Raw genomic sequence first — 266,123 nt, forward strand, 5'->3', positions numbered from 1 at the left:
AGGATTCTCCACACCCAGGATTTGGCGATTGGGTTCCATAAAAACCCCAGTCGCCCTTTAAAAAGGCTTTATGCTTTTCAACAGGATAAAACTTCTCCTCGTCAAATGAGACACCTAGACTTCATAGGACAATTTTCAACAGCTATCCGTTATATTGAGGGTTCGCAGAATATTGTTGAAGACACCTTGTCTCGTATTGAAGAATTAGCCGTTTCTTCGCCAATAAAGTTTGCTGCCCTTGCGGATGAACAACACCGGGATTCAGAACTACAAACGCTCTTGAAAAGCAAATCTTCCACCAATCTCAACTTGCAGCCTATGCAGCTGTCACCTGGAAAATCACTTGATTGTGATGTTCAAGATTCAAGATTTCGACCTTATGTCGACCCTCTGGATTTCACCATGACATTTTTAGTCAGTTAAATCGTCTGTCACATCCTGGCATCAAGGCTTCGAAAAACTGACACAGCAACGTTTCTTATGGCCTAGCATGTAAAAGGACATAGCCAATTAGACACGTTCGTGCTTGGAGTGTCAAAGATCTAAAATTGTCAGACACAATACCAGCCATCTTAAAAATTTTAGTTTGCCCTCATCTCGCTTCAATCACGTGCACCTCGACTTGGTCGGGCACTTACTATATTTATTAATAATAATATAATACATGAATACAATTAATTACTATGTATACATTTTTCTTACCTTGGATGAAGCAAATTTATTACTTACTTCATCAAATTCGACCCTTTCAAATTTTTCTCTTTCCACACTTAAAAATGCTAGATGACTTAGGGGATCTTGTCCCATCGTTTATTGTAAATATGTGAAAATTTCTTTAATATGCTGAACGAACATTCATAGTTAGCATTTGATAATGAAATAGTAAGTAGTATTTGAAGTGCGACTCTTAGGCTTGGAAAAGCATTTTCTTTATAGATCTGTAGTGAAGTTTTAGGTTCCGTTTCTTTCCTACTGCGGAGTAACGTCATACAGTCACATTCACTGCTCAAAACAATTAGGGGATATTGTGGGTTCGGTATGAAATAACCATATAATCGACAGCCTTTTTAAACAAAAGGAAATAGAAGAGATTATAAAGGAAAAATATAACGTTTACAAAGTTGGGAATATGCAAATTTAGTCTGTGACGTCAAAAACTATGCGTTTTAGATAAGGAGTAAGGAGCGACCTGCAGTATTCCTTTCGTAATAGGAGATTAAAAACAATTGACATACGTTGAATGCTTCGTAGCAGTGAATATACGATGTCTCAGCAAGATGACTTAGTTGAATCGGTAGCCAGGAAGGCCATCAGTCGTTTACAGGAGAGTCAAACGCAATCCATTGTAGCGGAAGCGTTAAGATTTTCACAAAATGTCGTTTCCAGATTATGGAATCGGATTTTTCAAACTGGATATGTTTGAGAAATTCGGGACAAGGTCGCGTTATCGTTTTAAAATAAAAAGCGGAACATATACGTGCATTTCGTTTAAAAAAATAAAAATATATCTCTACTTTGGAGAAATAAAGTGGTCAGGAAGAACGTTGGTTGATGTACTGCAAACATTTTATTACACATTTTATCAGACAAATCAAGAAAATAAATAAATAATTATATTACAATAGTTATTAATTTTAAATATATTTTCCAGAAATCGATCAAAATAAAAACTGAAATTTTCCGGAAAATCTTGTATGGAGACCATTTGGCGCCCCTCTACGACCGGCGCCCGGGGCATCATGCATCCTCTTGCCCCCCTCTCGCTACGCCACTGGCCTCAAGTCATTTAATACTGCTATAACTGCTGTCTGTGTCATCTGTTACAGTTTTCAAGTCATCGTCACTATCACTCTTGCTTTCGCCTTCGGCACCGTTCAGTAAGTTTTTCCGCGTGCAATGATCTTCAGAACCATCATTAGATATCCACACTTTCTTGAAAATCTTCGCTATTATTGCTTCAGCACAGCCGGTGTACCTAGAATCCATGAGCAGATCAATTAGTGAGATGAAAATAATCACTACTTGGATAAATCCCTTTTAAAATTTAGGTAAGATATCTTTCTGAACGCCTTGATGAAGAGGAAAATTACGTGAATACTTCAAAAATATTCAAAACATTATAGAGGGTATTTCAAAACATACTTAAAAATTTTTCAAAACATAAGGGAAAAAATACACGACCAAATGATTTAATGTTTCCGATATTACCCCAGAATACAATTTTCTGATGTTTTCCAAAAATATCATTTGGATAAATAACTAATTTCGTGATTTTGCAAATAATCTTGGGTAAATATATTACTATATAAAACTTCTTATTTGCCTTCTAAAACGAGTTTAAACATTATTGTGATGTTTGTTATATAACATTTTAATGTATATCTAATGAAATTAAAACTAAATAATACGAATATATTATTTTAATCTTTACAAGCCTAACTAAATTCCATTATTTTTAAATTTTACTCTTGACTGAGTAGAGTCATTAGCTTAATCTTTGAAGCAGAGGACATGAAAAATGAGCAACGGGCGCGCCTTAATTCGAACCGCGCCGCTTGTAGGGTGGTTGGTTTCTTTTTTTTTTTTTTTTTTTAATTTATTTTACTTTTATTTTTATGCTAGAGACGTGAAAAATGTGCAGCGCCGTCGTCGGGACTTGAACCTAGACCTCTCGAATACGCGTCGAGTATGCTTCCAATTACAACACGAAGTCATCGGAAAGGAGGGAGGAAAGACCTTATAACTGAATTTGTAAAATACAGTTAAGCAGTAAAAATTTTAAGGATGCCTTTCATCAATTTCGGACCACACTGTATTTGACTTACGAATTTTTTAAAAATTCAACTAGGTTTTTTGAATGCCTGAAGTTATTTTATAGAATAAAGATTCCGGTCCTTTAAGAGCTGAGTGCGCACAAATTCTTCCAGTGTCCTTCTAAAAGAATACTTACAGACCATATATATGTTGAATAACTTTATCAGTACGCGGAAATGCTTAATATGCCGTCGATGTTCGAAACAAAAGGTTTCTCAGAATTCAAACTGCACTATGAACTTCATAATCAGTCATCTCTTTTTACAAAGAATACATTATTTTCAAAGGCGGTTGCAGCTATGAAGTAGGCCAGATATGTCGAATATCTAACAAAGAAGTCTTAGGAGTTGAATTTATTTAACAACGAGACTGACTCGAAATTCTCTGTCTCTTAAGTTCGTGTCCGAAAAAATAGCCCCGTTTCTTACTCTGTTTTCCAGTTAACTTCCTTATTACGCATTAATATAATTAACTGACGAATCTTCTGTTCTTCAAATGTGATGCCGATATTTCTGATTTTACAACATCTGTGATACAACATAGAGCTTGTAATCTTCTATTACAGGAGCCGTAAATATATTGATATTGATTTAACTATTTTATAAGGTATTTCTCCCACTTTCCTAGCGTGCCTTCGTGGTGTAGTAGTTCTGCACGCTAGGCCGGTATTCCAGAGGCCCGTACTTCGATTCTCGGCGAAGGCGTTTGCTAATTTTTCCTCTCTCCGGCCTCAAAAATACCTAATGTCTCTACAATTTGAAATTCGAATTTGCAAGATTCTAATTCAGTGCAATAAAATCTGCGATGGCAATGTTTTCAGTATATAGATTTCTTTTCAAATAAATATGCAAGAAACATAGCCTAAATATAAAACTTTGAGAAGAATCAGATTAAAAAACTTTGAAATAACTTAGGTAAGTTTATACTTTCAAAATATAAGACAAAAAGAAGCATCTATTGTGATATCTTGTTAATTATTAAATAAAGCACCTTGAAATTAATTTGAGCTTATATTGCAATGGCTTTAATTAAAAATTAAGAGAAACCCATTTTCAGAGGTTAATTCGTAGAGTCGAAACTAAGAGGTTAGTAAACAGAATTTCTATTTGCCCTTTCCTTCCAAGCTTCGACTTCCGGAATGGATTCGCAAACTTTGAGGTAAATAAATAACCTTATAATCGTCTGATTGAAATTTCAAAATGTAGTCAATATAGTCAGTAAATATGCTCACGAAGTTCTTACTTTTCTAAGACTAATAAAATTCTAATAAACTTCTTGAATATGCTTACAGATATTTAATTATCATAAATGTATTATGTAAGGAGTATAAAGTTCTGTTATAAAGTAACTTTTCTCAGTGTTTTTTTTTTTTTTTTTTTTTTTTGAATGTATCTCACTGCATAATTGTAATTTGAAATCTGTAATGCATATCAATATATTGTGAAATACCAACATATTGTAAAGTAATTAATGTTAATAATGTGATCAGAAAAAGGATTACAAAGACGCAATGATATGGCTCTGCACAGTGTTTCCTCCCTTCTTTAAGTCACGATGAAAATAGCTCACGAAAGGCAAGCAACAGAACGTTTTCTTGATTAAAAACTAAAATAAAAAAGAATAACTAAAGTTTAAAAAAAAGATTTCAGACCATAACAAAAATAAGAATCATTAGTGAAGGGACAGTTTATATATAAACACAGTTTATGTATAAACATGTAAGAACACTTTATATAAAAGCAAAAGAATAATGCATATTTATATCTATTTGTCCGTATATGTTACTTCTTGTCCGGAAAATAATGCAGGTTTTTAACCTATAAAGTGACATAACTCAACTCAAAAGCAATTTTATTAATCAAAATAAGCACCAGCCGAATCAATGTATTATTGCCAACAAGATATAAGTTTATTTATGCCGGTAGAATAAAATTCTAAAGTTCTGAACGCGATAAAATTGTTCAAGGCGTTTTTGGCCTCGTCTTGGTTTCTGAAGCATTTCTTCTGCAGAATATTATCCAGATGTTTGAAAAAGTGGTAATCGCTCAGCGAGAGGTCAGGCGAATATGGGGAAAGAGGGAGAGTCTCGAATCCCAGTTCATTCAATTTCTGTAGGGTCAGTTGCACGACGTGCGACCGAGCATTGCAGTGGAGAAGAACTGGCCCTTTTCTGTTGACCAATGCCGGGCACATGCACTCCAATTTTTGGTACATTTTGTTGATCTGCTGATAGTACTTATCTGCTGTAATCGTTTTATCCCAGATTTAGAAAGCTGTGGTGGATGAGACCGGCCGCAGACCACCAAACAATCACCATCATTTTCTTTTGGTGCAAATTTGGCTTTGGAAAGTGTTGTGGTGTCCGACCGCGGTCCAACCACTGAGCCGAATGTTGCCGGTTGTTATAAAGAATCCGCTTTTCATCGCACTTAACAATTCGATCAACAAAAGGGTCGTTTTTGGGGGGAGAAGAAGAGTAGACGACTCTTCAAGATGGCGAGTTCTTTAATTTTCGCTCAATTCGTGAGGCACCCACTTATCGAGCTTCTTTGACTTTCTTATAAGATTCAAGTGATCAGAAATCGTTGTTTTTTCTACGCCAAGCTTCTCCTCAAGCTCTAGAACAGTTGTGCACGTGTTTGTTCCAACTTCAAATCGTCTTCAAATTCCAAGTCTTCAAAACGTCGTCATCAACAGCTAAAGAGCGTCCACGACGCTCTTGATCTTCCAGATCAAACTCTCCACGGCGAAACTTTGGGTAGCACCGTTGAACTGTAGATTCATTAACACTTTTCTCGCCCCATACTTCATTGACATTTCAAGCCGTTTGTGCTGCGCTGTTTGTACTCATAAAAGTGAATTTGCCAAAAATCCCGTTTTGACATTTAAACAAAAACACCTAGTAAATATTTTTAAAAATAATTTTGGAACAAAATGATTTATAAAAATATAGAGCGAAAATAAAGCTTCAAAATGATATATAAACCAATGTAATTCAAAATATTTATGTTGCTAAAAATGTACAGGAAAGATAAACAGTTAGAAAAACCTGCATTATTTTCCAGACAACCCGATATGTACTATTCCTCTGATTTCACCAGCATTGCACTCTTATATTGGAGTAAAAAAAATATTTTACGGGATTTTATCACAAATATAGTACGAGTGTACCAAACGCAATCTTGCTGCATTCTGCCAAAATACTTCATCCAGAAGGGATGCTACTTATCTGCCTCAAGGGTGAGAAGGTCACACTTCTCTGGAAGAGGAAATTTAATAGCGAAGGAAGGAAATCAGTGATAATTAAGGAAATCAGATTAATAGCAAAGATGTAAAATGTCATCAGATGATCCTGCCATCAGTTATTTTGCGCGCCATTATTCCATTATTCGAAGAATTAAACGCGAAGATTCGCATTGATGTGCAACGCTGGAAATAAAAAAATGTTGAATTTTTTTTTTTTTTTCATAACATATGAATTTTACGGGAACAGTGCATATTTTATTGCTTACTTTTAAATATAAGATACCTAAAAGTAATGGATATATATATATTTAATGGAAGTATTCTTTTTGTAGTTTATGAAAGGAAAAATGAAGAAAAGTTAACAGGTTCCACCCCATTTCAGTGAGATCTTCCCTGATCTTAGTTGATTTAACGTGACATTTTGTGATCTTTTATACGAGAATTATTTTCGTTCTTTTTTTCTAAAATAAATTTGGTTCCACCCGCTTCAACTATGTATAATAATGCATAATGTTTTAACCCCCAAATAAAAAAGAAATATAATTATTATATTATAATTAATTAAATTACCATAATAATCATTTATTATAGTATAATTATTATAACTAATTACCGAGAAATTTCTTTTTATCAGTGTACATGTATTTTAGATAAAAGATTTTAAAAAAATATATAATACAGTATTATTTAATCAGTAATTACAGTATTATTATAATTATTATATTAGAATTCATTTTAATGAAAATTATACAATAAAATATAGTAATTAAATAATCATAATAACATATACTATATAATACTGGTTATTTATTACACTTAATCTTAAAATTATATATACATAGCAAAATTAAACTTTGAAAACACTCATATATAGTATATATATACAAAGTTAAACACACTGTAATGAAACAGTTAATTACAAATGATAATCAGCATATTATCTCAGATTACTTAAAAATAATTTTCTGCCTTCTTACATCTGTGCCCTTTGAACTCAGGGAAAATAAACAGAGAAAAAATAAGAAAGAAAAAAAAAAATTCTACTATATAATTCATGTTCATCCACTCTATTTCACCAATAAGTCGGCCCGCGTATTTATGCACACGGTCGCGGCCGGCACAGTTGAACTATATCTATTTTTACTTTCTTGTTCGAAATAAAAAGAAGTATTGTAACCGCAAAAAGCTTTGGGTGTCATATTTGAACGGAAATATCCATTTTAACAGCTTCCGAATCTACTTGGACTATTTTTTTGCGTGAGATCTATGCTAACGGACAGAATGAAGAACTCTTTTTTATAAAACGAATTGTAAAGTGGATTTAAAATAGATTCAAGAGGGAGTGTTTCGTAATGTCTTGTACGTAGGTATGCACGAATGTATCTCGCACAACTCAAAAACCACAAGCCGTAGACCGTTGTACGTATATAAGACGGGTCTAGGACATTTCGTATTTTATCTTGCCGTATTATACTCGCATTAAATTTATTTAGTTTAACAATTCTGTTTACCTTTTGTATACTCAAAAAAGGTTGCTTTTAATATATATAGTTATTTACAAGTAAGAGATATAAAGAAATTACACATAGTTAGTTGGAAAATTATGTCAGCATCAAAAAGAACTAGGGCTAAACTTCTGATATGGCAGAAGTTATATTATCGATTTTAAAATTATGCGGGTACAATATTTACATGATTCGTCAAAATTTCTTGAAATTTTAATCGGCAAGTTCAGAGAAATCCTTCGTACAAGCAGGAAATTCACATTTTTATGAAATCTGAATGGAAAACGGAATTACTTTGGAATATTGTCAGCACCTTACACTCAAAATTAATATTTCATGTGTAATGGAGAAGTTGTATAAAACTGTACACAAAAACATTTTATATATTATATTTTTTATAAATGCTTATTAAATTAAATTAGATTATTAAACTGAACAAAGTTATTAAATTAGATCAACTTAACATAATACGACAAGATATAATACAGTAGTCCCATTCCTTATAGGACTGCTGTAACATATAGTTGTGCATCTTCTTTTCTTATTGCAATCGTAGCACCAGACCTCTACATATATACATATATATGAATATATATATATGTGTGTGTATATATAGCTATGAAGAAAGAAAGATCTACAGATAGTTATAGATGCATACCCACCTCTTTGTAGAGACATTAGGTATTTTTTGGAAGCAGGCAGAAATGAAAAATTAGCAACGCCTTCCCCGGGAATCGGACCACGGACCTCTGGAATACTGGCCCAGCGTGCAGAACCACTACACCACGAAGGCACGCTAGGAAGGCGGGAGAAACACCTTACATACTTCCCCTTTAAAGGGCGACTGGAGTTTTTTAGGGGACCCAATCGCCAAATTCTATTTGATGGCCCTAGATTATGCTTACAGAACGATTTGAAAATGTTCGGAGTGACTTGGCCAGTGAACTTATCTGTTTTCGTGAAGTCCAGACTGCTGTTCTCTGCTTTTGTTCGCTTTATTTATGCATGTAATTTTTAATGTTTATTTATACATGTAACCTTTGATGTTCTAGTTAACTTACTTCTGTAAGCCCCGTGTTGTACATATGTGGTGCACGGGGAGTCTGTATGTTCTCAAAGGAAAAAAATTCTGGGTGAGGAGAATCATCATCCAACACCCTTTTAGTTCGGGCGCCACTGTAGAGACATTAGGTATTTTTTGGTAGCAGACGAGATAAAAATTTAGCAACCGCCTTCGCCGGGAATGAAACCATGGACCTCTGGAATAGCGGCGCAGCTTGCAGAACTAGTACTACACCATGAAGGCACGCTAGGAAGGCGGGAGAAATAATATTATATGAAGTCTAAATTCCTCCTTTCAGGTAACATTAATTAACTTTTTTAGCGTTTTCTACGAAGATTTCAAAAACTAATACTGTTTTTTGGATGATTTTTTAAATATTTAACAGACATTGTACTAATTTAGAAGTCAAACAACAAAAATCAGCGTTATATTTGCAAATGTTCACAGGACTAGTTTCGATGGATTTATCGAACCATCACTCTCAGGTGCCAAAGTGTAAAATGATGGTTCGGTAAATCCATCGAAACTAGTCCTGTGAAAATTTGCAAATATAACGCTGATTTTCGTTGTTTGACTTTTAAATTAATATTTGTTCGGCGTGTTATTTTACCTTAGACATTCTTCTTCTTCTTCTTTTTTTTTTTTTTTTTTTTTTTTTGAAAATCATGACTACGTCAATTTTCTTTATTATAGAACTATAATTATTTACTATTTAATTACTTCATTGACGATGGCATAAAAAAATCAGTACACTGAAACATATCAACAAAAAAATACGTTAAAGTGACGGAAACAGAGGTTTTATTTATTAAAGTTGGGATTATAATGACAGTCTTTTATGTTCCATGATAAACACACGTGTTAAAAGGACAGTCTTTTAATGCTTCGTAACAGACATACTATTCGTTCATGAAAACAAGATATTTATTAACTCTATCTTCACTCCCCTTTCCTTGTTTCTTACAACACTGCAGTAACAAGCATTTCTTAGTGTCTTCTAAAATTAATTTTATGAAGCTATATTTTACTTGTAAAGTATAGTTTAGAATCTACAAGCTGATACCAAATTCTATTATTTTTAGAATTTCACAGATAGTCAGAAACAGATAATAGTGCTTCAAACATGTCTTGTTACATACTGTTTGCTTAAGCTTTGACTCGAATGTTCCAGTCCACATTTAAAAGTTTTAAATAAGCCATTGCGTAAAATGGTTATCAGACTTCTTTTGTCAGCAAAAGATTAATCACGTGTTTCTTTATATTTCTCGGAAACGAAGTAAGTTGTTTTTCAGCATATATTTATAAGGATGTGGGAACACGTGGACGAAATATATTTGAGGAACTCATTTTCTCAATGGCTGCCACGCTTCTGGGAGCATAAATTCAGCATTTCATTTCCCAGTGTTAGAAAGACTGGGTAATGAAATGGCCCCGTCCAGACCAGAAAAGATGAGCGAATACAATTTAGCTGCACTATGAGAAAAATTTCTATAGATGTCATTGCTCTTGCTGTGTTGGATTACAGGGAAGTTTTGAGACTTCGTGTTTTTTAAAAGTTAACTTTTTCAGCTACGTCTAGAAGAGCAACTTTTATCTGACTATATTTTTTAAGAATCTAAAAAATAATAAGAAACTTTACTTTGTAACGCAAGGCTGACTTTTTCAAATAAACAATTTCAGCACATCTTTAATTCTTTTTCTCATGTATCTAATCAAACTATAGAATGTACTTAAGTTCGAGGAGGGGAGAGTTTATTTAACTTTACATTATATTTCATAACAATTAAAGATTCACATATAGCTAATAAATAATTGAATTTAATTATTACCGAATAAACATGCAAAACATTTATAAAGCACTAAACTCATCGATGGTAAAAATGAAATTGCTTCGCATATATTACTCTACCAAACACACCCTGCGATAGGGTATTCAAGTAATCAGGGCGATAGTCCCTACTTAATCAGGAACGCAACGGTTGAGGAGGTGTCAGGAGGAATGGTACGATGGCCCACCCTGGAGGGAAAGGTCAGAACAACAGCTAACAGTCTTAAAAAAATGATTTTGATTGCCACAGCAACTCGAGAACCTGTCGAGGGTACGAAGACTGTCAATAGTGACATAAAAAAATGTGTGTATGTTTTATAACTGAAGCGACGGAGTCATTATTGCGAAAGCTTATTTGCAGTCACTTCCCGTCTGTCTCATTGTTTTGTATCTCTTAGATCTTACGTTTCAAAGTAATGAGAGCGAAGTACGGAAATCGGCTGGTCTTTGAACATTTTACATCAGATGCTCGGTCCACTTCTAATAGGACCTGAAAGAGGTTTCCGTCTCGAGCACTAATCGAGTGTTGTTTAAAAGCACATGAATCAAAGTAAGATTTCTTTCTGTCATCTCTCATAATTGAAGAATCCGTTTATTTTATCCGTGTTTAATTGTTAAGTGCGTTAATTTGTTTCTACAAGAATGAACCGTAATAGATATTTTAACATCAGTTGCAGGAACATTTTCTGGTAAAGATCTTTCTTTATGTTAGAAAAGTGAAACACATGCGCGTTAAATGCTGTGAATTATTACTTGATAAATTACACTTCTAAATATTTATATGAAATATATTGTCATTATTTATTAATTTATTTCAATTATTTTTGAAAAATCAAATTAAGTTTATGTAATAATTTACCAAAAACTCAATAAATGAACTCTTAAGGCTTAGTTCTAATGTCTCAGATCATTATCATTCGTATTTCTGTTTTGCATTACCATTTGCATTAATTACAATTATATGCTATATGCAAAAGATTAAAATGGATATTGGCTGTTTTAAAAATGATATTTTATTGGAAATACATTGTCAAATACTTTTGTTGTATTTCTCTTATTACCACATATGCTGTAATGAGATAAAATTCATTGTAGAACTATTTTGTCTTGGGAATTAGATAAATATTCGAGTAATAATTGGCATTCTTGATCTTTTAGGCTTGAAGCTAATTTACCCGGATTGGCTGAGGCCTGTAAGGAAGGAAAAGAAATCTGAAAGGATAACGGCATTTTAGAAATCCGGAAGTCTATGCTTTATAGTCAAATGTGATGTCCCAGATGGTCTTAACTTTGCTATCCAAACCGTGTTCTGAAAATCAAGAATTAATAATAGGAGAAAGAAGAACTAAAAATACCAGCTCTGGTTCTGTCCTTGTTTTCAAGCTTAGAAGTAGTTGTATAAATATGTAGCCACTCGTTATTTGGATAACGGTCTTCAATCGTTTCCATCGTCATGGAAAACAAAATTTCGGGCCTTACGTCCGATTTCAAAATAGGCTAACATAGACCCCAGTCGCAAGACAATAGATTTCAGAAGGATCTTAAGGTTGTAATAAGAGAGATGAGTCGAAAACCTTTGCTCAGAAAAAAAATTTTAATTAATCAATGGTCAAATTAAACGGATACAGTGTCAGAAATTTTAACCATTTATGACATAGGGCTACAAAATTAACTTTTTCATTAAATTTTTAGGATTATTAAGTGTATAAAGGAAATATAAAAGCAATAAGCGTATTGCCATCAGCTATACTTTCCGAATGACATGCTATTAGAGGTATAAAGTAAGCATTATTTTGAGAAAATAACACTGGTCAATAGATATCAAATCTTGTCCAGATGTGACAAAAATTATACCGGTCAACACTTTCTCACAGAATAAGTCAAATTTATTTTAAATGTACTGTATATTATTTCTATGTATATGTTTCTATGTATTTTTTTGTATATTCTGGTTTCAGATATTTGCAAAGAGTTTCAATAGCACTCTTTATTTTTTAAGTGAATCATTCTAGTCTAAGTTACTATTAAAATTGTAGACGTTTAATGTTCTACTGGCAAAATTTTTGGTAATTTTTAAAAATTACTAAATGTATAAAGACATATTTTTAGCAATAAGCAGAGTATCATAAATCATTTTGTATCAATGATATGCCGCTAAAGATGTAAAAATATTATTATTCCAAGAAAAGAAATGATTTTATTATAGATTAAGTTCAACTTAATCTATAACAAGTTTAACTTAATCTCTTTCTTCGTATGCAGGTTTCCTGGTTTCAGATATGCGATCAGATTTTGTTGTCACCAACAGTTTTTGAGTCAAATTTCTTGTGGACGTTTTTAGAATGTGTGGATATACGTGCAGTTAAATTATTAACTTAGGATATTGCAGTTGAAGTTATGGATTTGCTTTTGTTTTTATTTATGAGCTATTTGAATATTTGATTCTAGTTTTCGATTTAGTGCCGATTTAGCCTGTTCCTGTCCCAGCTTGATAGATGTATTCCCAATTCAGCCTAACAAGAAATTATCCAGTAATTTTATTCCAAAACTAAGCCCGTTCTGGAAATATTCTGCCATTTTATTTGCAACACAATCTGCGGGAACTGTGTTTCATAAGTAAAACATGTCAGAGTCAATGCTATCAGCATCATATTACTTTTTCTGAGTCATTTATCTTTATAGAATATTCTTGAGTTTGAAAAAAAAATTACGTATCTATTTTAACTTTAGTTTTATATTGTATTTTTACAGGAAGAGATTTCTAACCTCATTCTAGGTGTTTTCAGGATGCATCATGAGAAGAGGGAATGTTACCTTCTGTTAAATGTTTTAGCCAAAAATATTCTTTGGTTATATTTTTGAAGCAATAAAATAGATTTTTAAAATTTCATCTTTCACAAAATTTGGTGTTTGTAAAATATCTATATCAGAAGTATACTCTAGTATCGCTATAATCAACAAATCGCAAAATAAAAAGATCATTTTTAGGAAAATTTAATTAGATACACTTTACAGTCAACGTTATTTTTTATAAATCTAAGTACTGTTTACAAACTAATAGTAAAAATGGAAAATTTTAAATCTAAATGAATGGGTTTAGGACCAGTAAATGCGCAAACGAATTCAATTTTCCACTGCTTCAATTCAATTCAATTGCTGTCAAGATTTCCTTTTAGACATTCTTATTTCAAGTATGTTCATGTTAGTTTAAAATGATAAAAGGTTAAAATCACCAATAACATGAAAAGATATGTTCAGTAATATTTGGATTAATTCAAAAGGCCTTAATTCATGGTCTTTCAAAACCGCTGTTTCCCCATTCCAGGCCAGTCTTTTACTCATTCATCTCACTTGGACGCTATGTTACTGAACCATTACACGAACCACACGTTTAATTAATCGCTTGACCAGGGAAAGTTCCAGCTTTGCCAATTGTTGCCATTTTATGTAGATTAAAATTTGCAATTTATCTTTCAAGCTATAATCATTCATAGTAGCTCGTTGCAAATTAGGAAATTTTAAAATTATGTATGCAATTTCTCGACAACATTATATCATTAGTGTAAATAAGAAATGGTATTTCTATGTAACGTGCCATTATAACAAACCAAAACTGCGTAACCTTTAGGGCTCAGTCTTAGCCGGCATACGTAGCTCTCATGACTTTAAATTCAGCAGCAGTGCATTGAAATCAAGCTTTGGTATTTCTTAAGTTTTTGAATGAAATTAAAATTCCAGCAGGAGCCCCAAATAGTAACTTTGGTATGTTAATTTATTACTTAACAATTTGCCATTAATTTAACTTAAATTGTTCATTTTATTTACCTTTCTACGTTTTACTAAGTTTTAATTGTTAATTATTTTTTATTCTATTTATTTATGCTTGCCTTTTCTGACAGCATTTCACAGGACTCTGACACTCTTCATTTTAAAAATTAAGTGCAGTCATCTTTTATTTTGAAGCTGGACTTTATAGAAGATTATTTGCTTCCCTCTCCTAACTTTTGAGCTTGTGGATTCTAAATGCGTTAGCGAGAACTGGGACTTTGGAAACTCTATAGCGTTAAGATGGATAATCCACTCCTATCTGTAATTTTGCATTACTTGTAATTGTTTGACGTTGTGTTTGTCAATTAAATATTTTAATATTAACTGATGAGTCTTGATTTTGGAAGTAAATTCTCTTCTCATGCTACACTATGCTACTATTATCAACAAACTGCTTGTGAATCTTAAAACATTTCATATTTAATCCTTATTCACTACATTTTAAGTTAGAACTTACGAAAAATGCGTTAAAAGTTAGAGTCATTAGGTTTTCTTGAAGCAGGCAACATGAAAAATGAGCACTGCCCTCGCCGGGTCTCGAACCTGGACTCGAATAAGCGGCGAGCGTGCTATCGTTACACCACGAAGGCGTGCTGGAAGGAGGGAGAAAATACCTTATAAAGTAACAGATTAAAAACAACCGAAATGCAGATATCTATGAATCACCAAAAATATAATTCAGAGATATTGGTGCCAAGGGATTGAGGTAGACATAGTCCAACATTATACGCTCATTGAACGGTTTAGGATGAAGACTAAATGTCAGGATGGATGACTTTTAAGAGTAACACAAACGGCCCAATATTCGTTGCTTCAATTATCAAAGCATATAACGTCAGTACCGGCACAGAAGTGTCCCTTTCATTTTTGCAATTATTTTACCCAAATAAACGGGTGCACTGTTCAGGTATCCGTTTCGCTAATGTAATATACTGCATGTACCAAATTTTATTAAGATTGGATCATTCCTTAAGTGTGCGTTAACGTCTTGCTTGTTGAAAAGAGCATTTTTCTCTTCATTAAACATGGAGAATGCTTCATAATATACAGAAATATTCTAGAAAGGAAAAATAATTTAGAAAAATAAACGAGTTTTTAAGTACACAAAAGTAACAAAATAAATGGTAAAAGTGTTGTTGATCTTATTCTTAGTGTTCATAGTTTGAGTGATTATATTCTTAGTGTTCATAGTTTTGAAATAATCATATTACAATATTGCTTCAAAATTTAATCACATGAAAATAAAACAAATACATTAGCAAAAAATTTCAATGATGAAAAATTTATATTTTAATTAACGGATTAAATGTAAATGTACCAGGTCGTGTAAAGGCATAGAAACTTTTGAGCATATCATAATATGTGAAAAATTATCATTACTGCATTTAAAAAATGCCATGACTAGTTTGTTTATGAAACTAATAAAAATGGAGAAATTTAAAACATGCATTAAATTGCCCATTAGAAGTAACATAAAGAGTATTAAGTTGAACACTTTGATCTAGTTGCCAGAGTTTAAAAAATGAATATTTTAATGTATTTATAAATTTACAAAAGTAGAGCTTTCACTCTAACTTAATTTAAGAAGACACAAACTATTCCTATTTTTGGCTTAGTAATAAAATTTTAACTGAAGGATAGCGCAGAAATGCTTATAATTAATTTACAATGCACTTAAGACAGATTTTAATGAAAGGTTATAAAATCCATTCCATCTTTAAAGACTTGGCAACTAACTTATTACTCTAAATTATACACATTTATGCGTATAATTTAATTCTGCAAAAAATGACCTAAAACCTTCAACAGAACTCCAAAGGTATAATTTTTTTAAGGTTCATTCACAATGCTATCATACATTTTAACCTCTATATTTTTAATATGCGAAGCTGTAAAGAATATGTCGAAAAATTTGTAAAGCTCTCGAAGCATTTAAAAGAATAAATCCCGCATTTACCTGCAAGAAATATTTGGCTTGATAGTCCATCTTAGTAGGATAAGTAAATGAAGTAAAGAACAAACAGTAATGGACTTCTAAATGAGAAATGTGATTACAAATTTATAATTACATATCATGTAGTTTTACAATTTACTCATCGTAGTGCACCTTAACACATCATACGTAGTGCACCTGTACAACGTGGTTTTGGACCAAAATCATATTATGAGTTTATGCAATGTGTGAAATGGCTTGAATAAATGGCTAGAAATAAAAAACGTTCCATGCATACTCCGACTTTCAATCACTTTAGAATCGACATTTTCATAATGATAAAAATTAGGCTTAGGATTCACGTGCAAAATTTGTTTTCTGCTCTCATAGTTAGTTCTAACACCAGACTGTTCTTGTAGGAACATTCAACGAACTATATATTATTGCAAACAACCTATCTTGATGCACAAGCACTTTGAAACCTATATTGATGCACATTGAAAAGAAGTAACATTCGCTGCAGAGAGAAAATGAAGCCCATGAGTCCCTGCAGCGGAACCCATGGGGAAGGGGAGAAAAAATAAACTAGTTGCTGAATGAATATTTTACCTGCTGTAAAGCGGTTCTAATTTCCAGCTGCACTGAGCGAACGACAATATTCATTTAAAGTCTGCGAAATATGCAGAACTGTAAACAAAACTAGGATTATAATATAAGCCAAAAAATAAAGTTTTAAATTTAATTTTTGGAAAACCTTGCTATCACCACTCAGAATTACTTAATTTGTGCTATCACTGCTCATCGCTTAAGTTGAATGTAGTTTCAGTTTAACTTGGATTCTGTGTCATGTAGATAAAAAATGAGTGTTAAATTTGTTCTTCAATGCCAGATGTTCCTGTCACTCTACATTGATCCCATGATATTCATAGTTTCTTCTGAACTTTATTAACAGTTTATTATTTGAAATTCGACACGAACATGTTGGTCATTTCATCTTCTCGTAACGGAGGACGTTGTAGAGAATGCATGACAGGCGTAAGATCAGTGCTAAGGAAGGAAACAAGTAATATGAGCAGCGAAGCCTAACATGCGAAACGAACACATGAGTTTCAGTCTCGGTTCCGGCTGTCGGCCTCAGCTGACCACCATATCATACCATACTACCCTTAAATCTTCTGTGGTATAAGGATTTTGTATTAAGTTTTTGAAGCGTTTTATACTTTGTCCTAGACTATGTATAAAGCCGGGCAGGGACTGTGGGTTCCACGCTGCCTTGGACTGAGGTCTCCGGACCTTGGATAATTTACAACCTTGAGTGGTGCCATCTCGTAAGAAACTGGAGCAAGAGTTCTTGTTCTGGTGCTCTATGGTATTAGAATCTGATTACCGCTCAGACATCAGCCTACGACTCTAAATTTTAAGAGCCTGAAATTACTCAATGGCTTCTCATAGTCCCTTTTTCTTAGTCGTAAAAACAGGGAAAAAGAATGTCAAGGGCACCAAATTGGTTTAATCAATCTTGTTTTGTATCAGTCTATATCTGTTTTATAAACATGTAAAATACTAGGTATTAAAAGCGTCATTACACGATAACATTGGTCAGCTGCAGATTTGAATAAATTAGGTTAAAAGAGTTTTGTTTGCTCTCATTAATTAAATTGATACATATTTAAGATCTGGCTGAATTATGTGATACATAGAGATATTTAATCTTAACTGGTACTTTCCCATGTTTATTAAATGCGTATTCATATGAGTCTTCCAGATTTTTTACTGAAATCATTCTTGCCAAATATTAATTGCTACCACTATATACCATAAATACAACGTACATGTGTTGCTGTGAATGTGAACACCTCTGCTTACTAACGGAAAATCAAATCTCAGTACTAAAGAGAAGTTGTGCTGCATATACGAAATTTGAAATGCGTATTTGAGCATCTGCAAGATGAAGGAAATTTCGTACTAGGCGAATAAGCTTCACCATGAATATGTAAATCACGTCTGTTTAAATACGCGATGTAAACTTCGTGTGCTTTATTTGCCTTCCGGATTGAGCGTTATGAGAGAGATTTGCGTTAAAAATGCCTTTAAAGAGGCGAAGAAGGCAGTATCAGCAGCAGTGTTAGAGTTTGAATGAGGCCATGTAATAGGGTACAAGATGGATTTTCTTTCTTTCTTCCTTTTTTTCTTTTGATATTACAGAAAGACTTGGCAGGGAAAGACTTGTGCCACTACTCAAAGGGAAGATAGCCGTATTCACCGCATGTCTGTGGCACATCAGACTCATCTGTAGCAGCCATTCGAGCTTTTGTTGGCACCAGAGTGACATAGCGAACTAGAACGAAGCCATTTGCGGCGTAGACAAATTAGACTTTCACCAGGAGTTATGGTCTGGAGAGCAATTTCGTATGACAGTAGGAGCAGTCTCGTCCTTATACTACACATCTTGACAGCAAATCTGTGCGTTAAAATGTGATTGCACGGTTATCTCGCCATCCTTGACCAAAATTCCTGGGGGCATTTTCCGAAGATAATATGAGTTATCATACTGCTGCTATCACCCAATGTGGTGTATAGAGTACCGACATGTTGCCTAGACATGCGAGATCACTAGATCTTTCTTCCATGGAGCACGTATGGGACATGATAGGATGACAAATTCTGCGTGACCAACAATCAGAGCGAACCTTTGCTGATTTGGTTAACCAAGTGCAAAAGGCATGGAACTTCATCTCACACAATGACATATGGTATCTGTACGACACAATGCATGCACATTTGAGTGCTTGAATTTGACATCATGGCGACTACATTGGTTATTAATGTACCACCGTTTCACATTTAAAATTGCTCTTCTCGCGCATATTTTAAGCAGTGACCTTAAAACACTAATCAAATAAATATATTACCTAGAAAAATGTTTTGCCTTCATTTAATTTCTCTAAGCTGATTTCTTCTTGGTGCTGGGATTTCATTTCCGTCATGCACTCATGTTCGGATTCATACTGAACCCATCCATACCGAATTATATGTTTACCTATCCATTAATCTATGGACATGCGTGTACTCAAGTGCTCATATATGAATAACATAAGTACGCTCAATTAGTCACTTAACTTGGCAGATTAGAAGGAAAGCAATTATAAATGTCCTTGACTTTCATAAGGAAGGTGTAGCTCTACCTTACACGGACATAACCTATTTAGGACAAAGTAGATAGCTGAAGAAGCAATCAAAAAGAAAATTAGAAACGGTCCCCAGGAAGAGCGTGAACTCAGATCCCCCAAGACTTGGGTGTCCCTGTCACATCAAACTCGAGTGGGACAATGGATACGTAGATAACTGCTTCTTCCTCAGTTAAGCCTCAGGCATCTGCAGGTTTAGACGCAAAGACTGAAGTCACGTGTCTTCTTCACGCTATGCACTGAGGATCACTTTCACAGATATTAGCACTTTATTCTGTCGTGAAAGTCAGGCAGGCCTAGGGTCAGAAGATTAGTTGATAAGGCCAGTTGGAGTGATAGGTAAATGAAACGGTGGACAGACACTAACCGACCTCTGGATGAACAGATAACACCTGGGAAGTCGAGGGAGCCGACACTTCTAGTGAGTGTCTGCTAACGTTCGAGACAAACTTTTCATTTCTAGATAACGGCTTCCAAAATGCTCTTCAGAAATAGCTAGAAATGTATATATATATATATACAGACATTCATTCACTTTTCTTCTGCAGCAAATTCAAAATTCTGCACCCTAAATATCACTGACATCTCTGAAAGAGTTCTGCAGTTATAATTAATTTTGCATTGATTTTTCCCCTTAAATGTTCGTAAAGCAAAACGATATTGATTTCCTCTTTGCTGCAGGTTTTCTTCGTAATTAGAAACGCTTCAAATATTCCTGAATAATTGCAATTGATTTTAAAATTTATTGTTTATATTTTGAGCATGGAAATTTTCGATGCAAAATTTTAACAGTTCGTTTCCTCAGAAAGGAAGTTGTGATAGTTATCCTAATAATGCTATTAATGTCCAAAAAATTTAATATCCCAACCCTTAATTTTTTAGTGTGCATAAACAATAAAAGCAGCTACTTTCCTTCTAAAAAGAATTAAGATGCCGAGATAGTTTTGAAAACAAAAAAGCCTCTTGAAAAAAAAAAAAAAAAAAAAAAAAAAATCTGAAATGTTTCAGATTTTAAATTACGTCCAAAGGGGCGTTTTTTTAACATTTTGTGTGTTACCTTTCTTTATTAAATATCATGTTCCTCGCACTTAAACCATAAGATCCAGTGCAACAGCAATATCGCAAAATAGTTTTAAAACGAGCATATCTTTAGAATTTCCGATACAGAGACTCACGCGCTGGAGATAAAAATGTTTTTTCTGCACAACGTTGCCATTGCTCGCTTTGAAATCCTTGAGTTTGTTAATCAAAAATTCGTCAAAGTTTTAAAAAATAGGAAATCGATCATAAAACAAATTTCAAATTTCAAATTTGGTCTTCCACATGCTCATATTCGTTGGAGGATTACGTTATTCAAAATTCGATGACTCTATGTACCGTTGTTTTATCACAATACGAGAAATATACATACATTTATGCAGATTTTTCATCATTTAATTTCTTCAAATATAATGCAGGACTCTAACATTTTGTGGCAACAGTTTGAAAAGTGAAACGACATTTATGAGTCCGACGCAAAATGCCAAAACGAAACTAATAGTCCTTCGGGATTCAAATCCCTTTGGACTAAAAAAAAAAAAAAAAATTGAAGCAGGTACATAATGAAACTGCACAAGATATTCTCAAGTACTCATATGTACACTTGAACAGATTCCAATGACAGGCCGCAAGAAATGTTACAATGTTTATTTCTATCATTTTCATCTAGACTTGATCATGATAAAGTCTCTAGAAACAACAAAAATTCACGTGAAACCTTCTTCAGAACTTAGTTGAATGAATCCCAATCTAGGAATAAAGAAATATACTGAGGATTTAAACAATGTTTAAGGACTTTAATTTATTTCAGTTCGTAGGTCAAGGAATTGTTAAATTGTTATCTTGAAAAGATAAACAGTAATATGGTTAGTTGAATTTATGAACCAGCTACATTATTAAACTTTTAAGTATTAGAGATGCTTAATAATTTGTCCTCAGTGGTCAATGTACAACTAACGCAGTCTTAAGTGCTTACAAATCTCGCCAACAAATATAAAGTTTGTTATAATGCATTAGTTAAAAATGTTCTTGCAGCAGTTTAGTTATTGTCTTATTTCAGTTCGCCAAGCAGCTGCAACATATTTTCAGTCGTTTCTCTAGAAATATATTGTCGTGCTGGATAATGAAATACCCATTGAAAAATCAAAAGCCATTTGGAGAGCAAATTGCTTAAAAATGTGTAAATAAATTTTTATTGACATATAATGATTGCTAAGAAACTGGGGATGGATTAACTGCTGTTTTGTGTTCTGATGCGAAGCAAATGAACAGGAATGAAAATTCTTCATTAAAATTGTGATTTGGGCGCTATGTTTCACTGCATGTGTACAAAAGCATTTGTAAATTTCAGCGTATTCAAGCGTTTGTATTTCAATTGACAGGCTAGTTAACTAATGTGTAGCTTTTGATGCAGATGAAAAACAAAACAAAGAATAAAATCCATCATATTTACACCGAGTATGTTTATTCGCCAAGAATTTTTCATGAATTTAAATGTCAGTACTTCGTTATTTTTTTTTTTTTTATTGTGTGTTTTCTTTAATGCAGGTCACATGAAAATGTAATTCAAAGTCTGCAAATTTTTAAAAATGGCTTTAGAAATGCTCAAAAATGTCCTTCAAAGGAATAGTCTTGTGGAATTAAATGTTAGATTTTTATTGCGAAAATCACCATAAAATGCAGTTATAAAAAGAGAGTCGAAACACCTTGTAAACGAGGTTTTAGATTTCTTTATTGATTCAAGCGTGTGATGGGTCCCTGTTCTTGAATGTGCATGCTTCAATATCTTACGAATGATGTTTTGCTCGCAAATTATATGGCCTGCTCGTCGGCGAATGAGCAGCCGCATCCGGCCTTGAAGTGTCAGGGCTCACACACTTGTATAACGGGCGCATACTTTTCTCAAGAAGGATTGGTTGTGAACCTCTGGTCCTCTCTAAGAGCTCCGATCCATCATTTTTCGGCAGTCTAATTCTCACGATTTCTTCCCAGCATCCTAGCACTAACCACAGGCTCGAGCCTTATTTCATCCACCCTATACTACACCTCCCAAGTTAGGTGTAGTACTAAGATACGAAGAGGCTGCTAGAGTTGGCTACTTTATCTCCCGAATGGAAAGTTTGAAAGCGTAAGTGACTGATCTTCCACGTTCGACTTCTGGAAAAGTACAGACTTTTAAATAGTTGCACGTTAAAAAAGAGCTATACAATATCTTTTCTAGCAAGTTTAAAACTGTAGAACAGAGAAGAAAGTCAGGAAAGGCAAGCGATTAGAAAAGTGTATAAAAATTAATTTTAGATTATTCCATTAAATAGTGAAACAGACATATTATAGACTTAATGGAAACTATCACATAGACATGTTGTAGATTTACAGAAACTATAACATAGATATGTTATGGACTTATAGAAATACACATACCTGCTTCACATTAAATAATGAAATAGAACGTGACAGAAAAAAAGGGGGGAATTAAAGTTCAATCCAAGGAGGAGGAATAAAGAAAAATGATTGCATCAATAAGGTAAAGGAAAAAAAGACAAATTGAAAAAATAAAATAAGCAGTTTACATCCGTAAAACGGATGCTCGTTAAGTAAATATGAATTGTGTTACACAATACAGAGTTGGGAAGTCTTTGTTCTATCATTTAATACTTAAGCTTTTCTCAGATGCAGATTAGCCCATTGGTAAAGAACAGACATGATGCAAAATGTTGCTTTATATAAATCATTTTATATTTAAAACAGCATTTAAAAAAAGAAATCGTATTTTTACAAGTTTTTCTCTTTAAACAATTAAAAATGCTCAGAAGACAAGAGTAATGAATGATAAATTCGGGATTTTAGGGAGCGTTTTAACGGCAGGAAGTCACTAAACGCAACAAAGTTCTATATTTTTAGTTCCTAATTAATTTACAAGCATTGATTATGCAGTGCACATGTAAAGAAAAGATATAATTCATTGCGGTGAGGATTTATAATTAGCAAGCAGCGTCCGTGTGCGTGACGAAGAGGAAAGTGATAAATAAATGTTCTGAGCTTTGACACTAGATAAATAACCATTGAAAGTTCAGCTAAACTGTTTCCTGGTGCATATAAAATACAGCGTTATCGGAAAAGACCACTCTAGTCGAAATAAATCACTTTTAGTTTGGTTATCTAGAGTAATGAATTACAACGTTCCACCTGGATTGCTGAAAGCGAATCTTAACTGTGAGCAGACAAAAAGAGTTTTCATCTTATTTCACCTTTAGATAAATTTTTGAAACATTGTAATTAAATGGCGTGATAATAATGCGGAATATTCTAGTGTTCCTAGGTGTTTAAAAAGAAATTACTTTATCAGTAAAAAAGTTTAATGGTGTTAAAAGTTAATGGTTAAATTTTAATGGTGTATTAAAATGACTTAAATTAATATGAATATATAAAAATTAAAATAATCCTAAACATTTAAGCAGTTTACACATACACCCTAAAATTCAGTAGACTCAATTTGTGAAAAATAATTAATTTAAGAAATATTAATTACTTCTAATAACACGTGACTCCCTTTCACTTGCGAGGTTTGCAATATGTATTTAGTCACATATATTTGTCATAAAATGAGTACATCAGTAAGGTTTGCAGTATTGAATTAAAATATAAGCAATAGCGAGCAAAAAATTAAGTACCTTGCTCTGATTTGTTTAATTTTTTTTTTTTATTTTTTTTATTTTTTTAAATTTTTTTTTTTTTAAGTTTGTTTTGCTTGTTTGTGGAAAAGCAGACGAGAACTATCTGCCTAAGACGAAAGATGCCTTTGTGAAGGACTTACTCGTATTTATGTTACGCATGGAGAAAAACACGAAAACGCCCATGCAGCCAGTCCATTCGCGAATATTTGAACCGAATCGTGCTACCAGTGTTCAGCACCTTTACCACTCGGTCATTTGTCAACCTCTAGTACTTAGCACTGTGGTGTTTATACATAAAGCTCAATCAAGTTCCACCTCACCAAATAAACTTTTGAACGAAAATAACTGGAATTATGAAAAAGAGGCATTTGTTTATTTGGATTATGACGATGCACACAAGGGTATCTGCTAAGAGGAGAGATGCCTTTTCGAAGGACTTTCGAAAGGAAACTGGCTCATATTTATGTTACATATGGGAAAAATCAAGAAAACACCCATGCAGCGAGCCAGTTCGCCGGGATTTAAGCCCAGATCGAATTTCCAGTTCTCAGTGACGTTACCATTGGGCCCCTGGTAAATTTAAAAGAGGTATTGGCAAATTAAGTTACTATGAGCTGCCAAATGAAAGTGGTGGCAGTGCCCCTAGTGACAAAAGTTAGCACTATCATATCATCTATGTTAATACTATCATCTCGTAAGATGACAGTATTAACATACATGATATGATAAGAGATTTAGAAAAATGTAAATTAGAAACTTGCAGCGCATCATCAAATTAATAAGAAAGGACATTTTGAAAAGTGGAAAATGGAAATAGAAGGGTTAAGCTGATTTCTGAGTTAATATAATGTGACATCGCTATTGAGTATAAAACACAGGCGTCGAAAGACGTAGACGATCATCGATCATCAGTCAATCCTTTGATCAAATGACATACCTATGATTAATATTATTGAAAGATTATCGTAGGTTGAGTGCCGGAGATGGTAGTACTTTATAGTAAATTTATCGAAACGCTAAAGGAACTGCTCAGCAATATTTTCTGCGATTTTCTTCTACTTTATATCTGAAGTCATGGAGTTTCTATTCGATAGCTCAAACAGAATGGCAGTCCTGAGACGACCCATTGCAAAATGAATGCAGATTCTAATGTGCAACCCACAAAAAAGTAGGAGTAAAGTGAGTTAAATGTGTGAAATGTCAAAACCCCGTGTAGGTGAATTTTCTAACGGCAAGATTTCCAATGTTAAATTATTGTTATCTTTGAAAACGTGACATCCATAACGGTGGTGAACATCAACCAGGAAGTGCTTTCTCGCATACGAATAGGTACAGCAGCAGATGGTGGAAATTTGAACATGCTGTATTTTAAATTAAAAATTATACAAAAGCTAGTTTTGCATTAATTACGATCCTTAAAGATTAACGTTTATAGCCTTCTTATTTACATCATTCTTTTGTCCAAAATGGCCCTTCTTACTAATTTTGTAATAGGCTGAAACCTTATATTTTTTCTGTATCAGCCATTGTTTCTGCGACAGTACAACTTCCACTTTTCACTATTAAATGTGCTGTTGTCACCTTGATTTGGTGGCTCTTGTTTACCTTATTACACCAATAGTATCCGTATAATTAAAAAAATGATGAATACTAATTGTGTATTATTAGGAATTAGGAAACAGCAGACACGTTTTTAGCAATGAATTATTTCTTTTTTAAAAGGTTTGATGCAAATGATTAAAAAATGCATGAAAAAAAGGAACATATTTGATTTTAAAAAGAAAGAGTATATTTATAGAGCTTCTTTTTTTTTTTTTTTTTTTTTTTAAGACTTGATAAAAATGATTAGTAAATTAGTAAGTACGTGGAAAAAAATGAATATGAAATGTGTCTGATTTTAAAGAGAAAGGGTAGATTCGTCTTGGTTTCGTCTTGGAGTCAAAGCTAGGTTTTTCTTATCAGCGTACAGAGATGTTCTTTAATAAATTCAACATCTTTACGCTTTACCTTCTTTCTTTTCGGAAGCGGTAATATCCTGACTATATGACACACTGATGAAGTGTACCTACCGGCCCCCCCAGGGTTCTGCCTAATTCAATTGCAGTTGTAATGGTTATATAGGATTAAAAAATAAAGCCTTAGATCCTGCAGACATACTCGTATATTAGGTTCAGAAGCCATTTAATCATTTAAGTTACTACAAAGCATATCGGAACTGCCTGCTTAGAAGAGAATATGTCGCAGAAGAAATTTCTGAGGAAAAATACCCAGTATTTAAATTACATAGGAAGCAAACCATGAACATTCCAAAAATCTACCCGTAGTTTAAAAACATTCGTATTTCACGGCTTTGGCCATTCGACCACTGGTAATTAAAGCCTTAAATCTAAAACCTCATGTTGATGACTGAAAGAATAGTACCTGCAAGATGATAAAAAATGGTACAAAAACACCACAAGTAGAATAATGAGTTAAAATAATTATATTGATTATAGAGTTAAAATTTAATCTTAGATATTCAGAAAAAATATTTATGAGTGATTTATGACAACATATAGATTATCAAAAATGAAAACGCGAAAATTCATTGCTATTCTCTCAAGGTTGTGAATGTAACTGCTTTAGTTAATTTAACTATTGTAACATCAGTTTAATGGAAATCAAGAGCATTTTTTTCAGTTGAATGAATTTTGCTTTATTTTTATTATCAGAAGGATTGTTGAACTGAATGTTGAACGCAAGTTATATTTTTTATTTTATATTTCCTTAATAAAATGTATATTGAAGTCAAATTTACATTCCTATGAAAGAGAGAGGGAAAGAAAGAATTATTTTCAGCGTGAAAGTACATAATGAAACCGCATCTCTAATTAAGGAACTTTCATTCGTTGATGAACTGATTTCTTTCGTTCCTTATAATCAGAATGATAACATTTAAAAATCAGTCCTTTGTGACATAATTAGGAAAGTAATGATAGATAGTTAATAAAATATAAATAAACAAACTGAATTAAAAATATTTTAGCGAAATATAGTGACGACAAAAACATTTGCTATATTTTAGAATACATTAAATCTCTTGCGCATTTTCGTGGTTTTCTCCATCTGCAACATGCATGCAATTCGGTTTCCTTAGAAAGTTCTCCACGAACACAGCCTCCCTTTAGGCAGAAAGCCATTCCACTTTTTTTCAATAAGTAATTAAAATAAACGTTAATTCCCATCTTAATTAAATACATAGAAAATCATATTTTAAATCACAGCAGATTAAAATAAAATAACAGTAAAAAATGGGGAGTATAAACATATTCCGCAGGGTCTCTTAGAATGATTAATTCAGGTCCAAATCAGTATGATTATGGACTTATTAATCATGCATTGAAAAGTTACATTTCAAATATAAAATGAAATTTCAGAGTTTCAGATTGTCATCTAAATATTAGTCATATTTTCTCATTCTAGTGGTCATGGTGAATCGCAACAAACCTGAAGACTTACTTTTGACAACTAGCATATTCTTGGTCACCGTGTCCTACATAATATGATAAACATATATGATCTATGAAATTCTACTGTTGCTGCACTGGAAACAAAAGTCAAAGACGAGAGGAAGTATGGCAAAACACAGGGGGATCCTAAAGTTGAATACATCAAACTTTCAGAAATTGTGGTGTAATATCCTAGCTAAATTAGAGTTTCTTGAAAGTCAGAATACTCAAGAACTGCGCAACGACTTATCGCAGAGTTCTCGTGAGCAAATGACAAGTCCAAAGAAGGGTTGAATTTACCCTTTATTCCAACTCAAGTAAAGAGCAGATCACCCCTGCCTCCACTTGCAATTAAATTCAAGATACAAAATAAGAAACAAATCTAACACTAACTAAATTAAAACAACCGAAGCTGCACAGAATTCTCACAATGTTGGCCCTTGTTTAATATCATCGGCGGATACTGACAGGCCCTTAACAATACGGCCGAATAACAGTAAGATTAGGCTAGTAGCAAGAACACAGCAGGAAGACAGACACGCGCTTCTAAGCTCTTCTAAGCTCTCCTAAGCTCTTCTAATAAAGTGATCTAGACTTCAACTTAAATACTTGTTCTAACCTCCTTTACATAAAACGTAATTCTGAAAACTCAATCTGGTAGGGAGACGTAGGTGGAAAATAAAAAAGTAAAGGAAAGGTTTGTTCCAAACTAAAAATAATTATTAGAAAATTAAAATAAACCCTACAGTGGCAATTCCAAAATGTACATTAATGGCAAATTACTTCATTGCATAACACCACTATACTGTTATAAGTAATGTGTCACTTGAAATTTTATTTGCGGTTTACGTTGTTAGTTTTAAAACCGTTTGTTTCAGTGCAAGATGGAAATTAGTTTTTCTCAAGCAGTACGAATTTTTATGCATGAAAAATGTTAATTCTTTGTTTTGATAATTCTCTTGGCTGTTCCTTGACAAAAACCAAATAATTATCAGCTTTTGTTATTTAATTATTTTGTTTTAATTTGCTTTTGTTTCAGGAATGATTTTTAATGTTGTTTGGTTCGTAATCTTTGTTCATAAGTAGCTCGTCATTCTTCGTAGATTTATATTCTGTTCTATATTATTCATATTAATTTCACAGTATCTTAGATGATTTTAATAATTTTTAATGAAATCTTTTTCGATTATTGATCTCTCTCTCTTAAATAAAAATAATACATTTAAAATCCCCCCCCCATATATAATTCGGAACCAACAATACGCAAAACATAAAAACCTGGAAGAATAGTGGCAAGTGGTAATATATATGTGCAATATTTTACTGCGTTGCTTAGAAACTGCGTAATTTAACATTCGGTACTTTTAATTTCCGATAGTCAAAATGGCAGGAAGAAGACATTGATAAAACTAAATCGCCATCTTTATTTTTAGGCACATAAAAATCATTTCTCTGTAGGCAATATACTTTTTGTTCATAAACAATTACAATAACTTTTATATGAAGCATATCGGCGCATAGATGTTTGAAGGAGCGTCTTGCCAGGAGGATAGCTTAAGCAAAAAGTGACGCATCAATTCAGAGAAAGAAGGGAGAGAGTCAAAAGTTTCAGTTCGAGATAAAAAAGTTTTGGTTTACAATTTGGTGATTGGTCAAGAGGTATCTGCATTAAGCGTTACGTAGGATCGAATGATTAATTTGAATGACGCAGTTTAGATTTATAGCGCTATTTTTAAGAAAGAGAGAAAGTTCCCAAATTAAATAAAAAATAAAAGAGGTTACAGCCAATTAAAATTAGAAGTTTGTTTCATATTTTTTATCATATAGTATATATATAATATAATGCAAAAAAAAAATACAAAAATAAAAAGATGCTAAAATTAAAAGCAAATTTTTTTACCCTTTCTGCGCTATAGCTGTAGGATTGAAGTAAAATAGACTTAAAGAATCTAAAGTTAAAAGTAAACTGGAGTCAAAGCAAGTCTATTCCTCATCAATATTAATAATAGCAATCGTGTATAAGAGGTTTAACACCATATCCAAACATATCAAATTAAAATAAGAATTTAAAGTAGTGCGAACTCTAGAAATAAAAATTAAAAATGAAAATGCAAAAGGGGAAAAATATACAATATATTTAAATTTAAAAATAAAAATTAAAAATTAATCTCCTTTTACTGAAACTCCAGCTCAGAACTATCGTCAGGGAAAAATGAATTAAAGCGTCAGGGAAAAATGAATTAAAGCGTCAGAAAACTCGATTAATATGTTTCGAAAACGTGTTTCGTTCTCCTGGTTCATAGGAGATCAAAACCGAAAAAGGAATCTATTAAATTTTCCTTTAAGACACTAAAAACTCGAATCTCAAGAATCTCAAATGTACCAGGATTTTCCTGCACGCCTTCGAAACACTTGGTAAAACGAATAACACATAACATTGTGCTAAATTGACTATTAAAAAATCCCCACAAAACTTTACATTATGTAAAAAAAAAAACCATTAAAAAATAAAATTGGTCTAAAATCATTATATTCAAATCCGTAATTCAAAAGCAAAATAATATAAAGAGTAAAACAAATATACTTTAGACTAAATTGTCATTCAAACAACAGTAAAAAATTGGGTGGTCCCCGATTATGCTAAACTAAACGTTTAATGCCAAGAATACGAAAAACTTTTCACAAAATCAATATTATATACATGTATATATCAATAAACAGAAATAAACAGAAAAAGGAACAGAACTAGAATACACAGAAATATGAACGGTTAAATGTAGTTTGTGCTTCACTCCAGCTATTGTTTGTGCTTCATTCCAGCAGCTACAAACATTGCAGTCTGGATTTAAATACGAAGCCATATTCAAAATTAAATTTGTGAAATGCTGTCTTGACCACTGGTTGAAGATGTTGAATAATATTTCACAGCACTGATATTAAAAAAGGGCAAAAAATTGTTGTTCATATTTATTGCTAAAATTAACATATTTTACGGTAAAATCCTGTAATCAACTAAAGTTTTCTTTATACATTGATGTTCTTGTTGTGTTTTGGCATACTCCATTACCTTTATATAAATTTTAAATATGCTGATTTATGGTGTGTGTGTGTGTGTGTATTTAATTATGGCAAAGCACACGAGGGCTATCTGCCTAAAGGGAGGGATGCCTTTCGTGGAGGACTTTCTAAGGGAAACTGGCTCGTATACACGTTACACATGGGGAAAACCACGAAAACGACCATGCAGCCAGCCCGTTCGCGGGATTCGAACCTCAGACCGAACTACCAGTGTTCAGCGTCTTTACCGCTCGGCCGCTGGTGGGTTCATGCTGATTTATGAAAAAGAAAGCGAAAAGATAGACTGTTTTGCAATTTTTTTTAGGCTTACAGTAAAATTTTAACGAGTATGCCTGTACGTTCAAATTGCTGCTAATATTTATGACTTGAATTTATTGCACATCTTTACACGTTCTTCGTCTTAAATTAGCAAACAGCTTTTGAAACAAACTTTATTTGCTATCAAAACTGTGTTGCTTCAACAAGAATAAAGGCATCCAAGTTAAGTGGATACGATTTGCTTTTCGTTTATTGTTTAATGAACATGAAAAAAGATTGTTCTTGATCATCAAGGCATGCAAAAAAGCACAGAGGCTTACTGCATATGAAACTGAAAAATTGCCTTATACAGCCGACTTAAGGATATTTCTTCAGCAAGAAAAGACATGAAACTGCTTTTTTGTGGCTGTCAAATGTCTTCTGAGAAAATAAATTTCTCAGTCAGTTTTATATATTTAGACTTAATTGTTATTTTAATTCTTTGGCGATACATTTCTTTAATATTGGCGAGAGAAATCTTTTATCAACGGTAACCCATGCTTCGTAGCAGCATCACTCGCAGCACCATCCCGAAGAGGGGAGGTCACTTCAGATGAAAAGGGGGGAAAGAGGGCACAGACGTCACCAGCATGAAGGATCACTTCTATACCTACCCTTGTAACTGCTCGCCTCAACGCTCTAGGAGTGTTTACAAGCTTCTATTTTATTCGTCTATAGAACGACCGTCCACACTCCTATCATTATCATTGGTGTAAAAAGACTGGGATGAGCGATGTGCTTTCACGTGAGAGTCTTGAGAAATTATTTCTGTCTTTGTTTAAATCCCAATTGCATGGTGTCTCCGTATCCTAGATAATTGATATGATATCTTGCGGTTCACCTGGTTTTTATATCTGCATTTCATTCCTCCCCTCGTTATTATTGTTTCCACTTGGATATAATAGTTGGGATTATTATGGGTTATTATGTTAATTCCTCCTCTTTCATGTTCATTGGGAGAAGGTAGTTACTATAAAAAATTTCATGCCGCCTTTTGTCCCATTGCTATGGACGCATGCGTGTGATTTGCCGAAGAGAAATTATAGAGAGTCAGATGCAAGGAAAATTAGAGGCAGTAATTATACGCTGAAAATTTGAAAAGATAGCTTTAGGACAAATAAAAGTTAAAAACAGATGGAGTCAAAGATTTCTTACCACGCAGAGACCTTGCATAATGTCAATAATTAGCTCCTGTTTTTTTTCAAAGTCTTTGCATTAAAGTATAATAGTTTATTCAATTGCTTATGAGACAGAAGCGATGTTAACACATAGATGATTATATCTAGGGCATGAAACTGAAGTCACTAATACAGAATAAGTAATCAAGTTGCTTAAGAACTGAGTTGTCATTTCGAAATCAAACAGACATGTATCGACGTGCTTGTTCTCATGTAGTGATTCAGAAGAAAATTACTATTTTTAACTAAACATTTGTGACTGCACGAGAGCCAAAGTTATGATTCAGTTAAGATGTCTCCTGAAAATATATGCTACTCTTTGTGTTACTGATAATTTTACCCTTATTCTGGTCAGAATCAGAAGAATAGGAATCAATAATTAAACTATTTCTGAAGAAATGGTAATCATAAAACCTTCAATATAAAGCCAAATGGTAGAGCCTTGTCTATTAATAGCAACTGACCTGTAGTTATAAAATGAACAACATTTAAGGGAAAAAAAAACTTTAAGAGGGTTAAAAGAGGTTTTTGTTATTTTTTTAATGGAAGGAATTAAAACTACTTTCATGGGCTACTATATTTTTGTCCTAAAATCTTGGTTCTCTAATGACCAAATGGATAAATTGTAGAACTTTGAAAGTTCGCCCTTGGTCTTCGTGGTTTAAAGCTTTGACAGCAAATGATTTTCGTGGTTTTCCTTCATGTGCATTACGGACCCCTTTTGTCTTGAAAATTTTCACTGAAAATATCTTTCATTTTTAGCTGACAGCATTAATATCCTTTACTACAATTAAATAATCAACCTGATTACGTTACCTGAAAGGCATGGAATATAACTTATCGGATACAACTACCGTAGAGACTGTTATTGAGGATACCTTATGATTTTTTTTTTTCAATTTACTTTAAGTAATACAATAAAATTTATCGTTATGTAAAAGTTACGTATTAAAAGGCTTTGTTACTCCACAGAACTACGTTACAGACATTTAAAATTATAAAAAAATCATAAAAAACTAAAAACATGTAATTTTTAGTAATTATACTAATATACGACCCGCTTTCCGTACATTTTACATATCATCAACAAAAAGGGGGAAAACCTTTTACCTTTGTGCATGTATAAAGGTTTTAGAATGATTGCATAAAAGTTAAACTGTACATTTCGACAAAAAGGAAATTTTTATTTATTTATTTATTTATTTTTTTACTTAAAGATAGCATATCAAATTAATAGGATATGACGTACACAAAAATAATGGATTATATTTCTAATTGATTTTTAACTTTTTTAAACGGTGGATTGTTTTTTTATACATTAACGTAATATTATTTCCTATGTTATAAATAATAATATATTTGCATGTGTCATGTTATAAGTAATTTATATTTTACAATGCAAAATGCAATATTAGTATAGCAATATATTAAGTGTGCTACAATAGTATAGTTTTGTTTTTACTTTAATAATGTTATTGAGGTGCATTTTCTTTAGTAGATCAGCAACATTCTTACAGGATAATTGCTTCGTTCACAATAACGGTTTTCCAAACAGATATCTGCTAGTGAAATCGCTTAACAAATTTATCACTAACTGCTGTCATATTATCGGGAAAGAAATCAAGCTGAGATTGCAGGAAAAGCAATTTTAAAGATATATGACAACTCAACTTTTAAATATTTTTCGTCATCTTCTGAACTTATGTTCTTATAGTTCGTGGCTTTAATATTATACTGAAACATTTGTACAACAATCTTTGAATGACAACCATACTTCTTTTTCTTAGTCTTTAAAGAAGAGTTTATAAATTCTCATTTAACTTCGGCTTTCGAACGTTTGGAACCATTTACATTCCTTCTTTTATTTTAACATTCAGTATAGAAGAGACGACATCTGGGATGAATCTAAATAACTCACTGCCCCGATCCAAAGTTTTTACGAAATTTTTTATTAATACTTGTTTGATGTGGAGTGGCAAAAATAGTATGGCCGATTTACTTTTACAAGCGATTCGTTCACTACCTTCTTAATATCGGATTTCAGAAACTGCGGTGAAAGCCACGCTCTTGTTTAGTAGAGTTTGTGGCGTGACTGACCGATTCGCAGAAGAAATATGAATATTTAATATTCCTTGATAACAGGATTTCTAGAAAAAGAGAAATTATTTTCAAATCGCAGCTTGTTTTCCAGTTAAACGCACTATACTTCATCCCATTTTATATTTTATTTTAGTAACGCAATTCTACTTTTTCCTTGAAGCTTATCCAACAGCAATAGGGTATACACAGCAACTAATGTCTAAAATTAGAAGATTAAGAGCTCTGTGGAAGATCCTTAGTAATGATGAAAAAAAATTAATAAATAAAATAAATAATACGCAGTTAAAATAATTGCAAAGAAGCAAAGTAAAATTAGTATATTAAGTTGAATTGCTATCAGTGATAAATTTTCCGATAATATTAAAAGTCTGCACCGGTCTACCAACTACCGGAGATCATCATATTTAGAGCTCTAGTTGGAATTACGATTTCATAAAAAATTGAGAAGTGCCAAAGCCAGGATTTGGTTGAATTTAAGTCCTTGTTACAGCAGTTTTCAATGTATAGTAGAATTATTTCGAGCTCATTTTCGAAATATCAATAAATAATTTCCATTCCTAGAGCCTGGGCACAGAGCTAAAAAATAAATTAAACTGCAAATGTCGTTAGCAAAATATGTCGTTTTCATGAAAAAGAATTGCGTCAATCAACGTATATGGAAATATGTATAGCATTATGATATAAATTCCATCCTTAAATCTTGATTCGAGTAATCCAGACTGAACTCTGCTTTAAAACAATTCTGAATTCATTACAGTGTTACAATTTGAAAATGCAACTCTGTTTGGTAAGACACACGGATATAAAAACACAAGTGAATTAACTGTAAACTTTTACTCTATCTGTATCATAGGTTGCCAAACCTTCGATTGCGAGAGTTACTGTCCCTTAGAGCAACACTCTTTTGGTATTCATCATTTAAAGCAGTATTATGAATGACTATAATAAGTACATAATTATGCTTTAGGTTTGCGAGTAACTGTAGTAAAACTGTGAACCCGTGATTTTGATTTATTTTGCTTTTATTGGTAGCAAATATTAGAAGATATTGAACTTCGAGAATATGTGGTGATATTGCAATGTGAAGTTCGCAGCGATTCAAGCTTCTCGCAACATTTTGCAACATTTTTTACTTATTCCCTTCTATAGTTTAGCGTAATGCATGGTGAATCGTTATTTATTAACTTTCGACTTTTGATTTCTGTCCTAGGAAAAAAGAAGATTTCTGTCCTAGGAAAAAAGAAGAATGAAAGAAAAGATAAATAGTAATAAATAAAAATTGGAAAAAGGCGAGGCAAGCGAGGCGCTTGCCTCAGGTGAACGGCTAGGTGTGGAGAGAAATTTGCTACGAAATTTTTAAAACGTGTTTTAAAAATAAATTGTGATAGCTAACTTGAAATTCTGAAACGTAATGAGAAGCACTTTTTCAAATTAACAAGTTTAAATCAATTAAAAGCATTATACCCTTGAGCATTTGCGCTACTCGTGCGTTTTCCCTTAATCGAGTAACCAAATCAGGTCAAAAACTTAACTAATTATTAACGATCTAATATGCCGACGGATGGGTTGGCTGAATGAGTGTTTCAATGGTTTTTCCCACGTCAAATGTAAATACGAACCGGCTTCCCTTAGAAACTTCCCTCTGCTTAGGCAAATATCCCTCGTACGGTTGCCGAACTGAAATAAACAAACAATATAATAAAAATATCTCTTTTCTTTAAGAAAAATGAGAGAAAATATTCTTGAAAAATACGAAAATTAAGCTTTCAAGATGATGACAACAGAATATGAATAGAAATTGTAAGGAATTCTCTTCTTTCTCGCGGGATATCTTCATAGTGTAAGCACGTCCGGCTAGCGATCATAGAGCCCAGAGTTCGAGTACTGGAGAGGGCATCGTTGTTTCTTCCTGTCTCCTGACTTGAAAAACCGTTTATCCCTCTACAGAGTTTGAAAGGTATGTTAAGAAATCAGACTGTCAAAAATTAATTGATTAGAGAATTATTTTCAGAAATATATGGTTTCATAAAGATATTTTATTCTCACAGTTATTTAAAACCCAGATATAAGAAATCATATGAGATAGCTTCCACTTTCCAGTTAAATAACTAGGGAAAAAATAATGTAATTGGATTTAAGTATTTTAAAAGCTACAATAAGATACATCTGACAAACCACAAGAAAGCTTGCAAAGGTATTTTAAGAATGACCAACTTAACATATGATACAGATGTATTAGAGATGTAAATAATTTGATATAGATGTATTAGTGATATAAATTCTGCTATCATTTCATTAGAAACACTTAGCTTTATAAGCCATAGTTTTTCTATAATACTGGTCTTAAAAACAGAATCAGATCTATAAAGCTAATTCAGGAACACAGTTAAGTTCGCTGTTATCTGAATTCGGAAATTGTTTTAACTTTGCCATTTACTATTGTTAGGGTTGTAGAATTACACCTTAGACACATGAAGCGAATTATTGCTATGTCTGAGAACAAAGATCAAGTCCTCAGACGGTTAAGCATTATCTTGTACTACTCGTGGTGTAAATAAATCGTACAGTCCAAAGTTAAGTTAGGATAAACATTTAAGTTAAAACTGCAACAGTAGTCAAAGACTACAGAATTAATTAATGTACTAGAAGTTGGCTCCCTACTCGACCGGTGCGTCAGAACTAAAGTGTCGGTAGCGTTAGAACGCAAAGCTGAATAATTACAACTAGCAAAACTGGCAAGAAACTAACAGAGTAGCGCGCACGCGATGCCACAGACACGCTCTGTCTTAAAATCCCGAAACCCAAGTTTATACGGGCTGCTAATTTGCATTCTGGTGAGGAATACGGAAAGGAGAAGTTATAAGTAAAGGCTGAAATTCTAAATAGCTGCTTAAAACATAAAGTTCCCTACAAGGTGACAGAAGTTTCAGAAAACTTAAATTATAAAAAAAATACGCACAATTTTTTTGACCTAAATCCCTCAAATATCCTTATTTTCTCTGGGAAACATAAATTAAATAATGAAGTATATTTTGAAAAAAATATTTTCAATTTTACTTCGTTAAAAGCAAAAAATTAATTTATAAAAAATGCTTGAATAGTAATGCAATACTTTTCATATTATTTCAGTGTTATTTGTTATTTATCAAAAAGGTACATTTTAGTGCTTCCATTTAAAAATTATAAATTATTTTCGTATTAATTTTCTGAATATAGCGTAAATTTAATTCTTTGCTTTAGGTGAAAAAATATTTAGGCACGGCTCTAATAAAACGTATTTTAAGGTTTACATAAGGTGTCACTTCTTTGCAGATGAGGGCCCACCAGCGGCCGAGTGGTAAAGTCGCTGAACACTGGTAGTTCGGTCCGAGGTTCGAATCCCGCGAACGGGCTGCCTGCATGGGCGTTTTCGTGGTTTTCCCCATGTGTAACGTGTATACGAGCCAGTTTCCCTTAGAAAGTCCTCCACGAAGGTATCCCTCCCCTTAGGCAGATAGCCCTCGAGGCTTTGCCATAATCACACACACACACACATTCCTTGCAGATGAAAGATTGTAACCAATGATGGTGTCTAACTTCCTAATTAACTTTTCCTCTGTCCACATTTATAAGTTACCTGTGTGTGTGGACGATTTAGAACCTTTGCTTAATTCTTACTGTGGATACAAGATACAACACAGAATATAAAATTTGACTTAAAACTTTATTTCGTTACAACTAGTGAGAATAACTCAAACTAATACAATGCAAACTAAAGTTCATCTTGACAACAGCAGCTTGCTGGAACGTTTCAGCATATTAACTAGGTTACACTCCCAGTAAATCTGTCCGAAGCTACAATACTAACTGTGTAGGAGAGACAAACCTCAACTAATTTACAACGCTTTCTAACCGTGACAATATCAGATATTCTCGTTTATTATGATCTGCGACTCTCTTTTGATAGACAAGCAGAAGAAACATAAGCAAACTGTTAGTAAAATTTAAAGTGACATGTCGCAACTCGGCCTGCAGTCATGCTGCTATTTTCATTATAGCTTAGTAAGTTCACCTGGGCAGTTGAATACTTTAATTATCATAGTTGAGAGGATTGTTCTCACTGATGGTAAAATTAGTGATAGCAAAATCAAAATCATAATAAAATGACAGAATTTCTAAAAATTATTCCGCAAAAAGGTTCTATTTTGGGGCTCAGAATTTAAGCTGAGATAATAAAATTTTATAATCACAGAATATATCCGTTAGCTCATGCTTGTTATCATCGATAACGTAAGGCATTTTAGTATGTTCAGGGGTTTCTCCCCCCCCCCCGAAAAAAAAAAGGATTTCTACACTTTTCCTTTGCGCAGCATATTACTCACCTCATGCACTTCATATAAAATATTTAAAACTCGACAAGGTAATAAAACCTGTTAAATTAGCAGTGTGAGAACTAATGCTTTTCTTATTATTTCTTTTTTATTTTATGTTACTTATTTCCGTGTTCCAAGCCGTAATGAGGATGCGTTTAGTTGGCAAGATAAAAATGAAAATGTTCAGTATCGCGGTTGAGTTATGAAAGTTTTCTTTGTCATTTTAATGAATTTCTATCTGTTGTTTTCCGAAAGAACGTGATAAAAATTTTGTAGAACTTTGCGTTTCTAGCGGACAAGGGGGGGGAATCAGTGAACTAATTATTCAGATTAGGGAAGACAAAAAAGTTTTGAGAGTATGATTTCAAATACGTAGGGAATTTAGAATAGGTTTGTTTACTGAAAAAAATAATCTGAGCACTGAGGAGACCAAATATTTCTATATGTTTACGTCTGTATTGTTTATGTCAAAACAAAATAGAGCTAACTACCTAGGGAAGGAATGTTTTTGTGGAAGACTTTCTAAGGAAAACTATCTCTTCTTAACATTACGCATAGGGAAAATCCCGAAAGCATTCATATAGCTGGGATTTGAATTTGGGCAATAAATATTAATAATTAAGACTGCTAATAAAGACAATTTAAGTTGTAATTAATTGCTAATATAAATATTTTTCTTCAATTCGCAGCACTGCTATTTCTATTTTTATTAATAACGTAAAATATGCAGGAGAATTATTATTAGTATTAGGAAGCTAAAATAATGTTTCATATTTCTTTAGGAAAAGAAGTTTCTTTTGAAATTGCATTCAGAAAGAATAAGCTTTAATTGCTGATTAGTTTTGAGATTTTACTTTTACACTGAAAATTACTAAAAATTTACTTAATAGCTCTCTTAACTGTATACAGTTGGAGACCTTCAAGTATAGTTTACGAGGCTTCTAACAAAAATAGTCTTTTTGTATTAATACAAGGACGTAGATTGAAGAAATCAATAGAATTAAGTAAAAACAGAAAAACAACGTCTGTTATTCACGAGAGAAAAGTTCTGAAAAGAAAATGGCATGCATGAAATATAAAAGGCAAAGAACGAATACAACCAGAATGTTATGTTAAAATGTATTGCTGTAATTTAGAAACGAAAATTAAAAAGAAAAGATAGCGATGATTTATTGAATACTTTCAAGTAAAGAACATATGTAGAATTGCTTAGCTGTAAACAACTTGTCTGAGGATTTGTGGATTGTCAAAAAGAAAGCTTAAGAATGTGTTAACCAACTTAGGGGCTGTTTTGAGACCACAAATTTTTACTGGGAGCATTAATTGATACAGATTGTATGAAACTGAACCATCTTATGTATGTTACGGGCCTAATGGTTTCGGCATTTTGTAGATTTAGTTTAAAAACGAACGGATGATAAGAGGACTAGATTTTTTTTTTTTTTTTGTTCATTTCTCAAGTCACATTAATGATATTTTTTTAAACAGAGTTTCTTTTAAAGATCTCTTTAAAAAAAACTTATTTTTCTACAGTTTAGTGCACATTACGTACGTTTGAGGCTAAATCATCTGCAAAATTGAATTTTACAATAGTTTACGCATTCAGATCAACAATTTTTCGGGCGTTTAACAAAGTCGCTGTTACGAAAATATACAATAAAATGTTACATCAGATTTACTTTCTTGTAAACTGCCTAAGAAATACATATTATTAAAATTAAGTTTTTGCATACATATTTTACAACCTTTGCAGCAGTCTTTGTGTGACAGAAATGTTCGGATAGCAAGGTACAGATTCTCGATATTGCTGTTTAATGCCCACTCTAAGAAGGGAAACTCTACTTACAGGATGGGGGTAGAGTTACGTATAATGTTAAGAACTGGCTTCTCGGGATTTCCTAATGTAAAACATAAATACGAAACAGTTTTCTTTAGAAAATCCTCTACGAAGGCATCCTTTTAATTCAAGACATTCCTCACGTGGTTTTCCATAATCAGCTAACCAAGTTTCTAGACTCTGAAACGATGGAAGACTGATGATAATCATGTAGAAAATAATGTGGAAGTATAGAAATTTCTCTTCTTGTAAAAGAACAAGTTATTCAAAATGCCTTTATACGAGTTCGACTTCTGCTTTTCAATCCTTTGCACTGAACTTTCGATAAATAAATTATCAGACAATGATTGCATGTAATTCTTCATCCAATGTGGTGTCTTCTAATGTAAAAATAGCGCATTCATTTCTTTTGTTGAAAGGAAATTTATAATAATAATAATAATAATAATAATAATAATAATAATAATAATAATAATAATAATAATAATAATAATAATAATAATAATAATAATAATAATAAAAGAATGAAATAATGGCGAAAATAAAAAAAAACTTTTCTTTTCGTAAATAATCATAAAATCACACGAAATTCTCTTTTGATAACTTTTATTAACCCAAATTCATTAAATTGGGAAGATATAATAAAGAAATTTTTTTTTTCTAGTGGGACATCGACCAAAAGTTTGCAAAAGCTACACCCACCCTTAAATTAGTCACTTATTACATTCGAACATGGAAATGATATAAGATGAGATACAAGATATCACTACAAGTTTTAAAAGGAATAATTACACAGTTGAAACCCAGGAGGTATTTTTGTATGATGTGCCCTAAAAATTATGTTAATAAGGGAGACATGATAGGGTACTCTTCTTATACATCATGAAACAATCCTGCAGAGAAACATTTACGGATAGCTTGAAGTGTTTGAAAAAAAAAGAATACCCGTAAAAATTTTCTTAGTATATCCCAAATGCACAGAAATTCGTATTTATTGATATATTTTCCAGATGATCACCATCAAGTTTTTTCAGAGATTTCAAATTTACAAAATAACAAAATTAATCTTTCTGATGAAAAGAACCTATGCTTTCTTAGGTCTTTATGGTGCTTCAAATTAACTAGCATTTCTTGTTGTTGTTGACTAATGCTCACTTGTCTGACGTATAGTCAGCCCAAGCCCACGAAATTCCTCGTGGCAAAGAGCGCATTTACGCCGTCGTTGGCAACAGCCTTGAGCACCTTACAGGTGATAGTGCAATTCAGTTCCGGCAAGAATTTTGATGGAGAGCACCCCGGGGGGGATGGGTCTGAGGGTCTTCCCCACCTCTTTCCCTTGCAGAAATCTCTCGAGAAGACTTTTGGATCGCCGCATATTTAGCGTGTCTTCATACCACACGGACACTATACATTTACAAACATTTATGCCATTTACGGGATTCGAACCCAGGCCCTTCGGCACCGCAGTTAGTGACACTAACCTCTGTGCCGGTGTGCTGGCATTATTATTTGTCTCAGCAATAAATATTTATTATATTTTCGAACTGTGGAGCATAAAATGCCTAAATATATAAGAATTAAAATTTTTACGCAAGGAATTCGAATCATGTCTGCTTGTTTTGTTTATTTAATATGACTCGTAAAAACTCGTAAGGCTATCTGCTTAAGGGAAGGGATACCTTCGAGAAGAAATAACAACCACACCGCTAGCAACGACTCAAATTTTATATTTCAACTACAGACCTGGATCTGATAGTATATTTTAAAAATATTTTCGAGAAATGTATGTTTTATTAATTTGAAACTAGCTTTGTAATTGTGCACATTTCATGCGAATGTCCAGAAAGATGAAATATTAAAATAAATAATCTTACAACGAAATTATAAATGAAATAAATGACATGTGTACCTACTATATCAAATAAATAACTGAACTCGGAGGGACATAACCAGTTATAAGCAAATTACTATAAAGCTTTGTTTGGTTGATCCCTTCTTTATAGCAAGAAAAGCTTCAGCTTTAAAATGAGTTCGCTTTAGTTTTAAGACAGGAACATAGTTGTATAGAAAAGTTAGCGGCTGTCTCCAATAATATTTCACTTTCTTTTACCCTATTTCTAAGATCTAATACATGTAATAATTTACAGTTCTTGCGTATCAAATTAAATGCTATTGCATCCCCATTTACAAAATTTTAACGCTCTACGGCTAATCGTTTTTGAGTTATGCGAGGTACATACATACGTACGTACAAGACATTACGAAAAAAATCCCTTTTGAACCAATTTTAAACCCATTTTATAATCCGTTTTGGAAAAATAAAGAGCCCTTTATTCTGCCCGTACATACAGACGTCATGGAAAAAAAAAAAAAAAAAAATCGTCCAAATGGATTCGGGAAAGTTGAAAATAGATATTTCCATTGAAATATGATACCCAACATTTTTCGCAATTACAATGCTTCCTTTACTCCCTACAAGAAAATAATAAAAAGAGTTGGTAGTCCATTTCAATTTCGTTTTATCGTGAGAACTTGGAGGTAACGCTCAAAATTGAAAAGCACCTAGTATATTGCTTCATGCATAAATTAAAGGAAAGTAAAACTGCTGATGGTTCCAAAACGCAGCTTTTGCAACGCTTTTCAGCCAAAAATATGATTTGAGAGCTTTTTGAAAAATCTTTGAACATCGTATATTAGCGCTTGTTCAATTTACCATGTAGCACAAGTCGCATTCCAATTTGTCAAACGGCAACTTCCCAGGAGCCACTTTCTGGCACTAAATGGGTCGTATTTACACCCGAGGTCCCGCTAAAAGATAATAATAAACAGCTAATAGTCGGCCATCACGACTGACATCTGTGACCCTCAATCATTAATAATCCTGGTCGAATCTCCTAACAGGGATTCGCTCTAAGGTCGACAAGTATGTCCAATACCCGCTTTGACGAAGAAGATTTATCATTCGCTGGCTCAGAGGGTGATAAATTTGATGTTTGTACTCCGTGGGGATGGAAGTAAAAGATCTTTTTCCCCCCTCCTAAGTCACCCTCCCTGGGGTAGATTATCTTGTTTTGCTTATCTTTTTTTAACGTTCACTTTGAAATGGAGTATGAAATAAAGAGGAAGTAATTGAATAACTTCGAGAATGATGGTCTTCCTGTCGCTTCTTTAGAAAGACATATTAAAAATTTTGAGTATATTATTAAGTTAGGGTTTTTTGTCCTTGTTCAAGGTGTGTGATGTATTTTGCATATTTAAACATACTTCTCGTTGATGGTTATATTTTTGTCAAGAGAAATAATAAATTTAGTCTTTTTAAATTAAACGTGAGTGCATCAAAATGCTGAGCGAATTATTGTGTTAGGAGTGCATTCAAAAAATGGTTTTAAGTCTAAATAATTTATCTAAGACTAATACCTTTATTTATATTGAAAAATTATGCAGAATAAAATCGTTGAAAATAGGAAAAGTGTTTGAAGATTTAAGAAAATGCGATGCATTCAATAGTTTTAAATTAACGTCTATCCACACTGAAGTATGCAGTATTATTTGCAGCTCACAGCTAAGTTTTTTCTTTATATCAAAATAGTAAGTTCGGATTTTATATTACGCACTAAGGGACTTTTTTTTAACGTTTTGTGTGTTACCTTTATTTATTAAATATCATGTTCTTCGCACTTAAACCATAAAATTCAGTTCAACAGCAGTATCGCAAAATAATTTTAAAATGAGCATATCTTTAGAATTTCCGATACACAAAACCAAATTCCAAATTTGGGCTTCCAGATACTCATATTTGGGTGGAAATGTACGTTATTCAAAATTTGATGGCTCTAGGTACCGTTGTTTCATCACAATGCGAGAAACATACATACATTTATGCAGATTCTTCACTATTTAATTTCTTTAAATATAATACAGGGCGATAATGTTTGGTGGCGACAATCTGAAAAGTGAACCGACATTTAAAGTTTTCAACCCAAAATGCCAAAATGAAATTAATAGCCCTTCTGACTAACGTCTTTTGGGCTAAAAAAGCAAGATTTATCTTTCTGGTTGACTTTTTGTTTAAACAGGAAGATAGCAAGTTAAATGGTTTCTAAATCACATTCTTTTATCATAATATAAATTTCTTTTTTTTATCCGGCTATGTTTAAAATGCTATGTAAAAAAGATAAAATATTGTAGTTATTTTCAAGTTTAATGTATTGTCTTATTACTATTAAAGAGATCCAGGAATAAGAAAGTAAATGAGCATTTCTGTAGTCTAATAAGAACCCAACTTTACGAAACTAATAAATCAAATTAGCTTTACTCGGAAGAAGTAATTCTCTTACAAATACTGTAAGCTATAGAACTGGATTATTTATTTTACTTTACACAGCATAAAAATTTATGTTTAATTAGTTTTACATTCAAATATAAATATAATATTCATCATGTAGTATTCACCCTTTACACGTTACACAGCATCAATCTTATCCTTCGCATTTTTATTTCAGCATACTCAACTTACTAAAGTAGTTACTGATAATTTATAAAAATAAAGGATTTGGTCTGCAGGTTTGGTTAGGCGATACTATAAAAGATAAATAATACTCTTTAAATAAAACAAAACTACCAATTCCTATATCAGCCACGCGCTGAATCTCAAAAAGCGAAAAAAAAATATTAATATGCAAAAAAATCATCTTCATCTGCCTCATTTGAAAAGTCCATTTTTTGTGAGAAAAAGTGCATTAGTTTTATGCAAGCTTGTAGAGACATTAGGTTAATTGGAAAAACCGGAGAGATGAAAAATTATCAACACCTTCGCCGGGAATCGAACCGCGGACCTCTAGAATACCAGCCCAGCGTGCAGAACCACTACACCACGAAGACACGCTAGTAAGGCGAGAAAAATACCTTATATAAGCTATCAAGAGCCTAAAGTACGGCCGAGCGTAATAATAGCTTACGAGAGAGTAGCCTAAAAAGGCGGACGCGTGCTAGCCAGAACATCAGGTATCACTCTCACTAAGACAGTAGAACTTCGCGGTTAAATACCGCTCTTCCTCATTAGCATTCAGACGTGATTCTAAAACTAAGTTCTGGCCGGAAGTGGTAAGTTGAAATTAAGAAGCGATAGGAAAGGAAGTTTAACTCAAAATTTAACTGTTATTAAAATTAACATAATCCTTACAAGCTTTTAGAGTAAATGAAGAGTTAATTTAGATGAATATGCAATGAAAGTTCATTAAAGTACTGAATGGCAATCGCATAAGTAAAATGAATAAATGTGGGCAAAAATTTACACACAAACCTATACTTAAAATTTTAACTATTGAAATTTACAAACATTACTTTTTCTTTTCTTTTTTTTGGGGGGGGGAGGGAAGTAAGTTTGTTTAAGGAAAGATGATCGACGTACCTATCTGGTGACTAGAAAATTCTGATTTCTCCGTAACAATACGCAAGTGTGCTTAAATTTGTGAAGAGGCATAGCCAAAACAATCTTTTTCGGCATTGCATAAGGCCATAAAGCAAAAAAAGGGTGAAGAGAAAACATTGTATGAAACCTATAAAGTAGCATACAGCGATACCGCTAGTTAAATTTTGAAGAATGCAAGAGAAAAACACGTTGTTCAAAACAATGATTTTGAAAATGATTCGTAGAGGAAAATAAAAATTTATTGTTGTTTTCAAAATAAAAGTCAACATTTGTCAAAATGTTTCCCTGAAAGCACCTTAATTTTGTTATAGCCATCTTCGCGTTTAAAAATGCTAGACTGCATATACCTTTTCAAACTTCCGTATCTAATATTTAACTACGTTGTTAATCTTGTATCAGAAGCCTTTCCTGAAAAACATTTTTCAATGAGTCCTCAAAACTAAATCAAATGTTTTTTTTTAGTCAAGAGACATTAAATAAATTTGCTTTTTATGCTTTTCAAATATATGGAATTGACAATGTGTTAATGTAGCACCATCTCTGATTTTAAAACTCACCTAAATTATATTTAGGATATTTTAAAAAAATAAAAAGTTGTGTACAGAAAATATACTCCGAACAATTTAAGGAAACTTTGACCAAAAGATTGCTCTGTCTAAAAGATATGAAACGCAAATAACAAAATCAATAAAATATGCAGCACGTGTTCTGAATTACTTGCATTCTGTTAAGCGTGTAACCAAGCGTCAAAACAAGGATTTGGAAATTAGGTGCGTTTTGTTTTTATTCGTTACGGGTTAGTTTCTAACGCAGGCGTTGCCTATGTTCTCAGAAATCTGCAGTACAATGGAGGTCAAGTATGTTATCTAATCTAGCACTTTGCTTCTAGCAGAGAGTGCTCTTTTTAAAATCAACAGAATATAAAACAGAGGCAGGTGGCTTCTTAAAAGAAGACCACCATCAAATTACGCATAGAGTGACCTTCTTCTGTCCTGGCACTATGTGACATTTAACTTTTAAAATAAAATTCTTTGTAACTATGCAGGATACCAGAATGTATGTGTTAATGATAGACTGCGTAGTTGGATTGAAGCTGCGGTTAGCGAAATATGTTATAAATAATTCATCTCCTCGTATTCCCTGAACATGATTGTTACCCATAAAATTACAGTAATTGTAAACTTAATAGCATGCACCTAAAATTATTTTGGACTAATGCAATACATCTTTTGCGCTAGATAATGTGGGACAAAGCATTTAAACTTCATAAAGTGTGATTTTCCTTATCTACGTTTGAGCAATATGATTATAAAAAGTGGAAAAAGAAGAGCATGATGAGCTTAAAATTATATATTACGAAATTTATAGAATAAATGATGTTTTTGTACTGATCCTGATGTAATCTTTTCCTTAATAAAGATATCTTCCTTCTTAATTACTTTATGTGCCAGCTCAAGAGAAAATGTAAAAGACAGTTAGTTGAACTCTGATGGCTTGCTACAGCCTCGCTTCCCGTGTTAGCTAGCTAGGGTTTTTGAGGTTTCTTCGATATCTACAATAAATGCAAGCTAATGGCTTTAGGTAGATATCTGCTAAGCAAATAACTCACAAATATGTATTTTTAATGTGTATTTAACGAAAGAGAGGGAAGTGGGGAAAGAAATACTTTTTAAAATAATAAAGGAAAAATATGCACTTCGCCTTCCACCGTCTATACATACTTTCAAATATAAACAAGTTTTCGAAGTTATCTGTCTATGCAATAATTCAGTATATTTCTAAATTAATGTCTTACAATATTTTTTGTATTTACTGCAAATCATTTCGTTCTGAATACATCGTAAAGAATATACAGGTGTTGGGCAATGAAATAGAAACACTTGACGAATATAGCAATTAAAAGCTCAAGTCATCGCATGTACTTCCTGTTACAAATCCTGAATGATTTCGAATTTTGTCAACAGCAGCAGAGTTTCCAGCTTAAACTTTTAGCTACATTAGAGAGTCAGACACTAAATATTGAGAATTATGGGGCATAAAATAAAGATATACCGGAATTCGCAAGGATAAAAGTGTTTGCACAACGAAAACGAAAAACTTTGTCTAATCGAAGTAATTATAGAGGAAAGTTAGAAAGTTAGAGTTTTAAAATAATTTTAGAAAAATAAATTAAAGTTAAAATATAAATAAATCTGCGATTACTGAAATTATTCCAGATCTCAACATTTTCCTGAACTTGCTTATTTCTACAAAGTATTTTTTATCGAGAATTTCAAAGAGTTAATATTGTCGGCTAAGTAACCAGAGCAAACCACTAATAACTGGAACCCACGTTTAAATAATTGTTAAAAAAATAATAAATAATTTTTAAATAAATAATTGCTGCAATTAATTGTTAAAAATCATTATATCAAAAATCAACGATCCGTTAAAAGAAATAAGACAACTTAAATTCAAATGGTGATACAATTTATATTTCTGGTGTTTAGAATTAATTAATTAATAGTATTTAGAACTAATTTTATTAATTTCAAATATTTAGAATTAATTTAACACTAGCACGAGTACTTAGAATTAAACTAGCATTAAAAATTAGAAAAGAATATTATTTATTGAAATTCTGCAAAAATACCGAAATTTTTATTATTAAATATAAACAATCACATTAAAAGAGGTTCAGTTAATTGTGATTATGTCTTTTAATTAGACTATTTTTTTCAATTTTTACTGTAATCCTTCATGTTCGAATCTCATTTTTGTGGACAGTTTTGCTAATTAGTTGTAAATTGAAAATCCTTTTCAAATGGTTGTAGTAAATGGCAAATTGGGCAAAACATTTGGCCAAATTTTTAAACAAAATTTTTATTTTATCTGGAGCTCCAGCTCATTCATATAAATTAAAAAAATAATATAAAAATCATTAGTTTAAAAATAATATGTTAAAAAATCCAGAATTTTGCTTCCTTGTATTTTTAATAAACATTTTTATAGTTTTTATTGCATGTGAAAGATTCCAATATTAGATTTTTATCTGATCTGCTTTAAATTAAGTGCAATAACTCCTCAGTTACTTCGCAGAACTAGTTAACTCGCAGATACACATGGCCATATTACATTCATATAAATGATGTCTGTGGGCATCAGCAGTCTGGGGGAAAAAATCAAAATTAACAGATTACTTTGATTGATGTGAAGATAAATTACACGTGAAACGGTAATTATACAAGCAAAGAAAACTACGGTGGCTTCTTATTATAAGATAATTATACCTTTTTAATGCATTAAAAAAAACATGGCACATAGATCTATCAGAAAAAAAGACATGGCATATAGATCTCACGTACTTTCCTACTACTCTAAATCAAAATGGAAGACGAGAGGCAAAGAGTGCAAGGACGTGAGATAATTAGGAAACACAACTCGAGTACCATAGGGACTTATTATTGCTGCGATAAAATGAGGTGTAAAGGAAGAGCTGCATGAATAATGCGAGAGCATAAGCATCTGATCGGCTTGTTAACATAAGCAAAAACTAAGTGTAACTACCTGCAGCAATGGACAGATTTTCACGATAGGGTTCAACCCTTTTAGTTTTAAATTTCAGATGCTATCGATTGCTTTATTCATTTTTCTGAAAATGCTTTCATATAAATACGAAGATCTTCCTCAGAATTTGAGTTCTTGTTTGATTGTTATATCTCTTCATATGCTGACGTTTAATGTTCTAAAAGATTGGTCTGCAGTTTATGGTATGGCTAGCTCTATGAATCAGACAAATATGGGCAATAAAAATTAATGCTTAGCTTTAGAGCATTAATTTTAATTCGAAGTAGTATAACGACTCATATGCTGTTTAGTCGTATAATTTAAAATTTGGAAGCTGAAGCATAGATTGATGAGCTTTACAAATTCTTAAGTATAACTTATAAGCTTTTCTTGCAGTATTTGTTTCAAACCCGAAAGGGCTATTAGTAACTTAACACGATTTTGCGTTGTTTCACTTTTCTTTCGAGTGTGTTGCTATTCGGAAAATGTAAAATATTGTTACGAATTTGGTATTTAAAAAGCTAATGTTAGTTCAATTATAAATTAAATGGTTTTATTTCCCGCGCAGTGCAGCGCGTGACAAATATTAAAAGAAAGCTAAGCCGAAAAATTGAAAATACAAGAGCGCGTGCATTAAACATTTAATAAATATCTCTTTTTGATTTCGAGAAAGTACTAGAAAATTCTCGCGAGCGATTTTAAAATCTTATAAAAGGAGGAAAACCTCTCAGTTCGTTGTAGTTACTTAGTTTTTTGTTGTTTTAAGAGTTTGCTTAGAAAACTGCTCTTGTTCATTGTAGCGAATTCGCGGATTAGCTCTCTTCAGCTGTTTTGAATTAAGTTCTATTGAACGTTTAAGTAGTTAAAAGATAACTACTGTGAGATATTGTAATACTGCACGATAATTTGAGGAAATTTAAGCATATTTGTCGTGATAATAATAAATTTTTGTTCATTTTTCATCGGACCTTGTGCATTCATTTCGTAACGAACACGTACGCACGCAACAATATTTATCTTTCAGATTTAATCTATCCGTTATGGGTTAACATTCTAAGCTATTCAGAAACATCAGATGCAGTTCTCAACAATACTATTTTTTTACATTTCAAATGGAATGATTTAAATAACAATGCATAGAATTCCTGATACATCTAATTAAAATCTTTCAAAATTTATATAGAATTATATATTTTTCCACTTTTCAAATTTCAAATACGCTGAAGATATAGAACGTCCCCAAGTCGGATTCAATGTATATTCATCTAATATCCTATAAAAAAGTTTCGCTATTCCACCTGCGCCATCACTATTGATAATCTCTACTGATAAACCATATTAAACTTTAAAGCAGCTCTTTTGGGCGACCGTAAAAATCACAAACCTTTCGGTTTTAATTTTTTTAAATTTAGCAATATACTTTCAATATTTACCTCAGTATTTAAATTCGAAATGGTGAAAGGGAGTTTCAGATTCGTATAAACCTAATTCAAATAGTTGAATGGTTATAAGTGCAGATATAATTTGTATTCTTTTCGCACCCTTCTCCTTCTTTTCTTGTGCTTGACTTCTTACAACATTTAATAAAGTGTGTTACGCTAGGTTTGTTATTCTTATTCTGGAAAATTTATTAACTAAATTTTTTGTCAGATGATCGCATATATTCCTAGTTACATAATTACATAAAACTTCTTATGCAGTCGTTTAGCATAAGATGAATTTCCTAATCGTTCAAGCATAAGAAACCATTCATTAAAACCGTAAATCACCTTTACAATTTATGCTAATTAAAGAATTAATAAAAATCCGAAGCATTTAAAATGCATTTTTTAAAAACGTTTTCTGATAATTTGAGGGGATCGTATTTATTTTGATAAAATAATTTGTTTTACCTGTGGAGACATTAGGTAAATTTTTGGAAGCAGGAAAGATGAAAAATTAATAACGCCTTCCCCGGGAATCGAACCTCGGACCTCTGGAATACCAGCCCAGCGTGCAGACCACCACACCACGAAGGCATGCCAAGAAGGTGGGAGAAATACCTTATATACTCCCCGACTGGGGTTTTTAGCCATTCATATAACCATAGGGTTCATTTCCATATATTTTAGGGGACCAATCGCCAAATTCTGGGTGAGAAGAAATCATCATCCACCACCTTTTAGTTCGGGCGCCACTGTAGAGACATTAGGTATTTTTTGGAAGCAGGCAAGATGAAAAATGAGCAATCGCCTTCGCCGGGAATCGAACCACGTTCTGGAATACCGGCCCAGCATGCAGAACCACTACACCACGAAGGCACGCTAGGAAGTCGGAAGAAATACCTTAATATACCAAAAAATATGATAGTTTTCACTCCTCACATTCTCAGTTTTAAAAGAGAAGCTTTGGACTTTCACTTGTTAGGAATTAAAAGGCATCATTCTCTTGAAGTGTGATGGTCGGCATATCCAGTAAGACACTAGAAAGTCTTAACTTTGATTTTCTGCTAGGTTGATATTTGAATATTCCTGCTGCCCTCGGCCTTCAAATAATCTAATGACTACACATTTTACATACTTCGTTGCAGTTCGCTTCGTTTCATTTAAACACCTCGGGGCAAGTTGTTATGTACAAGTGGGAAGAGTTCTACTAAGAGCTTAAGATTGTCTATAAAATGAGTTAGAGAAATTTCTGAATTAATTGCAAGGCCTACAGTTTGTAATCATTCAAAAAGCGCAATTGCTCAAACGTCGTCCACAGGCAGGACCTAAAACACTCTGACTGACCTGGAGTTTTCAACAGAACAATGCCTTTCACTGCTTCTTTTTATGAAATGGTTCCTAATAATACTTGGTAAGGAAATTGCGATCACATAGCCCAGATCTGAACTCTATGACAAATTTGAAGGGAATCATGCTAATATGGAACGAGTTCATAGTAAGCAGTACAGCTCTGTAAAGTACCGAACTATTGATATGCAGATTTTAGATACAAATTATACCTTTTATTTCTGTAACATCTTATCGGTTATAGACATGAAAGGTATTTGGTATCATTCATCTAGTCGAAGCATTTACAGGAGTGCGAATTTAATACACTGGAACTGAATGCTATCTCAATAACTATGTAACTGCAGTTTTATCAAAAATACAGTTTTTGAGAATTATTTCAGAAAATTTTTTGAATATTCTCATTTTGCTCTTGTGATTTTCTTATTTTGTATATTGTTTATATAAAAGAAGTCATATTAGTACGAAATATGTAATCTATGAAAATATAATTGAACCTTGTCTTAAAAACATTGAAATGAATCTTACAAGTTACAGGATGCTTGAAAAACACCTATCACGATTTTGTAATTTAAGTTCTTAGTTTCGGACTGCAGTTTCTTTACATTATGAACCGAAATAAAAAGTACCACTTTCAAATCTGTGGCAAATATTATAATTAAAAATGAACAAAATGACATTTTATGCAAATTTCATAGCCGAAAACATTCAGTAACCCAAAACATCTATACAAAACCCTTTGCTTATTAAAAAAATTAAATTATAGCTGCAAATTTCGCACAGATTTGCGCAGCAAAATCACTGAAAAATTGGAGGTCACCTAAAAATTTCAAAAAGATTTTCTAATGATATAAAAGGCATGTTTTTAAATTTCTTTATCAAGTTTCATTCAGATTCAAAAATTTTATTCCAATTTAGGCATTTAACTCAGAATAAGAATTCAAAATTTAAGCCAAGTTTTCATCTAAGCCAAGTTTTATTGTTAATGAATTTTGTAATGAGAAATGGTTTAAAGTACTATTGTTTTTATATGAATCCTGAAACCGTCATTAAATTTCTCTTGCAGAAAAAGGCAAACAGTGTCACACATTAAGATATTTTTTTCATAGTTACAATATTGTTTCCGTAGATATAATTAATTAATTAAATTACTTTAAAATATTGTTTCAGTAATACAACAATTTTATCGGGAGAGGGATTGCAAAACTGAGATCTTCACCCTTACCTGAACTTTTTATCAAAGCCAAATTCTTTACTTCTTTAGCAATGTTTTTGTAGTGCGAAATATGAATCCTGCATTAACGGCCTAAACAATAAAGCTTCACTAAGACTTCTTAAAACGTTTTGGGTATTTATATTAAAATCTTCAACTGTTTATTTACCATTTAGCCTATAATCTGTTTCTCTCGGTTAACAATTTTTCCTCCGAGTTTCTCGTATTCGTCTTAATAGTCCCACCATTTTTTATCCTTCAGTTATGCTCCCCTTTATTTCTAAAAGTGTGTGTTGGGCTAAAACATTTCGGCTGCTAAAGTGGCTAGAAAAATCTCTGAGATCTTAAACACATTTTCAGATAACAACAGTATATCTAGTATTTGCAACGCAATCATAAATTTAAATTAATTTTTCAGTATATGAGAAAATTTTCAGGTGCCATTCTACAGGTTACTAAAACTCATAACTTGTTTTCTATATGATAAATTTGTGCATAATTATTTTTGTTTCACATCTATTTAAAAACAAGTATTTCTGTGTAACTACTTTTTTTGACAGAGAAATATTGATGAATTAAAAAAATCGGGTTAATGGTTGGTTTCTTTTCTTTATATAAATAAATATATATATATATATATAATTAAACTTAGGAGATAATATAATCAATTAATCAATACTGTTTAGGAAATAAATTATATATATATATATCTACGGAACAAGAAGATTGATCTCTGAGAAAGTAATCTTTGCTGGTGGTTTCCTTAAGAGACAGTTATTTTTTGTTGTATAAGAAAATAATTTATATATATTCATGTACATATAACAATAAGGCAACAGCAAAGAAATTTTGCCATATAAGGAAAGTTGTTAATGTATCGGGTTAGAATATATTTCTAGCTAGATTTCAGTTACAATTAATATTAACTTGTTTCCTGTTGATGATAAAATGATCAATATTCACGATCTTAGAATGTAATATAGTATCTGTTTTTCTTATGTTCAGCAGCAATACAAAAATCTAAGATTAAAACGAAGCAATATTAAAAGACAATATTGGCAAAGAAAATGAAAGTGCTTCAAAGTGCAATTAAGCTTAAGTTTCTTTTATTAAGAAAATCTGAATGTAGAAACAAGAAAACCGGGTAATTCGGATGCCATTGCTCATTTTCAGAGGAGTGAAAAAGCAGTATACTTACGATTCCTGAGATTCACGTCGAAGAAGAAAGCAGTTCTTCACATATGATAACAGAATAATTTACACAACATTTTTATTCGCTAAACAACAGAAAATACAAATCCAATTATAGGAAAATAAAGAGCTTTATTTATGAGCATAATTTTAGCATTTATAAAATATACTGTGCATTAATTCATGAAGAATATGTAATATTTGTCAGCTTGTATTGAATCAAATAGTTACTAACTTTTGTAACGAAAAAAGAAACAGAAATGCTGATGAAACTTGCAGTCGGTAAAGATGGATCTTAATATTCATAACTTCGAACTAAATTTCAGTTTTTAACTGAGAGACAATAATTTGCGGAAAGGTTTTTGCTTTTTTGGTTAATTTTAAAGATGTAGCCTTGATCAGAAATCCGAGTTCTGGTCAATTCACTTTCCGTTCTTATTTTTATTTATTTATTTATTGATAACGACCGGACGCTTTATTTAATAGCCATTAGCCTTGCTCCACTATAAGGGCTGGAAGTGGTGGCCATTTCATTAAGAAGCAGATAATATGTGACTACCGTTTGCCTTCTATGAAGGGACGGACAGTTACAACCATGCCTTTTCCAGGATTCGAACCCGGGCCCATTGCTATGGTAATCATGGTCAATAACCACTATACCAACTTGGCGGCAAACTTACCGTTCTTATTAGCTTCATGATTCAAAAACGCATTTGTTTTTCGTTATCGTCATATTCATAACTACGTTTATAAATTCGATCTTATCTTCATATGATGCTCCGCAATACATGGCCTTTCTCATAGAATTCTATACAGCCGTACCCAATCAATAAAATTAATAATCATTACTTTTAAAAGTTCATAGTTGAATATTTAATCTTTTAAGCTGCGTCTTGAAAGCACCATTGATTCGTAGCAGCTCCATTAATTCTCAAATTCAATGTAATCAGGTAAGGTAATAATATTTTAATCCCTTATTGATCCTATCTTTTGGTAATATTTTAATTGTCATCACGTTTTGATAAAATTTTCGGTTTTCGGAGGAAAACATTTTAAAATTGCTTTGATATTAATTTTAAATTAAACTATTGCTTTTAAAAATTATTTCTGCATTACAACGTATTTCATTTTATTTTAATGGTAAACTGTAAGGCGCTCTTGTATTGCCAGAACCTGTGACAATAAGGGATTAAAATATTATTACCTTACCTGATAAAATATGGTGATAAGCTTACAAGTATAAAGAAGGAACTATAAAGTAGAGAGATTTTTTCTGTTTATTGATAGGTAAAAATAGAGTAATTATAAGAGAGTTTAAGATTTATAGACCATCCAACAATTTTGAGGCTTTAAAGCTTCAATATGTCTATGCGTCACATAAAAACTTGAAATTGAATAATAAACTAAAAACTTGAAATTGCGAATTGCTTAATAAGATTACAACTCAGGATTTTTAAAGCTGTAGGGAGGTGGAAAGAAAAATGGGAATATTAAGGTACTTTTCGGAGCTATATTCCAACTCACTCGAAATCTGCTGTTCAATTTCATAAAACAGTCTGTCTCTTAGTACTTCGCTTGCTGACCGAACTGTTTGCTTCAGCAAACGATGACATAGGGAAAGCACAGAAGATCAAACAATTTTAATGCTTGCTAACAGAATATGAAGCTACCCTCAAGACACTAACGGCTCTTGCTGAGTGCTCTTTTTTTGTGCCACCACTAAAGCGTCCTTTGTTTGCTGTCGGGTACTTTTACCGTTAATCCATTTGCTCGATCGATAGTGAGAAGAGAGAGAATAAGAACATATTTGCTCATTGGTGACGCCCGAGCAGCTACACTCTACCCTTGCGATCATTAAGTATGTGATCAAAGCATCTTCCTGTAAAACAAATTGCTGGAGACGAGGCAATTAATTAAATGAAGGGCCATAATGAACCTGTTGACTAAGTTCCTTTTTGTGTCTGACATTTAGTTTCTCTGCTCCTTCTTGCAGCTGAGTGAGATTTATACCCCATGAAAAGTACTCATCTTGAGATCTTAATGAGATTAATTACCTTAATGAGAATGGCTACGGAACTATTTCAAGATCCAAATAAATACAGTTGACTTCCCAACTTAAACAAGGTCTTGCAGTAATGTGTTTTGTTATAATCTTTCTTAATGTTTGCTTTCTTAATATGAAGATTAATGATATTTAAAATGGAACAAATTTTCTCACTCGTAAACTCTTAGCAAAGGTAAATTCTAAAATTTGAAGCAATTATACTTTAGACATTGTCACACATTTCAGCTGTGCTGCTTGAACTATATATTATGTATTAAAAATTGAAATAATTACTGGAAGTACGTCTTTTTGTGTAATCCACTTCTTTCATTTTAAATGTTTAATTATTTTCCTGTTGTAATGTTGATCTAAGCAACTGCTTACGATCATTAAGTACTTTATTTCTATTTGTTCCCTTTGCCCTCAGCAAGAATTGGAAGTAAACGATTCAGTTCCTCTCTTAGCATTCGAAATATTAATATTTTTTCTTCAAATATCACACCGATCAGCTAACATAACATGATTTTAAGACAATTTCATGTTTATTAATGTAGTATTTTAAAGAACTAAAATTTGAATAAACCTTTCATCACCTCAAACAAATTAGTATAATTAGTTTTCTTCAAACACTTAATTCAAATACAGATTAACTGAAGGCTCATAACCGAATAGGAAAGAAAATTAAATTTTTTTTTCACTATTAGTAATAAAATATTACTTCTGAAACTTCATTAATGATCTGTAATATTACTAACAATATCACAGTGAAATCAAAGATTTTTAATCTGAAATAAATGTAATATCCAAAATGCATTAAAAATCATAAGCGTTGAATCGAGACACTTTGGTTTTGATCGCAAAGTAATTGTCTTATACTTTATCATTATTTTGAGTACGTGCTTTGAAATTAGTAGCGGAAATTTGCGGTTGCGTGATAACACTTGCTTAACAGCTTGTTTAGAAGATTTTAGATATAGTCAGATTTTCAAACGTATTAAGATGGATAATTTTATATGTAATCCATCAAGCAGTTACTTCTTTTCCCCTTCCTATACAGCTCATACTAAAATTCAATTTTTTTATTATGTAGTGGAGGGGAAAATATTTTCATACAATTTTGTTTTCTGATTTAAGACAATATACATATCCTTCTGCGCCCAAAAGCTGCGTTAGTATTACCAAGATCTAAGATGGAGATTAATTTTCAGCATCATATATCGTGATAATGCAAAAATAAATGTAAAAATGAAGCGTTTTGTAAATTGTATGTAAAGCATTAATCCTAAAACTTAATTTATGACTAATAAAGCAGATTTCGTTCCCACCTCCTAAGTTAAAATAATAGTAACACCGTATTTTTGAATGCTGACAATTTTCTCTCGTGCTAAATATAATCATACACACAACTGATAAATTCTTTACAATATTATTATTATGGCCACAAAATTTGAAAAAACTGTAAGTAAATGCACTGATTGATTTTCGGGATACGTGAGTAATTAAAATATAAAATATGTATGCAATGAACATTTCTTTGAAATTGTAAGTCATCATTCTTTTTCTTCTGTAAAAAATCGCTAAACCGCGTGAAGGTAGTCGCAAAATTTACACATATAACTTCATCATTAAATACTTCCACTATTCTGTTGATGAATACAGAGACATATTTATATCTCTCTTGTCTCATACTCGCTTCTCACTTTCAGCCATATCTAATTTGAGTAATCTGCTTTGGACACTAAAGTAACAGACTATATTTTGAGTCTAATACATTATTTGGGATGCAAAGTCAAAATTCATAAAATGTTCGTTTCGAATGCACTTAGAGCTTTTAGGTTGTTAGAACTCCTAATGCTTGAAAGCACACAAATTAGCTGTTGGAAAAAAATTTGTTTTTCATATTTTTCTTAGTGCCAATACTTTATTGGTACAATTTTCAGAATCCCAAACCTCTGGAAACATGAAATGATTTATGTGTATTAAATAATATTAATGTAATATTTATTTGCATTTCATTAAATACAACAGTGCTTCTTTCCTCTAGAAAATTATATCTTTAATGATTTTACTATTAAAGATATAACTACAGTTTACCACTCGAAAGTAGGAAATTCAGCTTCATTTTAACATGCCCTGCTTGCCTCGCTACCATGGAAACAGCTGTGGTAGATAGTTCAAGTTACCTAAGTGTTTTCCTCACTTCATTTTCTATTCGACGGGTTTCGCTTCCTGAAAAGCGCGCGCAAATGAAGGCTGACTGCAGTTTCTAGTGAGGTGGAGGCATGCGCACTGATGACGACAAGCGTTACGATCGCAAAAGGGGGAGGATGGAAATTATCTTGAAGTACCTATTTGAAAAAACAAATAGACTATAATATTCAGATAATCAGCGGTCGTTGCCAAATGCCCTTTGCGAACTCTGCTCATGTATATTAACTACAATTTCCAATCTGGTGGAAGACGACGAAAGCAGACAAAATGGTTAATAAACCTAATATCGGTTAATAAACCTAAAATTCTACAAATCATCCGAAGTTCATAATACTACCGCTTTCTTCGAGATTCTTCTTGCCTTCGTGAATACATAGTCCGATAATTCAATGGAAAGTAAATCCTAAGCTTTATGATAGCTTTGAAATGCTACATTTAGCCCGTCATTGAGAAAGAACAAACGACAGTTCCTCTCTTCTCCGATGATACCGCAGAAATATTTTTTTCAGAAATAGTAAACTTTCAAACTTAGAATAATTTTTCAAACTTAGAGTAATTTTATTATTTGAAATGCAAGCCTATAATTCAAAAGCTCCAAAATATTCGAAAACATCAGCTAAATCAAACTCCAAATGTTACATTGAAATCTTATTGTAAAGACAATGATTCTCATTAAACACAGGATGAAACTCTGATTAAGCACTAGCCTTGATTCCGTGACAGGCTGTTAAATGTGAAACTTAAAGCTAAGAGTACTCTTTCTTTGTTAGTGAAATAACTTTATATTTTGCATGTAGCTTTGGAGAATTAGATGAAACAGTTCTCGTAAGAGATATGTGAGGTGAAAGCCAGAAAAAAGAGAAAAATACTTCTTGAAATCTGAACTGGGAATTATAGTTAACATCAGGTCAATCAATGAGAAAAGAAGGGATAATAAAATGAAAGAACTCGAGATATTAGACTAATGGAAAATAACTATGTCCCTCCCCCCCCAAAAAAAATACTAGAAAAGATGCAACTCTGCGAATCAATGTGAAAGTCAATTGAAATTGTATAGAGAAAATACAAGCAGACGTGGTTCAATAAAATATAAATAAATACATAATTTATGTAAGGGTTTTAATATATGTAAGAGTGTCTATGAATTTATATCCACATCAGAGCATGAAAGAAATCTTTACACAAAACAATATTTACCACAGAAGAGTTGGGAAGTCTGTGGTATTAAGTCACCATCTTGTTTGAGAATTTCGTTTTCGAAGTTATCTGCAAAATTAACAGCGCTACACTGTAGCTGTGAAAAATAATTATTTTTATTTTTCTGAAAGTAGTCATTAATCTTTAGACTTTTCGGATTCTTACATACCAAAGAGTTCTGCACAAAATGCTGTGCATCCATATTTTTTTTTAAATTCGTTTTGAAGATCTGTAATTTCTTGACATCACAACTGTTTTTTGAAACGTAGGTTGTGTAAGAGACATTGGCATAACATACGTTGGCAGATGACGCAGTAATATGAATTGGGCGCTGAATTTTTGTCAACGGTGACACTTTTGCATTAAGTCTGAATTGAGCAACAGAGGGCTCTGAGTTTGCTGGCATATGCGGTAATCACAATGCGGGTATATATTAAAGATTTCCAGCATTTTTTGATAACTCTCCCATTCAGTTGCATTAGCAATGCGGCTGATTCATTGGTTAATTCATTATCCCTTTGCGGCACAGTGTGTCCGGGCTGGAATTTATACAGTGTTTAGAAATCTCTAGATAGCAACATTTGTTTTTAATGAAAATTGCGTAAACTTCACTCAAAATATTAATTTTAAATTATTTTAAAAATCTGGAATTAAATAATAACTCGTAATGAGTTTGCATATGGTACTAATACTCTCTTACGTTTCAGGAGGAACACTTAACCCTTTGCGGCACAGTGTGTCCTATCTCGACACACCTAAAAATTTCCTTCTGTACGCACAGAAAAATTGAATGAAAGAGGATTTATGGGTTACTATAGGTCACTCTGAACTTTCTTTATTTATAGTAGATGGCAGCTCAACACAAACCAGTCTATATATTTTAGCCATATTTAGTTTTATAAGTTTATATAGTTTTTCATTTTTCAAAGAAATCTTCCAGATTTTTTTAGGTCATAAAAGGAATTGTTTGAAAAGAAATTTCTATGTTATTTTTTTGGTTGTATGCTAATCTCCTTATTCTATAGTAGTTTTAAATTTTTACCATGAAATCTTGCCTAAAATCAAACGGCGAACCCTAGGTGTGCCCAGATCGGGCTCATCGATAATCTAGGACAACTGGAGAGTCTGTATTCTTTGTTTCTCCGCATCTCATCGGCCAGTTCATTGACAACAATGCTCGTTTCAGCACTCTTATTCAGCACTTATTTCAGCACTCAGTTCTATTCAATCAGTGTGCCACTTTGGGCACACCCACAAAATTAAAACGATAAGTACTATCTTCACAAAATTTTACTTGTGTACTCCTCTAGGCCTAATTATACTGCCTACTTTTTTTTATAATCAAAACTCCGACTTTAAAAGGTAGCGTGCCGAAAAGGATTATGAAAAAAATATATAATGGCTAACTGCTCTAGGAGAATTGCCCGTGGAGAATTTTTTAAAGAAAACTAGTTATACATATGAAAAAAAAAAGTGAAAGTCCTGCACATTCAGCAGGATAGCTGAAAGCTCCAAACTCCCGACGATCTATCAATATTTTGCCGTCTTATCTGTTTGACCACTGAAGAAATCTACATTGACGCTATCTTGAACATTCAAGATACCATATAAGAGGTTATTCCTCCAAAAATTACCAGCTTATTTCCAGATTTGTCAGAAATTTTCTAAGTAGCAAAATCTTTTGTTCTACCATAGGTACGTATAAAATTTTTCTTTGCGTTTCTTTACATTTCTTTTCTTATTTGAAACGAGCACAATTTTTCTCCTTACGAGTACCGCCATGTCGGCTAATTTTAACCTTTTGTATGAGATTTGTGTTTATTTATTGTAATAAGCTATGAAACAGATAGCGCTTAGATACATTTTATGTATTCACAATAAACTTAACTATTTATTTACTTTATTCCTCCTTCTTAAAAAATACCAACGTTATCTTCATTGCTGCCTAAATGATTAACTGGGAGAACGAGAATTCTGATGAAGTGTTTAAGAATCCTCTATTGAATATACGTTTGTTGCCAGCAAGAAAACTTCGTAAATTTTGATGTGGAGATACAAGACTCAACTTTGTATTGTTGTTTATGTAAAGCTATCGGTGATACCTTTTTATTCGTTTTATTCTATAAGCATGCACATTTTGACTTCAATAGTGTAATTGTTCAATTGTAGTTCAATAATTCTTATTTTAGTTTTACTAGATTAAAAACTACGTTTCTTTCGATTTTTATTTAAACCAGATTTTTTTTCAAAGATTTGTATGAGAAAATTTTACTATAAAAAACTAATTCAACAATTCTTTGCACTTAATAATAATATAACATTGTGTTACTTTAGAATATAAAGTTCTATGCATATGTACTCTGTTAGAAATAAATGCGCTTAGTCATGTGATCAATTGAAAGTGCTCTCATTTGCTCTGTAGCGATAGTGGAATCAGTAAGCAGAAAATCCTCAGTTACATCTTAAGCAATCCTATTCAGTAAACAACAGCTTATTACAAGATTACTTCCTCAAGTGCACTTATCTGATATCTTTTCAAACTTGGATGAATGTTCTGTACAGAATAATTTACATTTTCAAACGAGAGTTTGAGTACATGTGTAATTGCTTTACTTGCAACAAACAAAAATCTATGATAAAAATAACTAACAAGGAAAATTCTTGAAGGTATTTTATTTATTACAGTGTAATACAGTAAAGAATTACTTTATGGAAATTTTAAGGAAAAATTCTAGTTTTGTTTGTAACTGTGTTTAAAACTAAGCTCTTCTTCCAAAACTTACCTTTACATCAAACCTCCCACTTACTACACTAAGCATAGAGTGCAATGTTCTGGAGGTTGCAGACCCCACTCCGAAACCGGTTAAAAGTAAACGGTTTACTTTTAATCTAAGATTTTATAATTTTTTTTGGAGGGGGCGGACGGTCATTTGCGGATTTCTTAGTCAACTTTAGATGCCGATGAACAGTTGACACCTTATGAAATTCTTTTGAACTAGTATCATTTTAATTAAAAAAATATTGAGCCTTGATACATTCAACAGCTATTAACTTCGAACTCCACTGAACAAGATTGAATTTCTGTGAACTGAAAGCTGCTTTAAAATACAAAATTCCAATCTAAAGTTGAGTTAATTTTAAACAGTTTTATTTTGGTTTTAGGCGTGTTTCCTTTCTTTCTATAATAATTCCATATATAAGTTTTACATAATTAACACTTGAGTGTAAAAATTACTGGAAAACAATTCGTCTATCGATCTTTAATAAAGCCTACACTTGGCTAATTGCTTCTATTTCAGAGCACTATTAGACAATTCAACATGTTTACTTTTACACAAGCGATTAGATAGCTCGGAATGCTAAAAGCAAGATCACACGTTAAAAGAGTTTTAAAACTTTTTTCCCCTTTCCTTCTATATTTTTTTTTTCAGTTTTCGTCCCCTTATCTTCTAAAGCTAACCTGAAGAATCAAGCGTAAAATATATAAATGAAGCAAAGTATGCGTAAATATTAGTATTAACAATTGATTGCAAAGCATGTGTAAAGTATTAAAACCAAAGATAAACTGGCTGCAAATGAAATTTAAAAAATATTAAATTGACTTTCTTAGCTGAAAGACCTTAGACAGAATGGCTGACTTATTATGTCAAATTTTATCATTTGCTCTCATAAGTGAAAGAAATTTCATGATACTCCCCAAAATTGGCAAGAATTTTACAAAGTGCTTGCGAACATGGACGCAAATAATCTCATTAGTGGTAAATTAAACTATAGATAAGTGATGTTCCGTGAATTTAACGATCTAATCAGTTATTCAGTCACATTTTGCGCAGCTTAGGTTATGAAGAACATAAAAATTAATTATAATAATAATAAAAAAGGAACAGTTTACGTCATACGTCAATTGCTTTCATGGAAATTTGATTCGCTCACATATAATTTGTCTGCTAGATCTTTTTTCTCCATCCCACTTCTGCTCGAGGTGAAGCAATTATAGGCTGAGCGGTGCATACTAAACTTACCCACTGTTCAAGATTCTGAGGGACCTCTATTATTAACCAAGAGGTAGAAGCACATACAAGTGGGCATGACAATCAAGCCTGGTAGGCACCGCCCATACCAATCTTTGTTGCACATACACGTTGGGGTAGGACAGTGGCCTCTATGCAACTCCGTTTAACGTTCCAACAGCAAAGAATTTATTTTTTTTGCATGGCAGATATTTTATTTTATTTTATTTATTTATTTATTTATTTTTTTTTTTCCGTTGGAGGATAATTTCGTTGTTTTATTTCTTTAGCACGTGGGGCTGTACATAATGATTTTGCTGGGCAAGTTTTAAATTATTTATCAATAAGAATATCTGATTAGACCCTCATGTTCTGAATGCATATTTAAAAGACTGCTCTGGTGACTTTTTAATGTAGTAACCAAAAATTGAAAAGAGTTAAAAATCGGTACTATTTTTATTCAAAGCAAGTAAAAAATGAGAGATGCATAACATTAAAAATTAGGCCGAAGAAATTTTATATTGAGCAAAAAGTAATAGCTATTTCACTGCTAAGTAAAAAGCGTTAAATAAAACGAAATTATATTGCTACGTTGCCCCTTTAGTGCTGCTGTGATTAGTAATTAAAATCATTTGCATAAATTTAGAGCTCTTTCAAACAGCGTTTATTTTACAACGAGACAAGAAACATATTAAAAAAATAAAATTACCTATTAATAATTAATTATTAATTATTAATATTTAATAATTCATTATTTCTTTATCCTTGAATTCTAAATAGTAGCATCTATGATTAGGCATTGCCATAGAACTTCTCTCACAACAGGATCCTTTAAGGATCAGGATATGAAATTAGAGCGCAGTTAACTAGGCGGGATAAATTAAATCTGCAGGGATGGCGAAAAAGTAAGAAATTTTTTAGAAGAACTCCATCTAGAAACTCCAAATACTAGTAGAATTGATAAGTCTTAATGTAGCTGTATTAATAAAATTTGCGAGCACTGTCAAATATTTTACACTATGCCTATATGTAGGACACGGGAGTTCGATCGATGAGTTAATGCTATTAGTTATTAATCTCATCTCAGTGCTTTGGCTAATTTTCCCTGGCCACATGATACATTTAAATTTTTTGTCTTTAAAAATGAAGATTTCTTAGAAATTGATTTTAGGCAACTAATGAACATTAAAATATAAAAAAAAATTCTTTGTTTATAAAAGGAAATCAGGACAGTTAGATGACTAACACCACTCTGGTCTAAATGTAACTCTGGTCTAAATGCACTCTTCTCTAAATTAGTTATTGAAGAAATGAGAATTTAGCATACAAGGATTTTTTTATGATCTTTTAATGTATATGAATCCAATGTTAAATCTTTAACTGAATTGAGATATTACGAATCCTGAGTTCGCTGAATGTTAGGTCGGTACGTCAACTTGAGACATTTCTTACTATCAATAGTCTCATACGTTCTATGATTATGAATCTGATATGGAAATAGTTCAAATGCTCTGTAGCCAACTGGGTTCCCAAAGCGTTTATCTCAGAATGATTTTACACGATGACATTAATACTCACAATAATGAAAGGGGGAGAAAATGTACTAAGATTTTTAGTTCGTAACAGTAATTCAAACTGTTACGAAAATTTTTATGCAACTGATAGATTTCAAATCCATTTGTCTGATACAATTCTTATTAATAAATTTTCGATATAAGGAAATCACGTAAACTACTTATTGCACCTTTTAAGAAAATGTTTCAGATGTGCCCCAAATTACTGAAATTTTCGAGGACGCTAATTGTAGAGATTGGCAATTTATTGGAAATATCCTCATTTTAGTACAGATATATAAAATTAATATGGAAAATATCTTTTATTATCTTTTTCCTTGGGGAAGTATTCACTGAAGGATTTATGATATAGTAGGTATAAAAGCATAGGACTTTACGACAGTTATTTATTTACAATTAACATTTTCGAAAATAAAAGTTGTGAAGATAATAATGACATTTATGTTGTAATAAAAATATACAGGATTTTCTTTAAGATGCTAATTTATCAGTTTTTTAATCTTATTTTCATTTCTTCAAGTTTGGTTGGTTTAGTTAATTATGGCAAAGCATATTAGGGCTATCTGTCTAAAGGGAGGGATGCCTTCCCGGAGGACTGGCTTGTATACACATTATACATGGAGAAAACCACAAAACGCTCATGCAGCCAGGCCGCTTGCCTGGAATCAAATTCAGGTTGGAATTAACAGTGTTCAGCGAATTTAACCGCTCGGCCGCTAGTGGTCCTTTCATTTCTTCAAATGTTAAGTGACGGGGTATAAGAAATTTAGAATTTTTTTCGTGGTTCGTCTATTTGCTAATAAATCGAATGGATATTTTTCAAGCAAATAATTCTAGATTGCACCTTTCATTCTAGTTATACCTTGCACAACTTGGCAATAATGACCAGCACATGATGATTAAAATTCAGAAACTCTCACTTTTTTTAAACTGTATACTACTAAACATAATTTTATTGAATCTTTTTTCAGATTTTTATAACATTCATATTAGAACTAATGTAGTTGTGAATTAAAGAGCCATAAAAGCCTAGAGTTTTCCGTGTAGGATTTATATTAAACAAATGTGTCGTAGTTCATTCAATGATAATATTTGCCAGTTATTTAAAAAATTAACCGATGATAACATCATGGTAGCTCAATTCTTTGGAATACAAGGTTTTTAAAGATGAATTACATATGTTTATAAAAGAAGGAATTTTTACCTATGTTTTTAACTGCTGTTTTCCTTCTTTCAGTTTCTTCATTCTAGTATTGTCATAATGGAATCCCCTTAATTTTGTAAGCTCTGAGTTAACTGTAGGCTATCGCAGTCATTTAGCCTCAGAGCGTATTTTTAGCTTTTTTTTAACATTGACCCTGACATAATCTTGTTCTTAACCAGAACAGTTGCTGAATGAAAGGTACCATTCTATTTCTTTCTTATTTCACTATTTAACTATACATCAGTTGAATTTATTGCTAATTTTCTTTCGCCAGATCTAAAATATAAGTAGTAATGTAGGTAACTTTTACTCAAAAATTCATGTAGTTTATTACTTACGTTATGCAATATGCAGTTTGCATCTTTCGCAGCGCCTGAAGAGGTAAAGCATTAGAAGCGGACTCAAGTTAAGAAACTATTCTTTCAAGCTTCAGAAAAGTACATAATTTTTTTAGGAATTAAGTTTGCAGTTTAAAAATGATGAATGATGAATCTTGCATAGCTTTGTAACCATTCGTATATGTTTGAATAATCCCACTTTATGTAGAGAATATTTGAAAGTACTGAGAAAAATTTAATATGTATCATAAAGTCAATGTACATTATTACATGATATACAAGTAATAATTATTGCAGTGTTCCTGTTTATTGCTACATAATGGCCGAGGATGCTAAAGAAATATTATAAAGAAGCTTTTCTTTTAGTATTTCATTGTAACAAATACATCAATCTTTCGATAAATGCTTTTTATTTATAAGATTGTTGCAGGAAAACATTTAAAAGATTTTACTCTGACAGTCACAAATAAAAGGACTGAAGTGAAGGCGTTATTTTAACAAACAAAAAGTACATAAATCTAGCTGTTAAATTTTGACCTCAACACACTCAATCCATCACTCAGACTATCCTTTTATCTTGTCAAAGAGCTAATTCTGAGAAAAGGCTGATATTATTTTTTAGATCGGCGTGCACTTCAGGTAACTTTAATACACATGTAAGTATAATTATTCTATTATTTGAGCTTTTGACGCTACACAAATATAGTAAAATGTAGAACTCAAGACAATATTCATTTTAGAAACACATATTTAAAAATAAGTATAGATTGCTTTCAAGACAACATTTTAAAACTTTGAACTACTGATATTGCAGTCTTTTAAGAAAAATATGGTCAGATATTTATGGAATAAAAATTTGCGGCATACAGGTACGTTATTTCTTGTCTGCGCAGATAAGAAAAAATTTGACATTAAAAGTTATTCATTGAGTTATCTCCTGCGAACTAAACACAGAATTTTCGAGAACGAATTATAAAGTAAGTAGAATTGCAACGAGTTATTCATTCATTCTTTTGCAATGAATAATATAGTGAATATGAGTTTTGCCTTATGATTCACAAGGTCTGTTGCAACGAATTTTCCATTCAGTAAGCTCTTGATGATTTCTGAATAATATATATTTTATATTGCTGTATTTATTAGAATAAAAGCTAGGGCACATTAAGATCTATTAAAATCAGTTTTAGAACAAATTATTTAGACAATGAAAGAGGCATACTGTTACAGGAAAGGGAAAATTTTTCATGCTTGATTGCATGGGAACAGTTGGATAGATATATATATAAACAACATGCCCACGCACAGATGCAGCATTTAAATTATGAAAGCATCTCTCTAGTATTTCTAAAGCCATTTGTAATTCTATGCATCACTAGAACACGTGAGCAACGTCACTTATCATCACTTTCGGTCGAGAAGCCACGATGAATAAAGAAAAAGGTCTCTTGCTGTTACATAGATCATTATCTAAAAGTCTGTCGCCAATTACTGCAGCAAAACTAAACAAAAGACTGTAACCCCCATTTTTGTAAAAGAAAAGTTGTTAGTAAATTATTTAAAGAAGCAGGTAAAGCGAGCAGCCGATAGGCAAGTTGTAAAACGATGGAAAAGCTATAATAAAGTATGAATAAATATAGTGAGTTTGGGAAGAAAAAGGCAGCTAAAAGATGTTACCATCCACGAAGCCCGATCTGCGACTCAATCTATCAGGAAGTAAGTGTGGCGTAAAGTCGACCATGAAAAGAATCATCATCAGATCAACCCTCAGGACACAGGAATAAAAGGGAACTTTGCGGTTGATGCTTAAAACTCCCCTTGCTCCTTGTGTGCCGGACGAGGATTGGTGTTAGAGATTCGGCGGGATATCTGACTCAATCCAGGTTGACACGGAGAAAAAAAAAAAAAAGGAGGGAGGGAAAGGGATAGGGGAAATAAATCAATAAAACTGATGTAGCTATGTATTTTATCCAGAGTGAAAGCTCCTTAAATAAAATCTGACATAAATTTTTATGGCAATACAAAATTCTTTAGGGAACGTATATGCCATAGCAGAAGAAACTATCGATACACTTCGAAGTTTGTTGAAATGTTTGTTACAAGAAGCGTGACTTTCAGTTTAGCAGATGACAGGTAGTGGAAGACGGGAACACCAGTACTTGAAACATTGTTATTCTTCTCAGAAATGTATGCTTACTTTCAATTACTTTTTTTTTTTTTTTTTGAAAAAAATTTCCCCCTCAATTTATAAAACTGCGTATTTTCTGTGCAATATTTATAGGCACGATATTATATAATTTATAATGTATCCGGTAGTATTGGAATATCTTATATAATATCGAGGTAAAGATTTTATGCTGTAGAATGTGTTTAGTTACTGTTATTTTTTATTCAAAACAAAACGCTTATAGACAATATTTAGTAATATTTTTAATATTTATGTTTTACTAATTATTAGTAATAAATCAGTATACAAATCCTGCTTCATTCACCATATAAACTTCCCAATTTTACTGTCAGTATTAAACACATATTACAGGACTGGTTTCTTCGTGATGAGGTAATGATACATGAAGGGCATGCTTCGTGTTTGGAATAATGGTATCCACGACGGCACGAAGATATAAATGGGGCAGCACAGTATATCTTTGCAAATGAAGAAGGAAAATATTCCCTCAAATACTGAAAACTTTGTATATATCAGAAGTGAAAATGTAAATAGCTACATTATTGTACTTTATCCCTTATTTTTCGGCATTTTAAGAATTAATGCATTAAGTATTTATTATATAGCCAACATTCTTTTTCCCGATTAGTTAAAGAAAAATTAATTTATTTTACTGAGGGTACCGAATTCTATATAGAAATAAGTAAGATTAAATCGTTAAATTTAAAGTCTTAACTTCAAGCCTTCATATCCAAACTCCAGGATTTTGTTTTAGATATCAAGGATTGGTGCAGAAAATGGCTCAAAATCAAAGCTCCTTTTGGTAAGGAGACGCAAGAATCGGAATATAGCATTGAACAACCTTTACTTATTCTTTCCTCTACTTATTGAAGAGGTTGTGAACCATGTAAATAATATGAGATATCTATGGATTATCATTAACATAGGATATACAGGATCTTATAGACTTGTCATAATAGTCACGTCATAGGAAAAGCCTGTTATCGCCAACCGATTTTCTGTACTCCTTGGAAATTATTCTGGACTGTCTCTCAACAAAACGAGAAGAACATACATATGCATTATAAAGGCCAATTCTATAGTATGCCTCTGCAACCTGGGCGTCAGCCTCAAACCCAGACTTCCACAAACTTCAGGTAGTGCAGAATAAGATTCTGGGAAGAATTTTAAATGCACATATTCTGAGAAGAAACAAACTGATCGATGACAACTTGAAAATCGACACTATAGTGGACCATATTACTAAATAAGCGTTTCTTCAAAACTGGACTTAGCTGTGATGCTGCAAATTTTTCAGAAATTCTTAGTTACCAAATCATTCCAAAAGATAATTTAATCAGACCATTTGCTACTCATATGCTTAGAGACCTAGCTTTGACTGCCATGCAGTTACGGAGACAATGGTCTCCCGACTTTTATCGCACTTTCTCAACTGTCCTGGAGTTTCACCTGTTAGCTCATCAAAGTCATGTACCTTCAGTTAATTTTCTTATCTAGCTTATTAAGGCCCCTTCCGGGACCACATAAGGGACTTCATAATCAATATCAGTATAAGCTTCATGCCTTCGGTGCCTTCGATTCCTGTTCGTTGATTCAATGACTTCAATTCCTGTTCTGGTTAACCATCTTTAATAGGCAGCTACGGTATTGAATACTGTATGACTGTTAACTGGATCATTTGAAAAGCTGCAGCGCAGTCAATATTGTCATAGTTGTTACGCGAGTTCCTAAGCGGAAGGACAAGAATTTTTATGTAGAGAGTTGAAGAATCCTTAATTACTTATAAGTTGATGCCAGCAATAAACCTTGCAAACACAATGTGAAGACGTAAGGAACTTCTGTTGCGTAATAGATTGGCTTAAGTTAGAGAAGCTCGGTTGTTATTTGTCTTATCCAATAAAAGTTCATTTTCAGTTTACCTAGCAATGGCATATTACGCTCTCATGTCATGAACCATCAAGTGATGAAATATGTGGTTTCGGTTTTTTTTAACCTCTCGTCACCTGCGTACGAAGGTAAGGGTAGTAATGCTTTTTGCTCAAAAATTCAACAGAGGTTTTATAGTGAATAAGCACAAATTAGCGTCCCCAGAACATGTTTTTGCTGTCTTTACAATGATGTCTGTATGTTTTGTATGTATGTGAGGATTTTTTCGTCTACAATAACTTCCAAAGCAACAATCAAACTTCCAAAAAGTTCCATTTTATATATTTAAGCTTTTTGCATTCATATAAAGAGTTGACTACATTTCGGGGAAAACCGGAGAACCAGAAGTGGTATTTTACTTGAAGCCTACAAAAGGACTGTTTACACTAGCAATGACTTTAAGTGCAAGTAGCGCGCATGAGCTTGACGACTCCGCCTAAAGGGAAAAAGGACACTCACTATTTTTATCCCCCTTCTATATACATAAAGGCCTATATACATAGATAAGGGAGATAATGTTTTCAGTCCAAAAATGTCATAGAGGTTTCAACGAACAAACACTAATTAGAATCCCCAAAACATATTTTTACTATTTTTACAATGATGTTTGTCTGTCTGTGTGTCTCTCAGTGTGTTTATATGTGTATGGCGACTTTTTCGTCCACAATAATTCTCTTCCGGAACTTACAAAAATTTCTGTTTTCCTTATTTGACTACATAGCAAGACAGACAGAAATAGCACGAAGCCCACAATAGTCTTGAAAGAACCACCAGAAGTGGTACCGTACTCGAAACCCATAAAAGTTATTAATGAAAAACTGTATTAAAATATCACCCAAAACTTTTCAGTTTCAGCATTTAAGATTTTTATATCAATGTGGACAATATATTAGATTAATTTAGAAGTGAAGCAACAAGAATCAGTGTTATATTTTCAAATTGATAACATTATAGTTTATATTTGTTAACGTTATACATATACGGCGTTATATTTTCAAATTGAAAATATAACGCTGATTCTTGTTGTTTCACTTCTAAAATTAATACTTGTTCCGCGTCTTATTGTATCTTAACATATTAGATTTTGGCTAAAATTGATAAATCGAAAGTGATCCTTCACTTGAAGCTATGAACAGACTACGCAAAAAATGTAGAGAACATGAAAAGAAAAAAAATATATATTTTATGGGATAATCCAAAATTTCTCAAACTTGGTAATTAAAACAGGTATGTGATTGAGAACAACAAAGTACATTTATAAGCATTAAATGTATTCTTGGAATCACTGCTAAATGCAAGGAGAATAAGCTAATTATGAAGATGAGTTCTTATTAAGAAGCAAATAAATGTATTAGCCTCAGTCGAAATTTTGAGTTTGTTTCACTCTTATGTGTAATCACTTTTCAAAGAAAAGGACGCTGCCACCAAACTTTATCGCTATTTAGTATTTTAAAGAAATAATATAGCAAGTGTAAATGATACAGCAAAAATATAAAAAGAAATGTATGGAAGTACTTGACACTCTATTGGGAACTCTATAGATACACAGTTTTTAAAAATTTTGAGATTTTCAAGTCATTGATTTGTGAATGAACAGACGATATATGCTCGTTTCTGGATTGTTCTTTAAAGCCGAGCTCGAAAGAGAAATGTGTCTATATCTGTTGGCATTGTCCATGTCTGTAGCAAATAAAGAATACTAGCAGAATAATCTACAGATTTTTTCCAAAATTAGGTCAGCTTCTAAGAAGTAGCTCGCCTCACTTAGTTTCCAACAGGGTATGGGCCCTTCATGACTTATGTGCATCGTTTTAAACGACATGAAAATGACCAGTGTTCATGCGGGTTGGTAGGAGGTCCGGATCACTATGTGCTCGTTTTCAGAGAGACTACAGAATATCACCTTAGACAACAAGCAGAGGAGTATATCCGTGCATGGCCTGAAGTTTTTTTTAAAAAAATCGCTACGCTTTGAAACACGTACAGCTTAAGTAACTTTCAGATGCCATCCTCGCCGCCAGCACAGTGCCTATGTGTTCTGTACTTGCATTTCATATATTTTTGCAAGCGTACGGGTTCGTAATAGATTGAATTCACAAGTCCGATAAAATGTTAAAAAAATTTATAGCAAAAGACATATAACAGAACGCTGGAATTTCCTCAGAGATGTTCATACAAGTGTTCACAGTATCATCCAACATAATCAGCAATTATACTTCAAACTGATAAAAACGTTGAATAATGAATAAAATGAAAAAAAATCGTGTCCAAAGAGAAAGCTAAATCTGATATCTCAGTTCACGCGAAACTAAAACAACTCGTAATAACAGTGACTAAGCAATTGAACTGAGACGCTCTTTCTTCGGTTTTAAATAGTTTTGAACCGGCCGCACGAGATCTTTCTATCATTTTCTGCTTCTCGAGATTTCTGGAAAGCAAAAAGAGTGTAATTAGGGGTTACAGCTAACATAGTGTTCAATTACATTTATTCAATTTAAATATAAATTACCGAGATAAACTTTTGCTCAGTGCACGTGCTCCTGTATTTTTAATTTTCCGGCATAGCTTTCTCTTAAAATCTGTCTCGTGCTGCATTGCACGAGGAAATACAACAATTTTAATTATAATTCTGCTAAAACTAGCTATCTTAATGCAAATTTCGTAGCAATATTTAAGTTAACGTTTTCTGTTCTCTTCTATATCTTTTTATTGCCCTTTGTTTTTATGAGATTTAAATTTTTTATTTAATATATATATAGCAGTTTTTTTAAAAACAAATTATAAAATATGCCTAGCTTTTTCGCGCATTAAGCTGCCGAAAAATTATCAATAAAGACATAAAGTAAGAAATTTAGAACTAATTTTTCGCAAGGACCAAAAATTGAAATTTATAATTAATAACTTTCAAGTAATCCTATAAATTCAACAAAGAGTTTTAAAAATATTAAAACCAAAACTTTTAAACAAGCAGTACTCCAGTTAAAAAACTAATGAAAAAAGAACATATCAGAAGAGGAATCCAAGCAACTTCGATGTCACTTCGTCAGGGGGAAGAAACATTGAAATCAGTTGAAATCTCTCTTTTACAAAAATCCTTGCTTTTCTATATCCAGAATCAGCCGATGAACCATTTCAATGTATTTTAATTATAATACTTCACCCGAAAATTCTGGCCCTTCCCCAAAGCAAGGAAAAAAGTAAATTATACTTAGAATCTTGTACTTTAAATAAAGATAATTCTATTTTATTTAAAGAATTGAAACCGAAAGTGAAAAATTAAATACTTCAGTGAAAAATATAACTCAAAATTTTACTTTTAAACATACAGCATATAATCCAAAAAATCTTAAACTTTACTAAAATTATAAATCTTAAGTGAAAAGAGTTAATTAAAACTCACAATAAGTAATTAAAAACTTTCCTTAGACCTCAATCGAAGCTAGGAATATCGCGACAGTAATGACATACAGGTGTGCCATTTTGGCTTCCTTGGCGAAACTAAAAAAACCTTGGCGATGAATAAGTAATCGCTCAAGAGGCTAAAATTTGAAACAAAAGATGGAATTTTGAAACCAAAAGAAAAAGTTTTGAATACTTCAATAATTTTTTTTTAAATTTTGACAAAGAAAAAGATTCCTTGATTAAGTAAATGAAATTAAAGTAAATTCTGACTCTTTTAAAACAAAAATGGGAATAAAGAGCATCATTCAGTGTAAAACTTTAATTCAATTTTAAATTGAATTATTCTTTAAAAACGGTAGACTCAAAAAGGTGCCTAAAAAGTTGTCAAAAAGTTTTTAAGAATTGTTCTGTAGAGATGAGTAGAAAAATCCATTAAGTTGAATTTTATATTTTTTAATATTGTAATTTAAAGTTACAGAAAAAGATAGAAAAAGGAAGTAACGGAACTATTGTTAGAAAAGTAAAAATTCTCCACGTCATGGGCTTATCATGACGACTTTGAATATATATGGCCCTCGTTTAGTAACAAAATAGTATTTAAAAGAAAAAGTAAAAATAAATTAAAAAAAAAATAAAAACTTATAAACCCTTCAAAAAAATCCTTCTTTATCCTTCCCTTTTGGAGCTTTCAGAGAAAAAAATTTGTACTCTTAAAAAGTATTTGTAGAGTGTAGACTACTCCAGGTTTCTTTAAAAGACTATTAATAAATTTTAAAGGAATTTTATTATCTTTTAAAATTTTGGTTAGAATTACAATTTCTTCTTTTTGTGTTTCTATTTCAGTGTAGACTTTTTTAATTCTGTTAATTTGGTTAATAATAGTATTTGCAATAACTTTTTTAGATATGTTGGAGTTCCAATTTATAAGTTCATTAGTAGAAAAATCTTTTCTTTTATCAAAAAGTTTAATTTCTGTTAGATTATGAATACTTAGATCAAAATAAACTATTTCTGTTTGTTTTTAATTGGTCTTATTTAGTTTTAGAAAATTTGGGTAGATGTTGCTGTTTTCGATGAGATTAAAATTGTTGAAAGAAATAATGTCATTAATATATCTATAAGTGTGTTCAAATTTACTGAAATCGTTAGCAGAAACGGTTTTTAGGAATTTGAATTCTTTAGAAAATAGAAATAAGTTACAAATATGAGTGGGATATGAACTTCTCATTGGAATTCCTTGTGCCTGCAGGTAAAGAAAGTTTGAATGTTTAATACAGTTATTGTATAGCAAAAAATGTAGAAATTTCTTCCATTTTTGCATATCCAGAATATTAAGTATTTCAGGGAAAAAATTCTGTCATTTCTATAAGATTTTCGTAAATTTCTTTGAGTGGCAGACATGTGTAGAGGTTTTCAAAGTCATAGCCGTTAATATTGTAAATTTTAAGATTTCTAACTTCTTCAATGATTTTCAAATTGTCGTTAATAATCCAGCAGAAGTTTTTGTCTTCTTTAACTTGATCAAATTCTACATAACTCTAAGTAGATTGGTAAAAATATTATCAAAATTCTTCTTGAAGTATCTGGTACTTACTATTGGCTATAAATCTAAATTTTACAGCAGTTTTATGAAATTTTGGTGAGGCATAAAGATTGGCAAATCTGCTGTTTTTAGTGAAGTTTGAAATTCTCCATTTTTTGTGAAAAGCAGAAATTTTGTTAATAACAGTTCTTTATTTTTGTAGAAACAATAGGTTGAAGAATTTTTCAATTCATTTTCAATTATATTATTGTTGAATTTTTTCATAAAATTTTGAAATTATTATTATCATGTACTCTAATTTTAACCTTGAATAATTGTATATGTATTGCCTTCATTATTGCATCATTGTGTCTTTTTATATTCGTAACTCTGTTAAGTGCGCATTGCTACACTTTTCGTATTACATAGCTGATTGTACAAAGTATATCCATGTAACTCAGTCATACCTTTACCTATATTGTATTTATCTACTCATTAACTCTTCACAGTGTGGAAGCCCGTTAGCCTTTTCAGTCGTTCAGGTTGTATCTATTCTTCTATAACTCCGTACATGTGGACACTGGAATTCTTCTCCTTACCCGCATTGCACCATTCTTCCATCTCTAAACCAGTGACTCGTTCAGTGCTTTTTTTTTTTTTTTTTTTTTTCACCCGTCAGCACTCGTCAAAGTACTCATCTTGCAAGTAACACACCAAAGTGTTTTGTGGACTTTTGAAAAGGACTGAAACACATTTTACTTGTCCCTTCGCCAAACATAAGCCTGGGAGCCTGCAGTCCAGGAACTTTTGTAGCAAAGTTAATTCCGTCAGCGGGGCCACCTGGCCAATATGCTAACAGCCCGGTAGATCGGCTGCCCTGCCATCGGTGGAAAGAAAGACGTTATATGCTGCCCCAACGTGCGGATCGATGCGATATATTCAAATGAAAGCATGAGAAATGACGTATAACTGAGCATGTAGATTTATCATTGTCCTTTGCGAGAATAGAATAATACAAAATAAATAATGTTTATAATTAACATTGAGTCATAATGATTAGAAATAAATTAAATTGCTTTTAAAAACAATCAAGATATTTTTAGTTTACTTAAAGCTCGTTTCTATTCCGCTAGTTCCATGTCTTAATATGGAATTGGTGGGAGATTATGTGCTGACTACATCAGACTTTTTAATTTATGAATGTGATTTTTATGAAATACTTAAATAACATTTTAAAATTGAAGAAAAAATTTTGTGAGAAATAATATTTAACGGTTCAAAAGGTTTTTCTAGTCTAATCTTATGTTAATTCTTCTAATTAACAGTGTTGACTTTTTTAAATCCCATTTTATATTTCACAGTAGGCTTTTAGAGAAATAACACATTTTATATCCTGTCAGACTAAAGTACAGTATTTTAAAAGCTTGGTAATTAATCGGCATTGAAACTAAAGATAACTGCTTATACTAACATTTACGCTGAACATAAAAACTATTTACATTTCTTTGTTGAATCAATTCATTCTATTTCCATACAGATAAAAAAAAGAATCTGAACTATCTCTCTTAAATAAATAAATTCTGAATTACCTCTCTTCTAATATATCTTCGAAGTAAGGGAGAAAATATGTGATTTACGCTTCCCCATCCAGCCATTGAAACTAAAATTTGAAAATAATCTCATCACAAAATACTTATTACTGTTGGAGTATTTTACAATCAGATTAACTTGTGTAATTTTCGCACAAAAGTTTGCAATGCTTCTGCAATTTTGCGTTAGTTTGCTGTTTTCTCAGTTCCCAAAATTTGATATTAGGATTTTTTACTTCAACAGTAGGAAATAATAATTAATTCCAATTAGCAAATTAAGGTTACAAACCCACATATATCTATAGATTTATACATAGGTTACACGAATGATTATTTTTAGTAGCTACAAAACAAATTTGATTCTAGATAAGCAATTATTTCTTAGGAACAAATCCTCTGCAATTTTACAGTCAAAAGCAATTTTGTCTGGTTCTTTATTGGGTTCTGTTAGTTAATTTTTGAATTTGATAAGCAGTATCCTTTATTCCACTTAACTGGCAACTGCTAGAAAACCATAGTATTCATTTGAACTGGCTGGCTGCTGATGGAGTTTTCGTTGTTTTTTCCATGTATAACACGAGCCAGTTTCCTTTAAAAGTTCTTCCACAAAGAAATCCATCTACTTAGGCAGGTAGCCCTTCGAGTTGCTTTGCACTAATGATCTGATTCATCCCTCAGTAAATTGTCCACGAAGACATCCCTCAGATATATAGCTCTTTTTTGTTTTTCAGGTAAAACAAATATTGCAGTTTTGTTCCTTAGAAAGCCCTTCACGAAGTCATGCTGCTCCTTAGGTATTTTTTAAATGAAACTGTAGCATGGTGGGCACTAGCCATTTTAGCTTTTGGCCACTACTAAGCCCAGAAGCGGTGGCCATTTTATTATGGGGGCACATAAATAGGCGACCACCTTTACCTCCTACGAGCCCGGGCCCTTCGGTAAAGCGGTCAGAGTTACTAAACGCTTTCCAGTCTGGGAGGCTTTCCTTAGGCATATACCCGTGGAGGGTTTTGCAGTAGTCTAAGTAATCTGATCCACCCTTTAAAGCTATTTAAAAGTATTGTTTTTCGTATTTGCATGACACCGTTTAAAGTCGTAAATACCTATATTATCTCAAGCGAGAAGATGTATTAACTGTAGTTATGTTGTCTGTGCTTTGAGTTTTTAATTTTTTAAGCAAGAAAAACAACAATTACTATTATCTAAATCAGTTTTAGTGTCGACTTAAATTAACAGAGAACTCGCTGCTCTGTTGATGAACAGTTAGATAATCATGAATTAAAGATTTGAAGTTTATATCAGTCTTGTTCCCATTTAACAAACTTTTAATAAAAACTAAGATACCTCATGTTTAATCCGAACATGTCATTATATAGTATTTCAGTAATTACAAAACTATACTGTCCTTTTTTATTCGTTTCTAATATAAAATATTCAGAGATAAAAGCTATAGTAAAGTCTGCACATACTTTCATGGGAAGATACTATTTTATTCGTATTAAACTTGCGAATCTTTCGTATTTATCATCTACTTGTGTTTCTGTAAGATTCAGCTGGAAAAGTAGTGATAAATCAGCAAGTTTACGTCTGGAATATACCTACTTTTCATGTTCATATTACAAGGAAGCAAATGTCTCTGAACAGAAGGAAGCACAGCATTAAACGGGTTATTTCAATGCTAGAAAATGCCCTTTTTTTTTTTTTTTTTTTTTTTTTTTTTTTAATGTGTGAGAAAATTTCCCTTTCTTTGAAATAATCTCTACGAATTATATCCATGAAATGTAGTGCAAAGAATGAAACATTTGGTAAATATCTTTGGAAAGGTTTAAGTGAAGAAAATAATTGCAGCTTAAATTTGCTCACTGTCATGATAAAGGCACTGATAGTTTATAGAGTATAAAAGGAAGTCACTGCTATGGCTGTGTTTCCAATAACTTGTTGCTTTGATTCGTTCTGCTAGAGGATAAAAGCAATTCCCTCCCTATGGCTGAAGCTAAAAATGCTTTAAAAAATAATAAGGGGCTTGAAAAATCTATCCCCCAGACCTTGTGTAGTGTTCATCCCCTCGAAGCATAGCAGTGTTTATGTCCGCTTGGCTCTACTGAAAGGGATAGCTATACATCATACCAAGCTTCCGTGTGTTGCAAACTGCGCTATAGTAGCGCATTAATCATCCACATGAGCCGTCACCTAGTAGCCCCCCTTTATGTCTGGATAGTTCCACTCCGTTCCCCCAACTCTAATTTTTTTCTTCATAGGCGTTCTTTCTATCTGTCCATCAAGGGGCCATTCTTAAAACTGGTACTGTTCAATCGATTGCAAAATCCCGAATAACTCATTTAAAGTTGAACAGTAAACAGAATGGAAAGGAAAAGGTTAAAATTTATCTCCTCAAGGAAGAATACATGTGCCAACATTTTCTGGGTTGAAATTCTGAAGCGGCTACTTTTGAACGACTTTTCTGTTCTTTATCCAAAAACGTTAACAAGCCATAATAGGTTTTATTTAAGGTAATTATTATTCGCGATGGATATCAAATGATTTAAATAAATCGTCTTAAATAGCTTTTGCCTGATTTAGCTAAGTACATACCGAATGTGAATTGACTGAATTCTTTATGGATTCTAGAATTTTAGATAATAACATACAAATACTCAATAAATTCGTAGTCAATTTATACACTGATTAGGTATTTGATACCAATTTACTTCCATTTATATTTTAGTGGGCCTAGACATCCTAGAGTATTTTATAGTTATATATCTCCTGTGACTTTAGTCATGATGGTAAGAAACATGTATAGAATATGGCTGCTTGATTGGTTAATAAATTATTGTAAAACACTCGAAAGCAGTATAAAGGAGGATTTTCTAAGGGCAACTGACTCATATTTAAATCATATTCACTTGCATACAGGCTACAATTAGTGTTGTTATTTATCCTTCTGATATGAAAGGGAAATAGCCATCACACACTTTGAACACATCGAATAAATTGAAAAGAAAAAAAAAAAAAAAAAAAAAATACGCTGACCTGAATAAGTCTAAGAACTGAGAATGGCCAAGATGGAAAGTAGAGTTGTGGCTGATTTTGGCCAAGGTCTTTGTCACCTTAATGATGATAATGCACTGTTTTCCAAGCTCCACTCAGTTTTAAATGAAAACTACAAGGATATCCATGGGTCTCGTACTCCTTTTGCTTTACAACTAACCTTTTGTTAGTAAATTATTGCAAAGCATTGGAAATATATTTAAGGTATCCGAACACGTTGAAAAGGCCAATTTTGGCAAAAAAATGGCAATTTTCTTTTATTCGTTCATTGGATAGACTGTTTATTTAGCTTTCCAAAACTGGTATTCTTCTGTTTATACGTTAATTAGAAACCAAGATATTAAGGATTTCATAAAGACGCAAAAACCGGAAATGGGCATTTAAATCACCGAAAGTGCCATTCAAAGGGTTGAAAAGAGCTAGAAATGGACATAAATAATTTGTTGTCTTTGAAATGTAATGTAAAGACTTAAATTTATAGAATCTTATCTGTAGTCTTTTCAGCAATATGAAATTATTTCCAATAAAATGCAATATTTTTATTAATTATCTGTGGAAAGCGTTATGCCCTTGCTAGCATATGAGTTTGATTTGATTCGACACATTGCATACTGCAATTAGATTTATCTTTGATTATTTTTTAAAATATTCTACTTAAAAGCATAATAAACGGTCATAAAGAAATCGAAGTCGAGTGTTTGTAAACGAAAATGCGTAAGGAACAAATTTATGAAACGTGTTGCGAAGGAAATGGAGAATAATATTAATAAAGCAATTTCCATCGAGTGAACTAAAAATAAAATGTTTCTCATCGTCAGGACATATTTTTGAAAGTGATTTGTGACGTAAATATTTATACTTAAATAGTGTTACTAAATATGAATGTGTAAGTCATATTCAGAAGCCCCGTTCCAGAAGGAAAAACAAAAGGAGAAAAACAAAAATATCTTGATGGAGGGGTCAACGGCGCTCACTAATGATGTCTTTATTGACAAACTTTAAAATGGAATTAGAATCAGGAACAATGAATGGAAAGTGCTGTAATTGCTCCATTTTTTCACACTTTCTCTCGCGCAAAACTACTTACATGGTCAGTGCCCAGATGGACCAGACATTTTTTGTAAATATCAGCGAGCTGTATCAGTTAGAAGAGTGTACACAAACAAATCCAAAGGACTGGGCCAAAGAATGTCTTCAGAGTGTATATAAAACTATGTGAGCAGAAGCTCTTTTAAAAGTGCTTATAAAAAAAGACACGAAATGCAAACAAAATTTTAATGACATTTTTTGGAAATTTATACCGATGGTTGCCATTGTGGAATTACATACTCTTAAATTGGGGGCATATATAGCTGTTATACACTTTAACAGAGGGCTTTTAGGCTTACTAGATATTTTAATTTATATAGGTATGCAACATGGTGAATATGCAGTTGAGAGATTTAGTAAGTTCGACATGGAGCGATTAAGGAAATCAAAATATCACTCACTACCCAGAGTAAAAATTGGCATAAAAAACAAATAGGCTGACTATAAACAGAAAAACAGATAAAGTTGAACAAACGGAAGGTATAAGCTATATATATGGGAGTTTTAGGTATTTGGGTCAAGATTTAATAATAAAAATAAAGCATTTTAAACTTTAAAAATGCATTTTTCTCAAAATCTATTTTTTCTAAAAACTGGCTCACTTGGTGCACGATAAATCAAATTATTATTACTTAATTTTTATGAAACTTTGTATGCTTAATCTATATATAGTTATCTAGGGAATGACATACCAGAATATTTATATATTAAATATTTTTGAAATTGTGGTCTGTTATTTAAATAATGAGACTGTGATTTTATCGAAAATCTCATAAAAAAATTTTCAAAATTCTGAAATTTTTTTACTATTCGAGATATCTTTAAAATCCTATGTCATTCCCTAGATAAAAGCATGTAATTTATTATTATATGACTTTTTTTAACATAACTTTAATATTTTTTCATATAGAATGTTTCAAATTGTTTTAAAATTTGCTTAAAATTTCACGAAAATTTAATATTTTTTGCAGGATAATAATAGAATATATTAAATTTTGATATTGCATATTTAATCTCTGTAGATAATAAATGAGAAAATGTGTTTATAGTATACCTATACTGCTTTTTTGAAAAAAAGTGCTTCAAACGTGGTCGGATACCTTAAAGGAAAGACTTTGTAAGGGTAACTGTCTGACATTATTCACACTCAGAACCTGAATCAGTGTGGAATACTCGTGCTTTAAAAGACAAACGATTTTGAGAATTTATTAGAATTTAAAAAAAAAAAAAAAAAAAAAATGCTTAACTATTCATTTTTTCAAAGGTAGTTACTTTATATTTCATTTCAGCATATTTTTTATTTAAAGATTTTAAGTTTAGCTTATACATAGTGATTTATACTTGGATTTAATTTTAAGTTCCACATTTCTCATAGAAAAGGGCATAATTTCCAATACTCATAGTCCTTGCGTGTTTTAGGGAAAATCTGTTAGCAACTTGCCAAATGAAATAATATGCAGTTAAAAAGATGAATAGGAATTAGGATTTTTCACTTCGTTGTTATATAATTTTCATTAAATATGATTTCCGAATAATTTCAAAGAAATACTGTTCCCCCCCTCTAATGAATATAATTTCTATTTTAACTAATTTTGCATTAAGACTATCATCTGTCTGTCTTCATACATTTATTTATTATTCAGTTGTGTGAAGAAAAACCGTTGTTTGTTCCGCGTCTATATTTGGCCCGTACGTATTAAACACAGGATCTGCTCATCTATCTCATCTCGACAAGCTAGGAGCCAACACTCAGTGAAAGAAAAAGTTTTGACTGCAGTCAACTCCGAACTTCAAGTAGAACTCTTTTAAATTTTATTTATTTGCTTCTTTTTCTTTGAAGTATCTTGCTGGTATTGGCGATTTATCGCTTTTTTTAATCCGTTGCGTACATTTTAAAATTTTATTTTATTCGAATCTACATTAAATCCGCTGTAAAGGAGAAGATGCTGATGCATTTGTGTTTCTTATAAATATTACGTTTCGCGTAACATAAAATTTAAAATATAACGAATAAAATTTATGAATGAATCTATATGTTAAATATTTATTAATGAATCAATAAATTAAATGTGCAAATACTCGTAAATTACATCTTGTAAAATGTGTCTTTCGCGTCAGATAAAAACGACAATAAACTATTTCAACAAAGCCACCCGTAGCGTAGTGCAAATTTTTAAGTGATAGCAATTCTTGCTATGCTATTCTTTGCTTTAAATTATAGCAGTGTTGTGCCTTCTACCATAATTAATAAAAATTTAGATCTGTTTGATATTTTTATAGCCTAAATGTCGGGGAAGGAGGAAATAAACTTTCCCTACTTTATTTTAAATGGTTTATTTAATTACGGCAAAGCACTCAAAGGCTATCTGCCTAAGGGTAAGGATGTCCTCGTGGAGGACTCTCTAAGGAAAACCAGCCAGTGTTTGAGCCCCGGACCTAAATGCCAATGTTCAGCAACTTTACCGCTCGGCCGCTGGTGGGCTCGTTTTAAATGGAACCAGGAAACAACCGTTGCATTAATCATTTAGAAAAGTAAAGCAAAAATTTAACAGTATACTTTAAGTGTTCCTTCTGAAACGTAAGAGAGTATTAGTACCATATGCAAACTCATTAAGAGTTATTATTTCATCCCCGATTTTTAAAATAATTAAAAATTAATATTTTGAGTGAAGTTTACGCAATTTTCATTAAAAACAAAAGTGCTATCTAGAGATTTCTAAACACTGTATAAATTCCATATGTCACGAGTCGAATTAGTCTCAGATAACCAGAACACGAATGGAAGAATAAAAACTTGATAAACATTGTTTTTTTATAGCTATTCTTTTATGCTTTACGAAGAGAGTCATTGTTCCGTAGTGTTATGTATAAAGGCCTATTAAAAGTGCAACGAAAACAGAGACTCTAATTCAATGGTTTTTGATGCAAGATAAATATTTTTTAGAACTGTAACTACTCTGGTCTCTTCTTTCGTGATGTCGAAGGGATAAAAATGCCCCAACATTGCAGTTTAATCCGGATTTAGTATACCATGTTTTTTTGGGGGGGGGGGTCTAAATGCTCGTCTGAGTCGGTATTCGCTTTGATGCTCGACAAGTCAGAGTCCTGTTATCCCCGATTGTTGCAGTATTTTGTACAAAATTTTCAGAAGCAGATTTTTATGATAGCTTCTGTAGCTGGATTAAGGACTACAGGACGATTGCCCAGCTTCTTTAATCCCTTCAGCGCATTTGTTCATTAAATTTATGTTGAAAAATCCTAGATACTTTGAAAGAAGATTCATAAAATGAACTGAAAGTCAAAATGAAAATTTCGAGGATAGTTAGATTTTCCTTTTAAATGTAGTGAAAAAAACTTAAGATTTTGCAAGTTTAATTAGGGTATTATAAGCGAAATTGTACAACTTGATGAAAACCAAATCATTTCTAATAAAAGGCCAAGAAAAATGCACTTCATCAAAATAATGAAATAAAAATTAAAGACAGTTATAGAAAACACAAAAATATAATAAAATTTTGCTAAATTAAGGGAAGAATATATTGTCAATAAATACTCAGTAATGAACTAAAAAAAACTTGATACATTATATTGTGTTTCATAGTATATTTATTATGCAGCCCAGTCGGTATAGTGGTCAGGGAAGCTGACTGCGATGCCGAAGGGCATGGGTTCGAATCCCAGAGAAGGCATGGTTATAACTGTCCGTCCCTTCATAGGAAAGGCCATTGTGGCCCCCCTATTAGGTGCCTTCATAATAAAGCGACCACCACATCCGGCCTTGTATAGATTAATGGACTGGGTTACATTTGTAATTGTTCACAATTTGCCATTGGAAAAAAAAAGTATATTTATTATGCTTCATATTATGTTTATTCAAACTATTCCGGAAACAAATGAGACAGCACTTAAAACATTTTGGGCATAAGTACTTTCTAAATAATATTACAAGATTGCAACTACATCAGGTTGTTCTAACATATTGAAGAGGTTTTTTTGTTTTCCGTTACAGATAAAGTTCTGTCAGTTGCAAATACAGAACACGGGAACATATCATTTCTAAATGCCGCTGCACAAGGTCTTTTATCTTTGGTATTACAAAACAACATTTTTCTTCGACATGAGAAAGGATTTGACAGCATGTTAGAAATTAATTTTTATTAATTTAAAAAGGAAATTCACATGCAGTATTGTTTCTAAATTAATAAATAATTACAAATAAATTCTTCGAGTAAATGAGGCCAACTAGCGGCCGAGCGGTAAAGTCACTTAACACTGGTAGTTCGGTCCGAGGTTCGGATCCAGCGAACGGGCTGGCTGCATGTGCGTTTTCGTGGTTTTCCCCATGTATAACGTGTATACGAGCCAGTTTCTCTTAGAAAGTCCTCCACAAAGGCATCCCTCCCTTTAGGCAGATAGCCCTCGAGGCTTTGCCATAATCACATACACACACACACTGCAAGTAAATGTTATACTGAAGTTAATGTATGGTCTACCCGAAAGTTCTGTTATTTCAGAGAGACGTATATGTCTGTCTTTCTTTATCAATGAATTTATAAACATCTGCTGTTCTAAATTTACTGAAATAAAAGTGTCTCATATCATTAATTAGTGAGAAGCGATCGTGTAACTATGGCTCCAGATAAAATTCTTTACGACACTGTATTTTGCGAATTCCAACAAATAAGAAATGCTACAGAAGCGAGTCGAAATTTAGTGACAGTTTTTGATGGAGACGCAGTTTTCGGACAGAACGTGCAGGAGAGGGTTGAAAAATCTGAAGCAGCTGATTTCGATCTTAATGATAAGCCACGCTCTGGTCGGCACCTTTGATTGATGACTATAATAGAGCAAGATACTTTTTTGACAGTCTGGGCGATCGTGGAAAAGCTTAATTCAGCACAAGAAACCATTTTAGACTATGATCGGAAACTAGGATTGATCTATAAATATTCCAGATGGCTGCTTCGTGAGAAAAATTTGCATGATCGAGTCGTCATATGCAATCTGTGTTAGCTCGAAAAAAAAAAAAAAAAAAAAAACAACAACAAGAAGAACAGAGAACTCTTTTTGGACCGGATGATAACTGGGGGTGAAAAGTGTATTACCTATGAAAGCATTGTTAGGAAAAGGGCACAGACAACTTGCTCCTTCCACCTCTAAACCGAGTTTGAGCCTGAAAAACAGAGCGTTGTGTACCTGGTGGTACGTCCAAGGAACAATACATTACCAGCTTTGAAATCTAAAGAAAAGCTCAATTTGGAGAGATACTGTCAGCAAATGGAAGAGTTAAACACAACAATAAAAGAAAGGAGGCCAGTGATGTTTAATAGGAAGCACATTATGCAACATCATGCTAATGCCAAACCACATGCTGCTTTGGTGACTCGTCAGAAAATCGCAGAGCTAGGCTGGGAAATTCTGCCTCATCCACCATACTCGCCAACCCAGCTCGCTTTTCTTCTTCTTCTTCTCTCTCTCTCTTTTTTTTTTTATTTTCTTATTCTTATTTCTGATTTATCGTATTGTTCTAAACTAGACACAGTGGCGTAACAGCCCTAATGGGCCAAGGTCTCCAGTGCCCTAAATCTGCTTTCTTGACCGCGGGCCCCGGGGTGCGTAAGCATATGCCCTGAACAAATGGTCAGCTTGTCGCAGGATCCCCAGTGTTTAGTCCCCAAGCGAACTTGATACTCATTTTATCGACACAAGTGACGGAAGTCAAGGGATGAAAGACTGAGTCGACCTTGCCCAGCCCGGGAATCGAACCCCGGACCTGTGGTGCTGCTGCGCGATGCACTAGCCACTGCGCCACCGGGCTTCATCTTATTGTTCTATTTTTTCTTATTTATCACTTATTTTTCTCCTTGCAAAATTTTTTGATTGGAAATAATTCAAAACTGAAGTTTGTGTCTGCCAATCACTAGAGTTCTTCTTCGCTTCTAAGGATAAGTCATTTTTCAAAAATGGTATCTACAAATTACGAACATGCTGGCAAGAGGACATAAGTAACTACTGAAATTATGTAATACAATAAATATTATTGAAGGTAAAAAAATGTATTGTTTTCTTTCACTTCCCGAAAGCACAGAGTTTTCAGTAGACCTTATATTACGATCAAATTTCTTAATGAGAAAATTATTTGAAAATTTCTACCCATCGTGGAAAATGTATAACTGCAATTACATATTCGTTTACTTAGATTATGGTGATGTGTGTGATTATGGAAAAGCCTCGAGTGCTATTTGCCTAAGGGGAGGGATGCCTTCGAGGAGGATTTTCTAAGGGAATCTGGCTCGTATACACGTTACACATGGGAAAACCACGAAAACGCCCATGCAGCCAGCCCGTTCGCGGGATTCGAACCTCGGACCGAACTACCAGTGTTCAGCGGCTTTACCGCTCGGCCGCTGGTGGGCTACTTGGATTATGTAAAAGTGTGCGAGAGCCATATCACCTAAGGAAACATATGCCTTCGTGGGAGGGTTTTTTTAAGAAAAACTGGCTGGTGTTCACATTACACATGAGGAAAACTCTCATGCAGCTAGCCCATTCAACGAGATTCGAATCAGGGTAGAGCTACCAATGTTAGGCGGATTTATCGCTTGGTCTCTGCTGAGCCTTATAAGAAAAGGGAATCCTATAAAAGCGTTTTATTTGTACTTTCAAATAACATTTTGCAACAAATGTTTTTATACCATACAAGCGTCATAAATAAAGCATTTTTCTAATATCCTGTAATATACCCACTGAAAAATTTCTAACTCTGGATCTTCAGTACACTATCATCTGCACCCAAAATAAAACTGAATGATGATGACAAAATTTTGTAGAAACCTGTTAATCGTAATGCTCTTTTATTCAATAGTATGAAATTAGATATGCAAGATGGGAACAGGAGGTATTATTTCTATTCAAAAATAGAAGCGAAACATTTGTATGACTTATCTACATTTTTTAAATTCTTCCATATAATTTTTTAAAATTTTTAATGCTAAACTCTTCTTTTAGATACTAGACTTTAATATAAAATTTTGAAATGACAGTTAGTTTTTTAAAATACTGATTTTCTAAATAAAATTAAAATATTTCATATTTTGTTACTTATGCCCCATATTCCATACATCTTTAATTAGTAAACGCCGCAAATTTATTTCGAAAATTAATTTTTTTTTTTTTTTGCTATGAAATTTTTTTGAAGCCACAACTTTGTTAAAGAGATATTTTTAATTAAAAACTCAATTTATTTATTTTTACTGAAACACAAAATCAAAATTTAAATAAAAATGTTTGCTAGGAAAAAAAAAAAAAAAAAATCATGAGAGTCGATTGTAACGCGATTGATTAGAAATCTGTAGCAGCACAACAGCAAGCATTTAAGGACTGAATATAAAATTCTTTGTTGTTGGGCGAACGTTATATAGCATGCAGGTCTTAGTGCCAATAATTTTTTTTTGCTGTGGGATTACCGGTACCAGCCATAGTGATACTGGTAGTGTTGACGACTACTCTAGTGGTACTGACAATGACAGTGAAAAAGAAGTGCTAAAGACTGAAACTTGTTCCGTTTGATAGATAATAAAAATTTTGTCTCAGTGCGTGGTAAGTTCTGCTTACATTTTAGATGCTTTCATACCTTCAACGCCTCCCGCCGAAATGTTGTGGATAGTAGGCAGGCTATCTGGGGCTTATCCTCGATTTTTTTTAATTTGAGGTAAAAATTAAGGGCGCGTCTTGCACATGAGTAAATAAACAGCTTATATACGCGAGAATACTGTATATCAGACTGGAAAATTATTTTTATATTTGTGATTTGCTGGAAAATATTAGTTGCTAGAATGTTTCTGAGTTAGAACTTTGTATTTTGAACTTAATTCGAATCGGACTTAGTTTCAAAATACCTCCAATCCGTGCAACTTATAAAAGATGAATAGTGAATAGCGTTATTTCCAGCTTAACAAGATGTAGATATTTGAGATGTTTAGTTAATTTTCCATACGTAGAGAGACTTGTTTATTGTTATACTAAAAATGGCAGGACACGGGAGAGGTATTTTGTCTAAGTGGAGGGATGCGTTCATGGATGAATTTATAAGAAAAACTGGTTCCTATTTACGTTTATGTAGAGCGAAATGTCACTTCACATAAAATATTTAAAAACAACCGTTACGTGTTTTGTTTTAGCATATAATTAATATGATCGAACCTAACAGCCCTCGTGCCCCGTGTGCTTTGCTAAAATCAGATAAATAAATAAACAAATCTAATCTAAAGTAGTAGATAATAAAATGGTGTTTAAAGTTGACAATAATAGAAACTTATAAACTAAATATATGGGAAAATCCGCTTACCAATTATAAAGTTATTGTTGCTAAAGCATTCTTTCTAATAAGTATATATATGATAGTAATTTTTGTAAAAAAATTATAATTCGTCTAGGTTCCCCCACCCGTCGCGTCTTCCTTTATAGTTATAACTTTTTCAATGTTTTTAAAAGATTTTGATTCATTTATTTCGTTTACAAAATACTCGCTTTAAATCCGTCGCCAAATGCATCAACCAAATGTACCAAATGGTGATTTTTGGCGAAAAATTCCCTTTTTTTTTAATCCGGCAACCTGGTTCTGTCATTTCACGTCGGGATTTTGACGAGAGATGGGGACCAATTGGCGGAATGAATGAGTCAGGGGACCATTTTTTCCCCCTCTGGCGAGGTCAGCATGAAGCGGCGACGCAACGTTTCCTCGTATCTTCCGACGACTTGTCAGGACAGCAAAGAAATATCACTAATACTAAAACTGAGCCCCTTTTGCTAAGCAGGCTTGGCTATTTGCACTGCAAAGGAATTTAGGGAAAAATTTTGACTGCATTTTGTTTATCGACAACCATTTCAATATACTTTTTTGAAACTTTTCTATGTTACTCTAAAAAAATTAAAACAAAAACACATTATACTATGCCAGTGACATTGAACATTTTGATATAGGCAGTTAATGTTTACGTTAGCAGAAATGAAAGCATTCATCCATTAAATATGAGGGGTGGTGGAAAAAAGATCCCGGTAATTTTTAATTTCTTCTCCACTTTTAGATGATTTTTATGTCAATTTTGCTTAGAGAACTATGCCTTAGGCATTCCTAAAAGCAAAAAGCACCTTTTATTTCTGATATTGAGTTTTTGAACACTTAATGAGTGTACTTTTAATTAATTGCACTGGAAAATTGCAAAAAGTTTAGGAAAAGTAAGTCTAAAACTGAATGAGTTCTGCTATTAAAACCCTGTATTATAAAATATGAAATACACATATGAGTTAAAATTTGACTCCTCAGAACCCTAAATTTCACTTGATATCCTAAAGCGCTGAAAAAATTTTTTTAACTTTTAAATCTAGTTACCATGTGATGCAAAACGTCGGATAATTTCATTCTACATATTGCAATTTGATACATATACTACCAGTATTTTATGGTATGCTGTATTTTGTACTTTAATTTTCTCATCGTTAATTTATTGTAAAATTGTTCTCATGGCAGCTCAGGAACAACTTTTTTATCAGCAACGCGCTCTGTGTTGAACATCTGTGGTGCACAGGGAGACTGTATGTGTTCAAAATAAAAGAGATGCAACGCAGATTCTAATATGTGAAATATAAATACTATTTAATATATTTATATTACTGGATATGAGGATACTATTTAATATATACTGGAACTAACCCAAATGAATTTTTCTATTAATATTTAGAATGCATGCATAGTTTTATAAGATTTATTTAGATTAACGAAATATTTTTGTATGAATTCCGTTTTGTGCTTCTCTTTCTTCACCCTCATCCAAAATACACACTAAGTGAAATTTAAATAGCGAGCAAAGATGTAAAGTAAAAGTTTAGCAACGCACCTGAAAAGCTGCTTCTCTCGTAAGCCGCTATTCTGTTTATTGTGTTGGTTTCAGTGAGTGATTTCTGCTATTTGATTGCGTTTGCTTAAAATTCATTAGGAACGGGTTGGTAGAATCTACTTATATGGTCGTGCGTTGTTCTTATTTAAACTAGTATGCTGTTTCCCAAAACTGCGCAAGGAGCAGTGACTCAGTTTGTTAAATTTTAGTTATAACTGCATCTTCATAGTGAATAAACTTTATTTTTTACTCTCGTTTTTATTGATTAGTATTCTAGATTTCACTTTAAACTACGAGGAAAATAAGCTGTGAGGTTCCTTTAATTTTGTTGAATAACCAGATATTTTATGTTTTGAATTTGTACTATTACGTCTCTCTTTCCGTTTCCCGCTAGAATGTAAATTAGTTCGCGTGTACAGTGAGGTTTAGAGATTGTTAAGACAGAGCGCGTTCTGCCAGTCATGCCCACGTTACAAGGTTTTTCTACTTTAGATAAGCGTTCCTGTTTTCAGGGACTTGCATTATAATTCCTGATAGATGAAATTCTCGCTGGTGACGTTCTGAGCCAACTTCGAGTTAAACTGCTCTGTGTAGCCTTTGGCTATCAGTTTATTTAAATTAAGCTTTAGGTTTGATTTACTGTTTTCCATTTTCTCTCCATAAAGACTGGCTGAATTGTAAGCACTAGCAGTGTCGTCAATTTAATTTATTTAGTTTTAAATACTGGGTCTTTTACAACCTTCTGAAGTTTCTGTGATACTTTCGCTTTCTGTGATATTTTCGCTTTCGATAAATCGCTTAACGTACACATAGAGTGTAATATTGGGTGATAATAAAGAGAGTTAAACTTTACAAAGTCATATATAGATGGGAAGTTTAAGTTAACAACATATTAAGAATGAATTTAGATTTAACTTTATAGTTTGTAAAACTGAACTGAAAGCATTTACACAATGAAAAAATGCATTTAATGAATAATCTATATGATTTCAGGAATTATGATAAAGATTCGTGTGATATCACTCTCGTTCATTAACTTCAGTGCATGTTATATGGACGGAAAAATAAATCTCAGATCAAAATTGATAGTTCAAATTGATCAAAATAGTTTGATTTTTAATTATTCAAAATTATACCAAATAGGAGCTAAAGAGAAATCAGATTCTACTTTGCAAGGGGCCGCTGATTGAGATGATATTTTTTTAATGTGCTGCAGTTTACCTTCACTCAGACTGAATTTTAATATTTTTTATTTAAATTAATTTTTTAATATTAAGCGGATGTTAATAATACGCGCTAATGCAGTTTATGTGAATAAAAATCGAAATGGTAATGTTTAATAATTATCATTACAATACTTCAATTTTATGTATAGCATATAATCTGTCCAAAATATGCGAATAAATTATTTTTTTAGATGCCAAAAGTGCTCCAGATCTATTTTAACATCTCTTCGCAGGTTGTTAAACCTTCCCCCTTCTTTGTTCATTGATTAATTGAAACAGTATACAATAAAAAAACAGCATAAAAATGCTTATTAAATAACTGATATGGTAAAGAATGCATGAGGTATCTGCTTTAGCAGAGATGCATTCGTAGAGAACTTTGTAAGGGAGAATAGGGAAATCATGAAAACTAGGTACTGCCAGCACCTATGCCACGAATCGGTTTGGAGAAGAATTATTAGTGTTCAGCAATCTGAATCTGTATGCCAGTGGTAGAACGAATATTGGTGGCTATACTAGACTGTAGTAGAGGAAGATTTTTCGGTTCTTTCCGATTATATGCACTGTCGTTTCAACATTCAGAAAAACTGCCGTAATTTTTATTATACATTCGACAGCAGCCAACCCACGCATGTGATTACCATACTGTGTTTGAGTGCACATGGATTTATACTTCTTATATTTGAAAGTCATTTCGTAGATTAGTACTTTCCAGCTAAAAGACTTCAATATCGCTCACACGGAATTTTGTTTTTCCTTATAAAATGTCTTGTTTCTTATAAAATGCCTCTTTTTATTAGTATTTACGACAGTATCTATGAGCCCTAAAGGTAGTGCAACAAGCGGTTTTTCACTAATTAATATAGTTGCCAAAGAGTAGAGTAGTTTCATAAAGATGCGGATAATCAGAAAGCATCGATTTTTTTCTTTTCGTTTGCCAAGTTTAGAAGTTTAAAAATACCATTATCATTAATTACTTAGTCAATGGGCTCAAAAGAATGTCATGTATCAATGCAGAAATGCGTTTTCAACAAATTTGGAGAGTTAGGACCTTTTTGTGTTCTCTTATTAACGATTGAAAAAGCTTCATGGGAGTGTTTAAGCAAAAAACTTCGTTAAGTAACTTCATTAATGAACTTCGCTAACAAAACTTCGTTAATGGAAGTAAGAGAACTAATTTCAGAACAAATATAACACTTGCCAATGGATTTCTCAGCGTATCGCACTCCGCTTTCAAACAAAACTAAATTTTGTTTTACTTATATAGCCTGAATGAAATGCGTCACAATATGCTTATTTTTCTTTATTTGCTTGCTTACATTTTCTGCTACAGGTAGCTGCTACATTTCGTTATTTTAATGTACTAAAACGCAATTCGTTGAAGTATCATAACAGAGATGAATTGTGTTTATTTACGATATACGCCGACGGGGGAAAACATCTCATCACCAAGAAAAAATTAATGTAATGAAATTTCGGCAATACATTTACCTAGATAATATATTCAATTGATTAAATTTTCAAGCTCAAAAGTGCGAGCCATTTCAAATGTGAAATGCTGGTCCATTAATAATTGGCGTAATCGCCAGAATTTTGAATGCAAGCTTGGAAACGGGCTTGCATTCTGTCGTATAGGTGCCGGATGTCAGTTTGTTGGATGGTGTTCCATACCTTTTGCGCTTGGTCGGTCACTACAGCTGGGTGTGGATAACGTTGGGTGTTGTCGTCCAATGATGTCTCATACGAGTTCGACTGGAGAAAGATTAGTAATCTAGCAGGCCAAGGAAATAGGTCGATACTCTGTACAGCACGTTGGGTTACAACAGCTGTATGAGGGCAAGCGTTATCCTGTTGGAAAACACTCCTTTGGATGCTGTTCATGAATGGTATCAGCGCTAGGTTGGAACATCAGATTAACGTAGTTTGCAGTCACAGTGCATGGGATAATCACGAGAGTGCTCGTACTGTCATACGAAACAGCTTCCCAAATCTTAACTCCAAATGTAAGTCCAGTGTCTCTAGGCCGCAAATAGGCTGGTTGCAACTGGCCTTCTTCTAAACAACACATTGCCATCACTGGCACCAAGGGAGAACCTAAGCTTTCATCATAAAAAACAACAGATCTCCATTTCGTCCTCTAACGAACTCTAGCCTCACACCACTGGCTTCGCAAAAGGCAATGGTTTGGAATCAGTGCAATGCACGCTACAGGGCGTTTGCCTTGTAGCTTGTCTGTGTTTGATCTGTCCTTCAAGTAACTGGCTTGTAACAGTTTGTTTGTCACTGTAGGGCCAACTGAAGCACGCATTTCTGCTACAGCTACCATACCCCGCACACGGCGATTTTCCCTTTCAATAATGCCACGTGGCCGCTTGGAGCCCGATCTTCTTGAGCCAATACCTTCCCTTCACCACTGAAGCTAACAATCCCGCACAATGAATGGATTCTTGCCAAGTCTTTCTGCAATATGGAGGAAAGAAAATCCACCTTCTAGTACTTCTATTACACGACTTCGTTCAAACTCGCTGAGCTGTTGATAATGGCTCCTTTGTCTTCCTAAAGGCATTCTTGATGAACATCAACTCACTGCGTCAAATCTTAAAGACAAATAACACTCACAAATTTTACAGTACGTATATAAAGCAAACCTCATTTGCATGTTCAAAGTGGCGCTCCGAGTACTACACCTGTGCCCCCAGCGCGAAATTTGAATAGAATGGATATACAGATGTATAAATACGCCTACCATATTTCGTTTATCTAGCACAACTCATTCTTGGTGTTGGGAATTTTTTCCCGTGAGTTTATATCCCCTTTAAGCAGCATGTTAGAAGACATTTTGTTATTAATTTTAAAAGGAAATTCGCATACAGCAATTTAATAAATAATTACAAATAAATTTTTCAAGCTCATTCGACGGAAGCTAATATTGTAACTAAATTTTTAAGGATATTTTTCTTAAGCATTTAACCATTAAGTAGAATTTATAACTGCAATTATAGGTTTTATTTATTTGAATTTTAGAAAAGCATATGAAACATATCTGCCTTAGGAAAGGATGTCTTAGTACCTTTTTAAGAAAAATTGGCTCATATTCATATTAAACATTGTAGAAAAAAAATCGAAGTTAGCTATTTCGTTCGCCTGGGTTTGAACTTGGATCGAACTATCAGATTTCAGTAGTTCTACAGCTTGACTTATGGAGGGCCTAACTAAGTCAGTACACACACAAGTTTCCCATAGTTGACGTCACTTACTTACACAAGTGGGAGAAACAATGATACAAAGGGCTAGTTGCTTTTCAGCAAGTTAGGGGCTTGTGACGTCAGGCAAGAACAAACCTTATAGTATAGTAAACTTGACTTAACTGCAATTACATCAACGTTTCGATTACGCTTCGTTAGAAGGAAAGGAAAGTAGCTCTGATTGAAAGACTGGCTGGCACAGCGAACTTCATAAGCCAAAACAAAATATTTATTCTATATTATCCTTTAATAACCATAAACCTAAAAATCAAAAAATGTCTCTACATTCTTGGGTTAGCATATTATACAGATTAACACTCTGTCTTTACTTTCCAAGAGAATAAAAAGGAATCAAATACACGCTTTTGAAAGGGTTAAAAAAAAAAGCACCATTGAAGAAAGTGACTGTTTTTAGTGAAATAAAATATGCCTGAGTCTCATACGCAGGTAATAAAATAATTAAAAAGTTAAGGGCATAGGAGCTATCAATGGCTAGCAGTTGCACATTGAGTATTGCTGGGTATGACCAGTGCGCTTCTCGCATCGCTACTATGCTACCACGTTTGAAGTCGTCCATTTGTCTATAAATTTTTGGACAACGTAACGGCATTATTGGTTGTGTCTCCAGAGAACTGAAACTCCGGCAGTGAGAAAAAATAAATCATCCGCAACTATTGTCTGTTTTATACGATGCTAGTTGCATAGTAGAAACACACGCTATAACCGAAGTTAACATTCATTGGTCCTGAAAATTTAATCGTTTGCATATTTGATATCAATTAATTTGCATACAAAATTTCGAGATGATCGGATTACTTTTTAAGGGTACTTCTTTTCTATCGAAAGAATGTACATCTTTACATAAAAGAAGCAAAGCATTTGAGATTCACACTCTAATGTTGTTATACTGAGATCAGGGTTTTTTTCCCCTGCAGTTCACTTAGTATATATAACATTTAAAAAAAATGTTTTTACTAAGTCCCAAAATGAGTTTTAGAGATGTCCTTAAAAGAAATTTTGTTGAATTTTTCCCTCTTGTTGAAGGTATATTTAGACGGATATTGTAGGATATCCTCTTCTATGTTGCGATTTTCTTAAGAAATTCTCTTATAACATCCAGAAAAGTTATAATAATTCTACTGCAATATTGGCCAGTTGGTAGCTGAATCATAAAGTAGGCACACCAATTTCTTTTCAAAAACTAGATAATAATTTCTGAATTTTTTAAGAAATATCTCTTCTTCGCTTGCTATCTGTTATAGGCTCATGTTTTATTATGTCTTCGCTTTTCATTATTATTTTTTTTTTCTGGAGCCTTTAACAGAGCACTTGATTTCTCCTTGATCACATGCCAGCTGAGCATGAGAATCTGCGCTGTCATTCCCTTTGAAACCAGCATGTGTTTTTACTCAGCGCCAATTCATCTTAAAACAAAATTCTTTGTTTATTTTAAAAAATTATTGACACGTTAATGCGAACTCTTAAAGGATTCTGGATAGATTTTAAGTAAGACCACAAATGAATCCCTTTTTATTTTTTATTACAACATGCTTTAAACTAAATATTGCTATGTAATTTACCTGAAACATGACTGAAGAAGTATTTAATTTTATTATTTTTGTTAATAAATTTCCTCATATTTCTTAAAAGCAACAGTTACAGAATTTGCTGTTTTTAAATCTGGATGGTGTAGCCTTTATCATTTTGCTAGAAATTATCCCAGAATGGTAAACCTTGTGTGGTTATCTTATGTGTAACGTAGAATATGTAACTTTACATTCACGCGCGCATAGCGTGAATGCGAGCCAGTGCCCCTTTCTTAACATGAACCCATTTCTTGGGAACATGATCTTTCCCATTTTTTAAGCCCTTCGCAGATAATTTTAGTCCTCCACGAAGACATCTCTTTTCTTAGACATATAACAGTAGTGAAATTTGTTATAATCCAATATATCTCAAGTAGTCTTTCTGCTCCGAAGATTCATACGGCTAACCCCTGCAATATATTTCACATGAAAAATGCCATCTCGAAAACGTACCACCCCCTCCAGCTACGTTATTGTTTGCGCTGATGATATACACAGGAAAAACTGTTTAAAAAGAGAAATGGTTTGCGGTTAAGCAATACTCTACTACTAGCAAGGAAAAGACGGAGCCCTGTTGATGCGTAATACCCAGATAGGATAGATCGTGGATCCATATTGAAGAGGGGGAATTTCGATTGCGTAGTATGCTAACATGTTGAGTTCGTAATATCTAAAAAACTTGGCAGTCGAGGCAGTTTTAATTCCATTTTATTTGCAATTGACTTTTGCGGCCACAATCACTTGGCACTCTAGTCGTGCCTATTCACAGAAAATTTACATTTTTGATATTATTGCAATAGCAAGCAAGACAGCGAAATTAGACCTTAGCAGGGTAGCTGAAGTGCGTAGTTATGGAATATGGAAGCACACCAAAAGAAAACTTTTGGTTTGAGTTAAAAATTTAAATTCCCAATTATTACGTCATCAGCGCTGCGCAGGCCATGCAAAGTAGAATGATCTAGAAATGACGCAATCCAGAGAAGGTATTACGATTTGTATACTAGAGAGGGAGAATTAAAGGGTTACCGTTAGTTTAAATTATAATTTTGATTTACATATTTTTTCTCTTACACACACATATGTAAACTTGGCCTTAGTCTAACATGTAATGAACTTATATTTTATCAGCAAAATTTCAGAAAAATATTAAGTATTAGGAACTTATTAGTTTAAAAATAGTCTGCCTTAAGGAGCTCCGAAACATAAAGCACAAAGAAAGATAAACGCGGAGCTGATTATTAAGCAAAGCACATCGCTGCTGTGAGAGAGATTGTCTTATCAGACTACTGTCAATTATTACAGATAAAGAGTGAGATATTAACATCCGTAAATTTCCTTTGCTTTTGATTCAGAAAGCTCTATCTAGAAAGATATGTATAAAAAATACGTCGGCGCTTTATTTGACTCGTGACTTAAAGCATAAGAGTCTTCTCTTCAGACATCGGTAAGATCAGGATAGAAATGGGGTTAAGAAGACCGTAATTATGATAACCGTGAAATGTTCGGACAACTGCTTAGATCTAGAATAGAACCGATTTATTCTTGCTCAAGGTTATCATTTATTTTTTTAATCGCGTTTACTCCCGCATGTCTAGAAATTTGCATAAAATTACCTATAAATCAATCTCCTGCTTTCTTTCGTCCTTTTGCGCAAAAGAATACGTTTTTCTTAAATGTATTCTAACCATAATTTACGGGTGAATACAAGGGAAATATAAAGCTAGAGAATCAATTTTCATTTATACAGTAATGTCAAGTTTTAAGGTCGCTTGGTTCTGTGATGAGTGAATTATATATCACATAAAGAATTGCAAAGGCCAATAAAAACTAAAACCAGCTTGTGAGTAAATCTAATATTATTAATCAGAACGAGTTTTTAAGGTTGACTACACTTTTAACTATACAGAGTGTCGCATTTAGGTGCACTCGATCTAGGATTCGAAAATGCAAGCAGGTGGCATTACTTGTTCAATTATCAAGTCGGAAGGCAACATATGTGTAAGAAAATAAAGCTTTCAATTTCAGATAAAAATTCCATCTGCGTTCAGGAAAGTGTTCACGTAGTATTAGAATGGAAATAAAGTTTGCATCCCATTCTCTATTTATGGAAATTGACATTAGTTTGATATGATTATCTTTGGCACAGCAGAGAGGTGCTTTGTTTCAGATTTAGCTCAGCATCTGTTGCTTATTGCACCTTTTATTTCAGAACTTAAAGATGAAATTTTATGAATAATAGCAGAATATTTTTTTATATATATGTATCAAAAAAGAATAAATTAAAGGAAATAAAATGTAGTTGTAGTAAAATTCAACACAAAACGGTTAAATGCGCTTCGAGAATGAAAAATAACTTATCGATAACACATGAGTCATTTCTTATATATTACTGGAAAAAGGAGGCATTTTCTTATAAAGAATGACAATTTGAGAATATTATGAACATGTAAATAACTAATAAATATACAGATCAGTAATATGCATATCAAAAAGTGCTCTAAAAGTTCTGAATGCTAATTTGACGTTTCTAGAAAAGAAGAAACCTAAGATAATTTAAGCTAGTGTTTCCCGAGCTATTTAGACTCGCACCCTGTATGCATATAGTTGTCCTACCCCCCCCTCTCCCTCAAAAAAGGAAAAGGAAAGAGGTTTATGAAAGAAATTAGATAACAAATAAACTAATAATAAATAAACTAATAATAAATATACATTACATAGCTATTAACATTTAATTGAAAATAATACATACATTTGTATTTACTGGCATATATATAGATATATAGTATATAATTATACAAAAAAGGAAAAAACACTTGAAAACTACTTCACATGTACTGCTAATGGTATATATTATTTTGATGGTACAGTTTTTACTCAAAACATTTAATTGAATGTAATGGTTAGAATTTTAATCGGAAAAATGCTTTTACGATGGTACATGTATTTTTGATTTTTATTTATGTGGTACAAATTTAAAAGGTTTGAGAACTCTTGATCTAGACATTATCGCGAAATTTTGTCAAACTCTTAGTCAAAATAAACGTTTAATAAATCTAGAAAATTGCGGTTCTTACCTAAGCCTCACGATGTTTTTCTTACAGTCAAGCATCATCTTGGCAAATTATTAAGACTGCATCTGCAAATAAGCACAAAACATCGTATACTAAGCTAGACTGAATCGCAATATTTTGTCTATCGATAATTTCGAATAACTATACGAACGGAATAGTACATTAAAAAATACTACTCAGTCGATTATTAGTTTATTTAGCATCTTATGCACCAACTTCATTAACATTATTGATGAGTGGACACAATTCGATGGATGCAGAAGAATTCTGCATATATTCGATCTTGAAAGCTAGGGAAAACAGTCACATTTTTCATTTGCCACTAATTTAAGCAGACGTTTCAATATAATTTACAAGACACATATTTTATTTAACTTTTTATTACAAAGCGCTATAGTGTGGGAAAATAAGCTGAAGTAAACAATATTAAAACGGAAGCAAACAATGCCGCTTTTAACTCAAAATCATGCTTGTAGCTAAGGGAACTTATATACATCACGAAATACTTAAGCTAGCTATTCTAGAAAGCTTTACTCTTTCCAGAATTAAGGGTCGATGAATGCAAATGGTATGTCTCTTAGAGAATATTTAGACAGGTCACCAGCTCTCAATCAATCATGAAAATTAGCCCTCTCCATACCAATACTCGGACAGAAATGCCATTAAAAGGTTTCAGTAGCTGAGTAGTTACATCTCTTCCCAGAAGATTCAAAATCAGGAAATATTGTGTACTATGTTATGTATGGCTTAGCCGCTTGAATTCACGGATCATGATTATTTAAATTAGAAAGAATATTAGTAACATATACAAGCTGCATTAAAGTAATACAAATTTCACTGATGACATTAGTTTATGAACATTGTAAACTAAGGAGATCAGAAAATGCTTCTAATTCTCTTTAAAAGATAGGGCTAAAAATAATTTTTAAGAGCATATTAAATCTTTGGTTTAAATGCGACATGACACGAGTACAAGCTGGAGAAACGTGGAGAAATTTCAAAGGAAAGAAACAAAATATCAAAGTATGGAAACAAAATTTAATTAGGTGAAAAACTAAAATTTTCCTTATTTTGGAAAATGGTTCTACAAATTTGAATATGAAAAATAATTTTCGCATACATAAACTTTATGTGCTTGAATTTACGGGAGAAACACAACATTTTTATGGATATTATATATCTGCAAAAGTTACTTCTACTAACTTTAACGATTTCAAAATGAAGTGTTTTGGTAATATTTATTGCTTTCGATAGAAATGTGAATCGAATTCTTATGGTTAAATTTACGTTCATCGAAAATTCTAAAACATGGTTTGGTTAATACTCTAGGTATATTAACTCAGAAGTGCTTGATTTAAATGAACGTGTTGAATTTATTTACTTTCGCTATTCAGTGAACTTCATTTTTGCAAACCTCAATTTACGAACTACTTAGTTTCACTAATTACGGCTATGTTTACCAATTTTTTTTTTCCACTTACGCATCTTCTGGCAACTCATTTCTATAATTTGTGCCGTTTATGTTATCAGGCTACAGATAACATGAACGGCACAAATTATAGAGTGCTTGCTATTTCTAATTCTTTACAGTAACTGTAAATATATAGTTCAATAATGATACAAAAGTATTATAAAATAATAAAGTAGAAACAAATTTTAATTAAACAAGTTACAGTTATTTCATGCAAAAGCAACATAGTTTCAATAAAAAGTACATTCCATCATTTCATTGCAAGATGTACTTTTAGTTTGCTAATAATTGGAAAACTTAAATATGTTTCAAATGAATATTAATTAAATGCCAAAAGTTATTTTATATACAGCAAATATTCAGTGCTATTTTCGAGTGGCACAAATATTCATGATTTTTGTTTTGAGGCGCATGTTATTTCAAATCACCGATGAAAAAGGCGGCTTTAAAATCTGGAATAGTTTTCCAGATTCTTGTATTGTAACGATGCAAGGGGAGAAAGCTCTTTCCCCTATATCCACATTTGTGAATTCTGACAGATACTTAAGTATTTCGCACATGACGTATGATCGCTTTTCCCCGATTATTCACTTCCCCCCGTACTCCTGAATATCCTGATTCCCCCCCCCGTGAGAGAAAGGTACGCGTGCCATAGGTACAGAATGGATACACAACAATGCAGCTTCGATCCCGAAATGTTTATGGTCTTTCTAATCGCATTCACATGTTAGAACTATAAAAACGTTTTGCAGTTTTTACGAGTTCGTCAAATCGAGAGTTCATTGTAGTTTCAGCGAATGACCAATGACACCTAGAAAATAAAACTTTCCGAAGGATGTTTCGCTGCTAACAGCTACACTAAGTGGAAAAGGAGTTTAATTTTTGGGGCAGAAAACTTTTTTTTTTTTTTTTATGTTGTAAATTCGTTACAAAAAGAAATTAGTGGATAAATTAGGCTTTTTTTCATAAAAATGGAATTAGCTAGTTTTAGAAGATTAATACGCGTAAATACAGTACCATTTCCAGTTTCATTCTCACTCTGTTATAATAAACATAACCTTTACAAGCAGACATTTGGAAAAATATTTATGAACAGAGACGACATTTTAAAGTTGAAGATTTAACATTTTCCCTCTTCTGGAAGTGTTAATGATTTCTAACATTACGAGAGTAAAGTTGCATCCTACATCTGCAAATAAGTCTCTTGTCACTCTATCCATGATTTTGGATTACTAAAGAAATTTCATGCGATATAATTATATAATTTTACTTTGAGGATTGAGTTATATCATTTAGCTCAGGAGATTCCAGTGCTGTTTAGGAAACCTTCTCGAAGGCATCCTTCTAAATAAGCAGACAGCTTTCTTGTGCTATGTTATAATCAAGCTAACAGGGATTTCCACAATAGATTAGAACTCTCTAAAGACGCAATTAATCAATTTGGGTGGTCAAAAATTACTCAAGCATCAATCTAGAATCTACTATTGGAAATTTTTAATATCTAATTTTATCAGTATTACACCAATACACTGTTCATTAAAATTGTTTGTCAATTCGGTATAATACGACTTTCGATGAGAATCTTGATATAATTGCTGCATAGTTTGGAATTCTGGACACTAAGAACTAGTAAGAACTGCTATTAATAAATAATGGTTATTAGCTCAAAGGGCGTTAGCCTAGAAGGGCTATTAATTTCGTTTTGCGTTTGTTTACTATAAATGTGCGTTCACCTTTCAAATTATTGCCAATAAATATTATCGCCCGGTGTTATATTTAAAGTAATTAAATAATGACGAATCTGCATAAATATATAAATGTTTCCAGCATTGTGATAAAACAATGGTACCTAGAGCCATCAAATTTTGAATAAAGTAGTCTTCCACCGAATATGGGTATTTAGAATTTAGAATTTGAAATTTGTTTTATTATCGATTTCATATTTTGTAACACTTTAACGAGTTTTTGATTAACAAACTCAACGATTTCAGAGTGAGCAATGACAATATTGTACGAGGAAAAAAAAAAAGTTTTTATCTCCAGCGCCGCGAGACTGTGTATCGGAAATTCTAAAGACATGCTCATTTTAAAATTATTTTATGATATTGCTGTTGAATTGAATTTTATGGTTTAAGTGCAAAAACATGATATTTAATAAATAAGGGTAACCCACAAAACGTTAAAAGAAATCCCTTTGGGCGTAATATAAAATCTGAAAACTTTCAGATTTTTGATAATATTTTCCTTAAAAAATATCTGTGCATCAATTACACAAAATAAGTTAAAATGAGTAATTCATGTGTCTGGATACTTAAATTACTCATTCATTTTATCAATATTCACGCATTCCAAAACTGGTGGTTATGGAGATGATAGAATGTATGTTTATTGAATACTAAATTTGAAAAATTGTTTGCAACAACAAATTAAACTAGAGCTTTGCACAAAGTTCATGGAGGTAATAGTAGATGTTGAAGTGCACATGGAACTCTAGAAAGCAGCTCATCTGTCAATGATCATTTTGTAGTTTCTGATGCGATCTAACTGACGGTTACCATGATATATGTATGTATATAGAGAAGAATCCTTAAATGGGAAGTAATTTGTACGGCCACGGCTATCTGGTTGATTTAGTAACTCCAGTAAGTAATCACATTCTTGCTTTTTTTAAAATGTGCTTAAAAATTCTACAATTTATTTTACAGAAACGATTTACATTTCATTTGGAGTAAACAAACGTGAATTGTTTTATATATATTTTTAAATTAAAAAATTCTTTCTTTAAGGAGTCAAAATATTTTTAAAATGTTGTTTTATGACACATTGCTATGTTGTTTTATGACACATTGCTGTTGAAAAGAAATAAACGGCAGAATTAATAGGAGGCATTTTAATAATATTCATAACTACTTTCAAACTGACATGACATGGCTATTTCTTCTTTAAAATCCCGTGGTTTTGTATCCCCGATAACTTTCTTTAGAATTATTATAATTTTCACTTGTAATGTTAACACCAATATACTCAACAAGCAATTTTTCGATTTTAATTAAATTTCAGAAGTTTTTAGGTGTCAGAATAATATCCGTCGCTAATGTGAGTAATAACTTATGCTTTGTTAAATACATTAAAATTCACATCTGAGTACAATACATTTTGGTGTTTAATTAGTCAACTCTCCTTAACACGGGTTTATGTATCTTCCTCAAAATTCGCCTTGCCGAAGTTCAGGTGACTTAATTTAAAACGAATTCTACTTATTGCACTTGAATTACAGGAAAATATTGAGTTGAAGTACAAAAAAGAAAATACGCTTAATATGTACCTCATTATTATCGATGCTTTATATACATCTCCTACAGGTAGAAACCAAACTATGTAATTGTTGCTGAACAAAAAATTGTTGTCTCCAACTCCTCAAAAAAATTATTAAATAATTCTTTTCAAAATGGGAGTTCTAGAAAAGAAGTGTAAAAATATTCAGTTTACTAGCCGTACCACATTTCGAAATCACATGTACATTAAGTGTAAGAATACGAAATCCATAAATTTACATAGGTTTTCTTAGCATCTCTTAAGTATCTAAGTAAATATCAAAGTGTAATTTCCTAAAAAATCCATATTTAAAAACTCTGAGTGAAAACTTGCGTAAAAAATTATTACTGAAAGGAGAACTTTATTTACTTATTTAATCTTTTGAAGAATATATTTTTGTAGATCAGTTAAATCTTTCATTTGCTTGCAGATACGAAATGACTACAAAAGTGATCAAATAAATGGCTACCTGTATACTTTATCAGAAATTTAAGAAGGTATATTAGCGTAAATAATTCTCTTTTAGGAACTCCTAGAGAAGCAATATCAAAGTCTGCCTTCAGCCATTCAGACTGTTAGTTACTAAATCAAACTTGATAATTCAATTATTATTCTTACAGGTTACAGTAATTAACAGTAATTAACAATTATTATTATTAATTATTGCTCTTAATTCAGACAGGGAATGAATTTATCGGAAACAATAAAGCTGCAGTAAGACTGCACATGCTAATGTAAGAAAATAAAACAGTTCAAATGCTTAAATGCAACTTAAGTTTTAACTGCAAGCTAATGCATTTAATTCAGTTTGGCCTAATGCGATAAGTAATTATCTCTCTGGAAATATGAGTAAACATGTTAAATTTTTCGCAATACTCAAAGAGATCTGTCACAATAATAAATTAATTCTGCATCAAAAATGCATTAATATATTACATCAATTTAAATATGTATCTGATGTATATGTAAAAGAAAAAGACAGCTTATCTCTAAAGATGGAGTTTTTAAATTCTGCTCGTACAAGCGTTTCTTCTTCACATTGAAATTTACTCACTTACCTATGGTTTTAGAAACTTCCTTTGCTTGCAACTTATTTGTGAGATGATGGACGGTTTGCGTGATACTATCTCAAAGCTGTACCTCATTATTATCGATGCTTTATATACATCTCCTACAGGTAGAAACCAAAACTATGTAATTGTTGCTGAACAAAAAATTGTTGTCTCCAACTCCTCAAAAAAATTATACCCTTTGGCATCATGCAAAACAAAGAAACCCACTGTAGATGCCAATGAGACTTCGAAGTGGATATCATCGAAGATGATTGGCAGCTTGTGTGTGATAGAACGTATAGCCAACAGAAGAGATAAGATTAATCTGGAAAAGGATTGAGGCAAAGATGTTTATGAGTGGTGTTCAGTAACTTCAGAATCTGGCTGAATTATTTGGACTTCATGAAAGTATCTCAGCTACATTTTTAAAAAAAAATTGCTTTGTCTCATCATCTTGTCAACCCTTTTTAAGCAAATACGTTTACGAAGGTTATAAGATTTTGCTAATGACTAATCCGCATAATGTAGCATTACATAAAATTGTTTTTGCTGAATGATGAAATTATCATTTTCTTTCTTTCCTGCATTGTTATAGAACATTTCACACAAAATTATTAGGTTAAGTTAGCTTTGAGTGTTATATGGTTTTAGTTAGATAATTCTATTAGTCAACAAAGCTCAATTTCGATATATTAGTACACCAAATGTCTTTTGCCCATTATATTGCATATTTAATCATTTTAGCTCATTTTGTGTGTAAGATACATACTATGACACTTAATTTCAGTTATAATGACATCAAGTGGAAATCACGGGATGCAAAGAGCAAAATTACATATGAAAAACCTGTCATTGCTGTGGGATATATTTTATGCCACATTTTCAGAATGAGATTGCAAGGTAAGATTGAAATAATAATTTTACTCTTTAAACAATAGCGTTGGAAATAGGGGATAATTAGAACAAAAATTATTTTAAAACAAAATATGGTAATAACTAAAACTCTTCTTACTACTACGGTTATAGCATGTTTTTACGAAACTTATTTTCTTACGTTAAACCAAACTTCTTCTGCATTTAAAAAATATTCCTTTGTCTAATTGGACTTTTGTCTAATTTGGAAGAGAAACATTGCAATGTAAAATTTTAAAGTAGGCAAAGAAAGCAGTCTCAGAAACCTGTAGATTCTGAATAAAACTTTATTGATTTAAATGGCAATAAAACAAGGATTTTCTTCTTTAACAAAACAAAAATATTTTACTTGACCGCCTACGAAATCGATAGTTTTATTTACGTCTATCTAAGTTCGCTTCTTTTGCCTAATTTTGAATATATCTTTCTATTATTTTGCGAGCTTTCATCAAAATGAATTATGATAATATCAACCCGTATTAATCTGATGAATGCATTCTTGGTGGTAAATTGCAGACAACGCGTGAGAAAAGATGAAGCAGAAAATTGTTCTGTCCATCGTCTGGTCTCCTTCACTCCTCAAACAGACCTTTCATTGTGAGTTTATTATAATTTTGCATTTATCTGCTGAAATTAGCTTCCTTCAGCTACAATTCTGTTCGAAAGTTCTTGTTGCTTTATCAAAGAGTTCTAGTTATTGCTACAGACTTTTCTGCTAAAAATTTAGGTTTGTTTCTAATCCAAATGCATAAACATTAATTCCCTGACTTCCTAATATATTGTTGTTGTTCGCGCCTGCGCATCTGTAATGTAATCCACGCATGCGCATCTGTAATGTGATGATCTAACGAGTTTGAGAATCGCCATCGACGGTGTATGAGAGGGCTGGTCACAGCTATGAGTTAATGAGTGATTGTAATTAATTATGAGAATTAATAAAGAATCGAACCAGCGAACTTATTTAGTGTGTGTTATTTGGGATGAGACCCAAACATATCTGGTCGTAGTCGACCGGAGCGTGAGTAAATAGTGTTTCGTTTTTGAGAACACAGGAGTGTTTGTGTTTGCCAGTATTCAAGCCTGTTCTTTTTAACGAATATCGCTGATTTTGAATACGGATATTCATCAAAAGTGAATCACTGCAGAGGTAAGTGATTCCTCTCTTGTTAATTCTGTACTTTCTGTGCTTGTTCTGTTATAAATAACAATGTTATTTAAGGGTGCTAAAAAAGAAGATTTAAGGCTTATTGCCTTAGAAATAAATCTAAATGTTGACGAAAAAATGACTATAGCAGATTTGACTGATATTATTGAGAATAGTGAAATTTTCAAAACTAAACAAGATTTAGTAAAAGAGATAGCAAACTCTATTATTGAAAATAGAAAACAGGAAGAGCAAAAACTTGTCGAGTTAGAAAAATTAAAACTTGAGAGATCAAAGAATGAGTTAGAGTTGGCTAAGCTTAAAGCAGAAACTAAACTTGGTGGTGTAAGCGAAACCGAAACAAAATCAGAGTCACTAGATCAATTAATAAAAAGTATCAGAACCTTAACTGTAAAAATTCCTATACGGCCTGAGAGTTGGGGATTTTTCTTTTCGTCATTAGAACGAGCGTTTATTACAAAAAATGTTTCGGAGGACTATAAAGCAGAAAATCTGTTAAATCTGTTAGGAGACAAAGCTTCGAATATAATAACTTATTTACATGATAAGGATATCGCGAATTATGAAAAAGTAAAAGAAGTAGTTCTGAAGGAGTTTCAGCCAACACCATATTCGTGTTTAGAAAACTTTAGAAAAACTGTTAAACAACCACATGAAACTCATGTGCAGTTTGCTTCTCGCTTAGTAACTACTTGGGATTATTATTTAAAATTAAGGAAGGTAACTGACTTCGAGACCCTCAAACAACTAATAGTTTCAGATAGGTTACACCAATCTTTAGATGCGGAAACAGCTTCTCACATTGTTGTGAGGCAAGGTGATTCATGGTTTTCACCTAGTGAGTTAGGTAAAGAAATAGATTTATATTTCACGTCACGAGGAAAACCTCTTACTGAGAATTCTCATGTTAATCGTAAGTATAATAGCTCAAAAAGTGTAGCTAAAGTGTTTTTATCAGATGTTAAAACAGAGAACTGTATTTTATGCCACGAGAATCACGGATTGGCAAAATGCCCATCGTATTTAAAATTACCGGTACAAGAAAGAGTACAGGTTGTGAAATCTAATAAATTATGTTTCAACTGTCTACATATGCATTCAGCATCAAATTGCCCATCGAAATATTCTTGTTTTTGTCAAAAACGGCACCACAAAACTATTCACTTTCCGAAAGTAAATAATATCGTAAAGGAGAAGGAATGTTCTTCATCGGAACAAAATAAAAACAAAACAAATGTATCTGACTGCAACATTACCAAACTAGATGACTCATCGACCTTGAATGTTAATGCGCAGGAGTTCGTTCAAAAGGCATTTATTAGCAATTATTCGAATAAACAGAGTACAGTTCTGCTTTCAACAGTCGTATGTTTTCTAATTGATAACGAGGAAAAAAAACACAGAGTGAAGTGTCTGCTGGACGGGGGCAGTATGTCGAACTTTTTGACACAGAATTTTATTGAGCATTTGCAGTTAGAGAAGAAAAAACAAACATTTCCGTTTCGGGAATAAATGATGCTACTTTAACAATAAAGCATAAAATTAATGCTTCGATATGCAATAAAGAAGGAACTTTTATAAAGAATTTGGACTTTTTAGTAATTCCAAAAATAACTGCTGATTTAACACCTTCGCGCAAAATTAAAATTTCAGTGCAAGATCTTCCTAATTTAAAATTAGCAGATGAAGGATTTAATGTTCCAGAAAGGGTAGATATGTTGTTGGGAGCGGGAGTTTTTTATGAACTTTTGAAACCGAGTCAAATTCGAATGAATAATCCTGATCTTATTTTTCAAGATACAGTTTTTGGTTTTATCGTGTCTGGAAGTATTCCAACAGAGACTGAAAACAGGGTTCATTGTGGGTTGATAAAGGAAGAAGACAACTTAGATAAAGCTCTTAGAAAATTTTGGGAATTAGAAAATATAGAAACTGATAAACCCAAAAACAAAGAATTTTTAATTTGTGAGAAACATTTCGTAGAAAATTATACACAAGATAAAACCGGTAGGTACGTTGTTAAAATGCCATTAAAGGAGGTTCCGGACACTTTAGGAAGTTCTAAACAAATTGCAACGAGTAAATTAAATTCCTTATGGAAACGCTTAGTAAAGAATCCCGAATATTTAAAATTATATTCAGACTTTTTAAAAGAATATCAACAGTTAGGACATATGGTTGAGGTGAGTGAAAGCGAGGAGGAACGAGGTTCATATTACATTCCTCATATTGGAGTATATAGGGGAGAAGAGAAAAGTAAGTCGACTCCCTTGAGGGTAGTATTTAACGCTTCTTCTTTGACAACCAAAGGAAACTCTCTAAATTCTATACAGTATAATGGAGGTGTGATACAAGATGATTTATTCTCAATTATGGTGAGATTCAGGAAATATATTTTTGCTTTCACTGCTGATATACAAAAGATGTATCGAGCTATTTCTATCCATCCAGATCAGTGGAAGTTGCAAAGGATTTTATGGAAAGAAGGCATTGATAAGCCAGTTAAAAACTTTGAGCTAACCACCGTTACCTATGGAACTGTGAGTGCACCATTTTTAGCAATGAGAACACTTGTACAGCTGTCAAAGGACGAAGGAGATAAATTTCCTTTAGCAGCACCTGTACTGAGAGAAGACATGTACATGGACGATATTCTACCTGGAGCTGAGTCGCTAAGTTCTGCGTTAGAACTTCAAAATCAGTTAATAGGCATTTTGAAGAGTGGAGGTATGTTACTCCATAAGTGGTGTAGTAATGCTACTGAACTATGTCAAACAAACGACAAAACATATCCCTTTGGTAAATCAGAAGAATCTAAAGCATTAGGTATTTTATGGAAGTCAAAAGGAGATTGAGCTTCAACGTTAAAATCGAAGACAGCGTAAAGGTTACGAAACGGCAAGGGTTATCCGTCATATCTCGCATCTTTGACCCGTTGGGTATAATTTCCCCAGTTATAATTGTAGCAAAAATATTTATGCAGAAATTATGGCTGTTAAAATTGAACTGGAATGATGTTTTGCCAGAAAAGGAGGCTAAAGAATGGAAAGAATTCTCCACTACCTTGTAGCTAATTAACAACATTGAAGTCCCTAGATGTATTTTATTACCGGATAGAATCAAGATTGAATTACATGGTTTCTGTGATGCCTCAGAGGTCGCTTATGGAGCAGTTATCTACTGTAAAGCAACATCAGCAACAAACCATACATCAGTGAGGTTGGTATGCAGTAAATCGCGTGTCTCACCCCTAAAGAAGACTACAATCCCAAGACTTGAGCTTTGCGCAGCAGTGCTATTAGCTAAACTAATGCATCGAGTGAAATCATCATTAAAATTGGAGCTTACTGCTATTCACCTTTGGACCGATTCTATGATTGTGCTGTCATGGATCAACAAAGAGCCACACCTGCTCAAGACATTTGTCGCAAACCGGATTTCAAAGATACAGGATCTGACTGAAATAGCACAGTGGCATCATATCGCTTCTGAAGAAAACCCATCAGATCTCATATCTAGAGGTATGTCTGCCAAAAAACTGCAACTAAGTCAACTGCGGTGGAACGGGCCTGACTTCTTAATGAAGGATGAGTACCCTATAAGAGTTATACCTGAAGCAATTAATGAAAAGGACAGTAATGAACTTAAAAACTTTGCTGATTCTGAACTATCTACATGTTTAAATCTGAATGTGAAAATTTTTATTAATGATTTATTGAATTGCAGTAATAAGTATTTAAAATTAATTCGTATTATAAGTTTTTGTTTTAGGTTTTACAAGAATTGTAAGCAAGAACAAAAGCAGGTAGGTAATTTACAAGTGGGAGAATTGAGAGCAGCTGAAGAAACTTTAATAAAATTAGTACAGGGTGAGTATTTTATAAATGAGATAAATGATCTTAAAAACTCAGGTATTGTTCCAAGAAATAGTTCTATAAAAGGTCTTAACCCTTTCATTGACAGTAATGGACTGTTGAGAGTTGGAGGTAGATTAAAAAATAGCAATTTAACTTATGAGAAAAAATTTCCTATTATTCTGCCTTCTAAACATAAATTAACAGAGTTAATAGTTAATTACTATCATTTAAAATATTTGCATGTGGGTCCTCAATCTTTGTTATATCATATAAGACAAAAATTTTGGATTGTAAGTGGTAGAAATGTTTGTAGAAAAATTGTAAAAAATTGTATAATATGTTTTAAAGCCAATCCCATTGTAGCTCAGCAAATCATGGGTGATTTACCCAAGGAAAGAATCACAGCTAATCTTATATTCAATTGTACTGGAGTTGACCTCTGTGGCCCATTCTTAATTAAGTACAAAAACCAGAGAAAAGGTACATATCAAAAAGTTTATGTGTGTATATTCATTTGTATGGTTACTAAGGCCATTCATTTAGAGCTTATAACAGACCTAACATCTGAAGCATTAATAGCTACCTTGAAACGTTTCTTTGCACGAAGAGGTAAAAGTTTAACACTATTTAGGGATAACGCTACGAATTTTGTAGGTGCAAATGCAAAATTGACATTTGAACAATTTTTAACAATTATGATTCAGGTTGAAGGAATTTTAAATTCCCGACCATTGACACCCTTGTCTTCGGACATTGATGATTTAGAGGTTCTAACACCTGGGCATTTTTTAATTGGTAGAGCAATTAATTCGATACCTGAGCCAGATATCACGGAAGTTAACATTAACAGGTTAAAATTGTGGCAACAGATCACAAGATTAATACAAATTATCTGGAAAAAATGGAACTTCAATTATTTAAGTCATTTACAAAATCGATCTAAATGGCAAAGTTCTAAAAACAATATACAAGTTGGAGAATTAAAGATAATTTGCCTTGTTGTAATTGGGCGGTTGGTCGTATAATAGAAGTATTTTATGGTAAAGATGGAAAGGTTCGCGTGTGTAATGTAAAAACTCAAACTGGAACTTTCAAACGACCAATTACCAAATTATGTCTTACCAATACAAAAATGAGTATTGTCTTTATAGTTATTGTACAGTATTGAATGTGTTTCACATAAAATGTCATTATGTAACTGAAATGTTATATTGTATTGCTTTGAGGTGTACGCTAATGTATATGGTAAATGTCTAATTATAAAAATGATTTTTATGTAATAGTACTATTCAAAATTGTTTATGATATACTTGTTTAATTTTTTTATGCTATATCTTAGTTACAATAGTTGAATGCTAAGCATTGCAACGCGGGGCGGCATGTTCGCGCCTGCGCATCTGTAATGTAATCCACGCATGCGCATCTGTAATGTGATGATCTAACGAGTTTGAGAATCGCCATCGACGGTGTATGAGAGGGCTGGTCACAGCTATGAGTTAATGAGTGATTGTAATTAATTATGAGAATTAATAAAGAATCGAACCAGCGAACTTATTTAGTGTGTGTTATTTGGGATGAGACCCAAACAGTTGTGATGATTAAATATGATAACTTAGGAATACATTAAAATATGTATTAAATTAATAATGTATTTTAATTGCTAAAAGAACAGTAATATGTCTGGACACTATAAGAGAGTAAATTAATTGTAGAAATGAAATTCAATGAAAAACTTCAAAGTGAAATATCCATTGGAAAAGACTTCCTCTAAATTTTATTATTTTTAAATATATCTTTTAATGTTAAAATTAGAAACTTTTCTAAACCGTTTAGAAATGACATAAAATAAAAATTTAATATTTTTCCTTCAACAGCTTAGTTCATTTAAATGCGAAATGCGGAGTGCTTTTTCGATAAAGATTTTTCGCAAGGAATGTTTCGAGTTTTACGAAAATGCTACTATTTTATTTAATGTATCTTATCATTTTGTGGAATAATGTGCAGTAAATTAAATAGCGTAATTTCAACAAACAAAATGTTTTGGTCTGGAAGAAATATTTTTGACTCCTATTTAACAAAATTTTCCAAAAATATTTTTACAACTTGCAGCAATTTTTGCAGATAGAAAATAATTGCTTAAATCAAAGCTGAAGCTAAGATATATTTTCAAAATTAGAAGTAACAGAAACTAACTAACACAAATTACCACTGCTTTTAAACATCTAAAAATATACAGACAGCTGATTTAACTTTGTTAACTTTTGCCTATCATTTCTGCATCGTATGTGTGGAAGCCATTGTCTTCATGGAGCTTTAACATTTAACAATTTTATGTAATATTTAATAATGAACACCCGTGATTTAATTGTGGACCATAATCTCTGGATTATTTTAGTATATGTACTGCCGAAGCGAGTACAATCTCTGAATTATTTGGCTGGCCAGTTTAAGCATGTAACTAAATGCGATAATTTTTCACGAAATTAAATTGCTTAAAGCAGTAGACTGAAACGAAAAGACATTATTATTCGAGTTTTACCTATTAATGTAACATATAAAAAGTGAAATAAAATGTAAAATGTTTTAATGATAGGGCATTTTTTTTTTTTTTACTTCCTTGTACGAAGTAAAAAGGAAGTATTGTAATCGCGAAAAGTTTCAGGCATCGTATTTCAAATCAAATATCCAATTTCACCGCTATCGAATGCAATTTATCGATGTTTTTGCTTGAAATCTGTTCGTAAGGACAGAATAAAGGACTCTTTCCCCCCCCCCCCCAAAATTGTAAAACTAATTTAAAATGAATTCTGAAGAAAATTTTTCGTGGCGTCTGTGCGTACGTACGTACGTACGTATGTATCTCAAAAACGAGTAGCCTCAGAACGTAGAAAGTTTGTATATAGGATTACTATAACATGTATATGTGCGCCTCGTATTTTGGTTGCAATCGGCCGCACCAAAAGTATATTCTGTTACTCAGTTCAGTGATCTCAGTTTCTTTATTCTTATGTGTTTATAAATTGTGCATTTTTTGCTTTAAAAATGATTGAATTATGCTGTTCTTATCTTCCGGTTAAGGTTTTTATGCCTTTAGTAAATCTGTTTGCAATAGTTTTAGAATTATCAACAATTTAAAAGTTGTTTAAGTGCGGCTAAGCCTAATAATTTTTGCCATGTCGGCCATTGCTTGTTTACATTTGAAGCAACAGAATAGTAGATTTGTTGCCAATCTAGAGAAAGTAAGCTTCACAATAACAAAGATAACGCCTTCTTTTATTATTGCAAATTAAATCATGCTTAATCCACTCTGGAATTTATTCCAGGAAATAAGTGTTTAAGATTTACTTCATAATTTTCAATACAGACATTTTGAGTTTTATGTATTTTTGCCTTGTCGCGAAGTGAGAACTGAATTAATTGATTGAGAAATACTGAATCGTCTGTGAAAAACTGTTTCTTTTTTGTTGTTGTTGTTGTGTTTTTTGCTGTTGTTCTTTGATTAATTTCTTTTATACATCGTTTTCGATTTATTATAGTATTTGAATAGAACATGTGGCAACGATTAGATAATTCTTAAGATGATATAAATTTTGTGCATTCTGAGTTAAAAAATGATTGAAATGTAGCTCTGTTAAGTGAGCCTAGAGCCAGAGTGTCGCTATGGTAAACAAATACAGTGAATTGTAATATTTATTCTGTTGTGGTTTATGAGCTATCGATGAAGTAGATTTAATTCAATCCAATAAGTTTAAATGAAATGCAAGAAAAAAATGCGTATAATTTAATATTTCGTACAAGGAAGTCATGTGGTGCACACATCAGATTTTTTTGTAAAATACATGATAGCTAAAGGAGGTCTTCGATAGGAATGCCGATGTGCTTTGTCAAGCTGGAAGCAGACCAGAAATCTTTAATACTCGAGATCAAATAATCTCAAGATAATATTAAAGGAAAATATTCCACAGTCGAACATATCATGATCTTAAGAATATTCTTTCGATTTTTATCTGGCTTCATTTAGCAAAAACCTTATATAGTGCATTTAATTTCTTAATACATAATGCAAAGGCGAGATATTAGTTTAAAGGATCAGGCCTTTTAGTAGCCCTTTAGTATGCTGCTGAATCTGTATTCACTAGCTAAACTGTCTGCCTGATCAGATTGTATACTGCTAAATGACGAATTACGTCTGTAAATTTACTTACACACTTCCCTTACCAAATAATAAAGAAAATCGAAACATTTCCGAATTGTTTTGGCGTCTCTCCAAAAAATTATTTTTCAACATATCGGTAATTGAGTAAGAACTTATCTGAAACAAGACTTCTAAGTACTATTTGCTTTCAAGTAGCAACTGAAATAGATTCCTCTTTTCAAATTTGCGAAATCTCTTGTCACATCGTATGTGTATATGCTATAAGTGCGTTTCGTCATACTTTTATTAAGGTTTTACACGTGCACTTTTTTATGCTCCTTTTCCTAACACTTATTCATATAGTCAATTTGATATATATTAAAACTATATTATTTTGAAACTATTATTTATTATTTTTAATATTATGCTATTTTCGTTTGCGAAGTTTGGGAAACACTATCTGTTTCAGTAATAAGATCAAGTTATATAAAATGTTAAAATTTCATTGCTTGATTTTATTCATAAAATCGAAGTATATTCTTCTTATAAGTAAAAAACTTTAAACTTTTATGATTTGATAGTCAACGAATTTAATTACTTTACCATTGAAAGACTCGATCATAAAGATTACACTATCAAAATTTAAAATACATTGAGATGCATAAAAAAAATTCTCGCAAAAGAACTCTTTGTGTCTGAAAAAAGAACGCACTTATTACTTTTTGTATCGAAAAAGAAAAGCTAAGACATACACATAATTAATATAAAATTCACATAATCTAATATATTTCTGTGTAAAGATAGATTTGAAGTTTAACATTTCTAGTTCGCTGTGATACTCGATTTTATTTTAACCTTATGCATCTAAAGAATCAGTTCAGACTATTGACATAATTACACACCTTAAAGAAAGAATGTGACAGCATTGGATGGCTGTTGCGTGCTTTGCAAGTTAAAAATTTTACGCTTAATTAGTATATTTAATATATCACATACGTGAAGCTAATTTTTATGATGGTAAAGTGCAGAATTCTGAAATACATGAATTATTTTCCAAAAATTTCATTTAGAAAATCTTTAGGTCTTTCTTTTGGTTCAGAGTTCTGGTTAGCTCTTTCTATTAACTTCCGATCTGAATTCCCCAAAATTACATAAAACTTAAATGTTCGAAGTTTTTGATACATATATTTTTTAACTTTGCTCTTTATGTTTACCTGCATATGTTAAATAAAAGATTCTAGAGACTTTGTATTTCATACTAATCGTTTGATATTTTATATTTGTCAAAGAACCTACCTATTATTTGTACGAACGTACGCTTAATGATGCTTATGCAGTTACTTGAATTTATTCACAAAGAACGACTATTTTTTCCCTTTAGTGTGTAAAATGTGTGGTTTTGAAAGAAAAAAAAATAATTAACGAAACAATTGCAACGGTCTTTATTTCTCATGAAAATACCAGTATGATAATCTATGGCATAAGGCTGTTACGATGGCGTTATGACAAGTATGGAGGGAATAGAAATACTTTTAGTAATACAGGGTAGCAGCTGGAATTAAAAACATTTACATACTAATTATTTTACAATAAAACACTGGCAACTGTTGCTTACGCAAATATGAGATTAAAGTACATTGATATCTTTTTCTTGACACACATGAATAAGGAAAAATGTGCTACATGTTTTTATTCATTATGTAGTTTAATGCAAATGTGATGTGCATATGTGTCGTGGTATATTTAAGCAGTAAAAGTAACCAAGGCAATAAACTAAGGCATCTACATCCTAGTTTTAAAAATGATAAAGTAGTTTCTACTGCTTCATTCATATGATGGTACCTCACATTAACTAATTTTAAGTCTCCATTTACAATTTTGAATATTGTACTGGTCTACAAATCTGCATTGAATAATTTTATATTTTAACTTAAGCTGTTTCTTTAATTTATTGAATTAATCTGATTACAACTTGCCTTTAATTGTCTTAAAGTATTTGTCATTAAATAAGATTCTCCGAGTAAAGTCATGTGAACAGATTGTATGATGTTTAATAAGAAATAAAAATAGGGAAGCATATAGCATTCGAGGCATAGACAAGTTAATCAAACTGGACAAAACTTAAACTTTAATTTGGAGTAGTAAAAATCTATCGATTTCGAGGCTGAACAGAAAAAGGTCCGTTTTCTTCAGGAGCTAAACCTTTATACAAAATAGGAGGAGAGACGACTGGAAAAAGCTACTTAAAAGAAGTAGCTGAAGACCAATATAAATCTAAATATCCAAGTATCCATTTTGAAATTTTTTTTTTGTTCCTGAAGAAAAAGGACCTGTGAGCCATAGACCTATGTCTGTCGGCCTACGAAATCGATAGAATTTTATTCAAAATCTACGCCAAACTAAGTTTGCTATTTTACCTAATTTTAGTCAGTTGATTGAAATCTATCAGTAAAGAAATAAAGAGTTTTACAATATTATGCGTCTTGATTTAATGCGAGAAAATAACCTGCGATAACAGATCATAACTGATTATGGATTTTTGAGTTGGAACACTTTCTCCACCAGTAATTTAATATGACCGAAGAATAGCATAAAATTCATTTTAATCTGCTTAGCGTCAAATAAATAAAAGAACATTCACACGAAATGAAGCCGACGTAAGTTTAAAAAATATATATATTTAATATAAAATACAAGTTAAATAAAGCTATTTGACTTAAATTTTGCGCTTAAAGAGTTTTTTTTTAAATTAAAGAGTTTTTTTTTCACTAAAATATCTTAAACTATTCATTGAATAATTTAGTTATACTTTTATTAAAATGCAGATGCCTTTGTTTGCCTGTATGGTAGACACAAGAAAATAATTTGGGACAGAAGTAAATGTATTTCCATTCTCGCCTTTCAATGCCCATCTACTCTAACATCAGAATATAGAAAAATCCAAACAAATTTTGACACAGAGTAAAACATTAAATAGCTATACAGGTATAATTCACACATAAATTCAAAGACATATTTGGTAAAGTGTACAAATAGTGACTAATCAACGTATTTAATAATTTAAGTTTTGAGAAATGTTTTAAAGTGGCCGACAGGTGTTTAATTCAACAATAGGAAATTTCTAGAAGCCCTTCCATTTTGGGATAAAACATTAGATAATATAAAATATAATTTGATTTGTGTATATACAATATTATTTTCATTCAGTTTTGATTAAAATCTTCTGTTTCAAACCTAAATATGTTTAATATTTATAACTTTATGAATACCTTATCAGCCACTTTAATTTCAAACAAAAATTTGTAAAAAATGTATTTACAAAGTTAAAAAAGGTAAACTATATACATAATTCGGTTTCATAATACTTGAACGTAAGTTCAACGCCCTAAAACAAGATAATCATCTTGCTAACACAGAGACAAGAAAATCTTTAGCATAATAATTAGTAAGCAAAACAAAAAAAATGGCGAACCAGAGATTCTTTTTAAATTATATTTACTGCATATTTCAGAATTTGATGGAAAATGTAAAAGGACTTTAATATTTTATGTGACTATTTTAAGCAGAAATATTTAAAATTTACTTTTTAAGTATCAGGGACATAATAAAGTGACTTGAAACTTATTTTCATCTTTCGGAAATGAATTAATTCGTTGACTATTCTGTGTTCTTGAGCTATAAGCTATTTTGATTGATTTTGGGGATGAATTTAGAAACTGACTCCAAATGACTAAAGTATTGCTTCAAACGCCATTCTCAAACTGGAAAAAAAAAAAGAAGAATTTCTCATTAAGAAATGTTATTATGGGCAAGGGTTGTTTTTTTTTCTTCCCCAGGTTGTAAGTTTTATTTACTGATTAATAACATAACCTTACATCATAACGCCTATCAAAGTTCTAAGCCAGTTATTATTAATTTTTAGTGTGTACTTAATCTTCTGATTTCATATGATAAAGAATATACTTCAGAAGAAGATACAAAATAACTAATGCAGAGAAATGTAGGTGAAGATAATGTAAGATATTAAAGGCATTTATCCCTTCACGAGCTCTTACGCATCATTTAACATGTCAATGCGGTTAATATGGGATCTCGTATTCGAATCTGTGCAAGGGCACAGTATATTTTCAAATGCTCTGTATAATGTTCTCTCACAACATGATAAAGAAGTAGCGATTTCATATCTTTGAAACTACAATTTATTATTTTGAATATTAGTATCTATTATTATATAACGCCTTAAAATTTGATTTATATATATATATATATCATAATCGAAATTATAATAAATTTATGATGTTTAATAACTACATCTTTACAATAAATTTCGCAATTTTATTTTTTTGATTCGTTTTGTTCATAAAATACAGGTTTGTAAATCTATTAGAAATCTAAAATAAAACAGTTAAAAATATAAATTAAGCTTTTATCAGCCTTCTTACTTTTAAAAAAATTGCAAAAAAAAAAAAAAATAAAACTTTGACAAAGTATTAAATACTTACTAAAGCTATTTCTAAGAAATATTTATATACTTTTATAATTATATGATTCATTCAACATAAAAAAAACCATTTCTTTAAAGTAACTGTTACTGAAAGCAACACGTAAGTAATAAAAGTTTATTGAATTTCCATGTGTAATGTTTCCTAAGTGCGTCAAAAATTCCTTGATATGTTTCCAAGAAGTCACAAATATTATAAAACTTAAGCATTTGTATCTAAATTTACAAATACTTGCATATTTAAATTAAAATCCTTCTATTGTTGAGAGCGCTTAAAGGAGCCTAATATATGTGAGAAATTTTTATAGCAAAGCGCAAAAGTTTACCTCTCAATAAAAATGCTAGTTTTTATTTATTTTATCAATTTTTATATCGTTTCTAGATTATGCAATCAAAAATTTTCTCTTTAAATTTCAAATTTTTTTTCACAATAAATAAAATATTGCTTTTCGACCACGAAATATATTCAAAGCAAGCAATAATAAGCAATAAAATAACAATAAAAATAAAAATTACTATGTTAACAGGGGACTTGTGAATAATATGAGGAGACACATACATAACTTTTTTTTTTTCATCTTTTCTGTTTCGCCATTTTTTTTTATTTGGACACATACTCTCAGGTAATACATTCGCAAGTAATAACATGTCAAGCGTTACTGAAAACTTAACAATGACAAAACAGATAATATTTTACAATTCCATACCTTTCGAGGTAATAATTCAAATTTTTAGATGACATTAACTGAAAAAAGAGCAAATGTTACTGAACTATTGGAATCGCAATAACTATATTTCAGAAAGGAAACGTTTCTCGCATTTCTTGCCAAAATATTAACTTTTGATATGAATTTCTGTTGCACATAATGTAACACAAAAGCTTAAAACATTCAGAACAATTTGTACATAAATATACTTTTATATTCTGTAATTTTACAAGCAGTTTCTTCAGCTGTCTTTTTCCCATAAATAGTGCACTTTCTTCGGAATTAAACTAATTCTTTACATTTGCTGCTTTTTTTCTTCCCATGAAAGACATTTCCGTTAAACTTAAAACTTCTAAAAAGATTTCTTCTTTATTAAAATAAAGGACTTATTCACAGTTTTTAATACATGATCGTTTTTACGACAAGATGAAATACATGCGATCTTAACCCTCAGAAATTTTGAAACAGCTGTGATTTTTTTTTTTTTTTTTTCACTTTACATATGCTCATGTTCCACTTGAAAATACTGAATGTTTAAGATAACTTCGCAAAACACTTATTAGAAAATAAGGATTGCCTTCTTCAATAATAAAACTATTTTAGACTATAAAATTTTCTTTTCTGGAATCTCTTAAAAGTTATATATTTCATGTTATTTATTGAAGCATCCTGCTATTTATTCTCTTCATGTCTTTTATTGAAGCATTATGTCCTCTTAATAATGCTATTAATTTACATAATTTAATAATCAAAATAACCAAATTTAATAACCATATTTAGTACCAATATTTGATTTTTTTTTAATTTTATGACGCTTTAATTTTTAACTCTGATTTAATTTTGAATCCTGAACTGATTTATATTTCTCCCAGAAATAATTGTGACTCCAAATACTTAAGAAGTAAAGAATCTATGTGGTGATTGCTAATTTTTTAAACATTTGGTATATGAACTTTCTGCTATGTAAAAAATATCAAACGTTTGGATAATTGCAATGAGAAAATGACAAATATCATTATGTAAGTTTGTTTAGCTTTTATAATACTAACAAATGTTTTTTTTTTTTTTTTTTTTTTTTTTTTTGAAATTTTACACGAATAATAGGGCAGCCGTACTTTGAGTTTTGTCCTTTAACATCAATACAAAGATGCATGCCCACTGAACGGCAAACATTTTGATAAAGCATTAGGAATTGAGAAAAGAACATGCCTTCTTTTATATTATGCATTATTTACAATATGAAAGTTTTAAGGTTTATTTAAATTAAGATTTATTAAAGTTTAAAGTTTATTTAAGTTTTATAACAGTTATTTTTAATTTTGAAACCCTTCCTTTAAATTTTTGCCTCCCACTTACAACTCCCTACCAGAATGAGTTTTTAGTATCACGTTGCATTTAAATGAGGTATAAGGAATATTTAAAGAAGGTTCAGCTTACTTCAGTAGGAGAGCTTAAGAATCCTTAGTGGCGCATATTTGCTGCCAAGCTATTTCGTATTAAATCAACTACGCTCGGCCTTATGGTACGTGTCTGTTGATAGTCGCGGCTAATTTAATTAAACGTCAAATACGCTAGGTAATCGTGCGCAGCTTCTGCTAAGTCAGTTTAGTTTAGAATTAGATTAGTTTCTTATTTCCTTATCTTGATTTAAAGCCCAAGTGTAGGCTTCCTGTAAGTTTAAAAAGGGGCCAACTGTTATTATTTCTTTGAGTGAATAAAAGGTATTTTAACCCTTCTCTGGGCTTTGTCGTTACGCACTTGAACTCAGAGATAAATCGCTTCACAGTTCAACAGGTTCCTCTACGTTCAGCATAGACTAATAGTTAAAAAATTAAAAATTTTAAGCTTACTTCTGCTATTTTTGAAAAATGAGGGTACATGCATTTTCGTGGGTCATGAAAGACCAATCCTGATACTAAATGAACTAGTCTTGCAGTAAGGAAGTGCTGTAGGCGTAAGGGAACAGAAAAATTAATACAGAAATGAAAGAAAGGAAAAAATTTACAGGAAAAGGGTTCTCACTTACAAATCTACGTACATTCCTGCAAAATGCAATGAGAATAGTGTCTTTTGTGAGCTAGCTGTCTAAAAATATCTAGCTATGATCTCCTCGAAACAGTAACATTGGAATTCTTGGAAATGCAAAAAATGCCTACGATAATATGCTAATGAAACTCCCTTGAAGTTCTGTGAGCGCAAAGGGGAAGCTTTCTTACACCATGTCATAAAACAAGATGGGACATGATCTAGAATGTTTGAGCCAAAACTGAAATGCCAAAAGTGGTATCATGAAGCTTCACCACGACAATCTAAAGTTCATCAGAACTCAAGCAGTGTGAAAGTTATGGAGATTTTCCTGCATGAATGTGATGGCTTTCCTCAAGGACAGTTAATGAATATTCAGTATTACTGTTTATCTTCTTAATGTGACTCGTGAACAGCTATGTGGAGGGGAAAAAAAAAAAAAAAAAAAAAAAAAAAAAAAAAAACATGATTTCTGGGATATCCTCCTACCACTTTACACGAGAAGGCTTGGATACGTAACGCAAAGTGAATGTGGTTTGTTCGCTTAATAAGGGATGGAAAATGCTCTGCTATCTACCTATTCCTCGAGCTTAAGCCTCTGTGATAATGATTTGTTTCCTAAAATAAAGAAAACATTTTGTGACATTTGTTTTGAAATGTTCCCGAGATTCGTAAGGAAATAGACTGTCCCATTCAAACCATCAACTGAACAGAGGCTGCTGTGGGTGTACTAGGACTTCCAGATCACTGGCAATGGGTTTAACTACATCGAAGGACTTCAAAAGTTTCATAAAAGTGTCTCTTTCTTATCAGTTTCGAACAAATAGTTGCAAACATTAAAGTTATAAGCCTCGTATATAAACTTTTGCAGGAAAAGAGGAGCAAATGTTGCTATTTAGTTTCTAACTAACGAAATAAGAAAATAATTTACTCACGTTAAAAATCCGTTTCATTTTAGCTGTAAGAAAGTTACAAAATGTCTTTATGAATAAAATTGCTTGTGCAAGAAACCTGTTCGTTTCTCTTTTTCAATACCGAATGTAGCTCAATTCTACCGTTTAGGCTGAATCTGAGACGGAAGTAAAGCGTTGTTTCTCGGATTCTTAGAAAGGAATGATTCTTAAATAATTTGTCGGCAACAAAAAGTATTAAAATTCGAGTAAAAACTTTTCAAAAGATTTCTGATTCAAAGGCACAGACATTTCGTAATACTTTCTGTTATATTTTGATACCCTACATTAAACACAGAATTTCAATATTTCAACCAAAATTGTGTTCGTGTTCACCTCATCAATAAAAATATTTTGATGCAATAATTTAACTCGATACAATATTCTAAGACACTACTGTTAGAAAAACAAGCACATTTACTCTGCCCATTTAAAAAGAAGGAACAGAGAGAATTTTTCCTTTTTACGTTTGTTCAATATTAATTTCAAACTAAAATAGTATCCTGGTTGTGAAATTCGGATAAAATTTTCTTGCAGTTTACAATTTCTTGCAATTCTTGCGTAAAGTTACATATTTTTGTAGTTTTCAGCAAAACCTCAAGCAATATTTAATTATTCACATCAAGCGTAAAACATAAAGACTGATTTATGCGAATAGATATTTTACTGTAGCATTATCTATATCCTGTTTTGTAACACGAGAATGCTATTAACGTTTTAAGTATTTTTCCTATTTAAATTACATTTTAAGTTCAATATTCATCTTAGCAGGAAAATAAGAAAGTTTCAAGTGAAACATGAACACATTGTCAGAGATAATAGCATTTTCCCTAAAACATGAAATCTAATAATTAAATATGTTAAAAATGCTGAGAGTAACGTTTTAAGTTACTCTTTACTTATCACATCACGCATGTCCGTACACTGTTGACTCTTTAATAAAGTGTTAAGTACATAAATGATAATCAGTTCCCGGTATGAAACTTTACTTGGTCTAAGTGCTCTTTTTCAAGTCTTTTCAGAGCAAGATGTTCGATTTCCTCCTTTTAGTAAACTTCACTATCCAGAGAGTTCAAATCAGTTTCTGGTGAACTAATTCGCGGTATACTCAGCTGTTAAGAGAGAGTGTGCAGTAACTTACCATCTCTTTTGAGCATTTATGGCTGAAGGGAAAGGGACTCATGTTGTCCGTTGCGTTTCTGTTATGTCACTGACTATTGTCCGGTGATGTAAGTGGACCGCCTGTAACAACAGAGGCAGGAGGAACACTATTGGATGAGCTCACAGGTACAGAGCCCGTGACAGATGGCGGTGAGGAACCAGTTTCACCTCCCGAACTCGATGGATCTGTTGGTATGAGACCCTCTTTCATTCGTTTTTTCTGCTTCATTCGCCTATTTTGGAACCAAATCTTTACTTGTGTCTCATTCAAATGTAGAGCTGTCGCAATTTCTATTCTCCTAGCTCTAGTGAGATATTTGTTGAAGTGAAATTCCTTTTCCAATTCGGTTAGCTGCTTTGTTGTGAAGTTAGTTCGCCCTGTGCCCGGACCTCCGTTTGGATCGTTGCTGTTTGGCGTTGATGAATTATAACCATTGTAATCTGGTTTTGAAGCTAATAAGGGAAAAAAAAGGAAGAAAACAGTTATCTAGCTGGCAAAATACAATAAGCAAAATTACACTAAAGGATTGGTTATATGATACAAATATAACCATACAGTTATACATAACTGCAGATAATAGGTTTAAAATAAGTTAATACCAAAGTTAATGAACAGTATTTAAATCTATGCATTGCAATTTTAGAAACATGTATTGATTTCCAGATAAAATAGAAAGTGATAAATATATGCATGATTTAACAAATTTATAGTTCTGTCAGCTTTGAAACCTAGAAAGCTGCTATTGGCTTTTTAAGCATAATTTAAAAAATGAAATTTAAAGACTATTTTCTCTCATATTTTTATCTTAAAATAATGATTGTGAATAAAAAAATTTAACGTTTTAATTATCTTTAAGGGATAGACAATAATAAGTACACTGATATTCTTAAAAACAAAACACCAATACAGTTACAATTTTTACCCAGGATATGTAAACTAAACTTTCCAAAAGAAGTAGTCTTTCTGAAACGGACTATGAATTGATGACGTTACCATTCTAAGGTTTCTGGTAAGGAAGAGTAGATCTTGCAGTACAGAAACCTTGGGCATTGTTAAGCGAGTGAAGCAAGGTATTTCTGCGAGTCAAAAAGCATGCATTCTAATTTCATCCATGATCCTAAGTATCTCATTATTTATGCAGTTTCATTTAGCTTTATTTTTCCGAATATAATTTAGCATTTCGTTCACTGGTAACTGCGATGGTTAATATTTATGTTCAATATTACTATTTCTTCTCCAATGCTGCTTTTGCAAGTTCTGAGATTTTTAAATTTCCTTTATGCCGTAACGAAGCTCAGTGTGAATACGGAGTCACATGATTTTCATATCATTTTGTGAAATTTGCATTTGCAACACTGTTTGAAACCAAGTTTACACTATATATACAAAATTCTTTGTCTCCATGTTTATATTCTCCACCACACACTTCTATTCAATATATAAAATAACTCATTTTGTGTCAGCCAGTTTCTTTTCTGGATGTGCATGCATGTTTCGACCAAAGTAATAAAATCATATGTTTTACACGACTTTTCTAATCTTTCACTTGACCAGTGTTAAAGCTAAGCAGAAACAGCCCACTTAATAGCTGGCATAGATCTTTTACATAAAACTTTGCATTAGTCAAATTCAAGTTTTTTTAACTTAATGATGACAAGGATACATAATGTTATTTCCCCCTATCTTTATAATGTGATTAGAAAGATATTATTTTTGTAGCTAATAATAAGCAAATACAGTTTACTCTCATTGATGGTGGGATACATTGTGGGTGTTTGCGTAAACCCGAATATTAAGCTGGGTATTCGTGGCAGATAAGTAAGGAGAGAACAGAACAGGCAATACAGCATTCCATATGCAGACAGTGTCGACAACGTCGATGAGCATGCATGCAGAATAATTTTACGAATTTCCCATTTTACCTAATTAAAGTTAAACTGCTTTCTTATTAAAGAATTGCATATCTGTATTTCATGCTCACTGTTTAAAGAAAACGAACTAGTATTTTTAGATGGCAAAAACTATGATTAATATTTTAAGAAAGCGAAGAAATGGTCAGTGGTTGGCAATAATGTGACATGAAAAAATAACAGATGAGCTGCTGCCACAAAATGGTGCATATATATATATATTAATTTCAAAAGATAAAAATTCGCATTGTAATTTACTTTATACATACAGCTGTTTCATTCTTTTTACTTATCTTTTCGCTGTTTCAGGGAAAGGGAAAAAAATGGCTTTTAAAAGATATTTTCAGAGTACTTTTAGCTTAGTAACATGAACCTTAAAATATGGCATTCAAGATTACTTTTACACACGCGGGGACTATTTTTGCATTTCAACAAATAGTCTTAATAAAAAGTAAAATTTTTAAGATTAAAACGCTTCAAATGATTTATTAATGCACTTTTTGTTGTGTAAAACCCCAATTAACTACACAGAGTACTCATATTTTTTCTACAGTTTTGTTAGGAGTAAAAATTTCAGCTTAGAAAGAGCAAATAACGAACTCACTTAACAACCTGCATTTTGCTCACCCGTTATTGCTTTCTTAATGTATTTAAAAGTTGTCATGCAAAGTTTCGCTTTGTGTAAACATTTTGAAGCCAAGTTTAAAAAGTCTTGAAAAATTTACGGCATTTTTTATATTTATTTTAATAGCAAAATGCATGTAAAAAATGAATCTTATAGGTCGGTCACATACTTTACTCTCCTGAAGTAATTCAGGTAGTACGTGCCCATAATGCAGACATAACCCCAAAATAATAACTTTAAGTGACTGCCCAGTGCAGCTCAATATTCAAAGGACGTGCAGCTGACGTGAAGTAGGCACCTCCAAAGCGTTATTTTTACCAACTAAATTCAACCTCCCAGCAGGATATTAATAATTTTCTTAATGGAAGAAGATATACATAAAACAACGTGTGTCACCCTCCCTTTTTCCTACACCAGTGTTACACAGTGGGAAAAGAGCCAGACCCAGTAATGAGGGTCTAGAGCCCAGGTAGAAAGTGATTGGGTAATCAATTACTGAGAAGTCAAGGCGGACTCGGTAAGCAGTAATCTAAAGGTGTAATACAGCACACGAAAAGAGGTGAGGAATTCGTTGGAACGTTGTCTCATAATATTGAAAGAGTATATTTAGCAGCATTATAAGGCTGATAGTTTAGTGAAAGCGATCGAGCCTCGTAGGCCGTCTTGTTCCGAGTAGGAATCAGATTTTAGAAATGCTCAGCTGAAGAACTTGAAAGTATTTCTAAAATCAGTATGAGAAATAAAATCAGTATGAATATTTATCAAATTAAGTTTTAAAACAATATGTGATTACACATAAAGCGAATAAAAATTATGCTTTTCGGCGGATTTAGTAATAGATTAAAGTATGCCTGTACATAAATCATAATTTTTATTTACTTGTTTTCAAACATGTGGAGGTTGGTTATGTAACTAATCAACCTCTACATATTCTAAACAGAAATTTAATGTTCTGTTTATTCATAGGGTGTCCACAAAAGTCTTTACCCTGCCTTTATTTTAGCAACCGTTGGCAGTAGCCATATACTTCCAGTTACAAATATGGTTTTAAATGATGCAAATATTCATATTTTGGTATTTCTAAATTTAAAGAAATCAGTTGTGTAATACGTTTCTTCTGTCCCTATACTTGTAGTTAGAAAAGTTTTGTACACGTTTTAAAAAATAAAACACAAAAAGTCTGATTAATGTCTGACAAAAATTGACCAAGATATTTAATTTCAAAATTTTATATTTTTACGTAATTTGTAATTTTCAGTTTGCATTGAAGGGTCGGTTAATAAATAAGTTAGAATAATTCGAGTGCATTATTTTCTCCTTAAATGCCATTCGATAATATTGTTTATTAGCGTCTTTATTTTAAAACTTTTTACGTTTGTATGCTAGAAGAACCAAGTAATTTATAACATTTTAAAGTCTAAAAATATTTTGCTAATAGTCCTATGAATCTCATTACTTAAGAATCGTAATTTGGTAATCGTACAGAAAATCTTTAAATTCCAAGTATTTTTAATTAATGCATATTTAACATCACGAATTTGCTGCTCGTCTATGCTGAAGCCTACCAGTTTTTCAAAAACACGAACTCTATAAGATTTATATTCTCAATACTTTTCACAATAATCTGTACAGAAATGCTTGTCACTTAATCTCTTAACATTAGAAATCTTTTCATAAATTGGCATTTTATTTTTTGTTGCGTACACATGCAAATATTTTGCTTTTCGATTTTGTACTTCTGAACATGCTTCCGTATTTTAATATCAAATACCTCAGCCAATTTTTATCGTATGGGAGTCAAACTTTTATTTTTAACAACGAGTATAAAATTTTCCTAACTGTAAGCATGGGAACCGGAGCAAAGCGTAAAAATTTAGATTTCGTATTTTATGCAAAATCATTATTTTAAAGTATAAAAATATATGAAAACATGAAGTAGTGATTTGAAACATTTTTGTAATTTGAAGTACATATCTATGCACGCGGTTGAGAAAATATAGATATATATTTATATTTTTTGTCTTCCGCATATCTATAAACATACATAACCAACCAACTTCTACCTTTTATCTTCTGTTTTATTATGTACAGAAAAATTGATTAATAAGAAAAAATGACTTTAATTGCCTAAATTTGTCTACTTCATTTACTCACGCAGCAATTTATTTTCACCATTATTGCCAGTAGCGGATTAATGAAGTGAGGGACACTCCTCACTTGAACTTTTAATTGCTTTTCTTAAACATCTTAAGAAACAACGTTAAGTTTTCTATTTTTAAAAATTAATTAATGATTCGGAGGCCCTTTACGATTGCGACAACTCTGTGAATATACCTCTGTTTATTGCGAAAGCTTAAAAAAGACGAATTTTTAAGAACAAAGTATCTAGTGTAATGTATCCTTCGCTTGAAATATTTTAATCAGCTCTTTGTTACCTCTATTTACATTACGTTTATCTCGTTTTTTTTAGCTTATTGTAACACAAATTGCATTACAGAGTCTGGAATTTTAGAAAGGCAAATAAATGAATGGCTAAAAGAATTATTTTGCAATGCTCCTTCCTATGCCTAGTAAAAAATTAGAAAACCGGAAGCTTAAGTGGAATTAAGGTTTTTCTCTAATGCCTATGATCATTCTGTCATTTTGCAATTCTCAGAAAGAGAAATAGAAGCAAACAATTATTAAAAAGAATTAAGAAAAAAATTATCTGTCTATTGCCTTTCCTTCCCTCCTTTTAAACAGTTGGTATGTCATAGTTCATTTAGATCTTTTAAGACAAATCCGGTTAGTCTCCGTCGTTCCATGAAGACAGAACATAGCGCCATTTTTCAGTATTTTAAAGCTGCTAATCTTGTTACAGAATGAGTAGCTTAACGATCCTAACGAACGCTATTGAGTTTAGCGGCAAATCACAAAGTAGAAGTAATAATGGGTATGAAATCAAAATCAAGCATTAAAAGTTGGAAATGGAAAAAAAGACCCAGGAAATTTTTTCGTGGCTGTTTCAGTCACTTAATAGAAGTGAAAAGATGTACTTTCGAGAGTTAATAGTGTATATATGTAATTTCTCTCTTACTTTTTAATTTGATGTCTTTTAGTTAATATTTTGGTTCATTTACCTGCCTGGTATTCTTTAATGCTATTAATGCAAATTTTTCCGTTGCAGACTGGGAGGTCTTATGGATTTGAAGGGCGGAGGGTCAACGCTGTTAGCACTAGATACAGGGCGTGGCGTCTTTAAAGTTGTAAGTTATGTTTTACATGGCTCACATTTGATGCATGAAACAGATATTAGAGTAAAATAGATTAAGGGCTTGGTTGATGAAAATGCTGACGTTGGGTGTCTTTAATTTATATTTAACTGATGTCCTTGCATCTGAGAGATAGATATACGAATACTAGATTTGATAAGTAGTGGAAAAAATCATGAAACTATTCTGGTAAAGAGAGTAATAACTTTATTTCTTTATCAAAGTTTATTACTGCATTTGATACCAACACATAGTGCCATCTTAACATATAGGCACTAAAGGTTTTGTTCAGTGTTCAATAAAGGTTTGAGAATATAGAGGCCCATATTTTGAAAAATTTGTTATTGCTGTTCATAAAATTAATATTGGTAAGGGCTCCAGAACATTCCGAAAATCTGAAGACCATATGTTTGTTAAAACGACCATACTAATGCAAGCTGCATGTGCAAGATTCCTTCATGCTGTCTTTTACATCATTAAGTACTCTTTTAATAGGCGAACAGCTTATTCCCATGAAATTGTTTCTTCGGCTGATACTTGAAATTTATTGAAGTGAATAAATTTATGTAATGAAAAATGAAAGTTATTTTTTATGCAAATGTTGATTTAAGTTCTTCAGTTTCGATTTTCAGAAATTTACTTTATGTTTTGTAATTAAGTAAAGAAGGTGCTTGGAGAAATATCAATAAATTCTTTTCAATACACCTTAGCACTAATGTATGTTTGAATAGCGATATTTTCTTTATTACAATTAACTGTTTATTTATTAATAAAATTATCCATTTAAAAGCTATTGGATGTCAAAGTTTTGAGAGGTCGGATTTTTCGAATATGGCAAAACCACGAGACTATCTGCACGAGAGGAGGAACTCAGTTGTGAAGGACTATCTGAGGGAAACTGACTCATATTTACGTTGCACATGGGAAAACCCGGAACCATGCAGCCAGCCTTTTTCTCTGCTTTCTCTGGGATCGAACCCAAACCAAGTTGAACTACCAGTATCCATGATTCTTAAAAACTCGGCTGCTGGTGGGGCCAAAAGATGTAAGAATATTAAACAATAATTCAAACAAAAGCTCTATCTTTAATTCAGAAAAGTTAAATAAAAGAAGTCTAGATATTTATATTCAGCTAGAGTATTGATGCTATGAGCTCAACTACTTCAATTTCATTAAGACTTTTTCCAAATTCAAATTAGCAACTACATTTTCAAAACTTTCGTATAAAGAGATTATAATACCTTACATTTCAGAGATCCTCAACTACGTCTAACAAAAATACTCTTTAGAAAGTTTTGAAAATGTTTTCATACACTTTGGTTGTAAACATAAACTGTAATTTTCCTCAAATAACAATACTAAAAAAATTACTTGTTTCCTTATAAAGTCAAATGATACTTTGTAAGTCATTATTAAACTCGCAGCCCTGTCCAATATTAATCACTTATCTAGCTGCTCTTTCTGCAGTACGAATGCATATTCTAAAGTTGCCTGAAGAAATGACAACGAACCTAGTATGCAGTTTTCATGCATAATCGTATGAAAATATCTAATCTAAGAGTACATAACGTTCATTCTCTTTTTTCCAAATCTACAGAGTTTTTCAAGTGTTTATGCTATTGTTATTTTCATGTGATACTTCTTCAAGTTTCGGAATAGTTGAAAGTTTCTTATGAGTAAATCAAAATAATATAATGGCTTGCTGTAGTATCTTGAAGAAGCACTGTCGCGATGTAAATTTCATTCCTTTAACATCGATATATATCACATGCTTTAAAACGATATTTTTTTAATATCTACAGAAATCTATGGTCGTCCCCTCATTCTTTTATTTCTAAAGTCAATGACAAATACATATTTCATAAATAATAATATTTCTGTCTAAGTATTTATTCGTCTGTACGGACAGGTATGTTGTTATAATTGCATTTACCCTCTTATTTCCTGAAATGCAGTCATTAATGATGAAAGTGGGAAGCTGAGATAAAGGTGTTATGATAGCAAAATTCCTGTAATATATGTTGCCGGCTAAAGAACTTAAAGTTACTCCTTATGAGAAATGAGACGAGAGGAAATCATCTTTAGCTCATATACAAGCATTTGTTACGCCGGCAAATATTTTCATATATTAAAAGAGAAGTGGCAAAAATTGCATTTTACTTCTCTTAAATGTACCATCGTTGAATATGAAGATGGAACAAAAAGTTATCATTTCCTGGACTCGGGAAGTAAGACTACCGTAACCATTTATGATGTGACTTTCATATGAAAAGTTCTCCATTCTAAAGACAAGAAGAGACTATTGAAGTTATAACTCCGTTTACAGATAATTCAGAAAGGGGAGATAATTCCCAAAATGCAGATCTAAGACAGTCTGCTAGACAAAAGGTATACTGTCTCACAGATGCAACCACACTTCATTTCCAACACAGCACAGTCAGAAGAAAAACTAGACCCAACATCATACCATGAATTTTGCCCGAATGCCAAAGAGGAGAGAGATGTGGAAAAAAGGCATTCAAGATGAGACTAATGATTTAACGACTTAATGGCGCTATTGGCAAAAGCCCTTGAAGTTAAACCGTTATAGGTTGCAAATGGGTGTATAAGGTTAAGAGTGATAGCGAAGGGAATATTTCTCGATATAAAACTAGAATGGTTGCTCAAGGATGTCATGATAATGATGAAGTATTTGCTCATGTAACCAAGAAAACTGCTCTGAGAATGCTTTTTTACTACACTAAAAAAAGATAAATGCCAGTGCAATGGTGTGATATTTAGTCATCATATTTAAATGTCATCATATTTATTAAAATTCGTATTTAAATGCATGATATATCCATGAAGAAAACTCCCTAATTTGAAGAAGGTAATATAAATAAAATTTGCAAGTTTGTGAACAGCTTATATGGCTCCAAGCAAGGAGCAAATGAACTTAGTGAAATTCTCCTAGGTATAGTATTTCAACGAAGTCCAAATAATCCTTGTTTGTATACCAGACAATATAAAGAAGGATTTATCTACATCATTGTGCCTGTTGATGATATGAACATTGCAGTATGCACAGAAAATATGCCTGAAAATTTTGAAAAAGAAATTAGTGAACATTTCACAATGACAAATTTAGAAAATCTTCACTAATATTTAGGCGCATACACTGGTTTCCAAAAATAAAGGAAAAGTCGCAAAAATAGCGATAACTCATCCAAAAATAAGCCAATTCGTATAAAATTTGAACATGTTGTCAAATAAGAATTGCTGAGTAAAACGGCAGTATGCAAATTAGTGGCGCTACAATCGAAATACATCATCTGCAAGGAGAGTAAAATTGCGTGTTTCAGAGCAAGGATGCAAATTTCGCTGTGTTACTGCAATAAGAAATCTGAGATTCCCAATTTATACCAATGACCTCCAGGCATCATTTGCCCGAAGAATTCCAATTGAGAGGTATTGGGAGACTAGAGGCAGGAGAGTCAGGTATAAGTGGCCAAGTGGCTAAATGTGGGATTTTCTGTGGTTCATGGACTTTGGCAATAATTTCTAACCACAGATTCGGCATCCAGGAGGTTCAGCCAAGAATGGACAACCGTTACGCTAATATTTGTTGTTATGCGCACAAAGGAATAGAACCGCAACTTCTACTCAATCCATTTCCTTTCTTGCTGAAGCTACCAGAAAGTTGATGTCAATGTCAAACTTGCGTAGAATGGTTCACGAAGGTGGTCTCCCTGAAATTCGGCCAACCATTTGCGTGCCGCTCAAGTCACATCATAGAAGGGAACGTTTGAGTTGGGCAAGTCAACATATCCTCTGGACGACTGATCAATTGAGGACTGTTTTCTTTACGGAGGAATCCAGGTTTAGCCTCCAAAGCGACAGCAGGCATTATTTGATTTAGTGAGAACCTGAAACCTGTTATCATCCATCAAACATTCTTGAAAGAGATGCATACGGAGGAGGAAGTTCATGTGTTTGGGGTGGTATCTCTCTGGGTGGGCGCACAGTCCTCCATGTCTTTCCACGTGGAATCATGAATGCTCACGCCTATGAAGATCACATGTTTGATGCTTATGTGCGCCCTTATGCCGGGGCTGTACATGATAATTTCCTGCTAGAAGACAACAACGCTAGACAGCACAGGATCGTGGATGGTTAAATTCAGCAACAAACAATTCAGTGCATGAAGTGGCCAACTCGATCGCCGGACCTGAATCCTATCGAGCATGTTATGGGATGCTTTAGAAAGACATATAACTGTTCTCAATCCTCTTCTTCAGACCCTTGCCGGGCTTGCGACTGCTTTGCAATGGCAGTGGCTCTCTTTTCTTGCGGAACTAGTAGACTGCATAATTTGCAGCATCGCACATCGCTGTATATGTTGCATTATTTTTAGGGAAGATATCCATATTGAAGACAACTTTCCTATACCAAATTGAAACATCTGATTTGTTCATTTTATACATATGCTGACTTCTGTAACACCATAATTGTCTGGTAATTTCTTTTCATGTTAGTTTATTCCTTACTACGTGTTGTATACTGCGGATCAGTTTCATTAAATTCTACATGTAACTTTTTGAGTAATAATCTTTTTTGTGATTTTTCCTTAATTATGATAAACAGTGTATTTTGAACTTGATATTGATGGAATCTTCTACATAGACTAATCGAACTACATTTCAAAAAAGCTGAAATGGTATGACATGAATGTCTGATGTTTATTCAGGAGATTATAATCAAAGGAAAGATTCAAAAGTTTCAATAGAGTTTGAAGCAAATAAAAGTGCTATAGGATCGTTACTCTATCTACCTAGCAGTCAACACCAGACTAGACATAGTAATTGCTATTTCTATCTTAGACAGAAAAGTGTAAAAATCTATTGAAGCCGTCTGGGCGGAGTCAAAAGACATTTGAAAGGTTTAAAATTAACTAAAGATCTTAAACCGATCTTAAATTTAAAGATCGTAAAGTGTGAACGAAACGGAAGACAACTCCCAGATTGAGGAAATGATCCTACCATTAGGAAATCTAATTTTGGATACTTCTGCACATATTAAGGTAGTTTTTTATTTACATGGAATTGCAGGAAAAAATAGTATGCAACTTTGTCATTCACTGAAGCGGAATTCGTAGCTGATGCCGAAGCAGCAAAGGAAGTATTTTGACATAAAAGACTTCTGCAGGTTTCCACGAAAGGAAACTGTTTGCATTTTCTACGAGGATAATCAAAGTTGTATCAAAATGTTAGTGGAAAGAAGTAAACATACATATACTAAATATCATTTCGTGAAAGAGCTTATTAATGATAAATTTTATAAACTCCGATATCTTCCCTCTAAAGAAATGATTCTAAATATTTTAACAAACTTTTGTAACAAACAAAGGAAAACGTCTAGCCAAACGCTTGAATTATGTTCAGATGTAATTTCATGTTATATTAATTCATCGTATGTATGCATCTCAAGCCCGGTCATTTTCTTGTATTAAACATTAATCGAGGAGGAATAGTGTTAATATTGATTCCATATGTAAGGACAGATATGTTGTTATGTTTATATTTAACCTTTCATTTCTTAAGATGCAATTATTATTATGCAATTATGTTATTTTCTTAGCTTCTTTTGCTCGACTTTCAGAGCGCTGGTACGCAGAATATGAATGTATATACTGTTGGCTGTGTGCTTAGGTTTGAGATTCAGTAGAATGTAATGATCGCTGTCGAGTATGCTCGTGCATTTCTGCTCTCTAATAAACACTTTATTGTAATAAAGTGCTCACGAATTTAATGCTATAAATCATACATTTCTCAGAATTGTACTTGCAAGGTTCTTATTTTAAACTAACCGATTATTATGATTTGGATCTTTACTTAAACTTCTTCTTTCCGTATTACTCATCAGAATGTAAAATAGGTAGTTTGAGTATTTGAGGTTTTTGGGTCTTGACAGAGAGTACTTCTGGCATGCTCGCTACGTGGTTAGATTCTGCCAGCCGTAGTTAAATGTAGTAACTATCTCGGCTTTGCGTCCTCTCGCCCCCGATATTTAAATATGACGCGCTGAAAATTTATTGAGCCATTTTATAGCTTAGCGTTTAATTGTGTAATTGTGTTATTGTATAATTTTAATTGTATAGCTTAGTATTCAATTTAATTGTGTCTTAGACTACTGATAAGTTGGTGTTGGTGTGTTGGTGTATTTAATTATGGCAAAGCACGCTAGGGCTATCTGCCTGAGGGGAGGGATGCCTTTCGTGGAGGACTTTCTAAGGGAAACTGGCTCGTATACACGTTACACATGGGGAAAACCACGAAAACGCCCATGCAGCCAGCCCGTTCGCGGGATTCGAACCTCGGACCGAACTACCAGTGTTCAGCGTCTTTACCGCTCGGCCGCTGGTGGGCAGACTACTGATAAACTTTTAAATTTATTTAACTGTTGTTATATATTTGCATCAACACAGGTTGTGGGTATTCGTAGCACAAAGCTGTGGAATTCAGCTCTCAGAGAGAAAATTTTCTTAAAACTTTGTGAAATATAGAGAAAGAAACCAGAACTCTTCACAAAAGTACTTTTAATTTGATTGACTTGAATTATCCACTAGCCTGAGAAAACTATCTGCTGAAAAGTAGGTATTCCCTCGTAAAGGGAACTTGGGGAACTTTCAAGGGAAACTTGATGGTACTCATTTTAAACTCAGAGTAAATAACAAAGACGTCTATGCAGACGATCTTGCTGCTCAGGACCCCTACAAACGTTCAACGATTTTTACTGTTAGATCGCTGCTGACAAAAGCTTTTTTGAGTGTTAGAAAGTGATTTTATTTCAGCTTCTTTTTAAATTGCTACATATCCTAGAGAAACAGTTTTTCATGATTTCTAGATTTTCAGATTTATATGTAAAAGTTTTATTGGGTACAAGTTGCTTTTTTGGCGTAGGGTGAGGGTTAAATGAACCACGTATCATTGGACAAAGTACTATAAAACATAAACTCTTTCGCGAAAACCATCTTGGTTTTTAGTCTAATCCGTAATTAAAGTGCTAGTTTTCACGCTCCCAGTACTTTAGTAATTAAAATCTACAGAATTTTTAGATACCGAAATTTCACTAGAAACAAAGAAATGTGCTCATCGAGAAGGCACGTTCTAAAAATCTACGATTTATTAATTTCAGACTGTAAAATAAAAGTAAAAAATTTTCAGTTTACTTTTTACACCAATAAAATATTTCCTTTAATGAAAACATTTTACGTCATTTGCTCATTGAAATGTATACAAAGCTTCTGTTTGTAATCTTCAACTTCATTTTAATCGTATCTCAAATTTTAGGTAGGCTATTAAATTATTCATCATTCTAAAATGTAATTTCAATAATATTAACTATTTAATGAATTTTATTTATAATTTAAATATACCCCATTATTTCAAACAAAATTTACTCTTTGAAATTAGTTATGTATCAAATTTGCCGCAATTCTGGCACTTGTATACTTCAGGCAACATTCTGATTGATAACGCATAATTACCCTTCTACTCAAATGAACTACTGCACAACTGTAGGAAATAGACTTTTCAACCACAACCTGCTGTTTTTCATTGTTCTCTTTCAAATGGGACAGCTAGCTCAGATAACAATGAGAAGCAGGAAACCTAGACTATTGTTAGAAACTCCATTAAGTTCTCCACTCTCGGTTTCACTGTTTTCACTCAACATGATGGGGTGGTCCAAAAGATCATAAGTTATCAGTAAATACCAATAAAGTGGAGGTATCTCCACCCTCCGCGTAACTCCAGTAGCGTGGACAAATTTCTATAACAAATCATCCTAGTTCCGCGGCATGTCTTCAGGTTCTACCTCCGTTAAATTTATGATCTGTAAGGGATCGGCGAACACACCATTGAGCCAAGTAGCAGAAATTCTCGATGACTGCAGTTTCATCAAACATAAAATAAAAGAATTGTTTATTTATATTCGCAGGAAATGAAGACCGAACTGTTCTCAGATATTCAGTAATACTGCAAAAGTTTGTTCATAATGACGTAATAATAAACGGAACAGTCATCATAATTATTACAAAAGTAAGTTTATTTTTAATCATTTTAAATTTTCATTTTTGGATCATAATAAATGATATGCACGTTTATAGGAAAATGTATCTGAGCAAACATGCCGTGAACCAATTTAAATAAATCCAGTACGAAAGATATTCCTCCAAAAAAGTTGATTAAGACGCCACATAGAAACAAATATTTTAATTTACTTTTAAAACTTATCTGGCAAATTTTATATTTTTTATTAGAATTTTTTTCCCTTGTGAAGTTTACAGTAGAATGAAACACATATGTTTTTCACAGGAAATAATTTTCTAAATTATGAATTTGTTTTCCATAATATGTATTTAAATACCTTGCATGCTAGACATGATAGCAAATATTTAAATATTCCACAAATTGTAGTTAAACTTTCAATAATTTTAAAGTGAAAGGGCGTGTTTTCCGAAGAAACAGAAACTTACTAAAGAGTTTCTACTCTGCGACTCGATAAATTCTTTTAAGCTTTTGGACATTGTTATTTTCTATGTTAATTATATTTTAAATTTACGACATCCCAAATTTTTATATAAACCGAAACAAATTTTTCGTTCTGTGAATTTTTTAAATTGGATATCCTCTTGTCCGTTTTGTTACAATACTTAAGGATAGCTGCAGTAATATTTTCAGCCTCAATATTTTTAATGTTAATAAACTAATATGTTTTCATAAACTAATATGTTAATAAGAATTTTAGACTTTCCGGAATTCAAAGGCTTTGAATGTGATACATGCCGTACTGAGATCACTGAATAACGAACTAGCCAAACCCGTGTATGGAGCATTATGCATGGAAAAATAAAATGCATGGTAATTCATGATAGTCCATTTCTCAGCCATTTTTGGTTGTATGACAGTATTTTAAATGCGGGAGAGCAAAAAGGGATAGTCTGAGGAGAGGTGAATTATGCCAGAGGGGAAAGAGGAGAGGGGTCCGATCAAAATCAAACCGCAACAAAACAAATTTTCAATTCCTCTGAAGCCGCATCGGGGCTCTTTTTGTAGCAGTGCTTTGAGCATTTTACCCGAAACAATCTGAAGGTTTCAGAGGCCAGGAAAAAACTGCCCATATACCCGGGAAAGCGTGAAAACGGCGAGACGATTTTTCGCGAAAAAGCTGCGTGCATACATGTGCATGAGCTCGGTGGGAACAATTCCTGACGCTATTGATCACAGTCCCGTTCCTCCTCGTTCTCATCCATCATCCATTATCCGAGAAGACTTCACTCCTCTCCTCTCTCTCTCTCTTTCTCCTTCCCATTTTTCTCGCAGGGGTCCCCCATTGTGCCACCCCTCTCCCCAGCCGTCGAATTAATGGGATTAACATACGTTCGGACCAATTGTTTTTCTCCAACGAAGTAAACGCTCACTTCTCCCTAAGCCTTGGAAAAGCCACTGAACCGTTTTAAAGACTCCGCGTTAACAATCCTTTCAGCAGTCTCGCGAAAGGGGGAAAAAATGAAGAAACTTCAAGGGAAACGGAGAATATGGATTTCTTAAAACTGCTCTAACGATTAAAGTTGTCTTGTTCAGAGGGAGCTCAGAAGAATGATGCGCGATTTATTGAAATATTAAAACAAAGAATGTTCAATTTTACTTATAACATTTTTAACAGATAGGCTATAGAACTGCCGCAACGAGTTCATTCTACTTAGATAAAAGGAAAATTTCATGTTTCATGTGAAATATAACTAAAATTTTGCTTAACATAAATGAATATAATTAACAGCAGTAATCAACACTTTTTAAAAATATCTTTATATAAAATATGTAGTATCATAAATAATATAATGTGTTTAATACAAAATATACTATACGGATGAAAAGAAAAATATTATACTATTTTCAAATTTTGCGCACTGTGCACTTTTTCTTTCTTTTTCCTCTTTTTCTATTCATTTTTTTTTTTATTCACCATTGAGTCATATTAACAGTTTGGGAATAAACAAAACAAATTCTTTATTCCATCAAACTGAGTTGTCATGAACATATAGTGCAAAGGGCCCAAAGTAATTTTAACATTAATACATTGTATCATTCATGATGATATATTAATGTATCAATAACATATCATCATAAATGATACAACATATTAATGTTAGTGTAATGATATATTAATATATCAGTCTATCTGTTAAGCTATTTATGTTCTTAGTTAGTTAATTCTTCTAAGTCCGCGGTTCTAAGTCTCGTGACTAGCTAATTAAACATATATCTTGATACTACTGCAGAATAAAAGTCTCATTTAATATATGTAATTCAAACTGATGTTTTCATTATTCAACATTATTCGCATATTTTTTAATTAAATAATATATAGCTTTTAATTCTTGAGAAAATCGTATCTCCATGAAAAGGGGGACTATATCAGAAAAATTTGAAGAATTTTCGGTTGAAAGAATCTGTAATCATTGATAAATTCTTAATATTAATTTATCGTTTGTTGAAATTAATAAGAAAATTTTAATCCCCCTGATCTGCACACTTTCGATTGAAAGCTTTCAGAAATTATTATTATTATTATTAGTATTAGTATTATTTCTGTTGGGTAAATGTAATTAAAAATAAAATCTTAGAGCTGGTAATGAAGTAAAATATTAAATCAAAATTGGCGAAGTGAAATTTTAAAGGACTGAATATAATCTTTCTTACATATTAATCTCTAGCCAATCATTATTATTATTATGCCTGACAATCTTGTTAATGACTTAAGTCTATGGTTTATGGGTGCCCTAAACTTTCTTTCATTAAAACATATGGCTTAGAATGTAGTGATAGTTTAAAAATTGCTTTTACGTTAACTGCAAAATCTCGTACCTTAAAAAAATGTTATATATATTTAATTTTACATTTTTCATTCTATAAAAGGAAATATAATGAACAAAGAAAATCACTATCTCTAACATAAGAAAGTATTTTCGCCTAATCTTGGCAGGAAGAACGTGAAAATAGGTTTCTTTCCGTTCAGTAAGACTACATTCAACATACATGAATTTCCTTTTGACAATTCTGATAATAAAATAATGTCACAGGTAGCATTCGTATGGTCATTTCTGGAAATCTATCGAATGCACGGTATTGATAAATTATGTTAGATATTTCGAACAAATTTCACTAAGCGAAATTTTCAGCGCATAATTTTGATGTATTTACCTATCCGAAGGTTAAAAACATCAAAATTATGCGTTGAGTAATTTGTGCATTAAGAAATTGCTTCAGCCTTAAGTAATGCTAATAATAGTAATAGTGATAACAGCAATAATAACAATGAAATCTGTATAATCTCTTTGAAAAATTGTATTGTCAGTGGTTAAAAGGGAGTGAAAAATTAATTTCAAGATTTGACATATACTTTAAAGAAACTAAACTATATAAAATCGTATAAGTAATTGATAATCATATAAGCAATTGAGTCGTAGAAGTAATTGATGTTGAATATTATAATCTAAAATCAGCCTGCAAATAATGTAATTTGATAGCATATTGACCAAAATAATACACTGATATTTACAATAAAAATTTAATAGTTTGATTGGCATAGACTTGAAGCAAAGTCGTTATTTTCTGTCTTCTCTAATATTTTGAGCCCCCCAGCGGCCGAGCGGTAAAGTCGCTGAACACTGGTAGTTCGGTCCGAGGTTCGAATCCCGCGAACGGCCTGGCTGCATGGGTGTTTTCGTGGTTTTCCCCATGTGTAACGTGTATACGAGCCAGTTTCCCTTAGAAAGTCCTCCACGAAAGGCATCCCTCCCCTTAGGCAGATAGCCCTAGTGTGCTTTGCCATAATTAAATACACCACACCATCTCTAATATTTTGTCTTAAATCTGCACTGAAGATATTTTAAGTATAAAAAAATTTCCCTTTTAATAATTTTATTTTATAGAATAATTTAATTATATTTAAAGTTTTACTTAAGTGATTAACAATCGGTAGGCAATCTTCCTTTTATTTACGAGCGTCGCGGTATATTGATTAGATTTAATTTTGTTGAAGATAACTACAATTTAATAGTGATACCAGCAGCAATGTGATTTTGACTCATATATTTCGAATGCGGATGTAAATGTTTTAGGAGTATTCTTAAACAGTAGAAGCAGCTTTAATCTGTAACCGAGGAATTTCATTTATTTGTGAAAGGTTTATAGAGTATATCTTAGGCTTTATAGAGTATAAAGAACGCTGCACACTTAGAGGTAAAGGACTTCAGAATTTGCACTTTGAATTTCTGTAACAATAATCCAGAAATCATGTTTAATTCTTGTTTAGCTACAAAAGGTTTTAACTTCCCTGTGTGAATACTCGTATCCTACAGGACGGCGATTAAATTTCAACTCATTACTGATGTGAAGGCAGCGGCGATGTCATGTTAGATAAGAACTCTTCCTTCATTTAGTACAATGGCTGCCGACTTTCGTCTCTCAGATAAATGTTTGAGAAAGCAGGATAAATGTACACCCTTCCACGTATTACTTTGGATAACGAGGAGGTCGAATTTCATTAAAAGTTCTCAGCTTTCATAGATCTCAAATTGCTTTAAGAGTCTCATAAAGAAATAAAAATTAAAATCAACGTCGGTTCTTTTGTAAAGCTTGTTCGCTATTACCTGGTTCATTGGGTATTCTGTATTAAATGGTCTTGACAGCTTAGGTAAGCCTATGACGCAATGACGTTGAGCATAAGAAGCTAATGAATTCCGGCCTTTTGTTTCCGCTTGTGCCATTTTCTGAGTACACTTCAAAGAATGGCGCCGAAAAGCCGAAAAGTATGTAATTTATTGTATTGAGTTTAATTATTAGCAATAAATTCTTGCTCTTTTATCTAGTATGATATATTACAAGAAATAAAATAAATATTAATTATTTATATTTAATATTTATTTTATTTCTTGTAATTTATTTCTTGTAAGTAAATATTCTTTCAAAATTTAAATTTATTATCTCGAGTTAAATTTATCTAACAGAGCAGCTGAGATAAAATTACTCTGTTTGGAGATTCTTGCGTATTATTGTATGCAAGGGAAGGCGTATTATTGTATGCGTATTATTCTGTATTATAGTATGCAATTTCACTAAACGAATTATTCAGCGAATTATTGTATGCAATTTCACCAAACGAATTATTCAGCGAATTATTGTATGCAATTTCACTAGGCGAATTATTATTAGTATGAAAAAGTTTTTTTGGCCTAATTGCATCTTTTAAACCATAATATGTGTTCACATAATAATGCATAAACGATACATGATATATCTTGCGTATTATTGCGAATTATTGTATGCAATTTCACTAGCGAATTATTGTATGCAATTCACTAAACGAATTATTATTAGCACGAGGAAGTTTTTTTTTTTTTTTTTGGTTTAATTGCATCTTTTAAACCATAATATGTGTTCACATAATAGTGCATAAACGATATATGATATTTGTTTAGATCAGTGATACTTTTCACCGAGATTATTTTCTGTAAGAAAATTATAAAGTATTTCTCCCGCCTTCCTAGCGCGCCTTCGTGATGTAGTGGTTCTGCACACTGGGTCGGTATTCCAGAGGTCCGCGGTTCGATTCCCGGTGAAGGCACTGTTCATTTTTCATCACTCCTGCTTTAAAAAAATACGTAATGTCCCTACAATGACGCCCGATATAAAAGGGTTGTGGATGATGACTCTCCCCGCCCAAGATTTGGCGATTGGGTCCCCTAAAAACTCTAGTCACCCTTTAAAAGCGGGAGTTATAAGGTATTTCTTCATCTTCTTGGCGTGCCTTCGTGGTGTAGTGGTTCTGCACGCTGGGGCGGTATTCCAGAAGTCCGTGGTTCGATTCCCGGCGAAGGCGATTGCTAATTTTTCATTTCTCCGGCCTCTAAGAAAAACTTAATGTCTCTTCAAAATTATCAGCCGTATTCTTTACTGGTGATGTCATATTTTGGTTATAAACTTTAGTAATTATGCAATCAAGATTTTAGGAAAAATTTTCTTTTAGTTTCGTCTTGGCAAATTCTTTTGTCTATAATTCTGATCCTCTTTCAGAATGATACTGAAATGAAAAAAAAAATTATTCTGCTTAAATGATAATGAAATAAATGCTTTTTAAGGTTTCTAAGTAAAAAGAATATTTCAGGGTTTTTTTCAAAAGCTTGCACATATACTTAAGCAACCCAGCATACATTTGAAGCCATGTTACGTGCATGCTTATGATATATGTTTCGACATCATTAATCAATTAAGATTGACATAAAAAGTGAAGCAAACTGCCGATAATATGTGCATGAATATTATATTTAATTATCTCATAATCACTGAATATTTGAATAAATACACTGACTTAAACACTAATAAACACATATGGACCTAAGGCATTTAAGTTACAGTGCACACTAGTGCATAGATACTTTACATTGGCATACTTCCAATGTAAAGTATCTGAAATGTATAAAAGCTTATCGAAAACGTTACATTTAATGATGTAATATGTTTAACATCATTTCTAAAATACAATTTCGTTGCATTATTGCACATTTTTACCTTAAGCTTAGAAAGTAAAATTTTGTTGATTAGCTGGTCAATAAAAGTAGAGCAAAGCCATAAGAGTCTGAATTCCTTAATGAATAGAGCAAAATAATCCTTATATCATGAGCTATATAAAGCCATATCGGCTGATAATAGTTTTTGGTTAATAGAGACATTTGTAATAATGAAAAGCATCCAGTTACTTTTCCTGTAAATCAGTAGCGTACAAAGGTTTGTTTTATGTAAATATTGTTTCATCATTTGATCCCATCAATATAAACTCATCCAATTTTATTGAGTTATTTTCTCGAGAATAAAAGCGCTGTTACTCCGTAAATAATTGCTGTTTGTAAGTGCTTGAGAACACATATAACAAACTTCTAAAGAGAGGATTATGATACTAAATGATAGTGGTTCATTAGCTATAGTCGTAATGCGGCGTACCAGTATTACAACTTATTGTTAGTAATAGTTGAAACTAGAAGCAGATTTAAGAAACTAAACTAGAAGAATACTTCAGTATATTACTTTCTTATATTTTAAAAGGATTTAAGCCAGTTGAAATGAAAATAATATTTACTATAATTAATATTTACGATAATTCTCTAATTGTACCATTTTCGTGGGAAGGATTTATAAAATTAATCAGTGTTAGAAGTGTACAACATATTTCGTTGTTGTTGTTGCTTGTTAGCCCAAGCCCACAAAATTCCTCGTGGCAAGGAGCGCTAGATTACGCTTGCCGTTGGCAACAACTTTGAACATCATTCAGGTGATAGTGCGATTTAGCTCAGTTCCGCCCCCAAGTTTGATGGAGAGCATCCTGGGGGGGGGAAGACTGGGTCTCTCACCTCTCTCCCCTTCCCCCAAACCACACGAGAGGACTTTCATCTCGCCGCATATTTAGAGTGCCGCCATGCCGTACCGACACTATACATTTACAAACATCCATGCCTTCTCCTGGATTCGAATCCGGCCCCTTCGGCACGACAGTCAGCGACGCTAATCACTAAATTGAAAAACTTAGCATTTGTTTAACCTTTACTCAAATTTAAAAAGGTGCAATGAATTGAAATTTTTCGTATACTCATTTGCGAAGACAGCGACTTCGAACTCAAGGTTTTCATTTCTTACGAAGATTTATGCAGTGATAAGAGAAGGTTTTAATCACTGCTTTAATCACTGAAGCAATGTTTTAATCACTGCTTGACACAGCTGAAGAAGATGAGAAAACCCGCTTATTTGGGACTACTCCTCAGATATCCTTTTGAAAAGTACATGAGATAAAAAGAAAAAAGTCCACATAATACCAATTAGGAAATATATATAGATGTAAGCATAATATGAAAGTCTCTGGAAGAATTAATTTTCTCTTTCTTGCATTTTACTTCATTACTTCTTTCTGAATCTCGACGGTCACTATCTTCAGCGAGGAGTCATCAATCAAATCGAAGTTGTTGAGTTGTTATGCATTTTGCTCGTTGACAAAGTGTTTCTACGCGTCTTAAAAACTTGTTTGACATTTAGCGCTTTTTAAAGAGTCGAGGTACTCTTATTTTTTAATATGTAAATAATATTTTAAGAAGTAATGAGATCAAAATTCACGAGCATAATATTTTAATTCTTGTTTCTATGATAGTAGTAGTAAAGTAGTATTGAATGTGCTTTATAAAAAGTATTTTTAATTCTTTCTTCTGGCTAAAAATCATATAGTAACGCATCTGAGAATAGTCTTCTCATTGAGATATGCTTAACGAGTTTCATACTTAAAAAAAAAATTTCGTTTAAAATTTTCACTCGAAAATCAGAACATTTATTGTTAGGTATGTAACATTTTTCTAAATTATTATGCATGCCCTTAATTTTTAAGTATGTTTAATGTCACGAATAGAGATGTTTTGTAGCAATTTTCCTGGAAAACTCGAGTTGTCTTTAGGATTTATTTTTAAAATTAATTATAGCATAGCGATATTTTGCATGAAACTTCTTTACTTAAATTCATAATCCCTTAAAAGTTGTAAATCCTGTTATACGTTTTTTCATTTTCTGAATATTTAGCCTTTCAACAGCTTCTGCTTAAAATTAAAAAAAAAAAAAAATAAAAAAAAATTCATATTCTACGTTTCATGTTTCAGAAGGCAAACTTGTGAAATTCTCCCTTATTCTCGCGTCTTTAAATCCTTAAGTCATTATAGATGCACTAGGCTTTTGCAAAGTATAAGAATTAATTTTTTTAACAAATTTCATCAAACCTGCCAAAGAATAACTATTCTAATACTCCTATTACTGTAGCATTTCAGCTTGCTTTTCCTAAAATATCGTCTGGACAGGACAGCATTTTCTATGCAGTAAATCGTTTACTCTTATCCAGAGACCATCTGCTGTTATGGACTCGTGAGCTTAGTCAAGAATAGCAAAGAAGTTTTTCGGTAAAGCGGGAAAAACAGCAACGGAGACATCTGATATGCTGTATAACCATACGGGGATCAACATCAACGCTATCCAACGTTTTCCGTTGGTACGGGCAATGCCGTGATAGACGTGAATATGTTGAATGATGAGTGGTTGCTTTTCTTCTTGGACGGATATGAATATCCGAAAAGTTTGACACTTGTTTCTTAGAAAATGTCATTTGTCTCTTCGAATGATGGTTGATGAGCCCAGCATAAGTAAAGCGACCACTCAAAAATTGTCATAGAAGATCTTGGATAAAGAATTTTTTTTTTTCGTTTTCTTCCTCATACATTAACTGCAAAACGGAAAGAAGATCGAATTTCTGCATTTCATGATTTGATCCAAATGGCAGACATTAATCTTGGTTTTTTTTAAACAAATTTTAACTGGAGATGAGACCTTGGTACTTTTCATATGAATCTGATCTAAAACGGCAATCGTTTGCTTAGACTGGAGAAGGTTCACCGCGACCACAGATTTCGGTTTCTAAAGTCTCGCCTATAAACCATGTTGGTTACCTTTTTTGATTGGAAAGCAATAATTCGCGACGAATTTTTTCCTTAATTGACAGACAGTGAACTCCATACTTTACTAAAGCTTAACGGACATACTTTTGAAGAGGATTTGACGTTTCAGACTTGAAAAATTTCAATCGAATAAATCATGTTGCTCTATGAACATTACAGCGTTATACAGACTTAATTGAGGATTGTTTATTGGAGGCTATGAAGTAAAAAAATTTTATTCACTTCAACGTCCAATTTTGTAGCTATTTATACCTAAAACTATATATAAATAACGTATATCTTTTCAAGTTAAAACTAATTTTAACGCTAGTTTCTCTTCTTTGAATTAAATATTTTTGTTCGAATTTATAAACTGAAGTAAAATGAAGTTCTTATTGTTGTCTTTACTCAAAATTTCCTCTCTAGTTTTAGAAAAATGAATTTCTAATTGCTGTCTTTACTCAAATTTTCCTTTTCCATTGCATGTACGGAACTGTGCTCATTATTATGATAGACTTTTAAAGAAGAATTGCTCTAATTTTTATCATTAGTGTGCTTAAACTATTTGAAGGCAAATATGGAGAGCTCAAAAAGTATTCAATAATTTATTTTTATTTTATTTAGCTTTATTTTACATTAAATTAACAATAAAAAATATTTTTTTCAGTCTTAAAGAAAGTAAATGATAGGGCTATACTGTATGGTGATAAATTTTATAGAAAAGTTACATAGTTGAAGCAGATACTTTAGTCGGCACAGTCAGTGCTGAGCTATTAAATAATTTACCACACTCCGAATTTCAATATGCGTAATTCATTTTTCTTTGCTTCCCATTCTCAGATTTTTCTTCTTTCTCATTTAGAATAATTTCTGACGGAAGTAATTGCATAAAATTCCTTATCACTTAAAATCCCAGTTTCTTTAGATTTCATTCGGATAGTTTCCCTTTTAAAAATAGTTACTTTTCAAGTAAAGAAGGAATGAAAGCAACTTACTGCGACCAAGTAGTCTATGGATATTTATTTATCTTGCGTAGGAAGAAATCATGGACGTTATATTATATTGCATTACACAAGAGTAGTAGTTCTGAAACAGTGGCCAAGAGGATAAGACCGTTAACACTGATAGTTCGACCTGGTTTCTAATTCTGAAAAATATGCTGTTTATATGTGTAGTTTCATGGTTCACTTCATGAAATGTGAATAGTAACTTATTTTCCTTAGAAATTTCTGCCGTCGCATGCTTTGTTTTGGTCGGCTAAACTACCAAGCAAGAGTAGCTATACAAATAATCCTTTTCATGGTGGAGATTGAATTTGCTGTGCAATTAGTAGCGTGTTTGTTTTTTAACTGCTCGGCCGCTAGTGGGGGAACGAACAATGGGAGCTTTATTTTTTTATTAAAAATAAAAAAAAATTTTGATCCACAAAATTATTTTCCACTAAAATGTAGAATTCTTAAGTTACTTGTCAGAATTTTTTCTCATTGAAAAGCCTGGATTAATGACCAGAACGCTGCTAATTGCAGTGATCTTTAATTAATGACCTCTAATAATGACATTTTCTCAAAACGGTCCTAAATTATCTATGCTTTGTACGTGGGAATACTGAGGTTTTAATTTTTACGAAATGTTCTTTTAAATTAACTTTTAAAAAATTTTTATGGAAAATCTGTCTTCTAGGGAATTGATGTAAAAAGAACAAAAATTATGTATGTATTCAATTCACGAATGATGGACACCATGCACAGTGGAAAAGTGAATGTTTTTGAGAATATCTGAATAGGAATGGACATTTTTTTTGTTTATTTTATTCGCTGTTTTTAGCATCTTACATATAATTAAACGTGTCTGCATTTTGTTAGCTTTCAACGGAAAAAAACTAAGTTTTCATGTAATTTCGTGTAAGATTATTTTTTGCTTGTTTTCTGTGGAATTTTTGCAGTGATGTTGCTGTGGAGCTTTGCAGTTACTTCTAGGGCCCCTTTCTTTCTTTCTTTTTTTTTCTGCTTAATGAAAGAATATATATACAGTGCTGTGTTAAGTACAAGATTATTTTTTCTTCTCTTCCAGTTATCTACACTTTAGTTTTCTAATTTTGCATAGCTGAACGTTTGTCTTATTTTCTTACCAAAACTGTCAACCGAAAAATACATAAAAATAAATTCATTTGGTTTTTTTTTTTTTTTTTTTTTTTTTTTTTTTGTTAGAAATTTAATCTGCTACTAATGTATCACTTTATGAATCGCAAATGATTTTGCAATATAATACTTTATAGGTGACATAACTTATTTATATAATTTTCTTACTCTTTTATTTGAGATTGAAAATATTTAATAGTTTTCAGGATCATCTTTCCTGAGAGTACTCGCTGCTATTTGAGTAAGAAATCTGCAGAAAAGATAGAAAAGGAATCAGAAACTTTTTTCAGCAAATCCTTAATACGTAAGTTACTGAGTAGATTTCATCTCATTTGTCATAGAATTTATAACAAGTTAATACCTCAAAGATTCGAAAATTACTTAGCAAAACGGGAAGCAGTTGGAGTACTTCAAAATCCTGCACTAGTTATCCGTTAGCATAGATCTTAATCATACTGAATCCCTACGGCGTTATACAGGGCGTAACAGGAAAGATAGTCATAACTTTAAAGGGTGATAGATCATGGCAAAAGTAACAATTCTCGTAATGCAGTGTGTGGTAGAATGTGAAAAATAAATGCTTAAATATGAAGAACATAGAAAACAAAAAGGCCAATTTAATCATAAATATTTACAAGAAATAATGTCTGATATTTACTAGAATATTTCGGATATCTGCGATCATGAATTGCATTATTACGAAAATTTTTATATCTGTCATGTCCTTCATTCCTTAAAACTGTGGTAATTTTTCCAGTTAGAATAAAATAAGAGCTTAATCCAAAACTGCATCGAGTAAAAAAATGAGAACAAATGCACCTGTTTGAACAATTTAAAAAGGAACTTTAATATAATTAGTTTCTCAATGCCGACAAAACTAAACCTCGGGATTAAAGCAAAACTGATTTCATACATATTTGCACAATACTGTACACACATATATATATAAATTTTAATATATATATATATATTAAAATTTATAATTATTTAATATATATTATATATATATTATATATATATTAAAATTTATAATTATTTAATATATATTATATATATATTAAAGTAGAGGAAAATTATCATGCTTATGGCATACGAAGAAGGAACTTTCAGCCAAATCCATTAATAAATCAGTCGAAGAGCTGAGTACTCCGTCGGAAGTGTGAAACAGAAAGGTTAGTTGATTTTCCATTCATCGAACTGAGCCGCCTTAAGGCGGGCCTGAAAACTATAAATTGTCAGTTAGTGTGGAAGTCACTTAATACACAGTATGCTACAGTAGCGTAGACAAATAGTTGCTCTTCAATGATCGCTTTTTACTCACGCCCCTAGCTGGTACCTCCAACTGATTCCTGCCGAGACGGGAAAGATTAATGTAGACTATTAATGCTACCGGCTCTGTTCGTACTTCATTCGAAGTTCTTTTGTTCTGACACATCTACTAAGACTTTTCCTTTTCTTTTTTTTAAGCCTCCATTCAAGCGAAATTCATTTTGCTTTTTCTTCCGGCTGTGTATATTAAAATAGTTTGAGGAAAACTTCTACAGTAAAAAATCGTGAAGTATGAAGTAGTTAAAAGAGGAATCTTTCGAAGAATGTCAATGAAATGAACTTCACCTTTCCTGAAGCAAAGGTTTAATGGTATAATTGGTAACGATTAAGCCATATCGTTTTAAAGATACTCAAGGGGATTATAACTCGTTTGGCCGGTTATAAAGTACAAAGTTAAACTTTGATATATGTAAATGAAATTGTGCTTCAGTTTTCGAGGGAAAATCTAGAGATTTAAGAATGATAAATTTTGTTGCAGCATCAGATTTACCTGCACTTTTTTTTCTTTTCCATTTTAATTGCTGTAACATTTAAAGGGAAAAAAATGAAAGCAACTCATATCGCGGAAAAAATGTAGTGGTGGTAGTAGTAGTCGTGTAGAAAAAAATTTAGTAGTAGTAAATTGTAGAAAAATATTGTAGCAGTAATTTCGAAAAATGTAATAGAAGTATTGTAGAACAATGTAATAATACAGTAGTAGTTTGTATTGTAGAAAAGTGATCTAATATAAATAATAAAAAAAAAACTTTAGTTAAGAAAATGCAACCAAGTATGCGTATTAATGAAAGGCAGACGAATGAAATTTCTTAAATCGTAATTATTAATTCTTAAATTCAGCAAAGTCAATGCATAAAGGAATGCTATCTTTCACTTTTTTAATAAAAAGTATAATAAAAAATTGGATATTTTTTCAAGTTTTATAATATACTTTCGGTCGAAAGATCTAAATATTTTCTTTAAATAAAACTATAATTATGACCGTATTTCTAATTAACACGTCAAACACTATTTGGAACATTTGTGTCCCTAACTTTTATTTTCAGTGCTTTTCAGACGGAAGACTTAACTGTTCCGGAACCATAAATTTTGCTTACATTTACTTTCTCAAATACAAACATCAGTTTAACTCTGACCACATTTCATTAAATTTCCAGGCTTAAAATATTAAAGTTTTCTTTCTATAAGATTTTTCTTCGCTTTTTGATTAAATTTTTATAATCATCCAGTTTCTGGAGCAATTTTCTTTTTATTCTATTTCATTAATTCTCTGATTTCCCACGTCCCCTAAGCCATGAATTTGGATTTTTGAGCGGTAATTTATTAAATCTACGACCAGAGAGTTATTCTTGTGATAGAACTGAATAGCTATGAGCTTTTAATGTTCTGTAGCACTTTGCAATGTTAGGCAAAAGAAAAACCACATTTATATTAATAATAAATTAAAAACAAATAATCTCCAAGTTTGCAGAATACCTTGAAATTAGCATAATTGTTTAAACTGCATTTTAATACTTATTGTTCTTTATATGGTTTCTTTCATAAAGCAAAGAAAAATATCGCAATCTGGAAAGAAGCAGAATTACTCTTAAATAAATGTATAAGAGCGTAGCATAATACTTGAACAAACGTCTTCAAGAAGTTTTCTCTTGTACCTATGAGAATTCCGGAGAATTGTTTAGATCTAGATTTCTTATTTGCTGTGTAATTTATAATTTTTGACGTAGGTAACCCATAATTCTTAGTTAAAGTCAGTTTCTGTTTCTTTCCATTACTTGCAGGCTCGCCAGCGGCTGAGCGCTAAAGTCGCGGAATACTGGTAATTCAGTCCGGGGTTCGAATCTCGCGAACAGTGTGGCCGCATGGGCATTTTCGTGGTTTTCCCCATGTGTAACGTGTATACGAGCCAGTTACCCCCAGGAAGTCCTCCGCGAAGTCAGGCAGATAGTCCTCGAGGCTTTTCCGTAATCACATAAACCAGACCATCCAATATTTGCGTTCCTGGCTCTATTAATATGTGGGAATACAAGTATTATATTAAAGCATGTTTTAAAGTGCACTTCCTGAAACCACTTAGAGAAGACCTAAGTTTATATGTCATTAATATCTGATTAACTTCCGCAATTTAAGAGATCTTTAGAAAATAATGAAGTGTAATATCACAAGAGTATTACTTTTGTACACCATAGTGTACTAAAATGAGTCTTGTCATTGAGACGATAAAAATATCGACTACTGGTAATTTATCTTTAAATTTACTCAAATTTATAATTTGTTTTGCTTTCAAACTATATTGAATCAAATGTCTACCTGCTATCGCTCTATTTCTTGTGTAAGTTGGAAATGTTTTTTTCTCTTTCAAATAAAAACTCGAATTAATGATGGCATTTTCGCGCAGTTAAAAGAAAAGCCTAAGTTTACTAAGAGAAATTATTTTACGAAACATTATCTTCTTTTCTTCTTTGCTTTTTAAGCTCCCTCTTTTTTATTATCCAGGCAAATGCTAGTCATGAACAATTAATTTGCCTTTTCTGCTTTTTTTTCGGCTTTAACTACGCCAATTAATAGTACCCAGAAGAATCTTATAAACTGCAGAACAGGCACTCTGTCTCTGTATCCTCGAAATATATTCCTAACATCAATTACAGCTCTAATCGGCCGAATACTCCTTATATTTAGGCTTACCAAACAATCCGCCATCCCTCTATGACGAAAATTGCCACGGTTTTGATATTGTGGACCCTGCAAACCGGCCAGTTTGTCATATTGCCCCGGTTATATGGTAACATTTTAAAGTTTCGAATATATAAGAATCAAAAATAGTGCAGCCTTGAGTGAAACGGCGATTCGGCAATTAAAATATTTCCTTTATTACACTCATTGTTGTCAATCTCAGTATTTCGTATTTAGATCTAAGCGCTTTTAATGTGTCTAGGTGCTTTCTCTCTAAATTATAACATGTGGACTAATGAATTTAGATTTTTTTTTCACAGAACTTATAATAGCATATAAGACACAGATATTTTTATTTCATTTTTTAAATCTTTAATTTCAGTTAGAGTGGGCAACAGCAGAACTTATATTGGCCATTTGATTATTACGCAAGCCCAATCTTTGCTGTGCTCAAATTGTTAGTCGGCATTTGCGATTGTTTTATACTGTATATTAAATGAACTTAGTCTAGAAAAAGGCCAAAAGGAAACGGTGTGTTTACCGATGAATCAAAAAAGGATTATCCGCTTTTGAAAAAAGTTCATGATCGCACTGATGAAGTGAAATGTTATTTACGCTTTTCAGAATTTTTAGTATCGCGTGTTTATTCGGATATAACAAATCACTTGAAATGTGCGAGGTAAGATTAAGTAGTAGCAGATCATATTTTAAAGGTACCGATTTTTTAACTGACAAATAAATTTTGCATTTCATGTAGCTGTTCACAATCTCAGCTTAAAGTCAGGCAATTATTTACCTAAATCGATTTCGAAGTTCTTTGAAAAACAGTTTAGACTAGCCAGAAGGAAACGCGAGACTTTCATTGTTAATGTGACTGAATCATTGCTGTTTCAACAACTTTGTGAAAATTTAAATAATAGAAATTTTCTGATAGTATCGACCGATTCTTCTAACAAAAAATAAATTAAATCTATGGCAACTGCTGTACGGTATTTTGTACCAGATTGTGGCATAAATATAAACTCTTAGACTCTCAATCAGTTCCCTGTGTAACTGAAGAAGTACTGGCAAACCATTTAATGTCAGTTATTTAAAAACTCATAATATAGAGGGAAAAAAAGATTTTTGGAGGTAATTGTTGAAAATGAACTAGGAAGAAATATTGTTGCCTAAATATTGTAAACTAAACTGCAGTAAAATTTCCGATGCTGTTAAAAGTAAAGAATGCTTAAAGAAAATTCCCACTAGTGATAAATACTAATGACTTCTTAGTAGTGAGATACGTTCAGTTGAATTCATTATTGTAGAAATGAAGGCAACTTCGTAAACATATATCGAATCTTTTGGTGGAGTTATATTAGTTGAATCTGAGCATTGTTATAGACATCAAAATAATTCCTTGGTACACAATCTTATTTTAAAGTCAATAGAACTTCACTATTACTATAAAATAATTTATATGGGTTAATGCTTCAAACTTGCTATTTGAGATTGAAGAACAGCGACTTTCCAGCTACTTTAAGGAAATTCAGCGTTTCAAATGATACGAAATAAAAAGTTAAACTCAAACCATTCATGAACTACATTTCCATTAACATGTAAGGGCATTTTGTTCAGAAAAATAAATCACGCTGCGAGAATTCACGCCCTCATCTTTCACCTCCGAAATTATTCAAGAAAACTGTATACTCATCAGGTAACAAACAAAAGACATAGCCTCACAAAAGTGCAACATAGAAGGTAAAGAGTGGGAGGAGAAAAGGAAAAGTACGTGGAAGGTTATTTGGAAAAATAAATATTCTTCGTCATTATTAAAGAAGAGCAAAAAGGGGAGCAAAGTGTTTCTTAATGGACTTTCGATGGCTGGGATGCGGTGATTCCACTTTATCCTGAATTAATGGTGTCTTGTCAAAGGCGCTGAGGGCAGCCTCTACAACCAAGGCGCGTGTTAATCGAGTGATTTATGTGGGAAAGAGCGGCGAGTCTTTACCTCTAATAGTATCTTTCATGTTCCTTTCACACATCGGATTATCGTATTTTACAAGGGAACCGGTTTCAATACGATGTTTAAGGTAGTTAGTAGTAGCAGCTGAAGTTAAAAAAGGTTGTCGTATTGAGTTGCTACAGGTCACTTTATCTAAACGGATTTATCTCGTCTTTGACTATACAGGAAAGACGAATGGGACAAAATAAGAATGTGAAGAGAAAAAACAAAATTTACAGAGGCTGAGACGGAACAAATGGGGATTTCTGGGTGGGGCATTGTAGTTCTTAAAATAGCTCACATGTGTAATTGTGAAGGTTTGATTTTATGGGGAGGAAAGGGTCTGTTCACTTACGCGTTTGGGGTATATGTACTATACAGTAAAAGGCAGGAATTATATTTTATGATAAACAAATGGTTGTCAAGAGCTATTAAAACTTCATTTTAGTAGAAAATGAATGACATTTTCTCTGACATACGAAAAAAAAAAAAAAAAAAAGAAAAGAAAAAAAAAAAAAAAAAAGGCTCAAAATAAGCGCTTTGAAAGCAAGTTGAGATTTTTGAACATCTATTGGAGTTTCATGAGAAATAATAAAGCATTTAAAGTCAACATTGCCTTGGCACTCTTTGCATTTGTAACTCACATACCATAATTATATTCCATTTAGTTGCAAGCATTATAAAATTATAATATGTCCTTATTTAAAATAAGCAGAGTCAAAATTATTTTACTTGACGCAAATTTCTACATTACTAATACTATTACCTTTATTCATTTCTATTCAATTTATGTTTCTTAATTTATGATTCGTAGTTTATATAAAGCTCATCAGATTCTTTATTAGAGCAATGTATAAACTGTGGATTAGAAAAATAATTAATTTATGTATAAAACCAATAAGATGCTTTTAAAGGGAATCATAATTTGTCCGAAAAAAACGCAATTGAAAGTATACTAATCTTGTCTGGTATTTTAATGTGATTCAGTATTTTAATGTATTGAATGCGTATTGAAATGTGCTTAATGCGTAATGTTTACCTAGCCTTTATAATTTAAAAAAAAAAAAAAAATCAAAAGCGAAACGAACTTACATTTTATAGCGAACAGGGTGCAAAACAAAGAGCTTCTTTGTTTTCCCTCTGACATTTCTTATAGCAGTAATACTTCAGCCCATTTGCTTCTTTGTTTTCCCTCTGACATTTCTTATAGCAGTAATACTTCAGCCCATTTGCTTCTTTGTTTTCCCTCTGACATTTCTTATAGCAGTAATACTTAAGCCCATTTGATTCTTTGTCTTTACAATGTAAAGATATTTATTTTCTTGCTACTTAAAAAATATTAAAATATTTTGTTGAAAATTCGAAACCGTGAAAATCTTAAAATGCGGTTTTTATGTCGTACAGTAAAATTAATTGCCGATATTTTTCAGAATTTCTTATGTTCAACAAAATAACACCGTAATGTACAGCAAGAAATGTGCTTAACGCGTATTGCATAAGGAAAATGCATAAGGAAAATGCAATACACATGAAGATACTGAAATCTGATCAAGTTAGAATTAATGAAAGACACTGGAACTCGCTTCATATGCAATTAATGAAGAAACTGTACAGTGTTAACAAAATATATGTTTATTATTATCATTGACTCATTCACATAATGAATAACTATGTAATGGAAGAAATAGCTTTAAATCGAAAGATTAATTCAGAATTGCAAGGGTTAAGAGACAATATTAGATTAATACTAGGAATTTATAGGTTTCCTTCTTCTTTCTTTTTTTTCAAAGTAAATATTTGAAGCTGACAGAAAGAAATTAATAAATGGAAAGTAAAACATTTGAATCTAAAGATATGCATATGAATTGATTCTCCTATTGCAAAATTAATGCTTCTATTACAAAAAGTAGGAATTTAGAAGTAATAAAGAGTTAATTGAAGTCACATGCAAAGCGAATGCACTTAAATTATCTGAATTCTAGTTTTAACAAAGAAATAGAATTTATTAGTATTAAAAATAATACTTTAAATAAAACCGTCTGAACATCAAATTAGATAATTCTTCTCATAATCTCTCCTATTTTTAGGTAATAAATGTCTTCTTTCCCGAACCACTAATTCAGTATCGTTTAATCATCACCCCAGTAAAGGACATCACGAAAAAACTACAAGTTGAGATTTGTGCAACATTTATTTCGTCCAGATTTAGGATCCAGCAGTAAAAAAAATAAAAGAAATCGTTCTGGCACGCGTCTTCTGCTGCTGGTATGTTGCTGTCACATAACACTGCAACAAAGTAAAACATATAAACGAAAGAAAGAGGATTTGTTCCCGACTTGCGATACCTTTCATAAGACCCAGTAAGCATTTTAAATTAAATACTAATAGTTCCCTGAAAGCGTTTAAAGTTTTACTCATAATAAATTATTTTAAAGCCTTCTTAGAATATAAAAATAATTAAAATTTAATTGTATATAAAATATTTACCTCATTCAGAGTTTTCTTTATCATTCAAGATCTTCATAGGAATAGAACACTGAGAATGGATTGGATTACTCTGATTAAGGCAAACGCGCTAGGGCTATATGAGGCACCAGCAGAGCTTAAGCCGGAGCCCAGCTCCGGTATTGGGGACAAACCATAATTCCAGCTGGAGGGCACCGGAACCCTAAATAAAAAGGCCCCGATATTCCTTTTATATAACTGAACAAAAATTTCAGTAGAAATTTAATCTCGAAAATTTTATTGTTAGTAATAAAAAAAAACCCCGAAAGCCTTCAAATTTTATATTACACCCAAACGGGCTTTTTTTTTAAAAATTAACAGACACATACACGTTTCGAGAGCATTTGGCCTAACATCACATTGAGCTAAAATTATTTTAAAACAGCATATCTTTAGAATTTTCGACAGACAGTCTCGCGCACTAGAGATAAAAATATTTTATGCCTAATACTACTCGCTTTGAAATTGTTGAGCTTTTTAATAAAAAATTGGTTAAAATATTATACAATATGAAATACATAATAAAGTAAATTCCAGATTGGGATTTCCAAGTGCCATGTACGTGTGGAGAACTATGTTATTTGAAATTTGATGACTCTACCGTTGTTTTTCAACAATACGAGAAACATACATACATACATGTAGATTCTTCATTATTTTGTTCCTTTATATCTAATACAGGGAGATAATATTTGGTAGCATCGTTTAAAGTGATTCGATGCAAAATGCCTTTCTGAGCTAAATTAAAAATCGCTTATTAAATTTTAATTTAGATCTTCACATTTTATTAAATTATAATTTAAATTATTTTTTTCTTTAATCATTTTTAATTATTAATTGTTTAATTTTTAATGATTAATTATTTTACTAGTCATTTTACTTATTTATTTTTGTTCCTCTTTCCTGATTGTCTTTCATAGGGCTTCTGATTCTAGAAATTAAGCCCTGGGCACCAGGAATTTGCCACGTGGTACTGCGTGGTAATGGTTTTGCATAGTACTGCCTCGCGATGCTATTTATCCAGTGAAGTATCCTACATTGAAACTCACGAAAAACTTAGGGCACGAAAAACATTCAGCCACAAGCAATAGAATCTAGTTGAAACAGTTGTTTTCGTAGCATCGCCATTCGGCTACTAATAGGATGCTGATAAATACACTATTTAAAATCATGTACTAATAATTACTTGTTTACATATAGAGTAGTAACAATTTTATGCAGTTTTCCCGTGAATAGTTATGTAAGTAAACACGATGCATAATATTTACAAATGAATGCGAACAAATCCGAAAAATGGAAGAGGGTTTACAGTGCGTCAAAATATAAACGAAATGAAGTCAAGCAAAAACTTCGGTCATGTCAAAGACTAGATAAAATTATATTTTACTATAACAAGAAAAATTGAAAATTTTCTACGAATTTATTTAAGATAATATAAATTTTATTATATACTTTATAAAGTAAAATACAAAGTAAATTTGCTGGATATTTCCTTACCTTCCTAAGGTTTATTATTTAATGTAATTAAGCTGCCTCATAAAATGTGGGAATTTGATCTCAATTTAGTTTTCGAGTACAAAAGTCGAATAGTTAGGTTATTTGAATATGGCAAAGCCATGAGGACTATCTGCCTAAGAAAAAGAATTCCTTCTTAGAGGACTTCTTAAGGGAAACTGAATCGTATTCCCCTTACACATAGGAAAAACAACGAAAAACCAGCCCATTCGCCTGGGATCGAAACCAAACCATGTCAGACTACCAGTATTCAGTGGTCCTAGCTATTTGATCACTGGTGGGGGCTAGTGAATTAGTTAATTAAGCTTAATATGACTATATTATTAATTTGCTTTTATTACGCTTCGAGGCTTTGAAATTGCTTCAGAATGTTTCGTATTTCATTTGCTATGTTTCTTCCTCCGCAGTCGATATTGTTCACAAGCTGAATATTTTTATTAATTTAAGTATTTTTTGTATTTTTTAACGTCTGCCAAACTTTCGAACTCTGCTTTAGGCTTGGTTTAATGGCTGCTTTTAACGGCATAGCATGCGTTCAAGCGAGTATCTCTGTGCGTTAACATTTAAAAATGGAGCATCAAGAGGAAGGATTCATAAATTCACTATACCGGCATAATTTCGCACTAAGTTGGAGAGGAAATGGCTGTTAATTTTTTTAAACTATTTAAAACCAATAACGGCTCTGAAATTTCATAATCGAAGCTTAGTGGAATAAATGCAAGGTATTGTTTTGACTGAAAGTGGAAGTAGTACAGAAAATACGTAGGTGTTAAAGTTAACTCTAAAATACTATGTTAACAATTGGTCAACTTTAGAAAAATCCAAATCAACTAATTTCTTATCACGTATGGATTGAAATGTAAGATACATCTTTTTGCTTACTATATCGAGGAGTGTGCTTCAAGTCTACATTAATATCTAAGCTATTTTGGTTGTACCGAGTTCATGAAATCGATAATTATTCTGGTTGAAAATGTTATTTTCCTAGTTATGCACAACTAGTTACGTGAAATGAACCCTCAATTGTGATTTTTAATGCGTTTCATTTCATCAATTTTTTTTATTTGATATTTTCTGTTATAATAAATTTATTAAAGCAATATACATGCAACGCACTCAGAATAAGTTAGCAGTTTATGTGACAGAAAATCTGAAATACTAGTTTAAGTTCGAATGTCAGTGGCTTTAAAAAGTAAAAAATTCTATTTGAGAATGTTAAACTTCTCAAAGCAGGAAGATTTATGTATCAATAGAAAGTGAAATTTTATTTATTGGTAATACAAAAATACCTGATATAACACTGAATGTAATAAGCATGGCTATAAAATGGCTTAAATGAAAAAAATGTAACACATATTTGCATGCGTTCCTCGAACACTAGTTTCTAAAAATTCGTGTTTATTATAAAACTATGCTCTTTGAAATTATAGGCCTGATTTTGAGATGCAGATTGCATGTATTTTTAAAGCGTAATTCTTCACTCTAAAATAGAAAAAAGTAAGTTAAATATTTTATTATTTTGGTAATTTGAGTTCCCGAATCTTACTTTACTTTGTTTTATGTTGTTAGAAAATAGTAAATTTGTAAAAACCCACTTCTTAAAAAGTAGCATTCAATCAAAGTTTTTTTTTTTTTTTTTTTTCATTTTGAGAGTTAAAAATTTTCCTTCAATGCCAAGTAGGTCTTGGAGAAAATTATTTTTTGAAAAGTTCATGATTCGCTTAAGCAATTATAACTCCTTCACTCAAATATTTAACAAATTGTTTTTAGCACGCTGAGAATTAAGTGATAATTTAGTAACATCAATCAAAAATAAAGAAAATACACGAAATAATTACCGTTATTCTTCGTTCAATCATTCTTTTATCAATTGTCTTGTCTGGAGGAGCACTGTTATGTTTTGATGGCTTTCATCTTTTATAACGAACGACTATTCCAGTTTTGTGACAGCGTCAATCATGGCCTTTCTTACACTGCCCTTCAAAAATATCATTAGGTTTTTGACAACTGTTTTAATCAAATAAATTAATTTAAATTTAATGTTTTGATACATTACTATAAAAATAGTTCTTTTTCTAAGTTGATGGACAGAATGATTAAAATTAGGAAGTAGTAAAATACACCTCGAAAAGCAGCCAAAAACGGTCAGCAATTTAACTTTTATACTTTCTGGTCGTTCTGAGATTTCTTTCTAGTTAGAATAAATATTTTAGAATATGATATTAATTTTTGAATTATGCGATTCCGTATGATGAATAAAAAAATGTTGAATAAATTGTATGGGCACATAAAACAAAATTTACACTTACTTAAATTCCTTTTTCTTTGATTTCAAAGGCATGAATTTGTTAATCATGAATTTATTATTTTCAGTCCTATCTGACCATAGGAAATATGTAACAACTTTAAATATTTTATTATAACTAGAATTTTCAATAATCTACCGTTACGGAGCTACACGTATATTACATTTATAATATATTTATTATATATATATATATATGTGTGTGTGTGTGTGTGTGTGTGTGTGCCTGAAATTCTCACAGCTTACTTGCTGCCGGGGTTTGCGGCTACTGAAAGGTAAGTTCTGTGTTCTAGCTTTACTTATTTTCAGCAATTTTTCCTTTTTGAGCATAATTGCTCCATTGTTGCATATTTACTTGGACAGGATTTTAACTTTGACAAGATTTTCATGACTAAAACGTTTATTTAATTTACGCATTCGAGTTCCCTGATTGTTTTTGCTTCTATAGGACTTTCAAAGTAAATTTCATTTCTGAAAATTGCTTGATTTTATTATTATTTTATTATTTATTATTGTTATTTTGCATTTACTTTATCATTTGATCATCAGCCATTTTTTTGATTTAGCTATTTTTTCTGATTTTTAGATTTTATAATTATTAAGAGTAATTTCTTTAAGCATTTTTGTACATTATAGGGCAGAGAAAACGAAAACATGTCGGGAAAGGAAAGGAATTTAGTGAGACTTTTTGTTTGTTTAATTTAAGTTAGTAAAGAATATGAATTCAATTAAAGCGGTTTAAAGGTGAATTCATTAGAACGAAACATGTTAAGGTTTTCTAATTGATCAACTTGGTTTGAAGCTTCAAAACACTTTTCCTTTGACAAGTTCTGTTTGAAGCTTTAAACAGAGGAGATTAACACAAATATTGTACTCTAAATTTCCCATTTTGATTGTAGTAATGTATTTTGTTTATATCTTGCCTTTTCTTATGCACTGCACTTTTGCAAAGAGTTTCAGGAAAATGATAGGATGCTTTTAAATATTAAGGCGGCTTTTTTTAGGTTTTAAATTCTATACTAAATTGTATACATATATATATAAATACAATTTAGTATTATATTTATGTATATATATATATATATATATACATAAAAGAAATATAAAAATAGGCTAAAAATTCGAATTAAAAATTTTTTTTTGAAACCCGTCCTGCTCTATAGCGCTCAGGATTGAAGTAGAATAAACTTAAAGCATCTAAATTAGTTAGTAAATTGTAATAAAAGCAAGGCAATTAATCTATAATATAATAATTGCAACCGTGTTTAAGAGGTTTAATAAAATATCAAAAATAATCCAATTAAAGAAAGAATTCATAGTTGAACAATCTCGAAAAATAAAAATGTGAAAGGGGAAATATACAAAATTATACAAATAAAAATTAAAATTAATCTCCTTTTATTGAAACTCCAATTCAGAACTCATCAGGGGAAAATTAATTAAAGCTTCATAAAAGTCGATTAATATGTTTCGTTCTCCTGGTTCATTTGAGATGAAAAACCGTAAAAAGGTTTCATCCAATTTTTATTAAAAACTTTAAAATTTATATAAAACCGAAAACTCGAATCTCAAATGTACCAGAATTTTCCCTACCAATTTTCGAAACACTTTGGAAAAAGAACATAATGCCAAAATGACATTACATAATGCCAAAATGACATTACATAATGACAAAATGACAATTGAAATATATATATATTTGCACAGAAGAGGGAAGTAAAAAGAAGCTAAGCTTTAAAGCACATTTGATTCTGCAGTTCCAGAGCAAGGAAGTTACACCAAGTATAAACAAGAATGCTATATTAAAGCAGTAAAAGTAAAATCTACTGTAATAGTTACAACAATATGTACTTCAAAAACAAAAACGGGTTAAGTAAAGACTAAACAATATTTTTACAGTCAAAAATTTATTATAATGCACGCAAACTAAAACATTTAAAAGTCAAAGAAATTATATACAAAGAATTGCAAAAAAATGGTAAATTAGCCCAATTCCAGGTTTCTCTCGGACTTCAGAGGAAAAGCGCAAGAAAACTCCAATTTAGCTAATTTCCTTGGCGTGTTAGTTAGAATTATACCTTTGCCTTTAACTCCATCTGTAATTAACTAGCATTCTGCTTTCTTGCCTTTTTTAAATGTTCTATATTGAAAACAAAAAAATTAATTTAATTCCTTAATAGCTTGGTTTCTGTTTGATGAAATATGATTAAATGTGATCCCCAGAAGCATTCTACGAAGAAAGATGTGAAGTTAAAATAGTGAATGAAATTTAACATTTAAATACACGCTTTTGATTTGCACGATATGGTGATCTATTTCCTCTTTTTAGCAACAAGGAATTTTTCAGTTGAGTTAAGAAATATTCTTGCCTTCAGATCATTTTCAATTAGTTTTGATTTAAAATACTTTATTTTGTCGCTTTTAGGAACACGAAATTATGCGATCAAAATCAAGCCATAACTCAAATCCTTCTATCAATTAATTATTCAAGAAGTGTATGCCTTATTCATTAGTATGATTAATTATTTCTATTGCGAAAAATAAAATATTTGTCTGCCTTCAAAAGGTTTGTATTCTCACTCCTTTATTTTGCTTTACCTGGTAGACTAAAATCCGCGAGCAAAGTTTCCTTTGCACTGATTGATTGAATTGAACTACCTTTTAAATTGAATTAATTGATTAAGAAGTGTAAGCTTTTGCATATGCCTCTCAACACATGACTATGGCAAAGCACCAATTTATAAGGGAAATTGCTACACATAGGTGACGTCACTCCTCACTTTCATGCGACATTTCGGGAATACAAAGAAAACGTCTATGAAGTCTGCCTTTACTTTGGCATTCGAATACAGGTTGAACTAGAAATATTCAGTGACCTTATTCACCTGGCTATTGTGGGCACCATGTTTATACACTAATAAGTATACAATGACTGAAGAATTATAAACAAATTATACAATAAATTAAAATTTGTAATTTTGTGAGAAATAAAGTCGACTTCTGTTTCACAATTACTTAATGATAACAATCATATATGTTATGGTTGTGAAAATCAAAAAGCAACATAATTATCTGCTTTGTAAAATTAGTTAATGCAAGAGAAGAGAAAGAAAGAAAAAAGGAATTATTAACTACACCACCCTCCAGGAAACCAATGAAAACGAAATTGATGCGGTTGATGAAGAAAAATACATTGAAAGTTACTGGACCTTCCATTTAATTGGAGGGCAGCGGCAATTGTTAAAATAAAACCAATTTTTTGTGAGAGCTTAGACTTATACAAAATCATTTTATAACCTCAAAGAGGCCCAAAAGTAAGAATTAAGCTTTTATTCAGAAAAATAATATTCAGAAATATATATTATTTACCTTCTGTAATATTTATATATGATGCGAATGTAACAAAATTTTAAATCTGCTGTTTTGATTTTTGTTCTGAAGAATATTTTTTAATCATCTTAAGTTGCATTATACTTTGAAAAAAGTGACTTAAATGCAGGTAAACCATAAGTTTAATTCCTAAAATGACTTTTTTTTTTTTTTTTTTGTTTTTTTTGTTTTGGGGGTGAGTTAAACTTTTTTTGTTAAAAAAGCGGGAAAAAATGAGATGTGGTAAAACGTTTATCTAGATTATGCGATAGTTAAAAGTAAGGTACCATTCGAAAAGGCATTCCTTCTCGCTGAATATCTATTTGAATGTCTTTCTTATTTCAGGGTGCTTATTCACTTTTGAATAAAATCTTTGAAATACAAAGTGATTCTTCAAATTTGGTTAAATTTTCAACATCACCCCTCATTATCGTAATTTGAATTCAAGAACTGAAGCTAAATTATGCGCATCTTTGTAGAAGTCGGCTCATTTATATCGCAAGTCATTTTAATCGAGGTAAAGTAGTCATTAGCTGCCCATCAATCACACAACTTCGATATCCTTTCGGAATAATTTCTTTGGAGTGTCTCTTTAAAGCTGTACAGATTTTTTTTGTCTAGATGAGGTAACAATATGATCAACTCCCTCTTAACTGCTTCTCACATTAAGCTTAAGAGGAAAATTTAATATTCTGCTTTTTCTTTCTTTGCATACTTTCAGTTCTCGCAAATGTCGATTTTTAACTTAAACGGATTTTATTAGGCAATGCATATTGGCTAGAACATCAACTAAAATGCGGTTTAGTTCCAAACTAAATAGTGATTTACTTGTACAAATCACTTACAGATGCATACTAAGATATTAAAATGCATAACAGTACTATTTTACAAACATATTCATGAAACTATATAGAGAAGATCAAACTCTGAAAGAAGACTTTCAGGGTTCATCTTTTTATGTACTAAAAAGATACTTTTTAATTTGGAAAAAAAAATTACATCTAAATTTAAATATATCTGATAAAACTACTAAAATTTATTTTTAAATTCATAAAAATAATAATACAAAATTTTATCGGAATGTATCGAACTTTTTTTCGCCGTTTTTGTATGGCAAGAGAAAATAATAGTTTGCTTTAACACCATTCTTTTATAAGGTATTTCTCCTACGTTCAACGCGAGCTTTTCTAGTGTAGTAGTTAGCACGCTGAGCCAGTGTTTCAGAAGTCCATGGTTCGATTCCCGGCGAAGGCGATTATTAATATTTCATCTTGCCTGCTTCCAATTTGACCTAATGTCTCTACGCTTTAAAAATGGTGCTTTATACTCAGTTTTTTTTTTTTTTAGTTTCTAGCCTTTTTTGCGCATACATTGCAGTTTATATTCTATCATTATCTCAAAGATTGATTTTAGTTACATCCCTGGCATAAATAGCTAAAATACTGCACAATTTTATATTATGAGTGAAAGTGGCTCTGAAACGTCTTCCATTTTTTGGTATTTTGGAACCTCCGCTGTTACAAAAGCCACATAAGAAAACAAAGGAAATGCTTCGGGTTTTTTTTTTTTTTTTTTTTTTTTTTTTTTTTTTTTTTTTTCAGCCTGAGTTCAATAAAATTATGTTACGCATATCAAACTTATTTAATTTCATAAAATAATGTCAAGGTTTCGTTACCAATGCACTTCAAATGCAAATTCCCTCTCTGGCTGGATTTGAACTGGCTGGAATGGAACACAAAAACTTTCTTTTTATTGTAATTATTATTGTTTTTAAAATTCATGCATTCACAGCGTAAATACTGCCAGCGCAAAGGGCATTCCCTCATAAATAAAAAAAAAAAAACTTACAGTAGGAGATTATTTGTTTATAATGATAAACCTGCAAATAAACCTCTCACTTACTAAATCATTTAATAAGTTAATCTATTCCATTTATACTTATCAACTTCCTTCAGTTTGCTTCACTTTTCAAATTGCAGTTGATTAATTAGTATATGATTTAAAACTAGAGTGGATGAAGGATTATATGCTTCTTGCAGCTTAAATTTTATTGGATGCATTTCATTGAGATGTACATTTTGTCTAATAATACACTCGTGTTAAAAATTAACAGAATTGCCAAATTATGTCTATTTTTACGAAAAGTACTGAACCGAAAAGGCTAATTATGGCAAAGGGACCAATTAACCGAAGAATTATGCAAATATTCTGAGTAGAAAATGTAAGCATACAAGTGCGTTTCACCGGGGCTGTGATTGTGGAGGGGATGTAAGTGCCCGAGGGGTTTTCTGCGATTTGTGTGCTCGCACTACTTCACGACATTCGCCACGTTTCTCGTAAAAGTTGCGTAAATTTTTTAAGGTATCAGCTAAAATGATCAGCCACGGGCGCAGGGATGAAGGAATGAGATGGAGTATTGTAGGGAGATTTGAAGCAGGCCCGATCACAAACGCATTTTGATACAAAACTCAATGTAAAAGCTCAGTATCGTCTGTAATTTGTGGAAATAGTTTCCGGACACTGAATCTATATCAACAAGGCCTGGATAAGGTCGACCATGATCCACAGTGACGAATGAGAAACGCTATTTTGCACTTCCAGCGCAGCGACACAGGACTGTTGCAGTTTCACAGCTCTCATGTGATCTGCATGCTGTCACTGGAGCCTAAGTTTTATCGTCTGTAGTTGTCCAAAGGCTTCATGAAATAGGGCTTTATGCCAGAAGACTCAACTGTTTGCGTCCAGTTCACTGCAGCAGTCAAGAAAACACATTTAGCATGGTGCAGACAACATGCACCTTGGACAAGACTTCAGTGAAGCACCGTGAGTTTTACACATGGGAGTCGAAATTCCACCTGGATACTGACGGCGTACCTATATGGGGATAGAGTCTGGAACATGAATCATTCCTCCCCCCAAAAAAAGGATCATTACGGTGATGGAGGTGTAGCGGTTTCGGTAGACATCTCTGTATGTGTTTGACAAGGGCTCCCTGAGTGCTACGAGTTACAGACAGGAGGACTTAGAGCCTTATGTTTGAATTTTCAGGGGTGCAGCTAATGCTAGATTTCTGTTAATGGGCGACAACGCTCGTCCACATATGGTTGAGCTGGTAGACGATTACCTGGAAAGTGAGAATGGTCGCCGTATGGATTGACCAGCCAGATCTCTTTCTTTACCTTAACCGTATAGAGCATGTTTGGGACATTCTTCTGAGGATAATTTCGTCTCGCCATCATCCTCCAAGAACCGTCCCGGAGTTTAAAACTGCCTTTCTGAAGGAGTGTGATCGGCTGCCATAGGACTCCTCAACTTCCTTCTGTCCGTTATGTCGTCACTTGACCTGTCTGCCTGTGAGAGAGGACTATCCGCATAGACTCATTTTCAGTTCGATATCACTATGAAAGTTTTGGACATCCCTGCACTATCAGCTTTTCTGATAATCATGAGTACATAAAATGACTTTTGAATAGTACTTTTCTTTCTCTGTTTCAAATGTATACCATTCCAAATTTCATTAAAAATCTGTCCATTAGTTTTTCAGAAATCCGACGTAATGTGAAAGTTTTCCAAGTATTGCACACGAGTGTAGTTCTAAGTAGAGATTCTGTTCAGTCAAGTTTTCATATTTAAAAAAAAATATTTCAGAAATAGAAATTCATTTTTAGCCCGTCCAAGCCAAGATTTTGTTCGAAATATCAATTATATGGTTCACTCGTAAATAACAGGAAAAGGACAAGAGTTATTACTTCTCTAGCAAAAGGATTAAAATGTTCATTCTTTTTCCTTTGTGTCTGTTGGAGAAATTTTGCCGTGGCGATTGGAAGAAAAATTATTGTATATTGAAAAACCGAAGATAATACTCACATCAGTTTTACAAATGAGTCTCGACATGTCCCACATCATAAAAAAGGAGCTGATAAAATATAAATGGCAACTAGTTGGAAGATTGAGTAGCAGAATAAAGATAAGCCTCCGTAGCTCAACGCTTGCAGCATCTAACCTTTCTTATTATAGACCGGGAAGAAGGAGAAGGTTTTTTTCGAGGAGAAATACCGTTTCATAGAGACTGATAATTCATGTGTTGTTGTCAAAAATTGTATTAAATATTTTATTAAATTGCATTAACTTCTGTATTAATTATGTCAAAATTTAGCCTAAGCCGCTTAAAATATTTTCGTGAGATTACCTAAAGAACGGTTTAAATGGAAACAGAAATTTCTACATAATTTGTGCGATAGCTGGAAATACTGCGCAAAAATTTAATACAGAAAATGTCTTAGAGAAAGTTATACCTAAGATACTTGCATTCTAACTGCAATAATCTTGACTATGATGTGCAATTTTAGAACTTGTGCTGTGAATGTTTAGAACTTGTGAATATTCACGTAAATATTTTTTGATAAATCGGCATTCACAGAGGGAGCAAATAAATTTTCTTCTCTATGTCATAAAAGATTTATACAAAATAATTCCATTTCTGCATAACGTATATAATACTTTTACTTTTAATAAAATCTTCAATAACGATAATCACTGAATAAGAATTACTGTGACTTCTGTTATATCTAAACTATAAAGCTTCTGGAATAACTTCATATTCTTAAGGTTATAATTTAACGAGAATTTCCTTTTGAGATTAGATTAAAAACTCGAAATTAGGCTAATATTTTGTTGACTATATCTCTGTAGATTAAACAGCAAACAAAGATTTCCTCGACATAGTATTTTCACTAATTCTTGGTTACAAGCGCTAAGTTTTCTCTAAAAAATGGCGTATTATAGAAATTAAAAGAGACTTTTTCCCTGAATCTGCAATGTAAGTTACTGATTACACTGAAGCATTGTACTTGAAGACTAAAGGAATATAAAACATACAGCAAACTGGCAGTTTTTATGCAAGAATGAGCTGGCTGCATGAGGTTTCAATGTTTTCTTCATTGCGTTACTTATATATACGATTCAGATGTTGAGAATTTTATTGCTATCTATGATGTGACTTAAAGCTAAGATAGTGGGGCTATAAATAGAAAAGAACAATACAGTAATATCCTAATTCAAGATGATGATGATATCATTGGAATGCAAAGATTAACAATGATGCAATTTTGAACAATATAAAAGGATTACATTTACTGTCTTATTTTGCAAAGCCAAGAATACTACACATATATCATTGCCGAAATATAACCTTCGAGTCCACCGATAACGCTACCATTAACTTCACCCTTGTAGTACGTATGATGTCTAGTGGAAAGACAGACCAGACGGACCACCTGTCAATAGGACAGTAAGAGTGATTTGTGATGAGTCAAAGCAGAGATATCAAAGCGAGTTACGAATGAAAGGTCCCACTTCTTATCGTATTTTCAACTAAGAGCAATCCTATGTTACAAGTCGATTAGCAATTCAATTCTCGATCTTTAAGTTAACGAAGCATTGTTTCAACTCTTAGTCAGATCTACCGAAGAAGCATAAATTTGTCGTAATGCATCGCTTACGACTGATAAGAGCCGGTTATTCGCTCGATAGATCGTGATAGACGGCCGTCTGTTATCCACCTAGCGTGGGATTCGCAGATTTCCATGGACAAAACTAGTCTCTAGTGAAAATAAATTTGTGTGAGATTAGGTATAATAAATGAACACAGGAAGCTAGTCTTATTATTTAGATTACTATATTTAGATATCTATGCTACAATGTAAATTGCTTTTTTTTCTGAAGGCAGGGCTTTTTACACATGAGCGAAAATGATTGCATTTAAAAAAAAAAAAAAAAAAAAAAAAAAAAAAAAAAAATCTCACCATGCTTTTGTCTTAGTCTAAGAATCAGTTATAAAAAGTGAATCTGGAGTTGAAATAGCACTATGATTGATAGGTTTCGAGACAAAGAGATGCAAGTCACATACACGTTATTTTGTTACCACATGAATTACAGCTTGTTTTACATTACTACTGATTCAGCTTCCCGCTTCTCTGAAAAGCATTGATGCAATTTGAGGAATGTAAAGTGAAATTATATATATATATATATATATATATATATATATATATATATGGGTGTATGTATGTGTGATAAAAACTTAGAGAGACCGCTGCAACGAATTGACGATGGTTCTCTGCATTTTACCACATAGCCGATTGAGCATAATCGTTATTGCTGAACACGAACTTATTATCTAAAACATATTTTTCATTACGCATGATCATGAACATATTAACACACACACCCCAATTTTATATACAGTATCATATTTTAAATAACGGCGTAGTTAGCAGCACGACAATGAACAGCAAAATGATACAGCGTCGAAGCGGTAACAGAGCTGGAAGCTAACTGCGCTTTTATGCAATGTGGCAGACTGCTAAGAGAAAGGTTTTGGTTTAGTTAGAAAGGTTAGGTTCTGAAAATAACTATGTCATCAAAGTTACGCAAGCTTTGTGGCATAGATTAATCTAGAAATGACGCAATCCAGAGGAGTTATTACGATTTTTAGAATACAGAGGGAGAATTAAGGGATTGCTGTTAATTTAATTTATAATTTTGATTTACATGTTTTTTTTTATCTTACATATACATAAAGCTTCTCTGAAAATTGTCTTTGAATGTCCTTTGCGAAGAAGTAGCAAAAATGTAAAAATATGAAACAGGTATTAGTTTAAATTTTAATAGCAAAATTTAGATTTGAAAATATTAGAAACATGCGATTTGCTACTAGTCAAATTTAAATATTGGCTATGTAATTTGAGAGATGTAAGTAAACTTTAGTTTGTAAAAAACTTCGCTTTGTATGACCAAATTTTATGGTTTAGGTAGAAGAATTAATGATATTTGAATTGGAAATTATAAAATTATGCTCTTTGATAGTTTGGAAGAAGCAAAGGATTAGCAGATAGAATTTTCACAGTTTCCAACTGAGAAAGAAAAGCTAGTAGCCCTCTTTTCTGAAATAAGAAATAGGAAATTCAATACTAGACAAAATAAGAAACGATTACGAGAGAAATTTGATAAGACTTAAAATTCCTACAATACGAAGCTGTCGTATGGTTTACATTGATTGCAATAAAACTAATGATTTTCCTGCTGATTATAATGTGGCCAACATTTGATTGGAATTCAGGAAATGAAAATTTTTCAGAAATATAACAGCAACCGAAGTCAAGATTCATGACAACTTTCATAAAAGGATGACCCATGAAAATAGTCTTCTAGTCTTCAAAAACGCAGACAAGTAAATCAATAAAATTCTTTTCCAGTAAAAGACTTTGTGAAAATTCTTAGAATTCAAGTACTTTTTTTTCACGTCACATTTCTTAGGCAAACCGCTATCTTTAGGTTACTGCTGCATCTCCTGATATAACTTTATTTACTTGTTAAAATAACAAAAAGAAATGTAGAATTTTAACTCTTAGTCACATATTCCTTTTAAATCAGTTTTAAAATCTTTAATGTAAAACCGGACACTTATAATAAGGGTGCCCCCCCCCAAAAAAAAAAACTCTGTTAAGAAGTTTCCCCTCCATATGAACATCTCAAGTATACTGATGAAATGTAAGATTCTAGACTAGACGAAATTTTCCTTTTTTTAGTGATAGAAAAAACTTATAGTGATTGAATAAATATTATTGTACTTAGGAAGTATTATTGTACTTCCTAAATACAATAATATTTATTACACAAATAATAATAATCTGCACTAAGCAACTAAGGAATTCTTTTATGTACATAATATGCATCAAAAACGCATCTTGTTTGGAAGGCCTTTTTATAATTTTTTTTTTTTAATTATTCGTACATTCTCCGAAATGTTGTCGAACAAAATATGGTACAGGAATATATAAACATGCTGAATACCTACACTACGAATATATCGACTAAGCTGACCTAAGCGGTATGAATGTAATGTTTCATGCCGCCAAGTGGCGAAAAGGTATTCAGCGTAGCTGAGCATTCACTTCGCCATCGGATATTAATTGCATATTTTACGCTACATACATTTTTATACGGATAGGTGAGCAGTGCATAATATTATGCACTATGGACTTGTGAACTTGTACATCAGCCTTAAACCTACAAGCTTGTCCTTATTTTTTACTAAAACTTTTTGTATCTTTTAAAAAAAAAAAAAAAAAAAAAAAAAAAGTTGTTTCAACCAGAGCCAGGACAAGGGTGGGGCAAGTGAGACACCTGCCTCGGGTGAATCACTACATGGGGCGCCAAATTGGCTATACGAATTCAAAAATTACTTTAATTATGTTTTTTAATTTGTATGTTATTATAGGGGAAATAAGCTTCAGGAAAATTAAACCAATAAAACAATAGGGAGAATTGCAAGAAAACCTGGAAATTAATGCAATGTGCATTTCGATGTTTTTTCTTATTTATCAAAAAAGAATTTTTTAACATTTTCATATGAAAGCTATAAATAATTGGCTATATTACTTTTCTGAATTTATAAAACTACTATTAAAATATACTTTAAGAATTATGGTATAATTATGATATTTTAATTCAATACATTTACTTTTGTTTAATACAAATATAGCTATTTTGATATATAGGGGGGGCGCATTTACCTCTTTACCTCAGATGAAAAAATATCTTGGCACATATAATATTATATAGGGGCACGCATTTACCTTTTTGCTTCAGGTGAAAAAATATCTTGGCACGGCTCTGGTTTCAACTACAGTTCGCATATCGCAAGAACTCCGGCCACGTGCAGCGGCCATTATTGATACCTTATGCTTTTCTTACTTGATTTGTTTTTGCGTTTGGACGATCAATGTCCCTTTTGTTTATTTACTGCTTTTTCTATATTTATGGATGAATTTTGGGCAGATGCTATTTTATCACTCACAGCCTGTCGAGGTTGGGCAATTTATGAGCAACTTAAGCGAAGACTTTCTTATTTATTAAATTTATTCAAATTATTTGGTCTTAGTAAATTGCTCATTGGTTAGCTCAAAAGCATGTTATGAATTTTACTTTTCTCCGGCTCCCAACCCCTGATGAAGAAGTCTTTTATTAAGATCTTATAATAGGCTTATGAAAATTTATGTCTGAGTATCACTCATTCAGTTTTCTGCAGTGATTGTATTTTGACTAAAATGTTCATTTTGATTTTTTCATTTGTTGCTGTTTCATAAAATATGAATATAAAATTTAGACTAGATTATTATATAAAGAAAAATAATTAAAAATGATTAATTTTAAAAACTATAGGCAAAAATATTGTTTTCTGAAATGTCTTTTGTAGTGAAGTAAGTAGAAAAACATTAAAAGATGTGTAAGATTTATTCCTGTTTTGCGGCTCTGAAATAACTGTAAAATGCATAGTATCTCTATCAGTAAGCATGCTAATGTGATATATAATGAAGATTGCTATGAATATTAAATTTACTTTGGAAATATACAATGGTGGAGAAATATCGCTGTTAAAAATATTTCGCTGTGATGTATGAGAAATCGAAAATCCAAAATAATTCTGTTCAAAATACATAAGCTTTAATATTCCTTTTCTTGAACTTAAAATCAACTCACATAAGTATAGCAGAGTGTTTATTAAAAGGCTTACCAACCTCATTAAGGGCAACCAGAGGTGATGAAATATATCCAGAAATATATTCCTAACATTTAAAAATTAAAGGAATTGAATATTAAATATTTGCCAAGTTTTTTTTTTTTTTTTTTTTTTTTTTTTTTTTTTTTTTTTAATTTTCAAGATTTTGCATGTTTCAAGCATGTACAATGCATATTTAAAGTTACCGTTGCAAACGAAATTTCTTAAAGACATACGTTTAAGAAATAGTACCAAAACAAATCTCCTTATAATTGCCTAAAATGCTGTACAGATTAGAAAACAAATACGTGAATAAAATTTGTTTTAAAAATTATTTTTCATGTTTTTACTTTTTCTAAAAATATACTAAATTCCCGTAAAATATACTGATGAAAGTAGTTCTGAAATTTCATTACCTTTTTCAGTTAATAAAATATGCTTACTATTTATGCAAATTTGTTTTTTTTTTTTTTTTCATTGATGAATTTTTTCACATAACTTTCATTTTAACCCCCCCCATCAACCTATTATATATAGGTCAGGCAGGTTATGCTTTCGGTCTAAAAATTAGAAAGTTAGTTCTTATTCAATAAGCACGAATTAGGGTCCCCTAAACATGTTTTCTCTATTTTTAGAATTACGTAACCTTTTGTCCACAATGAGTCTAATACCGAACTTTCAAAACTTTCTCTTTTCCTCATTTAAGCTTTTTGTACTCCTATAAAGAGCTGATTAGATTTTGGGTGAACCTGGACAAACAGAAACGATACTTTGCTTGAAGCTCATAATTATTTATAATGGACAAACAGAAGTGATACTTTGCTTGAAGCCCATAATTATTTATAATGGACAAACAGAAGTGATACTTTATTTGAAGCCCGTAACAGTTTTTTTATGAAAAACTGCATAACAATACAATTCAAAACTTTTCAATTTCAGAATTTTTAACATTTTTATATTACTGAGAACAATACCTTAGATTTTGGCTAAAATTGATAATCCGGAGCTGATACTTTACTTGACGTTCTGCAGAGATTTTTATGAAAACTATATTATGATACTGGGCCAAATAAATTACAATTTATGAGAAATGAAAAGGAAAGCATTTGAATATGCTGACATAAATTTAGAAAAACAATTAATTTTTTTCACGTGGTCAGTTATGCCTAATAAATTATAACCCAAAATTTCGTGTTACTGATTTTTCTATTTATTGAAATAAAATATTAGGTTTTGCTTATAAACGATCAACCGGAATTTATACTTTACTTAAAGCTCGTTGCTGTTTAAAAACATGGAATTGGACAGGAGTCATGTGCCGGACCCATCAGAATTTTAAGTTCGATTTGCAAGCGATATTTTTGCATTTATATCGTATTTTGCTACATCATATACTGTCACAGTAAGTTCTAATTTACTTTTTTGTTTACTTTTCTTTTTATTTGTAATATCTTACATAAAAACACACATACTATATAAGCTCAGTCGTGATAAGACAATAAAGAAAAGTCAATTGAAGGAAACAACAATATATTGTTTAAATAAATTGTTCAAAAATCCGAATAATGATTTTTTCCCCAAAAAAAACGAAATACAGCAATTTCAACCTGAACATGAACTTTCAATTCAGATTTATGGAAGCAAACTCGAAATTTAATGAGAAATGTACGCTTAATAAATACAGGCAAACACACTTTAATGAATGAAGGCATGGACGGGGATAAATCGGTTAGTAAATAAAAAAAACTTTCTGAAATTTAAATCATTAGCTACATCGTAAAACACTATCATAGCAAAATAAGTAATTATCGTGTTGAAAGCTGATTAGAATAATCAGTGTTCCAATCTTTATTCCTATGGAAATTTATACATAAATTATTACCAAATGAATTAGCAAAAATAAAATTAATTCAAAAGTAGAAACTATATCTTAGCTGATCTAACAGCTGCATTTAAGCATAGGGATAAGTGATAGACTAAAGGATTAATTATAAAAAATAAGTTATTGCGACGTCTTGAATCGAATGGACCATTAAATTCTTAATGAAAAAAGTAGAATTAAACAATGCAAAATGCTGTAAAAGCTTAAAAAAGGGCCTCGGCGAAGTAAAGACTTAAACGTAAGTACATTCGGAAAAGAATCCTGGGCATATATAAATAAATTCAAAAACAGAGTTTATAGAAAAATGGGTAACTGCATCCCTCATTTATTTCATCGCGAGAATTAAAATTAGAAGTGCAGTTAGAGATCTAAGATCTAATTTCTAATGAAAATCTATGTTCATACTGTAGAATTTAGAATAATATAATAAAGCAATAGTTACTAAAATTTTAGAAATAATAACAAATTTATTACTAACTGTCTTTGTTTTAATGCTTATTTAATATTTAGAATAATAATATTATTTCTAATGTTTTAATGATTATATATGTGTGTTTGTGTGTGCGTATGAATGTGTATTAGAGTTCTTTTACATTTTTAATTTCCTCCGGCAATCTTGAAATAACATTAATTGTGGGCAACTAAGCAATAACGGTATAAGTCAGTTTGCCAAATTTTAAACGAACAGAAATTGTAGACAATGCGACAACAGTAGTAAATTCCGATGACGACAACGAGAACAGCGAGGAAAAACTAAAACTTAGTAACTGAAAAAGCATTTAAATTTTGCTATATATAAGCAAGAACAAAAACAAGGAAGAACGAGAAAGTATGGACATATTACGAATATTTAAGACATCTCCGATATTAACAATAAATGAAATAAAATCTGCTAAAAGGCGAAAGAAGGTAGTCAATTTTTCGGCAAATTTGAACCAATTAATGGTCTTCGGAGTGAATTTGAGGTAAGAAGCTGGAATTTTCTGTTAATTACATTTTTAAGGACTTGATATTCTTTTCCTATTAGCTTTTAATAAAAACATATATTGCAAAACAATAAATATACACCTGTTGCGCCTACCTTTCTAAAAAGAGAAAAATAGGAATTCCAGATACTGAACTTTTAAAACGTAATTTGAAATTTTCTTGATTTTTAATATCTTTTGCCGTTTAATAAGGACAGAAAACTATGATCCATTTATTAGTTCGGTTAAAAGGCTTCTATAATATTACTGTCATCATCATAAGTATATCTATATTAAAATAACGACAGAGAGGGACATTTGAATTTCTATAAGTGAAGAAAGATCTGCTCATCTGAGATCCAAATTTGAACTTTCTAGATTTACTATGTGCAATTTTAAGTTTAGGAAGCTTTGGAAATTTCAGAATTTACTTTTCAGCTTTTTTAATCTATAACTTGAAAACGGGAGCGGGGCGGGGGTAGGTTAAAACTGCTGTTGCCAACTACGCATATAAAATATTATATTAAATCTGACATGAATAAAACAATTTGCGCGTAAAAATTTAATTTTACGTTGACTAGTTCAGATATCTTTACCTTAATCTTAAAATTCCGTATTAACTCATAACCGGATGCCAACTTTAGAGTCTTTTTATGTATTTATATAACATGTATTTAAATGGCCAATGAAACATCTATTACTATTTTCATAACTTAAAAGAGTAATGAGAAAGCGAAAAACACATTTGATTTGTTATTTTTGACAGTGATAACTATTATTGTATAAAATTATATGCAACCCCTAGAGTGAATATGAGCAATTATCTGACCTACCCATATTGTAGTTCTGTTGTTAGATTTGCCACATCAGTAATCAACTTAAAATGCTTGGCTTGGCAGTTCATTCAAACAGCAGCCTACGTTTTGTACCTGACCATCATCAACCGTCTTAAAAGGAAGTAGGGTAAAAATGAAGTGACAAGAAAGAACAAGATCCGGTCTTTAGATATTGTCTTTCGCTGTTCAGCGCCATAGAGTAAAAAGAAAAAAGAAGAAATGTTGCAGTAATAACAATGGATTACCCTCAATTATACCGACATACAGCGTGGGAGAAGAGTATCACTACTTGAAGTTGATTATAAAAAGCTGATTCTGCTATATTGTCGATGGTCTAATGCACTTAGCGTTATCTAGATTCATGCAGCAGTCATCGGCCGTTGTTACTTTTTGTACAGCATGCAGAACAAGATCTCCATGTATTCTGAAAATATTAATTTACTATGTTGATAAACCACGTTCTTAGCATCATTATTATATATTGATAATAATGGCTTAATTTATTATATAATGATTACTTATTTTTGTTTTTATACATTGTGTATAGAAAGTGCCCATCATGGACAAAAGATGCTTAGAAGTTATAAAAATTTCGATTGGATACAAACATAAATTTCCTATACAGTGCTAAAATAAAATATTTGAAAGATAATGCACATTTTTATTTATAACTTTACATAGCATGCAGTTTTCATAGAATTTCTATCTTGACAGAGAAAGAAATATCCTAAAATTACCCAGAGAAAATATTCTTAGGCACATGCATTATAGATCAGTCTAACATAACATAGATTCTCTATCTCATTTACATAAAGAAGTCCCAAGAAAAAGGCTGAGATTGCTTTTATAGCGTATGTTGCATTTCTAAACTGCAAACAGAAATTCAATTTTACTGCAAATGCTAACTGGTTTTTAATTTCTTTGCTTTTTGGAGAATACTTTTAAACATCTGTCAATGTTTTATTTACCTGAGCAGAAGCTTGAGTTACAACGTAATATCTGGCTAGAACACTTGCGTCTGAATTCCGTGTTGATCAGTTTACTGCTGTAATGTTTATTATGTGATTATGAAATGTAGCAGAATAAAGTGTAAATGATTATAATAAAACAATTAACGTCTCCCTTTAAAAACGTCTTTGAAAAGATATAAAAAATAAAAACTGCAGTACAAATAAAGTTACAAACTTTGTTATCCCCGTAATCCATATATCAGTTATCTTACTTTAATCATTTAAAACGTTATTTTGTGAGATTATTTATTGACAGATAAGCCATGTTTTAGTTACCGTTAGAATGTTTCTATCCTAAATGGCGATGAAATGTGCATTTCTAAATTAATACACATTTCAGTACAAAAAAAGTAAAATCTACCCTTTGTAAAATAGCTTGCACGGTAGAAAAATGGAAATTGCTTTGAGTAATAAAATGCTAATTTCGGGTTTACTAGAAAATACCTTTTAATGATTTGTTTTATTGTTAAGGCTTAAATGGTCTTTTCAGAGGTCATAAATAAAATGCTGTTTCTTTATCTAATGAAAACTATAACTTGCGCAGAAGAAGAAATTCATATTTTAAACATAGTTTATTTATAGCAATGCAAAATATTTTTATGAGGATATTTTTCATAAGTTTTAGTAATTAATAAAATAAAGTTAAAAAGACATTGTTCTTTAGAATCCTAAGTAATCAGCCTCGTGATTTTTTAAACTGAATATTTTTTTAATTTAAACAAATCACAAAAGTGCAGACATTTCCTTAGATATAGCCTGAATGTTATTGCAAGACAACCTCGGTTGACTGAACATAAAGTGTTAAATTATAAAGATAATATATCATTGTAACTTAAAGACTACTTTGAGTTAAGTAGTATTAATTAAGCTCGTAATATGCAAAAAAACACTTTTGTTAGCTCACTGTATCATAACAGAGAATAAAATTCTTTTATCAGAAAAAACTGTATTCACTTTACTTTTCTATTCAAATTTCAAGCCGAAATCTGGTAAGTTAAATTCTCTGTAAAAAGTGAGATTTAATTTACGAGTTTATAAGTATTAATGATTACAATGCAAAATAGTCTAGTTGAAAATTTCTCATTTAGTTGCAATTATAGCAAGGATAACTGGATTCTGTGCGAAAGAAGGACTTAATTTCGTTTAGATCATTTATTTATTGCAGTCAGTTTGAATATGTAAAGAACGAAACGAATGATTAATGTTTCTGAGTAAACTTGCTCCCATTTTTAGATATTTCAGATGTTATACAAGCAGCTATTTAGCAGATTCAGATGTTATAGGAGCAGTTATCCCAGCAATCATTTAAGAGGAAATTTTCTATATGCATTTGACAAACAAGGATCTGTGTAAAGGATTATAGATACATAATTTTTAAGACAAACTGCAATTAGTAAACTTAGAATTAACAATAATATAGCGAGCAGAAGATTTTTGAGTTCTACTAAAAAGGAGCAAATTATATTAAATTAAAAACAATTTTCTAGCAAGGGTTATAAGATAATTCACATGTATCTGAGAAACCAATATAAACCCGAAAAATGTTTTTCAACGTATTTGATAAATGTAATCATATTTTTCCAATAATTTACATATGGTTGTTCTAGATAAATATAAAACAAATTAAACTGTAGCATTTTTTAATTCTGTAGTATATTAATTATATAGTAAGGAAAGATTCCTTCCGTATATGCTTAAGTAAATTTTCTACAACTCAGAAAAAGCAATGAATAGACTCACAATTTCTTTACTAAATTTATATATATAGATATAGATATTATAAAACTTTGAAATTATAAAACTTTTATAATTTCAAAGGTTTGCGATACAACTTTAAACATAATGTTTAATATTCTTGGACACAGCTGAAATTTTTCTAGAATTTACTTTAAATTATGCATATGTATACATATTAGCTTTTAAATCCGTAATTAGCAAATCGGAAAGTAATGCGTTTCACAAATTACTTATTTTTAGCACTCCTTTAAACGAAGCTCAGTTCGGCGGGTTTTAAATTAAACATTGAAAAGCCCCCTCTGATCAAACAGCGTGATTAATTATTACGGTTCACATTATGTCACTCGTTGTCGGCCTATTTCATTTAAAGTAATCATGATGATTAATAACCCTACATGTTTCTGTTTTGACACTCGCTCATTCCCACTTTCTTCAAATGGTTCCCAGTCCATTGGATCACTTGGTTTTATTTTCCAGAAACCACCAACAGATGGAGAATGAGTCTTCGATGATGGGACTGAGAACGAAGCACTTTGATTTGTGACCCTAATCACATAAATTACCCAATTAGATCATTTCTGATGGGAATGGTAACATTATCCGAATTATCATTCCAGTTAGGACAGAATAAATAAAAATAAATGCGATGCTGAACTTTGATATAAAGGATGAAAATCTTTATGCTTTCATCAAATGTTTTGACTATAAGAGCACTTATTTCATTTAGTTATATCAATATTTATTTGTTTTAAGGCGAAGCTTCATAAAATAAATATCGAGACAGTTTTCCTGTGAAAATTGGATCATCTTTATATTATCACGGAAAGCGTCTGGAAATCATTTTTTTTTTTTTTAATCTTAGTAAACTTTCTCGGAATATAATTAAGCTCAAGGACTAACATTAAAAAGCAGAATTAATTAATTGTAATCATTTATACGTTGAACTTAAATGTTAAGAATTTATACTTAACCTCTATCTTTGCGTCAATTTATCTTTCATTGACTTCATTATATTAAGTCTAGCAGCTGAAGAAAATTAATAAACATTAAATTTGTTATTTGTTCATTGGAATTCTAACACAAAAAATAAAACTTACAGTACTTACACCGAAAAAGTCCCAAATTAAATTTAAAGCTCCGTTATAGTCATTGTAATGCATTGCTCTTGCTTTCTCTGTATCCTTTTACTGTTCCTTTTTTAATTAATCATTGCTTATTTTTGTTATTAGTCTTTGTCATATTATAAGTTTTTGACTAATAGTAGAATATAAACTGCTCGTTTTAGCTAGGAAAAAACGAAAATTATATGCAATTTCTATTTAATCGTAATTATACTGAAATTTCGTTTTTAATACTCGCTTAAATTCTCTAAGACTTTATAATTCAGAACAATTGTTTCCTAGAGAAATTGGGTAATAATTTAGCTAAAATAATAGTTTAAAAAGTATAAATAGTAAAACATTTGAACAATTGCTCTTCTTGTGTTCTAAAATTCACCAAGAAAATCCTTTTCCTTCTTTTTTAGCTGATAAATAAATATTTTGCAATCAAATAAAGTTAAAAAATTTTAAATTGTCTTTAACTTACTATAGCATAAGAAACAGTAATAAACAGTTCAGCGCTTTCAAAAATAGAGTAATTTACGAAGCAATGACCTGATGCTTATAAATTTGTGTTTGTTTAAATATTTAGGATTTATGAAATAAACTATACCCCTCCGATTTTATGAACATTAAAACAAAACCTTGCAGAAACTGAAACTAAGGTACCTAATAAGTATTTGATATAATTCACATCTAAGTAATTACTGCTAATAGGTATTGTTTTCTTTAAATAACGCTTTGCAAGCTTAATTTGTAAGAAAAAAACAAAAAGCAAATAAATCTGATCTGGTCACGGTACTTATATCCATGAAGCTCCAGATGATTAGTTGCACTGTATCTAAGGCTTTGCACAGGAGTTAAAATGTTTTTCATCCTTTAATTTAGGATATCGCTCGAGGAAACACACGCATTTAAACAAGAAGTCTAAAATTTCGAATACCACTAATTAATTCCATATGCATGTGAGTGCAAGTATGACTATCACAGATACCAAAAAGTAACAAGCTAGCTCGAGGTACTATTTATAATTTGCATTAATTAACGTTTGCATATAAACAAATTACAGACATTAGGAAGCGAATGAGCGTCGAACTGGTTGATGCCCTCACCGGAACTTGGACCTCTCGAATACGCACCGAGTGTGCTACCGTTACACCACGAAGGCATGCAGAAAAGAGTGAGAAAATAACCTTATATACTTCCGACTTTTAAAGGGTGGCTGGAGATTAGGGGACCCAATCGCCAAATCCTGGTGGTGAAGAATCATCATTTACCATTTTTTAGTTTGGGTGCCCTAGAGTCATTAGGTTATTTTGAAGCAGGAGATGTGAAAAATGTGCAGTGTGCTCGGAAGGACTCGAACTTGGATATCTCGAGTACTCGCCGAGTGTGCTACCGTTACACCACGAAAGCACGCAGAAACGAGGGAGAAAATATCCTGTAACGGAATTCTTAGAACTATTATAAGATTTTTTCAGAAACCCTATGCCACTCTTAGAAAAATATATTAAAAAATAATATTTAAGGTAGATCAATATGTAATAGGCACTTTATGTAAAGATATTTAAAGAAAAGTGTTGTTTTTTTTATTAAAAACTTTTAATATAAAACTAATGTAATTTTCTTATTAATATCATTAAGTTGCCATACATTATTCAGAATGGCATTAAAGTGCTTATTGCTATATGGGATGTATCATAAAACTCCAAGATATTTTGCATAAATTTACGACTAAATATTTAAGAGTTGCTCTTGATAAAATTTAGATTTTTATGTCGAATCTGTTGATTCTGTGACTAAGTTGTTACCTTTCCTTCACTACTAAATCATCTTATTTATGGTAGTGCTCTGGGAACATTCTTTTATAGCTTTCTTCAACTGGAAAAGGTGCTATATTGTATAGTTTCTAACACCTCATCTAAATTCAATTCCTTTTCCATTAGAAACCTGTACCTCTGCCAGGCGTTACACGCCATTCTCTTTGACATATAATGACCAAATGTTAAGCTTTAAAACTAATCTCTAACTAAACGTATCTTCATATATTTTAGTTAATAAACACTAGACAGCTAGTGTGCGTTTTTAAAATTTTCTTTTTGAATTTTATTTTGACTCACGGAACCCTGGGGTTTGACTTGCGGTTTGACCCAAAGGTCCTGTGGAACACAGTTTGAAGACGACTGATATACAGTATTAGAAACTTAGATACAGCGAAAAAACAAATTGCCGATATATAAGTGATAGCATGATGTAATGCAATACCTGTAAAAATTGCAACTATAATCTTAACAGTCAACCAAATTTATATTGCTGCTAAAACAGCGGTATATTAGAATTTTATGTATGCACATAAAAGCCATGTTAGCGAGCATAAAAAACAAGAACTTTAACTGAAATTTTATTTAAAGAAAAAGTATGGTATAGAAAGATATAACATGGTTTTGATTTAACATTTTAAACATAATGAAATTTATTGAGAGTACTTTTTCTTCTGAAACTGCCGCCTCATGGAAGAAATTGAACTACTCATATGTGTGTATATATATTAGAAGTTATTTATTAGAACAGTTTTGGGATTATCTCCTAGGAAAAGAAAGGAGATTAGGAAGCTGAATACAAAGTGAGCTTTAATGAAATTTTTTATTGCCATAGGCAATACTAATTTTTTTTTTTTTTTTTTTTTTTTTTTTTGTTGTTGCTACACTAGCATTAAAGTGAACTTTTTATTCAATTTCCTAATACATTTTTGTGAATAAAATGATAAGTAATTTTATTATTCTATAAAATTTGTGTTAATAGTTTTAAGTTAAGATACTTGAAAAAACATTCAGGATGATACTATTTCATACCAAAATTCGGAGCTTTTAATAATAAATTAATAACAAGTGAATTATTCGCACTAGCCAATTAATCTTGGCTTGCCTAAAAGGTGATTATACTACACTATTGCTTCACCATGAATGAAAATCGTTTCATTATATGTACGAGTACGTAAATAATAACTTAACATCTGCAACTAAATCTTAGTTTAAGCTTGCTTTTTCCACACATTACGCATATAATATAGATAAACATACAAATTGTAATTGAAAACGCAATACAAACGTTTATTTTACTGCAAGTTACGCATGTCTAATTTCTTCAATTCATTCCCCTTTCGCTACTGCTCTGAGCCATTCCTATCAAAAGATGAGTCGCTCCACTTCAACTGCAGCTTGCCCTTCATACGATACTATGATTTTCCATTATTCCTTTCTCGTCAATCTTACTTCAATAACTTCCGTCATCAACCCCCTACGTAGTCTCAGACTCGCATTTTTGAATCCTCCCTTTTAAAGCTTTCATCTACTTCTTTTACCGCAAGCCCAAAAGGAAAAAAAAAAAAAATCCTACGTGTCTATGGATATTTCGTTTTCCGTTGTGGCAATAGTAATAGCATATAATTTTGCCGAGGTTAGAACTTACATAATGGACTTCAGTTTATGTCTGTTGTACTCGGATAATATTGATGGAATGTGTTGTCTGCTTGCTAACTTTCTCGTACTTAACCACCATCTGCTTCAGAATTCTACAGTTCGAAAACTAATCAATTGTAGCCTGCGAGAACGTTTCCGTCTCTCTCACTGGGGAGATCAATCCAATTCTCATTACATATATCATACTACACTTCAATCTAATCAACCCTCAAGTGAAATAAATTCAACTGAACGCGTTTTCGGAGTTCACGATCGTGCATGCTATGTCTTTGTGGTAGAAGCTTTTCTTCATATGCCATTTTCTGAAACTTTGTAGAGAATAGGCTTTATGAAATTATAAGCTTTAACAGGCACATCAGATCTAAAAATTTTAAATGAAAGATTCTGGTTAAGGGACTATATCCTAAACTAGAAAAGTAATAATCATTCAGAAATTGAATAACTTAAGCAATAAGACACAGATGATAATAAAATCATTAATTCAGTTTCATTCCATTTAGGATATTTCCGTATTGTAAGTAAACTCATGAAGCGTTTGCAAATATAATAATCATGTTCATCATTGTTTAAGAAAAACATAAAAATTATACATTAAAAGTTAATTAGATGTTAATATTTGATTTTTAATTGTTATAAGTTTATTTTTGTTGATATTATTAAATAGTACTATAAAGAAGCAGCAACAGACTAATTATTATTATAAATTAAAAGGACCTATATGAGTTTGTTTTTTAAAAATTGGATTTTTAGTATTTTCTAACTTAAGCATAAAAATGGATTCCAGATTATGTTAATTAAGTGGAAATAAAGACAAGTATACCATGAAGAGGAAAGTTAAACCTCTTTTACAAGAGATTTAATTCAATTAAATGGGAAGGAATGCCTTCTTGGATGACTTTCTAACAGAAACTATGTTATTGTTTTTGTGATTTATCTCATTCGTCTTATAGTAACATCAGAACAAGCCCACAAAATTCATCGGGGCAAGAAGTGCAAGATTGCGCTTGTCGTTGGCAAGAGGCTTGAGCATCACACAGGTGACAATACAATTTTGCTCAGTTCCGCCACCTAATTTTGAAGGAAAGCACCCCGGGGGGGACGAATCCGAGGATCTCCCACCCCTCTTCCCCTACCATCAACCTCTCAAGAGAAGTTTCGGCTCGCCGCATATTAGAGTGCCCCCGTGCCGCACAGACATTATACATTTACAAACATTCATGCCTTCTCCGAGATTCGAACCCGGGCCCTTCGGTACTTCAGTTCAGTGTCGCTAATCACTATCTCTGTTGGGCGGCTCTAACAGAAACCAACTTTTATATATACATAATGTGAGAAGAGAGCTAGGAAAGTATCATGGAATTTGCCCGTTTGGCAACGACTCCACCAAAGACCGAGTGCTTAAAAACGATGAATGCTAGGCGTTCGACCTGGGTTCGATCTGGCTGAAGGGTTGGTTTTCGTGATTTTTTTCCATTTGTAACGTGGATACGAGCCGGTTTTCTTTGAAAGTCTTCCACAAAGGCATCCCTTCCCATAGGCAGATAGCCGTTGTGTGCTTTGATGTATTCAAAATAGCCTACTAACCTAAACCATTTAGCACATAACGATTGAGGCCACGTTAGGGTTTAGGAACTTGAGCTCTCAGCCTGAAAAGAGAAGCAGAAAACACCCAAACATTGCCAAGGATCCGTTAAAAATTACTGCAAGGGTTCGCTTTCTTTGGCTATTTTATTATTATTTTGGATGTATAAAGAATTTCTGAGAAGTTTTATTGAGTTTATTACTATTATTACTGTATAAGGTATTTTCTCTCTCCTTTTACTTTACTTTTTATCTTCCTCTCTGCCTCGTTACTGCCAGTGTTTCGGCATTACAAGCGTCTTCAGAGAGGTGGTAACTCTGAATTTTCTAATGCATATGAAATTTTATGATTTTTGGAAGAGGTGGCAAGCCACACGATGTATGAATTCTAATTTCGCTTTCATATTATAGCAGCACATTATTTTTATGTACAAGAAACTTATTATAGTAAAAACAACACAATTCGTGATAACATTTAAATAGTTTTGGAAGGTAAAAAATATTAATAGATGTTGTCTATTTGAAAACAAGTTCTATTACTGTGGTACTTTGTACCATTTATTTGTAACACTAGTTTAACTGTGTACATATATTTCTTACATCATACAATTCGAACCTCTAGTACAGACTATCTCTCTGAAACCTACTCACTGTAATTACAAGATTATCTTGATAAAATTTATTATTTTTTCTCTCTGTTTGGGTGTTTAGCAATCAAAATATTTAATGCAGTTCAGTATTAGTCTTAGATAAAATAGTAAATGACGAAAAACCATTGCATGCGACAAAAGAATTTATATTTATTTACACTTACATTTTGAAAAATGATGAGGAAAGATATTACCAAAAAAGTATTCATTAAATTCCGTAGTCATATGAATGTCAAAGTTTCCCGAACTTGACTGTTCAAAATGTTATCAGCTGCTTTAGCAAAGTTACAAAGCCGTCATGGAGTAACTGACTTGACATAAATGCAACGGTTCCGTCGCCGAAGATCTTAGCTGCAGAGAGCTCCAAGTTTACGAAACTTCGACGGGAATAGCGACTGTCTAAATGTTGATGGATTTTGGGAAACCTTTACGCTCATGTTCAGAAGCGAATTTCCCAAATCACTAATTTCGGAGCTAGGGGTAATAAATTATTGGCATGGTTTGTGTAGAGACAATAGCTACTCGACGATCCAATAGAGTTCACTTGCGCGTAAGATACGTTGTCAGAAAAGAAACAATCTAGCTAAATTAGTTTTTTAAATTTCCGGATTCATTTTGTAAAGTGACCGACAGATTAATGTCCTGAAGGTGATACATCATGATGTGTCAGTACCTTACGACAAAAATTAAAAGAGAACAGAACGTGCGTCGAAATACGTTTACCTACCGGATGCGCCTCTGTGGTTTTGGTCTAGTGGTTGTTGAGATTGGTTTTGTAATAAGTAATGTGCAAAGGGAGCAACTAATATACAAAGCCTTCATCTAAAAGAGGATTTGAAGGATACAAGGCCAAAAAGTGATTACAAGAGCACTAAGATTTTACTTTTGAAAATACAGTGATTGAATAACGGCTAAACTATTTTCACTCCATCTGCAGTGTTAGCTTTTACGGCTCAATCATTAAAAATTTGTTTTATGAATACATCTGAAGCGCTTTTGAGAAACAGAAGATAAAACATACACACTTTGCTGAGAAGTTCCGCTCGTAAAACTAATGTAATAAAAGAATTCGGTTTACGTTTAGTTCTTATGCATTTTAGCATTTCAGCCTGCACATTTTGGTGCAGTTAACGTTTTTGACAAACACTAAAAGAATGCAAATACTAACGGTTAATTAGCATCCGCACTTTTTTATAATGACAATTATGTTGTAAAACACTGAATGTTTGTCTAGATTTGACATGGGAATAATTAATTGCTCTATTAGCAACTAAGAACTGTTCATCATACATCATATGAAAGCATAATTTTAAAATTATGATTGGATTCAAAATTATACTTAGAAAATTTGGCAATTAAGATTTTAAATATTGCTAATACGAGCTGGCGTCTGATTGAGACTGCAGGATTGTGGAGCACTCTTCATTTGATTTTTGTAGCTGGTTTGTTTTTCTATTTATATTTTGTCAAAATCATATTAGTATTAGAAAATTAAATTGCAGTGATTAGAAAACTTCAGATGAATTAAGTTTACGTTTAGTTTATTTTTGGGTAAGAAGAATTCCTTGACTTTAACTTTTGTAGCGAATAAAATTTGAAATGTTAATTCATATTGAAATAATGCTTCATTATGCATAAACTGTAGTTGTGTCTATTTTAATTTACGTGCATGTTGTTAAAGAGGTTCCTGAACTAGATGTTAGAACCTACTCCAGACAATTTTTCATTAATTAAAATATTTCTTATATTGATTTGATTACAAAGGAAGCATAAAATATGCAATAAAATTATTTTTCAATTCAAAATTGTAGCTGAAAATATCTGATAGTTAAATTTTAAAGACAGCTAACATAGGCCGAATATTAAAAACCTCACGGAGCTATACCCTTTTGAGACAATTTTTGATAAATTAAGATTAATTAGTTAAAATTAATACTAATTTTGTTCACAAATAAAGCATTATAATATGCTGAAATGCAACTTTACGTTCTATTTCTAACTATTTCACTCTATTTTTCAGATTTTACTATAATTGTTGCAAAACTTTTTGTAAGTTTGCTTGTTGCTTGTTGTATAGTAATTTCGTAAACGCAAACGGGTATGGGCTTTATTTGAAGAGCGCTGATTATGAATTAAAATTTCGCTTTTTACTTCATGACATTATATTGCAAATCAGAGACTGATTTTCGGTCACGTATTAATTCTATTTTTGATCTAAAACTCCTTGCATCTAAGTATGCTACTTGAAGATCTTTGCTAAAGTGGTTTGTATGCTTATTACCAGGAATGCAGGGTACCTGGCAGTCGGTTATGCTTCGCTGATGTGACTGGCCGGTTTTTTTTTCCCCAGCGGGTCTTCTAAGGTTAATCTATCAGCTTCTATAATGTTCTACCGAATCAAAACTAAGACTATTCGCAGGTCTCTTAGTTTTAGCAGGTCTTTTAACTTCTCTTCAGAAAAATGCAACATAACGTACTAATTCTTTTCGCTGATCGATAAAAATAATTTTCGCTTATTGTATTTTCCCCAAATTTTCTTTTTTGAATGAAACGTAAATAATTTTTTAAGAAATTTGTTGCATCTCTTTATATCTTTCAAAAACTATATAAATTTGTACATATAAAAAGTGTGGGAGAAATAAAATAAAATTCACTTTCTCTCTTTTTAACTTCTTTCAGAGAAAAGAATCAAACTTATTTACTTAGAGTGCAAAATTTTATAATAATAAGACAAAAAATCGAAAAGAAAATATTTTGGCATACATCGGAAAAAATGTAATCTTTGGCAGTGTGGAACTCATCAAACCTATCCTTTTCCTGTAACTATAATTTTCAACCATAAAGTAGGACTTGACCTTTATGGTTTCCTTATCAATATCAAATTCACTTAAATTAACATTACATGATTTATATTTGTGCTGTTATTAGTCGTAAGTCTAGAAATTTTAATTTATGGGCTAGTAAGAAAAATGACCCACCTGAAATTTCAGAATAAAATTCGGATATGACGTATGCAAATGCTATGAAATATTTACGTTTTTTAGGAAAACAAATTGGCATATTAATCTAGAAATATGATTTATAACCCTTTCTGTTCTTCTGTATAAGTTAAAGAACTGTCCACATTAATCAGAAAAAAAGCAGTTAATCATAGCTTTAAGCTGAATAAAATTTAAAAACATAAGAAAAGGTAACTTCTAAAAAATGTTATGTCGGAGGCGACGAGAGGAATTTTATTTTCGAGCTACCCGACAAACAAAAATAATCTGAATTAAAGCCCCTTAAAACATACCTTCCTACTGGTAATAACGTGGAGCCAGAAAAGAAAATTTGTAAGTGCATATTTAGAACCCTGATGCCCTCCAGACTGTATAGTGGTTAGGGAAGCCTATTGCTGTACCGAAGGCCTCGGGTTCGAATCCCGAGAATCATGGATGTTTGTAAATGTATAGTGCCTTTGCGGTATGGGGAGTCGAGCCAAAAGTCCTCTCGAGAGGTTATTGGTAGGGGAAAAGGGGTGGAAGACCCTCGGACCAGTCTCGCCCTCGGTGTGCTGTCCCTCAGAATTGGTGGCGGAACTGAGCGAAGTCGTACTGTCACATGTATGATGCTCAAGGTTATTGCCAACGAAGGTCGCAATCTTGCATTCCTTGCCACGATGAATTTTGAGAGCTTGTTTTGATTTTACTGTCAGACAAGTGAGATAAGTCACAACACATAGAAACCTGATAAAACACACGTTCAAAAACGTACGAATTGGAGACATGAATTATATTTCAATGATTTAAAATTACGTATAGATTTAATGTATCATTTTTAACGGATCTAAGTTCTTAGTATTTAGAAACGTCTTCAACTATCAAGATTAGCGAAATAAAACCATTGTGGATGCTTGTATGTTGATTTTTGCTTAAGCATTTTCTACGATCAATTATCAAGCTTTTTCAGAGGACGATAAATCATGGTATTATGTAATTCTGCCCCCCCCCAACATTTTAATGTGCATGCAAAATGTCTTTCCGCCCAATAACATTAGTTCTATATAAAATCTAAAAGCGGTTTTACGTAATTAAAGTAAAAATAAATGGATAGAATTTTAAATCCAAAACTTAATTATCCTGCATGAGTTTTTAAATTTCGTGTCGGTACTTCTGGATTCGTCATTCAGAATATTCAAACTTAAGTAAATATTTAACATATTTTTACGCGTTCATTTATTTTTGCTATAGAAGTATTAAAATGGCTATAAATATGTAAATGTTTATTATAAGGAACTTTTTTTCCATTAAATATAGTAAATTGTAAATAATGTTTGATTATTAGTTTAAATATTTCTAAAAGAATATATTTTCATATTTTAAAATTGTTGGGAAATTTGCACTTCTGCTTCGCGGCTGCGCTGAGCCGTAAAAGGTAAAGTATATAATCTCGCGGTAGAACTCAAGAAATTGGGTGAAGACTATGTCCTCCCGATTGTGCCTTAACGACGTGGCCACCAGTAGCGTATTTTCTTTTCATTCCTTCTTTTATCTTGCATTGTAATATATTACTGAATACCTTTACTGATTTAGAGAAATTTTTGCAGTGATAGTCATCTAGTAATGGCAGATTATTTGAGTGCATAGAATAGAACTAAAAATCTTCAATCAATTTATTAAATGTTACTGAAAAACACATTGACATATAGATCCACTGATGCCTTGGTATTTGTAATAAAGATCTAAGAGTTTAAAAATTTGCGGCTTTTTAAAATAATTCTTGTGACTTATTTACCTATTATACCTGAATAACTCCCCTAAGGAATAGGTTGAGTATTACATTAGAAAGAAGAAGAGTACAAACTAATAACTAATCGCAGTGCTTTAATTAAAATAAAATAAATGAATTTATTACCTTTTAATTGACAAATAAAGAAGGTTTTTTTTTTCAAAATAACTGAAGATTAAATTTATTATACTTCAATTTGAAATTTGGAAACAGTTACAAAAATATCCATTTCCCCTTTTACCATAAAAAAGTTCAAAGCTGAAACATAGAGTTAAATAATTATTTTATTCTGTAGGCATACTTCAAAGAATAAAGAACATAAATTGGTACAGATTCTCGAATTTTACTATAATAACTGGTTAAATTTAAGCTTTACATTATAATAAGCCAGAATATTTTTCGACAAAGAAGTAAATTAAAGTAAATGAAATAATCTACTAAGATTTGCATAAAGAAGATTTGAATTAACTAAGATTACTAAGACTGAATTAACTAAGATAACTAAGATTACTAATACTACTAAAATTTGAATTAAAGTAAATGAAATAATCTACTAAGATTTTCTTTGAGCACTACCTAAACTAGCAGTGGCCAAGGAAACTTAAAATATTTGATTATGGATCTACAGCAATCAGTCTTAAATAGCACTAGATTTCAGAAAATGAAAGAGGGTCACAGACAGATTGCATTAAAAATATAATTTTAAACAATTTAAAACATTAGTTACTCTTAAAAATTTATTCACAGTTTAGAAATTACTATCGCCATTTGATTTGTTTAATTACTGAAAACACTACCCAGTTATTAACTTCGGATAGGTTGTGTTTCGGGGAATGAGACGTAGGAGATATATTTCGCGTTGCTAGTCAGGAAATTCATGAAAACATACACGTAGTCTGCTTATCTTACCGGAAATAGAATCCGAGATGAAAACGTCAGTGAACTTTTTTCTTTTTTTTTTTCCAAAAAGCCTTTAGTCGGACAGTTTTCGATTTTGGAAGAGACAGACAAAACAGCAGAAGTCTGGTGCGCTGTTTCATTCAATGTTTAAGCATTTATGACTTAAAATACTTTTATCATTTGATTTATTTAACTTCAAACTTGAGAGTTGCCTAGTTGTGCAATGATTAAGGATAATGAGAGTGTGATGCTTATTGTTAAATACTGAAATTTCTGTATACAAAATTGCCTTGCGCAGCTGGTGTGAGAAATATCAAGCAGGCAGATGCAGAGGTTTTTTTTATGCAGAGGTTGTGGCAAAGCTCTCAAGAGCTACCCGCTTGCAGAAAGAGAGATATGAAGAAAAAGTATGCATCGAAATGGTTCAATATGGCACATTAAATTCTGTAGATTCTGATGGCATATGGAGAGTGGCTGTATGCAAGGCGGCTCGGTTCCAAATTCAGAAAAAGTCTTTAAATTGTAGCATTTTTAGTACCTTTTTTTGTTTTGTTTTGTTTTGTTTTGTTACTGTTGTCCAACGATGGCTTCTTTACTCTAAATATTGGCCTCTGAACAACAAATTTGTTGTTCAGAGGCCAATATTTAGAGTAAAGAAGCCATCGTAGGACAACAGTTACCATTAGCATACAGCTTATGGTAACGAGGCGTTCTTCAAAATCTTTCCCTAAATTTAATAAACCCTATGTTACTTTAAACTTAACTTTTAGCAAGAATCATATTGTAGCCCACAGTCGCCACAGTTTTTTTTTTTTTTTTCTTATTTTAAAAGAAATTTTGCAAAATATCAGAACTTTACAGTTACATTTAAAGTAACACAATGTATTCAAAAGAATTTGTACATTATTATTTTCTTCTATTATAAGGTATTTCTGCCGCCTTCTTGGCATACCTTCGTGGTGTGGTGGTTTGCCCGCTGGGTGCGTATTCCAGAGGTCCGCGGTTCGATTCCCGGCGAAGGCGTTGCTATTTTTCATCTTGGCCTGCTTCCAAAAAAGAAGATCCATTTGACCAAATCAAGGTAATAACAAGTTACCACCCACAATATTTTAGCTCGGACGACAACGTAGAGATTACTAAGTGCTTCCCGAGAGACCAACTGAAAAAAATCTACTCCGTTAGCCGGGAATCAGTGCCTAGACCTTTCAGCTATTAACTGAATGCACTGAATAGTGTATCACAAGAAAAAACGGCAGACATGCTTTTGGTTCCTTTCAACTTTAACCAAATGCAAATGGAATCTTTGGAATTAAATAGAAAAGCTTTAAATTGTAACTGAAAAGAACAAAAATAAAACTGGCCTAGTAATGCATCTTGCTTACTGCTGAAGTGATGCCATAAAAGTTCCTGCCAAGAAAAGTCATAATGCCTGATCGTAATTTAAAGTTTTATGAAGTATACATTTGCGCAGGGACTTCCATGCAACAGAGTTTGCTCCATGCAAGTTTGAAAGATTGCACGTGCCACTAAAATTCTATTAGGGCTCAAAAATGATGTGAACTGAATATTAGAAGTAAATGGTTGTTATATTCTTAATACCAAGATCAAGTGACAGAGAGAAAGCTGAAAATTTCCCAACGGAAATCATTCATAAAATAATCTATCATTTAAAAGAAATCTGAATTTAATTACAGACAGACCTCCCCCCATTTTTTGGTTGATAGATACAAATTTCAGATCAACTTAAAGATTTTTAGTGCAACATAATAGTGAACGAAGAGCTGCTCAGTTGATATTTTTTTCCACGACTTGCTTGTGGTTGATAACTATTTCTTTTCGATTGCAAATGGCATTCATGACAGTGATGAGATCAGATAGTTGGCACAGGTCCATTAAAACAGCTTGTTATAGTTTTAGTTCGGCAAAGTAGTTTCGAACTTAAATTAAAATGTTTATTTAGGCAATACATTGCTTGAGCTAGAACAGCTCATTATCTCTTACAGTGGTTCACATTTATTTCGAACACTTGAATTATCGAAATTTATTTGCGTAGATATTGCACTAAATATACTTTTTTAATCCAATGCCAGGCACTTGCCTCGCCTAAGGACATAAGCGGTGGCCATTTTATTGTGGAGGCACCTAAATAGGCGGCTACACTTAACTCCTATGAAAGGACAGACAGTTGCAATCATGCCTTCTCCGGGATTCGAACTCGGGACCTTTAGTACCGCAGTAGGCTTCCCTAACCCCTGTAGCGTATAGGTGGCTTTTGCACTAAATATTAAAACAAAGATTCCAAACGTTTTTCCATGTATATTATTTTTCCTCTTCTTTCTTGTTACAAAATAAATATAACTAAGATATTTCTTGTAATAATAATTTATTCAAACATTGTTAATCAGGAACTCACACAAGCAATTCGGCACTCGAAAGTTTTATTGAGATGTTTTGGCAGAGCGTATTTCTTTCTATAGTATTTTGCTTTAAATGAAAATACATCACAAGAATTATTGTGTGTATTTGGAAATTATTACTTGTTTAGGAAAAAAATATCAGTAAGTCCACATCTAAAATGAACATGGCAAGGCGCTACAAATTAACGAAAGTTTCTGTTAGAAACTTAAGATTTCATCATTTTACAGCCGGTAAAAATATTTGAAATATCTAAAAAAATCTTGATGTAAAATGTTCAACTATCTTATAAATAATAGGTTAAAAAAATAGCAATTGCGTGGAAAATTCACTGAAGTCTAAACCACATTCTAAGCAAACACGAAAGAATCATAGATTTATTCTATGAAAAATCAAACAATAGCAAAATTTAGTGCTATAAAACTTGCACAGGATTTAGAAGAATGGTTTGTAATAAAAGTTAACTTTGAAACTACCAGAAAAGTCATTAGAGCACAGATATAATAGGCTGTCAGCAAGAAGGAAATTTTTCGTCAACAAGGAAAATATGTTTGGCTTTTGTAGAATTCATAGTCAACAAAGATTTATCATATTGAAGCAATATTACATTTACAGATGAGTCAAAATCTAATATATTTGTATCCGATGGACGAATTGCTGGGTGGCGAAATCCTAATTAAGAAATGAATCAGAACCTATTGTCTAGAGTTTAGCACGAGGCAAGAGGCATAATAGTTTGGGTATGTTTCGCTGCATCTGCGATGGAAAATTTACTTCTTATATAAAATAATATAGATCAGTATAAATATGTAAATATTCTTAATGGAAATCTGAAATTATCTACAAGAAAATTTGAAATGCAAAATGTATTGTAATTCTATTGGGGTAAGGATCCTAAACATCAGCTTATGGTTATTATACGATTATTCTAAGTTAGCTTTTGATAACTTAGGGTAATTCATGTTCTTAGGATCCAAAAAATTTAGGATCTCTTCCATATTCTCCGGACTTAAATCCTATCCTATCGAACATGTATGTAGGGAGTTAGAAAAAAAGAATAAGGAACATGGCATTTCTTCAAAAGCATTTTAGAAGCAGTTCTTTCAGAAGAATGCAAATAAACGGAGCATTCTTACCCGAAGCGATTAGCTGAATCCATGAAAAAGCGTACAAAAAGTGAAATTTCAGTTAAAGGATATTAAACGAAATATTGAATGCAACGTTAGTTTCATATTTTTATTACATAATATAACCTGTTTGTTCAAAGTGATCGCATACGTATGATGGTTTGGTTTATTAGATTACGGCAAAGCACTCGTGGGCTATCTGCCTTAAGGGAGGGATGCTTTCGTGGATGATTTTTTAAGGGAAACTGGCTCATATACACGTTACACATTGGGAAAACCACGAAAGCACCCATGCAGCCAGCCCGTTCGCGGGATTCGAACCTCGGACCGAACTATCAGTGTTCAGCGACGTTACCGCCCGGCCGCTGGTGAGCCCGCATACGTATGAGAGTTCATTTTCAGAACTTTTTGAAAAATTAATTATTTATTTATTATTATTTTTTACCAAAACGTTTTGAATAAATTTTTTCAAAACAAACAGATTTTAAGAAAAGATCATCAATTGCATATATAAAAAAGTAAAGTCAGTCCGAAAACAAAGGTGAACCGCTGCATTTAAGACTTGAAATGGTTTTTAATTATTTGAATCCCATCATTGATTCATGATGACCATTTTTTATTAACTTACCATTCCCTTTCCAACTTCATTTTGTAGCACCAATTGCTGTTACATTCAAGAAGCTATGAATCAAGCTTCTTTCATCGACTTCGGAGCGTGGCGACTCCAAGATTGAGGAAGACCGAGTGAGGAAAAAAAAAAAAAAAAATTGAATGAGGACATGTTGTCTTTGTATCAAGTTCCCGCCCACATACCGAGGATCATCCTGTCTTAAAAGACTGTCTCTTAGATATCTGTTAAAATAGTAGATGTATTCGTTGTAGGATGGGATCAGTTAATGTCAAAGTATTCTGCGTGTTCTGAAACACAACTTTTATGAAAAGCTTATGTTTTTGAAAGCATTGTTCGGAGATAAAACGAAATTTTAACTAAAACTGAATTATCATGTAGTTATGCTCTTTTCTACATTAAAAAGTTCATTAAATGTTGACTTCTGCATTTCACTAATGGCAGAAGAAGTTCAATATGTATTGTTTAAGCAAAGAATAAAAAGCAATGTACCTGATTAAGCAAGACCAAGTTATAAAACAAAATCAGTAAATATTATTTTCGGAGAATGATAAACAGTTCTTTTCATTATGGCATGACTATAAAACAAGAACCATTCTTTTTTTGCAATGTATTTAGAAGCAAACTTTCCACATTTTGCTTTTCTCCACTGGTTTGCTTATAAAAGAAGATGACATATACGTATTTATATGAATGCATGTATATGTATTATAGATTGTTATGTATATATACACACATATATCCTACATCTCCTACATTTGTAATTAATTTTCTTTTTCTTTTTTTCATTTTCTTTAATAATCAAAAATTGTTTGGTCTTAGTTCTAAATTCAAAAATTTGTCTGTGTGGTTATAATTTTACTTAATTAATTATTATATATCAATCTTAGCAAAAAAATGCACAGGATTTTTTTTTAGTTTGGAAAGTCCTTCTTGCATTTTTTCATTACATTTCTCTGTACATATAATATATATATATATGTGTGTGTGTGTGAGTGTGTACATCAAAAGAGGAGGTATTCAAATAAAACAGATTCTGTAACTTAAAGTGAGGACTTGGCAGGAGATGAATGACCATTACCACTAAGTATTTCGTGCTTAGCTTTAGTAACCTCCTTAACAGAAATGTATAACATTTGGGACATTTAAATCATTCATAAAATTTAGCCTCTGATTTATGAGTTTGTCAATATAAGAAAAAATAGTCTGCTATTTTTGCATCACTGGGTCGTTACTATATCTGAGAGAATATTTTATTTTGAATGATTAGCAGAGGTGTGAATAAAGTGAAGACGAGTTACGCATCTCTTAAAAATGACCAATAAAATGTATTTCATTTTATAAAACTTTGCATCAAGAATACTTTCATAACAGTAGAGCAAGAGTATTTTTTAAACTTCGACTTAAGCTATACATTTCAAAAGCAAAAGGGTTTTATTCCTCCCCCTAGCATTTATAAAACTAATTTCCTAATTTTCTTTTTACACTACACACTTCTTTACAAGTTCTTTGAAATCATTTAAGTTATGCTCATAAATTGTATCGCCCATGTTTCTTTCTTTCACTAGCAATTTACTTTGGTGAATGCTTGTTGAGGGGGTGATATGCATTTAACGTCACAAAATATAGCCCAGAAGCAGAAAACATAGGATTTCATGCTTGCATCAGTTGATTTTACTGCTGGTGCAGTCAGCAATCTTATGATTATTTGGATCGTTCTTACATACCTGTAGAACTTTTTCACTTTAAAAGTTTTGCTTTATTCTATGATCCAAATACCAGTTATACATTATGTTTTGTGACTATGCAGCTGCATTATCTCTTCCTAATAATGAATATACTCGGTCGCAAATACAGACATTTTATTTTAGAATATTTTCTCAATTTTGATAGTTTTTAAAATTAATGTATGGCTTATATCAAAAAAGGATATTAATATTTATTTTCACATTTGATCGAACTTGAGCACTTGTTTTAAAACCAAGAAGTTCTTGAAACATTTTCTTGTTACTGAGACTTGAACAACTGTTGCGAAGATGGATGAAGCATGTTTTATTTGCAAAGGACAGATCTATTGACGTTGATCCCAAAAATTCTAAGGTTTTCCTTGAACTAAAGAAGCGTCAAACTGTTAAGAATCAAACAAGATTCTCTACAAAATAGCTTGCAAGTAATTATTTTTGGATGTTCTTTTATTACGCTAGGACATCAGGACTGCACGTGTATCTCAAGTTTTTCTCTCAACGATACAAATCTTTCAAACACGACGAATTCTTTTCGACTTAACACAAGATCTATTTCTTTTCCAAGCAACTTTTTTTTTTGTTTTTGTTTTGTTTCTTCGAATGCACAAAAGAAAAAATAATCCTAGAACCATTAATCCAGGTTAATGAGGGCTGTTTCTTTTTTTTACTCCTTTTTTCCTGAGTGGGGTTATTTATAAATTCCAGTGCAAGGAAATCTAACCACAATCACTGTCCTTCATTATCAAGACTTAACCCTTTTCAGGAACATCTATTAATGTGAAAAGTGATAGGTCTGAGGGCCAACTGGCGTTCAGTAACTGAATACTTAAATGCTTGAACCGCTTAAGATGGATTCTTGAAGTAGAAGGGGGAAAATTGATTTCGGTGATTAAGTGCGCTTACAAATGAGAGAAGTCTCTCAATGACACTTTTGAAATTGACTTCTTTCGACGGCACTTCTAAAAGCGTAAATAAGACTTATAAGTAAATTTTTTTAGTTTATAAATACGTTTTTTAGTTTATAAGTACGTTTTTTAGTTTATAAATACGTTTTTCTTTAGGCCTTATACACAAAGTCAGTAATGAGCACCGCTAATACAGTTAAAAGTAATTATAATGGAATGGAAAGATGTCTAAAAAAGGAAAAAGAGAAAATATGTACTTCTTTCCTCCTCAAAATTATCTGGTGTACTGTTTACAGTTTTTGCCACCAGCGGCCGAGCGGTAAAATCACTGAATGCTGGTAGTTCTATTCGGGGTTGTAATCCTGGCAGATAGGCTGGCTAAATAGACGTTTTCGTGGTTTTTCCTATGTTTAACGTGTATAGGATCCAGTTCCCTTAAAAAGTTTTCCATGAAGGCATCCCTTTTCCTAAACAAATAGCCTTCGATTGCTTTGTCCTAATAAAATAAACCAAATCAAACCAAACTATTTACAGTTTAAAACCCACAAGACTAATTTTGTCCCACCTTTTATTAAGTATATATGTTATAAAATTTTAAGAGCAGTTTTAAAAAATTTCCTTTTATAGAAATCAATGAGGCTTTTGTAATCCATAATTTATCGCCTTCCACATATACTACGTAATTTGTTTAATATTTAAAAAAATATTTTCTTTAAGCATTTTAATTATCCCTTCGCTAATATTTAAATACACTTAAGTATGCATCTATACTGAAAATTTATTTTTGAAATGCTTAATCAGCCATGACTTGTTAAAGTGGAGATTTCCTCCCTTCCCTTCAAAAATAAAAAGCGATAAAAACTTAGCTTTGAGACGGTATGAGATTATTTTTTTAAGCACGCATTCTCCCTTCTTATTAAATTTTTAAAGATATTACTTAAAAAAAAACCATTTTTTTATGTCTAACATGAGAGGGAAATGTGCAATTAAGAGGAATGAAGCCTATCAAGAGAGAAATGCGTGGCCTGGGGCTATTTTCCTCTAATTTCAGACGTCAGTAAAAAACGAAACTACTACTTAAAAACCTTTATGAATATTCATCAATTGAGGCAGACAGACCTATAGCAAGCAAATCAACGATCTCTTGTACTACGGCCGGTTTGATAAGGGAGATTCTAAAAAAAACCAGTCAGTTCACGCCTGATAGTCAATTTATCTTCCCCACTTTCACTCACTGCGTGCTACGATAATAACTCACATTCATAAAATTTCAAAAAAGTTTACAGTGTTAAAAGAATTAAAATTTCACCAATATATTGTTAGTGTGCTTTTGATCATTTTTGTTTTACTTTTCTACCAAAAATTACTTTTTAAAATTCTAAGACTTCCGAAACTTACATCAAATATATAATTTGAGGAATAAACATTCGAGTTTCTTAAGGAAAAGAAAATAAATTAAATGTCTTAGTTTATTAAAAAAACAATACATTGAATTTCTTTTTATCGGTGGTAAAGTTTAATCTTCTTTTGAAAGAATTCAAGAAAGATAGGAAGCAAACTAAATGATTTCTTTTTCCTCCAAAAAAAGTTAATAGAATTAAAATGTTTTGAATTTCAATTATGTAAACAAAATATTATTTAAATCAAAACATGAATTTTAACTCGTTTCAGAAAAAAATGTAAAAAGCAATAAAAAGATTTCCGGCAAGCTGGAATGTCAGTAAAATGATCACTTGATTGACAGACAACAGATATAATGTGCCTTAGAGTGAAAAAAGGAGAGATATGTAAGCAGGAGTAAAGGGAGATATTTTATTTTAAAAATAAAAATATTGATATAGAGGAGAACGTAAAGTATTTTTTTATTTTTTCAATAAAATGCACTTATTATATTTCGCATAACTATATTAATTATTCATAGATAACTGGATTAACTAGCTTTTTGCTTCTCAGTGCATGTGCGATGCAATCTGAAAGATGAAAAAGAAACCTTCAATAATTAAGGGAAGTTCCAATTACGAAAGTGTGATTTTAATGCAAAAAATAAATAAAGTATAAATTAACGCTTTTATTAGTTACACCACTAATAATAAAGAAATGAATATAGCTCGGAATATTATTAAAGGAAAAAAATTGAATGGGAAAACTAAAGAATTGGAATTACTTTTCTTCTTCGGTTGAGTGCATATTAAGCGTTTTATGCGAAATAAATTCTGCATTGTTAAGCCTTTTCTGTTGAAAGTTTGCATTTCCACTGTATTTAAAATCCTCACCTAAATTTTTAAAGAAGGCAAAGGAAGTTAGTTTTCCTGCAAAGTTAGAGAAAGTGTATATGTGTTTTTTTTCCCTTTACTTTACTGGGTCATTCTATGAAATTAGAGAATAATAAACGGGAAATTGTATCAGTGTTATAAATAACAAAACACTTAATGGGTTTTGAAAGTCCCCTTATAAAGAATTATCTCATTATTCCATGCGTGTTTTTGCAGTGCAAGTTGTAGCATATTCAGCTACCAATCGGAAGATTTTCTGCCTCCTTTCTTCATGCCTTCGTGGTGTAATTGGAAGCCTACTCGATTTTATTTTTATACAATAGAAATTTTGCATAACAGAAAAAATTGACGTTCAGATATAATAATGATACTGGAAATAACTCCATTTATGAAGCAATATATAGGTTTACAAATAATGTTAGATAGATTACTTTATAAATTAAAGTACTTACGAATCACACTTGATAACTTAGATTTATTAAAGAGAAATATTTATAAAATATACTTTAAAATAACTTTCATTAGTGCTTTTTTTGTTTCCATCAGACCTTTTTATCCGTTTTATAGCGTAAATTATATTAACGACAAGTAGGCCTGTAATATTTTAAATATTTTATGAGGCAGAATACATAGATTCAACAGCTTTAAAAAATTGAGTTTTTTATCTTTAAATTTTCTTTCATTCGATTCAAACACAAGTGCTTTAATGAAAAAATTTGACAAATATATTTATGATGCAAATTAACAAGCAAAATTAAAATGAAAATACAGAGACTTCATAAATAAGCTCTAAAGATTCTTATTTTAATTTACCATAAAATTCAAGCTTGATGGAGTTTTCATAAAAACTGTGAGTTAACGAAAATAAGTTATTAGGGCACCTATTAAAAGCAGCCCTTTCTTTGAAAACATCTCCGAGTTTCAGTGAACAGGTTTCCTATTTGAAAGATGAGCATCAAAGACATTTAAAGAAAATTAATGCCCATAATAAGCCTTTTTATAAGCATGATGAATTCAATTCGCATTGTAGCAAAAAATGTGTATATTAAATTCCAAACGCATAAGAGAAATAATATTATACACAAACTATTATCAGTATAAAATCTTTGCATGTACTATTCGTAAATAATAACAGTAAAGAGTAGGAATAGTTAATATTTATTCCTGCACTGAAAAATAATTTTTAGATCAGCATTTGCACTTACTGTTTGAGGATAAATGCATTAATCTATCTAACTTTAATATTTGGAGGGCGATTTTTCTATCTAAAAATCACTAATCGTAAATTGGTTCGCAACGGTTGCATATATTAATAGCCGATTATTTTTTAGATTGAAAAGGAAAAAAAAATATGAAATAATATTTCTAGAACAAGCATATTTTAATTGTAAACTTACTTTTATCCTCTCTAAGAAAAAATAAAAATAAAAGCTGTAAAAGGATATAAGCTGTAAAGAAGAATAAAAGCTGTATTTTCTACTCATTTTAGCATGAGGTATTGCACCGCAGAACTCAATATATAAAATTTTTGCTCGAGCTAATATTAAAGAAGCTAACATTCATCTTTGAAATCATATGTTTAAAAATGAGCCATCAGTAACAGGTTCAAGCATTATAATGATATTCCGTTAGTTGTTAACTTCGTACGAGTCTTAAATTCTCGAAATCTACTAAACTAAAGATCACGGATTATTTTATAATGTGTACAAAACTAAAAATTTACAACATAAAATGTGCATCGCGAATACTGTACACGTACAAAATACAGTACAAAATAACAGGGTATTTATTTATGCACTCAAAACTTAAACAAATTTTTGGAATACTTGCATTTTTTCACATTGAAATTCTTTTGAAATTGAGTCCTCCCCATCATTTACTCAATATGTATTCTATGCTCCAAGTGTTCAAGTGGTAGAATTTATAAATTATGTAACTGTGACTTCGGGAAAAACTTTTTGGGTATGTGCTATTAATTAGCTTTGTCATGTTTAGGAGCAATTATTGCGAAATCGTATTTTTGACCCCAAATATGTCTGAAAGTAAGAAAACAACTTTTAAAAAAATTATTTCTTTGGGAGATAAAAACAACAATTTTGAATAATTTGTTAAAAGAAGAGAAGGTATCTGACGTTGCAAAAATCTAAATCTAAATGAGGCAACACTGAAAACCATAAAAAAATATGTATATATCTTGTTTTTAAAAGTCTTCAAGCTTTCTGAACGCGTCCCTCTATTTCGTATTTGTTGTTAATCTCATATAACAGGGTTTCACACAACACGGGGTTTTCTAGGAAACTGTCTACCGTGTTATAGAAGGGATACCCGTATGTTTCAGCCTACAGCTGCCATTAAAAACAGCGGAAATGAGGACTTCTTTTTTTTAATGCAGGTTGCCAAAAACAGAAGAAAGCTTATGAATGTAAAAGTGATACAACAGTGAAAAGTGATTTGACCTGAATATAAATTGTTTAAAACGCTGTTTCTCTACTCATGCTTGCAGATTACTCATGTTTCTTGAATAGCTTTTCGCACCTGCGAGACATCTGGTAAAATTAAATTGTATTTAAGAACTTTTAAAAAAGTTTATTTTATTTAAATATATTCTCACAAAAACAAAACAATAATCAAAAATAATAATGATGAAATTAGTCGTTTTAGCCTTACGGGCATACAGCAAAATTTTTTTGCATAATTAAAGGCTCGAAATTCAGCCGCAACGAAGTATGGGGAAACGCTGTGGGGGAGAAGAATGAATTGTATAAAAAATAAGGAAACTTTTTTTTACTAAACAATGTTATGCTCACTGTAATTAACATTAGCAAAATGTTAATGCTCACTGTACGTTGTAGTACAATATATTAACTGATCTCGTTAGAGGCGAAAAGTAACGATGCTGCATAAGTTTGGTTCCACAGTGGGACAGCTTACTGGGTAAATCTGTAGCAATGAAAAGTATTGGCTTCGTAGTTAAGAGTATTAAAACACGTGGAATTGGAAGTCTCTCGTTGCTTTTCTGTTAGATGGTTCCAATGAAGCATATTTTTAAAAATTAAATCTCATAACTTCCTTGATAAGACTGCCTTTTCAAGTTCTTTTGTCTGACATCTTGATTTGTGTTTATAAGTCTGAAGAGGGTAAAAGAGAAAAATCCTGCAGCCGCCTTATATTCGAAGAGGATGAGTTTTTCTGAACATTTTACGGTAGTTAGATAATGAAGTTTAGATAAGTTGTGCACGTTTTAGATAAAACTGAATTTCGCTTTACATGCTGGTGTAGATAAAAACCTGCTTTACAGCCATCCAAGAACTGCCTTAGTAAAAATAGTCATAGTAAAAATTAAACGCAGAGCTTCTTGTTTTATTAACTGGCTACCGTTCAACTCTCAGCTGTTGTTTTGACTCTCAACAAAGGCGTATGAGTACAGATTTCTATTTAACGAGCAGTTTTTGTCTTTATTTTGTAGTTCTACGTTTGACGTTATGTGACGTTCGATTAAGCTTTGGCCAAGTGAGCTGTAAAACCGGTTTATTTACCTTCGGGCTTTAGGCTTCTAAGCGTCTGAGTTAGCGGTCAGGAAAAGTATCTTGTGTCTTTTGATGAATTCGAAACGCTTAAGACAATACACAAAAACACACGAATTATTTAACTGAATCAAAATTTCCAGAATTTTCGTTCTGTTTTCTGAAACTACAGTATGTCTCCACTGTTCTATGTTTCTCATAGAGATCCATTTATAATTAAAAGCAATCCACTAATTTTTCCATTTGGATAAAGGTTAATCATCGTAAGCATTAAAAAAGAACAATCATCGTAAGTTCTTTTTTAGTAAATTCATAAAAGAACATAATGTATAATATATTTTGTTTATAGTTAACTTTGCTTAGGTGTGAGGCAAATAAGCAATTATTAAGATATGCAATTATTTCTAAATCAAAACACCAGAAAAAAATCATGAAAATTTCTGTTAAAATGTTATGAGGCTTAGTAAAGGTTTTTATAGGTACATTTAGTGCTTCATAAATAAACAAAATGTTGTAGGTAACGTTTTATATGCTGTATCTGATGACGCTGTTCGTCAAAGGTGATTCATTTCCCCATAGTTTACTCTCAGTGGCTGAACCGATATTTTGAATTTCAGTTACAACTGCACTTTGAACAAAATATTTAATCTAATAATGTAAAAAAATTGAAAGACACACATTTAAGCTTAATCGTTATAGTGGTAACTTATAATTCCATAAATGCTTTAATAAAGGAGAAGATGAATAACATATCTGTTTGGTTACTGTTTTAATTTCATGATCATCATCATATGGAATTGTTCAAGATCATTTCCTATCTTTTATCTTTCACTTTTTATTTAGACGTGCACTAAAATATATTGATATTAAATTCGACTGACCTTAAAAATATTTTGAAGATAAAGCATTTGATTTAAAGTTTCGTATTCCTTATTTACTTAAAATACGTAATTTCGATTCTCAATACTCGATTGAGGTAACGTTTGTACGTCTCAATAGGCTTGCTTTCTGTAATCTCAGAATCCCTGTTCACGCTCTCTGAATTATTATTGTTTGTTTCAAATTAATCTATGCATATAGTAATATTTGAAATAAGTAATCTAAGGCATGTTCTTCATTTGCACCGTATTTATCCGTTCAAATTTGTAAGAAGTTTAAAGCCTTGAAAAAGAACTTAGAAACTTATAATTATCAAAAAATAACACTAGTAACTAAACGTGTTTGCAACAGAACTTCAGATTTCCCTAATTCAAACTCTGATAAATCGAATTGAATCTTTCTGGTGGACGAAATGTATTAAAAAATAATGCTAACTGCTCTCAATTAAAAAAAAAATACTTTTTCGTATGTTTAAATTATTTTCATTAATATTCTTTTTTTTTTACAATCCAGAGACGGATATTAATTACAAGCATCTGAAGTCAAATCCGAAACTTAAATCATAGAATCGTTAAATAGAAAGCAGTTTTCACGTCAATGAGTTTATGAATCCTTTAGTTCTCTCATAAGCAAATGCTCCTTCAAAATTTTAAAAATTTATGTTAAAATTGCAATCTATATTTTTATCTTTGGTAACAAAACTGATTTGAAATTTTCTTTTGTTAATGCCTCTTTTTAGATGAAAAGTAAACCTATCACCTGTAAGATTTTCAACTGAGTTAAAAACATTTAATACATTTTATTTCTGAAATTGAAGTATTAGTCTAGTCAAAGCCAGTGAATATCAAATAAATATCGAAGACTTTGAACTAGTATTTTTCTAATGTTGTTCACATTGAAGTTTTAGCAAAATATTTCTGGTACTGAAATAAAAAGAACTTTTACCAAAAAATAAAAAAAATTTTTGCTAATGTTATTGCTACATTTATGTGAACACATTCCACTTGAAAATGCACTAGAACCAAAAGATTTTAGACCACACTCACTTTCTCAAGGGCTATTTTTATCATTTTCACTTGCTAGCACAACATTGCGGAAATTTAAAGTAATACCTTGTTTTAATTTAATTTATATCTGAAATCGCTTTTGTCGCAAAGTAATTTTCACCATTAACTTAACAATTTCCCTCTTGCATTGTAAACATTTTTTTTTTTTTTTTTTTTTTTTTTTTTTTTTTAACATTTGCGAGAAGTCCTAGATTTTATATCTCTAAGCTGTCGCAAATCTTATTAATTCAAATTATATTTCCTGCTTCCTTCAATTTGGGCTTATTTGAAGTTCGACTGCATACTATCAGTATATGTATATCTGTCATAGATTAACTAGTTGAAATAAAAGCTCGATAAGTCTGTTATACTACAGTAACATCATAGCAAACATTAATAAGAGTAGACACACAGCTCTTTATAATAGTAATTTACGTTTACAAGTATTATGTCGTGTGTACAAAATAATGTTTTTATATTTCGTTTTGAAAGAAACACACGCACACATACATATAAAAGTTACAGTAAACAAAGTGTTGAGTATCGAAATCTTGAGGCACCTAAATCAATCAAAGGGACGTGTTACTCTGGCATTTTTTTCCCGCGGACAAAGGCCCAGTGTAATCCGATAATAAAAGCGATACGACGAGGAGATTGAAAAAAAAAAAAAAAAAAGAAAAAAAAAGAAAGAAAGAAAGAGAGAGAGGGGAGAGTAAAATAGCTGGGGATATTTATCAAAAAATAACACCTTGCTTTAAAATGGTGACTAGAAACGGCGGGAAATTTATTTTGCAACAAAAATGCTGTCAATTCTTCGTCTGTTTTGAAACTACTTTATATTTTCCTGTAATGAATTGCAGATCGCAATAAACATGATGTTTCCGGGGAATTAAGCCTTCAAGGTCTTCATTCGCATCTAGCCACAATATTTGAAATTAAAATTAGCTATTGCAGAGAAATAAATGACTGCAAACTTCCAAACGTTTATTTTTAAAGTACTTCAAAAAAGAACCTGGCAAATGCAGTAAATGAAGGCAAAAATATTATGAAGAAATTCTACTTAGCATCTAAATGTTTCTTAGAGCTGTAGATTTCTTTCTTAAAGAGAAAGTAATTTAATAAAAAAAAAAAAAAAAAAAAAGAAAAGAAAAGAAAAAAAGAAAAAAAAAAAAGAAATTAAACAAAATTATTCTCCACAGCAAAATTTTAACACACAGGCTTCACAATTTTAGTACACGAATATTTTTCAGGGGTACGATAAATAAATTTTGACAGGTAAATACTCTTTAAATAAAGTACTACAATGTTAAACAATGTATTATGAAAATTTTCTGATAGTGCTAACTGTAAATTACTAATAAATGACTACATAGTTGATGGGTCCCTGAAATTAAATGTATTACTTTTCAAAAATTTGGAGCTTCTGTATTATTACCCTGATTGATGCACGGGACATTTAGTTTCCTTGAGTTAAGTATATCAAAAATGCTAACTAACTAAAATTGGTTTTGAAAGTTTCTGTATGACATAGTTATTTTCTCTTCACGTGTTAAGTATAAACAATTGCTTCTATTTTAAAATTAAACCAAATGTGACAAAATGACGAACAATATTAAAGAATGGAGTTGTTTAAAACTCCACTAATAATGAGATCTCATTTGTTTGCATTCTTCATACATAAATATGTCAAGTGAAAAAAGTTGACGTCTGGAAACTTTATATTTAGGTATTTAAGTTGCAGAACTAGGGTTAAGTGCCTCAGAATTTGCACACGATTTGTTTTGCATGCATTAAAATAGCATTTCAAATCAAGTTCTTTTTTCGTTAAAATTTTTATTTTCCATAAAGAGACTGCGCAAAGCGTAAGAAAGAAAACACAGAAAGACGAATGGATAAAATTTCTGTTAAAAAAATCAAGATAAAAAAGATGAAGATCAAGATAAAATTAAAGATAATTGTTTCTAGGAAGGTAAATAAATTTAGTGCTTCCATTAAAAGTATAAACTTGGACCTTCTGCACTTTACTTGAGTAAATCATATAGTGTTGTTAAATTCTGAAGTTTTGAACGAGATGTTTGTCCCAGAGTGAAGAAAAGGGCAATCTCTAAATAATTTTCTGTGTTTGTATATCATACTTAAAACGAAGACTTTGTAATGAATGGTAGTTTGACTTGTGACTAATAGAAAAAGGTTTTTAAAATAAAAAAAAAAAAAAAAAATCTACAATGACAGTAAAATTGACTGCTAATTTACAGGCTTTCTGAGTTTAACAATATGATATGATTTATACTGTAAACTAAGGAAATATCAGGTCTATACGTTTTGGGGATGTAAATGGGCAGATGAGTTTGCAATGAGGAAATGGAATGGCATTGGTCGGACAGTTTGTGCACGGAACCACAAAATTTCCTAGTAGACAATTGTATTATGGATTTCTCAACATAAAAGGCTTCACTGGAATTCATAAAGAAAGAGATCATTTAAAACTTCCTTATTACGTAACCAAAGATCACGAATGCGTGAGGGACGAATATTATTCAATAGGGTGTTATAACAAAACCCAAACTCCGTTTGCATCAACACAATATAATATTCATCGATCATGTGCAGTAGGAGCTTAAATTAACTAGGAAACATTTTTAAATATATTTTAAATAATTTGCGTTAGGCTTTAAGCGAATTTTTCTTAGTTGGATTATAAAACATTCATCATTAAATATTATTAACGAAGTTTAGATCGAAGAGTTCAACATTCAGACATATTTCACCAATGCCTATTTTGTATCGAGCTATTAAAGTTATTGTAAGCTCACATGTAATGTTAATGCAATGCTTTTTGATTATTACTGCAAGATGGAAGCTAATTTTATAAGCCTCTTAAGTATTAATTTCCAAACAAAATTAAAGCAGAGTGATTTTAAATCGTAATATTTATTTATTTGAATTTTTACGAACACCTGGTTTATGTAACCAATGTTTTCGCTATTTTTTCTCCTCGTACAAATTTTCTTTCAGGGAAAAATATCATGTATTTAGTATATAGTAAAACCTAAACGTATCACTGAATTATTTATGTCTTTAGTTGAGCTGTAAATTATTCATTTTTAAGAAATATTTTATTTTATTAAACAGTTTTAAATATTTGCAAAATTCATTTATATATATAAAGCAAAAACAAATAAACTAATTGCTTTCAGTTTGAACTTTGCAAATTTTAATAATTTACAATAAAAAATAACTATTAAAAGGTTTTTTTAATTAGATAAGAGCACAAAAACGAATACACAACATAAAAACAGAAAAGAAGCTAACATCATAAAAATTCAAGAGTGCTTGCTATCGCCTTTTCCCGGTTTGTTATTATTATTACATATATATAACTAAAGAATTAACTTTGTAAAAGTTTATAAAATATGTGTGAAAGACGAAGCTTTGTAACAGATGAAATAATCTGTAAAATTAAGTTTGAGAATATATATATCATGACCACAGCATTTAACTGCTCATCGTAACTGACACATCTTTCTTTTATCTTGAAAAGTAATTTTAATATCATGAACATAAAAAAAAAATTTTTTAAATCACCAATTTCATTCAGAAGAATTCATGCAATGTGGTCAATATAAGTGACGTTTTTACGTCTACTGGGTATGCTTTAATAACTACCTCGGTAGCAGATCCGTATCATTTCACCAATATTTAGTCTCATTTATGTTGGATACCCGAAGTTCTGTTGCGTGCATTTCTTTATACTATGCAGCTTATAAAACTGCCTCTCCTGCTTTTATAACGTATATACAGTTTAAGCTTAATATCATAAAATAAGTTTAAAGGACGTAAATTAATTTCTTTATTCTACAGAAATGTTAAGAACTAATGACAAACTTAAGCATTACTTCCGAACGGGCGCCAGGTAAGCCATCTTCCCTATTGATGTGACATTGCTGATGTTTACTGAAAGAAGGCATTTTCAATTATTGTTGGATTTTATGCAACTGGAATAGTTGAGCAAGGAACAAAAATTATATTAAAATAAAATAAAATTTAATTCAAAAAGCCTTTATTTGAAAATATTTTACATGATTAGACATCCTTAGCTATAGGTTTCAAATATAGCATGTGGAACTTTAGTGGACAGAGATAAGACTTGTCAACATCAGATTTATTTAAAATGAACCTCATTAAACTTTTTTTAAAGCTATGGGCGGAAAATCCTTGAGACGCTACGCAGAATTTCCTGGCACGAGAGAGTTTAGTCAAAAGCTTAAAATAAATATCATATTTGAATTTATCAATCTAATCCGAAGAGTTACAACAAGCAGAAATAACTTACTAAATACAGAACAACTTATGCGTCCACTCACTAATGGGAACTTTTAGTTACAAGGAAATTTGCAAACAGTGTGGAATAAAATATGTCGACATCTAGGGTTTATACTTACTAATACTGTTTTAAAATTTCATACAAATTATTTTGTGCTTAAAAAATGTAAGTATGCTTGCTTAATTTCAGTCTTGTATGCGTCATTTAAAAATGATAATGCATAAAAACGTTTTTATGCATGCATTAATTTTCTATAGCACGCATTAAATTTAAGAAACAGTATGGAAGAGTCTCTGTTTAGTTCATTATTATTATTATTATTATAAATTATTCGGCTTAAATAGTTCCATAGCATTTTAACTGGTTGAAATAATAATACTAGTCTTAATTATAGAAATTAGTAATATTATAATGCGTTATATATCATATTGTCTCTGGTATCTCTTAAGGAATACCATTAATATTCACACTAAACTGAAAAAGACCATGCTGTCGGAAGAAGTACTATTAATCTTGGCGTGGCAGTGAATTTCAAAAGCATAACTTATAGGTTCATTTGCGTATATTTTTACACAAATATTTCCAGCGAGATACTTAGAAAAATGTTCTATTGTGTCTAAGGGAGGGGGAATCCACCTGTATAATGTAAAATGTCCACCTGAAAGTAAACACAACGAGAAAGAAACCGAAATTTCGCGGAGAAGGATAATCAAAGTCTTTTCAAAGGTCTATCTAAATTGTATTGAATCCTCTTTCTGAAACATGCAAAGAAATTCTCTGTTCTTGCTGAAATGAAACTAACGTAAATGCTCAACTTTTTTGAGTGAACGGGAACTTTCAAATTCAAAATGTAAAAAAAAAAAAAAAAAAAAAAAAAAAAAAAAAAAAAACAACCAGCGCACACTATAGCATTTATGCTTTAATCTCAAATAGTCTTAATATAATCCTTTACAAGCACATTATTTTAGAAGAAATGTTTTATAAAACTAAATATCTGAGATAATTATGCGAATTTCCGAACTATTAAATTTTAAGTTTTAGTTTCTCATATTGTTTTTGCTTCTGTCACATTAATTAATCTGATTCTGAAGATTTATGCAAATATTAGCTAATCTAGAGTAAGTACTGATCGTGGAACATGAACTAATAACCTTTCGTACAAGCAAAAAATTGAAATTTAATTCTTCACAGCCAGGGTTAGAATAGGTATTTGGTTGACTTAGCATTTAGAACTGTGAGTTGTAAGCGGCTTTAGGCCAGCTGTCGGAATTTTGATGAAAATAGCGAGATTTAAGTTTTTCTATTGTTTATTATTTTAAGTTATATTGCAAGTTGTGATCCAAATAAGTTTATAGCTTTTATCATTTAGTTGCATTTAAGTCGGTAAGCTGACAAATAGAATTTCGGTTTAGAGCTAGAAACCTGCAAGCATCTTAAATCTTCTAAATATTTAGTTATTGTTTCCTCTCGAGCAGATGATGGTGGGCCAAACAACACGGTACAAAATATTTTTACCATAATTTTGTTTCTTGATTTATTTATGTATTTATTACATAACAAGCATTTATCTACCGAAAATTTTAGACACGGACTTATATTTATTTATTTATTTTTTTACAGATCTTTACTATTGAATTCTTAACCCTAGAAAAATATTTACTTATCTTAAAACAATTTTATTAAAATAACGGAAGTAGTGCCATAGTTCTACATTGATTTATAGTAATAAATTTGGAGCAAAGAAAGCTTCTATTGCAATAATCGTGGGTAACTTTAGGTTTCAAAGTTTCGTTTCAGTCTTAAAATAGAACATCATGATATTCTCCAGATCTTTCTAAATTGCTTTTATTTAATAATATTTAAATCAGCTTTTATTTAATATTTAAATCAGTAAAGTCTTGTTTATGTTGTACATTCAGAATTTGACAATGAATCTATTATTGCGACAAGGGAAAAATTGTAAACGGAGTTCATAAAAATAAATAAAAAAATAAAAATTAAATTTTCCATCTCTGCGCGAAGGTTTCGCTGAAGCAATGTAAAGAAATTCTCTCCAAAAGATGCTGAAAGTAGTGGAATCTTCAGATAAGCAGCAGCGTAACCATTTAAGAACAGCGCTATCAAAAGGCGACATGATTTACGCATTTGAAAACACTGAGCATAAAAAGCTAGAGAATTAATGAACTCCTCAAAATTGTCGATTCATTGTCAGACTCTCTTTTAGTTAAAAGGCTACGTCAGCAAACAGAAGTAAGGAAACTAAGGAACTGACAATCCAGATCATCAGTCCAGTCCTTGCAGACATAAAATTTTACCGTGTGGTATGCTGTATCTCCTTCCATAAAAACTGACCCAATTATCCTAAATGTACAATCAGTATGCAGAATTATCATACCTAATCGGCCTACATAGCTATACCACACATAATTTATGTAAATGAGATTCTTTTCCAGAAATTCAATGATTTTTTCTTGCCCAAGAATGGCATTTGCCGAAACATTAAGGAATTTATATGTGGAAAATGTCTAGAAATGGTATCGAATAGCCTATATTTAGTTCACACTTAAATGCTTGTAATTATTTTATGTGAGACTGTTTTAAATTCATAGTTTACAATCATGATCGACATTGAATTGATGATTTAAAATTAACAGTTATTCGGGATATTAAAGTTACGAATTCTGATGTATAATGCTGAATACAAGAGAGTTTAGAATTCGGATCTGTAAAAATGGGAAATAAAAAATTTGAAAACCCTGCACATTAATATTCACTTATTTAGTAGCAAATTAAAATTGATTCGATAATTCCGCGATGTCGTATATAAGGCATTCTTTAAAATTTTATTCTGAAATGACATACTTATCTCATAAACGCAGTCAAAAGTAAAGATAATTTATCAGCTTTTCACTAAAATTAAACGTATTTACTTAATTTTATTTTAAATTGTATATTTTTCATAAAGCACTGAAGTACTTATCGTAATATATATGAGCTAGTTTCGCCCCTCTTTGTACGTGCAAAACACCTTAATAACATCAAGATCGTTCCGGACACTCCTAAAATACGAGAAGGACTCTTGTAATATCTGATATCTATTTTAATAGAATTAGAAATGTCACTATTTTTTAATTTTATGCAATAACAGGGGCGTAGCTAGAGGGGGGCAAGGGGGGCATCTGTCCCCGGGCGCAGAATCGAAGGGGTGCTAAACTGATGTTACGACATTTTAGAATTAAATGTTTTCCATTCTTGGCAAGCAGTAGGGGGCGCGAAATCTTCAGTTGTCCATGGGCGCTGAAAACCCTAGCTACGACTCTGTGCAATAACAATATTAAAGATAAACATTATGCAAGAAAATGTTTCATCTTACAAACAGAAAATGCAATAAAATTTTAAGTCACAATTTTGCTGCAAAAAATTTTACTTAATTCTTTTATATGAAAAAAATTGCTCTTTGTTCTTAAAATACAGTAATAGTTCTTTACCTATATGTCTACTTTTAACCAATGTGGTAATAGTCTAGAAATGATATAAACATAACAAAGCTTATAACTGGTTGGTTGACTGATTAAGGCTCTAAAGTCATCTGCCTAAGAAGATTGGTTAAGAAGAAGTACCCAAATTAAAAAGAAATTAAGGACTATAGTTTAAATTAACAATAGCCTTTAATTAATTTCACATAATTTACATATTTTTATCTTACACACGTTTACATATTTATCTCACACATTATCTTACACACATTTACATATTTTCACGCACATCTACCTATCTATCTATCTACCTCTCTCTCTACATATGTGTGTGTGTGTGTGTATTTTGAAATGGAAATACGTACCTAAAGAAAAGTGAGACGTGGTTAATATTCAGTGCTAAAAAAAAACAACTCTTAAATTTACAGATTTGGCCATATGTAAACTGTTTGCGCAAAGAATACGTCTTTTCGCTTTTTCGCTAGAGCAATAAGCGAATAGAGCTTTCACAAGATATGTTTGTAACTAAAACGATAAGTCTTTTCCCCTCTGCTATAACTAAAACGTGTCATCTCAGATGATGCATCCCTCTTAACAGTGTAGTGTATAGTCAGTGTAGTAGTTAGAAAAATGAATTACTGATAGTTATAAGTTACAGTGCCAGAATTATGAGTGGATTTATGAAATTTCAAAGAAACTTATTGATTTCAAAGAAACTTATAAAAACTGCTATGAAATTTAAAGAAACTTAGTCGAATAAAAAATTTTGTAAAATGAACTTCCATAAACTCAAGTGAAATACACGCCTCCAAAGTTTAACTGCACTGAGATAAAAAATACGCTGTATACCAGATCTATTGTAACGTTTGTCAGATTACATTTGGAAACAGCATGGAATTTTAATTGTATTCTTCTCCTCTGACCTTTCATACATTAAAGATTTCCCAGAATTTTGTACTCTTCTTTTGTAGGGTTCCTAGCATCAAGTATCTGATGAGAAAAGCCATGAACATGCTTCTCATTAAACTACTTCAAACTTAATGATCACTATTTATTATACTTCAGCTTTGATAAACATGTTCAATATGCAAGATAAGCAGTTCTGCAGCTTCTTACTAGTATCATACTACTGTATCATTTCTTCAATGTGGTTATTTTTTCTGCAAGGCTTACTAATTTTGAGTTAATATTACTATCTATAAAGTGAATAAAAATATTTCGTAATTCTTGTCATTTTATCAAATTTTTATGAATGCGTCTTTTTCTCAATCCTGTTGAAGATCGATAAACAACATTTATTGATTACAAACTTATCACTTAGAGTACATATTCTTCTTTAAAACCTGGGTAATTGTGAATAGTAAAAGTAAGCGTGTAAATTTTTTTATCTTAAATAACGAAAGCGGAACAAACAAATACCATTACACGTATTTCTTTGTATACGTTTACAAAACATGTTATAAATCTCTGTGTCTGACTCTGAAGGGATGGGAAAGTGATATGGTATTCTTCCGAGAAATGCTGGAATCATTTTTCTTTAACCAACCAGTTCACTTTTTACTTTTTTTATGATGAATGGTGTGTTACTCGTGATGCATGAAAACAAATATAACCCATGACAACATGCTTTAGAGCAAGAAAATATTTTAAGCACTCTTAGTGGACCTGATAAAGAAAATGCTCTCTTTTAACACATAACAGAAAAATGAAAGCAAGAAAAGAAATGGATAATATTATTTAATACAGTATCTCGTTAAAGGCTAAGATGCATGATAAATTATAAAGGCACTCATACGCAATAAACAGAAATTTTTTAATTCTTAGTAGCTATAATATAGATTAGAAAGGCCTCTAGTACCGACTTTTACTTATGAACTTTTTATTTTAGAAGGAAATAGCGAGTGTATCGGTACTTCCATTATTCTGAAGGAAAATGTCGATCATATTTTAACTTTAAACAAAATACCAATTGTTTCTGTCAACAACTGAATATATTTTAATAAAGGACATCTCAAATGCTCTCTATAATTTTACTTATAAGTCAGTAAGACTATTTTACCATATTTCCGAAATTTTCCTTGTGCCAGTAAAACATAAAATATGTCTGTATGTAAAATTCATAGTTTTCGATTAATAATAATAAGTAAGTTAATAGTAATAATAATAAGTTCACTTATTATTAAGCTTAAAATTAATTATTTATGAATAAAATTCAATTTTAGGCAGTCTAACTACAAATTTATTTGAATCTTTACAGTAGCGTACTCGATGTTAAATTATCTCAAAGAGGAAATCTGCAAGCCAGACACTTTTTTTTTTTTTTGAAGTATTTAATTTTCTTATATATGATTAGAATCGGTAAAAACCGAAATAAATTTGATAACACGAGTTTATCATCTTCAGTATAAATGGTACTAAATTTCATAACAGGGGCCTGTGTAACATTTTATAACCTCTTCCACTATAATTTGTAGTTATGATAAGTTTAAATTAATACAGATTTCGGACATCTCTGGTTATTTATTACGAAGGAATCAGTTAAGGCTTTCGAAAACTTACTATTTTTGAGCAGAATCCACGAAAACATTAATTTAGGAGATTAAATCCATTTAAGTTTGAATTCATTTAAGTTAAATCCATTTAAATTAAGAATAAATCCATTTAAGTAAGAAAAATATCCGAAAATTTTGTCTTCCATGGTCGTTACTCTAAGGTTAAGAACGCAAATGTAAATTTATTTGAACTTTTACAGTTGTTTTGCAGGGTATTATATAATTTGCGGTTTCGATTTAAACTTTCAACCACAGTTTTGTATTATAGCAGTAACCCCATATTTTTGGCAATCTCTTTTGATAAAGAACAATATAGTTTGATATTTTAATCCCTTGGTAAACCCTTGATAGCGCATGGTATAACCCTTTTCAACTGGATATCTCTTACTGATAAATCACTTTCTTTAAATTTAATACTTGGTTTGGTTTCGCTTATTTAATTACGGCAAAGCACACTAGAGTTATCTGCCTAAGGGGAAGGATGCCTTCGTGGAGGACTTTCTAAGAGAAACTGGCTCTTATACACGTTACACTCGGGGAAAACCACGAAAACGCCCATGCAGCCAGCCCGTTCGCGGGATTCGAACCTTGGACCGAACTACCAGTGTTCACCGACTTGACTGCTCGGCCGCTGGTGGGCGAATTTAATACTTGAAAAAATAGTAATAATTGTAGTTGTGAAAGAAAACAAAAATATGTGTTGGAGAGTTAAATAAGCAGGTAAAGATTTTTAAAGTTATTCGGACCTTCATGCAGTATTACGAAATAAAAGGCGGACATTACGTTTGAGACAACAAACCAAACCCAACAATCAGTTTCCTAAAAATCATATACTACTTTAAAGCCACAGCTCTTTTCATCCTTAGTTAAAACTTTATTTAGAGAAAACAATGCATCACTATTTCACTCATTTTCAAAGTATTTTTGCAAAAAAATAAAAAAAAAAATAAAAAAAAAATAAAAAAATAAATAAAGGGAAACAATTGCATTCATGTCTTTACGCACTTAATTGACTCAGTAAAACAAGGGGAAAAAAAAAAAAAAAAAAAAAAAAAAAACTTAGTTTTGGCTAAGATTAGAGTGAAATATGGCGTACTTGTTTCTAGTTGATACCTTTTTACAAAATCCATGTATTCTGAAATTTGTTTTTCAATTAATTTTCTTTTTGTTATCAAAATTAAAGTCAATAAAACCTCGCAGCGCTATAAATACAAGTTGCCATTCATTTAAATAACAAGAATGGGGCAGGTTTCCTGGCTTTCAAAACGATACTCATTTTCTGATCCCTGAACAACCTCTCCGGCTTATTATAGAATCTGAGTCATAATACCTCGCCACACCCGTATCATATGCCAACGTCATTCCTCGCAGTCCATGTACCTGGTAGATAAAGCAAATTGCTTTTTACCATCTATCGATAGTATGGTCAAACTGGCAGTTTCGAGAGTAAAAAAGAATAATTCTCCAACTTTTTTATTTGAGCTCTGAAATAACATATGTTTTCTTGATGTACCGGAGCTTCTTTTTTCCTTTCTTTTCTTAAAGCTTTTTTTTATTTTTTTTATTTTTACTATTTATTTATTTTAAAGACTAAAAATAATCTGCTAACTTTCCACTTAAAATATCGCATAAGATTGCTTGCGTGTTTAATTAAAAAATGCGTGTAAAACAAAGCGTGAAAGTCTTTTGTTAAAATTAAGCTTGCCAGGGAAAGGGACAATTCCAATTAAATTGTCCCTTTCCCTGGCAAAATTTAAAGCTAGTAAATTTAATGATGAATATCTTGCATAACAATATCAATCTGAAACTGTATAAGTTTTACTAAAATGTATAGCGAAAGCATGTTACTGAATGAAATAACGATAGATTACTATTCTGTATATATGCATTACTTTCTTCTTTTCATACAATTTTATATTGCGCAGGACTTTCATTCGTCAATACTTTTATGCAACTGTTACCATTTCTAACCATTAAAAGAATTTTAATAGTATATCTTCCTAATAAATGTATAAAGATTTGATTGAGATTTAAAATAGTATATTACTTTGCACGAATACTTTAGATTTAGTGATTTAGAGAAAAGCTTTCACATTTGCGCTAAATGATGAAACATTAATTAGCATATATTCGGAACGGATTATAGATTTGTGAGCTAAGAACAAATCTTCCTTGTATCGTAAAAGTAATTAATAATATAGCACCTTAAGTCATAGTTTTTAATGGAATTAAAGATTTTTAGTAATTTATATAGATTTTGTTAAAAGGTTTTTCTTTTTAAATAAATTAGCTATTTAAGTTTATTATAAATAATGCCATAGTTTTGATTTGTTTTCTGATTTTATTTAACCGTTTTATCAATCTGCTTTTCTTGTTTTGCTAATTTAAAATTTTTACTTTAATGTTGTATGCATACAGGTACATATATACACAGCATTTTAATGCAGCAAAACAAAACAAAACAAAACAAAAAATTGAAAGCTGTGTTTTAAAAATACATATAGGCAAAACGCTGGAGGGCCTCCCTTCCACATTAAAAGGACTTTCATGCAAGATTTTTAAGGTGATTACATATGTATTACGAAATATTGAAATAATTTACTTACAGTGCATATTGTATATATTGAATACATAATTGAATGTTTTCCGATGAAAAAAACTTGAGTAATTTAATAAACGTATCTTTCAGTTTGCTTAAATAATGTAATGAATAAAAATAATAAATTTTTATAATAATTAATTAATTTAAAATATTTTTAATAAATATTTAAAATATTTATTTTTTGCATTGCAAACAAAATCCACACGCGTGATAAAAATTGCTGTTTCAGTTTCCGTATTACAGATTTTTAATGCAGAAAAGTTAGGTTTCTTAAATATATAAAGGTAGATTGGTAGACAGATACTTATCAGAAAAGTGTTTAAAATATCTCGTTCTTAGGATTACTGTGACTGTTAATTGCTGTGAATCTGTACATTAGATGAGCTATTCATGTGTGTATTAACTAAATATGGGACTAAACAAAGTATGATTTTCAATTTTTAAATATTTAAGATGTTAAATATTAAATTTATAAACAAATCCAATGTTAATGGATATATATATATATATAAATTAGATATAGTTCAAAAAAAAGAATATTATTTAAACCAATCTAACGGTTTTTAGAAAATTAATAGGTCATAATGATTCAAAGACAACTGTTAAAATTTTACGAAACTAAGAATTAAACTTTATGAGAATTTAGGCATTTTTTCGTCACTAATGTCCATTATCAATCAATCCCCAGCAACATATCGAAGCCCTTATTTTACGTTTTTTCCCAGCCAAATTTTAATCTGTCAAATAAGAGAAAAGTGTTGATATTATATCACAGTTTTCAAAGTTAAAGCAAAGATATGATTCAAGTACATCGAAATGAATTTGCATGAGGCAATCTACGGATTTGTTTTATTTTAACTATAGCAGAGAACGCTAGTGAAAAAAAGACACGTATTGTTGTGGTTAATAAAGCTTTTTTATGGATTAAAGTAGTTATAAAGATCTAGCTTTTATCTGGAAAGACAAAGCTATTACTTTACGAGACCATAATCCGTCCTGTCCTGACTTACGCTTCGGAGACTTGTACTATGACCGTGAAAGAGAAAGGAATCTTGGGTACTTTTGAGCGCAAGGTCCTGAGGCGCGTTTTTGAAGGAATTTTTTGAAGTTTCGGTTTTTGAAGTTATCTGGTATAGAAGACGCAACACCGAAATATACCGAATGTTTAAAGAGCCAAGTGTTCTTCATTACATTAAAATAAGACGCCTCAGTTGGGCTGGGCGTGTTATCCGTATGAACGACAACAACATACAAAAAGAAATTTTTTCGGCTAGACCAGGTAACACAAGAAGAGGAAGATCTAGACTTCGATGGATAAATACTGTACAGGAAGATTGTTTAGTCCTTAAAACTGAGAACTGGAGGAGTTTGGTTGCTAGCAGAAATGGTTGGAAACGGTTAGTTCAGAAGGCCTTGGCCCACCTGGACTATCGCGCCATGGATGATAATTAAAGAATGTTAGGGCTATTTGCCCAAGGAAGAAAATGCCTTCGGGGAGGACTTTCTAAAAGAAATAGGTTCGTATCCACGCTGAACATGAGGACAACCACGAAAATTAAGCATGCAGCCAGGCCGTTCCGACTGAAATTGAACCCAGATCGAACTACCAGCTTTCAACAACTTTACTACTCGGCCACTCGTGGAGACAAACTATGATTTTTAAAACAATATTTTGCATTGTTGTACTTTAAATACAGAAACGTAATGAGTTTTAGCTTTATTTGAACGTTACTGCATTTTAAATTAAAATCATGTAAATACAGGAAAAGAATTTTGCATGGTATATTTAAGTAGGCTGCACTTAAATAATGAATTATAAATGAACGGTCAATTAAGTTGTATTACGTAGCACTATATACAATTAAGCGAATGAAGAATTTTATGGTGCACTTTCATACAAAAAAAAAAAAAAAAAAAAAAAAAAAAAAAAAAAAAAAATCTAGTTTTTACAGTGGTTATTAAAAAGAATTATCGAGGGGGAAAAGGAATGGTTTTGTGCAATTAGATTAACAAAATAAGAAAAATAATGTTTCGGAGTTGGAATTTTTTAATTACGTTAGAGCTCCGGTTTGTTTAGTTGAAAATAAACTATATAACTTTTTGTTTCTTGATATAACTACCATAGCCTAGCAAAAATTTTGTACCTTAGAATTAAGAATTAAAAAATTCACCTTACTTAATGTTAAGCCGTCTGTCTGTGTTGGTATCGAACTTTAGGCCTCCTGGAATTTTTCACTATTCATTTCAGTCTGTCAAGGGTCGCAGTTTGGAGGAATAGGATATTCGGCCTGCGAAAATGATGCACGAATTAAGAATATTGAATCACACTTCTAATCTTTATTCATAAATTAAATAAAAATTACCTTGTCCTTGGAATTTCATATTTTTGGTCTTTATATTTATTTCTCAAAAGCTATTCCCATCAGTTCATTATGAGTTCTGCTGTTTTGTAATAATATGTTTTATTAATGTCCTAAACTTGGAAGATAAGGACTGTTTCTTAAAATAAAATTTAAGTAAATGCTTCAAAATACCCTTTCGTCCTCTTAGATTTAAAGTATCATTTTGCATCAAAAATACATTAAATTATTTAAATTTAAAAATCAGAAAAGCATACATCGCTGTCTTTTTTAATGCTTATTTGAAACATATTAAAAATTGCTCTAAAATTAAAAACTCTGAGAGAAAGAAATGTGCTCTGGAGAAAACTGTATGGAAATAGGGTAAAAAGTGATGACATAAATTTCCGTCTTTAAGACAAGAATTTCTGCTTTTTTTTATGAGTAGAATTTTCGAAGTCAAAATATCGAGCTTTAAAACGTACAAATAGGAAAAAAAGTATAAGCATTTTTTATCTTTTAAGACCCGTTTTTTACCTCCATAGATTTTAATTTAAGCAAATATTCTTGCATATCTGATCTTACATTTTTATTTTTAAAACTCGAAATTTAACTCTGTATTACGCTAGAGATCGATCAGTGTTAACAGACCGCCAGTGGTAAATAGCTATGTAATATTCAAACATCGCACATATTTATTTACTCCTGGTTTAGAATTTAATGCCATAAAGGTTAAAGTGAACTGCTTAGAGTTAATCGTACTATTCATATTAATATATGTAGGGCATTTCAGGCAAATAATTTGTTTGTAAACTGTCAGTCGTTAATTATAAAGCTGCATAAATGTCTAATAGGGTGGATGGCTCTTGTATTATGTTACTATAGCGATATTCGTCGCGCTGTATCACATTATAGGATAAAATATTTAAAGTAAACTAGAGCAAAGCACATTAAAACTGCTAGAGTAAAGTTTAGAGGGTAGCTTAAAATAATTGCTAAAACTTTATTTCGATAATTTAACGCATATCAATCAGTATATTAATTTAATTGATTAATAACAGCATAAATGTAATCTTTCGGTGTTTCTTTCTGTAAATTTCTGATAGTTAATGTTTCAAATATTATAATCATAGTATTTATTTATTTATCTGATACATTGACACATTCTGTAAGCATGATTATACTTTTAAATAACAAATGTTTAATCTGCGGAATTCCAAATCTCGATAAATGTGAATGTGGGGGAACCGTAAGGGGGGATGCTTCTAATACTTAAGTATTTTAGTGGAATATAAAGGATTCTGAATAGAAATAAGTTTTGATTGTTACAAGATCTGTTCCGAGAAAAACGTTGGAGATTGAAAGTTGGAGTAATGAAAGTGTAAGAATTATTTTAACCTCCTACCCCCCCCCCCACACACACACACATGCAAAAAAAAAAAAAAAAAAAAAAGAATCAGGAATAAAGTCTATAGAGAGACTTATTAAAAAATAAAATAATTAAATTTGCGAAATAGATGTTAATGTTAAATCACGTTGTTCAGGTAAATCAAAAGAATTTGAGTACAATGAATTTAGCACGGATAAAAATTTGGAGGCCTATACAAATGAATATGTATGACTTCTTTGTTGTTAATTACATAAATGCAATTAAGAATCCGATGAACATTTGTAAATACATAATAATGCAGATGAAACATCCTTAATTTAGTTTTTTTTATAAGTAATAAAAGTTAAAACATTAATCTCTTTACGAGTATTCAATTGACTGCATTTTACTGATGTATCAAAGACCTCCATTCGTTTGCAGGCTATCTTCAGTGATTCTGAACTTAGAACGTAACGCATTGATGACGCAACAGAAATCGAAACTTTTTAATATTCAATTTTGGATTACAAGAAATATTTTCTCAACGAACTTTTAAATCAAGTAAATTTTACATTAATGGTAGAATGATCCCTGCAATTAACAGAGTTTTTAGTTCGATTACTAACTTTACCTAATTTATTTCACTGAGAAACATATTCATTGCCTTATTGATCACAAAAGCATTGTAGAGACATTAGGTATATTTTTAGAAGCAGGAAAGATGAAAAATAGCAACCGCCTTCGCCGGGAATCGAACCACGCACCTCTGGAATACAATCCCAGCGTGTAGAATCACTACACCATGAATGCACGCTAGGAAAGCGGGAGAAATACCTTATAGCATTATTAATTCTAGAAAAGTATGATTGTAAATTTATGAATAGTTAAGAACAATTTAAAAATTTTGTGCATCTAATCTTATTGAGCATGCAGAGTTAAAATAAATGTGTTTGTAAATTTAGAAAAACTATGCTTGTAAATTTAATGAATATGTGATGTTGAAGCGAAATTAAGAAAGAAAAAATAAACATACTTGATTTATACACCGCTCCATGACATTTCTTTGTTGGTCAGATATCAGAAATCTTATTTTAACTATATTAAATTACAACAATGCTTTGCGATTATTTTATGTTCCTTGTATTCTGAGTCTCACGATCAATCTTATCACTAATGTTGCATTTGAAACAGCCATCCGTGTACTATGAGAAAAAGTATTTATTTAAATTATTGATTATTATATTTAGAAATATTAAAAGCTATTGTAATGTCAAAGAACTTACCTCGGTCAATGTGAAACAGTTGTGTAGTTAAGACTGTGTAAAAAAAGTAAAATATTCTTTAAAAAAATTGACTTACTTCCAAGGATCTTTTCAGTACTTCTGGAAGGCATTTCTTCAGCAATAGTATTCTTTAAATACAATACATATGTAGCTTCAGATATTTAATAAACTGTGAGAACAAGCAAAGCGGAAACCTTTCCAATTTCATTCAGCGTATCAATACCTCTTTATCCATTTTTAAGGTAAAATTCATTTTAACTTCATTTGAATTTTTAAAGCTAAAAACAGAACAACTTATTTTCAGCTTTATTAACAAAGTTTCAGCAACTAGAAAGGTTAAAAGATTAGCAATTCCCCCCCTTGGAATCTTTATTTAAAAAATATTACTGCTTGATAACATAAGTTTTCCTAGGAGTAAGTTACCATTAATAAACTTCGGAATTTTGGGAGGATTTAAAATATGAGATATTGGGTAAATAATTTATTTATGTTTATTCAGTTGCTTTAATGCTTTAAAAATCTTCCAGTTTAATTCAGGAGGACTAGAATATAAAATAAATAAATAAATAATAGGATAGTAAAACTCAAATGAGTTTCAAGTCATTAATAACTCAAGTGAGATTTTAGTGTTATGATCTTTAATGCATTTGCTTTTATAAAAATTACATGGTCTAAGTGAAATCTAATGTACAGTCCCCCTTTAAATATAAATCTGAAATTTTATGCTAATTTTTCCATAGATGAATTTATTGCGATCTACTAAGTGTCAGTTTAACTTGCATTTATTATTTATAATAGCATGAAATCAGATTTTAGTAATGCTCAGAAGCATACGATTGTTTTCTTCTATCATTTATTCATATTAATGATTCATGCTGTCATACAAGCAATATTTCTAGAATTAACAGAACTTCTCAACGTGCCAGATCCAAAAATTTGAAAAAGTCATAACAACATTTCTTTTCCCATACAGCGAAAGAAAAGCAAATATAGATGCTGTTAACATAAGCTAGTGAAAAAATTAAGGCGGTACAAATAACTGATAAAAAAATCTAAAGAGGTTTTGAATTTTACTCTGTAATTTTTGTATTTATATACAAATCAGATAATTAGTTTCCTTCCAATCCCATAGTTAGTAGAAAATAAAAAGTTATTTTCCCTTCCTTAGTCAGCTATAGTTAATAATTTTATAGTTAAAAGTAATAGCTAGTAATAGCAAACCTGCATTTCTCAAATTTAAGACATTTTTTCCTTATACAGGTTTGTTTTGTTTTACGTACATTAATAACAGCCATATGCATTAGAATTCAAATATTTTGACATGTATATTAGTATGAAAATGCTGTTAATGTAAACAATTTTGCGCATTGCTATCAACTAAGCAGGTTATAACTTAGTATTCGATTTATGTTCACAGCATGTTTACAGACAGCAATCACATGAATTTAGAAACTTGAATCAGCTCATTATTTAGATAATCTCTCAATCTAAACTTTATGAAACGAAGAATGAAGCTCTATTATATATGATATTTGTTAATTCGAAATAAGACTTTTTTTTTTTTTTCCAGGTAAGCTAAATGCAAAACATACAAATACAGTAACTAGTCTTACTCACAATATATGTGATAGTGATTTACGTAAGAGCTATTTTACTTATTTTGTTATTGTTATAATTATTGTTATTTTACATTGATGAGTTAAAAATTGTTTTTGTAGAAATTTGTAAGTTTTAACTTAGTTCAGTTGTATGAATTTATCAGAAATAATGCGCTTTTCAAAATTAATGATATTATAATAAAACTTTACTAAATTATCATTAGCCTTTCCGCAGAAAATTGCCAAGTATTAGAAATAATTGCCTTTTTTTATCATTAAACTTGAGAAACATATGTGCAGGTTTAAATAATTTTCTCTCAGATCTCCTATTTTGGTAGCATATTAACGAATTTTAATTACATAGATTTGTAGGCATCATCTTTTTAAACTATTTTACCTACCTTTTTATTTCTTCTCATATCAACCGCCTATGAATTTTAAACTTATATAATATAGTAATACTTCACTGTTCCTGATCCTGTATAATATTAGTCACAATGTCTAACCAGATTCACTACTGGTGCTGCATTCTGCTTTCATTGGGGATGTCAGAGTGCACATATTCTGCTCAATTGAAGATTATTAATTGGCAACTGGCATTAATTTAGTATTCAATCCTGTTATCATAGCCATTTGAAGTTTATTTCGATAATTATTATTTTATTATTTCCTTTTATTTTTCAAACTGTGTTCTATAACTGCAACACCTGAAGGGGCCATAGCAGTAAATAAAATGAAAGTTAAAAATGTTACATGATTTAAAAACTAACATTTCTTTTAAAAGAAAACGACTTATAAGTGTAGCTCTCGAAATTAATCTCAGTAATATATATATATATATATATATATATATATATATATATAATACTATTTATCAAAGTCATTAAAGGGACTGTAGATCTGAAAGGTAGTCAGTTTACAGTTAATCGTGGGATGACAAATTAAGGTACTGCGCATATACACGTACACGGATTATGCTTCTTAAAATAATAGAAAGATAGTAATCTTTTCATAACTTTTCTCCTTTAAAATGTTAGCTCATTTGCAGTTTACCGAAAAAGTAGCAAAAAGAATTTTATTGAAAATGCACTTACCTTTTAAACTAGTCATATTGATACACTATTAGAACCTGCGCAAATATTAAAATTCCAGAATGTTCAAGAAATAAAATATTAGTAACTATGAACACTAATTAAACAAGAATAAAGACCTTATTTCCTTTATTAGCTGTTTTTTGTTGTATGGTAATTAAAAAAATTGATTTAGCATAGCTTATCATAGTATTAGGTCTACCTAAATAAAAATATTACATTAAAAATGTTAATAAACAGAATCAGCTGGATTAAAATTGCAGTGACAGCTGAAAATTCATTCCTGTTGAACCAACATTAGCAAATCAAGTAAACCCTCCTAACCAAAAATTATGTGCATTGTTCTCTTTGATGTCATATTTATTCCATTAAAACTTAAAGAAAGAGGGAACTGTTGTTATGACATCATCCCACTAAATCAAACGAAACGGTAATCTGTTCAGTGTTAGCCTTTTCATATTAGTCCAATCTAATGCGATAAAAATTCACATGCGAAGAATTAAAAGTGAAAAGATATTTTTTGACCAAATTTTAGGTGTACTATAATTCCCGCGCTTCGTAATTCAGTATATTTCAGTTCTTACGATAATCCTAATAATTAGCTCCTTCTTAGGCACATTTCTAAGTAGAAATGTTTTAGTATACGCAGAAGGTGACCCCCTTCAAAAAAGGTTTTGTTTTCTTATATACGTTAAGCACGCGGTCTAAGAATTATAATTAAAACTTGTGTAAAAAAATGTATCTTTATATTTAAGAAATAATACTATCAAAAAAGAAAAATAAGAAAAGAAACAAAAATATTTTACAACTTCTACCCGTAACTTTGGTTATGTCGGGAAGAATATAACACTACATTTTATCACTCGTGTCACTTAGATTTGCTGAAGCATTTACGAACATGATTCAGAAGTTTTATGTTCGCAGATAATATTTATAGGTTATATACAAGAGTAACTGGTTATGTCATGTTGACAGATCTGTTATATTGAGCAGTAAAATTTTTTCTATACTTGAAAATATATATCGTTATCTTGAACAGTTTCTGATCAAAACTCTTTGCAAATTTTTTAATTAAAAATTAATTTTAATTAAATAAAATTCCTAACTTAATCTAATGATAATAACAATTGGTAATTTTTTTCTTTTATTTGAGATTTATTTATGTTTCAATCTAGTACGAATTAGATCGATTATTTATATAACCATTGAATTCAATCCCTACTTCTCCTGGATAAACTTGATATTTTCAAAGAAACTTCACGGAATTAGTCGAATAACTTTTAATAAAAGCAAGCTAATAATAAGAAGCTAAGCCGGAGTAAATTATTAAATTAATAAATTAATAATTAGTAAATTATTAAAAATAAACACTTTTATTTTAAAAATAAATAATAATAATATTTTATAATTTAATGTTAAATGACAGAATGCATTAAGTAACTCCTCTTTCGAGCGTAGTGAACTAGTTTGTTGTACACTGACTTTCTTCTCGCCACAAATTACCCAATATCACACATAAAGGCCTCTTTATATATCCCCACTATGCGCTTACCAATTTAAACTTTTAAATCATATTTATCATATGCTATCTGTACATGCGGTACGTACAGAGAGAAACTAGAAGAATTAAATAAATGTGTGCTGAAGAACAAAATTGTTTGAACATCGTTTTAAACCAAGGTTAATTCATGGAAGCCTTACAAGAACTTTGTGATATGTTTGTATCTCATTCATAGATGTTTCTCCTTCCTACATTGTTACAAATGCATTTATCTTACCAAAAACTAATTGATATTATTGCTTAGTTGCAGTTTATATAATTTCCAATTACAGGCAAAATTCTCAAAAAGTACTACGTTACGTAGTAGTTCGAATTTTGCCTGTAATCGAATTTTGCCTGTAAGCTGGAAAAACGTATCTGCTACATAATCAATAGATATATATGTTAATCGCAACACTTAAGTTAAACAATTATAAAATGATTTGTGACATAAAGTTCCCCTGAAGTAACCAAAGAAATTTCGAACAAAGATAGATGTAAAATGAATTCCTCATGTAAATGCTAAATGTCCCTCAAATTTTTAAAATCTTTCTTTTATTCCTGTAATTAAAATTATATGCGAATGCATGCTGACGTTTAAAAACGGAATATAGATGCATTAAAAAGCATTGAAGCAAGAATAAAGCAGAGTTTGGTATGTAAGCTGAATGGACGCTTAACTAGTGACTTACTTGTATGACAGAGGAGAAAAGTTATACATAACCCAAAATTTGAATTTTCGTCTAATTCTAGAAAGATTCATTATACGTATTTCCAGAAAGTTTTGTTATACATATTTCATACAAAGTTATTAACAACCGTTTCACTTGTTGACCTTATTTTGTGTTTATAATAACGATAAATAAATGCTTTTTTTCAAATAGGTACTTATTTTCTAAAATGAAATAGAAGTGGTTTTATAATGGAGAAGAAAATAAGCTTTACTAACGAAAAAAATGAGCCCTTATACTAAAAAACAAATATTTGTTCCATATTAAGATAATTCAGAAGGAAGACTTAATTTAAACAACATACATGACTAGCTATTTTCTCTTATTAATGAAAGTACGACTGCCAATGCATTCTGACTGTTTTGACGAGCTTACCAATAATATATATCGAATGACTTCTTGATTCAAATATAAAAACACTTAACAGCATTTCCCTTAAAATGCATTGAGAATGCTTACAAACGGTCAAAAAAATTTCTGCAGAAATATTTGTCAAATCATGTATCGAAAATATTTTATCATATTTCTCAGAGTTGAAAGAAATGGAAAGTTTCGAAATCTATAAAACGTTATTTCAAAACTTCAATTTTTCTGTTCTGCTACTTTTTTATTTTAAACTTGATATTAGATGACATGTTATGAAAATGGAAATTTCCAAAGTATAAATAGATTAACTTTTTTATTTTGTTTCTAAAATAACAGTGTCATTTTATGTTTGATGTTAAATAAAATCTTAAATTAATTTAAATTGAGTTTAATCATAATTTTAAAAAGGTTTTTGTAATTCTATAAGTTGGTAAAATATTCTGATGCATTGGGTTATTAGCGAAGCAAATTTGCATTGCTTTAAAAAAAAGCGAATTAAAAAATCTTTTAATAAATTTATACTAAAAATAATCTAAAGAACTAGGACGACTTTCATCAATACGGTAAAAGAACTTTGTTACCTTAGAAAGACAACGATCTTTTACAGAAAGGACGATTTCAGGTAAAATGAAAATACCTGCTTACAGAAATATTACGTTTTGGATTCAAAATGTTATTTATAAAGTTACAAGAAAAACATGTCAATGAGTTATTTTCTTAAAAAAAGCTTTGCATTAGGGCTAGATATTTGGCTTCATTGGCGAAAGAAAAAACGACCAAAATTCCAAATTAATTTAAAACAAATAGATTTCCTTGAATGATTTTCGAACTATAGAAGTTATAATTGGATTTATTGTCCAGAAAAACGAACTGAATGAGTTATGGATTAACTAACTTTTTATTTAAAGAGACTGGATAGAAGTTAGTTATATCATTCATTAAAAGACTAGTTATATTTCTGGTATTAGTTTTCTGCAGTGTCGAAATATCTACAGTAGTAATTCAGTTTTTGCACTTCTTGCTTTCTCTCACGCAATATGTATTAAGTTATTTACAATAAAATGAAGTTACAATTGAAGGAGACAGGAATGAAATTTAAATAATAATAATAATAATAATAATCTGTTGTGATAGAGAAATATGTGGACTTGCAAAGATTACAATTTTATTTTTCGTAAGTCTTTATTTACTTCAGAATGCGCTTAGACTGAGTATTTTTAAATGCTTATTATTAAAGCAACAACAATCTAATTTTAAATAAAAAATCATAAGCTTAGTCATCAACAAAAACTTTCATAATTAATGATGGTTAATTAACAATGTAATAATTAAAATTCTAAAAATGTTGAAGAAATTTAATTTGTCAGGTGGATTTTACGATGAAGATGTAATATTTTGTTTCTAATTAATTTATCTAGGTTAAAAGAAACATAACAGTTTTTCAATATAATGAATGAAAGAAGGCATAATTTATATTTTTGAAGAGCATTATGGATTCGTAAAGAATTAATTTATTTTTAAAAATTGCGAATTTAAACAAGCTATATAGAATTTTTCTTTTAATAGTTCTGCTGCTGTATAAATTAATTGCAAAAATAATGCTCACAGAATTCCCTTTGACACTGTACTTCTTAAAATTACATCCCAGTGGTCTGATAATATAATACAGTCGCTTGTTGATGATGCCGAGCCAGAAACAATCAATCAACATTTTGCCTGCGTAAGTGTTAAAATTTGGCGGTTAGAAAACACAATAGTTAACAAGAAAACGCTCCTTCAGTTCTTTCAAGTGAGATTTTTTTCATTATGTATACATGACAATTCGTTCGGGGAAAAGATTTCTCCTTGTTTTCTTTTTGTTCTTTTTTAGCTTTCTCGGAAACTTTGAAAGTCGCGATCGATTTTGCAATTAGGGGACTTAGTAATTATTCAAATTAAAAGCTGTCTTAGAAAAAATGGAAGCTAATTAAGGAAAATAGAATATTCATTTGAACAGACGTTTTTGAAATATATTCCTTCCAGAAAAAGATCTAATTTCCAATCTCTGTCTAATGTGAGTGGCTAGTTACTAATGAATAGTTTCGAAATTATAACTTGAAGTGAAGGGTTAATCAATGTGTATAAAATTTCATTTGCATTTTCTTTTTGTTTAATCTTTCATAAATCCGCCTTACATGCTACGAATCTTAAACACATAGATATTTTATCCGATATTATTTACAGTATTTTGACATTAATAGTGGGTACTTAGGTTTCAATATCAGATCATTTGTCATTACTTTCCACATATTGTTTAGCTATCTATCAGAGGGGCATTAGTTAAACGTTAATGGCTGTTGTTCAAACTACGTAGTTTATAAAGCAACTGAGAAAGCTTTTCGGGCAAAAAGAAATTAATTACAGAAAAGTTTGAGAGTAAATAATATTGTTGCAATCAACAAGTATCAGTAAATTATAAGTGTAGTCAGTAACAGCAGCTGTGAGTGTATCTGATAATAATGTTTTAGCTATTATTAAAACTCAAAATTCTTTGATTTTTGGTTTTCACTAATTCCGCAATTTCTTAACTTTCTATATTTAATTTAGTGATTTTATTGCTGTTTACCGGAAATCAGCTAAACATACTGTTCCAAATGACATCATAATATATTAACATTAACTTCAGTAGACTGCTTAAATTTTGCGAAGATCCAAGTTTTTCAAAACCCTAACTTTCCGTGGCATTGTATTGTTGTCGTTAGAAAAAACTACTCTTGATGCTACTATCAATTTCATTTTTGTTTGGTCACTGGATTAGTTGGATTCTAAAGTCAACTTCTGCATAGTGCTATTCATATATAAAAAACAATACAGTAATTCAATCAATTAACTTCAATTTTTTTACTGTATAACACGGTCCCCAAAACAGGGAGAAATTACTTATGAATGATAATGACTTCTAACGATAGATCACTGGGCACTTTTTATGAAAGTCCAGTTACATAAGCAGAAAGTTTACTTATACTTTCGTTGAATAATTTTAACGGAATCTTAATTTTTCTAATATTTTCAAATAAAGATAGTAGCACAACAAACAACTCCACAAAAACTGGCAATAATACCCAAACTAAGCAATTAGCTTTATATTTTATGAAACGTATTTACAAGCCTGTTTAAATAGCACACATAAGTATGCATAAGAATAACAGGTAGCAAAAAGATCAAAACTGCACTGCGAAACTACACAAGTTTCCTACGCATAACATAACATATACATTAAAATTTATTTGAAAATCAATTAAAATATTTATATAATCAGAATTTTTAGTTCTGTAGTTAAATATTCATAAATATTTACGTTGAATTTATACTTTCAAAATTAAAATTGAAAATATCGCTAAATTATACAAACATAACTTTTAGATACGATATTTTTTTTTTTTTTTTTTTTTTTTTTTTTTTTTTTTAGATTTTAACAATTCAAATAAGGTTTATTTGAAATGCAGAATTTGTAACAGCTTATACATATAGATCATCATACTAAATGCTCATATTTCCCCTGAAACTTAAGGAAAATCTACAGTTCTTGATGAATTTACCTAAACAAGCAGAGATATGTCAAAAGTGCTCAAGTGATGAAATTCTCATTATCGTGCTTTTAATTCAAGCCGTTGTGACTATACAGGAGTCTGAAAACTCTAACTTGAACTCCATCTTTTAATTTTTATTGGATGAGCTATGTTTGGAAAGGTTAATGACTTGAACTAAAGGTTAATTAACAGAAAGTCGAAGCGAGATTAAACCATAATACATCCTATGGAGCTTAAGTTGAGAGTGATATTCTCTGGCGCTTTAGTCAAATGGATTGATGGATTTTTGGAAAATGTGCAACCGCAATAGGGCTGCCATCAGTTTATCGATTGTAACTCATACCAAACTTAACAAAGATTCTTAATTTCATTTTTCAATAATTCTAATATCCCAGTCAACGCTCAGTACAGGTTCCTGGGGGGACACGCTATACAAAATTATGTTAAACTGAGGCATTTTAACACACTGCTCAAGAATAAGGGAGCATCTGAACAAGTGTATAATAGGTTTACTTAATTCTACTTTATATTTCATCCTGGTTTAGTTAATTACATACATGTGTAAGTATATATATTGCTATCGAAGTTTCTGGCACTCTGAAATCCTTGAATATTAATGATAAAGTGATCTAGTGATATATGTCTTACCCTTTCACTGTCGATAGCAAGGCATCACATCTATAACGCTTCATTCTCTTTTTGAGCTCCTTTCAAAATTTAGTTCATTGACTGCAAATTTAATCTGCAGTTTTCCTTTTGTCGCAGAAGCCGTTGTGGTCAAAGTTACTGATAGCATTGTTTTGTTGTTATTTTCTGAAATTTTTCTCTTAATAAAAGTAGAAAATGCTGCATATTTGAGGTTCATCTGCTCCAAGCCCCTGAACATATGTATTTTAGTGTCTTGTGGAATGCATATTCTAATTCCGAATTAAAGAAACTTAAAATGTATTTGAGTAAGCAAGAATTTAAGCAGTAAAGAAGGAAACTGAATAAAATAAACATTGCTGTCGGGTGAGAGTAATGTCAAACTAAAAATTTGATTGCAGAGAAAAAAAAAATGTTCTAGTAAAATATAACACAATTTATGAACATCAGAGGCTGTATTCCTATGTTAATTATATAATAGTGGCAGGAAATGTACTTTAGTAACGAATTTCGCAAAAAGCTTTTATCCTTTTTTTGGATACATTTCTAAATTAACAAAATGCACTATATTGTAATTCTAACGTTTTCAAGATGAAAATTTGTGAGAAACCAAATTTTACTTTTACAGAAGTTTGTAAGGATTCTTGTGCTAATTCTTAAATTCTTTCAAATTCATTTTTTTTTCAAACTGTCAATATACAGTATATCTTAGATTAAATATGGTGCAATGATATATCAATACTTTTAACACATATTCTAGTAGGTGATAAACATATAGCACAGGTACAAGGCAAGTCATTTTTCACATAGAGACTGAAGACAGCTATACTTTCACTATTGAATTATGGAGTGAAGGAAGCAACAGGTGCCGCATAACGAATTGATTTTACTCGTTGCCAAAGTTTGAATTCTGTTTTATTAGTTTATTTGGACAGAGATAAGGAAAAGAGAGGAAAGAAATAGTCGGTATTAATATAAAGAGACAATTCTTGATTATTTTAGCATTAACATCTTTACATATACACATATCGTTTCACGGCTATCATAAAGGATCACGCACATAAGAAAAACAAAGTATGTATACGGATTTTATTTGTTATGCAGACATTTTTTACCTTTAGTAAATTGTATACACATGATTTTCTTAGCTGTTAGTAAGGAAAGGCAAATAAATTTGTTTTTTTTTACAAGTTAAAAATATATCAGTTTTCATAATCATCAAAATCTTTAGTTTCAATTTAAAAGAAACTTAATTTTGAAACAAAGAAAGTTCGTTTCATTAGAAAATATGTGTAACTACAAAAAGATTTATCTATCTACCTGACAAATTCAAATAATTAATGCTTTAAAAATTCAAAAATTAAGTTTAAATTAAGCAATTAGATTATGTTCAAAGTCCCAACGATTAGAGGTACACTAAGGAATTGCTTGTAGAGTTCTTTAAATCAACTTGAAGCATCATTTTCACAACCCTTTTTTTATCGAGCTGAGAAAATCGTTACTATTGCAGAGGTTTGTTTTTATTTTGTTCTGAGCATAACAAGGAAGTTTGACACTTCTCCGCCCCGAAAAAAATTTAATATTATAATAACAATAATCCTCTTTAAAATAAAAAATCTTTTGACTGAAAAACTCCTACTTTTCGAAATAATCAAAAATAGCTACACATTTTAACCCAAACCTTAATTCAAATGCCATTTCGAAATATGCCTAATATTTGAGAAAACAGTTACGAAAATTTATCATTGCAATCAAACAACTATGATAACGGAAGGATATTGCGAAGTGAAAGAGTATATTTTAATATGTTAACTTTATGTGCTGATATTAAAACATTTAATATTTAAGTTACATTTAACCAGTGATTTTCTGAACAAACTTTCACATTCATAACTATAGTAAGCCAACCAGAAACAACTATAAAGTTACTGTCTTGACAAATTTATATGAATTCGAGGTCTCAACAACTGCAAAAATACCTGTAAATTTACAAGAAAGTTGTTAAATACATACACCCCCCAAAAAAAATACTTTTCGAAATTATTTATAAATTCCCTGCAGGTATTTATCATGTAAACATTGCCAGTATAGTGTATAATTTGTTAAAAAAGGAAACAGTGCAACTCCTAAAATCAGAACAAATGCTGTAAATAAATTTCAGTGTTAAAAATATTTTTTGCCTTGAAAGTCAACAAGTGCAGTGCAATAAATAAAACAAAAAGTAGCCCTGAAAATTAGTAATCAAGATAATTGTCGCAATATATTACTTTTGTTGCACCGTTAAATTAATTTTAAGACTGAGCATTCATATAACTTAGAATAAATTGTATTCATTTTTGCGTATTTTTTTCCATTTAAGCTAAGTACTTTAGATGGTGTTTTGAATGTGGAGTTAAATTGTAAAGCTCACAAAATAAACAAAAATAAATACACACTCTCGTAAATCGAACACATTAACAGTCACGAAACTAAGACCTTAATTAATCAATATTAAAGTCATTTTCAGAATATAAGGACAAAGTTCTATATTCTGTATTTATAAGCTATATCAATGAAAATAAACAATTTATCAGCTTAGCAATAAAAATAAATAATTTATAAGGTATGCCACTCAAATACTTTTGATAAGCATTATTAAAATAAATGTTATTTCAAAAGAATAGTTACTATCAAATGAAAAGCTATTTAAAAAATTGAATGCCGTAAGCAAACTTAACATGATAGTTATTTAGATTGCTTTTTTAAAAAACAACTGTATCTATGAAATATTGTATTGAGGTATTTTTCATTAATGATGGCTCATTTTTGCAGCAGTTTAAAACGACACAGTTTTAACACGTGCTTTAGTAATTTACGACCTATGACATGTTTAATGACCCCACAGCTGACATTCATTGCTTGGGATGAGTAATGAAGTCTTCGTGACAAATTTACTCACACAAAACTTGAGTTATGATCATTGCAATACTACTGCTCCTTTCACACATGCTATTAAATGACTGCTTAAAAAACATGTTTTGACATCGTAAAAATATTAATTTTGCTATTTCACATTTAGCTGCTATACTGTTTATTAATATATTATGAAAAAATTACTAACGCATTTGTAAAATATCATTTAAATTAATGCACCCTCTTCATTCATTTAAGTTTCTACAAATTTTAATCTTTCATAAATGTAATTTAATCTGTTGTGCGTTTTCACCCTCCTTACATTTTTCACAGACCTATTTTATTCAGTTCCGTTGCACTGACAAATACATAAAGCATATTAACTCTATATATTTAAATATATAAAAAAACTATCACGAAATAAAGACTATTGTGAAAAAAATTATTAAATGTTTTCTAACATTTCATAGAAGATTTTTTTCTTTACTAGAACTAATAATGATAAAAATATCTCCTTAATATTGTCTTATTTACTGTGCTTTTGATAAATGCAGATTATTTATGCAAAGTTATAAAATGTAATTATTAAGAGACTTACGTGGCTTCGGTACGCTCCTTTTCACTTGCATCCATTTATAAGTGGGTACCGGTGTGGGTTGAGCAGTCGGCAAGCGGTTCCTGTGCACAGGGGAACCGTACTGGTACCCCCCATTCATCTGACAACTTTCTCTTAATGTAGGATCATAATTTTCATAACCACCGTACCCGTTTCTTCTCGATAGGCTCAAGGAGTCTAAGTACGGATAAGTAGAAGGTGGCACGCCGAATCCTGTGACTACGCGGGCCCCTTCGGGTCCGAGAGGGACCCCTTGAGGATGGTCCGGCGCCTGATGACCACTTATTTCGTAGGAATAGTCGAGGTTTCGATACGGGTGATGGTACGTTGCGTTTCGAGGGGCTACGTCAGCTACGGCACTGTACGGTGAGTGGTGGTGATGGTGGTGGTACGTCGGTGTAGGATTACTGGGATGTCCCACTCTCTGATGGTGCTGTTGTTGGTGAAAATGAGATTGGTCAAGATTAGTGTAACTAAGTCCATTGCTTTCACTGATGATCTGATGTGGTGTAGGATGACCGTTCGTCGCCTCAGGGTGCAGCGGCGGCGTCCGCAACTCATGTGCGCTCGAGTAAGGGGTCATTAGAGTTGTAGGAAGGTAAGAAGGTCCAGCAGGTTGTATCAGACGATCCGAATTCTGTTGGTGGTGGTAATATGCAGTTATCGAATCTCCGCCGGCCGCTGAAGCCGCGGTAGTCCCGCCGTTGTACAACGGTTGTTGCGGCTGCGGGTTGGCCGCCGTCCCGTAAGCCGTCGCGTCCCCTCCGTTACGGCAAACGGAGGCGTACACGACATTAGAATTCATAATAACCTAGCGGGACACCTTTTTTTCCGGGCCCAGTTTTATTATAAAGGGGGCTTACTTTTAAAAGGATGAGGCCTCTAAATTAGCTGTCTCACCGGGAGATAAATCAGAAAATAAACGGACGGTAAATCATCGCGACCGAGGTTGACAGAAATATGGGAGTTAAATGAAGCACGTGACTCCTCCGCTCGACCAATCCTGTCACGAGTGAGGCGGAGTTCGGGAGCTACGAGCGGACGGCACAGACCATTAGAAGCCGAGTTTCCAAGTGGATTCAGTGACAAGTTTCAGGCCTCCGAAAATCTTTTTTCCTCCACCTCTTTTCCCCTACTTTGCGGATTCGTGAGCGCTGCTCGACGTCGCTTCGTAAACGAAGAGCACTGACATAAACGCATCTTAACGCTTTCGTCGCTAATTTCTGTAACAGGTGTTCGCAGAAATAGATTTGCAAGCAGATGCTTCGTCGTCGGCTCTTCCGTTTTTCAATCAGCACCAGTAAATCCTAAACATATGAGCGGAGTTCAAACTGCTTTCTCAAATCTTTTCCTTTTTCCTTTCTTTCTAACTAATTATGAAACATTCCAAACATATTTTTAAATGAGTCTCTCTTGCAGTTTTTCATAAACACTAAGAAATTTTTTTTTTCTTTTTTTCCCTCTCGATGCAATAACAGTTTATTCAGAAAGTGAAGTTTGTTTCTTCATCCCGTATAGTTTTATTTTACTTGTTTCTTATAAAGATGATAAATATAATTCAGGGTAAAGTTCATATATTCTATCACTTGCATCGTTATATTAAATAAGTCTTATTATTTCTTTAATTACTAATCATATTCAGTATTTTCACAATTTTATTTTATTTTTGCAAATACAAATTTTTAAAATTTAATAAAATATACTCAACTTTCAAGCATAATTGAATTTATAGAGTTTCTCAGCATCATTATGCTTTAAATATTTATAAAACTATCAAATTTGGAGAGAAATGATAAAACATGTAACTACCATTTTCGTATATAAAAATGGCGAAATAAATATTATGGGTTCGCAAAATATAATTCGTATGATCGTTATAATTTTTTTAAGTTTAAAAAAGCCACAAATTTCATCTTTTAAAGTAATTCTAAAGTAATTAACTGTTCCTTTTTTAAAGAAATTGTTCTTAAGACACCGATGTTTTTAATATTTTCCATGAGTCATTATTTGTTAAATTTTTGTAGCGTATTCATTCAGGATAAAGACCTCCCACCAAAAAAAAAATTAATATCGCATGGAAATTTTAGAAGTAATTTATTTAAAAATTAGCCAGCACAGCTAATGGGAAGAAAATCACATCATCTCATGTAAGACTTTTTTTTCCTTGTACACCTACCTATTTTGATTAATTTATAAGAAAACATGAGACTTAGAATGTTCAGAAAAGCAATTTTTTCAAATTTATATTTTCTGTTTTCTCATTGTTTCATATCGTCACAAAATCATAAATGTGCTGCAATGTTAAAATAAAAAGTCAAAGCATACTTTGAAATCGAAGTTGCTATTAATTATTTTCTAGTAATTAAGCATAATATTAGGATAGATCTGTTTTCGTAATTACGAAGAAACTGATATATAGTTGCCGTTCGCAGAAATTTAGCCAGCCAAATTTCACTAAAGATGAAATAACGTTTGACTTAGAGATAAATGCATCGTTTCTTCTTTAACACTATTACATATTTCTCTGTTTTTTTTTTGAAGTTTGATCACGACACTATTTTTGAAATCATCAGTTAGTTAACGCTATGTTTTCTCGAAATTATATCTAGCGGAACTTAGCAATATTCTTCACAACAGTGTTTTCATTTTGACATTGTTAATACTTATTTATCTCTTACATCACAGCTCATAAATTTTTAATATAAAATATGCTTTTCAGCCACAGATTATCCTTCTTTACGAAGTGCCACATATTGAAACTATAAGTCTTTTAGACGAATAGGAAATAATCGAAAAGGCCAAAAATTTAACTGAATTTTTAAAAGTCGTATCCAAGAGAAGCATCCGCACAGCGAATTCGCTGCTTGCTCTAAAGAGATTGAATAAGCATGTAAGTTGCTTTCCGTCATTTCCACGATTCTACGACAGAGCGGCCGAAATGATTCACGGGAAGGCTGGAAGGAGGTGGCAAACAGAACGGATTTTTTTCATTGGACGGAAAAGAAAAAAATATAATAGGGAAAGAAAAAGCATTTATGTTTTGAGTTTTTCTCGACCTGCCAAAAGTGTCCAACCCTCTTCTTTTGCTTTTCTCCCAAACATCTGCTTTAATTTTTTACTTTTTGCAACCTTTGCGCAGATGTTTCCGACGGCGTCAGCAGAATTGCAGTCTGCGAGAACTGGCATAAGTTCGCTCCCTCTTACCAAAATAGAAGGGAGCAACAAACTTAAGATTTTGGATTGGTGAAAAGCAAAACATAACAGCGAATTTGAACTTAATTCAAATGAGAATTAAAAGATCATTATTTCGGGTTTGAGTTGTTGAAAGCTGATTAGAACAAGCTCGAAAATGGTATAATCTAGATTTTTACTTGGGAAAAGATTTAGGTGTATCAAGTGCACATATGCCTAAAATAAAGCTATGCCTAGCATGTATTTGTCTGTTTTTATTAACATGGGAAATTCGAATTATTGCTTTCTTCAAAAGATTAATTTTAATAGAATTTTTAATATGCCATTTTTTAATTAACACCTGTACGAAGAGTTAATGACATTGAGAAGGCTATTGAAGGAAGATTTTTTACAATATTTAGAAGACTATTGAACATATAGAGCTTTTGACGACATTTAAAGAAGGCTTCTGTGATATTTTAGAAGAGACTGTGTAGAGACATTAGGTATTTTTGAAAATAGGAGAGATGAAAAATGAGCAATGCCCTCGCTCGAACCACGGGCCTCTCGATACGCGCCGAGTGTGCTGACCAATACACCACGAAGGCATGTTATGAAGGCGGGAGAAAACCTTACAACTGTTACATATTTACGTTGATCTTCAAGAAAACATAACGTTAGCCACATATAAAGAGTTTTGATGAAATTCTAGTCTCGAGAGTTTGTGTCAGATATTAGATTCTAGTCTCAAGAAACTGTGCCATAGATTCGAAACTACAAATTTATAGTAGCCGTGATGGAAAATAGTCTTATTTACTTCTTAAAATGAAAATATCCCTTTCGTTATCCCCCCCCCCACAAAAAATCACTTGTATCAACAAAGAAATTTAAATTTAAATTTATGAACTATCATTTATTTATTTATGTATTCTGAGACTGGTTTCATTGATCATACCCAATCATGAAAGGGCTATCTGACTTTTGAGAAGGTATATCTTAGGAAAAGAATTTCTAATAAAAATTAGCTTGTGTTTGGAGAAAAAAAGGCCGTTCTTCTGAATTCACGCCTGGGTACTACAATCTAAGAGTTTCCAGGAAACATTCAAGAAGGTTTAAACTTTTCTTTCGTCTCATTAGAGCGGAGAAGTCTAATGAAACTTTATTGGTATCCGAATAAATTTTTTGTAATTCCTTTTTCTCTAAATTTAGGTCTACTTAAATATTTATATAGCCGAATTTTGTCTTGCCAAACACGGTTATAATGATATTGCAGCGGTAAAGGGCAACAAGGCAGTGTTTTTAACTTTACTTCTATTGCCTAGATGTAACTCATTCTGGATGTAGCAAATAAAGGTTAAAAAGAGGGTTTAGCACCAGAAGTTCTTTCAACAAACTTAGAATGGAACTACAGACAGAGCTGTCATCTGCTCTTTACTGTGAGTGAGTATTTACCAAAATATGTGCATGGATTATACATAGTACCAAAATAGAGACTAATTATACAAGACATGTGAAGTTTTAAAGTGCTCTATATACTTATAATTGCGAATTAAATAATTATCATATCCTTTTACTGATTTTCTTTATTAACATTTCATTGTTACATTATTTTTGTCTAGGAATTCCGTTTTTTTTTTTTTTTTTTTTTTTTTTTTTTTTTTTTTTCCCGTTCTCAGCACATACATGTAGATCACACCAAGAGGAAAAGCTTGGCTATAAACAAATAATCTGCTTTAAATAAGTAGTCCGATCTCCATTCCAGTTGAACAGCACTAATTAGCAGTCTAATTGTTTATAAAATTAGTCTAAACGGCGAATACTGACGTTTAAGCTACCCTTTAAAAAGGCTTATGAAATTATTTAAAAAGGCTCTAATGTGAAATTAATTATTTAATTCTGCTAAGAATAAGGAGGGTTTGTGTGTTTATTTAACTGAACATGGCAAAGTATATGACAGCTAGCTAACAAAATAGCGAATAGTACTCGTATATATACACACACTGAAGAGCCAAAACGTTATGATCACTTACTTAGTAACTTCAAATCCTATGGCCTTCAAATCGCCTTGGCATGGATGCCGTCCTGGTATATGACTCGACACGGATTAAACCAAATGTCTAAGCAGCGGTCACGCGAATTCGAGATATCCTGACGTGGTGGTGTCTGAGCTCTGAGTATAAGAAGAGGAATGCCTTAACGGATAATTTCTAAGGCGAACTGATTCATATTCACGTTACACATGAGGAAAACCATGAAAATCAGCCATGTAGCCAGTCCGTTTGTCTGGGATCGAATCCAGATAGAACTCCCAGTATTCAGTGGTCTTTAACCACTCGGCTACTGGTGGTGGAAAAAGAATGTGATTGAAATTGATAACTTTAAACTGAGTCCTTTGCCATATATAGCACAGCAACAATACATAACGTAGTACTGTGTTCATCATTTAAACCTTCTCCTTAGAAATGGTACACAGTGCATAATTTTTCCTGTTGATTTATGAAACATAAAATTAGTAAAAAAGGCAGGGGTGTGATTAGTGAATATGGCGCTTTCTCTTTCCTTTGTACCATGCATAGTTATTTTCTGCACATATTTTTACCGTCATTTCATATAATTTTGATCACATTCTAATATTTCTCTGCTTATATAAATACTCGAGAAAAATCCAAAGTAATAAGTATCAGAACGTACTTTTGTATGGCCATTTTATCTCTGTCTTATATGTCCGATTAATATGGATGATGTTATGGCAAGGAGAAACTTAGTCACCTCCTATCAAAATTTAGCAACTTATTTACAAAGCCAGTAACATCAATCATATCTCAGTTTCCTCTATAGGTGATATGTATGTATTCGTTACTCAAAACTTAAATTTATGGCAGTATTACTAATATCGGCTTGAACTTAAGATATGTAGTCGTGATGTCGCATTCTTCTCACACTTTTTTTCGTTTTCTGCAGTGGCGAATATGTCTGGTGATGTCGTATTATATGAAAAGTGGTAAATATATGAATGGTCCTATGATAAACTATTTTCTATTTATATTTACGAAGTAGATCGCCTCAGTTTAAAAAAATTCACAGTATATTGTGTTATTACACTACGTATTTACAAATAAGCTATTCCCGAAATCACTTATACTAGCGTTCTTTCAGCAGTTTTGCTTGAATAAGCATTGCGAGCTCATGTATAAAATAACGATTCAACTAGAAGGTAAATAACTTATTCGTGAAATGCTTAAATGTTAGGTACAATATTTACTTTTAAAACAAGATATATTTAAGCTGTATATCTTAAAACTTCAATGATATTTAAACGTTTTAAAAGGCTTTATATTTTAATAAACACTTTGTAACTGTTTTCTAAGCAAGGGTGTTATTAATTATCATTTTATATAAATATTTTTATCAGATTGCATTTTAAAGACCATTGGAGTTAAGGCACATAACAGGAGAAATACCTGAGAAGAAAGTAACTTTCACAAAGTTCTTTCTGTGACGTTTCTGTCAGACGCCAATTAACACTCCCATATATCCTCCATATTTTCGCACTTTTGGGGATCAAAACTGTTTTAGGATTTTCGTTGGTAAATTTTAAAAGTCTTCATACATCATACTCAAGGACTGAATTTAATACAAAGAGGTACATTTTGTTTATCTATCCATTATATTTATTTTACATGCTTCTTTACTCGTATTTTTCGTTGATTTTCTGACCTATCATCTGTTAGGTAAATCGGCATGGAAATTTAAATTCGAGGTGAAATCTATCAGACGGATCTATAAGATGGAGGGGAATAACATCTAAAAATGTGTAAGATTTATTTCAGGTTAGAATTGCACTTTTCATTTTTTATCATGCCGCCAGGCGAACTAAACTGAGGACAGCTGAACCATTGTTTCATACTTATAATTCCCATGCATTTGCATGAACTTTATTTATCATTGAACTTCTGGCGTATAAATATTTCCAGTATAACATAACATTCCTTTGTAAATATTATAAAGTTAAATTTCGATTCAAAGGCGATTGACTTACCATTCCGTCGTCTTCCCCTTAAATTCTGCACTTTTCCCCCCTTAAGCATTAGATTTTAATAATTCAGGTAAGTAAAGAAAAGAAGATCATTTCTTTAAATTCCCCCCCCCTCTTTTCAGTACTTTTATATGCGTGTAAAAATTTAGATGATCTTAATTAGCTGAAATTAGAGAACAAAAGATATTGTTAGTTCTTGTTACAGATTGTAAAACTGAAGCAAGAATAACACGGCTCTCAAAATACCATAAAGAGAGATTGTTTTGTTATCCCTTGCATCAAATTTGCAGCGGCTAGCATTTATCAGTTAAGAAACTGGATTTATACTTAATGATACAATAATGTAATAACTTCTTGATATTCTCTCCAGCCATAAACAAGATCCCGCCGTAAAATAAATGTGATACGAAAGGGGTGAGTATTAAATAACTGAAAAAAAGTGCTTAAATTCCTTATTACATAAACACATGTTGTTCAATGAAGATAAATAAAAATTCCAATAGTTAAAAGTCAAATAATTTGTGATAAAATCTGAAGAATCGTTAACTTCAAAACTTGTTTATTGAAATTTTAAAATTGCACAGAATACTAGAAAACTAAATTAAGAAAATTGCATCAGTCGGCCTTTCACAAGAGTTCACAACTTTTTACCGAGGAAAAATACTGCAAATGCAATCTTATGATTCGTATAACATTCATTTAAAAACTAAGTTATACTCTTGAATGAAATAAAATAACATTTTGATTTGCGTAGACCTCCTCTTAAGAGGAGTAAAGGAGCAAATGATACTCTACGAAGAGAGTAATTATCTTCAGAAACAAAACATTAACATCTCCTCAACATCATTGTACTGTGCAAATAACAGATTTACACTGTACGAAATTTTAAAGAAATTCAACGCATTTTATGTGTGATAGAAATGAGCAGTTTTAGGAGCAAGAAAATGCATTTCTTTTATTGTATATCGGTGATAAAGTCGCAAGGAATTTTAGCATTCACAAATGTTCGTGTTGACGTAGATTTAAATAGTCAGTACGCACAGGTATTAAATAGAAAATCGGTAATTCGAGCGCACAGTTTGTTTTTTCTGTTTCTTGGTTCATGATGTCCATAATTTTTAGTTATCTTTACGAACAGATCAAAAATAAACATACCACATACAGCAGTATGCCTAAGTATAAGATATCTAATTTAATAGTGTATTGGTGCTAAAGTTTCCAATAAACATGTATTCACTTTTGTTCTTATTCCTACTTTGAAATAAGTTGTTGGGGAGGAAAAATACAAAATAATATTCAAAAATTCAACATTATTCAATATTCAAAAATAAATATATCACAAACAGTAGTATGCCTAATTATAATGTATCTAATTTATGATACAAAATTTTAGGTAAAGATTTTCTACACGCATACTTTCAGTCGAACCCATACCAGTGCAGATTAATAATTTAAATAAAGAGCTCAAGTTTCCAATACACATGTGTTCACTTTTGTTCCTATTCCTATTTTGAAATAAGTTGTTGGGAAGGAAAAATACAAAAATAAGCCCGATTCTTATATTTACTTTTTACAAGCACTAGTGCTATTATACTGTAACACAATTATTACAATATTTTTGTCATTGCACTAATTTAATTATAATATAAAAATGTCACAATAACTTTAATAAAGAAACTCAGTTTGCATTAAATTCAATACACGAGTTTTACCATTCACTCAGATACTACTAACGTGTCTTTTTTTCCCCTCAAATTATAGTCAAAAATTTTTTATTTAGTAATTAAATAACCGAATTTTGAACAAGCAACAATTTTTAAAAGTACTAAAGAGCAATCTCCCTAAAATGAGAGGAATTTTTTGAGGATTTCTTAGCTAAACAATGTGAGGTAAAAGCTAAATATTAATTACTTATTTTAAGAAATAATGACAGGTTTATATTTAACTATTTTCATACAGCTTTGAATTGCATTTTGCATTGCAATCATTTACGGTTTCTGGATTTATAATATTTTATATGTAACTAAGTTATTTGGAGAGTTCCTCTTTGCTGCTCGTTGTGCTTACAAACGGCAACAGATTTTTTAATTTAAATTTAATAATTTTTCTGTACTTAAAGTTTATTTTGCCAATAAAAAGTGATATTACTTTTGTCATTAAAAGTTCAACTTTGTCATTATAAAAGTTCAATTTTATCATTACAAAAGTTGGACTTAGTATTAAAAAAGCCCTTTGTCATTAGAATGTTTGAACATTCTTTATTTACGTAATAGCTATGCATTTAAGAATTAAACGCTTTCTGTTATTTGTTCATTGAATTTTTTCACAAATGTGTTCATGAAAATCTTAGTCAATATTCTTACAAATCCACCTTAATTTTAAAAGAATTTCGCCGTGTCTGAAGCACGCAGTAGATTTTGGGAAAAGTGAAGCAATATAAAGGTAAAAGCTGAGGATTTAAAATATCCATTGAGGAAAATTATAGGTGTATTGTATATATTTTTGAGAAGCTCGGTAAGAATGAAAATAATGAAAATTTAGCAAACAGAGTGCTAAAATCTAAAATGCCTGTGACTTCTTTTTTCAGTGTTCTCTATTACTGAGGGCATGCTCGACAATCTCGACATCAGACTCGAGTCATGAAGGAGATTGTTAAAAACAAGTTTCTGCCTTGTTAATGCTTTTAACTTCTACACTTTTTTAACCATTTAATAACCATTTTTTTTCAGCTTGCGTAAAGAGGAAGCAATATGTGCATTTAGCCATAGAACAAAATATTTTGTTTGACACTCGGGTATTTCTTAGAAAGAAGGCGACACTTTTTATAGGATAATGAGCTATTATATTGAGTTTTAGAGGGAGGTTTTTAATAACAATAATATAAAGCCCAGTCATTTTATTTAATAAATTATATTTTTTAAGTATCTAACTTCAGTAAGAGGAAGAAGAAAAAATACAAGCGTGAATTTAATAGAGTTCTTCAAATTTGTAAAAGTTACACAATTAATACAGCATTAATTTTATAAATAGCTAAAATTTTTCCAGTAAGTAAATGTACTTTGAAAAATCTCTACTTCTTTTTCAGTATGCACTAATTTACGTTCAGACGAAAACTTATACCTCCATGTACTAATAAAAATCTGTTGCTGAGAAAAAGAACCTAAAACTAAACAAACTGAAATGAATTAGTTATGATCACTTATATAACAGTGAAAGGAAGATAGTTTAAAGGACAGGAATTGAGTTTGAGGAATCCCAGTTTTGAGGGACAGGGCCCAGGAGGAGGGGAGTCTGAGGATCTCCCACAGCTCTCCCTCTATCACTAAACCACACGAGAGAACTTTTGGCTCGCCATATACTTAGAGTGCCTCCATGCCGCATGGACATTATACATTTACAAACATTCATACCTTCTTCGGGATTCGAACTCGAGCCCTTCGGTAGCGCTGTAGATTCCCCTAACCACTATACAGTCTGGGCCGCTTCCTTCCGTGGTAGATGAGCATAATGAAATCTCCTAAAAATTAAGCCAACGCAATATCAATTTTTTTTCTTTTTGGCTAAAGTGCCAGTTTCTCCTAAAATTTCTCTTACAGAAATACGATACCAGTCCCTTTCTTTATCTAACATTTGCCAAATTTATATAAGTTGAGCTTGGTATAATAAATGTGGCTTTCTAGAACTACTTCTGCAGGTCAGTGGCACGAATTACAAGGGATTGAATCAAAAACCATTGTATGGAGCGGTCGTCGGTTATGTTTCGTAATTTATTTTTAAAGCATGTAGCTGAGGGGTCACCCTGCGTGGGTGCTCCCCACTCCATTAACATCCGCCAAGACTGAGATTGCAAGACTAGGGGCCCAGACGAAGCTTGTCTTTCGTCACAGCTAGGAGAAATCGTGCGCGAGACCTTTTTACCTCGGAGAACCGAAGCACGGAAGATCCGTTACCATTGCGTGCTTGGCATTATGAAATATCAGGGTTCGGCTGCAATCCATCATTTCGTGTTGAATCGAGATCTCCTTTTGGTTTGCTACGTTTACGGTCCTAACAACGAGAACTCCTCACGAAATGTTAGCTGAAAAGAAAAGAAAGGACAAAAATGAAATGAAGAGAAGAAACATGGGAGAGTTGTTGATTTCAATCTGAGTCGCAGAAAGAGTCCAATAAGTGAAGAGCGACAGCCTCTCGAAGCTGAAGTGAAGAACATACTTTTTTTTCATGTACATTCAAATTATACAGCTGAACATGAGCGCTTATATAGATGCTTGTCACGCCACGTAAATAAATACAGCATTCGAAGATAACATTTTGTTAATGTAAAATGTGTTAGTATTTTATTAAACGCCTCAAGTTTTACAGTTTTTTGTTTTCTCAGATATACAAATTTATTTTATAATACAAAAGTATTCTAAACAAAACAGTGTTGTAATTTTAGTTACTTGGAACGAAAATGAAGCGTAATACTTTTCAATTTCACAATAAAAGAAACACGTCAAAAAGAAATTTTGAAGTGTGTGTGGGGAGAGAAGCTGAGAATACAAATCGCTACTAAAATAGCTTAAATACAACAATGGGATTAAACGAAAAGCTTCACCAAGAATACTGTGCTTAATGGAGTGGCAAACTGATACATCGCGAAATGTAAATTTGACCAGAATTTAACATTCTCAGTACGTATTTTTATTGCCTTATTTCCTTCAACTCATTTATTCGCTATTTGAAATAAGGCAAAGAGAACAATACTTTTCATGTTCCTTATAGCATTATAGGCTGCAGCTTCTGCCCTTTGCCGCAAAGAACAGATATCTCTTCTCAGTGTTGGGTAAAGTACATTAGAAATATTTTGCAGATTGAATTCCGCATAAGAAAGTTTACAAACTTAATTGAAGAAATTGTAATGCAGATAACTTTAGCAAAGTGTTTCTTCAAATTAATTGAACAAACATTCAGATTGAAGTGCATAGTGATGTAGATTAATACTGAAAATCATGTGAATTTAACAAATTGGTTATTTTTAATATTTTTCATAGTTAAAAACTTTGTGAAGCGCGCCAGTGTTAGCTATATCCGTGCTTTACAGGACGAATTTTTAAGCCAGTATTGGCCACATACTATAGTAATCATGTTAAAACCACTTATCTGCAAAAATGTTACAAAGAAAAAGTTTTCTGACTTTTTATTCGGTTTGTAATTTTTATGAAATAATAATTACTTTACTTATACCTTATTTAGCATTATTGTGTCCTCTGCACATTTAATCAGTTTTACGCAGGTATTGAAAGCATAATCGTGATCTTTAAGTAGCTGATGTGATAATAAATATAGATTAATTTGGGCATAAAATAAACATATTCCGAAAAAAAATATTGTAATAACGCAAACTCCTTTATTAGTTTAAATTGAATTTTTTATACTTTAAAACAGACTTTTTCATTTCCAGTCTTCCTAATGGGATTTTTTGCTGATGTTTGGCACTGTTGAGTTACCTCTTACCTTTTGGTTGGTTATAGGAATATGACAAACTATACAGACGCTATTTGCCTAGGGAAATAGCGTCTGTATAGTTTGGAAATAGCTTCTGAGTTGTATGCCTTCTTGGAGAACTTTCTAAAGGAAATTGGTTTGTACTCCCGTTATCCATAATCTCGCACTATTTGTGATATCACGGAAGGGGAGAAGTTATGATATTCTGGTATTCTCTAAATCCGTCGTTGTCAATATAACCCACATGGATATTACTAGGTTTATCGTGACTCGCACATATGTATTCTTTGCGGGAGAAAAATGAAAAAAAAAAACGGAAATTCTTTGAAAAAAGTAATGTATTGAGGAAGTAATAGTAAATAACTATGTATAATTATTTTTTAAGGTTTTTATTCAAACTAAGCGGTTATTTTTGTGCTGATTTTGTACTATTTTTATACTGACTCTGTACTGTTTCTCCTGCTCTTCTGTCAGTCTTAACCAGGAGTTAAATTAGATCAATTATATAAGAACACGAGTATGACTTAATAAATTAGACTGAAATGGTGATTATTGCTGTTTGTTTACCTGCGATCAACGCGTCCTCGCGTCTTCTTGCTATATAGTATTTACTTAGAAATAATTTAATCCGAGGAGAATTTAGGAGCCGAAGCTTTCAAATTTTGTGTTTCACTCGGGCTTTTCGGTTTGCCTTAACTATCGCCTGCTAGTAGTGATGAACACATTACTTATAATTGTTATTATCAATCTTCTTCAAGTAGCAGAATAAGTTTAACTACTTTCTGAGATTCTATTGATCGGATAGTTAGTAGCAATGATAATAGTTCGTCAAACTAAAAAGACTTAGATTTAGTTAAAACATTATAGTTAAAAATTCGTTGATTGTAAGGGTGTTTTATTTTAATGAGCCAGATATTTTTCGGATCTTTGCTGTCACTTTTCACTTTCGTTTTCCTGCCCGAATGCGAATATAGTTCTCATGTATTTAAGGACTTTAGATTATAAGGCAGAGCGCATTTTGCTTCTCGAGACCACGTTACTAGGTTGCTAGATAAGATAAGCTTTGTAGTCTTCGGCCATGTATTAAACTGCCGATAGCTAATATCAACGCCGGTTAGTTTTTGAGCCAACTTCGCATTAACTGATTTGTGTAGTCTTTGGCTGCTAGCCAACTAGAATTTAAATTTTACTTTCCCCTTCTACAGTTGAGTTACCTCGCCACAAGTGGTTGGCTGAGTGGTAAGCACAAAGTATGCTTTCTGTTTTCATTTAGTTTTAAATAAAGGGTCTCTTACACCCTTCTCAAATTTCAGTTGTTACTTAGCGATACTTCGCTTAAAGTCTATCAAGAGTTTGGAGACTTTTAATGAGATTGTAAAGAACATTAAACTCTACATAATAATTATAAATAAAGTAATAACTAAAGAGGGTATACTAACTATAACTGTAGTAATCTAAGGTAACTGTATCTAAGGCAGTTAGGAAAGCTAGCTAGTCCCTCATCTTATAGAGCTAGCGAGACCGAAACCCTTCCCATTCCCGAGAAAACCTGACGACCGTCCAATGGATTGCTGTTTCAAAAGACATAAAATAATATTCATGATTTTTCTTTTAATGATTTTTGGATGTTAGTCAAAAATATACATTCAGAGAGTTTATGAATAAAATGTTGATTGATGGCACGTCACACTGTTGGCATGTCCATTGACTGAGCACCATTACCAAATTCGAATTCCCATCCCATCAGGGAAAATGCGTCTGTCAAACACCGGATCAGGGAAAAGGATGCCAGGCGAGACTATGCCAGTCAAAAAAATTATTAATTTCATTAAAGTTGGATTGAAGCTGGTTACTACTGGTAACAGATGCAGTTGCATTAGTGTGCAGCGTCTGTTGATTGTTCGACGGAACTACTTACATAATTTCTGTGGCAGAGAAGAGCATACATTATATGGAATCTGTGTACTTCAAACCTCCGTGTAAAGAGCCAGACGACTCATCTCCGTGTCATCCAGAAAGCCGACCAGTGGTATAGTGGTTAGTGATGCTAACTGTCGTATAGATGGACCTGGGTTCGAGTTCCGGAGAAGGCATGGATATTTGTAAGAGTGCAGTGTCTGTGAGGCAAGATAGCAAGGAGCACTCAAAATACATTGCTAGAAGAAGACCCTTCCAGTTTGGTGGTAAATGAGGGGTGGAAGACACTCGGAGCACTCTCCCCGGAATGTTCTCCTTCAAAACAGGACGGAAGCTTAACATTTAAGTTCAGGTTCAGCAATACCTCAGTCACCTGTGGAAATGCTGAGGTGCTGTTTTAGCTTTTATCTGTGCCTCTCTTTTAGAAAAATAGCTACGAAACTTAGAAGCAAGTTTAAAATAAAACTTTTAATTAGAGTAAACACGACTAGCAAATGGCTCAGGTAAATCAGGTAAATCTTAGAGATGGGCGAAATTAGTTTTGAGAAAGTCAGAGTTCGCTGCAGAAGGCTGTCTCTTAATTTCAGTAACTTTATTCTGCCCACGTTAAGCTAATTTTTATCCCGGTGTTAGCCGGCGAAAGTGGAGCTGACCCCGAAAATAAATATAATTAGATAATGAGCTAATATACACGAAAACTTGAAACATTATTAATTAAACAAAAATATACAATCCGTGCATTATATATTACGGTAAGTACGGAAAATATGGATTAAACAAACAATATTACTGTAGGCAATTACAAAACACGGAAACAACACTTACTGCGCAAATGTTTACATTGCATATGCATAAAAAAGAAAGGCACTAAACGATATTATTGGAAACCGTGGGTTCATATATGTAACAGGTAAAAGGGGTAAAAGACCACTTTATTTTACATTAATCGGTTTGCAAGTAAAGCTTAGTTAGACATTGACCGAATATTAGCAAAAAACTTGAGCGTTAATTAAAAACAACTGCGTAAGTTATGAATGCTGTTTTGTCAGAGATAATCGCCAGCCGCCAAAGTCGCTTCCTGTCGAAAAGTCAGACTACTGTTTTTAGTGGTGTCTGCAATAGTTAAATATGTCTCACCGCCAAACTCAAGTAATAGAAAGTACGTATACACTCGCGAAATGCTTCATGATTTAAACACCATCTAAGTATTAAAATTACATTTCTTACTTGATTTCTAAAAAATGCAATTTCTATGATTAAGATTCTATACTTAACTGAGGAAAGCCTTTTAGTCTCTGTTCAACAACGACATCTTGAAAGCGGGTTCGAAGGCTTCATCAAAAGTCAGTTTAGCATTTTAATACTCTTCCCCTCCCGTTGAAAAATAGTCTTTCTAAACTGAAGTCTTAAAAGTTTTCCTATTTAAGACCTCCCTTTTTAAGATCTGATCTCCCTGATGCTGATAAGGGCCTACCAGCGGCGGAATTGTAAAATCGGTGAACACTGGTAGTTCCGATGTTTTTGTTTTCCCCCATGTGTAACGTGATAGGAACTAGCTTCCCTTAGAAATCCCTCCACGAAGGCCTCCTTCCTCGTAGGCAGATAGCCCTAGTATGCTTTGCCATAATCAACGAAACCAAACTAAGCCTAATGATGATAAACAGGCTTAAACGAAGAAAATTTATTTTCCGTAACCAGGAACACTTTGCAGTCATCATCTTCATATCATTAATACCAGAAAAAGACGCTCATGCGGTGTAATGGTTAGGGTAGCGTACTACGGTACCGAAGGGCCCGAGTTCGAATTCCATGGACGTTTGTAAATGTAAAATGCCGGTGCAGTATGGCGGCACTCTAAATATCGGCACTCGAAAGTCTTCTCGTGTAGATTAGTGGTAATGGAGAGGGGTGGGAGGCCCCCAAATCCCACCGAGGAGCTCTTCCTCAAAATTGGGTGTGGAATCGTAGGCTTCGGCGTAGGCTGTGGCAACCATTGTTCCATGTAATATGGACAAGACAATAACAACAACAAGAAAAAGTTTTTGTTACAGGGGGACTAGAAGAAAAAATGTTTGTAGCTCCGTTATTTGCAAAAGAAGAACAATCAAACTAATGCAACGTAAACTCGAAGCTCCCTTTTCAAATTATATGCCAGACAATAAATAGCAAACACTCTATTTATAAGAACGTAAAATACTCATCAGTATTATCCCTCTATGGAAAGAAGATCATTGAAACTGATAAGGGGCTATAATGTGGATCATCAATTGAAGAAAATAGGAAATGATGAAAAAATGCTTAGATGTGTTAATTTAATGAAAAAGGTCCCTTTATTGAAATTAAAGAAAAGAACAGTTTTGAATAATTTTCCCTTTAAAACTGCTCGCGTATTCCCTGAAAGTTTGTCGCTACTCCTGAGGGTAAGACACCCACAGTTTGGGCACCATCGCTTAAAAATCGAAGTTTAAATTATTTGAAAATGGCAAAGCACACGAAGAGTTATCTACCTAGGGAGCGAGAAAGCTTTGTGGAAAATTTCTAAGGGAAATTAACTCGTACTCGCATTATCACGAAAACCAACCATACAAACACGAAAACCATCCATCCATCCTTCGCCTGAGATCAAACCAGGGTAGGACTTTCAATATTCAACAGTCTTAACCACTCTGTCATTAGAGGAACGTTAAAGCATTGAAAAACAGTATTAAAAAAATCATCGCTTAAGGGAAAATATAATAAAATATGATTTCATGCTTTTAACATTAGCCAGTAGCTGATAGCATTTAAAACATCTCAATTATTTAGGAGGGGAAAAAATGGAAAAAGAAAAATATTTTAATATCAGATTTGCCTGCATATAGCCGGCAGAAAAACCGAAAGGTGCCTTTTTCACTTTCTTTCTACGTCGCGGCTATTCTACCTCTTCTAGTTAAAATGCAATTTAGGAGATACGCGCCATTTTTTTTTTTTTTTTTTTTTTCATTCTAGATTTATTTTATAAACATATATCTTATTCCTTATGAGAAGAAAGACAATACATTTCAGATCTTAATTTAGAAATTTTTGAATAAAAGTAAACGTTAACCGGACGCATGCAAAATGAAAATAAGTTACGTAACGTAAGAATATGGCTTCGGATGCTTCAGCATGCTTTAATACAGCAATAAATTTCCACTTACTCTGAATCCTCAATTTTTCCCCTAGAAACATTCGTGGAAATGCATAAATCATTCCTTTTCTCACTGTCTTTCACTTCTTAAATCTTAGCCAAAAATAAAATTCTTCCCCTTCTAGACGCGGTTGAACGAACACAGATTTGATGTTACAAATTCCCGATCTCTATAATAGTGGGTGAATAATAAATGATGGGCTCTGAATTTGACGTTGGTGTTTCTGAAGCGAAACATATAAGTCTTCTAAACAGAACACAAATCGTTTGTAGAAGTCTGGTGCAGTTGTAAGAGCTATTGGTTTCATACGTGGAAACTGATTAAAAATATTTTGATAAATATTTAGATAGTATCTACATCAGAATGCCAAATACAATGAGGAAAACAGGAAAAAGATACTATCATAAAACTTACGTTTAATTTCTATTTGTAAATAGGGCTTTCCGATATAATAAGTCTAATGGTATTTCTAATAATAGCAAAATAAATCAAACTTTGGCCTTTTTTACATTGCAAACTTTGATTTTGTTGGGGGGCTTTTTTCTGTACATGTTTTTGAATTGCTCGAGCAGAGTTTAATTCACGCAAAGGAAAGTTTAACACAATCAATTTTAATGTAATTCTGGCACATATACATTTTGGTAATCATGGTCCAAATCTCGTTCTATCGTTTGTGGCTTATTTTTTAGTAAACTGATTTAATTACTTTTTTATCTTTCTTTCCTTTTAAGTATTTACAACTCTTTCATTCGTATCAATATATATGAAACAATAAAAAGAAAAAAAAATGAGCAGTGAGCAGAATTAAGCAGATTACGGTAAATGCTGAGAGCTTTCATCAGTTAGGGTTTGAAAATATGAACAATATAAGGACCAGAGTTTCGCCTTCAAACTTATACTATTTATTTTCAAATTAAATCACCATTCTAGAGATATCTTTTGAAGGGAAAAGGGAATTAAATCATTATTTTTAAATAATAGAATGTACGTTGTTGCGTGCCATTACAAGGCAATTTCTTTCACCCTCCAGCCCTCCCTTACCTTTTTAAATAATTGGAATACGATAGTATTTCCAGCATGTATTATATACTGAAGATTTTTCATTAGTCTAGCTGTTCAAATCACTTTCAAAAGGAAAGTCAAATAAAAAATACATGTTTTCAAAGTTGTTTATCGCTATATCTAAATTTTTTACCCGTTAAAAATATGTGCCTCAGTGGAAATCAGTTAAACCAAAGAATTTATTTTTCAACTAGTAAGATTCACTTATGAATCGAAAATGCGAATGCCTGAAGCTCACTACGGTATGAATTAATCACATGGGAATGAGAATGGGAGAATTAAAAAGTAGATAATAAATCTAAGTCTAAACTTGTATATACATTTTTAGACTTGGTGAAAAGATTAAATAATAAATAAATAATATTAAATAAAGATTAAACGAAGGTGGATCAATTAGTTTATTGTTTTATTTAACAACATAACTCAAATTTTGCTTAACAATGAGCAGTAAAGTTAAAATAAATCAGCTCATGAAATTAATGAGAAACTTCAGTGTATTCAATGTTTCGGGTAAAAGTAAAGTTAAACATAGTTAAACACTTATAAACATTGATCACCTTAATGCACTTCACACATTTTTTTCCCTTTGTCTTTTCTAATATAAATTACGTTAGCAAAATAATAGTAATTAATAAACAGCAATTATATTACTTTCAATTATTAATTGAAGTTTTACAATATATTAATATTTAAAATATATTTTACCATTAGTGCATCATTTACAAACTATAATATATTGCTAATTAACTAAAATCTTTATATTTATATTAAATTATGTTTAATAAGTATTATTTTCATTAAATTTAATAATCTCTAAAAATTAAATTACATTTATTAAACGCTAATTGCATCAATTGTGATATATATTAAAAATTAAATTTTACAAAATTTAATAAATGTAATACAGAGTAAATTATGTATAAATTATTGGTCTCGTTAATAAATTTTTACGAAAAATACGTTTCATAAAATATTTATGTAATGATTTATAAGCGATTATTTTGTATTTTACCATATATGACAATTAAATCCAAGATTCAAAATTTGAACTATAAACTAAGACTATTCCGCGAACACCAATAAATGCTCTTAGTACTCCAATTTGGAGACCGCCATTCTGGGGAAAAAATGGGAAAAAATTTCTAGTACTTAAAATAAACAATTTCAGTTTTATTGGACAATCAGTTTCAAAAACCGAGTACCTCTTCAATTCAAAAACGTGAAAGGGAGATAAAAGGAGGCTAATTTGACTTACCTCCGGTGTTGTAGATTGTGGCAGCTCTTTTTGGGTGCGTCCAAAGCATACACCTTTTTTTTTCTCTTGTCCTTTTCTAATATAAAATTAGAGCAAATGTACTAAAATGGTACATTAAGCTTCTGACACTTCAAAATATTTCCAAAACTTAAGAAAATGCAACGTACATGTAATTTCAACTAAAACAAGGAGCTTTAGAAACAACTCTTTTCTCTTGCCCTATTTATTTGTGTGCAAAGGAATAGCGGCTGAAAACAGATAAAGTAAGATATGAAAAATTAAACAATAGTAATAGGAATATAGCGTTTAAATAACAGATTATTTGACAAAAAGAAAAAGTGTGCATGGAAAAAAATCCCTCCCTCAAAAAAAAAAAAAAAAAAAAAAGGGGGGGGGTGACAGCGTATTGAGTATATGCTATGTCTTTCCAACTTTAAGTTTTGATATAAAAATAGTCAGTACTCACTTTTCATATTATAATATGTTTTGGTAAACGAAAACTTGTTTTAATCCTCGAATACTAAAGATCGGAACATATTATCTCGTTACTAAAAACCGTCTGACATTTTACATCTTATATTTACACATACTAATATATCAATTAGAAATCAAAAGTTTTGTATCTTAAAATGAATTTATCGCTAAAAGAACGCGTTGTTCTAATTGCGTAATGTGCTTAGAATAATTAATAATCGACGAATTTTTCCGAAAATTGCTCTGTATGTTTGAAAATTATGTACCATCTTCTCGTGGACTTGTAACTTTTACAAAAGTTTAGAGATCTAGAGATCATAAAAATAATCATAAATATTAGGATATAGATACCAAATTTTTAAAGTTTCAGCATGGCCTCCAGCATTCTAATTACGTATAAACCAACGGTTTTTTTTTCAGCTGCACCTGTGCCGTCATGTACAGGCATGTAACACAAGAAGTCGTTATTTTTGTTAATTTTTTTGTATTAAAAATTAATGTACAAAATGGGATTTTTTAATAATCAGTTATAAATTAAGAAGTGTGATTAATGAAAATTTCTTTTGAATAATCCGAAGAGTTCATTGAGTTTCTATTGTCCTGCTTCTTTGACTAGTTATAATACTTTAAATCTGAATTACTACAAAGCTGAAATATTTGATTGTTAAAAGCTAACGACACATTTTTCACTCAGAAGCTGCCCTGGATTAGAAGTTAGTTTTTGTATTTTCACAGTAAAACCTTCCAATGTTAATGTCTGGCAAAGTCAACAAAAATGACTATAAATACCTTGTAGTAGGTATAAATACATAGTAATTACTTGTCTGCAATATTTTGAATAGCTAAATGCATGAAAAACAAGGAGACAATGATATTACTTTAATAACCTACGTAACCAACGTAACTCCTCTTCTAAATCCTTTTTTTTTTCGGGGGGGGGGGATAATGCCTTTTTCAGTTTTCTTCCAGCCTGCTAATATTTGGCTTAATAAGTGTAGCTTCTGAAAGAACCAAGGATTTAAAGATACAGGTTAAAATAATTGATTTTCCCGTTTTCCGCCTCGCATATTTTCAGCTGTCGATTGATGACCGATCACCCTTCAGCAAAAGACATCGCCATTGTAAGGAAACGTTTATCAGTATTATCAAACTGAAGAGAAGATAAAAAGGATATTACATTAAGTTGTGTGCGTGAAACTTCTTGGGTGGTCTTAAAAAATTAGCAGATATTTTTAATGCGTGTAAATCTAAATTTGTTTGAAGACAGCAGAAACGTGCTCATCATTTCTAACTTCTCATTCTTTCTAAATCATTAGTGCGATCTATGAAATATCTTCCTCTCTTCACTGAATATTTCTTTAATTATTTCTAGATATCCAATCATCTAGATGAAGTATGTCATGTTAGCAAACTGTAAGATTATTGTAGAAGAAGGGGGAAAAAAATCCTAGCAGCTTAGAATTTCATATCTGCAAATAATGATTTTGGTTTCTTTCTTTCTCAAATTTTATGCTTATAATTTTAAGCACTTCCATTTCGGATTTATTTTTAAAGTAACTGGTAACCATTAAAGACCCAAGAATAGCTTTATTCAGTTAACTGAAACTAACTAATCATGTATTTTCATATCCTTTTCGTAATAAATTCATAAGGGCTTTTGGAGTTTCGGTTTGCATTAAAAATGACTCAGGATGGAAGAAGGTAGGAAATAATCCACACCGTTAGAAATAATAGAAAATATATAATGACACAATTAATGGTCCAGCATATCTTTGCGATCAGAAGATTTCAGTAGAGTATAACTAATAATTATCAGAAATAACTACAGTCAAAAGTCTTTAATCCGGACTCGTCGGGTTTTCGGCGATTCCGAATTATCGATTTTTCCGGATTATAGATCATCAGTTTAAATCTGGTAAGATAGCATGCAGAAATTATAAAATTAAAAATATGAAACCGTAATTTATGAAATAAAGAGCAATTATGATCTAAAGGGTATCAAAATTTACAAAAAAAAGGGCTTTATATTTATTTGTTTACTTTATTAAACATTTCTTTCAACGCGCGCATGAGTAAAGCATACATTACGCATAGTTGAAATTAGAAAATTACAACCAGAAAACTATTTGATGTGTATTCGTGATATTTATAATGACGAGGAATTTCATTTAAATCATATCAAAGACGGAGTACATAGAGATGAAATACTACATTTAGTGAGGAATTCTAAGCCGAATAAAATAAAAACATCTGCCCTGAGGATAAGGATAGTGCTGACAGATCAACTTCCAGTTCATTGCGCGCCCCGTCATCCCCCCCGCAGAGCAGCGTGAAGTTGATAAACATATTCGGAATGATTAGAGAATCAAAGGATATGCCTTTATCCATTTTTTGCAGCAATTCCACTTTTTGTTTGATGGACATCGAAACATGCTTTCGCTTTGTAGATCCTTTGGTAGCTCCAGAATCGGAAATTCTTTTTCACATAATCGAAAGTTCAAGCTTACTTTTATAAAATTGCTCTAACAGTCTGCAAAAAGTAATAAGCCGAATCCAATTAAAAGATTAAGGAACAACGCAATCTGCAACATCAACTGAAATAGATAATTAGATAATTTTAGCTTAGCTTATACCGTCTGTTATACATTAAACGCGCATGCGTAAACGTATTATGCGCATGTGAAGACGCATATGCGCATGCTTAAAGGTATTATGCGCATGCGTTAACGAAATATGCGTTGACGCATGCTCAGAAAGTTTTTAGCTTTGAGGTCCGGATTATAAATCATTCCGCATTATGGACGTCCGGATTAAAGACTTTTGACTGAACTAGGATACAAAAGAATACATTAACAGTATGAAGCTTTAAAAGTATGCTGTAAGAACTGCTTTAACTGTATGAAAATTGTATGCATAATTTCTGAATGTTTGTCCCTGAAATTATTTCTATGACTGATAAAGGCATTTTAATCCTAAATATCAAACACCGATAAGCCTTCTAGAATTCTTGAGCGAATTTGTTTATATGAATCTTAATACAGTTGATCTTTGAAGTGCACCAGTTTGAAATGCCCGGATCTGTTTAAAAGATGTTTTTCAGTAAATAAAATTAAAAGAGTTTGAAAGATTTGCAAGAGTTAAAGAGATTTTCAGTAGTAAAACCACATACTTTAAAAATGTAATAAAAAACTCAAAAAAGTTATATATGTTATGAATCCGTGAAATGCATGCAGATGCTGTTTTATCATTTTTTACCATAAAACAAACAGAGGCTTGTAATAAAAAGTGGATGTTTGCCAAGATACTGGCATACAAAACTTGCAGATTGCCTATGATTAAATTCTCACAATGAGAAAAGTATTAGCAAACTTAAAGAGATAAATCATATGTGCATAAAGTTAATCACAGATCACATTGCGCTATTATATTTATTTTGAAGGCAGCTTTTGTTACTAGTATCACTGCAGTGAGCTTAGGTGACGTTGAGTAAGTACTCAAAACGCCCTATTGCAGGAATTATATCCATTTGAATACTTGTAGAGACATTAGGTATTTTTTGGAAGCAAGCAAGATGACCGAAGAAGAACACCGGCTACATCGGTTTTCGTCGGTGCCCATGATGTTGTTAAGGTGGCACTGATCATATGGTAAAGTTCTGGTGTCCTGTACTGTTATTTCTGTCTTGTAAAGGACCGTAATATTTGTTTGGCTGACGGTAAGCATGTGATTGTTAAAAGTAATATCAACTTAGTATTAGGTTAATTTAAATTGAGTTAATATGATTCCTGTCTCATAACATTGACTACTTTCATTTAGACTAAGACAAGATGTAACAAGGAAAAGGAAATCTACTGGAAAAAAAAAAATATTCTAGTTTAATTTCTATTTTCTTCTTTTTAAAGTAGAAATGGTCAAAGTGCCATATGTGGTTGAAGGGTCAAGAAATGTCATAGCCTGACGGAGTTAGTTTACCCAGAAGAAGCTTTGCAGCACAATGGAAAATTGTATTGAGTGCCTCAAAATATAATTAATTGTTTACAAATATGGGATATAAAGAAATTACGCATAGTTAGTTAGAAAATTATGTCAACATTAAATAGAACAAAATTATCACTTTTCATAATTATGAGCTAAACCTCTGAGATATTCTGTTATAATATCGTTTCTAAAAT

At 31.6% G+C, this 266,123-nt stretch overlaps 1 protein-coding gene across 1 annotated transcript; it reads right to left on the minus strand.

Moving 5' to 3' along the window:
• Window positions 1-118,290: 118,290 nt before the first annotated feature.
• LOC118182445 (uncharacterized) lies at window positions 118,291-242,831 on the minus strand. Its single transcript, XM_035351786.2, has 2 exons — window positions 241,362-242,831; window positions 118,291-126,669 (listed from the first exon to the last, which is right to left on the minus strand). The coding sequence occupies exons 1-2, from the start codon at window positions 242,182-242,184 to the stop codon at window positions 126,263-126,265; spliced, it is 1,230 nt and encodes a 409-aa protein (XP_035207677.1). The 5' UTR covers window positions 242,185-242,831; the 3' UTR covers window positions 118,291-126,262.
• Between the last annotated feature and the right edge of the window lie 23,292 nt (window positions 242,832-266,123).

Source organism: Stegodyphus dumicola, chromosome X1 (assembly GCF_044657685.1).
Source record: "Stegodyphus dumicola isolate Sdum_Otavi_A_Nest chromosome X1, ASM4465768v1".
NCBI lineage: Eukaryota > Metazoa > Arthropoda > Arachnida > Araneae > Eresidae > Stegodyphus > Stegodyphus dumicola.

Bases quoted from the DNA above. Each gene is read 5' to 3' on its own strand.
- LOC118182445 (XM_035351786.2), bottom strand. From the start codon at position 242,184: ATGAATTCTAATGTCGTGTACGCCTCCGTTTGCCGTAACGGAGGGGAC. The intron at 126,670-241,361 runs GTAAGTCTCTTA...TTCCCTTATTAG, and splicing joins AAGGAGCGTACCGAAGCCAC to CTTCAAAACCAGATTACAAT.